This window comes from Vipera ursinii (assembly GCF_947247035.1).
Source record: "Vipera ursinii genome assembly, chromosome: 3".
NCBI lineage: Eukaryota > Metazoa > Chordata > Lepidosauria > Squamata > Viperidae > Vipera > Vipera ursinii.
In genome coordinates this window covers 74,326,904-74,534,360 of record NC_139516.1, presented here as the reverse complement: position 1 = coordinate 74,534,360, position 207,457 = coordinate 74,326,904, and the positions used below count along the sequence as shown (strand labels likewise).

The following is a 207,457-nucleotide window of genomic DNA, read 5'->3' as shown; positions in this document are numbered from 1 at the left end:
AAAATAATTAATTATAATAGCACTTTTTGCATAATTTTCCTTTGTAGAGTTTGTATTAATGTCAGATTGGTTTCCTTGAATTCACTTGGAAGCCTTTCTGAGTTCAGTAAGTTCTATTCAAATAAATATATATATATAGATTCAAGCTTTTGGCTCAGTAACTCAAACATCAATATGTAAAATGTGAATTTTTTAACAGCCATGACGTGAACTATAAGGATATATAAAGCTTGGAAGAAAGTATTTACTGCAGAATTATATGTACTTTTTAATATTTTTATTCCCTGTTCACGCAAGAAGATGAAAGTACAGTTATCCTCCATGCTATATCTGATGCATTTTGACACTGTGAAAAGTTAATGTTGGATTTTCTTTCTTATAGGCTGAAACTGTAACTCAGTCTTCTCCAACAGGATCTTTTCAGATGTGCTGGAATACAACTCAAAATATTTTGCTCAACAACTGCTCCCCTTCCCCCCAAAAAAATATTTAAGTAGTTATACAACACAATATTCAATTTTTCTATAAAGTTAAAATGCTATATAGTACACTTTCCATAAAACACTCAGAACAAAGAAGTACAGATGTTATATATGCATGTTATCGTCTCCTATCATGTTTTATATGATTTCCACTTTCCACTTGGAAAGAGAGATTGGAAAGTTAAACTCATTCTTCAGTTTAAACAAAAAAGCTTGTCTCTAAAACACTCTTAATACGAGTCTTGTGCAAAAATGGACCTTCTAAAATCCAAGTACACAACTACATATTTGTCAAAAATATGAAGTTCAACATCTGAAAATTTGAATTTTAAATATTTTATTCTCATTTTAACTGTCTAATATAATATTTATATAGAGATGTTAGGATTTTATGCCTTACATGTACACTTTCATGGCTCATTCTGTGAGGAAGATGGGCAGTTTCTAAATGTGATAAATAAAATATCAGAAGTGATTTCTTTCATGAATCTGGAGACTATTGGACAATTACCCAACTCAAGTCATTACTATGTATTCAAACGTGCCATACTATACCTGGAATCAAAAGCAGTTAAACACTATATTTATGGTTTCTTTATTACAAAGTGTATATCCTTGTGGTATTCTAATATAATTCACTATGCTATTTATCTTGCAGAGATAAATATTCATGAATAAATAAATATTCAAAAGGTTTTAGCATGCTTGCAGTTTGCCATCTGGTGATCACACCAACTTATTCTGCCCAAGTATTTTCTGCAATTCAAAGCATATTTAGTTAGGATGGGTATCTCTTAATTTAACTAAATTTATTTTATTTTTCAAGATTCCCTTCACTGTTATTACAAAAATAAACAAGAATTAAATCATATTTCAATGTTTGTATTAAATTAAACGCTACACCAAAAGAAGAGCCACAATAACATCTGTACAGGTAGTCCTCGACTTATTGACAAATTGAGCACAAAATTTCTGTTGTTAAGTGAGATATTTGTTAAACGAGTTTTGTCCCACTTTACGGCATTTCTTGCCGTAGTCGTTGTGAATCACTTAAGTTGTTAATAGCCCGGTTGTTAAGTGAATCTGGCTTTCCCACCGACTTGCTTCTCAGGTCACAAAAGGTGGATCACATGACCCCGGGACACAGCAATCGTCATAAATATGAACCTGTTGCCAAGCATCTGAAGTCTGATCACATGACCACGGGGATGCTGCAACGGTCGTTAACTGTGAAAAAAGGGGTCGTAAGTCACTTTAGTCAGCGGCGTTGTAACTTGGAACGGTCACTAAATGAACTGTTGTTAAGTCCAAGATTGGAGATCAGGGTTGCCCGATCTGAGGCCATCCAGGCCCATAATTCCCAGCCAGGCTAGAGAAGGGGCTTTTTTAAAAGCCCGCTGGCCCACAGCGGTATATAAATCTGAAAAGAAGGGGTGGGGGTGGGAATAACTTAGCGAGAATTCGCCGGCAGAAACCCGGACCTCGGGTTCTCCGCTCCCCGCCCGGGCAACGACCGGACCTGCAGCGCCCTCCAGGCCGCTCGGTTCTCGCGCGGCTCTTCTCCGAGGAGAGACTCGGAGCACGGCAACCGCGGTAGGGCAGACAGAGCGAGCCGTCCCTCCGCGGCTCCGCAAACCCCCGGCCTCCTCAGGGCGGCCTCGTCACCTTCCTTCAGTCAACCAGCAGGCGGAGCTGCAGGGAGCGCCCCCCCTCCCCCGCTTCCACGGGCTGCGCAGGGAATATGGGGGGGGAGGAAGCGGAAGAGGAGCTGCCGCCGCCGCCGCCGCCGCCGCCGCTGAGGGGAGCCCAGCGGGCGTTGTAGTTGGGGGCCAAAGGCTGACGCGTGGCGCGACGGCTGGCTCCGAGAAGCAAGAGAAAGAAAGGACCGCCTCGACACCGACAGGATCTGTTTTTGGTCTCACAGCAACCAGGTCAGCCCCCCCCCACCCCTCTCCTTAGGGGCCTCAGGGTTGAGGGGGCGAAAGGACCCGGATGGGGTTTCGTTGCAGGACGGGCGCAAGGGGAGGGGGGGGGCTGAAGAGCAGGCGGCGGCGGGAGGATTATAGTCCCATGCGATCTGCGCGTGCGGAGAAGGAAGGTGGGGGGAGGAGGAGGAGGGTGAAGCCGCGACTCGCGCGCCCTGTTCGAATCCGAGCGTCGAAAAGCAACGGGAGGAAAGAGGGGGGAGGGGGGGGCCGCCTGCGCGTGACGTCACGTCCCCCTCCCCTCGACCCGGACCGCACCTCCGCGCGCGGGCGAGCACGTACGGGGCGGTTGTATGTATGTATGTATGTATGTATGTATACAGTATCTGGGACTCACGGACACGTGCGCGCCGCCTCTGCCATGTTAGTGCTCGGGAGGAGACGCGGGCGGGTTGAGATGGGAGTTCTCGCGAGGTCGGCCCTCCTTCCCGTGGGAGCTTGACCAAGAGGCAGGATGGCGGCGCTGCGCTGGGCGTGATGGGTAATAATGGTAACGGGCAACCGGGACGCGAGGAGGGGAGGGAGGGAGGCTAGGGGCGGTGCGGCGTGCTTGTTACTTGAGTCTCAGCCTCTTCGTCTGTTCGACGCGCGTGGGGCGGGGCTGAAACACTGCGGGGAGTTTGACCTGGCAAGAGTTGGCGCGTCTTCCTTCGCTTCTCCCCTCCCCCAACCCCGCACGCCTTCCTCCGCTTGGAAAGCGCCCCGCCGCTTGGCGGCGCCTCGTCCCCACATGGTGCCGTTGCGCCCCCTGTCGGCCGTCTAGCCCAGGGGTAGGCAACCTCGGCTCTTTTATGACTCATGGACTTCAACTCCCAGAATTCCTGAGTCAGCTATAGCTGACTCAGGAATTCTGGGAGTTGAAGTCCATGAGTCATAAAAGAGCCGAGGTTGCCTACCCCTGGGCTAGCTGTTTGGCACCTGAGTTTCGCCCCTAATTTCGTACCTGAGGTCTTGAGCAGGTGATCAAAACTGGATGCAGTATGCTAGGTCTGGTCTTACCAAGGCTTTATAGAGTGTTATTAGTACCTCACATGATTTTTGTTGAATCCCTCTGTTAATGCAATTTAGGATTGCATTGGCTTTTTTTATGACTGCCGGCTGCACACTACTAAATCATATTTAATTGACTGTCTACTAAAACGTCAAGATCCCTCTCACAGTTACTGCTATTAAGCCAGGTTTCACCCAATCTATATGTGTACATTTGGTTTTTCTTGTCTAACTGTAAGACTTTATTTTTCTCTACATTGAATTTCATTTTGTTAGATAGGGTCCAGTGTTCAAGTCTATCAAGATCCATCTGGTTTTTGAGCCTATCATCTAGACCAGGGGTAGGCAACCTTGGCTCTTTTATGACTCGTGAACTTCAACTCCTGGCTGACTCAGGAATTCTGGGAGTTGAAGTCCATGAGTCATAAAAGAGCCGAGGTTGCCTACCCCTGGGCTAGCCGTTTGGCACCTGAGTTTCGCCCCTAATTTCGTACCTGAGGTCTTGAGCAACTGGTTAGTAACCACCGCTTGTGAAGCTGCTGTACCTTCAAAAGCTCTGCCCCCCCCCAAGGACGGGGGGATGCAAAATTGTCGGGACCATCGCTGCTCCTCTCGCTGCTCCTTTCTCAAGTGCCTGGGTCGCTATATGTAGTATCTCTGTAGTTGCTGCATTTGATTGATGGGATTCGGGAGGTGACCTCTGTATATAAGAAAGCACTAAAATAATTAATTCTGCCAGAGCCACGGCTTGCATGCAGTCCTAATGAGTTTCCTAGGCTACTTGCCAAGTATACCAAACCCTTGATTCTGGAATACTGGACCTTGCAGCAATCGTCCTTGCGTCGTGCTTTCTTTCTTTCTTTTTTTTTAAAGACGCCAAGCCTGCAGGGGTCTTCAAACTTGGCCCTTTTATGACTTGTGGACTTCAACTCCCAGAATTCCTCAGCCAGTGTGCCTGGCTGAGGAATTCTGGGAGTTGAAGTCCACAAGTCATAAAAGGGCCAAGTTTGAAGACCTCTGCGCCAAGGCAAGTATGTTAATAAAGTGCATCAATTTTACATATCAATATTGTCTGAAGGCATATTTTGTGCTGCTTGCTGCTAGTCTTGTGTGCAGGTGTCTTAATAGATTTTCTCATGTGGCGTAAACTATGCTTGTTTAGTAAGCTTTGGTTGACACTGCATCTAAACGAGGCAGGTTCTTGTGTCCAAATCACATATAACAAAACTACCTGGTAGAGAGACACCTATTTATATGAATTATGAATTAAGTTTCAAAGAGGTAGTTTTATTTGCATTTCCAAACCAAACGCTTTTTATTGTTCAGTTGGAACTTTTAGATTTTGTGAAGGGTTTTTGGTTGAAAGTAAAGATTGTTATTTTTTTAACTTGGTATTTATAGGTACATTTTTAAATATTTTGGTATTGGTTGTAAATATGTAAAGGGCACTAATGCTTTAATAGGCATCATGCAAAGTTACTGTGTGGTTGCAATTACAAATAGTTCCTTAGAAATTCCATGGAATTCAATAGGGAAAGTGAGATTAAGATGTAATATGGTAAGTATTTTCCTTCTGATCAAGTTGGATTCTTGGTGTCTTTGTGAAAATATCTATATTTTCTTGGTAACAGCCTCTTTTCTTGTTCTGCATTTCCATAGAAAAGATCCAGCCAAATGTTACCAATATATTCATGTACTGTAATAAAAGCTTCAAGATTCTTTTTTTTAAAAATCCACTTAATTATTGGATTGCCTGTTAAATTACTTCTCCTTTTACGCTAAGAACATATTTCCATTATGCAACTTGTATACAAAAATGTGGACTGATCTCTTTTATGAAGACTTTGTGTTATGCAGAAGTACTGCTGGAGAATTATTATTTTGTCCAGGCAGTTAGTTGTGTTTTATTATGTTGTTTTTTAATTTTCTTTCAATTATGTCTGATATTTTGTAAACCACTGGGAGTCCTTTTGGAATTGGGTGACCTTAACAAGCCAGATAAATGAATAAAATAAAATGTTACTCTGATAGCACAATTAATGCTTTGTCTTCAGTAGTTACATGCTGGTCCAACAAGTTCTAGAATTAGGCTGCTACTGTTCTCTCCCACCCTATAAATTGTACAGTATTTGTGTGTGTGTGTGTAGAAATACACACACACACACACACACACACTACATCCATACACAGACATACTGAAACTAAGTCACACTGAAATTAATGGAATTGATTTCCAAATAGGTATGCTCTTGAGTGGATTTAATCAATGATATACTTACCAGAGTCTTACTATTAACAGGAAAATCAATAGTATAATATATCAAATGTCACATGGAAACTTTGGTTATTCCCTTTAACTCTCTCTACTGATTGCAGTATGATAAGTGATGAATGCATGTGTGCCATTCATTTTATAAAATACCAACGCAAAATTTCCCTTCTCTTTAAATGTACATCAACAAAATGTCTTAGCTATACAACAGAACTAATAATGACCTGTAGAATGATTGTCACAAAGGATGTCATTATTTCCATTCCTTTTATATATACCAGTTATTTCTCTTCTTTTGGTTATCATCTGTTCTGTCTTCTCTCCCTCACTCTTCAAACTCTCAACTTTCTATCTCTGTCTTACAAGAAATGCCCAGCTGTAATAATAGTCTACCATTTCATCACGTATTTATAATGAAAGCTTACCTCTGCTATCCTTGTAGGATAAAAGATTTAAGAAAATGGACTGTTCCCCCATCACAAAATAAATACATTCTTTTTATATATCTTGTCTTGTCAAACAACCAGCTATCACAGTTTTATTTCCTGCCAGTTATTCATGTATTTAGCTGTTGCTTTTTTTAAAGCTTTCTTCCAGTTTTACATAACCATATTTCTACTGAGGAAAGCATCATATTACCATTAATAGCAGCTTCTTGTTTAGATTTCCTAATTTCCTTGTCTCCCTATTGAAACTTTTCCATTTTCATTTTTCCAAGTGATATTGGAAATAGCTGAAATGGTATTTAGCTGTTGTCCATTGTGGAATTGTAAAAATCACTTTTCATGTGAAAAAGTAGGAAAAATGATATTTTACCAGAGTAGGTTTTAGGATTGATTCATCCAATCTTGTGCTTTTTAAATCTCCTTTAAATTATGTGGGGTTTATTTTCCTTATTTCAGTGTCCTTTTCATTATCTTATCTTACCAGTTTGACTCTTTTCTTCCATTTATACTTAATGTGATTGCTTGACATCATCTGGAGAAATTTCTTTTAGTATTAAATGCAGTGCTTCTCCTTAAAGCAAGGAATCTTTTTTTTCCTCCTTCAAAGTCATATGCTCCTATTTTGTACTATTTTCTGTGTTCTCAATAACTATTGTAGTTGACTGTTCTTTTTTCCTGGAATTCCCCTTTCTTAACAGCAGTTATTTAGTTTTCTTCTGCTGTCTCACCTGAAGCTTTTATTACTGCTTCTATTTTCTGTTGTACAGAAAGTCCTTGACTTAAAACCATCCAGTTTTACAACTTTTTTTTGCTGTGGTAATTAAGCAAATAACCATAGTTGTTAAGTGAATCTGTGGTTGTTAAGTGAACCCATTATTCACTCCGGGACACTTTTACCAAAACCAGAAGTGAATGCTAGTTTTTGGCAAAAATGTCATAACCCATGATCATGCGACTACAGGACACTTGCAAATGGGCATAAATGTGTGCTGGTTGCAAAGTGCCCAAAATGTCCTGTGGCCCAGAAGGGCACTGCTGGGACTTTGGAACCCGATCTTAAGTACCTTTTTGAGGAGGAGGGGGGATTTCATCATAACTTTGAACAGTTGCCAAGCTTCCAGTCATAAGTCAAAGTCTACCTGTGTCTGCATGCTTTTTAGCAACCAAATCTATATGCATTTCTACTTCCCATTCCATATTTTTTATTCTGTTTTTTTCTTCTGTAGCCATTTGTTCTAAAATGTCTCAACCTTCTAGTTTCCTTTAGCCTGCTTTTTTCAACTTTGTTTCCCCTTATGCAACCAGTGCTTTCTGCCTTAGCTGCTTCTGTTGTCATTTGTTTTTCTACAGTTGTCATATGTCCAGAACATATTTTTCCATTCTTTGCAAACATCAGACACAATTGTTTTCCAAATCTATTCACTGTTGGCTTTATTTCCTGTTGTACAAAACTTGGGTATAAATATCCACAATGTATTTTAATGTAGTAAATTATACAACTTCAATACCATTATAGCTATTGGAATTATAGTGGATGTAGAAAGCTTATATGTTATATTGACAGTGGAATGCCTGGTAAACATAGTAAAATGCCAGGTTTTTGCGATGTAAAAAAATCAGACCAAGATTTCAGATTTTTTTTCACCTTTAATATAATATAATGTATAAGCTGTACTATTCAACCAAAAAACCCCAAATTGAATTTTTTTTGGGGGGGAAACTAACAATAAAACACTTAAAATAACATGGTTGCATAAAAATTCACACCCTTAAACTAATACTTTATTGAAACACCTTTTGATTTTATGGCAGCATTCAGTCTTTTGGGGTAGGAGCCTATCAACATGGCACATCTTGCTTTGATAATCTTTGCCCATTCTTCCTTGCAAAAGTTCTCCAAATCTGTCAGATAGCAAGTGCATCTCCTGTGCACAGCCCTCGAGGTCATCCCTCAGATTTTCAGCCTAGGCTATGGACTTTGGCTGGGCCATTCCAAAATTTTGATCTTCTGGTGAAGCCATTCTTTTCTTGATTTGGAAGTATGCTTTTGATCATTGTCATCTTGAAAGATGAAATTCCTCTTCCTTTTCAGCATTTTAGTAGAGGCCTGAAGGTTTTGTGCCAAAATTGATATTTGGAACTGTTCATAATTCTGTCTACCTTAACTAAAAGTCCTAGTTACAGTTGAAAAAAAGCAGCCCAAAAGCATATTGCTGTCACCACGATGTTTGACTGTGAGTGTGGTATACTTTTGGTGGTATACAGTGTTGTTTTTGTGCCAAACATACTGTTTGGAATTATGGCCAAAAATGAAAATACTGTTTCCCCGAAAATAAGATCTATCCTGAAAATGAGACCTAGCCTGATTTTTATGTGTGTGCCTAACATAAGCCTATCCCCAAAATAAACCCTAGTTAAGACCCCTGCCCACCCCATCCCACCCTCTGGTTGTATGAGGTGGGGCGAGGCACACATGTAAAAATCAAACTAGGGTGGGGAGGTGGAGCTGCCCCATGCGCCCCACACCTGCTTACCTTAGGACTGCTGCGGCCAGGCATCCCATGGCCCAGCATCTGTTGTGCTGCTGTCTGACTTCTTTTGTGGCCACTTGCAGCCGGACATTATGTGGCGCATTGCCACCACTCATCACAGGCCGCCTGATACATTGTGGTATGATGTATGTAAGTGGCGGCACCAGTGTGGTATGCAATGCAGCCTGTGAGCAGCAGCAGTGGCGCAACATGCCACATGGCGTCCAACCCCAAGCGGCCACAGAAGTAATCAACTAGTAGCGCGGCAGGTGTCAGGGCCTGCGATGCCTGGTTGCAGCGGTCCTAAGATAAGTGGGTAAGATCCCCCGAAAATAAGACCTGATGACTCTTTTGGAGGCAAAAAAAGGGTCATTTTCGGGAAAACACGGTATGGTCTAAAAATTCAATCTTGGTCTCATTAGACCAGACATGTCAAACACAAGGCCCGGGGGCCGGATGCGGCCCACGAAGTGGTTTCATGTGGCCCGCGAAGCCATCCTGGAAACAGTGAGGGAACGGCCCCCACTGCCTTGGCCCTGGCCCAGAGACCCTCCTCCTGCCAGAGACCCTCAGATCTGTCCCACTCCTGCCCAGGCCCCCATAGGCACCCTTGATGCGAACGATGTAGAGCTGGCCACGCCCACCCAGTAGGCCATACGCACTCTAGCCACACCCACCCAGTAGGCCACGCCTACCCTGGCCACACCCACCTAGCCCCCTGAGGGCAACCGCAATGCACCCCTGCATTAGACCATAACATACTTTTCCTCATGCTTTTGTCAGACTTGATAGTTTTTTGCAAAATGTAGCTAGGCTTGGATGTTTTTCTTTGTAAGAAAGGGCTTCCATCTTGTCACCCTACAAGTTATTGTCACATGTAAGTACACAGCCAGTACTTGCCAGAAATTCCTGCAGCTCCTTTAATGTGGCTGTAGGCCTCTTGGCAGCCTCTTGGACCAGACTTCTTGTTTCTTCATCAATTTGGGAGGGACATCCAGTTCTTGGTAATGTTACTGTTGTCTCATATTTTCTCCACTTGAAGAAGATAACTGTTTTCACTGTGTTCCATGGTGTATCCAATGCCTTTGGAATGTTTTTATACCCATCTCTGATGGATACCTTCCAACAGTGAGATCTCTTGGATGCTTTGTAAGCTGTTTGCAGACCATAACTTTTAATATAAGAGGCACCTGAGTAAAGGTAAAAAAAAGTCTACTAGAAGGGCTGAACAGAGTCACTTTTAACTGATGACAGGTGTGTACTGACAGCTGTTTTAACATCACTTTGAAAGTGGTTAATTCTGAACATTGCTACGTATAAAAGGATATGAACACTTATTCAGCCACATTATTCTAGTTTTTTATTATTTTTTTCTCCCTAAAATATTTTAGTTTGTTTTTCAATTTAATTGTTCAGCTTATATGTTACATTAAAAATGGGAAAAAATCTGGTGATTTATCTTAGTCCGATTTTTTTTGCATCTCAAAAACCTGGCATTTTAACAGAGGTATGTAGACTTTCTATGTTCACTACAGATGAAATCTTAGTAGTCCTCACTTGGGTTTCTAGAAAAAAACTAAGAAAAATCAATTTTAAGAATTAAGAATGGAAAATAATTGAAAATAAAATAATAAATAAATAGATCATAAGCAACAATATATACCAATATACTCTCAGCCTCTATTTAATGCAAATAGATCTTAAAGTTAGATCACACTTGCAAGGTCTACAGCACAAAATAATTAATTTATTGTTTATCCTAGTAATTTCTTTTAAATAACATTGTGATGATTGATCATGGATATAAGTAAGACCCTGCGTTCAAAGTTAACCAGAATAATTTTCCTTCTATTCACCTTATTTTTTTAATCTTGCAGTGAATTATAGCATAATATTGTATATATTGTGATAAAACAGTGGGCAAATGTGGTTGAGAAGTAACAATATAATAGATTTTTTTGAGGAAATAGTTATGGTAGGGATATCTAATTTCTTCATAGTTTATATCAGGTGTCAAACTTGTGACGTCACTCAACGTATCAGAGTTTTTTCCCCATTGCCGGCAATGGGGTGGGCACAGTTTTGTTGTGATGCATCCAGCCCGCGGGCTGGCAGTTGTGACACCCCTGGTTTATATATTCCTTCAAATGAGAAATAAACCAAATATTTATATCTTTTTATTACATTTGAATCCTTTTGCTAATAAAAGCCCTTTTTACATATGATCAGGATTAGATTCAGTTTAACGTATAAATACATACACAATATGTGTAAGACTAATATATCTATACAATGAATTTTGACAAATTATAACTTTTACATCTTAAAACCTTAATAAGAATGAAACAGAAGAAAGTAGTGCTTAATTTCATGTAAAGCTATTTTCAAAGTTGCGCATTCATTTTAAAATATTTATTTTATCAAATGATTTTAAATAATTCATTTTACATTAAAATTCAGTATAGTTTCAAGAGAATTAGCATGGTACATTTCTACTTGATCTGTGAATTTGTTGATCAGTTCCCTCAGTACTAAATAATCATCTGATTCTTCTTTAATCTTCTATATCTTTAGAAACCTAATCATTGACCACTCTTGTAATGGTAATGTCTCCTTCAAGTCAAGCTCAACTTTTGATTACAGGAATATACCCTTGTTGATTTTTTTATAACAATGCAAAACTGGTTTGGCATAATAGTGTTCTAGTATTTAACGTATGTATTTAATGCAACACAGAGAATCATAAAAGAGCTGTTAGGAAGCCTCAAGTTAGCTTGATTTCCCCTGTGCCAGCACTGAAGAGCTGAAAGTTAGCCTTTGTCAGTTTGAAAAGAAGTGAGGTCTATTCAGACACTGTGGCCAGACATTTCTTGAAGAATGTTATAGGAAATAGAGAAAACCCTTACCTCAGCGAAAGAAAGTAGCACTGACAGAAAACATGCCTTCAACCCCATTAAGGCAGAATACTTACTCCTAATATTAGTCTGTTTTGGACTAGGAAAAAAAAGAGGGGGGGACTCCTCACCCCACGTCTCAGGAAAAAGGGAAAAGTAGTTGGGTATTTAGGTAGTAAGAATATTAGCTAGTAAGGATCAACTTGATCCATTCTATATAAAATTGTCTAAAGCTCATCATCTCTACTATAGGTTATCCTCAATTTGGGACCTCAATTGAACCTTCAATTTCAATCATACAGTGGGTCATCATATGACCAGACTTGACCTTTTTTCTGTTAAGTGGTCTTCAAGCAAACAGCAGTGTTGTTAAGTGAATCCATTCTTTCCAACAAAAATAACAAAATCACAGTCATGAGGACCACGGCTGTAAATGCAGGCCAGTTGCCAGGCACCCAAAATGCAGTCACATGATTGCAGCAGTGTTTCGGATGTCAGAACTTCAAAACCAGGTCATAAACAGCTTTTGGATGGCCTGGTCATAACTGACAGGTTGTAAGAACTACTTGTAGTCTTGAAAAGCTGTAGGATTGAAAAGTATTTCTCCATTGCCTCCACTGTTTCTATTCACTATCCTTTTCTTGTACTTTTTTTTAGCATTTTAAGCTTCACAACCAAGTCTATGTTTATTTTTTTTAAAACAGATATGAGCTAATTTAAAGGACAATTATCTAAAAACAACATTAGTTACAGTACCTTGTACTGAATATTTAAAGATATGTTTTCCCTTCAGTTTAGTGTTTCTCTTATGGCTGCTATGGGATTATTTCAAGTGATGTACTGGCTAGGTTCATAAATTAAGTACAAGGCAATTGGTTGCTTTTTGGTATGATACAGTATGTCAGCATTCCCCAACCTTTATGGCTTGGCAGCCCAGCGGGGAAGGAGAGGAATCAGCCCATGCAAGTGGCGGGTTGGCTTGTGGCAATTCGAGTTAATAATAATAATTATTATTATTATCGCGGTCTAGTTCAATTGGGCCATGGCCTGGTAATGGGCTGCGGCCAAGTGGTTGGGAACCCCTGCAGTAGCTGACCCCAGCTCTATGATTTATAAAATGTTATTTATGGCTTTGTATATTTGTTCAAAGCAGCCACTTGTGGTTTAATTAAAAGATCATGTTTAGTAAACATGAGTTAATAGAATGTGTTATTACTCACCGAATTCTCCCTAAATTACATGCAGTATGAATTAATGTTTCAGTGAGTCTTAGTTAAAGAAAAGTTCTGTTTATAAATGTCGATGAAGATTTTCAGTCATCCAGGTAGAAATATCTAGAGGTTGAGTCACAGCAACTGGACTTATTTTTGTCATTTTGAAATTTTACTGTTTATAAACCTTGATCAATATGCAGTATATTGCAGGTCAGATGAGGGTACTGAGAATTTCAAATAGAGCTCTGCTTTATATGTGACAAAAATGAGAATGAGTATGTATTTTCAGTATACTCCAAAGATCGGAACAATCAGATTCTTTAGTCAGTAGAATTTTTAGCATATTAACTGTAATAGATAAGACTAAGTAATGTTAGGTTATTAAAAACTAATAATAAAAACTGTGCTAGAATACGTTCCAAAAATAAAGCTCCTACTAAGAACTGAACAATATATTTGACAAGTAGTATCAAAGGAATCATTACTGTTTTAGGGGGAAAAAGTAATCAGAAAATTAACCAGATAATAAATTAACATAAAGACATGCAGTGCCCAGTTTCCTTACCCAAAGTTGCTAATTAATTGAAACCAATCCTGGAGTTTCCCCCCCAAATATGACATCATTATATAGATACATGTGTTTTCAGACACACATACACACTAACCAGAGGTTATTACAAAGTAAAAACTCAAATTGAAGGATGTAAAGAAATTAGTCCATTTATACAATTAGTTGATGCCTTATCTTTATGTGTAACATGACTTTCACACATAAATCTTTTTTTATTCTTCTATAAGTAAAAAAACCAAAAAGGGATGAGGTAAAATTAAAGGGGTTGTATATTAAGAATGGCACAAGGAAAGAAGGAAAGTAATATAAAAGTCTTTATTGATTAGCCCTTGGGCCATATCAAAGTGCAAAGTTTCAGCAACAAATTGTTACTAAAATTTGATAAAGGCAATTTAAAATGGAATTTGATAAAATACAATTTAAAATGGAATTAGAATAAAATATGATTTAAAATGAAATAGTAATAAATTACAATCTAAAATGAAATTGTAATAATGCACAATAATTTAAGATATAGATAAAATATGATAACATTATATTTCGGAGTTGCCCTTGCAATCTACCCCAATCAGTCCCACATATGGAGATCTTAACCGGATCATTTTGTTTAAATACTGTGCTACGTTAAATGTTATTTTCAAGTTCTGACCGGACATAAGGTAAGTTATTTTGATATGGGGATCCCAATGGGTCCTTCGTTTGGTGTATAGACTAAGATACCTGTCTCTCACCCTCTTATACAGGCAACAGTCAAATAGGATGTGAGCTAGGTCTTCTACCTCTGCCGCTCCGCAAATGCAGACGCGTATTGTAGGGTATAGCATGAAATCTCCCATATCTGACCATTGTGTCAAGGTGTTCAAATCTCACTCGCGTAAATATCTCCCTAAGATGTTTTGGCAGTTGTAACTTCAAATAACTGTCTATTTGAAAAGTACGTTTGTATTTACTCAGCCATTTCAAGTTACCCACCTTACCAAGGAGAGCTATATCATTTTGTGCTTCTATATCCTTAATTTTTTGGGCAACTCTTTTTTTGGGTTGTTCTCCTGTTACGCAAGAGACAGGAAGTCCACAGCTTCTTACAAAATTTGTTAGTTTGGTGATCCAGGAGATTTGTGATTGTAGTTTTATTTGCTCTAGTAAACATAACTTGGGGAGTCTATCAGTCTCCATTTCATTAACTTTGCACTAGTAGTTATAAGCTCTAATTTTAGATAATTCCTGAATTGTATGAATTCCCAATTTAGCTCTAACTGCTGCAGTAGATGTTCTTAGATCTACACCCAAAATACATCTCAAATGCTGGGACTGTGTTTGTTCTAGGACTGTGGTTGAGTAAAAACCCAAAATTTCTGCTCCATACAAGAGCATTGTGGTAACAGCCTTATAAACCTTGATTAATGGGGCTAGGGACCCTGGGTAACTATGGTTCTTTATTTTGAGCAGTAAATTCAAATGGGCTTTTGCTCTAAATGTACTCCGTTGATGATGGCAGGCCCAAGATCCAGTCTTGGAAAAAGTTATGCCCAAATACACAAAGGTGTTAACCTGTTCAATTGGTTCACCATCTAATTGCCACTTATGTCTCTTCCAAACACCATTATTTTTGATTTAGATTTGCTAATGATTAGGGAGTTATCCTGGCAATAAGAGCTGAATATTCTTAATAGCCTACGTAATCCTACTTGTGAGTATGATAATAAAATCATATCAGCATAAAGCAAGCTGTTACAGTAAGTATTTAGGATCATTGGCATGTGTACCATGGTATCCTTCATTAACCCTGGCAAGTCATTGATGTGTAAATTAAATAATAATGGGGCCAGGATACACCCTTGCCTTATCCCTTTATTTGTGTGAATCCTGTTAGTCAGGGCCCCATTAACCCCATACCGCACCCTCAAACAGGTACTTGTGTAAAGGGCTTTAATCAAAGCCAGGAGTCTGGGTTCTATTTTAAGAGATGTCAATTTACTCCATAGTACATCTCTATTTACCATATCAAATGCTGCTGTAAGGTCTATAAAAGCAGCAAACAGGGGTCTCCTCTTATAGGCATATTTGGCAATTAGATGGTTCAAGACAAAGCAGTTATCAATAGTAGATCTGTTTTGTCTAAAACCTGCTTGTTCTTCTGTGAGGATGTTGTTTTCCTCTACCCAGATTTCAATTCTGTTCAAAAGGTACCTAGCATATATTTTTGCTACAATGTCAATCAGGCTGATGGGCTTGTAATTACTAGGATCCTTTTTATTCCCTTTTTTATATATGGGGAGAATTATTGCCATCTTCCACCCATCTGGTATATGGCAGGTGTTATTTATGTGTGTAAAAAGACCTGCTAATACAGGGCCCCACCAATTGGGAAATTTCTTAAATAATTCTGCTGGTAAAAAATCCTCACCTGGGGCTTTATTGCTCTTTAAGCTTTTAATGATGTACTGTATCTCCTTTTCTGAGACTGGTGGCCAAATGGGTGGGGAGTTCTAGGGATTACTAAGTCACTGTTTAAAAATAATTTTTTTACCGGTTCAGTGGGAGCAAACAAGCACTGATAATAATTCTCCCAGTCCTCAGCAGAGATTGGTATGTCAAGCGCAAATCTCCGTTCCTTCAGGATACCTGCTACAGAGTGCCAAAATAATACTGAGTTATGACTTCTGGCAGCCAACTCGAGTTCTGACCAGATTGAAATGGCAAAGCTTTTTTTCTTTAATGTTATAGATTTTTTAATATTCCCTTCTTGTGTGCAGCATCTTAGCTTGTATATGGGCAGTAGGATTCCTCTGGGCAAGCCTCATGGCTGCCTTCAATTTCTTTTTCAGTTGCTGGCAATCAGGATCAAACCAGCGAGGTCTACCTACTCAGGCTCTTTTTGTAGCAGGTTTAGCTGTTAGGTGTTTCTTCAGTATGTTACAAAGATTGGAGAATGCATTGAAGGCTGATATCCAGTCAGTACTAGATGACTGGATTGTTGTAGCCCACTTAATAGCATTCTCTGTTTTAAGGCATTCTAATATTGCCTTAGTATCAACTTTGGCCCAAATTAACCTTTTATTTTGGGTCACCTCTACCTTTTTGGTGAGCCATCTGTCAGCCATGTTATATGGTCTTAAATCTGAGCGGCCTCACAATGTCACACTTACAGGCTGATGGTTGCTATTGTTGCTAAGGTGTACTGTGACCTCCGAGAAGAGGTCAGCCTTATCTCTAGACACACAAAAGAGATCCAGTACACTACTTGAATTGGCTGAGTGGTATGTATAAGGGTATGTGTAATTCTTGTCCTTACCTCCCAAAATTTGGAGATTACCCTTAAAAATTAAGGAGACTAGGAGCAGGCCAGCGGCATTACTTTTACAGTCTCTCGAGAGCCACTGAGGATGGTTATCAAAGAACTCCCCTGGGATTCCTTTCTTCTGGGCAAGCTCATACAGAGAGGGACCCAGTCTAGTGTTCAGATCTCCTAATAATACCACTACGGACTGAGGGTACAGTATAGATATATCTTCTAGGATAACTTCCAAGTTCATCCAATATTTGGAATTATAGTGCTAGGATGTGCTTGGAGGAATATACACGTTTACCAAGATTAACTCAAACTGGTCATATTCAAATTTGACAGCTAGGAAGTACGGATACTTATCTTCGTAATATAATTTCTCTCCCTGCCATTGCAATTCTTGCTTTATAAGAATGCATAGCCCACCAGAGGGTCTCCCTTTGTTCTTTGTTTTTTGGGCTGGGCAGGCCCATCCCTGAAAGCCTGGCAGTTGTACTGGTTCATCCACTTCGGTTAGCCAGGTTTCTTGAAAGGCTATTATGTCAAATCTAGAGAGAAAGCTCATTAGTCCACTATCAACCACCCCTTTCCAGCCAGCTACATTCCAGGTCATCAACTGTATGGGGTTCTCAGAGGCAAGGTGGTCTGGCTTGGTTGATTGGCTAGATGGTAAAAATGCCAGATGTCAACTTGACATTTGAGCCGGGTCGATATCATCTGTGCTTCCCATATAAACACAGTTTTTGTGAGGTTCGATATTTCTCCTCGTGGGTTGCAGAACTTGTTGTTTCTCCTCTATATCTTGGTTGCCAGTGTGCCTCTGCTCTTGCTCCAAGAATGATTTTTTTTCCAGTGGGCAGGTACTCTGGCTTAAGTCTATAAATGTAAATTTATGTCCATTTTGGGAGGGACGTAGCTGAGGATTCATCTTGTGGAAAGATGTTGTGGGAACTTCTAAATCAAATGAGGATGGAAGCTGGATTATATCCTTAGTGTTTGTCAGTTTAGGAGGCTCTGTGTGATGAAGCCCTTTGTCTTTCAGTTGTTTCTCAGAGGCTGGGTCAGTCAGTGAAGTTTACCCAATTGTCAGCCTGTGTGACAGTACCTTTTTTACTGTTGAGGTAAAGGCAGATTGTTGATTAAATATATTGTCACAAGGATGCGTGATTAGTGGAGCCAAATTAAATAGAGGCTTTGCTGTAGATTGAGTTGTTGTCAGTGCCTCTTTTAGGTCATCCAATCTTTGAATGATGTTAACTTGCTCAGGTTCTGGCAATGCACTGAATAGGTCAATGAACATTTCTTCTGGCACATCCTCAGCAGTTCCTGCAGCTGTGGGTAACACAGTTTGTATATTGCTTCTTTGCCTTCTCAGGGTCAGTTCAGTTGCAGCAGCCTCAGGCTTAATAGTGTGAGGGCTGTTGCAGCCTGGATTTAAAGCAACAGTTCCCTCTTGGTGACGCTGTTTCAGGAGTGGGCACACTTTGTGTGAGCAAAAGACCCTTATTGGAAATATTGAAAAGGTGCTCAGAAAGGAGAGCATGGAGGGAATTGTGGGCTGCTTCAACGATAGGAGATTTCTCATACATTGCATTCTTGTTGGCAGCCACTCTGCATGTAGTAGATCTATCAAGTGAATTCACAGTGGAGCAGCTGGCTCACGGACAGCCTAATAGCTTCTCTATTACTCCAACGCCCTCTACAGTATTTACTCTCTTGTCATAAATTTGCAAAGTAACCTGGTTAGTTTGCAGACTGTAGTTATATTGGTCATCTCTTAGGCCTTTACCCGGTTGAGTGTTTTCTCTATGGGTGTTCAAATTTTTGGGAGGAAGACAAGGTCCTTCTCTAGTTTCATTTTCTGAATTAGCCATCCCATGTCTATCCATGGTTATCCTCCCAAGTCCTTCTACAGTATTTGGGTGGCTCCTAACAAACTTTGCGAAAGATTCTTTCAGGCAGTCGATGTTATTTATGACAATTGACAAAAGATCATATATTGAGTTTACAGTTTCAGCTGTAAGCAAACATTGTCTGGAGAGGAAGTCTGTCACATTTTCCCCCTTCAAATTTGTTACATCTCCCTCCTGTGCAAAGAAGGCTGCTGCTGGGCTCCAAGGATGGGAGCCATTCTCCGAGAGGAAGAAGGACAGCTCCACATGCTGTTCGCCTTCCAGTTCGGTTTGTAAGTCCCATTCCAATGACTCACATAAATTAAATTTATCTGATAAGGTGCCTGTGAATGAGTTACTTACTGGAACCAGACTGTCTGTTTGCAATTAAATCTTCCATTTTTCGGCTGCTTCAAAGGCTTGAATAAACTCTGCTGCAGAGTGCTGTCTCTTCCTTCTTTTCCCCATTCAGGTTTGTTAAAACAGGTTTAAAAATAAGTTTAAAACTAGGTTTAAAAAGGTTAAAATGGGTTAAAAACGGGTTTAAAAGATTTAAAAAGGTTAAAAAGGGGTAGGTTAAAAATACAATATTAAAAGAGGTTAAAAAATAAAAATAAAAATAAAGTAAAATAAAATAAAGCTTTTACTTTTGGAGGAGCTCTTTACAGCCTTTGCTGCCTGTCCACCATCTTGGCTCCTCTCCCCAAAGTAATATAAAAAATAATGTTTTGCTGGGTTCAGTGAGCATGACCCCATATTTATGTTTATTGTTATAAATTCCATTGTGTTACTTCTAAGTAAATTTTGTTAAGTCAGCTTGTTTAACAAATATGAAATCCTGCAATAATCAATTATGGGGCGGGAGTTGGATAACTTCCTATCTTTCTTATTATTCTTCTCTGTAAAGGTTGAGGGTCTGTAGTGTATAGAGAAGTCACTGCCATTGTTTCTTTCTCAGTGACAGTTTGGACCCTAAATATGTGGAGTCCAGGATACAGCCAAATTTCCATCTGTAAAATGTGCATATTTTAGTTATTAATTCATTTGGAAAAATTAATTTAAATATGGAGGAAGCAATGATGTCTAGCCTTTCAGTTCTCTTGGTTTACAATTTATACCAGACTATAAGGTGTACTATCTAGATTAAAGTGCCAACAAAAATATGCATCTCCAGTATACCTATCATTTAGTGACCAAACTCCTTTCCAATGATTTGGTTGTTAAGTGAAATGTTGGCTAAGTATTCACATGATCAAAAGAGACGCATTGAAGGTCACTGGTTGCTCCATGTCATTCAGATGAAGTTCTCTTGTACAGTGTCCCATCCCTGACCCCCCCCCCCTTTTTTTTGTCCCTTCACAGAGCAGAGAGATTTCTTAAACTACAGTATCTGTTCCTGGACTGCTTTTCTCCAGAATAATATTTCCTGAAAAAATGGTAACTGCAAGTTAAGATGTCCAGTCCTTAATTAGTTTATTAGAATTTTCTAGCCCTGCACTTCTTCCTGAATTAGTTTCACACAGAAAACGTTTGTTGTCAGGGACATGAAATTTGATCTTAAAACAATTTATTGTTGAATTTGTGAAGATTGCTAATAAAGATACCCATAAATCAGGGGTGTCAGACTCAATTTCATTGAGGGCCGCATCAGCTCTCAGGGGGCGGGTGGGTGTGGCCAAGGGGGGATGGGCTACTGGTTGGGCGTGGCTGGAGTGGGTGTAGACTACTGGTGGGCATGGCCAGCTCTACATTGTTTGCATCAAGGGTGCCTGTGGGGGCCTGAGCAGGAGTGGGACAGATCTGACGGTCTCTGGCAGAAGGGGATGAGACCATGGCAAGTTCAAAGACATGGTCCACTGAAGGAGCCTCACTGTTCCTCTCAGGCCATGCAGAGGGTGGGCTGGATGGTGGCACGGGCTGCCCGGAGCCCTGGACAGCAGAGGTGAAACGCCCAGCCCAGCCCTTGAGTACCCGCAGCACCAAGCCCAGCCCCACTTCCACACGGGGATGTCCAGCTGCACTTACCTTCTCCTCAAGGCTGCTGCTGCTGTGCTTGCTCTCCCTAGCCAGGTTGCTCATGATAGGTACGAGGGCAAAGTCAGAGGGAGGCCCATTCCCTCTCCATGGGAGAAGACTGGGCTTTGTATCCAAAGCTTCCTCAGCAATACGATGGGAGATCCTCAGGATAGGCCAGGAGGAGAGGGCAAGGGGATGGTGAAAGGGCAGCAGGGCAGGACTAAGGCAGGAGTTCCCTCAGACTCTCCTCTCCTTCCTTCCTTCCTTCGAACAGAGTGCTGAGAAAATTTTTGAGATGAGGGAGGGAGAAAAACAGGCAAGAAATGCAGCTGGGGAGGTGTCACCTTTCATGAGGAATGAAGAAATGCACCGTCGCCTGGAAATGGCCAGCACATGGCCCTCGCCTGCTTCACTTATCTGGCTTGGTGGGCTCTGGGGAAGGAAAGGCCATGAGCAGTGTGGCAGTCAATGTTACCTGCGCAATGCCACCCAACCTCCAGCAGACAGCAAGGCGCTCTCCTCAGTGCGTCAAGAGGCTGAGCCAGGCGGCACGAATCTGAAAAGCATGACGACGCCCAGCCCCCAGCCTGCCCGATTTCGGCAGGCAGCAAGGCGCTTTCCTCAGTGCACCAAGAGGCTGAGCCGGGCAGTGCAAATCCAAAAAGAAGCACGATGCTGCCCAGCCCCCAGCCTGGCTGGTTTTGGCAGGCAGCAAGGCACACTCTTCAGTGCACAAAGAGGCTGAACTGGGTGGTGCAAATCCAAAAAGAAGTGTAATGCCACCCAGCCCCCAGCCTGCCCAGTTTTGGCAGGCAGAGGGGTGCTCTCCTCAGTGTGCCAAGAGGCTGAGCTGGACAGTGCAAATCCAAAAAGAAGCATGACGCCGCCCAGCCTGCCGGTTTTAGCAGGCAGCAGGGCGCTTTCCTCACAGGGCCGAGAGGCTGAGCCGGGCGGTGCGAAGCTCGCCAGCTTTGCACCTTGCTGCTTGCTGAAACTGGGCAGGCTGGAGCTAGGCAGCATTGCACTTCTCATCAGATTCGCGCCACCCGGCTCAGGTCTTGGCACTGTGAGGAGAGTGCCCTGCTGCCTGCTGAAACCAGGCAGGCTGGGAGCTGGGCGGCATCACGCTTCTTTTTGGATTAGTGCCGCTCGGCTCAACCTCACGGTGCTGTCAAACAAGCACCCCGCTACCTGCCGAAACCGGGGAGGCTGGGGGCTGGGTGGTATCGCGCTTTTGGGATTCGTGCCATCTGGCTCAGCCTCTCATCACTGTGAAGAGAGCGCCCCGCTGTCTACCGAAACCTCTCCTCTGGAGCCCATCAAGCCAGATATGTGAGCCGGGTGAGTGCCATTTCCTGGGTGTGGGGGTGACGCGGCAGGGGCTGGCCCCTTGCTGTTTCCAGACGGCCTTGTGGAGCTAAGACTGAATGTGTTTCAGCATAGATGGCTACCACAAAATTGTACATTGGCTCCCGGCTGGCCTAGGACGGGGCCAAGGCAGCGGGGGCCGTTCCCTCACTGTTTCCAGGATGGCTTTGCGGGCCACATAAAATGACTTCTGTTTATTTAGGGCCTTGTGTTTGACATGTGTGCCCTAAATAAACAGCGCCTGTATAAGTACACACAGGCCCCATTTAGTGATGCCTCACTACAGAGACACTGTAATGGCCGCAACTAGCACCATTGTAATTTTGGTCACTGAATGGGTGGTTGCAAAGTGAGGACTACCTGTAATATTAATTGATCTGTATTAATTGATTTCTTCTACAAAAATGTGACCATGGTGTGAACATAGATACTTCTATTCCAATTGAGAGCCTTCTATGTAGTATTGACTACCGTATCCAACTTCCTAGCTATTTTGCTAGTTTTGATTTGGAATAAATGGGAGTTGTGGATATCTGGAGGATTGCGAATTGGCTCAGGCAGGGTGTTGAAATAATTCCCTTTCATTTTGGTGCAATGTAAATATTTGAAAGGATATGTTTTTTAAAATATATATATATGTTGCATGGATAATACATTCTTGGGAGAGAACAACGATCTGATATAAAAGCTTCCAAAGTATCAGTTGTGCACAATCCGCGTGACATTGAAAATTAAAATATCTTTGTCACAAGGATTTTGCAGAATAGTTACAGTGGTGGTATTGTTAGCAAGCCATGTAGAATACTTTTTTGTATAGAGCAATGGAATCAATGTTTTTTTGTGACAACTGTAATCAAAAATGCAATTATTGTAAAATTACTGAAATTTTCAAAGTAGAAAAATGTTACTATGCATTTTTAACATTTCCTAAACAATTGGCCTTTACTATTTGGGACTACGTAGAGCCTTTATTTAAAAAGGAGCATAATTCAACAGTTTTGGTCATTTAGCATGTACACAGTTCTGTAGTGCATTTTTTTACAGTACATTTCTGCTTTGGAACATATGGGAATTGGCAGTAAGTAAAGGTTAAATCTGTCATTCTATTTTATGTTCACATATTTCCAAGTATCTTAAGAAATTGGCATTTTCAGCTATGTGAACATGCTTAAAATGAAACATTTTCAAAGCTCATAAGCTGATACTGAAGAAAAATTATTATAAAATATGTTCTATAAATATTCAAAATTTGAGAACAAAGCCCCTTACTGACAGAAGGAAAAATATTACTGTATGAATTTTGTAGAATTAGTAGTTTAATATATTTGTATTAAATTCTCTTGAGGCTGTTTTTAAAGAGATGGTATAAACTTAAGAAAATAGTCAGAATTTAAGTTTAAGCAATACAGTTTCTTTAAGAAGTACTTGTGAGTTGACATACTATTTACTCACTTTTCTGTTGTCTTTTCTGTACAGTTTTGATATTAAAGGAAACAAAATGATCAGATAAAATGCATGGAATGCATCATGGACTTTAAGAGTGATGACTAATAAGATAGCGGAGCAGCATTGGAATTCCTCAGATTCAAGGAAAAGCATTCATATTCCATTCATTTTGCAATGGTAGGAGCCATTTAACATATTTGCACAAAATTATATTGGTTTTTGTATCATTCAGTGTCAAAAACTGTTATTCTAATGACTGTCTAAACATTACACTTTTCATCACAGAATAATATTAATGGTAACTTATTTTTGTGCATGTTTTGTTTATTTGATTCCTTTTATTCTTGATATTTTCTATGCCAGTCCACTCCAAATGGAATAGTATTGTACGTATCTTAAGGCTACCTACCTTAAAAAAAAAGGTAAAGGTTCCCCCGCACATGCGTGCTAGTCGTTTCCAACTCTAGGGGCCAGTGCTCATCTCCGTTTCAAAGCTGAAGAGCCAGCGCTTGTCCGAGGACGTCTCCGTGGTCATGTGGCCGGCATGACTAGACGCCAAAGGCGCACGGAACGCTGTAGTGGTCCCTATTTTTCTACTTGCATTTTTACGTGCTTTCGAACTGCTAGGTTGGCAGAAGCTGGGCCGAGTAACAGGCACTCACTCTGTTACGCGGCACTCAGGATTCGACCCGCCAAACTGCCGACCTTCTGATCGACAAGCTCAGCCGTCCTAACCCACTGAGCCACCGCATCCCTTACCTACCTTAAAGATATAGAAATATTTCTATCTAGTAGAGTTGCATGACCTTCTAGAGTCTGTGTTCTGTTACCATGCTGCTCCATACTGTGTTGCTCAGGATATTGTTTGATCTGATTCATCCCGAGAGCTTTATTGTTGCTACAGAGTTCCTTCTTCTCCTGTTAAAACACTTTATCACCTTCTATAACGTGCTTGTGTGTTCTATTCTTAAATTGTAAATGTAATTGGCAATGCTGCCAAATATTTTTTAAAAATCTGCTAGTTCAATGTAGACTTTCAGTAAAAATCTACATTTAAAGTATTTTCTGCATCCACCTCTCAGATAGTTAAGCAGTCCTTGTTCTAACTCCTCATAAATTGGAAACAATATGGTCCTGGGCATATTGAAGGAAGAATGAAACTATTCTCACTTGTTCAATTTTGACTTTCCCCTTGCCAGTCCTCCTGACAGTATTGACCCTGCTATTCTTCAAGATAAGAGTGTGATTCCTTAAGTTCAGCAAAATGCACAATCATCATCTTATGATGTACTCTTTTTTTTTGTCTCTGAATCCTAAAACTGAATCTGCTCTTCCTTGTTTTTTATTTCATAGCCTAATCTAGAAAAAAATAAGTTGTTTGGCCGGTTAGAGATCTCTGCTTCTCTTGGGTTGATTACATTTTGCTCTGACTTACTTTAATTTGCCTTGGGGTTCATTTGAATTTGGAATATAGTCTCACTAAATATCACACAGTATTTATCTTTAGTTCTATCCCAGAGAACATATGCAGTTAAGAATGGAATGCATGCCATAATTCTCCCATTTATTCAGAATGACATGTCTTCTTCATTAAAGGACTAAAATCTCTGTACAATCATTTATAACTCTGCTTGCCTTTGAATTGGCTAAATTGGATATACTTTTGTGATCTCTTTGCTCTTACTAATGTTGGAAGTACTGTAATTATATTGTGTTTTGTTATTTTAAGATACCATTTTTCAAAATTGTATTTCATACAAAAGTATTTTTTCCATGCCAGAAATAACTTGCACCATATTCAAGCCAATTCCAATATGCTTGTTTAGTGCATTACATATGAACTAATCTGAAAGCTACAGATTTTACATGTCACTTTACATTACATAAATAAAATAGTGTTAATTATTTTCTGCTAATTATTTGTTGAATCTGATCTGTTTAAAAAATCTGAGTAAAATTATTTAATAGAAATATAAATTCGTACCAATATTGCAATCTTAAACATTGTAATTTAAAAGACTATTATGTGGTTTTAAAGTGACTAAGCCACAGGTCGGCAACCCGCGGCTCCGGAGCCGCATGCGGCTCTTTGAGCCGTCTCCTGCGGCTCCCAGCCGCCCGGTGCACGTGCACCTCTTCGAACGGGCAGTGGTGCGCGCGCACCTCTCCAAATGGAGAGTGGCACCGCCCGTTCCGAGAGGTGCGCGCGCACCTTTCCGAAGGGCGGAGGTGCGCGCGCACCTCTCCAAGCCGCCGCCATCCCGTCCGGAGACCTGCCACGTTTGTCAAACATTGACGAACACGGCAGCTGTGCAAACGGGATGGCGGCGGTTTGGAGAGTGCATGCGCACCTCTCCCAAGCCGCCGCCGTCCGGAGACCTGCCGACGTTTGGGTAGGTGCGCGCGCACCTACGGTCGTTTGGAGAGATGCACGCGCACCTCTCGGAATGGGTAGCGGCGCTGCTTCTTGCGAAAGCTGCCGCAGCCCGTCTGCAAACCTGTCAAAAACGGCAGCTTTGCAGACGGGCCGTCGCCGTCGCGCAACCGGGAACCGGTTCCATCACACATTAAAAAAAAGGCAACCGCGCGCGTCCGCGCATGTGCAATAAAAACCCATTTTGCGCATGTGCAAAACATTTTTTGCGCATGCGTGTGCATGGACGCACGCACGCGGCTCCCACTTTTTTTATGTGTGATGGAACCGGTTCCCAGTGGCTCTTTTCCTTTTCGGGTTGCCGACCCCTGGACTAAGCTCTTCTTTGTAAATTTTACCTTGAAGCCTTAATATGACCATACAATATACAGCATGGGGTGACTGAAGAATATAAATACCAATTATATATTAACCATTGAAGGAAATAAACAGAGCATCCCTTGTCTTGAGAAAGTTTGCTATAGCAGGGACCCCAAACTTGTGGGCCATGACCCACTAGTGAGCTTGAGGGGATTGCTACTAGGCCATGGAAACAGCAGCACATGCATGAGCATCCTCACTTGCACGCTTGCCAGCTGCGTCCACGGAACCATCCCCTCTCCCACCCCCACCAGTCCACAAAGCCAGAAACATTTGGGGAACTCTGTGCTACAGGTTTCCATAGCTAGATTATTTATGCAGCTGGTAATACAGAATTGAAAGAAATGTATAACTCATGGCATAGATTTTGTTTCTTGTGTATTAGAGGACACTTGGCACATTTTACATCTTGACTTAATTTAATGAACACTTAAGATGTAGTGTTAAATTTACATTTTGTATAATTTCAGTACATGATAACTGAAAGTAGTTCAAACAGTCCCCTTTTCCTCATTTAATTATGTTGTTTTTGTTAACTTTTCTGAAATGTACTCTTCTTGCGTTGCACTAATTAGATTTGATACTTAGTATCGTACTTAATTGGCTAGTTCTATCTTACCAACATAACATTGCTGATACTATATTGTATCTTTCCTCCAGTGATCTTGATTGAATTTGTATTAGCAATAATAAAGTAGTTCTTTATTTCTTCAAATAAAAGTTCTTGAAATAGTTCTTGAAACCCAGTTTTTCAACAATTAATTCTGGCTTTAGTCCACTTTTGGGAGATAAAGAATCTGACCTATTCCCCCCTCCCCCCCATCCCCTAAGACACAGGTCTGCAACCTGCGGCTCCGGAGCAGCATGCGGCTCTTTCAGCCGTCTCCTGCGGCTCCCAGTCCTCTGCCATCTGCAGTCCCCCCCCCAAAAAAAAGTGGGACTAAAAAAGTTCAACCAATCAATTCAAATATGCAGGGTAAGTGCATATCTCGCCTTGGCTCCACTCTTCAGTCAAACCCTGTTCTGCGCATGCACGCGTGTATGCACATGCGCACACATTTTTTGCGGCTCCCAGTTTTTCCTTTTGTGAGGGAACCGGTTCCGAGTGGCTCTTTCACTGTTTCAGGTTGCTGACCCCTGCCCTAAGAGCTGGAGGACAGAGCTGAAAGTTGTCCTCAAAGCTTTGAACCATACAGGCAAGAAGCAGGATGAGCGCTTTCTGGAGAGACAGACCCTGATGGCTTAGGAGTGGTCCAAGTGGTCAGGGAACACCAAATAACAACATACCTCCAGCAACCAAAACTACCATCTCATCAGTTGGTACCACAAATAGCAATTTGATCCATTGAGTGAAATAATAGGTTCAGACATAGGGATGAAAACTTGCACGTGGGCAATTCAAGTATACTCAATAGCAGACCTGGACATTTTATGGCCTGCGGATCACATCTGGCCCACATGCAGTCCCAATCCAGCCAGTATTATATTAATGGGGGTCATGGTGGTGGGGTGGGGCAGCAGCACTGCAGCTGTGGTTTTGGGGACAGGACAGCAGCAGTGGAGGAGGGGCAGCATTGGCCCTCCACAATAGTCTCAGTTTTTCATCTGCCCCCCTGGGCAAATAATTGCCCACCCCTCCCCTATAGGATAATGTAGGGGAGAGAACTTTACAGCAGAGAATGCTCTTAAGACATCACAGGGAAACAGAGAAGGAAATAGCAGCTCCTCCATGAACAAGATAGAAATGTGTCTATTAAAATACCTATTAACTGAAAAATTGGGTAACAGAGCATAGCCTGATGTGCATACATAGAAAACTCCCTACCCCAGGATGTTAGGGAGTAGACTATGTTATTCTTGCTCCATCTCATTTTGAAATTACACCAGTAGTCAAGTTTCAACCTTGAGCCCCCCCCCCCCTCACACAATAGTGGAAAAGAAAACAAAGCCATAGGATGAAACCCCAAATTCCAGCCACAATAGAGCCTGTAAGCTCCTATAAGCATAAAAAAAGTTTCTGTATCTAGCTTTTTTAAAAAACGTGTGACCAAATGGACCTCTTTAAGCACCCCATTGGGCTCACTCAGGCTTGCCATCAGATACACTCCAGACAAACAAAAAACAGCAGCTGGAATGCTCAGAAATTAAGGAGGAAATCCAGGAATAACTGAACCAAGTACATTTGTTTCAGGCAACGATTACCTTAGTAAAAATTGAAAGAAACATTTCTCTCCCAAGCTTCTGATTTAAGGTTGCAATTTACAAAAGATAATTAAGCAAATCAAGGAGGAAAGGTTTGCTGGAGAGATTTTCTATTTCTCAAGGTATACAATTTTTTTCAAACATTGTAGGATAAGATCTTTATAACCAACACACATTAAGTAAATCAATCTGATGATTTTATCTGAAATGTTTTGCATACTTAATTATTCTCAGAGGAGGCGGTATTATTTTATCTTCATATAAGCTGCAGGGATCCTATCTTTTTCATACACTTAAGACTAAGGGGTAGCACACCTAGGTAAAGGCATCTGCCAAAAAATAGATGTTGGTAACTAATTATGAAATAGGTATATTAAAGCAGGCAGGGAGATAGGCCAAGGTATGTAAAACACAGAGGAAATTGTTGAGATGTTCCAATTTCTATCGTATGGAATCAGCACTGCCACTTTAGTTCCATACATATCCTTTAATTGCCTGGTTAAATTAAAAATAATTAAAGGCACTTTGGAACTCCAGAAGAGTCAAAATACAGTCCATAAAATCATGTCTAGGATGTATTTTTAAAGGTATTAAGGGTGATTGCACTTTGGGCATACTACTGTGTCTTAGTGATGTTAAACTTTCAAAATGCTCTTGAAAATGAAAATTCATTAATTTTTAAACATTTCTTGAACAGCAGTGTCAATAGAACAGAATGCACACTGTGCTTAAAAAAGCATCAGAATGTAGATATTATTGGCATATCCCAAGCTTTTCTGTTTGATTGATACTGAGATTATTTTGATAAATTATATTTAGTTTAGTTAGTTTTTTAGTTTTATTAAATTTTTATACCGCCCTTCTCCCGAGGGACTCAGGGCGGTGAACAGGGCATATGATAAAAATACAAAACTACAAAAGTTAAAATAGAATTAAATTAATGCCCAAGATAAAACTATAAAATATACAAATATTTATGGGAATTCCTTCTTTGTGCTGTTTCCATTATTTAAATAGTTATAGCTTAATAGGTTTTCCAAATCAAACAGGAACAAGTGCATGCTTGCTTGCATCATTATAATTTTAAAAAAATGGGGAAGGGAAAAAAGTGGGAAGCATAGTATTAAGCTGAAGAAACAGTTTAATAGCACAATTTTCTTATTTATCTTGCAATAACCTTGTAATTGCCTCTAAAATTGTGTGATTTTCCTTTTTATTTACATTCTGTTAACTTTTTTCTATAACATTTTTGAACAGTTATACAGTATAGTTTCAATATTCTACAGGAATATAGGTCTGTATAGTTCCAAAACTTTGTAGCAAATATTTATAACCGTTTAGGTTTTTTCCCCTCTGCAATCTGCATCCACTATTACAGTTCCCCTATTCTTCTTCTATATTAAAGGATAAGGTTAATTTAAAAGATATACATACAGATAACTCTGCAAAGGATTATCGTTACTTGTCTACTGTATATACATAGTCCTTGTTTAGTGTCTACAACTGGACCTGCAGCATTGCATTAAGTGAAACAATTGCTAAGTTAAACCACACCTGTGCCTTTGTTTTACAGAGCAGCTAAGGTCTTAAATGCAAGGAATGGTCACAAAATTATTTTTTATTACTACTATTACTACCACGACATTCATGTCAGGAGCACGAAAGCACTTCAAGGTTGAAAGGATTGAATGATGACATCACCATTGGGAGCTCCTTTCATGTCCTCATTAGGTTGCCCACCAAAGTGGTACCCATCTACTTGTAGTTGCCCACTTTTGAACTGCTGGGTCAGCAGGAGCTGGAGCATGTGACGGGAGCTCACCCCATCCCGTAGCAGCAACTGAGTTTCAAAAGCAAGCCGACCGATTGTCAGCCTATCATCCTAACCTTATGAGTCCTCACATTCCTTTTTATTACTGTCATAACTTCAAAAGGTAACTGTCTGAGGCAGTCACTAAACAAAGATTGCCTGTATTCATTCACAGAAATATCAGCTTTCTTAATGAATTTGAATTTTGCAAAAGTTAAAAAAAATATTTAAAAATGGTACTAAAAGGACAGCAAAATAATTTAGTTTCACTTGGAAAATAAAAAATTGGGGCATGAATATAGAATGCACTGATTCCCCTACTTAATACCTCATAGAAATTCAGGACTTTAATACCCTATCTAGCAGGGTCTGGCTTGGAAATCACTGAAAATTATCTTGAAAAACAGCTGTTTCTTGGCAGTGGTTTGCTTTAATAATTTAATAATGCTTAAACTGGGTCTTTCACTCTCTTGCTCTCCCCTCCCCCCTTGGGTTCTTCCTATTTCTACCTTGTTTCTCTTTTCTTATCTTCATCTGCTTTTGTTCCCCTTTCTTTTCCTTTCATAATGCTATTACTTCTCATCCTATCTCCATCCCATTTTATTTATATTTTTTAGGTTTTTTTAATTGTTTCTTGTAGAAGGCAGTATTGGAATGTATTTAAATATTTTTCTTGTCTGGACAAGTCCCTGCAGTTTTCTTGGCAAGGTTTGCCATTGGCCCTTTCCTAGGGCTGAGAGAAAGCGGCTGGCCCAAGGTCACCCAACTGGCTGTCTCTCTAAGGCAGGACTAGAACTCACTTTCCTCCTTTTCTCATCTTAATGCCTTAACCACTGCACCAAACTGGCTCTCATGTCTATATATGTGTGGTTAAATGTGTAAGAGAGAATGGCTGATAAATGCAGAAGGAAATCAGTTACTTTTATAAATGGGATAATGTTGTGGGCAGTTCATTAATAATTTGGGGGGGGGGGTTTCTGGGTTTTTGAGCTTGCTTCTCTTCCCATATACATTTTATTAATCAGTCTAGCTAACATCATCAGAGCATGGAGGAATAGAGCTTGTTGGCTGTTTATATGTGATAGACTCTCCTACCAACTTTGATTGCTTCTTCCTTGATTGGTCTTGTTTATCTGGTGCTGGTGCCTGCTTATCTAAATACTGATTGATAGGTACTTACTGTGGAAGATCTGTTTGCTTCTATCCTTGACCTTTGGTTGTTTTCTGTCTTAAATAGTTTGTGCTTGGAACTTTTCTCAATGTGTTTGTTGGTAGTTGAAGAACAAGACTACATATATTTAAGCTCTATAATTTTATAAAGCTGTAGCTTAGTTTCACAAAGAAGCTCCTATTTCTTTCACTGATTACCCGGGAGATTTCCTGCAGATACCGTAGAGATTCTATCCCTAGTTGTCTGGGGAACAACACTGGCTGCATAGAGCTGATGCTGCTATTAGGAACTAAAAACATTTGATGACTTTGCCTGCATCTTTTTATATTGCCTCTTCTTATGTAATGATAATTAAAAACTTGTTAACCGGACAACTGGTTTTGCGCAGCTAAATTAACTCATTAAGAAAATCACAATATTTGCATCAGAGACAAGTGGATGTATAGTCTCTCTCTCACACACACACCCACACACACACACACACACACACACACACACACACACACACACACAGGGAGAGGGAGAGAGAGAGATATTCCCCCACCCTCTCTCAGTTCACATTCATTATATATTATGGATATTATTTAATATTCATTAAACCTGAACATGATTAATTGATGTTAGAGCTTCAGCTAACACTTTTTTTCTTGGCTATCTTTTATTTAAAAAATCTTGGGATTCTTTTTTATCAACAGGAAATAGTACAAGCTTCGAAAAGTATTTCAAAAAGAGAATCGAAGCAGAGACAGCCACTGGTTCTGTTTTTAGAAGCTTTCGTATAATGTTAGAGGACCTGAGTACAATTCTTTAATAATGCTTTTATTATCAATCATTATCAACTGGGGAATATAGATTATTACCCAGTTTTGCTTGCAACTGGTATCTTATTCATATCTTGTTGTCACAAACTCTTTTGGTTTCTCTGTCTTTGCCCTTGAGAGGCACATAGTTCAAATACACAAATACAGTAAAATAGCATTTTATTTTGTAGCCAGTATGGCCAAAAGTGAAATGACTGATAAAGTATTGTTTACTTTAAAATGTAATATCATTTAAAAATATGCTTCTCTTAGAAATCAGAAATAAATAATTGTAAAATCAGATACCAAGTGGATTCAGAATTGATTAAACTTCTCCATTTATTCATCTGAGTCTCCCCATGCCTTCTCCTTATTACCTTTTTAAAAAGTTTTGTAACATATGTCCAATTTTTGTGGCAATTCTTTTGATATTTTAAAAATTGGCTTATGCTATCCTATGTAAATGGTACTCCATTTTACTAGAAAACAATGCAAAATGATATATGAAATCAGATTTTGGAGACATTACTGCTTATCGTAAATTACTGAATATCAGTAGTTTAAATAAATAAATTCAGTAATATATTTTATATCACTCTTGAATTTCTTGGAAGATTTTCATCAAAAATAAAAGACCATTTCAGTTTAGCAAATTTAGATTCTTCTGTGTGTATCTTTTTTAAAAGATGAAGAGAGGATCAAATAAATATAAAGTGAATCATTACAAGAGAGTATATTTTTGAATATGTATAAACTATCTAAGATCATAATATTTTGCAAATAATCTTAGGGGAAATGGTTGAATTCTGGTTTAGTAACTTTCAGGGAATGTTTTCTAAATATACAGGAGCCGTGGGATACCTATTCAGACAGCAAAATAAGTATTAAACAGAAGTATTCCTTGTATAAGACGTTTTATTGAGGTGGTAAATGAAGGAGCAGAACTGGAAAGTTAAGACACAGTATATTAAAAAAATCCATTGTTATATCCAGACTCCCCCAAAGAAGTCATATTTTGTAAAATAAAATACATTTCTTCCCTTCTTATAAAAGCATTTGCTTGGAATGGAATATTAAATGGGAAAGATTACTGCACTGAAGAATATTCATCTAACATAGCATTTCCCAAACCTGGGTAAAGTACCCAAAATTGGATAAAAGAGGTTTTTCTTTGAATAACAACATACAAACCCATTACCCAATCACAATAGTCATATTTAAATTGTCCTAAAGTATTTTACCTACACTGAATAAAGAGGACTTTCTGAAAAGTGATTTTGGGTAACGAAGGAAAAATTTTTGGGAAGCACTGATCCAGTGTTTGCTGCAAGTGCTGTGCTTAGCTGACATAATTGCACATGCTTAGTGATTTTATTGACTATTCGGATTTCACAGTTTAAGTATGCTTCATTACTTATTTGATAGATAGTTCAGTAGTTTGTTCATGAAAAAAAATATATTGTGGTTGCTAAGAGTTTGGCACTGACTTGGTGGCACAAAATAATACAAAAAATCAATAGTTTGTAAGAGAACTTTAGTCATTTCCAATTCTGTCCAGTAATAAGGTGGCAGTCTCAAACATGTTGTGCCAGAAAACCTTTTCAAATTTTTACATTCTGGCTTAGCTTTTGGGGTAGCAGCTTTATAATCGTTGTTGCCATCACTTACCTTCTAAGGAACATCTCACTTGGTGTGCTCTCCGCAGCTCTAGTATTTGAGAGAAATGGAGCTCTGATACCATGGTCCTTTTTGGCACTTAATAGATAAAAGATATAAAATAGTATCAGCAGTCCTTCCTTTCCTCCTTTTGAGAGATAAACACATCTCATAGAAGATAAACAAAATTAAACTTTATTTAAAAGAAAGAGAAAACATTCTAATGCATGAGCTTTTAAATGGATATGTTAAAATAATATTAAGGGGAAATATCGTTTAGCTATCCAATTTTAAATGTAGGAAAAGATTCCAGAGTTATGAAGATGGAAAAGAATATAATATCTAATGCTTTGCCCCCCATAAACCACAAGATGGTGCTGGCACAATACTAGCAAGGCAGGATTTAGATTCCCAAATGATATTTGTGTTATTAAAAACACACACCCTGTAACTGCAGTGTAAGGCATTTTATGCAGTCCAGACTTGATTTAGTAATTAAAGCTACAAGTTGAATGCCAAACTTTCATAAATTTATAAAGTGACAATATTAACTGACATCCACAATGCACAACAATTTTAACATGTTTTTTTTATCTAACTCTTCAGAGGTTGTGGAATCCAGTTCTCTTTCTGCTTCAGTTGCAATCTGGAAATTCTGTTCTTCCAGAAAATTAATTGAAGGCTTGAGAATGTTGATAGCTCTCTTGCTTTCCCATCCCTTTTTGCTACTTTTCTTTCAAGAGGTTTTCTCTGCAATCTCCCCTAAAAGAAAGCAAAGCTTCTTCCTATCAAGGATAAGACTGATTGGGGAATTTGATGTAGTGTGCGACACAGATCATGTCACATACATAATTCATTCAAACTCATGTGCTAGTTGATTCTCATTTAAGTTGGTTGGCTGTGAAAATTGCATTTCATAACAGAACCCAAAGTCTTTAGTTAACATTTTGAGCTTATTTGGTTATTTAGATATTTCCTCCTCTCATACAAAATACCAGAGCCTGCTTTCAAAAATGTTCTTGTTGAACTGATCTCTCTCAAAAGAATCAGTTAAAACAAAATTGTGTTCCTTTTATCTGCAAAGAATTTAATTAAATTTAATTCCTTTTCATTGACTTTTTTGCTATTGTTTTTCTTTGTCTCTGGGAGACAAGTATATTCAAATTTCACATCTTGTTAAATGCTGCAAGTATTGACCCCATTACAGAAATATTATGCATTTTAACTTTCCACTAGCCTGTCTTTTCAATTAAAAAGTGGAAAACAATTTTAAATATGCTTTTTAAAAAACTCTCTGACTGCTTTCCCAGTTCCAGCTTTATTTGTGCCTGATCAGCAAAACCCCACAAATTTAGTTTCCAGTAAGTATAATACATATCTTCTATTTTAGTTCCAAAGTACTTAAAATTCTTACTGGTGAATTGATAATAATCTGATCCATTATTCAGTGTGTTTATACTAGTTTCATCTTACAGCTTGTGAAAGAAAACTTTGTACTGCAATATTTGTTAATTAAAATCATAGTACCAGTGATAATTTCTTTTAGTTTTGTTTTTAAATCATATTTCTCTTCAAGATCTGTGTTTTTCATAAATATTTTCAAGTAGTCTTTTGTTTATTAGAAAGAATAGTACTGACAACAGTATAACTGCAAACAAAAAATACAAATACAATTATGGACTAACATGTAATCTGTATAAATAACCTTTGGTCAATATAAAATTTGACTAGACAAATCAACGCCAGATTAATATGAAGTCTTTCACCTTCTCTTTTTCAGAATAAGATTAATTAAAATGTTGATGGTTATCATTGTTATATTTCAGCAGTGCACTGCTGAAAATTAGATGAGGATTTATCCTTTCATTTTAGTCTATCAGACCTTTAGGTTTTCTAAATTTTAATGTTTTAAAATTTATAAGTTATTGCTATCATTGCTTGATAGGACATTGTGCCATTTCTTAAATGCAATTGTACTGAATTATTCATTGATAGCAGAATTTTTTATGTTATTATTTCAGAACTACTTTATAGAAATCATGACTTATTATGAAACCTATTGCCAGAGTTACTTCTGCAGCTAATCTGTTATGTATAAATATGAGCGCTAATATTGAATTTTTTAGTACTGTAAAATTATATATGATTTGTCATGTTATCAGAATAAGGAAACTACTATGCTAGATAGAAGTGCAGTTATACAGTTACTATATAATTTCTATAATGCTTTTCTCATTGTTTTGTTCACTTTTCTTTGAAGGTTTTCGAATGAGTGGATCATGAGGAACATACTTTAGGGACTTGCCATAGTATGGCTGCTTCTCGATCTACTCGTGTTACAAGATCAACAGTGGGGTTAAATGGTTTGGATGAAAACTTTTGTGGCCGAACATTAAGAAACCGTAGCATAGCTCATCCAGAGGAGGTTCCTTCTCTTCCACAAGTAAGATCAAGATCACCAAAGAAGAAATCAGAATCTCTGCAGACTCAGAAGGGAAATAGCAATGGGAAAGCTAATGATGTCAAGCAGCACAGTTCTAAAGAATCATGGGTAAGCCCTAGAAAGAGAGGCCTCTCAACTTCAGAAAAGGATAATGTTGAGAAACAAATTGTGGAAAATTGTGAGAAGAAACAAGTGGAACCTCTTTCACCAGTTTTAAAGAGAATTAAGCGTTGCTTACGCTCAGAGACCCAACATAGTTCAGAAGAAGTGGTACCTTCTAAAACAGGGAAAGATCGGTTGGAACATAAAAATTCAGTATCAGACAATGTCACGGTCAATCCAGGGCCTAAACGAGCTTGCCGATGTCTTATATTGGACAATAATGATAAAAGGGAGGTTAAAAAGGTAACTGTTTGTGCAGAAAAATTAAATCATTCTTCAGTAACCGAAGAACTCATAAGTTGTCAATCTGTCAATGGGGTTAATGGGAATGGTTCAAGTGCTACTAAGTGTGGTGACTGTCAATTGGATGGACCCACTGCACAGAACAGTGCTGATTCCTGTTCATCTGAGGAAAAAAGTATAGCAAAAAATGGAAATACATCATCATTTTTTCATAGCAGAAATACGGAGGAAAGTTTTATAGACCACAGTGTGCCTTGCACAAATTCACAAGAACAGTTAACCTGTGAGGACCATAAACAAGTAAAGAACTGTTTGTCTGAGGAAACTGTTAACCAGACACATGAGTCTGGTACGGGTAAGGGATCCTTTTATGAAACCCAGTCATCTTTGTTAAGGGATTCTGAGGAGGAAGTAGATGTGGTGGGTTATACCACTGCCACAAAAGAGCAGTCTGAAAGCACCAACAGCAATCTGGACAGTCACGATAGTACAACTGCTTCAGGTGAACCTGAACCACCAGTTTTGGACTGTGTTTCAGCTCCAATTTCATCAACATCAGAATCTCAAGAACATAGGTACACCTTGAGAACATCACCATGGAGGGCAGGCTCAGCAAAAACTAGCCCTATTAAACATAACTCTCCATGTAAAGAGAATGGACAGCTTGAGGAGAACAATCATAATGTCCCTGAAAAGAATGTAGAATCAAGTGTTACTAATATCAATGGATCTGGTGCAAACGCAGAAATTTCTCCAAGTGAAAGGGAAAGTTACTGTGATTCCAGAGAACACCCAGAGGAAGGACTAAGTAAATCAACTTCAGACAATAGACTTGTTACTCCATCCCTTCCATCTGCCAAAGAAAGTGCCAGCCTTCATTCTGTAGAAGAAGAGGAGGAAGAACCTGACGTGTATTACTTTGAATCAGATCATGTGGCATTGAAACACAACAAAGAGTATGTGTAAATATGGTAACCATGGATTCTGCTTTTTTGTTTGTTAATCAGATTTCTAGTTTTCAAGTTTTTATATTTACCCTAGAACTAATTTGAAAAACTGCTTGCTTTATTAGGCATTTAAATTTTTATCTAGTGGAAAAGTAACAGTTTTTAATCTCCTATCATTGCAGTTAAGGAGCCTTATGTGAATCCGTTTTAATATAAATGTAGGGGGGAATTCTTTTTAAAGGGCGCTTTCACGTTTGGAGATTTATTTAATCACATTTTAGTGATTTTTTTCATTTAATATAGAAACTTTAAAAAAGCATCTATTACACATTTATTTGAATAATAAAATCAATTTGTGAATTAGGAGTGATGTAGATCAGCTATACAAATATGATATTTGTCATTATGATAGGTGCAGATTGGAAAACATTACTTATTAAATTGACCTCATTCTCGCTCCAGTTTTGTTATTTGTTGTGCACAGGCCGGAGTTCAGTACTGGAGATACAGATATATGAAGTTGGTCTAGAAGGAAAATTCTTCTTCCTTAATCAGTTAGAATCTCTAAAAGGTATTGAAGTGACAGGAGTTCACCCGTTTCTACTTCCTGATTCTTTTATTGAAAGAACAAATAAGTAACTTCCATGTTCCCCTTGATGTTAGTATAAAAAGTGGATGTGGTTATTACCTCTCACACTTTCATCTTTGGGACTACTTTGTATGTTAGGAAAGGCAAAATGATTTTTAGAATTTCTGACAGTGCCAGTTTAATTCAGCAGTTTTACATGCATAATCCAAGACCATATTTATCTAGCAAGAAACAAGTTTATATTGAATTCTGTAATTCAGATATGTTTAAACTTATAATTATCCTTATATATGTTGTCACTGCTATTTAGCAGCCTACAAGATTTTAAATAGATAAGGCAACAGTTTTCACTGAGAAATCCACTCACCAGATTGAGTGATTGATTTTAAAAGCAAAAACTCATTTTGATACTTTAAATTGAAGCAAACATCCTAAAAAGTCATTCTATCAAATCACTTTTTTGCCTTTCAGGATGTAAATTACTTCATGCATTTGTTTGCATTGTCTTGGCTTTATAAAGGAAAGATGCAGATTGTTTTTACATTTAGAACAATATCATTTAGGGAAATCTTTCAGTATTATTTAAAAAACGTGTGTTTTTTTATAAAATATATGTTTTTATATTGCATATTGATTTTATCTTTTAAAATCTGAAACATTTCTAACTTGTGATTGTAACCTAACATACTCTAGATTTTTTAAAATTTATGGTGGTTTGAATTTCAAGTTTAAGTTATGTTAAATCAAGTTTAAGTTAAGATTAATTTAACCACTTGATGAAAACCATATACTACTTCTATTTCAGAGCGAAAAAATTTTTTTGTATCAGCACTATTTTAATAGATAATGTTGAATTGCATGCATGACTCTTTTCTAAAAAAGAAACTCACAGTTTAGACAAGCAGTTTCATTTGGTGCTTGCTGAACCGGCAACTATAGTTGAAGATTGGTTTCAAATTTCAACCATTTGAAAAGTTTTCTTGGACTTGAATAGATTGATTATTATATTATTTGAATATATTTTCAGCATACTTGAAAGCAGATGAGTGTTTATTGTTCATAGGTACAAGAATATCACAGCTGTGGCTGATTTGCAGAAAACTGTTAAATGCTTAAGAAGAAAAAAAATAGTTGTTTCAATGACCAAATCAACAAACCATCTAATTTCTGATCCTTGAGAAGAACATAGATGAAAAATTGTATGAAAACTGCAATTATTGGTAAATGTCAACAACATTGATTTGATATTACATTTTCCTTTTAGGATAATTTCAAATATGCAATTTCTTTTTCTTCCGCGCCCTACCTCATTTCCCTGGTAACTCTTCTCAGGAATTACTTCTGTAGGCCAGGAATCAAGTTAAATTTCATGAAATAATTAAATTATTTCATTAAAATTAGGTGCCTGAACACACTACATACAGCTTAATTGCTATGAGGAATTGTACCCTGTTACTTTTTTCCCACTTTTTGCAGATAAGTCTCAATTCCTTTTCCAATATTTTATTTACACCATATTAATTTTATATCACATTTCTAAGTTTGAATTAGTCTGTTTGAGGTAAAATATTAGTGTGAAAATCAGCACAGCTGCACAATGCATTGTTTTCTTTCTTAAACGATAATTTAGGGAAGAGGAAGATAAAAAAAAACACCTGGGAATCGAGGTTATAGAATCAAGGACATTATCATTCTGTTTACTTGATCATGATTAAGTGCATTTATTTAGAATTTTAGCTTATCATGCCCAAGCAAGTTAGAATCATAAATCAGTTTTTGCTTTGAAGTTTTGAATAAAACAGAAGCCTGTGTTTATGTATAACGCAAAACAAACTATAAACATAGCCATCTGAGTTTGATTAGTTGCTTAGCCTGGCAGGTAGAGAGGAGTGAGGATGATCAAATAGTGTACACAGGAGACTTGCTTCTTCCTGATAAGCCATGATTCTGAACAAATATGAGCAATACATGTGCACCTTATAGTTCTATTTTTTTATCTCTATATAACCTTTACTTTTAGCCACTTGGGTTAGGTTTTGCTGCAGGTTGGATTTTAGCAAATTTTACCTGGCTTTTTAAAATTTATCAGATAAACCCAATGACTATATGTTCATAATATGCGATTTCACAACAGAATATGCAAGAATAATTCTCCGGGAAATTAAATACTGATATTTTCGTTAGGAAATGCAATGTATCTTGCCTATAATTTAGGCAGTTTGACACTGCAGGTAATTCTTGGCTTATGAGCAGTCATTTAAGACAAGTCAAAGTTACGATGGATTTCCTGAGAACTACTTATGACCAGGTTTTGAAGTTTTGACTGCCGCCCTCACCACCTGCAGCGACATGATTGTATTTTGGCTGTTTAACAACTGGCCCATATTTATGGCTGTTTGCAGTCTCCTGCAGTCACGTGACCATGGTTTTTCTTAATATTATCTTTTTATTGTAAGCCACTCAGAGTTGCTTCAGCAGTGAGATGGGCAGCATATAAAATAAATAAATTTACAAACTAGTTTGCATTTTTTGAGAGCTGAATGTAATGAAATTTCACTTTAATGTATGCTTATTAGTGTACATTTAAAGTGACAATAAATTTTCTATTCTATTCTATTTCTGATTTCTGACAAAAATGCCCATTGGCTAAATTTGCTTAACAGTTGTGGTGTTTGCTTAGCAACCACAGTGTTTATTTCATGACCACAACAAAAAGTTGTAAGATCAAGCATGAACTAGTGGCGACCTGATTAGTGACCAGCACGACTTAACAGTTATCATTCTGGACTTTGTTATAGTCATAAACCAAGAACTGCCTATACATGCTATGTAAACAACTGTTGCATAAGGATCCACCCTATTTATAGCAACAGTTTGCAGTTCTTTTTAATAAAAGTATTGTGAAAAAATATCCACTTGGACAGATGAAGATCAACTGGTGCCCTGCAGTTTCTTTGGATTCCAATATTTATAAACTGAAACTAATAAAGGAGTATGAATGATATTGTAGATGAAAACTTAGCATATGACTTCTGTCTTTACTCTGGAGAATGGCAGTGTGTAGCAATATTGGGATTAATCTCTCGCCTCAGTCTTTGGGGATGATGAGAGGTCAACAATACTTGAGGTAGCACAGTTTGCCCACACTTTCTTTAGAATTTCCAGAAAGGTGAGTTTGATTGTTTGTTTTTTACATCTTTTAAATTATAATTCAGCATTAGAATAAACCCATACATTTGGTCACATTTTATATTCCGTTTTGAATCATAACATGTTTCCTGGTTTCTAGGGAATTTTGTCTGAGAAAAATAGCTAGAAAAAGCCACCATTTGTTATTTAAATAAGAAAAGGTTCACTATAGATCTGATCTTAAGATTTCAAAGTAATATTATGAAGAAATACAAATGTGCTTCTTTCTGGTTTACTATTAGCATTTTTTTCAGGATTTCTATTTTGTTATGATAGGCAGAAAATTAAAATAATAGAGAACATACTTGGAAGAGAAATCTGATAACAAACATTGGTGCATCAGCAGCCTGGCACATTCTTCGAATATTTACATAAGGGAGTCAGAGTGTCAGTTAATTGAGAAAAGAACTTTATCTGGGAAAATAAAATATAAACCCATTCAATACTGCTCTTAGTGTATGTACCTCCGGGTTTTTGTAAAATTTTGTATATAATTTATAGTGTAGCTTCATTGTATTTTTTTTATATTTCTGTTACATCTGAATTGCAGAATTTTGTTCCATATCACAGAAGAAAAATATATGATTAAATGTAATGCCTGAAGCTTACATATAATATAGTTGCACAGCAACTATTATAAAAGCTTCTTACTCTTTAGGATTCTGAGCAATCCTGAAAAAAAAAGATTTGGCTTTCTGCAAGCAGTTTGAAAACCTGTACAACAGGCTTTTTAAACAAACAGAAGGCTCATGTGGGATCAGAAGCACTTTTTAAAAATCATTTTCGCAATGCGTGCTCCACTTTATATTTTATATTTATTTTTAATTGGATTGCTTCTCTAGGGTACTTATATTTTTAAATGAAGTGTTTATTTTTTGGTTTTTAAGTTGTAGCATAAAGGTTGATAATGTCATTGTGCAATATGCAATGCAATATGTAAAATCTTTAATTAGTTGCATGAAAAAGTTTATTCTGTAAATATTTCATTGAATTCCTAACTGAATGGAAGTTGGCACAACCTTTATTCTTTTCTGTCGAACATAAGTTGAGCATGACATCTTTCTGTAAATTTGACTATGCATGTACTATTTATGTCAAATTTATAGATGTTAAGGAAGCAGTGAATAAAAGTGGTGTAGAAGATTGGATGTTCTTTCAGTTGATTCATTGCTCTTTTTTAATTGTGAAGTTCTTAGTAAAGCCCCAAAGGATGACTGATTCATTAGCCTTCAATTAGCTTACTGAAGACAGTTCCATAGCTGAGAAAATATTCTGATTTTACAACTTGTCAGATAGTTTTGTCTTCTTGCAACAATAATGAACCTCTTTCTGCTTCAGTAACTGTCAAGCTTTGAAAATGAAGATACTCTTACAAATCAGAAAAAGACTATTTAAGAAATCCAATCTTAAACCCAGCAGTTCCAACTGCAAAAGCATTGCTGAGAAACAGAAGTTATTTGGAATTGCTGAGGCAAGATCTGAGTGACAAAAAAACTCTGCTAGAACCATCCCCAAAGTGAGCAGATTTGCAAAACACTTCATTGCAGATCTTTCAAAAAGTTGTTTGTTATGTCAATATTATATGTAATTTACAGATTGAGATGCAGTTGTTTTGACAGTTCAGAGTGCAAAAGTAATGATTGGATATTGTTATCTAAGTTCTTTTCCAATGTCAGAACAGGTAGGGTAAAGACAAATCCAAATGGTGTCAGGAAGTGGATTATAATTTGTTTGTTTGTAACATTTATTGGCCACCCATTTTAACTTAAGGTAACTGGGCAGCATGCGAAGTATAACTATTTAAAAAAAAGAATTCCAAAAGAAATTGAGCATAATGCTTTTTGGTAGTTTGTCATTGAACAGCAAGTAGTTATTGTTAAGGTTATGTGATAAACTGATATCTGTCTTTGAAGATACTTGTGTTAATGCATAATTTATATTGTATATCCTATTTGATAGCTTTAGTTTTAGTAATATGAAATGTTTATTTTAAGCTCAACAATACTTTCTTTTCTGATCGGTTAGACATACTCTGTTTCATTAATTTCTGAGTATAATTCATTATCTCAGAAAGACTGTTTACTTTGATAATGTTTAGGTTCATCTCTGTACCAGTAAATCCGATGAAGAATGAAAATTTTATGCAAAAATTTTAAAATATAATATTCTGCTAATAGCAGCATTGAAACTTTTACGTGATAAAGAATCTTTCTTCATCATAAGGCACTTTCTCTATTTTACCACAAAAGCCCTATAGTTTATTATCAATTCAAAATTGTACCTATTTTGTACTTGGGTTTTGTCTGGTAATATAACTCACTCTTGTGATTTGCTTTGAGAATATTATCCAGTCGTATCCAACTCAAGGGGGTGGTGCTCATCACGGTTTCTTAGTCGAGGGAGCCAACATTGTCCAAAGAGACTTCTTCCATGGTCACGTGGCCAGCATGACTGTACATCAAGCGTGCATATTTTCAATTGCAGTGAGAAAATACTGCCATGAAATTCAGTTAAGCATGTCAGTCAACAAAACCAAGATGTTCATTACTTCAGGTTGTACTAATAAATTTTATGTTGTACGTGATGGGCAAGAATATGATTTGATGCTTAAATTGTACTCATATTGCTGATACAGTCACTGATTCTAAATATTTCAAATCTAGATAGTATCTGGTTCTTCATTATACAAGTGCAGGCTGCTCTACTCCTAAATAACTAAAAAAAATCGTAGTATATCCATTTATAAGTAAAGTAGCCTATGTTTATTTGTGGCAATGTGTACAATAGTGTCATGAGACCTAAATAGTAGTTTTACATGACAGTTTACATGTATTTCCAGTTTTTCTTTTTTTTAGGACAGTACTTGTACGTATGTGTGAAAGCTGAGAGGGATATAAGCCTGAAGGTTGAAAACATTCACTGTAATGTTGATTTTTATATAGAATTGTAACAAATATTTATTAAATATAAGAAAAGCCCTAAAATAACTTTGTTGCCATCCAGAAACAAATCGTTTGATTGTGGAACTTGAAATATATTTATTAATATATTATGTAACTGGAAGTTGATCTAAAATTACTGTGTGGTCCCTGGTGGTCTTTGAGCTTGGTTGTTCTCTTACAAATGTTTCATTACCTAATTAGATAACATCAGTGCCAGAAGGGAATGGGGTTTGTAAATGTCTACAAGAGAGTAACTGAGCTCAGAGATCACCAAGGGCATCAAAGTTCAGCCCCGAACTATAAATACTCTCTTCTATTGGTAAAATTACTTCCTTTGACAGAACATTAGAATGTTGTCTGCAGTACTTATTTCAGTACTCTCTAGAATTAAATCTTTGACTGACTTGATCCAATTATAGGTTTTCATATTAATTTATAGAGATGTTTTTCTAAGTATGCACTTACAGAATTCTGTCTTCAAGGAAGCTTGCCTCAGTTCAGTTGCCATCTTTTAGGAAATAGCGATATATTGAAATAGCATATTCAGTTTCAAAACCATAAGCAATTTGTTTCTTTGTTATTGAGGGTTTGTATTTTGGCTTTGTTTTTAATTACAGAGCAATATTTTACACATTCAAAATTTGGGTTAAAAAGTTTTCATTCTTCACACACCTCTAGGCAAATTTATCTAGCTTCCTGGATATTTAAAATAATATGGACATTGGAGTGTAATGTAGTTTAATATTCCTCCTCCAACTTGGTCCTCTCTACTTGTTTATGAATTTAATGTTCACCCTGGTGTGTGTGTGTGTGTGTGTGTGTGTGTGTGTGTGTGTGTGTATTTCGTGCTTGAAGCATTTTTAGAAGGCATGGAATGAAGTTAAGAATCTTAAGCAATATTTATAAAAACACTGGTTGCACTTTTCTGTTACATAGATATTGATTCAGGATATTGGAGTCGTTTGGTGGCGGCTGATTTTTTTATGGTACAGTAGGTAGCTGGACACTTAAAATGAAGTTCCAAAAACGGTTATCGTTCCGTGCAGCATCTAGGGGTGTTTTTTTTTGTATCTGCAACATTTGTTTTATTGTTGATTTTCAAAAATGTTGCTTGTACTGCTGTTGTTGAATATTAAAAGAATTTCTGACTTTTTTAAAAAAAAGACTTGTAATATTCATGGTTCTGTCAATTTTTTTGTTGAGTCTTTCAGATAAATGTGCTGGATGCTAAGGTTTTGTTTTTGCTTTCCTTTCTACTTCCACTTTGGTTTGCTTGCGCACAGAAGTCTATAGTGAGCTGTTTCCCTTTATCTCTGTAGTTATCAGAGACTGTTACAAACGATTGCAGTACTCGAGGCTCAGCGAACTCAAGCAGTCCAAGATCTTGAGAGTTTAGGCAGACACGAGAGAGAAGCACTGAAAGATCCCATTGGATTTGTGGAAAGTCTCCAGAAGAAGGTATAGCAATGGGAATCTTCTCATAAGCGATGTTTGATAACTGATACTTCATCTCCTGCAGTCAGTGAGAGTAAATAGTAATAATAGGAAAGTAGGTGACCTCTGCAGAGTCTATCGTTCTAAAATCATTTCTTCAAAGCTGTGTTTATTTATAATTGAATTAGTTGTTTGTTTATGAAATCGGATGAATAAAGGTGGCACCAATTCCTTTCTCCCTTCAGCATGTCTTTGCACCAATTCTCTTGCTTCATTATTACATCACTGGGAAATAGCAGCTAAATATGCCATTTGGTAATTTTATCTTCAGATTATTGATTTTGTGGAATGTACTTTATTATTAAAGAACAATAATAAAATGATTGTGCTTAATGTGGTTTGAACACTGTTCAGCTTTAGGGGGTTTTTTGTTTCTATTTTTTAGTCACTTTGTAGCCTCTCTTAGGATATAATTGTTCAGAAACTTAAGTGAACAAATAATTTAATGGTAAAAAGATAACAAATGGTGATGAAATTTTAAACATCTGTCTGTAACAATTTTAAATACGATCTGTTAATGAGCCATCATTTTCTGCTTCTTCTGTATTTTATATATCATGTGTTTATTACTCTTGGAAGAATTCCTTAAATGTGCGGCAGTACAGAGCTTGAGATCTTGCCTTAACATTGCTCCAAATATGTGAAATTTTGTATCATACTACTTGATGTTTTTCCTGTGTAAAATTTTCACCTTTTTTTCCTGTCAGGTTGATGTAGGGCTTCCATTTCCACAAAGAGTTGTCAAGTTGCCAGAGGTATCCTGGGACCAATACACCACAAGCCTTGGGAATTTTGAAAGAGAATTCAAAAACCGAAAGCGTAACAGTAGAAGAGCCAAGCTTATTTTTGATAAAGGTGAGTATAAAATCATCACACTTTACAGGAAAAAAATCAAATGCACTGTAATAATTTTTTTTTTTTTTTTATAGGTTTACCTACAAGACCAAAAAGCCCTTTGGATCCCAGAAAGGATGGAGAGGCTACTTCATACTCTGTTTTGCCTTTTAGTGATTGTCCAGAAGCTTCAACAAACAACCGTCCACAAGTAAATATGAACAAAACTAAAGTAATGCCTATATTTTCCAAAGCAGCTCTTTGAAAAATGAGATAATTTATTTGGAAGAGTGGTAGTCTTTGCCTTTTGATCACATTGTTCTTAAACTTCTTATAAAGGAAGGTTACAATGCCTTATTATTCATTTGTCAAAACCACAGTATCCACTTCCCACTAGGTCAGTAGGTGATGGCTAGGTCAATATATGCTTTTATCTCTGCATGGTCCTTAGCTTTGCTAGGAGTGAATTAACTGTTTGCAGCTCGGCTGTTCTTCCTTTTTTGGTCAATAAATGAAAGGTAAGGAATGCAATTTTCTAGCAGTTTACATTCCCTGCTCAACAGTACAAACCAGAAAGTATTTTCCTTCAGAATCTGCTGTTTTGATTGCAGTATCAGACAGGCTAGAAAAGCCCAAATCTAGTCACCTTTTTTGGTCGTTGCTTAGCTATAAAGGTCATGGGGTAACTTGACTCTGTAGTAGTGAATGAGGACTAAAGGCTTTTAAAATCTCTCCATATCAGAAACGGAGGTGAAAAGGGGGTTTTAGGTGGAAAAAACAGCTGGTGGTTGGCTGTTACAAGTTGGTTATGATTAGTAATAGTTGATGAAGAGCAAAGTGTTGCTAGTTCAGCTTCAGTGGAAAAAATGGGTTTTAAACCAGAGGTTCCTGTTGAGAGAATGAGGTGTAAAAGAATAGTAATTACGTGAAGTGATTATTTTTGATTATGCATTTTCAGATTTTTCTCTCTTAAGATCATATACGGGTTTATGAATATTGATCACTCTGTTCAAGAGCTATGCATCATCCATTTGTTTTGCCAACATAATGAGAAGAGGGAATAATTACTAAAGGAAATAATAAAAAGTGGAGGGTTTCGGTCGATATTAGGACAAGGATGAGCATCTGTATCAACTTTATGACCTGTGGACTTCATGCTGGCTCAGGAATTCTGAGAGTTGAAATCCATAGGTGTTAAAGTTTCCATAATTGCCCATCTCTGTATTAAGAAGAATAAACCCAAAGCACATTAAAGCTGGGGGAGGTGGTACCAAAGAAGAAAGTGCAAGTGTGGTGTAAGCATTCTCTGAATATTTTGTTTGCTCCTTGAGCTGAAGAAGGGGCTACGGATGCCAAGAGGAAAGGGCAGAGTTGAAGAGACAGAATTCCATTCTATTTTAGGTTCAGTTATCAAACCTGATAAATAGAAAATATGAATATCAGATATAATTAAAAATCAAGTCCTAGGACGGCATTAACATTTTGTAGTTGCTATCAATAGAATGTTTAATTTTGATATACTGTGGTGCGATAGGTGATTATTTTGGTAACCGTATGACAACTCTTTATTTGATTGAAATTCATTTATGCACATTATCTAAATTCCTATTTTGTTATATACTGTATTTAAGCAGATGATAAGGGGGCGACTTTGTGATCAGACCAAACCTGAAACTTTTAATCAGCTGTGGACAGTAGAAGAACAGGTAATGCAATAACTGAAATTTTAAAGTGAGATTATCCTATAATATTTTATCTTGTTTTTCTGTTCTTTCTCTATTCCTCTTTCCTCTGCACAGCTTCCAATAAAGATGACTAGAGATTTTTTTTTCTGTGTGTGAAAATCAAATTGTATTGACAACTTTCATTGTTCATCATTTCAGAAAAAACTTGAACAATTACTTTTGAAGTATCCTCCAGAGGAAATAGAATCTCGGCGATGGCAAAAAATTGCAGATGAGTTGGGTAATAGAACTGCAAAGCAGGTAATGAGCTGCATTGCTGTTAATTTTTAGACACTAATAAATAGTTTCTTTTATATGGTAAAACAGGTTTTTTAAAAAAGAAAACAATTGTGTTTGTTCTAAGCAAATACAACTCAAATACAATAGATGGCTTTCCACTGATGCCGTTCCACTCATTCCAGCCCCAAAGCCTGAGATAAAAGTCAAGTTTTTGCTGCCTTTCTGAAGGCCAACAAGATTGGGGTCAGCCATATGTCAGGTGTGGAGGTAGAGATCATCCTACAGGGCAGACGCCAAAATGCGAAAGACATGCCTCCTGAGCCCCATCAAATGGCATTGTTTTAAGGAAGTGTGCCTGCCTGTTAGAATCTGTGGGACAGGCAGATATCATTGGGTAGAGGCAATTCTGCAAATAACAGGTGACATGGAGGGCTTTATAGGTGGCATCCAGCACCTTGAACACCTAAAAGCTTAAAGGAAGCCAATTTTCCTTGCTATGTAATGATGTTACATGGGCACCTTCCCATAACTACCTGGGGCGCTGCATTTTTGCCCATTTGTTGCTTCCAGATGGCTTTCACGGACAACCCCTTGTATAGCATATGTAATAGTCTAGAATGTGATGAGGGCAAAGTGACAGCAAGCAGGCCTACAAGACAAATTTGTGCAAAGATCTTTCTGCCACAGCTGCCACCTGCTCTTCAAGCAGGAACTAGGAATCCAGGAGGACCCTTAACTTGTGCATTAACTCAGCGCAGGGGAGTTCAACCTTATTTAGAAGCAAAGATAGAAAGTTTCCCATTCTGGGATCCAGCGGACCCAAAATGCAAAACCACTCAGTTTGGCAGGGTTGAGTCGGTCTGTTTCCATCCTGATCTCCACAACCTCCAAACACTGGAACGGAACCTCGACCACCTCAGTTGATTGGCTGAAGGACAGAGATGTTTGGTCCCATGCTGACAAATGACGGTTCCTACCAGGCAGAACTGGAAGTCTGAAAATTCAGGAAACTTAATGGAGTTGGTTTTGATGAGAGATTTGAAGATGAGAGTGGAGAGTCCTTATGAGTGGAGAAGAGTACATTGCCCATGTCTTTTCATTGTATAGAAAATAGCTTGGTAGCAGGAGGAGTCATTCGTATTTATTTTTCTTAAGTATTAGCGTACATAATTAGTGTTCAAGAATTCTATATTTATATATTTTCTAATAGATTTTTTCCCCTGTCTTTAGGTTGCCAGCAGAGTGCAGAAGTATTTCATAAAGCTGACTAAAGCTGGTATTCCAGTTCCAGGCAGAACACCAAACTTGTATTTATATTCTAAAAAGGTAAATCACAAGAGTTTGAATTAATTTCTGAGATTTGCTGTCCTTCAGTCCATAATAAGGGCCATTGTTCATGGCGAGTGATGGCGAGCAAAAAAATATTATTTTTAGTGACAGTTAATGTGATAACTGGGTTTCCAAAGAAAAATTAAAATTTGGGCCCCAAATCATTAAGCAGTGCTCTAAATCTGAGTTGAAGCAGATTCTTAAATTGGGTCCAACTGGATATGAATAGAAGTTTGTGAAATCAAAAGACCCCAGTCTCTGTGCAGAAAATTTTACTTTAGGTAGAATTGATGTCATCATTTAATATGGCGTGGTTAAGAACTGAACTCTGATCTTCTTACACGTGAATAAAGATTGTTGAATGTGAACACTGGTGCAAAACTACCCTTTACCTTAATTTAGTGATGTGCTCTGTATTCACATTCTTTTGCCAATCATAATTTCAGATCTTTTCTATCATTGCCCTTTCCGTCATTTAGATTCCAGACTTCTTATATGACAGTCAAATTCTCTTGTACTACAGTTAGCATTTTTTTAAAAAAAATGAATAGATCATGGGTACAGAACCTGCTTTTTTTCAATTGTGGCCTTTCATAATTACACATGTGGGTACTTCAACCTGCTTGGTCAGAAATTTCTACAACTAAACATTTTTTCGCAAGAACCTTATTTCATCCCTGTATATTGAGAGAACTCCCATCCAGTTTACTTTTTATTAATCATTTTATTCCACTGTCTTAGCCTCCTTCCCAGAAATATTTCCTGATATGAGAACCTGTTGTGATTTTAATTTCTCTTGTACTGCAGCTTGTGTGTTTGTGTGTTGGGGGGATTGTTTCATTTTGCATCCTTCTTGACCATTGCATGGCACTGAAGAGAGCACTTTAACAATAACAGCAATCTGCCATCTGATGATTCTTTCTGTGCCTAATACTTTTTGTATGAAAGCCACCTTGCCAACTGGTTTCCTTCCATTTCTAGGCTTTTAATAAACAGGCCATGAGAAATTGATAATCCTGCCTTCAGAATTCAACTTTTTTTTTGAAAAAATTTTTTATTAGTTTTTATACAGTTAAAAAGGGGGGGTAAGGGGATGGGATTTGGGATAGGGTACAGGAGAGGTTGGGGGTGAGGGTTGGGGTTTCCCCCAATAACATTCAATATTTGGCAAATAGCATATTGTCTGGGTAAATATATGTAAATAAAAGTAATAAAGCTAATAATTAGTAACAATGATAGGTATAGTAGATTATCATAAACAATAGTTTTCAATGTATGGTATTTTTCTTACTCAAATAAATTCAAACTTGCATATCACATTCCTTTCTCTCTAACTCGCTTATCTATACATTGATAGAATTTATTCCAAGTTCTACAGTAAACTGAACATTCTTTCTTCTTACTCTCTAAAGTTAATCTATCCATTTCTGCACAATCCAATATTTTTTTGATTAATACTTCTTCAGTCGGTAACTTTTCATTTTTCCAATATTGGGCAAACATAATTCTCACTGCTGTCAATACATGTAACATTAAGTATCCACTCTCCTTGTCATAGTTGGGGCCTATCATTCCTAATAGAAACAATTCTGGTTTAAATTCTATTTGTTTTTTAATCATCTTCTCCAACCATAAATGTATCTTAAGCCAACTTTTGATTTCCATGGAGTGCCACAGGCAATATTGTGGCATGAGCAATTCTGACCTTTGTAGGAATAGACATTGAGTATCTTTTCCAAGGCCTTTCTATTTCTTTTACCAAGTGCTGGTTTGCAGCCTATTTCTTGATTACTTGTCCTTTTACTGTTAATGGTTGATGCTAAAAGGCAGAAGCTATCTGCCACTTTTATATCTTCATTTTCAGTTCTAAGGCTGATTGGTCTCCCTGTTGTCATTAATTGGGACTGAAATTAAAAGCAAAATCTTTTTTTTCCCACTTAACTTTTTTGCTTTGATTACTTTGGGGTGATGTCATCAGCATGACACAGGTTATTGATGATTCTTCTTCCGATTTTATAGTCATCTTGACCCTCTAATTCAGCTTCCCTCTATCTTTCTATTTATATACACGTCTATATATACATACACACACAAGCACAAACACAGAGCATATAGGTCAGATAAATAAGGAGAGAATAAACAGACTTGTCTCACTCCTTTGCATACCTGAAGCCATGTTTCACCATGTTCTGTCCATACTGTGGCTTCTTGACCTTTCTATAAGTTGCTCACAAGGACAGTGGGATGTTCTAGAATTCCCATTTTTCTAAGCACATTCACTGCTTGACATGATTGACACAATCAACTTTTGGGGGGCTTTATCAATTGTACATTGTGAATCAACAATAATGTTTCAGGTTTGTTGGCCTTTTCTAAAGCTAGCTTGAACATTTAGCTTCTCTTTCTTGGTATAGAAATTTAATCTGTATTATGCTATCCTATCATTTTGCTAGCATGTGAATTTTGTCAGAAAGCAGACCATGCACAGAATACTTAGGGCTTACATCTATTGTGTAAAACTATACACAACTGAAACACTCCTGTTTTGCCTTTAACTAGGTAAAATGATCAGAGCAACAATTTTTGAACCAAGGTACCTCAATTGTGTTAACTTACAGAGTGAGTCCAAAATCCAGGACCCATGACTCCTGTGGAATTGAAATTGGCAAATTTCAATGTTATAAAACATTTTATGACATGATATAAAAGTCATAAAATATTTCGCATGGTAAACTCCTGATGCTTGATTGGGTTATACACTTTCAACATTATCTCCTTTCAAGGCAGGTACATCTCTGAATAACTGCCTGAATTTTTGAGAAATTGTTAGCGCGTTAGAAGTTCTGCCAGTGTTGAAGGCAATATGGAATCTGGCATGGAAATATTTATGAAATAATGCCTAGTACCTGGTAATGATGAAGTTATTTTATGCATTAGTGAAATTAAATCAATGTCTGTTTCTTTAAAATTTAAAGCACAAAATGTTTCTGTAGAGTTAACAATTTAATGTGGCAAAATGTCACTATGAAAGCTGGCTGGCGAAAATGTACAAATTACACTTTGGGAACAACTGACACTAAATATACTGTTTTGGAAAAATGACTACCGTATTTTTCGGACCATAAGACGCACCTGTCCATAAGACGCACCCAGTTTCTAGAGCAGGCAAACAAGAAAAAAAAATCTAAAACAAATAGTAAAAGGTAAAGGTTCCCCCGCATGTGCGTGCTAGTCCGACTAAATAGTACCGGTATACTAAAACAGGGCTTTTCAACCTTTTCATCCATTGTACCACTTTTAGGACAAGGCAATGTCCGAGTACCACCAGTCGCCCAGTAAGGTGTCAAAAACTTGACCCCCCACCAAAAAAGGAAAAAAAATGATAAAGTACAGGTAGTCCTTGACTTACAATGATTCACTTAGTGACTGTTCAAAGTTACAACGGCACTGAAAAAAGTGACTTATGACCATTTTTCACACTTATGACTTGCAGCATCCCCAGGGTCATGTGATTTACATTCGGATGCTTGGCAATCGATTCATATTTATGATGGTCACATTGTTCCAGGGTCATGTGATCGCCTTTTGCAACCTTCTGAGAAGCAAAGTTAGTGGGGAAACCAGATTCACTTAACAATCATGTTACTAATTTAATTTCTCTCTCTCCTTCCCTTTCTCTCCCTCTCTCCCCCTCCCTCTTTCTTTCTTTCTCCTCTCTCTCCGTTTCTCTCCATCTCCCTCTTTCTCTCCCTATTTTTCTCTTTCCCTTTATCTCTCCCTTTCTCTCTCTCCCTCTATTTCCCTCCCTTCCTTTCTCCTTCTCTCTCTCTCCCTCTTTCTCTCCCTCTCTATTTTTCTCTTTCCCTCTATTTCTCCCTTTCTCTCCCTCTATTTCCCTCCCTTTTTCTTTCTCCTTCTCTTTCTCTCCCTCTATTTCTGTCCCTTTCTTTCTCCTCTCTCCCTCTTTCTCTCCCTCCCTATTTCTTTCTCCTCTCTTTCTCCCTCTTTCTCTTTCTCTCTCTCCCTCCCTCTCCCATTGTCCCTTCCTTCCTTCCTTCCTTCCTTCCTTCCTTCCTTCCTTCCTTCCTTCCTTCCTTCCTTCCTTCCCTCCCTCTTTGTCCTTCCCTCTCTGCATTAGAGCAGTACCCGCGGAGGCAGCCCTGCAGCCCGGCTTTCTCTTGCAGAAAGCAAGCTGAAACGGAGCAAGGGAGATTGCAGGAGCGCGAGATCGGCGTTTCTCAGCACGTGCCGATTTGTGCTCCTGGCAATCTCCCTTGCTTTCTACTTGCGGAGGTTGGGGCTGGCCATACGGATCACCTTCGGACCATAAGACGCACCCTCGTTTCCCCCCCCCTTTTGGGGGGGAAAAGTGCGTCTTATGGTCTGAAAAATATGGTAATTGAACGATTTATTTTCCAAAATATTTGTGATTAGCTGAGAATAATGTTGTAACAATTAAATAGGTATTAAAGATATTGTTAAAAGCTTTTTATGCAGCCCACATTTTTTCTCATTTTTTAAAAATGGTATTTCTTCACTTCTGCTTAAAAAGTCATATCTAAATGTTTTAAATAATCATCAGTTATTGCATATAGCATTTTTGTTTAGCTAAGAGGTTTGAGCACACCTGCAGCAACTAATTTTAAAAGGTACCAGGTGAAACTGATTGTTCAAAACCAGTTCAGTCTGGTTTCAGATCTGGTTTTTGAATGAAACGGTCTTGAAGCTGTCTATAAATTATTTTTGTCAGGAACTAAGCATAAGGTCTTGTTCCTTTTAGTTATGCTTGTCACCTTTCTATATTATTAATTATGAATTTCTTTTAAGGTGCTTGCTTAGGTGGGGATATTTTTAGTCGCACTAAAAGTAATGTTGTGAGACTTATACTCAGTCCCTTTATCTTTGTGCTATACCAGTTTTGATTTGGCCTCTAATGCTTTTCAATATTTATATGAAATTACTGGGAGACATTATGCAAGACTGGGGAATGTGTGTGTAATAATAACAGTGTGCTAATAATCCTATCTACATTTCCTTTCCATCATATTGTGGAGTCTCTGGCAAGTTGTGAATTAGTGTTTGGGGTCAGAAATAATTTGAACCATTGTATGATTTCTATGAGAAAGAACGGTAGTGTAATCTCTAATCCTCTTAAACTGTCATTTACATAGTTTTCCAGTATTTGTGTACTTATGGATGTTTGTGAACTGATTAAAGGGAAGTGGTTGGTTGGTTGAATAAGTATTTTTTCTTCCTACCATCCGGGAAAGGTAAGAACCTACATTTTCCCTCAGTTCTTTGCCTTTGCACAGGGAGGGTTTGCTGCTCTAGCTCCTTTGAATTTTTGCTCCATTTTCTTTTTACATCGCTCCCTTTCTTTCTAATGGTTTGTTTGTTTTGCTTTAGTTTCCTCAACAATTGTTCCTGTGACAGGGAAGAGGGATAATATTCTTCTTTTGTAGACATGTCATCTCTGCTATCTTGCTCTGCACATGGCTTCCAATGGTGAAACAAGTAAAACAGAATAAAATCTCAGATATCCATACAATGAATAATAACAAAAAGATAAACTGTCCTAGTTGCCACAGAGACCGTTGTGAATAACCATTGTGGCAAGTTTTATGTTGGCACAGATCAGGCAGTCGCTTTTCATCCACCTTCATGCAGATATGACAGAAGCAGTAGTTGCTTTTTCCTCCCTGCATTAAGATGTTTCCAACTGCTGCAAAGCCTCATACGTTATTCAGAACTTGGATAGCTAAAGATATCTTCTGCGGCCGCTCGCGGCAGGGGGCCACGTGACGCATCAGACCGGTGCTGCTGCTCATGGCAGGACACCGCATGGTGCATCGCGCTGGTGCTGCCACGTGTGCACGCCATACTGAAATAGCAGGTTTTTAGCCAGAAATGATTTTAGAGCTGAGAAATACACATTCTTGTTAGTAGGTGTTGTGAAATGTATAGTCTGCCCCCCCCCCCACTTTCTGAAAATGAGAGGGGTGGGAAAATTGTACTAAGAGGCTTGAACAATAGATGTAAGCCCTGAGCATTTTGTGCATAACCCACTTTATTATTATTTATCAATTCGGTTTATATATCGCCCTACTCCCAAAGGACTCAGGGCGGTTTACAAGGCAAAATTTAAAAACAATACAATATAAAATTAAAATAAAATTAAATCACCCAAACATATATAGAGATTATGAAAGATGAAGGTAAAATAAATGTCTATAAAGCTCATGAAAGTTTTGGGGTTTTTTATTAAAAGGAATCAGCATGGATATTCTAATGGAATAGGTACAGCTCTTTTAAATAAGTTGTTTCATGAGGTATGTAACTCAGTGTCCTATCTAAGCCATTACACATTAAAATTCCCCTTACTAGAAGTCATATAGTTTTCCATCCATTTGTCAGGTCTTCATATGGGACTTCTCAGAAATACTTAATTAGTGCTGTTTCACTGGTTTTCCTTCATTTCATATGTCAGTTTTAAAATTGGTCACACCTCTTCCTAAAGTAAAAATTGGACATTTAATATGAAGGTTCTTTTTGCCCAATAGAGATAATAAAGCCACACATTAATTAACCCATTTTGGCACATGTCATCCAGTGTAAGATCTTATTCTGCCTTCCTACTTGATGGTCATATGTTAATTGTATTGGGAGAAGATTCTGTCTTATATTTTCATGCTGTATAATACTAATTCAAGTTGCATCATATCTTAATCTTGAGCAAAGGATGATGCACTGAGAAGAGTTAAACATGAGGCTTAACTGTGAAAACCTGGGTTTGATTATCTCTGCCTGTGTTTGGCAGGAGGGAAGAACCAATGATTAGAAATCTCCATCATGCCAAAAGAGATTCCTTGTGGCAATTAAGTATTGAAACACATTGTTGCAGAATATGTAGGTTTTTTGCTTTGTGAAGAACTCACTCTAATATGTGAAACTTTCTTTCTGAAGTATAAAAAGTATATAAAGCCACCTTTACACATATACTTATTTTTTATTACAGTCCTCTAGTAGACGGCAACATCCTTTGAATAAACATCTCTTCAAGCCTTCAACTTTCATGACATCCCATGAACCTCCTGTGTTTATGGATGAAGATGACGATAGATCCTGTTTTCACAGTCACATAGCCAATGCAGCAGAAGAAGAAACATCAGTAGGTTTTGCATTTAAACTGATTTTTTAAAAATGTTATGTAAGAAAGCTCTATAAATTAATATAAATAACCCACAAATAGCTGTATATGTAAAAGGTCAATGCACCTATGTCTGTTTAGTGCAGGGATAGGCAACCTTGGCTTTTTTACAACTCGTGGACCAACTCCCAGAATTCCTGAGTTAGCATGGCTGGTTCAGGAATTCTGGGTATTGAAGTCCACTAGTCATAAAAGAGTCAAGTTGCCTACCCCGGGTTTAGTGCAATGGAAACCCAAGTGTTTTCGATTTGAAGGAAAGAAAATTAAAACAGTGTAGGTGGACCTCAATTTACAACCATTCATTTAGTGACTATTCAAAGTTACAAGAGGATTGAAAAAAATGAGTTATGACCATTTTTCATATCTATAACCATTGTAACATTGCCTTGGTCATGTGATCAAAATTCAGACACTTGGCAACTGACTTATGACCGTTTCAGTGTCCCGGGGCCATGTGATCATCTTGTGCAGACTTCTGACAAGCAAAGTTAATGGGGGAAGCAGATTCACTTAACATGTTACTAACTTAACTGCAACAATTCACTTAACAACTGGGGCAAGAAAGGTCGTAAAATGAGGCAAAAATCACTTAACAAATGTCTTGCTTAGCAACATAAATTTGGGACTCAACTGTGGTTGTACGTTGAGGACTATCTGTATTCCCTTTTCAAATTAGTAGAGCAGGGCTTTTCAACCAGTGGTATGGGTACCACCTGTGGTACATTGGCACCTGGCAGGTGGTACGCCACCATCCTAGAAAAGTGGTAGTGGGGAGGGGAATGAGCTGAACCAGTGGCAAGCCTGAGCGAGAGATGGCTGGAGCTGCAGGGCTGTCAGGGCTCAGTGGAAGCGCCAGGATCAGCGTCAGGCTCCAGCTGGAGCTTGGCGCTGATCCCGGTGCTTCTGCTGAGCCCAGAATAAGCGTCGATCAGCTGGAATGTTGCAAGCATCCCCAGGGTCTTGTGATTTACATTTAGATGCTTGGCAACTGATTCATATTTATGATGGCCACAGTTTCCCAGGGTCATGTGAAGTGACCAAAACCTGCTGCAACCACCAAGCAGAGGGGGACAAATAAAAACCAAACACCCACCCCCCACCCCGGTTCCAATCGTCAACAAAAATGCTCACAACAATGAAAACCTCAGACAGAAGGAAAAGTGCCGCCAGGCGGGCAGGCAGGTGTCTTGCTCGGCTGTGGCTTGGGGGGCACTTTTTTCAGTGCCATTGTAACTTCAGACAATCACTAAGCAAACTCTTGTAAGTCAAGGACTACCTGTACTTCATCACTTTTTTCCTTTTTTTGGGGGGGGGTCATCAAGTTTTTGACACCTTGCTAGGTAACTGGTGGTACTCAGAAGTTGCCATATCCTAAAAGTGGTACAATGGATGAAAAGATTGAAAAGCCCTGTAGTAAACAGACTGATTTATACATTTTACTAGGCCAAACCTGATCAGGGAAGGGCCATGCCTGTCTCTTCTAATTTGTCTACATATAATGCACAGTCTTTTGTAAGATCTGTGCACACACATACATGCCTAGGCCCTTCTGCCATTACAGGAAAGCATAAGACAACTCCTGGTTTTATTTTTTTACGGAAAAAATTCATGAGACAAATCACTTTAGAAGTTAGGGTTTTTTTTCCATTTTACAAAGTCTGGGCATTTTGTTCTTCCACTATTAAATCTCCTGTTTCGTTGTTCTGGTTTATAAGGAAACAATACAGTGGCAAAAATTAAAGCTGCGTTAAAATTTCTCATACTAGAAGTTGTACTTCAGTAGTATTCTGAATTCTGAGTCAATTTAATCCCGAACTATTTGGCACTGTGGTACTAAACAAAAAAGACCAAATTAAAGTTTTTGGAATTATTAGGGCAATTATAAACTATCTTGAGCCATTTTCCAATATACCAGCCATGAGCAGTCACATCATAGAATGCCATTTATTCTGGAGTCTTGTTTAGGAAGCGTGGTTTCTTTTACCTTAATCTTTCTTTCTGTAACTTTAAAAGTTGCAATTTTCTTTTTCTCTGAAATAGGATGAAGAAAGTATCCCTATAGCATATCGTGAATTACCAGAATATAAAGAACTGCTGAAATTTAAAAAGCTGAGGAAGCAGAAAGTGCAGCAAATGCATGCAGAAAGTGGCTTTGTTCAGCACATTGGCTTTAAGGTGGGTAAAAATGCCAAAGGCCTCATATTTCCTCAGTTATCTAAGTGGTGGTTTCCTTGGAAAGTAAGATCCTAATCTGGGTTCAGCATTAAGTTTTCTAACCAATGTAAGTAAAACTTCAAAGAGTTAGACTATTACGATTACCCTGATCTAATGGTATATCTGAGGTCTCTAAATGTAATACACCAAACTTTACACGTACACAATTATTGATTATGTTATATAATCAAACTATATATTCAAACCTCAACTGTTTGGGAATAAACCTTACTAAAATCGCTAGGGATTCTGAACAGATTACTGATAAAATCGTTCTTATGAAATTATTGCCTTGAATGTTTACAAGTTATTTTAATGTATTAATAGTACATCATAAGCAGTATGCAGAGAAGTCTTCCTTTTACAATTTCTGGAAAGCGATCTTATACCTAAGCATTACAGCTTGGAAATTAGTAGTATGCTTTTTTGTTTTTAAACTAGGTAATTTGTTTTGTATACCTCCCCAATCCAATAGGTTCTGATTTATTAGGCAAAAAATGCTCATCATTCCTGGCTCATGTTGGCTAATTGAATTTCTTAAATATCCCATGAAGTTTTTTGTCTTCAATAATAATGTAGATATCTGAAAATCAGAGAAAAGAGTTTGCTGTTTGCTTACATCACATTGATAACCAAATTTGGATCTAAAATCACTCGTCCTTCTCAGTGAACCTTAAATTAAAAGATAGTGGAAATATTTTATTTTTTTCTCCCTTAGTCATTAAGTGAATTTAATACAGGAGGAATGGGAGAGATGAAAGCAAATTTGTAGCACAGTGGAGTAAAATATAGGAATTTGCAGGAGAATGAAAAGAGGAGCACTTTAGTTGGAGGAGGCAGAACAATAATGTATGAGAAAACAATTAGAAAAGTTGAGAAGAGGCAAAATAAAGAAACTGCTTGAAAACTAAGTTTAAAATACTGACATATGGGCTTGTAGATTGCTGCTTTGTCATAATGTTGAGAAGGGGGGACCTTAAAAGAAAAATAATTTTATTTTGCAGTAATGTTAGCTATGCAGTAAAACTATTAAATCTGGCAAGCTGTTTATTTTTGGAGGGAAATCCTGAGATCACTTTGCTAAATATCTTTTCAGTGTGATAACTGTGGAACTGATCCAATTCAAGGCATTCGGTGGCACTGCCAAGACTGCCCTCCAGAACTGTCTTTGGATTTTTGTGATTCTTGTTCTGACTGGTAAGCAGCATGCTCTGAAGACCAGCATTGACAATCTGTTTCTGTCATATTGTATCTTGGGAGAGGAATAAAACCAAGCTGAATGCCATAGAAAGGGATACTTAAAAATGTGTGGGCTAAACAGGAAAAGGTAGAGCCAAGAATGTATGGATGCTGAATGAATTTGGATTAAATACAGAATGTACAAAAGAAACATTTTGAAGTGTTTGGTAGTAAGAGACCGAATGTGAACTGACTTGCAAAACAGACACACAAAAGAAAAGTCAATGAGCTGAGAGGAAGGAAATGACTAAGACAGATGTGGTTAGATGAAGTTGATGAGGTCTTCAAATAAAGAGATGAGAAATTTAAAGAAAAGGTGCTGTACGAAGCAAGTGCGCAGACATGGAAAAATGAAGGAGGGTTAGCAAGTGTAGGAAAGTATGGAAAAGTATAATTCATAATATTGCCGATAACTACAGTCTTTTTCTTATCCCATGTCTTAATTTCTTAATGTCTTTGGCTCGCTGCTTCTTTCTTTCTTTTTTACAGTAAGCATATTATTTTTCTAAAAGTGATTAGCTCCATGGGTAGGCATTCATGTTGAAAAATGTACCTTCCTGATATATGCCATTCATTCCGATAGGAGTTTAAATATACCCAGTTTAAATATATCCAGTAGATGATGAGCAGTGCCATACTTCGCAAATAATGGTTTTTCTTTTTCTTTCAGTCTACACGAAACTGATATTCACAAGGAAAATCACCGATTGGAGCCCATTTACAGAGCAGAAATGTTCTTAGATAGAGACTACTGCATGTCCCAAGGCCCCAGCTATAATTATCTTGACCCCAACTACTTTCCTGCCAATAGATGACAAGGAAAGCAGATGTGCAACCTGAAACATACGTGTCACTTCTGAAAACCCAACAGCGGCACAGTCATTGATTCTGTGCCCACTATGGAAAGGCATGCACTTTCCCAGGAATGTCATCCACTGCATGAGAGCTTCCCAGGTGCCCTTCTCAAAATACAGCTCTCTGACCCGTCTTGTTACTAGATCACTAAACAGAGGTTGAACATTCCTAGCGTGCAGTTGGCTTTACCGGGCAGGTTTTCTTCACTCCATTAGTCTTTTTTTTTTTTTAAAGCAAAAACAAACACCAAGAGATGAGTTACAAAAGTGTGGCCAGAAAAGAAAGCACACATTAAGCGTAGTCAATTCCAGAGGCTGAAAGAACTTGGCTTTTATTCGATGAACAGGTGATGGAATACTTTACATTGCAACAGTTTAGTAGTTTGCAGTTTTGTTGTGGAAAATAGTCTCCAGCACAGAAAACTGGCTTCTTTCAGCAAAGTTTTAGCCTGTGGCAGTGTTTGCTTCTAGGACGTACTCATAAAACAATCACTGTCCCAGGGTTGGTCCTGATAGGCCTTGGAGCTGCTTAATTACGTAGATGTTTCTTTTACCTCCTTTTTTTCCTTTTTACCACAAACTTTATTTACCGAGAGTGAAGCACTACAGGAGGCAACTGTGGCACTGCTTCCTTAACCAGCTCATGGTGTGTGAATATAATAAAATTGTCATGCAGATATATTTTTAAATGTAATGTTATATAAAATGACCATGTGTTGTGTACAAAACTATGGTGAGAAGTGCCAGTGGTTAGTAACTCTGTAAAGTTTCTAAATCCCCACCATTAACTCTTATGGAATACACAGCCTTCTGCCTCTGTATTTAGAGTTGCTAATGCAACTCATCAAAGAAAACTGCCTAATATAAATCATATATGGTAATAATTTTCCTCTTTTGTAGTATGCACAAGGTCCATGAAAGATTGTATTTTTATTACTATTTAAACAAGGTGATTAAATTTAGCCTGAACAGTGAGCAAGACTTCACATGCATTCTTTTATACTGCTCGATTTTGTTGTGCATCATTTAAAACATTTTGTATGTTTCTTCTTATCTGTGTATACAGTCTGTTCTTAAATAATGTTCAGTTGTCAGGAGAACTGTGAGAAATAAACTATGTGGCTACCGTCTGTTTATATATACTATAGAATGGTTACTGTGACTTTTTTTTCTGAAGAGGGTGGATTTTTGAACCAACCCTTCGATCTGAGAATATCAATTAGGCTGTAGAGAGAAGGGGTGCCTCACCTTTATCTTTTGTTTTGCTGTTTTATGCCACCTCTTCCAGGATAATGCTCCAGCACCCTGATTTGAACACATCCACTAAATTCTGTACACAACCTTATCTATGCTTTAACTCGCAGATGCCCCACTTGTGTGGGAGCAGATTTGCACAGCCAAAGGAATGCTCTTTTCAAAGCTCTTTCCATTGTTGAAACAAACGGGGGAATCAGTTACGTGGAAGAAGATCTCAAGCCCATAAGACTTCTGTGTAACCTGTTTTAAGACACTGATTCTTATTTCCTTGTATTTGTTCTACATATCCATCCCTTCTCTATTCTCTTTATGAAGTAAAGAAGGCATTTTGGTACGCTTTATTAGCTGGAGAATAGCAATGTCTGAAAAAAGCTTTGTAGCATTTACTATATATTTTTAGTTAATATATCATTTCAACATGTGTAAGTTGTGATCTGGAAATGCGACTTTACAGTATTCGATTTCCACTTGCTTAAACAAAAAACTTGAATTTTGGAGGTGATTTCGTATATGTGTTTTAAATTAAACTACAGCAGTAACTAACAAGGAGTTGGCTAGCTCGTTTAATAACAGCATTAATTTCAGTTTAATTTCAGTGTTAATTTTCACACTTTGTTTAGGTGTACTCACTTTCTGTTAGAGGAGTTGAAGCATTTTTAATAGATGATGCAGTATCATTTCTAAATGACATCGTCTGTAAGCATATCTCATTCTTGAGAAATTTAATAAATCAGAATATATAATATAAAACAATACACCTGATGTATTTCACTTTTCTCATCTATGGTAGCAAAACTGTAATACTTTGGGAAACAAGTATCTAATGGAAATATAATTATATTTTACATTATCAGATGTATGTTCTCTGCACCCAGATGCTACTTTCTGATACAGTATTAGGTTTGCTAACATATTCCAGATTTGTCATATGGGCATGTTCTAAGTACTCTTTCTGTATATCCTTTGGATAGAAAGTGATCATAGTGGATTTAGGTTTTTCTATAAACAAACCTCTAGAGATGTGAAAAATGTTCCAAACTTACAACTTTCCAACGTGGAAAGCATTCCATTTTAGAAAATAATCCACTTTCCACAAAACGAGCCTTTCTAACCTCTATATTGCTGTCTTTCCCTGAAATAGGATATTTGGGGACATAAAATTTTAGTTTCAGAGTGTTTTGCACATCTTAAGCAAACACTGATTCCAGTGTTAGCCATAATTCCGAGAAGATTTGTGTGGCAGGCCAATAGCAATAGCACTTACTTCTATACCGCTTCACAGCCCTCTCTAAGCGGTTTGCAGAGTGAGCACATGGCCCCCAACAATCCGGGTCCTCATTTTATCAACCTTGGAAGGATGAAAGGCTGAATCAACCTTGAGCCGGTGAGACTCGAACTGCTGGCAGCCGGCAGTCAACAGAAGTAGCCTGCAATACTGCATCCTAACCACTGCCATGAGTAAGGAAAATTATCTTGTTCTATAATTATCTCATCCCTCCATTCTCGTTTGTTCAAAACTTGTCTTCCTACCCAAATAATGGCCCCACAGATCTCCTAAGTTCATATTGGGAAAAGCAAATGGTTTGCAATAGTGGCAATGGATGGATAGTTGTCTCTAAAATTTGCATTGATAAAAGCTGTTTTTCAAAACAGGCTTCTGACTTCATTGCTTCTCAGAAGTGAGAAAGTATGTATGTAACACGTTTTCAGCAATTGTACCCCACCCTCCTTATGTTACGTCTATGACCATAATAAAGATTGATTTGGTTTGGTTTCAGCAAAGATTCAAATGCCCTTTGAATTTAAAATTTTGTTGTTTCCCGTTGCTTTTTTTTTAGCTTAATTTTCATAGATTTTCAGTTCTTGCTCAAAGTGCAAAGCAGATTTTTACATATGGTTCTTGCCAAACAGTTCAAATTTGTAGTTTTGTTAGGGTCATTTTTTGAGATTGCTTTCAAATGATGTCTTTAAATACAACTGTCTTGTTTTGAAAGTTGTACAACACCTGTTTCTTAGTCGAAGAGTCCCATCTAAAAGAGCTGAAACAAATGCTCATAACTACACAACTATAAAAATTTTCAAAATTCAAAACTACCCAATTAAGTGAAAATGTTTTTCTGTGGCTTTGGATTGGATACCTATTTGTTTTGCAGAAGTTTTAAATATGAAAAGTAAAATTTATTATCCTTAACATTTGTCCATACATTTTACTTTTATTACTTTTTCATACAAGAGTAGTAGGTTGAAAAATACAAATTTTGCTCAATTGCTTGTTGATAATGCAACTGTTGATAGAATCTAGCATGCAAGAAGGGAGAGTGGATAGCCAAAGGCAGTTTCTCATATAGACGATAAGATTTTCTTGTCTGTTGAACAGTTCAAAAAACCTCTGTTTCAGTCATCAAGTGTGTGCGTGCGTGTGCGCATGTGGAAAGCGTGTGGTAATCTGAACTTAATACTGCTCATTTACGTTTTCAATTCCCCATGTTAAATGCTGAGCAATAAATTAAAGGACATAAAACTGACAATTGGCTATATGTAGCTGTCACACATACAGCAATCAGTATATAGAGACAATTATTGCCTGTAGTCCTTTTAAATGTGTTAATTTTTTATATTACAACACTGCCATTATTAGCTCCTAAGTCTTTACCCATCTTAAGCACATCAGCAATATTTGTAACTTTTTTTCTTTTCTGCATACATTATCCCTCTGTCAGCATTGTAAATCAAACAATTTTCAAGCCATAACTACATAGGATACTTGTATGGATGGTCTTATCAATACAACATCTGGTCCTGCAATCAGTTAAATTATTTCACATTTGGTTCATGCATTGCATATCGTGCTTTTTTGTGTGTGAGTCTCTCCCAATTCCATTATTTGGTGTGTAAATGACTGCAAACGTAATTGCAGACATGTTCGCTTTGTAAAAGAAAATGACAGAAAACAGACTGTTCAAGCACTACAAAAAAGAGCAAGCTTAAATAGCCTCAAAAATTGATTTGCGTTCAGCAGCAAATTCACTGTTACATCACTCCTACAGACGGAATACTCTCTTGACTGTATAGTATGTCTTGCAGTACTGAAATGAAGAAGGTGTGTTCTATAAAACTCAGCTGCTGTTTATCATGCTGGCTTTTTTAAAACCTATGAACTGCAAACTATCAGGCCATATATAGTACACATATTACTGTACCATTTAAGTTACAAAGATTTTTACAATGTTTACAACATGCATTAATCTTTCAAGGCAGCAGCTATTACTTTGAACAGCATTTGTAAAGGACACTGTATGCATGTGTGTGTTCCAGCACTGCCATTACATTAAGTACTGAAAATGGTGCTATTCCTTCTTCAGAAAAGTATTGACTGAAGTGCATATCTCAAGAAAAACTTCCTCTGGTGTTCCTTCTGCATTTACCTGTGTAAAAGAAAAAGAGAAACATTTGGAGAAGTTAATTTCTCCTTTAAGATTCATCTCACATAGTAAAGGACAACAGCAGCCTTGCATAATTACACGCCTCCCAAACTCCCAGACTCAATAACCACTGTAGCCAATGCTGAAGAATGCTGAAAAAAGAATAGCATTCTTGAAGAAACAATATGCAATACTCAAAACCAAAAACAAAAGGATTTTTTAAAAGATCTCATTATGGGGTCCTTGATGTTCTCTGAGCTTGGTGGTTTTCTTGCAGAAGTTTTATTACCAAACTAGGTAACACTAGTACACTGATGATGTTATCTAGCTTGGTAATGAGATGTCTGCAAGAGAGCCTACAAGCTTAGAGAGCAGCAAGGACCCTGATAGAGTTTCAGATACTCTTATCATATCCCATTATGCCTAAGTAAATTCAGCCATTAATTTGAATGTTGGATGGAAAAGAAGTGGAAAACCCGGAAGAGAAGTTAGAAGGCCTTGCCTGAAAACAGTGCTGACTGCTGCTCATATCTAGGAAAGCATGCCCGTTGAATATTTTGTCAGGTTGCATCTCTGTCACCGAGGAAATTAAAACTGACAGACATCACTAATAGAACAAGCAACAGGCACCAGCCAAGCCTGTATAATACTATTACAGTAAAATATCTAAAGAGAAAGTGGCTTAAGATCGGTTTGTTGTTGAAGGCCGCATATTCTGCCAACCTGCTAATTATTGGGATGTACAAAATATTTAACATATGCTATAAGCTGGAGTTTGTGAACAAACCTTTGCAAGCAACCAGAAAATTGAAGTGAACTCTTCTTAATAGCATCTAGGGCAGTAAAAATCTGTTGCAAAATGTCCACAGGTATGCTGTATCAGCCAGAACCCCACTTCCTGTGACATCACTAGGAGTGGACTTCCTTTATTTCTCCTTGTGCAACCTCTTGACACCACAGAATTTCTGTTTCGTGACCCAGAAGTCCTGCCTATGAGAAGATCTGACCCTTGAGCTGAAACAGGTTGAGAACCTTACTGTTCTATGGCATAGTTCAGGGGTAGGCAACCTCGGCTCTTTTATGACTCGTGGACTTCAATTCCCAGAATTCCTGAGCCAGCTATGCTGGCTCAGGAATTCTGGAAGTTGAAGTCCACGAGTCATAAAAGAGCCAAGGTTGCCGACCCCTGGCATAGTTTATACAGGTGAAACTCGAAAAATTAGAATATCGTGCAAAAGTTCATTTATTTCAGTAACACAACTTAAAAGGGGAAACTAATATATGAAATAGACTCATTACATGCAAAGCAAGATAGTTCAAGCTGTGATTTGTCATAACTGATGATTATGGTGTACAGCTCATGAAAACCCCAAATCCACAATCTCAGAAAATTAGAATATTACATGCAATCAATAAAACAAGGAGTGTACATAGAACAGTGTCGGACCTCTGAAAAGTATAAGCATGCATATGTACTCAGTACTTGGTTTGGGCCCCTTTTGCAGCAATTACTGCCTCAATGCGGCCGTGGCATGGAAGCTATCAGCCTGTGGCACTGCTGAGGTGTTATGGAAGACCAGGATGCTTCAATAGCAGCCTTCAGCTCTTCTGCATTGTTCGGTCTCATGTCTCTCATCTTTCTCTTGGCAATGCCCCATAGATTCTCTATGGGGTTCAGGTCAGGCGAGTTTGCTGGCCAATCAAGCACAGTAATCCCACGGTCACTGAACCAGGTTTTGGTGCTTTTGGCAGTGTGGGCAGGTGCCAAGTCATGCTGGAAAATGAAGTCAGCATCCCCATAAAGCTCATCTGCGGAAGTGTTCCAAAATCTCCTGGTAGACGGCTGCGTTGACCCTGGACTTAATGAAGCACAGTGGACCAACACCAGCAGATGACATGGCTCCCCAAATCAACACAGACTGGAAACTTCACACTGGATTTCAAGCATCTTGCAGTGTGTGCCTCCATTCTTCCTCCAGACTCTGGGTCCTTGGTTTCCAAATGAGATGCAAAAGTTGCTCTCATCAGAAAAGAGGACTTTGGACCACTGAGCAACAGACCAGGTCTGTTTTTCTTTAGCCCAGGTAAGACGCTTCTGATGTTTTTGTTGTTCAGGAGCGGCTTGACAAGAGGAATACGACATTTAAAGCCCATGTCCAGGATCCGTCTCTGTGTGGTGGTTCTTGATGCACTGACTCCAGCCTCAGTCCACTCTTTGTGAAAGTCCCCAACACTTTTGAATGGCCTTTTCCTGACAATCCTCTCCAGGCTGCGGTCATCCCTGCTGCTTGTGCACCTTTTTCTTCCACACTTTTCCCTTCCACATAGCTTTCTATTAATGTGCTTTGATACAGCACTTTGGGAACATCCAACTTCTTTTGCAATTACCTTTTGAGGCTTTCCCTCCTTATGGAGGGTGTGAATGATGGTTTTCTGCACAACTGTCAGGTCAGCAGTCTTCCCCATGATTGTGATTCCTACTGAACCAGACTGAGAGACCATTTAAAGGCTCAGGAACCCTTTGCAGGTGTTATGGCTTAATTAGCTGATTAGAGTGGGACACTTTGAGCCTAGAATATTGCACCTTTTCACAATATTCTAATTTACTGAGATTGTGGATTTGGGGTTTTCATGAGCTGTACGCCATAATCATCACAATTATGACAAATCACGGCTTGAACTATCTTGCTTTGCATGTAATGAGTCTATCTCATATATTAGTTTCCCCTTTTAAGTTGCATTACTGAAATAAATGAACTTTTGCACAATATTCTAATTTTTCGAGTTTCACCTATAAGCTCCTGCAGTGGCTACAATCCTGAACTGAGATGATCACTCCATTTCTTTCCCAGTACGTATTTTCCTTCTTAGATTTTAATTTGCTTTGGAAAAAAAGAACAGTTCTTCACCTAAACATCCAAAGTGAAAAACATACTGGGGAGTGTGAATCTTAAATAATCAGTTCTCAAGTGTTTTGGCAGCCGACGTTTCTATGTTTCATGCTGAGCATTTTCAAGTGAGAAACACTAAATATTAATATGGAGATAATATCTGAAGACATTCTGACTTTCCTATTCTATATGAAAGAACTGAGTACACAAATATATTTCAGTAATAGCAAAAAAGAAAAAGGTAATAGAGGCAATTTTATTTCTCTTTTTTTGCTATTTATAATAATAGAATTGCCTAATATAACCTAAATAATAGCCGGCAACAGTATAGTAAGAAGCTGTTTTCCAAATCATCTATTAAATATCTTCCAAAATTGGTGTGAGTGTGAGAAAATTTGCATACTTAACTACCTTAATTAAGGAAATGATTACAACTAAGAGTTTTAAACATTACCTACATAGAAGAGGAAAATAAAGGGAGAATGAATTGCCAAATTATTTGTAATCTAAAATAAATGCAAAATAAATTTCACTCAGAACAATAGATAGCATGTGCTATGTTATACAGAAACGTATTTAAAACCCAAAGGGTGGACTTATTCTAGATTATATCACACCTTCATAATGAAAATAATGAGTGTTAAAATCACAATTAAGTTTTCTCAATTTCAGTGTATTTAAATTTAGTGAAATGCCAAATCATCTGCCATTTCTCAAGTTTTGACAGCATATATGAGTCAGGCCGATCCAGAAGAACACTCTCTTTTCATGTTGCAACATTCTTGTTTTTTCTATCCTCCCTTATTGGTTGTAACTATTAATTCCAGGGAAGTGATGACAAAGGAACCTGACATGTCAAAAAGATCCAGAAGTCTTGCTTGAAATTAAACTAGCCACTCTGGACAACCAGTAGAGCCCCACTGCCATGCATTTAGGTGAACTACTTACTTGAAGTTAACTGACCATTCTCAGATTCATGATCAAGACAAAATCCTAGAGAGGCTCCCCAGAGACCAGACCTGATTTCTGCCTCTGTGGCTTTTTCAGCTTTTAACTTCCCACATATATTTTGGGGGAAGACAGTTGAAATGCAGGCACCTGGGGGCAGATACAAATCCTATTTCTCCATGATGACATCAACTCCAAGACAGGAAAGCAGAGAGGAATCTACAAGCTCTCTGCTCTTTTATGATGTTCAAGGAATAAAAATATGGACACTGGCCAACTAACTAGTCATCCCAAAACATGACCTGCCAACATATAAAGATGAAAAAAATGACTAAAGAAAAGGATCTTAGTCAGAAGACATAGTTTATCTGACGAATGAAAACAAATATATGTGACCCAGGATAATGTTGCATGATCCAGTTTGGGTCACTCACCAGGACCAGAAGTTTAGTCTTCCAAGGTTTTGGACTCACGCTGGAGCCCGTCCTCAGGAAACTTCTCTCTACTAAAGTAGTTTATCTGTGACATGCTTTTTCGTTAAAGAGTTTTTCCCCCTCCTGTTTCTGGCCACTTTATGATCAGACAGAATATAATTCAGTTTAATGTTTAGTCTTTTCTGGATTTTCCCTTACTTTATAAAGGCGTAGGCTAACATGCATCTTGCAACTCAAAAAAAAAGGTATCTTCCTTCTCAGTAGCAGAAATTGAGTGAGAGGAATTGCTACATCAGAACATTTATGACACAAGCGAATTATCTCCTCAAAACATTGCCACATAAACAGAAGACAGATGAAGTAGAAAGTCAAGGCAATCTACCTTAAAGAGTGGAATTCTGTTTTCATAATATGCAATTAGTGTCTCAGCTGTTTTATAGTAAGCATCAATGCATTTCATGATGGCTTCAACATTATCCTCAAGGCACTGACTTTTTTGCAGAAGATGACTACTCATGGTCTTAGAAGAACAGTCCATGCAGAGTACCAGAGAGGGCTCACCAATCTGAAGAAATGGAGAAAAAAAATGTCATCAGTTTTTCCAGGTTTTTTTTAAAAGGTGTTCCCTTTTGATTAAATTAGTTCAGCATAAATTTCTTCCTTTGTAGGAATAAGAACAGAAAACGATAACCAAATACAAGGGTTTGTACACAAGATTTAGACAGAATTATTGCCTGTGCCTTTATCTACAAGTTTGGGGTTTTTTTAGGGACCAAGAAAGCGTTATGTTCCAGGATGGTTTGTGCATGGCTGGATGAGCCCTAAAGTCATTGCTTCCAACCTCATTTTGGTTTCAGAATAACCTTATGTTGCAGGATAAGCTGAGAGATGACGATGATGATGATATAGCTTAACAGTCCTGCATTTATTTTATTAAACGATATTTATATGCATCTCTTGGGTCATATAAGAAAAATTATTTACACAGATAGAAGGGAGGGATACAAAGAAAAGTTTTTTTGAAGAAGTAGAACTAATCCCAGTCATTCAGTTTAATTCTAGCCTTGTGAAGCTCAAAGGAAGCTTCTCCTCTTTGTGTAACTTTGTGCAAGTTATATAAGTAAAAGTTTCTATACATATGATTGTATGTCTGAAACCCTTTGGGGCTTTTATGCCTTTTTTTCCTTTTTCACAAAGTTTTGTTTCTGTGTGTCACCCCAAAAGTCAGGTTGGAAATGTTAAATCTCTTTTAAAAGTGACATGAAGCTCACATTTTTATAGGTTTGCTATGCCTCCAAGAATATTTCATGTACACAAAATAATAACTGAGAAAATCATTTTAAGTGCTGCAGGTAAGGCTGGTTCTGGTCGCTACTGAACATGTGAATCATGACACAAGATAAAGAAATACTTTCATGATGAGATTATAAACTTTCTTTGAAAAACTCTTCAAACAAGACTGTATTTTTCCTTGAGTTAGTTTGATTTTTTGAAAAAACTCTCTCTGGATTTTGTCTCTATATGGAAGAAGACACTCCCTTTGCTTAAGAGATGTTGTCATGAGCAAATACCTTTATTAAATAAAGGACATATAAAACTTTTTTTAGTATCATTAGGTTAAACATATATCTCCTCAAATCTATCTAATTACCTATCCAAACCAAAAAAAGGTGGGCGGTGGAGAAAGAAAGATAAATACTACAAGGTGATACTGGAGAGGAGAACTTACTGCTTTTCATACACAACACAAGGCGGCACCACTATACCAAAAATTAAAACTACATATTCGATCTTAGTGAGGAAATTCTTTAAATGAAACACACGGATCTATTTTTGTGCTCCATAACTGAAAAAAGCAACTAAATATTTGCAGCATCATAAATAAGTTATAACACAGTGTCTGGGCTTAGAGAACAAATCATTGTTTCACAATCTAAAATAACAGTATAAAACTGATGATGCTAGGAAGCCGTACAGTGTTGGAAATCTCTAAAGCAGTTCGATTTTTCTGGTGGAATTCTTGCATCACAATAAAGGACATTGGGACGCTTTTATTTTTTCTACATCTTCAAGCAGTTTTTAGGATTGCGCATTGTCCTTGTCTTTTTTCTTTCCATTTCCTCTTCTCTCAGTTAATTGGTGGTAGTGACAGGGGCAGAGAAATTTACATTGCGTTAAGAGTACCAGTTTGGCTGACAATTTTAGGAAGGCAGGAGAAGTTAGACCCAGAATTACTTTGGGGAGGCAACTGTTCTATGTGACCTTTAATCATTCTCTTGTATTTCATAAATTGCAAATTAAATTTATGAAATACAAGAGTAGGATTTTATGTTGAAGATACATTTTAGACCCAGTCACTTGCCATAGAATGGAGTTGCCAGATTATCCCTAAATTATTCATTCTTTTCAGACTGCTCCTAAAATGCATCTTGGGCTAATAAAGATGACCATCTCCATCTATTTGCAGAATGGTTGTACATGAATTAAAATTCAATTTTTGTGTACCTGGGAACTCAGGATCTCTAAGGTAATTAGGACTTTCACTGAGTGAAAATGTCTCTGTGAATGAGTGGAAATGGCAACTACTAGGTAGAAGAATGAAATAATGGTGAGTAGCGCAATTGTTCAAATGTCTCTAGAGGACAGAATAGGAAATCATCCATGAGTATTCTGAAGAGCCTATAAAATAGTGGTCTCCAGTGGGTTTGTATGCCAAGAGCTAAGGAAGATGGTATCTTTGCTCTCATTTTGATGTTCTATGAAATGGTATCCTCATAACTAGAGACAATCTCAGTAGAAACAAATCCAGGCAATTATTATTCAGCCTGAGAAAGAATGAAGGAGGACCTAAGGTAATCTTCCATTTCTTAAGGCTTTTCTCTCTACAGGGGAAAAAGAACCATCCAGACCAGCTGCTGGAATCAACATACTGTATGTGGGGATTTTAAAAATAAATCTTTGAACGCCATTTTTTAAGTTGAACCTAACGTCCAGTTTGACTGATCCAGACGGCAAAATCATTTGAGACCATCTGTCCAATTTGATTGTATTCACTTGAGATTGCACATCAGAGTTTACATGCACAGCAAGTCTATTTATATTTAGTAACAAATAAATATGAAGCTTAATCCCAAGAGACATTTTGAAAGTTAAGCCTCTGTCATGGCAATAAAATTATACAAGGAAGTATAGTAGGCAAAGATAATATAAAAACATATTAGAAATTGTCTAAATTACACATCCACTTATAGTTAAATGTTTTCCATAAGAGGAAATTAAATAGGCTCTTTTTTAAAGGCTCAAAGTGATTTTCTAGTTATAATCTATTATTTAAATTTGTAGCTTATACTATATCTGAACTTCAGTACAGTGTGATATAAATTATAGTAATGTAGATTTGCTGAATGGTAAATATAGTAATGTAGGTTTGCTGAATGGTCTTTATTTGTAATCTGTGGTACTCTAAATATGATTTATTTTTGATCCAACATTTTCTACAAACTCAGCCAACTGTGGCTTAAATAAATCAGGGGTTGGTAGGATATATATATCTCCCCTTTAGCAAACATCATATTTAAAGAAATGAAAGACAATTAAGTCCAAGGCAAATGTGCTGCTAATCAGTAGGAAATTAGGGTTTAGGATTAGGGTTCAGTCTGTCCTCTATGGAACTGCACTTCCTTTAAAGGGCAAGTCCACAGAATGGAACTCCTCCTTGACCATTAGCTGCTTCTGGATTCAGTTGATAACCCTGACAAGAAATGTGTTTTGCAAAACTATGTCTAGGGTGTCATCTGTGACCATTTCTGAAGTCATCAGATATGACAAGGGTTACACATCCCTTGATTACATCCTGACTACTATGATGCACTTCCTATAGGTCTATCCATGAAGAGTGATTGGAGGCCTTGATTAGGGCAAAGTGCTGCAGCTAGGCTGCTAATAAAGTAAAGCAGGGGTCTTCAAACTTGGCCCTTTTATGACTTGTGGACTTCAACTCCCAGAATTTCTCAACTAGCGTGCATGGCTGAGGAATTCTGGGAGTTGAAGTCCACAAGTCATAAAAGGGCTAAGTTTGAAGACCCCTGAAGTAAAGGGATTGTGTGAGTACTGATAATTTATGCTGGTTACTTACTGCTCAATTTAAAGTATTGATATTACCATTTAAAACCTTAAATGGCTCAAGATTAGAAGGACTACCTCTTCCACTATGAACCACTTGTTACAATCACTAGAAGAGACCTGACATTGATTCCCTAGATCAGGCATGTCAAACCACGTGCTGGATGCATCATACTGAAACTGCGCCCACCCCATTGCCAGCAATGGGGAAAAAGTCACGATATGTCATGCGACATCACGTGATGATGTCACGAGTTTGACTTGCCTGCCCTAGATACATAAGGGAAGACCCTAACCCTAACTCTATGATGTTTCTGAGCCACTGAAAGTTGTGCTCAGAAGTCACATTTGGCTCACATCCTTCTGCTTTCAGGAAATGGGAGAAAACCTTCCTTTCCATCCAGGCCATTTCAGTTGCAAATATTTCACAGTGACTTTAGTTCTTATTATGATTACAATGTTTGTTTGTTCGACTTAGATCCCACTGTTCAACTTAGTTGTTTTTGGTGTCCTGCGGGGATAATATAAGCTGAAATGGTGATGCTGTTTCAACCTATTAATTGGTCTCATGCTATCATTTATTCAGAAGGAATTAGAAATATGTTCTCTATTCCATCTTGCTAGCAATTATCGCTCCAGAGCATCTCATACACCCTTTTGCAGGGAAGAATAATATGCCAATATTTTAATAAGCAATCTGAAAGTGCAGTTAGTGAAAGTGTGTGTGATTTAGAGATGTCATTTTCACCCAGTAGTATTAGCACTTCTGATGTTTCTAAGACAACAGATAATGTGTGGAAATTATGTTGCATTTTAAAATTGTTTCTGCGTTAGGGTATTCTTCAAGTGATCCTTTGTATAGTTCGAGTGCACATCACCTTTGCACATATTGTATCAAAAAGTAGAAATGCAGCAAATGCAGTTTTTTTTTAAGTCCTGCAAGTTGACAACAACGTTAAGTAATATTTGTTTATTATGAAGTTCATGGAAAAAGTCAGCCTTTCAAAAGACAACAGCGGACAGAAGCAAATAGGATTAGAACAGGAACATGTCTTATAATTAGTGAGACTATCCGTCTGATTCAGTCTTGTCGACATTACTCAGGAACAGATGCAAGATTTCAAACAAACATTTTTTTTAGGGTTCCCTGGAGAAGGAAAGAACATTTTACATTAAAGCAACTGCTCAGCTCTTCCTTTTGCATGATGGGATTGCTCACCTCATTCTCAAACTGTTCTCCTTGTTGAATATCTTGGGGATAGCCATCAATCAAGAATCCCTTCGAGTTTTCCATATTGGCAAGTATAGCTTCTTTTAGGAGCTCTGTGACAATATCCTTAATTGAAGAATGCAAAGTAGTTTGGTTTAACATCTGGTCTGAAAGCTCAAGTGCCTTAAAATGAGACATAGCCACAATAACCTAATATGTTCATATTCCAAGTAGATTGTGCATTCATGTGCATGCACTATTTTACCAAATTTACCAACTGAAGGCACTCCAAAATTCCTATCATTACTGATTCTTAACCTGGACATTTTACAAGTAGGAAAATGCTACAAAATAAAAAAAGGCAGTGCTCCCTTGAGAGCTAATTATTTTAAGTACTGGAGCACATTATGAAGCATGTGTCTTGCAAATATAATCAATTGAAGGAACCTTTAAAAACGTCTCAATGAGAGCAGTGAAGATGCCTATGTAAGGCTTCACCTACTTATCTTGCTTTTCTTTAAAATACAACAGGTAGCTTTGAGTTAATACATATTGTACTTCAAGCAAATTTCTGGAGGAAGAACCTTATCTAGTTTTTATATTATCCATTCAAGCTTCTTCCTTCTCTCCTCCCACACACCCACCCCCCTTGAAGAGATTACATTAATTTTGGAATCACATCTTACCCCTGATATAAATTCACCACTGTTGGTTATATCTCTGATGGTCTTACTCCTTCCAGATACTGCCTCATTTTGGATCAGATCTTCTACTGACAGATGCATGAATCCATATGTTTGTGCTAATTTCCTACACTGGGTTCCTTTGCCAGAGCCTGGGCCACCTTTATAAGTAAATATAAATTCTCAAATTAGAGAGAGAATAACTGACTCATTGTAGACAAAAATGATCATAGGAGTATACCAATTAAACAGTAAAACATCACAGAATCATATCAATTAAATGGTGGTAGGAGTAGATAATAAAGGCCTCTTCTGGATTCAGCAGCGCAGAATCCATAATGAAGTCTCTTTCATTCTTAAACTATTATTATACCTGTTATATCTTCGGTTCTTTAGGCATTAAGCGAGACGACATGTTGAAACAGAAAACAAGTTTATTAACTCAGAACAGAACAGAAGCAAGCTAAAAGCTGCTGCGCAGCTATTTATACGGTTGGCCTCTAGGCAGCAGCCAATTGGTTTAAAGTAACAGTTTCCCACCCCAAACCTAATTATCAGCCTGGAGACAGTAAGTCTGGCTCAGCAACAGCAACGTTACAAACACAGAAAGTAGGTCAAACATTAACCAAGTGATCAGACATTAAGCAAGTGATTTAAAGCAATTGTGGCCAATACATCACACCCCTTCCCCCTAGATAGCACAAACTCTTAATTGTTTGACATAATCTTACAGATATTTAGGTGGCCTTCTTGACCATTCAGAAGGTCTAAGGGTTACCGGGGTCTCCCGGTCTACCTGCTTGCCTGCCAGACTAGGAAGACCAGGACTCTGAGGTTCAGTGGAGTCGGGTTGACTCGAGTCCCTTTTGCTGGCCAGTCCCGGTCAGCCCAAACCAAAGTCCAATCGTGCAGCAAAATCTGCAGGGCTCTCTCTCAGCGCTGTTTGCCTGTCCAGTTCATTGGATGCAGTCTGTGCGTCTGGGGAAGACTCTTCTACGGCCATTCCCCCATCACCATGAGTTCTTTCAGAGCATGCAAACTGCTCTGTTGGAGCACTGTTATGCAGGGCCTGTGTTTGGCCCTCTTGGGAGTCCTGAGCCAGCGACTGATCTGCTAGCCGCTGACGCAGCTGATCAATGTGGTGGCAAATGACTTGCCCATCTTCCAGAACCACCTCATAGGAGAGTGGTCCTGACACCTTAACAACCTTTGCTACCATCCACAACACCCCTTGCCCGTAATTCCAGGTCCAAACCCGGTCACCCACTTGTAAGCTTCTTGGTGTCTTTGGCTGTGAAGTGTCTGAGGCGACTCTGCAGCCTGTCCAGTTTGGTGATCAAGCGCCTGCCCCAACGAAGATCGGCTGGGCTCTTGCCTGTGGCGGTGCAGGATGTTGTGTGCTGGCAGAGTAGAAAATCGGCCAGTATGTGGTGCCAATCCCCTGTGACAATTCGTTTCAGGGATTCCTTGGTTGTGCGGACCATGTGTTCCGCTAGGGAGCCGACGTGGCGTGCCTTATGAGATTTGCCCTGAGGAAGGCCTAGAATTCTGAAGTGGTGAACTGAGCCCCACTGTCGGAGACTAAGATTCTGGAAGCCCATGTGTTGCAAATATTCTGCGCAGCACCTGGATGGTCCTAGCAGTAGTCATATTGGAAATTGGTACAACTTCTAACCATTTAGAGTGGCTGTCGACTATTAAAAACAGCTGTCCCTGAAAGGGCCCGGCAAAGTCGATGTGGATTCTTGACCAAAGTATGCGAGTTTCTTCCCATCGGTGAACAGGGGCCTGCGGCATCTCCGCTCTAGATTATTGACATGTGAATCAGCCTGTAACTGTAGGCTGAAAGGAATATAGACCACCTCAGCATTCGAGGAGACAGAATCTGAGGTGTCTGCCTGTTCATAATGAACAACCCTAGAAGTGGCTTGTGGTCCATAAAGACTGTGAAATGGTGACCATACAAATACTCATGGAACTTTTTAACCCCGGCCACAATGGCCAAAGCCTCCTTGTCAATCTGTGCGTAATTGTGCTCTGCAGAAGACAGGGTCCTCGAATAATAAGCAATGGGAGACTGTTTCCCATCAGCCAACAAATGGCTCAACACAGCCCCAACCCCATATGGGGATGCATCACACGCGATGCAGACTGGCAGCTTTTCGTTAAAATTAGTGTGCACCAAGTTCGAGGACAGCAGTGATCTGACTGCCTGGAAACTACTTTCGTGGACATTGGTCCACTTCCACTGAGCCTTTTTGTCTAAGAGCCAGTGTAGCAGGTCTGCCATTGCGGCCTTATGTGGGAGGAATGCATGGTAAAAATTAAGAAGGCCTAGAAGGCTTGAAGTTTTTTTTTAAATCCCATTTATATCCCGCCCTTCTCTGAAGACTCAGGGCGGCTTACAATCTAAGCACAAATCAATGTGCTTAGCAAGTTCGCCTTTGGACCTAGGGCTTGGGGCCTGCTGAATTGCTTTCAGCTTTGAATCCGCTGGATGAATGCCGTCGGCATCGATGTGGAATCCAAGGAACTCAGTTGACTGTACCCCAATCTTGCACTTTTCTTTCTTTAATTTAAGTCCTGCTGTTCAGAACCGCTGAAGGATGGCTCTAAGCTGTTCAGCCAGAACTTCTGTGGATTCCCCAGCAATGAGTATATCATCAAAGTAGGGGGAGACCCCCGGAATGCCCTTGAGCATGCGCTCCATTACTCCCTGGAAAATCCCTGGGGCTACACTCACCCCAAACTGTAGGCGCTTGACCTTGAAGGCCCCCCAATGGGTGACAATGGTTTGGGCAGCTGCCATGGCCTCGTCCACTGGCAGCTGTTGATAGGCCTGCACCAATTCTAATTTAGTGAATACGCGGCCTCTTTGCAATGACACCAAAATATGGCTGACAACTGGCACTGGGTACGTATGCTGTTAAAATGCCGTTAATGGTGCACTTATAGTCAGCACATATGTGTACTTCTCTGTTGGCCTTAAGTGGCGTTACGATGGGGGACTCCCACACCCCACTGTCTACGGGCTGCAATACCCCCTGACTGACCAGCTTGGACAGCTCTGCATCGATTTTGGGCTTTAAGGCAAAAGGCATTCAACGGGGTTTGACCCGGATTGGCTTTACCAGGGGATCAAGCTTGAAAGCTATCAGAGGACCCTTGTACTCTCCTAAGCTTGGATTGAAAATATCTGCGAACTCTTGGCAGACTGAAGACAAGTCTGCCGCCTATGTCCGGTGAATGCCGGTTATTTGGATGCCCAATGCATCAAACCAATCGAGCCCTATGAGGCTCGTGCGTTGGCCTTCCACTACAACATCAAGCAGGCCTGTATACCCCTTGAAATTCACCAGCACTGTGGCTTCGCCTTTGACTGCCACTCAGGAGTTTTGGAAGTCTGTGAGTAGGATGTTAGATCGCCTAAGTTTGACCCATCTGTTGCTGCTATTGCATATGTGCCGGAAGGTTCCTATGGAGATGATGGACATGGCTCAGCCTGTGTCCAGTTCCATTTTGCATGGAACTCCCTGAAGCTTGACTTGAAGTCAAAGCTTCTGCTTAAGGGGACGGTGGGCACCAGTGCGGAACATGCTCCTTCGGCTGGAGAACCCTACTCGGTGTTGCCGTGGGGCCCCAGTACCTCTCCTGAATGAGTCTTCCTGCTGACAGTCCCTCTGGCGACCTCGGCAGATGGCAGTGATGTGGCCTGGTTTGCCATACGCCCAGCACATTGCTGTTCAGAATCGGCATACCACACGTTGATGGCGGCCTCTGCACCTAAGGAATGGAACTGCCTTGTCAGCTGGCCTCGGTCCCTTCTCCTGGTGCCTCTATAGCTTGTCGACTTCGTAGTATGAGTCGGTGTCTTCCATCCGCTTGGCATCCTCGTGGTGGACGGCTTCGGTGCTTGGTGCACTTTTGGAGGGCCGCAGCACTTTAAAGGCCCCTCCAGCAGCTTTTTCCACCATGACCTCCTTCAAGGCCTCCTGTAGCGAGAGAGTCTCCTTAGTGAAAAGTTTTTGTTGAAGCTCTCAATTCCTGAGTCCACAGACTAAGCAGTCTCTTAGTCTCTCCTCCAAATCGGTGAAATTGCAGAGTCGGGACTCTTGACAAAGAGCAGCGATGAATTCTGCAGCCGACTCACTGGACTGTTGCTCCTGCTGCTCAAAAGCATGCCTCCACGCTATAACTGATGATTTTGACTCAAAATGGTCTTGGAGCTTTTTCTTCAAGTCCGCATAAGTGACAAACTCTAGCGGCACTGGGGCAACCAAGTTCTCAGCAATATCGAATGTGGGTGGGCCACACATGCAGAGGAGTGTCGCAGCCTTCAGCCTGTCTTCACCGACCTGATTTGTGCGGAGGTAGTTTTCTACGCGGGAAATGGAGGACGCCCATCTCTCTGGGTGTGTCACGTCGAATTCTTCGAGCTTTCCTACTTTCGCCATGGTGAGTTGCTTGCGTTGCTTGTTTCTCACGTTGCCCTGTGCTGCTGGTTTCTGCGTAGGCCCTAGGATGGGTCCTTAGGGCAAGGTGGTCTACAGCATGGTTTTCTGGCAGACCGAGGGGGGGAACGTGGTCCCTGCCAGGCTCTGTGCTGGCCTCACCCCCTAATGACTTCAGACTCTTATGATGAAGCAGCACATCCCACCTTCGTCGCCAGTGTTATATCTCCGGTTCTTTAGGCATTAAGCAAGACAATGTGTTGAAACAGCAAACAAGTTTATTAACTCAGAACAGAACAGAAGCAAGCTAATAGCTGCTGTGTAGCTATTTATACGGTTGGCCTCTAGGCGGCGACCAATAGGTTTTCCCCCCGCTTCAAACCTAATTATCAGCCTGGAGACAGCAAGTCTGGCTCAGTAACAACAACCGTTACAAACACAGAAAAGTAGGTCAAACATTAGGCAAGTGATCAGACATGAAGCAAGTGATTTAAAGCAATTGTGGCCAATACATTACAATACCAATGTTTTTTCACATGCAACTACCCAGTCCTTGACTAAAATAGGCAGCCATGAAAATTGAACTGATAGATAGATAGATAGATAGATAGATAGATAGATAGATAGATAGATAGATAGATAGATAGACAGACAGATAGACAGACACATTTATAATGTGGTTAAGCACAACCTGGCAAAGGACGCCACTGCAATTGTGTCAGAAATGAGAGGGCTTTGATAGGTCTGATCTTATATTTTGTCAAATGATCATAATCAAAGATAGTAGATTATTCTGAAAACTGATCAAGTGGGATTGTGAATCTGGTACTTCCAATTGCTGCAGCACTAGCTGAGGTAAAAGGTCATGCAGGTCATTTCAGATTATGCAGATATGTTCTAAAATGGAAATATTGCCCAGCTATTCATATCTGAAGAGAAGTAAGGGTGCTCATTAAAATTAGTTTCAAAACAAACCACAATGATTTATCAACTACCTATGTCATCAAAAGACAGGAGAGGAAAGAAAATGACCAATTTCCTATAAGAAAATTATTCTTCCAACTTAATCCAACCTTAACTGAAAGTGAAGATAGAAAACAAAATTTACAAATGGTTTTTACAATATATATTGCATAAGGCGATCACATGAGCCCAGGACACTGCAGCCATCAGGCATCCGAATTTTGTCCATGGGGATGCTACAATAGTCATAAGTGTGAAAAACAGGCATAAGTCACTTTTTACAATGCTGTTGTAATTTTGATCTGACACTAAATCAGAGTTCCCCAACCTTTTCTGGCCCAGTGTGGGGGGGAAGGTGGAAAGAGGGGATGATTTTGTGGCAGGGACAGGCGCATGTGAGAATGGGGCCATGAGTGCCCGCAACAAAGCCTGCACGAGTGGGGTCATGAGCACCCACAACAAGGTTCGTGGGAGTGGGGCAGTGTGCACAAGCCGGGCTGTGTGCATGCACCGACCGGCACTCAAGCGGCCCAGTGGCAATTAGGCCACAGCCCCGGTAGTGGGCCGCAGTCCATAGGTTGGGAACCCCAGCACTAAATGAATGGTTGTAAGTGGAGATTACTCATCTTTATTTATCCATCCAGCCACTTATTTTTAAACCACCCAACAGCCATAAATTTATTTTTAAACACCCAACTCTGTGTGATTTTCAAGAGACCACACCTAAGGTATGACTATAATAAAGGAGGGACCGTGTTAAAGCTGAGGTTGACAGCTGGAGAGCTGACAGCCTGGGTTTGAAACCCGAGCTCCATACAAAGGGGTGAGCTCCCGTTACTTGCTCCAGGTCCTGCCCACCTAGCAGTTTGAAGCCATGCAAATGCAAGTAGATTAATAGGTACCACTTCAATGAAAAAGTAACAGAGTTCCATGTGCCTTTGCCATACAGCCATGCTGGGCACATAACCATGGAAATTGTCTTTGGACAAAACTGGCTCCCTTGGCCAAGAAACGGAAATGAGCACCGTGCCCTGGAGCTGGACACGACTGACAGGGAAACCTTTACTTTTTTGCACCTAAAGTGATACCATTCAAAAACATTATAGCATGAAAATAACAAGCTAAAGAATGTTTCATCTACCACATGAATTCAGACTGGGAATCGAATCATTGGTTAAATACCTGAGCGGAAAGATTTGTCTCCAAATTCTTTTGGGGAAGATATAAGCAGTGGTGATACAGGGATTCTATCAAACCATTTTCAATTTATAAGTAATATATATTTTAGGATACACTTGGACAAAGGCTTTCTGAGGGTTGTTTTTTTTCCCATAGCTTCTCAGCCCACTGGAAATAAGTAGGATTTTTCTTTAATAAAGGGGGAATCTGCAGCTATGAATTATTTACACAACAGTTGCTGGAAGCCTTAACAGTCTGAGGACCAACTCTAAGAGAGGCAGTGCAACAAAAACAAGAAGAATCCTGAATTACTTTCACCAAACCTTTGAAATTTAAATTTTACTCACTAAATTAAATATTGTAATGTCTGAAATTTAAGCCTACCAACCACTTTTAGGGAAATTATTAAGTAGTCATTAACAACAACTGAAAACTATTTGGAATTTGCCCGATATTCAAAGAGAAAATGCAAATTTGTAACATTTAAGTGTATTCTAAGCAGTATTGTACAGCCTGAATGTCCAACCTGTGACCCACAGCGCGCATGCAGCCCTGGGCAGCTACTGTAGTAATGCGGCACCATAAGACCATAAACTTTTAACATTATTATGTGATATATATACTGTAAATTAACTATATTATATATTTTATACACGGCTCAAGACAATTCCTCTCCACTCAATGCAGTCCAGGCAAGCCAAAAGGTTGGATACCCATGTGATACAAAGAATTAAACTGGACATTTTCTCCGAGGAAAAAAAAATTAAACAGAAAAAAAGTATAGGGAATTATTGAGAAGTGCTAAGAGAAATACAAAGGTGTAGTAGAGCAGGGTTTTCCAACCTTAGCAAGTTTAAGATGAACAGATTTCGATTTCCAGAACTTCCTTTCTGGCTGGGGAATTAAGGGAGCTGAAGTCCACACATTTTAGCGTCCAAGGTTGGGAAACTCTGGTGCAAAGCAAGTGTTGACAACCAATAAGTTAAGGCACTCCCTAAGTAGCTACAAGCTCCCCAAATTACAATAAGGTTTTTTTTTAAAAAAAAAGTTTGCCAAATTTTAAGGAGTTTTACTCAATCGCTCACTGGTAGGTATGTGTGCAATCTTCACGAGAACTCAAGAGTGGATTGTTTACCTCCTTTTGAATTCAATTTATCTCCTAGGTTCCTAAGGAAGCAATTAACTCAGTCTGTTGCTTATGATCCTTCTGTGAACTGGCAAAGTGGCTGTTTTCTTAACTGATAACAGCAATATGTCCAGGTGATTAGAAAGTGAATCTCTTGTTCTAAACTTATTAGTACAAATGAGTTCCTCCTTCCATATGCCAAGTTTTTCCTATTAATTAGTTTAGAGTTCTTTCAGGTCAAAAACACTATAGGAATAAAGTTTGATTATTTTTTACTGTGTAAATCTCCTTTCAAAAGACAAATCAGCAGGCAAAGATGCCATTATTAATGATCCCTGTAATATTCCAGAAAATTGGGAAATTAAACAATAAAACCTGAAAATTTCTAATTAAATGTTTTACTGAAATCCGTCAGGTCCAGTTCCAAATACACATGCTGAAGATCAGAGAACACGTAAGCAGAAAATGGCTTGTAACTGGATATCTTTTAAAAAAACTTGAATTCTATATTATTATTACTGTTTGTTGCACGGTCAGCCACGTGATTAGACTGGATTTGGCTTTTGGGGGGAGGGGGATAGGCAGATGTTGTTCTTTGATGTGGCAGAATCTGGGGGAGTGGAGTTAAAAGAGGGATCAGCCTAGAATCTCCACATAGCCACAAGGAAGCAAAATCCAACCCCTCTTGAATTCTGTTGACCCTTCTCTAACTCCTAGCAAGGGCAGTTAGTTGAGAATACTCCTGTGCATAGGTATGAGAAGCAATCAGTTAGTTTAATTTAACAGTCATATGTGGATCTGATCTTTCACAACTGACAATTACAAAACTATGTCTTAACAACTACCACATTGATACCATTAAAAATAGCCTTCTTATAGCAAGTTTACACATTATGTATCACTTGCAAATAAGAGACAATTTCTCTACTATTGAATGTTTCTGACAGATCTCGATTATGTCGCATGTATCCAGGCAAGTGGGAAATTCCATCAACAGTTTGGAAAATTCATACTGGCATATATACAAAGACATCATTTTTGTAGATATATGAAATACAAACCACCATTTTCAAAAGGCTGTGGTGAAACTACTTGGCCTTGTATGAGATCCACAAGGATATGTGTTTCCTATAAAAATCATGGTTAGTTGATGCCTTGCTGGCTTTCGGTCAGACCCCCAAAATCGAGAAAGACACGGAGAGTTACTTCTGAGAAGTTTCCTTTATTGTTCCGCACCTATAGATAAGAAATCTTGCCAAACTAAAGCAACTACAGGTAATCCTTGACTTACAACAATTTATTTAGTGCCTGTTTAAACTTGCAATGGCATTGAAAAAAGTGACCTATGAACATTTTTCACACTTACGACCCACTGCAGCATCCCCATGGTCATGTGATCAAAATTCAGCCACTTGGCAACTGATTCATATTTATGACAGTTGCAGTGTCCTGGGGTCATGTGATCACCTTTTACGGCCTTCTGACAAAGAAAGTCAACGAGGAAGCCAGATTCACTTTACAACCGTGTTACTAAACATCTGCAGAGATTCAATTAACAACTGTGGCAAGAAAGTTTGTAAAATGGAGCAAAATTCATTTAACAACTGTCTGCCTTAGCAACAGAAATTTTGGGCTGAATTATGGTCGTAAGTCGGGGACCGCCTGCATTTGCATCATTAAAGATATATACTTTGAAAAATGCTAGCAAAGGGTGATCTTAACTCTCTTCCAACCAAATTATATAAGCTTTCCTGTCTCTTGGTCCTGTTGTGATTCAGGGTCAGCCTGTGGGTTCGGCAGTTGGGTCGGACGGCGACTCAGAGGAGGAGGGGGGTGTTGAAGATCTTGCTGATGATAGCCCTCAGGCAGGCCCCTCCCACTTGGTCACCATGGAGACCCAGCTGTGTGAGCCTGACAGTGTGGATGAAGATGACCCACAGCTGGCCCTGTTCAAGGACGCCCGACGCAGGAGGCAGTCAAGTAGGAGCAAGCAGAGGAAGGCTGTGGGGCTTCTCGGAAGGAGGCAAAGAGAGGCCACGCCCTGAACTCTTTATAAAGGGAATGTTTGGGGAGGGATGGTTTGCTGAAAGCAACCGCTCCGATAGTGTTTCAAAGCTCCTGTATCTTGGTATGTGTTTTGTTTGTTTTTGTAATAAATTTGGCAGACGTATTCCAGCCTCTTGCCATTTATAAAGGGGTTGCCTTTTCTGCAAGGCCGGTAGCAGGCTGGTACAGAACAGGTCCTCTGAAATATAGCCCCTGGGAATACACCTACAGTCTACCCACATTTTCACCAGCTAGCAAGACAGCTTTTGCGAGGGGAATTACCCTGGATGCTGGATGCAAGCAGGTATTTTTCCAGACCAAAGAAGACATTGTTAAGATAATCCACTTGATTTCGGACAGGCACTCCTCATGAATAAGCAGGGAAAACTACTGTTTTTACAGTCAGTTAATGTCCCAGCTTCTGCCAACCTAGCAATTTGAAAGCACGTAAAAATGCAAGTAGAAAAATAGGGACCACTACAGTGGGACGGTAACAGCGTTCCGTGCACCTTTGGTGTCTAGTCATGCCAGCCACATGACCACGGAGACATCCTCTGACAAGCGCTGGCTCTTCGGCTTTGAAACGGAGATGAGCACCGGCCCCTAGAGTCGGAAACGACTAGCACACATGTGCGGGGGAACTTTACCTTTACCTTTTTAATGACCAAAGTGGCTGACCTTGGGATTACATCAAACTCATATTCAACCAGGGTTAAAAGAAAAATATTGTATTTACAGTAGTTACTCTTAGCAGACTTTGGCTGACAGATTGATTGATGTAACATTTGGACCTTGTTTTACTTATCTAAGAGATGAATATTGGGGAGAAGAGAGATTATGATTTATTTAGAGGCAGCAATAACCTATTAAAATTATTTTACCTTTGGGGATGAAGGGAGAAGGTATTTTTTTTCCCTTCTCCCCTTTTTTTTCTATTTTACCCCGATTCTTTCTATAAATGTTATTTGTAGCTTTTGTTGTTTTCATTTACTTTTATTCTCTTCATTTATAATGCTTAATAAAGTTATTTGAAGGGGAAAAAAACCAGGGTGTGTGTTGCTGTTGTCAATCTGATCTTGAATTTGGACTCTTTCAGCTCTTGAGAAACTAACTTGTTTGCACTTAACCTGTAACAGTCAAATCAAATCGAATTTTTATTATTATAGAAAGAATAAAATGCAAGTGCTGTTTAAAAACAGTAACAGCAAAACAGTAAAGCTTCTTTGTTGTTGTTAGTTGCGAAGTCGTGTCCGACCCATCGTGACCCATTCTACCAATTCCTAAAACCTAGACAATAAATATTTTTCTTTCAAATGAGCTGAAAAGAAATCTATTGCTTGGGCCTGAAGAGCTATATTCTTGATGTTGATATTTTTTCCTAAACAGTAAGGAAAGTTCAGTTTAGATGTGTATCCCATCCAGGTTCTTGACAGAATAGTTAACAATAAATTAAAACTTACATTCTATTTTTTTTTTGAAAAACAAAAAAATAAATTTCTTCTCTCTCCTGTACAAGCAGGCAGCGATTGTTACATCAATATAATTTTATAGTAGATCACATAGTACTGTTTGCATAGATTCCGGCTTTGGTTGCTCCTTAGGTACACTTGGATGATGGCCTTTGTAGTGTACTCATCTTTGTTGCCTAACCCTCTCTTGTGTTCATTCTTTGGGAACTTCAATTGGGACTTGAACTGGCTTTGATTTAGTGTGAATTATTTTTCTGTATCTCTGAGTGTGAAGAAACCCTTTCAGATTAAGAAGATCTTCTGTAATGCTACTACTATATGCTTTTTCAGGCTATTACCCTGAATAAGAGGAATTGCAATCAGATGAAAAAGTGGATGTGGATTCAGAATTCCATATATTTGCTCACTTAAAAATAGACCGGATAGGAAAGATGAACAGTGTACACGTTCTTCCTTCTGCCATTCTAGTCATTCTTTATCACCCTTACAGAAACTGCTTTTTTTCTAACTGGGGAATAAAGGCAAATTCAGAGACTATATCCCAATGCTTTTTTTTTTAAAACCCTAGTCATCTTTCAAAACATATGCATGCAATCAATAAAGCAAATATAAAGACATGGGAGATATCTCTGTGGTGGAAATAGGAACAGCTTTCACATAACCCCGTTAACTAAATAAAGTTCTATTTATTCACCATCCACCTGCCCTTTTCATATTAGTAAGAAGAAGAAGATCCCAGTAAAGAGAAAAATGTCCCCAGTGTACAGCAGTCAAGACTGTATGGTTTAAAAAAAACCATCACGTTGTGCTGTAGCTACAATCAATGCTTTTTATACATACTAGCTATCTGTGCAAAAAAACAACAACAATCCAGTTTCCTATTCTCATTTGACATTGATTAACTCTCCATCCTCCATTCCTCGAATTTAAGACTGAGCATAAACATCTTCAGGTTAGATTTATGCAGCTAAAAAAGAAAAGTATTAACAAATCCTATGCTATACATTTTTGTAATCCAGATAATTACATTTACAGAGACAAAATTTTGTTTTTACATTTGTTTAGAAAGTATGATGGGGAAATTTATGCTAAAAAAAATAAATACGATAGTGTCTAAAATTCCTGACACTCAAATTCACTGAAGAGGAATGATGGAATTAATTACAGAAATTGATTTTCACTTTGTACACTCATCTGGCATTTTCCTTTGGGAGTGTGACTTTATTTCTATTACAATCATTTCGTTTAGGCATCAGGAAAAAGCAACAATCTTTTTCTATTTGGGGCATTGCCTTTTTAACACACAGGTATAAATCAGAGAAAGAAGGAGCATTAGGTATGTTTTCCACCTTAAGTTATTTATTAAAAAAAAACAATAAAGGAGGGATATAAATAAAATATAAAAAAATAAACTACATTGATGGAGCTCTGGATATCCATGTTTTCCACTGTGCTAAGTATTGTGAGCTTGGTCATTTATAAACTTCTTTTTAAAGCAGAGCTGTTGCCTCTGAGTCATTTATTGACTGCTTCAGCTCCTGATCTTTAAGAGGTTTAAAAGCAGCAGGAGAAAAAAAGCGAACATATTCTGAACAGGCTTGGGCAAAGCAGCCTGTTCTTTCAAATGAAGAACCAATCTTAACAGACAAGCCACTTTGGGTTTTATAACAAAGACCTTTCCAAACACTTTGCTGGTTGTTGTTTTTTTTTTATTCCCATTTATATCCCGCCCTTCTCTGAAGACTCAGGGTGGCTTACAATCTAAGAAGCACAAATCAATGTGCTTAGCAATAGCCTTCATTCTATGTATATGCCTGCTTATTAGGGCTTTCGCACGCCACGCCCCCCCAGCCCAGCGACATTTTTACAAAGTCAGCTTGCAAAGCATCATGGACGCTTCTCTGAACTAATCTGGGGGGGAAATTCCTTTGCATTCGGTAGAATTGATTAATTTCTCTGGAGAATTATAAAATCATAATGCCGCATGCACAGCTGCATACCTAAGGGGCAGAGCTTATGTCATTTTTATTAAAAACTCCAGCCCTGTGGATGTCTCTGATGCCACTTATTTAAGAAGTTAACTTATTTAACTTAATACAACATGCCTATCAAAGGAATGATTTTTATTTTCAGGATTGTGCAGAAATCTGAAAACACCTGGGCTACTTTAGTTAACAGAAGATGAGGTCTGTTCCATGTCCACTCTGAAGAACGCACAGCCCCTATTCTCTGTTCGATTCCAGCAATTATTTTAGCAAAACATAACATGTATCCATCAAGGGATCTGGCTGAAGGAACAAATTGGATTGGGAAGAAATTCAGCCTATTGGCCAAAACATACTGGCTTTCTGTACAAAAAAATAATAATCTCAGATTCCTATTATCATTTGACATTAATTATCTCTCCATCTGCCAGTCCTTGAATTTAAGACTAAATGGGCATAAACACTTTCAGGGGAGATTTATGCAGCTGAAAAGCTAGTTGTTGTTTTTTTTAAAAACCCAACTGTCTCTAATTCAGCCTGGATCCAATGATGCCACAACCATTGCTTTGTTTACTGTGGCTCCTCACTTGTTTCTTTGTCATTAATCCCACCCTTTAGTGATATTAGTGAAATAAATCAGATAAATCAGTGTTTCTCCACTGCTGAATTTGGGCAACTCCAAGAACAACATCGAAGCATGTTGGGGGGGGGGTCTGCACGTAGGCTGACCACTTTTGTTTTAAGCAGCTGAAGAAGAACACCTTCAGGACCACCTTTTTGTGTTCCTTTTTGCATCTTCAATTATCAGACAGCTGCCAGCAGTAGCTGAAGAGTGGAGGGAAATATTCTGTGCCATACAAAAGAGAGGGGAAACATATCCAAGTACAGGCTGGTCTATCTGTGGTATATGGACAGAATCAGAGATTCCCTTGCTTACAGAAAATCAGCAAAATTATCAGAGGGTTTGTTCCATTGTGGATCAGCAACAGTATTTTGGGCATGTCCTTCTATAGCAGGGATCTCCAAACGTGGCCTCTTTAAGACTTATGGACTTCAACTCCCAGAGTTCCTCAGCCGTTATGGCTGGCTGAAGATTTCTGGGAATTGAAGTCCACAAGTCTTAAAGCGGCCAAGTTTGAAGACCCCTGTTCTATAGACTCTTTTCCTTGCCTGGGCAGGTCATGCAGCAAAGGTATGTTAAGGGCCCCATCTCCAAAAAAAAAGTTGCTTCTAGTGAGATCCAGGTGGTGGCGCATCTATTCTGCTGTGGACCCTGCCATCTGGAACATTATCCTTCCAGAAGGCCATCTCACCAGCTTTCAGGATCCTGAGGGCAACCTGAAAAGGGGGGATATATGAGATTAAAGAGAAGTTTGTTCTCCTTCTTCCTTGGGGTTTATCTGTTTATTCCTTTTTGATGGTTTTTAGATTGCTATGGAGTTTTGAAGTGTTGTTGTGTTGTATGCCCCTCAGCCACATGTTTGTGAGATGGGTAGCTACGTAAATATGCTAGTGTTATGTTATGTGTGTTATGTATGTATGTGTGTGCTTTCTTTTGAAATCAGGCAACAGAATTTCATTTTTAATGTGGGGTCACAGCATGCTCACAGTAAAAAATGACAATAAAGGTTATTTTATCTATCTTGCCTCACCTTATCTTATATTAATTAATTAATTAATTAATTAAAAGGCCCATTGTCATGTGTTAAAAGAATTATGAATGAAATTGTTATTTTCTGAAGAGTAATACAGGTGGTCCGCATTTGACACTGGCCATTGGGACTGGCAACTCTTTTGCTAAGTGTTGCAGTCATAAAGCGCAACATCAAGTGACTATGCTGACGGGAGTTGCGGAAGTTCCAGTTGCCTTCTTAGGTGAATCCCACTCAGTCGCAGGTCCCACAGCCACATGGTTTGCCTGCCTTATGGAATCTTCTCCCAACAACAATGCGGTTAGCTATATCTCTTTCAATATTCTGCAAGACCTGGCTTTGCCATCAGGCCTGGGAATCTGAGGGGACTGGGGAGATTCCCTTACTGTGATTAACAGCATCCTCTCCTGTTCATGTGTTTTTTTATAGTTTCCATAGATTTTAATGATCAATTTTCATATACTATTGGTTTTCTTTTTAATTAACTGTTGTACCCAGAGCCATGCTTTTGTGAGATGGGCAGCTGTATGATTGATAGGGATAGATAGATAGATAGATAGATAGATAGATAGATAGATAGATAGACAGACAGACAGATAGACAGATTAGATTGAGATTGGTTTTTGACCTCCTGCTGGCTTCCCCAATGACTTTGTTGGAAACCAGCAATGAAGGTCACAAATGGCAATCATGTAACCATGTGATGCTGCAACCATCATAATTGCAAGCTGGGAGCCAAGCGCCTGAATCATGATGTCATTCCAGCACCACTGTGATGGCCACAACTCAGAGGATCAGTTCCCTCATTCAGGGTTAGCCTAACTTCAGACAATCACTGAATGAGTGTTGCTGAATGAGAACCATCTGTGTATTCTTCAAAATATTGAGAATTTGAACCTTGAACATTGGTTTCCAATGAAATAATTTATTTTGTTCCAGTCAATGAAAAACCATTTTTGGCAGATGTTAATTAACTCTTCTATTGCAGGCATTGTTTTTTTTAAAAAAATGTTGCATATTCTCCTTTTTGTTATGTGCCTGATTGCCATAGCAACTTCTGCACATTTTTAGGAGTTTGATGAATTCTAGAATTGCAAAACACTTAATTAGCTCCAAAACATGATTAACAACTGGGAAGGATTTAGGATTGATGCTAGTGGAATGCGTTTTCACATATTCCTATCACTTCAGATTGAGAATGAAGCTTCTCAGGGTTTACCTGGTTACATATTGTAGGTCTATTCTCCTTCTGTAGCCAAGAAATTAAAAGACGCTTACTCCTTGGGAGGAAAGCCATGGCAAATCTAGACAGCACACTAAAAAGCAGAGACATCACCCTGCCAACAAAAGTGCGTATAGTCAAGGCTATGGTCTTCCCAGTTGCAATGTATGGCAGTGAAAGTTGGACCATAAGAAAGGCTGAGCGCCAAAGAATTGAGGCCTTTGAACTATGGTGCTGGAGAAGACTCCTGCGAGTCCCTTGGACTGCAAGGCGATCAAACCGGTCAGTCCTAGAGGAGATCAATCCCGACTGCTCTTTAGAAGGCCAGATCCTGAAGCTAAAACTCAAATACTTTGGCCACCTAATGAGAAGGAAGGACTCACTGGAGAAGAGCCTAATGCTGGGAAAGATCGAGGGCAATAGAAGAAGGGGACGACAGAGAATGAGGTGGCTGGATGGAGTCACTGAAGCAGTAGGTGTGAGCTTAAATGGACTCCAGAAGATGGTACAGGACAGGAAGGCCTGGAGGAATGTTGTCCATAGGGTCGCGATGGGTCGGACACGACTTCGCAGCTAACAACAACAACATTCTCCTTCTCCCTAAGAGAATTATTTGTGTTACTGAAGACTTCCAGAATCTATCCATGTGTGACTAAATCGCCAGAGAATACAAAGTTATAATGTTCTTATATATGTTTCCAGATGATAAACAGTGGAAAAGAGTCCTACATTCTTAACTGTCAAGGAGCTCTTGCTTTCTTGGGACCTGGTTCAAATGTGTAGTGAAGCTACAATGCCAACTGATACTCACAATGTCTTTCCCCCCCGAGTAATAATATAAAAATATGGTTCTTTCATTTTGCCCCACTCTTTTATGATTCACAAACAATCCCAACTGCACTATTTGTGTAATAATCTAGGACTAGGTAACATAATGTAGAAAGAAAAAGAGCACTTTCTGCTCAAATACTGACATAAATATATGTTTATAGAAGTACCTCTAGGCCAATATGGTACATTATGGCCCAAAATCTTCAGTGAAGAGGCTTTAATCCTGAGGTGTAATGATTTAGATTGGTAATAATAATACACGTACATACTCATCCACAAACATATATTTATGTCAGTATTTTTTTAACTCTCCAGTCTAGGAATGAGACAGAATGACTGGCACAAAGTCACCCAGGTAGTTTCTATTTGAAAGGGAGGACTCAAAATGATTGCCCTCTTCTAGTCCAGCACCGTGCTGCTTGTCATGTATATGTCTTGGGTAGGAAAAAACTACTCTAAACATCTACTAATTTGGAAATTAAATACCTCTATTAGTAATTATAAAATTTCTTCTTTACAGTGTTCCATATTTTTTCTGATAAATTTCCTGACACTTTTTTTAATCAACTAACTATATGATCATGAGTATCTCTGTGATGTTTTACTCTCAGTGGTGCTGATCCTGACGAATCTAAAAAAGACAGCGTATTTAGGCAGATTTATGCAGTTCATTGGTACTTGTCAAAAGATTTATTGTATGTATAAAACAAGTATGTCTGGTCATGTCTTTTGTTACTCACCAAGTACAAAAATTATGTTTGATTTCTTCAGGTCTTCTGTAAAACCTAAATTAAAATGAAAATAGTTTTAAACAATAGTAGTAAGCAAAACATATATAATTTTGTAAAATCTTTCACATTGGTTCTCAACCAATGGTCCACGGACTCCTGGGGGAACCTCGATTTCAGCAAAGGGGGGTCTGTGAAGGCTTAAAGAAATATTATAATTTAAACCTTGAGTTATGTCTTGGTGGTCCATGGCCATGGTCCATGGTATTTAAAGGGGTCCGTGGTGAAGAAAAGATTGAGAACCACTGATCTATCATATTAAACTTGCAATACAATCCTGTGTGTGTGTACGAGGAAAAAATACTGAAATTTGTGTTCACTGAAATTTGTGGAGTATTTGGTACTCTCTGAGCTTGGTTGTTTTCTTACAGATATTTCATTACCCAACTAAGTAACATAATCGGTATAAATGTGTGGTTCACTCCCTGTCTATACAGTAGCTTGCCCTGCCAGTTTTGGTGGGAATGTGAGTTTGTTCTTGGGAGTTCCTTGTTTAAGACATTGTTTTCTGCTTAACTGTTTGCTTCTTACACAGCTCCTCTTGTTGGGTTGGGTTGTTACTTTGATAATGGAGCACTTGGTTAATGTGGGTTGTTTTTCAAAAGACTTGTGTTTCTAATTTGCCTCTGAATAAGAACATTATTCAGAACAGTACAAATCACTGCAGCAACCCAGAACACAAGAAAAAGGAAACAAGTTGCCTATACAAGTTGCCTATACAAGTTGCCAACGAAATGGATATCCATGCAACTTTATGAAAAAGTTGCCTGACTACTCAATCCATTATAGCACAATCAAAACAAGCTATGAAAAGTTAACACAATCATTTATTAAAAATATCTCAGAAACAACCAATAGACTATTACAACCATACAACATCATCATTGCAAACAAACCAATGAAAATCCTCCACCCAATCTTAACCAAAAGACTCAGTAGCCTTGGAAGAAAAAACAGGAGTCATCTAAAACATACAGTGTTGTCTGCAACAACCACTATGTAGGACAAATGGGTAGAAGACTAGTACAGCATACCTGTGAACCCCAACTAGCAATCAGAAGACATGATTTATCTCCTTGATCTCAAAGAAACATGACTAAACTCCTTGAATTAAATGCATAGACGCACTCAACCACAGTTTCAATGGGAAGAATCAACAATCAAGTAGAAAACAATACCTTAATCAAGGAACTACCCACCAAAACTGTCAAGGCAAGTTACTGTACATAAACAGGGAGCAAACTCCATAGTTACTCACACTGAGGATGTTACTTAGTTGGGCAATGAAACATCTACAGATAAACAAACAAGCTCAGAGAGCACTAATGACTCCATAGTTCAACCATGAGCTACATATATTCTTTTCTATAGGAATCACTGAAATTTACTCTCAAATACAGATTGCAGTCTATTTTTTTCTTAAAATATGTTTATATTTTCAAACAGATCACTCTTACCTTAGAACAGCAACTTATAAGCAATCTAATTGCTCACTGCTATTTCAGCTCCTTATAGCCATGGTTCAAAATATTTAATGCAAGTTACATGGAAGAATATTTTATGGTACCCTTGTTAAGAATTTCATTTAATTTTGTCAAAGTTATGTATGCCATTTTCTTCTGTAAGCTTCAACTTCAGCCTGACATCTTTTCCATCACTCCATACTTGTAACCTGAACACCAAACAATTACAGTGATTTCTTGAACAGTATCTCATTTCTTGCTCAAGAACAACTAGAGTTAATTGCTGCTTAGTTGGGAGTGTGTCTTACTGAATGAAAGCCTACAGATGATGAGGGACTTACAATATTATCATTGTTCAGCACTATGAATGTTGCTTCATTCGTAAAAATCTGAAGAACAATCTGTCAGTCATCATTCAATACATTTTTGAATATTTCATTATCTGAAGTACTGAGTTTTGAACCTCTTGAATGTGGCTATTTTGAACTTTGTAAGCACTGGATTAATAAAAGGCCATTATTATACTTCCATTCCAGTACTAAAGGATAACAGCTGCTCTATGACCACTTTATTCCATATAATATGAACAATCCTAGGACATCTGCAAGGATACCCATTGGTATATCCAACTTCTTTGGACAGTGGAGTATTGCAGATCTGATCAAAAATTGCAATGTAGACCACCCTGAATCTCCAAATGAAAAAAATCCAATGTTCAGCCACTCTATGAAAACAGCCCCCCAAATTAATTTTATTATTATTATTATTATTATTATTATTATTATTATTATTATTATTATTATTATTATTATTATTATTATTATTATTATTATTATTATCATACAGGATTGCCAAAACTGAAACATTTTGATTTCTGAATATGACAGCATTCCAGTTCTGATGATGTTCGGGATCCTTTGTTAAACATTCTGAATTTCTCATGACACCATGAGGAGCGTTTCAATGGATTTCTGTATTATAATTACAATGTGAAAACCTAATACTGCTACACAGGCCAGTGCATATATTTATCCTACAAATTTCTTGTGAGACTAGCAAACTTGATTGACACCTTAGAAACACGGTTACATCTCTGTTCAAGAAGTTAGCAGTTACTCTTACAAATAAAATCGTTGGAGAAGATGATATATACTTCATTTCTGTGGGCACATTGGTACTCATGGGATCCTAACCTCAGATGCATGCAGTTTCACATATATCAGGGCTGTGAACACTTGAAACTAATTCACATGAGTACTGCTCTTTGATATTAATTAAGACAAGCCATTTTTTTCCGTTGTCTTTCAGAGTAGCATTATAAACTAAATCCTTAAAACGACAGCATCTTTTTTTCAGGCTCAAGCTAAAGTCTGAAAAAGGATGTTGTTGCTTTAACGAGCAGCCAGGAGGGAATTTGCTAGTGCAAACATGCTTTAAAAATAAAGCATGCATGGCCCCAACACATAAATTAAGAGGATTCAGTTATTATATATTACAATAACTTATACTAAAATGATAAAAACTCACCTGCACTTTCAGGCCTGCAAACACATGACTGTTCATATGCCTGTTACATTAGAAATTGATATGGAAAAAATAGCTTTATTATTAATCAATTTAATAATATGAAAACAGATTTGTCCCTAATTCTAACTCCATAGGACTGCTCATAAGGATAGGGGGTTTTTTTTTGGTTTCCTTCATCAACCACATTAGTGCACCTTATCATTAAATTAATCTGGGTCATATTTATACTTTTAGTACTGAGTATACAGTATGTTTCACGTTAGAAATTTCAACACTCCTTTTTAAATGCACCTGACTTATGCTGAGGACCCAGTATATACAATGTTAAGGTTTTCAGATAGAGGAAATGCTATTTTCTAGGTCAGTCAGGATATGAGGAACAATAAAGCACTCACTGTATCAGACAGCTGTGGAATTTTCTGAATTGGTATTGACTTACATAAACATGAGCAGTTAAGAGAACTGAAAATCATGGACTGATTTCAGCTCTAGACTTAAGGAACTGAGAACTACAGTTAGTCTAGACTTTCTCTTCTTGACAATTTACAATTTACTAAAAACAATTTAGTAAAAAAACAACAGTTTTCAGAAGTAGAGAAGAAAAATTACGTTGGAAATTTCTGGAGTACATCAAAATATGCAATCTATAAAAGTTAAGGCATCCTTTCAGATACATGACGATAAGAAGCTACTATCGATAAACCCAGCATGAAAACATGATGCCAAAGCAGATAAAACCAGCACGTTAATTTTTACAGAGTTTCTTAGTTCAAGCAAAACAATGTTCGTGTTTAATTCTCAGTTTTAGAATTTATTTAGAAACAATGATTTTTTTAAAAAAAGGAGTCCTACCTTAAAAATAATTGTAAAAAAACAATTATCCAATGGCACCACGTAATAAATTATTTTAGGAATTATGGAAGTGAAACCCATCAATTTCTTAATGTGAGAGAGTTTTTTTGCTGAAGACATTCATCCACATTTCATTTTAAGCACACCATTCTCTTGAAAGACAAATGTTTTTAACTACATTAAGCATAAGAGAAGGAGGCAAAAGCCCAAGCAGTAATGCTAGGGGCTTACAGAATGCTGATTTACTCTTGTAGTTGCATTTGGGATGGAATGTTGTAAGGGAAGGCACCTCTAACTGGACCAGTGAACATATACATTACTGGACCACATAAGACCCCAGACTTAACAACTTGTTGACATGAAAGATAACTCTGCACCCCAATTGGTTCTGCAGTCAAAAACTGGACCACTTTAGCAACTATAATCTCCATGTATGACCATGATAATATGAAGAAACACTTTCTGAGCAATATACAGAATTGGAAGGGACCTTGGAGGTCTTCTTGTCCAACTCTCTGCCCAAGCAGGAGACCCTATACCATTCTGGCTGTCCAATCTCTTCTTAAAAACCTCCAGTGATGGAGCAACCAAAGCTTCTGAAGACAAGCCATTCCACTGATTGTTTTCACCATCTGGAAATTTCTTCTTAGTTCTAGGTTGGACCTCTCTTTGATAAGTTTCCATTCATTACTTCTTGTCTTGCCCTCAATTGCTTTGGAGAATAAACTATCCCCCTCTTCTCTGTATCGGAAGACTGCTATTATATCACCCTGGTCCTTCTCCTTGTTAGACTAGACACATCCAGTTCCTGCAACTGTTCTTCATATGTTTACCCTCCAGACCCTTAATCATCTTTGTCATTCTTCTCTGCACTCTTTCTAGACTCATCTCAACATCATTTCTGTATCATGGTGACCAGAACCGGATGCAGTATTCCAAATGCAGCCTCACCAAGGCAGAATAAAATAGATACTAACACTTCATGTGATCTTGATGCTATCCCTCTATTGATGTAGACCAGGACTGCATTGGACTTTTTGGCATCTGAATCACACTGCAGGCTCATACTTAAGTGACGGTCCCTTAGGAGTCCTAGATCGCTCTTACAATTACTGCTGCTGAGCCAGGTATCACCTATTCCCATGGTGGCGAACCTATGGCACGGGTGCCACAGGTGGCATGCCGAGCCCTCTTTGTGGGCACGCACTCTGTCGCCCCAGTCCTAGCCCTTCAGCTGGCCTTTATAAAACCTTTTCGCTTTAGGTCTCCACCACCGTGTACAAAAAAAAAGAGGTTCAATCAATCAGTCAATTTCAACTTCTTGCGGGAAGAGGCGGAGCCAGCTGTCAAACTGAATGGCTGTGTTGAGACGCCACTCTGAATGAGCATGCCACAGCCTTTTCTCTGTTCCCGGTGGGTTTTTTAAAAGCCCCAGATCTCTCGGAGGGAGATCAGAAGCGGAGGCACCAAGCTGAGTGGTTCAGGACAGCGGTCCGAGTTGCAGAAAGCAGGAAAGCCTAGGAGAGATCCGGGTGAAGGAGACGGCCCATTATGGCGGTCATGAAGAAATTACAGCTGTCAGAAATAGCGTTAAGTTAGCAGGATAGTGATTCAACTAACCTGGCAGAGGAAACACTCAGCGAACTCTTTTCCAGATTGCGAAATCTTTCCAGAGAATTTCAAAGAAGAGAAGAAAAGAGGAGAAGCCCCAGAGCGAAAGGGGAAATCACCTCCCCTGTCAGATAGTGGCGAAAAAGAGACGGGGGGGGGGGGGGAAGAGATATGACCTTAAAGCAACAGACTCACAGGGTGTAAGGACTGGTGACCAAGGGTGGTTTCTTTTTCTGGCTCTTGCAGTAAAGCCAAGAAGAAGTTTAACAAAAAACAAAATAAACTTGAAGAGTGACAGTGCGGACTGAGCTGAGAGAGCGGACATCTTGAATAAGAACTAACGACCAATTAGCATTAAATGAGGGAAGAGTGATGCTCATAACTTAAGAAGTGAACTATTTCTTTCAAAAAGTTTCTAAAACAAAAGGAATAAATGGTAATTGTTTTGACAGTTTAGACCAATAAGAATTAACTGAATATAACCTATTGTATGATTGAGTTGGAGGAACAAAAAGTTGAATGCTTAAGGAGGGTGAGAAAATTTGTCTCCTTGTTGAATATAATAATATTTATAACTGAATTGACTATAAAACCTGGTTTTTATTGTTAAAGAACTGAATATTGGTTACAATATTGAGGTAATTTAATAGTTATATTATTGTTACATGTTTCTATATAGAAAAATTATGACTGTATGGAATATAAACACTTGAAATTAATTAATATTGATTACTGTGTTTTAGAAGTGTTAGCGTAATAGGTGTAATAGGTTTCATATTGTGTTAGCAACAAATATAGTATTGTTAAGATATAAGGCACTAATGATTATAACCTTGGAAGTTGAATAAATTCTCCAGGTGTGGTGGAGGGAAAGACAAAGATCGTGTATAAGTGGGAGGGTTGGTTGACGTCATTTAGAAAGATGACAAGCATCCCAAATCTCACAAGAGTTGGGACTGGAAGAAGGCAGATGACCCAAGTCTCATCGGCGGAATTAAGCCCAGCAGGGCAAAGATCCATAGAAGAGATGATGCCACGGGAGAGAGCAGGCTCACTTAAAGATCTAAAGCAATGCTACAATCCATGCAAGAGGTTACTGAGAAATCATGAGGACTTAAAAAAATAAATAGGTGAAATAAGGAATGATACTGGAGAAATTAAAGAGAAGATGGGAGCAATAGATGGAAAATTTGAATGTTTCCAACAGCAAATATTGAAAAATGAACAGAAATTATTAGAAATGGAGGACAGAATGAATAGGGAGGAAAGAAGAGTAGATGAAATGAATGAAAAACTCTTGCAAGCAAATAAAGAGTTAGAAAAAACCATCATACTGCTTGAAACTGAAAAAGCAGACCATTATCTATGTTTCCAAAACATGAAAGAAGAGAAGGGCAAGGACCTCCCAGAAATGATGATGGACTTGCTAGCAAGGGCCCTAGGGACAGGGAAAGAAGAGATGGCAAATGAGATTGATGATATATAGAATCCACACAAATTACGTGAGAAGAAATAACTTACCCAAGGAGGTATATATCAGATTTGTGAAGAAGTCAATTAGGGATGAGATTTTGCACAGAACAAGGGACGACCCAATAGAATACAGAGGTAAACAACTCACTGTCCTCAAACAAGTCCCTAGGAGGGTAAGAGACCTGAGAAGACCTTACCAACATATTACATCAAAATTAATAAGACAAAATATTAATTTTAGGTGGCTGATGCCAGAAGGGATTTTGGTGACCTGGCAAGAAAAAAGATATAGGTTAGATTCAATTGATAAAGCAGAAGAGTTTTTCCAGCAGCATCTAGGCAATGAAGATGAACTAGAAGAGAGTTAAGAGAAGAGAACAATACAGAGAGATATAATAGAAAGACACAGGAATCACAAGGCAAAGAACAGGAAACGGAGAGAAGAGAAAAAATGAGAATGAACTATGACAATGATGATGAGAGTAGACACAAAGAACTCAAGGAAGATAGACCGACAAGGGCAACAAGATCAAAACAGAGGCAGTAATGTAGAAATATTAACAGTATTATCATTAAATGTCAATGGAATAAATTCCCCAGCTAAGAGAAATATAATTTTGAATAAGCTCAGTATGAAAAACTTAGATATAACAATTCTACAAGAAACACATATAAAGACTCAAGATCAGGATTTATTAAACTACCCTAAGTTAGGAATCAAATTTGTATCGCTTTCACAGCAGAAGAAAGGAGGAATTGTGATATATGTTAAAGAAGGAATCCTAGCAAGACAAATCTATCAAGATGAGGAAGGTAGAATACTGATTATTGAAATTTCCCTGAATAAAAAAAGGTCACCCTGGTAGGAATTTATGCCCCCAATGAAAAACAAAGACAATTTTATAAGAAACTGCATAAGGTTATTGCTGATGTGGAATATGAGAAAATTTGTATAATTAGTGATTTTAATGCAATTATAGACAGAGAATTAGATTATGAGGAAGTAAGGAAACAAACCAGGAGAATATTACCCGGTACTTTTTTTAAAATGGTGGAAGACTTAAATATTCAAGATAGTTGGAGGGAGAAAAATTTGAATGAAAAGCAATTTACATACTATTCAGGGCGGCATCAATTGTGATCCAGAATTGATATGGTCTGGACAACAAAAGAATTAAATTCAGATATTGATGACATAGTAATAGACATTAATACTTGGGCAGACCATAATCCTATTGTAATTAAATGGAAAGAACAGAAGACAACAACAAGGGGATGGACTCTAAAAAAGGCAATCCTAAATCAAACAGAATTTAAGCATAAGATGGAGGAACAAATGCGGACATTCTTCCAGATAAATAAGAAAGAGGAGACTAGCACTCAAAATTTATGGGATACGGCCAAGGCAGTTATGAGAGGAACTGCAATTTCATACATGGCCAATGAATCTAAAAAGAAAAGGCAATATCGAAAAAGTTTAGAGGGAGAACACAAAAAGATGGAGGAACAAATGCGGACATTCTTCCAGATAAATAAGAAAGAGGAGACTAGCACTCAAAATTTATGGGATATGGCCAAGGCAGTTATGAGAGAAACTGCAATTGCATACACGGCCAATGAATATAAAAAGAAAAGGCAATATCGAAAAAGTTTAGAGGAAGAACACAAAAAATTAGAATTAGAACTACTAAAAAACCCACAATGTAGAAATCTAAAACAACAGCTAGATTTAAATAAGCATAAATTGAATATTATAGAAAAGGGGGAAATGGCACAAAAAATAAAAAGCATTAGACAAAATTTTTTTGAACAGGCAAATAAACCCGGGAGATGGCTGGCCTATAGATTGAAAAAACAAAAAGATAATAGATGGATTAGTAAATTACGTAATCAAGAAGGGGAGATAGTATATCAAAATGAAGGGAAAAAATGGGTGACGTATTAATTCTATAAAAATCTTTATAAAGAGGATAAAATGATCACTGAGGAAAGAATATCACAATATCTTATGAAAGCAGACTTACCAAAGTTTCCAGAAGAATTTCAAAATATATTAAATAAAGATATAACAGTCCAGGAAATTATGGAAGCCATTAAAAAACAAAAAAGTAATAAAACATCTGACCCTGATGGATTATCATCCGAAATATATAAAAATCTCCAAGAACTTTTGGTCCCAACCCTATTGGATTTATTTAATGAGGTACTAAACACAGCAAAAACTCCAAACTCATGGAAAGAAGCAATCATCTCACTAATACCTAAAGAAAACTCTGATTTGACCTGCATTAAAAACTATAGGCCCATTTCTTTACTGAACACGGATTACAAGATTTTCACGACTATAATGGCAGAAAGATTAAAAAAATATTTAGCTGAATTTATTCATACTGACCAAAACGGCTTCTTGCCTAAAAGACAAATTAGACATAATGTCAGGATCATACTAGACATCTTAGAATATTATGAATTACACAGCAAAAAACAAGTAGCATTAATTTTTGTTGATGCTCAGAAAGCGTTTGATAATGTCAAATGGAATTTTATGTTGACTCAACTCAAACAGATGGAATTTTGGGGGAAATTTATAAATAAGTTTAAAGCAATACATTCCAAACAAGAAGCAAAAGTAATCATAAACAGAGAATTAACAAATAGCATTCAAATACAAAAAGGTACGATACAAGGCTGTCCACTATCTCCTTTATTATTCATTTTTTCTTTAGAAGCACTCAGAAGAATAATCCAAAAAGACAAGCTGATTAAAGGATTAGAAATCAGAAAAGAGACACTTAAATTACAGGCTTATGCAGACAATTTAGTTTTTATTCTGGAAGACCCCTTAGAATCTGGAACAAGATTATTACAGTTGCTGGAAAATTATGGAGATGTTGTGGGATTGAAGATCAATAAAGAAAAAACTAAAATGTTAGTTAAAAATACGTCCAATTTACAAGTAACTGAGCTAGTAGAAAGAATTAATATCCAGACATCCAAAAGAGTAAGGTACTTGGGGATCCAACTGTCGGCAAGATGTACTACACTGAAAAGAGAAAATTATGACAAGTTAATGGACCAAATTACAGCAGACCTAGACAGATGGAAAAACTTGCAGCTCTCCTTTATGGGGAGAATAGTGACAATTAAGATGAATATACTTCCCAAATTATTCTTTTTATTCCAATGTGTACCAATTAAATTAGGTAAGGATTTTTTTGAAAATTTAAACAGAATTACATCCAAATTTATCTGGCAAGGTAGAAAACCAAGAATCAAATTAAAATTATTACAGGATGCAAAGGAAAGAGGAGGGCTCAGCCTCCCCAATTGGGAAAAATATCAAGCAGCAATAGCGGTATGGATAAAGGATTGGATACACTTAAGGAACAGAAGACTACTACCATTAGAAGGTCATGACATGCAAATTGGGTGGCATGCTATAATGTGGGACAGAAAATATAAGGCTCATCAGTACTTCCAGAATCATCATATTAGACGGGCACTATTAGGCATGTGGATAAAAATTTAAAAAAATAATTATATAGAAATCCCCAATTGGCTATCCATATTAGAGATTTTCATGCACCCCAAATTCATAAATTTAGGAAGTATAATTACATATAAAGATCTCTTAGACGAAAATGGAGACCTGAAAACAAGAAAAAGACTATTAGAAGATGGTATAGAGTTGGAATGATGGGCATACTTACAAATACAGTCACGATACAGAAAAGACAAAAAAGAACCAGGGATAAAATTAGAGCATACACAATTAGATAAAATTCTTCTAGGAACAGAAGACCGAATGATAAAAAAGATATATCAATATCTATTAGAACAGGATTTGTTAGAAGAACAGGTAAAAGAAACAATGTTAATCTGGAGTAAAAATTTTGGTTACAGTATTGACCTAGATAATTGGCAATCACTATGGGATAGAAATAGGAGGGTAACGCTAGCCACCTCCTATAAAGAGAATCTGTACAAGATGTTTTATAGATGGCACCTTCCCCCTACAAGGTTAGCAAAAATAGACAAAAAAATCTCACCGACATGCTGGAAATGCAGAAGGCTTCCAGGGACTTACTATCATATGTAGTGGGAATGTTCAAAAGCACAAAATTTTTGGCAGTGGATAAAAAATTGGTTGGAAGAAATATTACTACAAAAAATGATTTAAAACCAGAAACCTTCTTATTAGGGATTATTAATGACAAACTCAGCAAAGCATCTTTCTACTTATTAGTGCATATTTTAACTGCAGCAAGATTAGCATATGCCCAAAAATGGAAAAGAAAGGAAAACCCACTGAAGAAGAAATAATAGATAAAATTTTATCCTGCGCCGAAATGGACAGGTTAACCCCAGAGATTAAAAATAAAACTGAATCAGAGTATTATGAAATTTGGCAAAATTTGTACGATTGGTTAGAGATAAAGAGGATCGCTGAGATGACTATTGTTTGATTAGTTGATAATGTAAGGATTTCTTATTAGCATCTATATCAGGACACAACTGAAAGATATGTAAATATAATGCCGACGACTGAAAGACAGTTTACTAAAAAATTTACAGATGTTATATGTACAGTTTGTTATACTTTGTCCTGTCATGGAATTATTTTAAGTTTTTGTTATTTCTTTCTGTAATATAAGGTAATACTAATAGTAGTGTTATATATAGCCAGGGAAGTTGAATCATGTCCACTTTTGTTTTTAAATGTACATTTAATAAAATTTTCCAACAAAAAATCAACTTTTTGTGGAGAAAAAAACATTCTCGCAAAGTTGGAATTGATTGATTGAACTTTTTAGTCCCAACCAGTCTGCTGTTACCACTGCAGCCACGCCCACCCAAAGGGCCACACCCACCCAAAGGACCACGCCCACCCAGCACCCGATGATACATAAGTGGGTTTTGGGTTGCAGTTTGGGCACTCGGTCTCTAAAAGGTTTGCCATCACTGACCTATTCTATACCTGTGCATTTGATTTTTCTTGCCTAAGTGTAAAACCTTACTTTTCTCACCACAGAATTGCTTTCTCTGAAATGTATGTTCTCTTCTCTTTAACTCTACTTCCACCCATGGTGTTCTGTACCAGCCTGCTACCGGCCCTGCAGAAAAGGCAGGGACAACCCCTTTTACAAGAAGGCAAGAGGCTGGAATTACGCCTGACAAATTTATTGCTACAAAAACAAATAGAACAAGACACAAACCAAGAAACAGGAGCTTTTCAAGCGGTTGCCTTCAGCAAACCAGCCCTCCCACGCATTCCCCCTTAAATACAGTTCAGGGCGTGGCTTCTCTCTGCCTCCTTCCGAGGAGACCCATTGCCTTCCTCTGTTTATTCCTGATTGACTGCCTCCTGCGTCGGGCGTCCTTGAACAGGGCCAGCTGTGGGTCATCTTCATCCACGCTGTCAGGCTCACACAGCTGGGTCTGCGTCGTGACCAGATGAGAGGGGCCTGGCTGAGGACTCTCATCAAGCTCTTCAACACCCCCCTCCTCCTCCTCTGAGTCATCCGACCCAACTGCCGAACCCACAGGCTGACCCTGAATCACAACACATGGTTCTCCCTTCACTTGCTATCTTCCCTTCCATTAGTGTGCACTTGCGCGCTAAAACAGAATAAAAGATTGATAGATTTTAACCACTTCTAAATCCACACTCTTCTGATTCCTTGCTTCTTGCAATTGTTTTCTTCCCTGTTACAGAAAAACTACTAAACAATACTATCATGTATCTCAGAGGCACATACACATCAGAAACCCGATAATCACTTTTCCTCTTTTCTTCTTTAAGTTGCCATCATGTGACTTCTTTCTGAGTGTTTGCCACTTTATCTACTACTTGCTCATTTTTCTGGCTTGCCAGTATAACCTTGGGTAACAAGGCTAAACAGATACATAACCTTTAAAGAGTAAATAAAAATCCAAGTTTAACTGTCATTAATATCTGGGATTTTAGAAGTCATACAGACCAGCAATCCCCAATCTTTGAGGCTTGGAGGCCTGGCTGGGGAGGGAGAGGGGAACCGCCACTCGCACGAGTCAAGCTGCGTGCACGTGCACACGCACCGGCCCACTGCTCATGCAGCCCAGTTGTGAATAGGTCATGACCCAGTAGTAGGCTGTGGCCCAGAGGCTGGGGATGCCTGATATAGACAAGCACCTGCCACATAACATCCCAGGTTTAAGATCTGTTAATATGAAAGACAAAAAAAATCTGGATATTGGAAGTTGCAGTACCTGAAGACAGCAGAATAGAAGAGAAAGAACTGGAGAAAATAACAAAATACAAAGATTTGCAGAGAGACATAGAACACATGAGGCAAAAGAAAGGAAAGATAGAGGCTTTGAAGTCAAAGAATTACACAATTTGACATCCGTGTCAAATGATTAGTGAATGCCTTTTTCAAACTATTTAGATAATTTTGACTATCTGAAAATGATAATGTCTTCTCTTGCCACATGATTGTCTACTTTATCTTTTAAAGTGGAGTCATCTGGGAGGGGTGGACAGATTGATATAGCAAAAGAATAAAATGAGCCACCCACATAACTTGCTAATCTTTTCCTATTGTCTGCTATCCCTTCTGTGCTCTTCACGTTATTCTTATCTACAACTGTTTGGGGTTTTTTTTAATTTAATTTTTCAATATGGTTGGTTTCTACTCAGGACCTAACGTGATAGATCATACAAAAGATCAGCTTTAGCACAGCAACCTTGTCACAGTAATTATTCAGAGGTCAAATCTGCAGCAAAATGGTTTTCTTTGTGACTTTTCTATCATTTTTGCAATAACAGGAATGTTACGAAGAGGTTCACGCCATGACATTATCACTGCCAGAGTAGAAAATAACATATGAACTGTGTCAGAGGGTCAACTGCTAGAACCAGGCTATTCAATTCACCTTCCTCCAACTCTTGGCTAGGTGCCATCGTCTCCACCCATGAAAACGGTGTTGGGTTTTGTCACAGTTGCAGCTTCCGTTTTGTTTCTCTTCCTTGTCTGGGTTAAGATAAAAAATAGCATTGGCAACATGGCCAAGAAAAGGACAATACGCAACTGTGCTGACCTCAATCTGAAGATGAAGCTTGTAGGCTTCTGTTTTGTGCTCAGGTTACAACAGCTAGGTTCAGTGTGGTGGGATTCAACCAGTTCGTACCAGTTTGGCAGAACCAGTAGCTAATTTTTTGTTGCCCAGGCCCAGAATGGACTTCCGGAAGCGGCATCCACACAGAGAACTGGTTGTTCACATATTTGAACCCCACCTCTGGCTATGCTACCTTTTCTCCACACCATCTATATTGCTTGGATGGGAGACATCTGGCTTTGGCTTTAGGAACTAACGGGCCCCAAGCCAAAATATGAATTTAAAACCAAGAAGAGATTTCTAAAAGAAAAGGTGGCACACGCTTAGGTTTGTTCTCCGTTTCCTTGTTACAATAATTTCTCTACTACCAAGAAATTTCCGTCGCGGGTTGAAGACCCATTTATTTGAACTAGCGGCTCTGGCCTGATGGGGGTACATGGGTTTTTTATAGGCTTGTTTTATTATTCTTGTTTTAACTTGGGCATTGATTTAATTGTCTTTTAATTTTTGTATTGTCATTTATATTTATGCCCTGTGAACCGCCCTGAGTCCCTTTGGGAGAAGGGCGGTATAGAAATCTCAATAAATTAAATTAAAATTAAATTAAATTAAAAAAGTAACACGATGGTGAGAGCCAGGAAAAATAAAAAAAGAAATGTGGGATGATGCTGAAGAGTTTTTCTGACCCTTCAAATCTTCCACTAGGACAGGGGTCGGCAACCTCGGCTCTTTTATGACTCGTGGACTTCAACTCCCAGGATTCCTGAGCCAGCTATGCTGGCTCAGGAATTCTGGGAGTTGAAGTCCACGAGTCATAAAAGAGCCGAGGTTGCCGACCCCTGCACTAGGATCTACATAAAAGATTATATGGGGGGGGGGGAAGGAAGGTGTGTGGTGATAAAGGAAGATTCCACCACTATCTAAGTATAGTTAGTCCTCAATTTACAACTCAGTTAGCTATTTCCGCAGCTAAGCAAGACAGCTGCTAAGTGAGTTTTGCCCCTCTTTATAACCTTTCTTGCCACAGTTGTTAGTAACATGGGTTGTTAAGTGAATCTGGCTTCCCCACTGACTTTGTTTGTCAGAAAGTTTAAAAAGGTGATCACATGACCTCAGGACACTGCAACCATCATAAATATAGGCCAGCTGCCACATTTTGATCACGTTGCCACGAGGATGCTGCAACAGTCATAATTGTGAAAAACGGTCATAGGCCACTTTTTTCAGTTCCATTGTAACTCTGAATGGTCACTAAATGAATGGTTGTAATTTGAGGATTACCTGCATCACGAACATGGATTTTTCTCCATCAACTCCAACCTGTCCTCCCTAACTATTTACCACTTATTTTAATAGCATTTCTTCAATGATTATCGTTTTTCTTTGCGATGCATTTAATGTGCTACTTATGAAAACATATATTTTTGTCTCTGCGCAAACACTTTTGCCCATCCTTGGTGGATTATTCTTGATTTGGCACCAATTTGGCACATTAGCATTCCTGATTGACAGCCAAGCTGGTTTTTTTGCAGCTCTGTTCTCAAGCAGCAAATTTTTCATTTTCTCATTTGAACTATATCAACTTCACAGAAGCAGCAGATGGGGTGTTGGAAACCTGAATTTGGTTGTTTATGGGTTGTTGGTTTTTAGTTTTGGTTCTGCAAATTATCGCCTGTTTAACATTACTGGGTGAATAGAAATCTCCAGGACTTAACTGGACTGTCAACCCTAGGGTGGTAATTTACGAAGGTGAACACAGCAACAAACTGTTTTCAGCATCGGTAACAAATTGTTTCCATTGTTTTGTTCCATTAACTTTCCCACTGGTCGGTTCAAATGAGAATCGTCTTATCTTTACCAGTGTCATGCAGTTGATGGCTTTGAGTGTAGCACTAATATTTTATTTGGGAGAAGGTGGCAAACCACTGAATTATGTGATCTTGCCTAGCATCAAAACATCAACACATTATTCACTAATGACCTCTTGGACCTAGACAGATAGATTTGGTAAGTGATAACATCTCTATATAAATAGAGCACCAAATGCCTCTACAAAAGATGCATCTATCATTGTTTTCTCATTACAAATGAGAAATATCTTAATCCAAATGATAATTATTTACTACTGAAGACTCCAATGGGAAATATCAGTAGACTCTACAAAAAAAAACACAAATACCAATTCTAATTCCCAAAATAGTATTTTAAATAATATTAAAACCAGCATTTTCCCCTAAGCAAGGATTCTTTGCAACTAACACTATTTAAAAAAAACAACAAAAAAAATCTCTTAAATACACCAGTTCCCATGGTAACTTAAGATGAACAGATTGTTCCTGGATGAAAAAAAAATCTGTTAAACGTCTTTTAATATTCTAAGACAAGGAGTATTTTGCAAATTCTTATGGCATATTTTTTTATCTAGACTGTCATAAGTAAATGTCCCAATATCTGCTTTGAATCTGAAAGGGTTATCTGTTCAGCAATATTTACATAGTAAAAAAATTAAATACTTCAGTTTTGAAATCTAGAGATCTTTCTCTACATGACTAGTTCATGTCAACTCCTAGGAGTTAGGAGTTCACATGCCTATAACTATTAAAATTACAACCGCAAAACTGAGCACTTAATAGCAAGGGCATCTCTGATGAGAGGTGTCAAAAAGTCTAGAGGATGGCCACAACTACATGATTGAAGCCCTACCCCTTTCTATGCATGTCACACATGCAACACATATACAAAGTGGTAGGGATGGTTATAGTCATCAGCTTGGCTTTTCTGAAAACTCTTACCTTCATCCATGGGTGCTAACTAACAACATAACTTCTATGGAATAGCTACCAACCAAAAGCCAATGCAGTGATTTGTTGCATGTTGTGATGAGCTAAACATATATAAGAAAAATTAGGAAAGAGCTCCAATAACTAAGAAAGAACAATATTCTAAGAACACGCAACATGCATTTTAATCCATACCTAAAATCTCTGTTTTCTTTCTTTGCTTTGGGGCTCCTGTGTTTCCAAGTTCTGAAAACAATATTTTTAAATACCATGCATCCATCTGAAACATTTTACTGCTGGCTGACTAATTTCAGATGATTGTTCACGTGTGTATGTATTTTAAAACTTTCTAATAACGTCTCATTGTCAAAGGAATCCCCAGGCTTTTTTAAAAAAAATTTATTATATTTTTCTGTAACAAAATGATACAGATTACAAAGTAAAATATATTTTTCATGAGGTAATAACAACAATTCACTACAGTAATTTGATGCCCTTTATATCCTTAATTAACCCATAATCTTCAAAGTGATAAGTTCAAACATTTAGCTGTATATTAAAAAAAATCACATCCTTAAATTATAATGATCCTTATAATGTCATATTAATCAGCGTGTGCAGGTTTTTGTAAGGCAATAAAACCCAGAATCTTAGCTTTGATATAGCAAGAGAAATGTTCTTTGCTGCATTTCTCAGTCATCTTATTTTTGGTAAAATTTTGGTACTGATAGAATCATGATTATATCATGGTATGGATATAATGGATAGGCTTTACATTTCTATCCAAATATTGCTTTTCATACTTCATGATGGAACACACAATGCACTAATTGCTCCTTTGAGTATTTATTTCTAAGGAGAAATAGGTTTTAGCCAACATTATACATCTTCTGGCAAACATTGTAAAAGTCTTTGTGCGAGTGCATCATTTCCTTGGTTTTCACAATTTCATTTATTTACTGATTCTTCTCTACTAACCTATGACTCATTGTAATAATTCAACACTTTTAATTTCTGTTAGAACAAATGATAATTCTTGAATGGAAGAAATGAGTCTCACATCAACACTTAAGAAAGAAATGTTCTATTCCATGCCTTCCCAATCTGGTTCATTCCAGATGACTTGATAATGATGCTCCTTATGATGGCCATCCTTATTGGGAGAAGATGTAGGTTGTAGTCCCATAGATCTAGCAAGCACCAGATTGACGGAATATAATTTTATTCCTTCACAGATTTCAACTATTAACTACCAGGAGTTTACATGGATTAGTCATGTAGAGAATTCTGACATGACTAAATCTACTTGAATCATATTTTTAGTGCTAATTAACAGAATATCAGAATAACATAGTTGGAAGGGACCTTGGTGATCTTCTAGTCCAATCTCCTGCTCAAGCAGGAGACCTTATGCCATTTCAGACAAGTGGTTGTCCAGTCTCTCCTTAAAAACCTCCAGTGATGGAGCACCCATATTCATGCATACACTGTATTCCGTTCCCATGAACATTCTTTTACATTTATGAAGGTGGTTCTTAATCTGCAAATGCACAATAGCCTAATTATTAATGTAAATCTACTTGATCAGATTTTGATGAGAATGCTGATGATTGAGGCAAGGTTGAGGAACAGCTAGTTTAAAGATTGTCCCAGAATAAGCACCTCAAAGAGACTATCTTAATACCCTAATTGACTCAATATAACTGAGGTTGCAAATTTTCCAAGAATCTGCATTCACCATAAACTAGGCATAAATTTCCTTATTTAAATTCATGTTGTTCTTAGTGCCTTAGGCCTGCACACACTTACATGGGCATATAGGCTCTGAAATATATTGGCAAATAAACAGTATTTCCGCATCTTATGTTTTACTAATTGTAAACCAGGGATAGGGAACTAGATACCCTCCAGATGTTTTAGACTTCAATTTCTGTCAGCCCCAGGAGGGAGAGGAGAAAAGTGACAGTTACAGTCCAAAACATCTGGAAGTTGTCATTCAAGAAACAAGCACTTGTGATTGCAATCCACTGAACACAAACATATGCAGTAATATCTAAAGCTCCTTTTAAAATGGTAAATACTGTGATAGCATTTAAGGGCAGCTGCAATGGGAGAACCAGTGGGAAAAAGCTTTGGTTGCCCATTTCTTATTTTGTCCAGAAGCTATTTCTTTTCCATGTAAATTAATACTGTGTAACACAGGGATACCCAACCCCTGGGCCGTGGCCTGTTCAGAACTGGGCCATGGAAGCAGCAATCAAGTGTGCATGTGCGTGCAGTTCCACTTGTGCAGGATGCATGCCTGCCATTCACGCTAATGGAGCTGTGCACGCATGCTCACCTGCCACTCGTGTGGAACATACTTTCTCCCCCCACCCCCACTGGTCCGCAGAGCCGGACAGGTTGGAGACCACTGGTGTAACAGATAGTTTGGAACTATGTAATATAGTCTCAAACAGAATTACACAACAACAACAAAAATAAGATCCATTTCCTAAGTATCATGATTAGATTTTATTCATTCATTCAATTTATATCCTGCCTTTCATTCAGGAACCCAAAATGTGGTTATTGTGTTGCCACCTCTTATTATTTAATAACAACTATCTGTGAAGTAGATTGTGCTGAGAGAGAGTGGCTGGCCCCAAATCATACTCTAAAAAGTCCATTTCTCATTTCTGTCTTAAAACATATTTCAAGCACAATGGATATTCAATTGGTTTTTTAAAAAGCAAAATGCAACAACCTGTTATCTTCTGGGTGTTAACAGAAACTGAATTGTTCTATGACATCTGTTGTTCTGAGAATATTTTCAGCACAGGTGGCCTCCCATGTGTTAGCTCTTTTTTTTTTACTCAACCCCCCCCCCCCGCATATAAAGGTGTGGAATCCAGAAAGATTTATAATGATTATAAAGGTGTAGGCTCCAGAAAGATTTATAATGAGTAACCTAGAAAAAGTCATTCAATTATAATGCAAAATATGACTTTGGGCCCCTTATCACTTGAGTTGTTCAGTTTGTACTGAACAATAAATAAAAATTCATTGATTTTGGTTTAGCCTGATCCATAAACACATATTTTGTGACGGGTAAAGTATGTTTTATGGCTATCATGTGTAATTCTAGACAACCATCTAGCCATAATTAACCAAATCACATATAAATCCATCCATTGCCTTTCAGCTTACCATGTGATGCATTATTACAATAGAATAGAATTCTTTATTGGCCAAGTGTGATTGGACACAAAGAATTTGATATTATAACAATACATAGAACTATTAATGCTTAAAATTAAACAGTTAAATATTTTCTTACTTGATAGCATTCCTAGGGCAAAATCAATGTTATGAAAGTAGAAGCAGCACATATAACAGATCTTTCTTTGCCTTGTTCTAGATCCTCTTAAAATTCCAAATTTTACAGAGATAGGGTGCAACATTCCTACTCCTATTTATTTAGTAGTACAAAATAGTCCCACATCAGATTTAAGAAAATATTAAAATTTATCTCTAGGGGAGCAAACCAAAGTCATCTCCACAAAAGCAGGACGATCACAGCAGAGACTGAAGAACTGGTAAGTAGATCAATTTTTTGCAATTTACCCAGTATAAAGGATAGATCATCATCCACATATGCTTATTACTTGCAAGGAGGCTGAAGAATGGCAATCTTCCATGGGTTTGAGCGCTGGTAGAGACTTGCAATCTTGCTCACAACCATGGCAGAGCACTTTAAAGGACACTAAGTTCGCAAGTCTCATTTTCTAATCACTTTCAAAAATTGCAAGTTAAACATCTTAAAACTATTAAGAGATGTTTGGAATGTCAAGTTTAAAAAAATCGCTGGGTGAGTTTAACTTCAAATTTGAGAAAACAGAAAAAATGATTACAAGCTTAAGAACTCGGAGGGGGATCTCGGAGTCCTAGTGGACAATCACTTAAATATGAGCCAGCAGTGTGCTGCAGCTGCCAAAAAAGCCAACACAGTGCTAGGCTGCATTAACAGAGGAATAGAATCAAAATCACGTGAAGTACTAATACCACTTTACAATGCCCTGGTAAGGCCACACCTGGAATACTGCATCCAGTTTTGGTCACCATGATGTAAAAAAGATGTCGAGACTCTAGAAAGAGTGCAGAGAAGAGCAACAATGATGATTAGAGGGCTGGAGGCTAAAACATATGAAGAACAGTTGCTGGAATTGGGTATGTGTAGTTTAATGAAGAGAAGGGTGAGGGGTGACATGATAGCAGTGTTCCAATATCTCAGGGGCTGCCACAAAGAAGAGGGAGCCAAGCTATTCTCCAAAGCACCTGAAAGCAGGACAAGAAGCAATGGATGGAAACTAGTCAAGGAGAGAAGCAACCTAGAACTAAGGAGAAACTTCCTGACAGTTAGAACAACCTGCCTCCAGAAGTGGTGAATGCTCCAACACTGGAAGTTTTTAAGAAGAGACTGGACAGCCATTTGTCTGAAATGGTATAGGGTTTCCTGCCTTAGCAGGGGGTTGGACTAGATGACCTCCAATGTCCCTTCCAACTTCTTCTTCTTCTTCTTCTTCTTCTTCTTCTTCTTCTTCTTCTTCTTCTTCTTCTTCTTCTTCTTCTTCTTCTTCTTCTTATTGTTATTATTATTATTATTATTATTATTATTATTATTATTATTATTATTATTATTATTATTATTATTATTATCTTAAATAATTGGAAATAAACAGCAAAAAGCTACATAAGATTTTGATCCAAGAAATTTATAAACAATTTAAGGATCTAGTTAAATTTGAAATATTGTTTTTACGTTTACGTTTTATTTAATTTATATACCGCCCTTCTCCCTGGGGACTCAGGGCGGTTCACAGGGCATATAAATAAAAATACAGTACTATACAAAAGTTAAAACAAAGATTAAATCAGTGCCCAATTAAAAAAAACAATAATGCAATCTAAAATGACAATTTAAAACCCAGCTCCCCCATCAAGCCAGACCGGCCAATTCAAACAAATGGGTCTTCAGGCCACGACGGAAAGTTCGGAGGTCCGATGCCATCCGGAGCTCCACCGGCAGTTGGTTCCACAAAGCCGGGGCACCCACAGAGAAGGCTCTCCCCCTGGGGGCCTCCAGTCGGCATTCCCTGACCGGAGGCACCCTGAGGAGGCCCTCTCTGTGGGAACGCACAGGGCGGAGGGGAGTTGAAGCCGGCAGCAGGTGGTCCCCGAGGTAACCCGGACCCATGCCATGTAGGGACTTAAAGATCATAACCAAGACCTTGAACCTCACCCGGAAGACAACTGGTAACCAATGCAGCTCGCAGAGCAAAGGTGTAACATGGGAGTACCGGGAAACTCCCAAGACAACTCTCGCGGCCGCATTCTGTACCAGTTGGAGCCTCCGAGTGGTCTTCAAGGGAAGCCCCATGTAGAGAGCATTACAGTAGTCAAGGCGAGAGGTCACGAGCGCATGAGTGAACCGTGCACAGGGCATCCCGGTCCAGATAGGGCCGCAACTGGCGCACCAGGCGAACCTGGGCAAAAGCCCCCCTAGTCACGGCCACTACATGATCTTCTAGGGTAAGCCGTGAATCTAGGAGGACTCCCAAGTTGCGAGCCCTATCCACGGGGGGTAAGAGCTCACCCCCCATAGAAAGAGATGGAACATTTTGAATGTCCCGGGATGCCGGAATGCACAGCCACTCAGTCTTGTCAGGGTTGAGCTGAAGTCTGTTCCTCCCCATCCAGACCCGAACCGCCTCCAGGCAACGGGACATCACAGCGAGGGCATCACTGGGGTGGTTTGGGGTCGAAAAGAAAAGTTGGGTATCATCGGCATATTGATGATACCCAACTCCAAAACCACGAATGATCTCACCCAGCGGTTTCATGTAGATGTTGAACAGGAGAGGCGAGAGAACCGACCCCTGAGGAACTCCACAAACGAGAGACCTAGGGGCCGATCTCTGCCCCCCTGCCAACACCGACTGCGAACGTCCCAGGAGATAGGAGGAGAACCACCGAAGAACTGTGCCTCCCACTCCCAATCCCCTGAGACGCCACAGCAAGATACCATGGTCGATGGTATCGAAAGCCGCCGAGAGGTCTAATAGGACTAGGACAGAGGAATATCCCCTGTCCCGAGCCCTCCAGAGATCATTCACCAGAGCGACCAATGCCGTCTCCGTGCTGTACCCGGGCCTGAAACCCGATTGGTAGGGGTCCAGATAATCCGCTTCATCCAGGACCAGAGGGAGCTGATGCGCCACCACACTCTCAACAACCTTCGCAAGAAAGCGAAGGTTGGAGACTGGACGAAAGTTGTTCAATACAGCTGGGTCCAAGGCAGGCTTCTTGAGGAGAGGTCTCACCACCGCCTCCTTCAAGACGGTGGGGAAATAACCCTCACTCAAAGAAGCAGATATAACCGCCTGGAGCCAGCCTCGTGTCCTCTCCCTAGCTGCATAAACCAGCCAGGAAGGGCACGGATCCAACAAACATGTGGAGGAGCTCAGCCTCCCCATAATCCTGTCCACTTCATCAGGGGTCACAGAATCAAACTCTTCCCAGATAACATTGACAAGACCGCCCGTGTCCTGATCGCCTGACTCTGCCCAGCTGGAGTCCAAACCGGTCCGAATCCGAGCGATTTTATCCGACAGATGTTGACTAAATTCCTCGGCACGACCCTGCAAGGGATCCTCCCTCACCTCCTGATTAAGATTAAATTAAATTAAATAAAATGTAAACGTAAACGTTTTTTACTATAAAATCTATGAATTAACTATAAAAAATAGCTTCTCATGGTATCTTGGTTCATAATAGAGATGAGTGCCTTTATGACTTGAGAAACTTTAGAGAGGCCTAGCCATTCTAAGTAGGAGGAAAAAAGTCAGCTTTTGGTGTCCATTGATTGGGACTCGCAAGATGGCACAGAACATCATAACACTGGGAAATTTGAAGGAGATTTTTGAAGAATTAAGTCAGAAAATAGAAGCTTCAACAGCAGTGTAAGTTTAAACATACACTTCTATGGATAGATTATATCCAAAAGATGTCAGTGAGGGAACGACATGTGGAGCATTGTGTCTGAAAAGACAGAGAAAGTACTGAAAGTAGAACTACAAATGAGAGGCAGATAAAAATTACTTGGAAAAGAATGCTTTACTGGATCTACAAAAGAAAATGGCTGAAGTTTTTAAAAAAATAAAGGAGAAATGATGAGATAAAGTAGAATTGAAGAGAAATCAAGATAACGATATTTGAATGAATTAAAGATAAAGATTGTTAGAAATAAAAGTAAGGAATATAAAGTTGGTTTATTTATGTCTTATTAAAATAAGGCATTTATTCTAAAGGTCTGGCAGTCCTTTACAGATCTTTTGCTAACAGCAGCATTAAAAAGAAATTGCTTATAGGTAAGGAATGGGATTTGGGATGAAGAGATAAATGTTTGTGACCTTATACGAGAGAAAGGATAATTAAAATTGTCCACAGTATCTAATTAAGGTTGGAAATAACTTCTTTATATATTTCTTTTCTTTTTTTATACTACATTTTTCTTTATTTTTCTTTTTTTCTAGCACTTTTTATTCTTTCTTACTATTGTTTTTTAAGTTTAGTTTGTATTAGTTTTTACTTCAGTAATAAAAATCCTTCATAAAAATTATAGACTTAAAATAACAGAAAATATTAAAAAAAACAGTCTTTGCCTCATGCCAACTAAGTAGTAAGGTAGGCACAAATAGAACCTACTTCAAGATGGCATTACATATACCAGGCAAGCCTACCAATAAGTTCTTCTTTATTTATTTCACTGAACTGTGTTTATCTCCCCATAGTAACATTACCTGGAACTTCTGCTTTCCTGCACAGCTTTTAATCTTTCTTTTGAAATCAGAGAAAACTAGAAAGATTGTATAGTGGGAAGTATATGATTACAGGCAATAATCCTGTTGAGGAGATTCACGGAGTCCCATCTTGCTCCTAATTATAAATTAATGGATTGCATCGCTAAATAATATAAAAGTGATTGACCAATAACTTTGCAACGTAAAGATATGTAGCACATAAAAGTCTGGTACATCAACCAACACGGGTTTATCTTACCGTCCACATATAAGCCTCTGGGGAAAAAATTACTTTGTGGTTCTCATTCTTCAGGAGTGCACTTCCAAGAGATATACATTCTTAAATCAGTTTTAATCTGGACAATTTATGAGGGGCCTCAAGATATGATAAGTGGTCAGCAACCAAAATTAATGGTCTACACTCGAAGTTAAGAACCACTTCTTAAATATTACTGTGCATGCTTAACATATGGCTACTTCCAGCATCAGAGGACTGTCAAAGAGTTCTGCAAAATATTTGCCAGCTGTCAACTCCTTAGTTCCACACGGTTGCCTGGAAACTAACCCTCTTGGCTACATCTTTCTGACAGGAACTTTATTTCCTTCCAGATATACATGACATGCTGATATCTAGATACACATCTTTTCTTTGTTTGATATTCTCAGCAGAGAAATGCTTGGGCCAATTTACAGTTTGAAGATTGCATGGGTAATAAAAACATTAGCCAGTGAAAGCACAAAAGTTCTGCCACTGTCCCATATTTTCAGATATCAAAGGCATATTTTTAGGATGATTTTTTTTGGCCCTGAAAAAGCTTTTTATTTCTCTTTTGGCTTAACTGAACTGTGAAGAGGTCAATGCAAGATTGGCTTCAACACACATAGACTGTTGTGTTAGAATTTACAATGGCTATTTCTATTTCATTATTTTCCAATTTCATAGTATTGTGCTTTCAATCAAACAGCATATAAACCTTTTTCTGGTTCAAAGACACACACATACGAATAGCAAAAGCATCTGACTGCAGGTCCCAAATTGTTCTCTAAATCTATGAATTTCTGAGCAACTTTGGTGGGTTTCCAAATGAATCTACTTAGAAAATTATAACTGGCAATCCTACCCTCTAAAACCTATGTTAAAGATGTTTTTAATATCTTAATTAAAGATATTTTAGTATCTTTTAATAGCTCAGGAGGATTTTCAACCAACACAACATACATGCACACTTTAAACTCAAGAACACACTAAGGCAAAAGCTTGTCCACCCCAAGGATAAAACACACAGACACAAACTAAGCAATGTGCTCTATGCAGTACAATGCAGTGAGACATGTGGAGATCTGTACGTTGAGGGCAAAAAACAACCACTTCATAAACGCATGACATAACTCAGGAGAACAAACCCACCAGGACAAGATTCGGCAGTCCATCTGCATTTAAAAGACAAAGGCCACTCTTTTGAAGACAGCAAAGTCCACATTTTGTACACAGAGGACCATTGGTTTGAAAGAGGGGTCAAAGAGGCCATCTATGTCAAGAGAGGGGAAGGGATACAACATCATCTATCTCCAGTCTACAAGATGATCCTTTCAGCAGTTCCAAGAAAGCCCCACACCCATTTGCACTACTCAGATGACCCTGAAGACACAGATAAACCTCCAAGTGGCCTCAACGACTCTCTAAAAGAATGCAAATGACCATCTGTCTGCAAAGAATATAAATCCTTCCCTTCCCCACCATCCAGTCAGAGCTGAAGAAGCTTCTTGGATGAGAAGCAAAACGTCTTCAAAGAAAAACAAGAAAATCCAGTCAGAGATCCCATTCTTTTCCACTTTATAAGTTGCAGCTGTGTGAAAAGATGACAGTGCAATGTAACTGGCTGCGTATTTTCTGGTTCATTTAGTGCAGTAACTGATTTGTATCTGATAAAATGGATCAAAACCAGTGGTGGGATTCGGCCAGTTCGCACCAGTTCAGCAGAACCGGTAGCTAATTTTTTGTTGCCCAGGCCCAGAATGGACTTCTGGAAGCAGCATCCACAGAGAGAATCGGTTGTGACAGCAATATAATATAACTATTTTTCTCCTATAAAGGATCAATTGGTAAGCTCTCTCTCATGATGTCCTTCTCAAAATGTGAAATTTAAGCTCATAAGAAGAGAGAATACTATTATAAAGTCTTTGCTGGATGAAGAGAGATTTGTCTCTTTTTAAAAAAAAATCCAAAATCAAATAATTTCTGTAATATCTACAGGCTATTTATGACAAAATAACCATCCCTATCCTGAAGCTATGCAAGAACTCAGCTAGGATGAAAAAGGAAATATTCGTAACCCTGTTTTTTTATGATGAAAATAAACTCTTCCTCTTGAAGATTTCTTTTAATCTAAATCCATACTTTTATCTCCGGAATGGAGGACAAATTGACAAAGAAGACAGATTTAGTTAGATTATCAGAAAAGAAGTTTAAAATTTCAGAATCCTGCATTCTCACTTAAGCCATCGACTGCTCAGCTCCTGTGCAGCCATTTGTAAAATAAACACCTGGTTAAAGCTCAATGCAGGATAATTTATAATTTTGAGCTGCATCCTAAGGCAGACTATTATAATAACTTGCTTTTATTTTAAAGCTGCTTTAACAGATCACAAAATGTATGCTTTGGATGGGGGAGATTACATTCTTTCAGGGAAAGTTAATCTTCACTATGTCTAAATTGCATTGCCAAGGGGTAATAGTATATATTTGCAGTGAAATTCTTTCATGTAAGCGAAAAGGAATACAGGGTGTTTGGGTTTTGGTTTTTGTTTTTTGTAATACAGCAAGTTTGCAGTCCTTGGTTCTAAAAAGGGTCACTTTTACTTACAGTATATTATGATGCAACTGCATACAGTTAACCTAAAACACATTAAAAAGAAAGCAATATGCATCCTGGGTCCTTCCGGATATTTCACATGCCCTGAATTCCTTAAAATTGGCAACTCTTTTTCAGCTGAGGGCTGCATTCCCTAAGGGTTAAACAACTGAAGGAAGCAAGGTAAATGGAGTGGCACAAGTGAGTAAGTGAAGCCAGAACAAAAATAGGATAAAAGCTCCATTCTTTTTCTGCCTCTGCTTATATAATCTTAGACCTCTTCCAATTGTGAAGCTGCAAGAAATGACCGTTCCTATCAAAGGACCATACTTATCTAACACGACAGAGGTTGTTGAACTAGGCTGCTCACCCCAATTATTGGACAGTAAGGCTGAAACATACCCCCATTTCAAGAGATGTACCCCAAATTTATTTACGGTTTTGCCACTGATATACAGGTAATCCTCAACTTACCCCAAATATATGTCCCTAAGTCAGAAATTTGTTAAGTGAGTCTAACCCCATTTTACGACTTATCTTGCCACAGTTGCTAAGTGAATCACTACCATTGTTAAATTAGTAACACCGGCTTCCCCATTGGCTTTGCTGGTCAGAAGGTCACAAAAGGTGACCACATGACCCCAGGACCCTGCAGCTGTCATAAGGATGAACCAGTTTACTTATTTTATTTATTAATTGAATTTAAATACCGCCCTATTCCCGAAGGACTCAAGTGTCAAGTGTCCGATTGTAAATCATGTGATGTTGGGGATGCCGCAGTGGTCATAAGTGTGAAAAATGGTCATAAGTCAGTGCTGTTTTTCAGTGCTGTTGCAACTTTGAACAGTCACTAAATGAACTGCTGTAAGTCAAGGACTACCAGTACATTTCCTAAATGAAGGGAACGTCCAACATACGTAACCAAAAGCCAATAGGTCAAATGATGACAAGGCTAGGTTCCAATATGACAACAAAAATTATGTCCTACTAATCTAGCTCTTTATTTAATGAAGCTAGGGCAGTGTTTCCCAACCTTGAGAAATTAAAGATATGTGGACTTCGACTGCCAGAAATTGAATTCTGGGAGTTGAAGTCCATATATCTTAAATTTCCCAAGATTGGGAAACACTGAGCTGGGGCACAGTTATCATAACCTTACATTCTCATTCTCTTATTAGCGCAATGTTTGGAAACAAAATTATAGTCTAAGCTTTAGTTGCATGTTTCAGCTTGACATAAACTCTTCTTTGTCCCTTGAATAAGTGTCAACGCTGCTAACATCGGATGTTTTTGCACTGACAACAGATGGAAATGTAGCCATTTTTTCCCTTTCGCTTTTAGAGTTAGGTGATGCTGGGAGTGGGGGGGGATGTGAATGAGAGTCCAGCTAGACATAACAACACTAAAACTTAACGTGAGAATCAAGGCTATTGAACTCAGAGCTGATAAAAGAATTGGTGGACTGGAGAGCTGGAGAGGAAGCTCAAGCTTCAAGCTAATTGGGGGATGTGATTTATGACTGTTACTTGGAGGAGGGAATTGTGCTTTGATACTATGTGCCCAGGGGAGGGGAATTCAGTTTTTGGCTTCGATTATGCAAGTGCCGATATAATCCTATTCAAATAAAAGATCCTTTAAGGTAAACAATGCCTCGAAGTTCTTTTGAAGAGTTTCATCTGTCGGAACCATGACAATAAGCTTCCACTGCTTTCAGCATATTATCTTTCTTCCCAAGATTTAATTTCATCTTTCTGCTTACTGATTAATACTTTGGAGAGTCATGGTTACTCTTCAGCTTTTTTGCTATATTCAGCTAGAATCGTCTGATATTTTCAACATCACTGAAGGAAGTTTTAGAGAGAAATCTGTGAGGTCCTTGGTGCTCTCTGAGCTTAGTGGTTTTCTTGCAGACGTTTCATTACCCAAAATCATCAGTGCCAGGAAGGGGGTGGGACTTGCTCTTATTTTTATATAGTAGTGAGAAATCTACAGTGTGCAGTGTGTTCCGTGTTTCCTTTCACGCTAAATAAAAAAAAAATTACAGGGTTTTGCATTCATTCAAAGCCCGTTTGACAAAGATGAGAATGGAACAAAAATATATGTGGGTTCACTTGGTGAAATAAGATTCATTTCAGACTATCTTCCTAGCTGTCCTTTCAGATTGCCTCCTAGCAATGTGTTTCATCTTCAAAAGACTAAGTGAGAATAGACCCGGTTTGTATTTGGATGGGAAGTCACCTTCAAGTCTTAATGAGACCACATGCAAGGATTTACTGGTTATTTTTTTTTGTCTGCCTACATGTGAACTTTTATTTTGAAAATTGACAATCACATAAACATTGACAGGGTTTTCTTCTTCTTCTTCCGGGTACTGAAATATGTATGAATTTCTTTCTAGAATGTACAGAAGCCTGCAACAGAAAAGAGCATAAAAAATACAAAAAGAAAGTACTGAAAAGCATAAGACATGCTCAGAATAAGAAAAGAGATGGGATAACAAGACGGATTTTAAAATATGAGAGAAGTCCTTTGAAGACACATTTGTTATATCCAATTTCAGAGAAGCTGTCTTATTATGGCATTCAGAAAGGAACAGAAACTCTCATAATAAACTCTACCCCTGCTTATCGGTTCCCTTGCTTATGCAGTGACCAAGGCATTTATAAATGCAAATAAAAGGATTTTTTTTTCACCATTACCTGATCTTCAAAGTTAAATTCATGATCAGGAATCTCTCCTGGGTCCACAACAAGACTAAGGTCAACTTCACATGGACCTAAAAATAAGAAAGGGAATTCTCAAATAAAACAAGCAGGTTTCATTATGATACAATCTCATAATTAATGAGGAAGGTCTAAATGGATATTTTTACTCTCAAACAAGAGAAGACTCCATTTTAAAGTAAGCAATGGGCTTGTTTTGATTCCTAACAGCAATTTCCTAACATAAGGATGTAATCTGTTACTAAAACCTAAAATAAAAACAACTAAAAATAATTCTCACTGAACCCATAGAATTAGCTCCGAATAAAGATGTACATTATTCAAAATGTAGCTGTATAGAGAATGTGCTAAAGCTGAGAAAGACGAAGGGAAAGAGAAGGGAATGAGAGAGATGAATTCAGTTAAGTGGCAATGAGTACACAACTGGAAGTCTTGAAGGACCAAATAAGGAACAGATCACGATGAAGAAAGCGCATGTATGTGGTTGCTAAGAGTTAATACTGACTTGATGGCACATAATCCCTCCATCAAACACAATCAGAATTGTGCTCTTAATACCGCAATATTACACATACTTATACTAAGTAAATCTCACTGAGTAAAATGGGACCACCTTTTTTATATCAATTTTCCCTTGTGGTGTAAAAAACAAAATCCAAGGAATGCAAAAAACCCCAAAACACCTCACTAATATGATTTTGGCAGAATCAAAACAACTACGACTCTACCTTTGTTAAAAAGAGAGAACTCATTTTTCAGGTCCTACTTTTGACTCAGATTTTTTGGTTTTTTTGTTTGTTAAATGTATATGCCTCCCATCTCACCATCAAGTGACTTTGGGTCACTACTGCCACAATCTGGACATCTCAAAAAGCTGGCCATTTAATTTTCTATAAAAATTAAAATAAATGGGCCCTTCTGAAGTCATCTCAGGCTTCATCTCAGGCTGTTTTCCAATCCCTGAAGATTGATCTCCAAAATGTTCCTGTCAAAAAAAAGTCTAGAAAACACAGTAGTGGAGCACTTTGTTGTTTTAGCCTTGCCAATGACCTCAGTAGGGTACTGATTGTGTTGCTTAAGACACAAAGTTCTCTCTAAGAATTTTACTCCACAGAAATAGTCTGTACCAGCCAATGCATTCATAAAGACTAAGGGAAGAAATCTCAGCCATTTTCAATGGTGAGCATTGCTTTCCAGGTTGGGGATCTTTCTCAGACTGGTTACTTTCCTTTCAAGCAGCTGAAATTTATTGAAATTTTTAGTTCCTTAAAAAAAAGAGCAGGCATGGAAACAGACCACTTGAAAAAGAATCCCTAAGGTTACGGTGAATCATTCGAATCACTTATTTCCTTCCTGCTGCTTTCATCCTTCTGTTGTTCTCCTGTTTGAGAAACCGTCACCAGCAGTGAGCTTCTCCTAGCCTACTGCTATGTGTCATTCTTGTGGTTGCAGCATGCTTGGAGTTGGTTCCCTATGCTGCATAATGTTTGCAATCCAAGAATACGCCAATATAAATAGATATTTGTTTCAGAATTTCTGCATGAAAAAAAGGACTCCTTGAGACCACGTGAGAGAAAGAGGTAGAGCTTCCATTCACCCTTTCTTGATCAAAAGTTGATAACTTGTGGAGCATCCAGTCTATTAACTGGAGTTTCCATATCTCTGTCATTAAGGTTGCTGTTTGAAGTTCCAGTTCTTTTAATGGCAGTACAAAACTTTGTTGAGAATAAGGCCTACACTTATGTACTTTCTCAAGTTAATATCATTCCCATGTTTAAGACTTCCTCAGCCTTTAACTGGTGGCAGAAGCTTCATATTCATAGCTTTGCAGACTGCTGTTCTTTATGAATTTAGTCCAGGGAACCTCAATGGAACATCTGGGAAGCAATGTGTCCACAGGTATCTCTCTTACTAAATGTCAGGTCCCCTGTTCAATTCTTTTCCTTATTTTTAAAAATAAAATAGAGTTTCTGGCTGGGAAAAATCTCATAAATTTTCTTCTGATAATGTGGTGAATATGACTAAATGTAATCCTACAGCAGCCACCTTCTAGAAATTAAGAGCTGATCAGTGTCAGTTGTGTGCCCATGTAAAAGTCAAAAGCTTCTTGTGTGTAAAGTCCCACCAGATTTACAGGGGTAAGAAAAACTCTACATGACAGCCAAACCTTATACACCACTTTATAATTAATCTTGCTGTATCTGGCCCTTGCTGCAAAACTTGTTCAGAAATATCAGCTCTTGCTTGACCCAAAAAATAAACTAATTAAATATGGCTACCAATAGGAATTATTTTCTTTGAATTTGATTATGGCAAAGATGAGTGATTAGTGAAGATAGACTAGTAAGAATGGTGCACTGAACTGATGGGATGTTATATCTTTGAATTGGATGTGGCAGTTTTACTGGGTCATGTGCTATTTTATTTGCTTTACCACCTAGAATCTAATATGTGACAGAGGTTTATAAATAAGTAAATGAATAGAATAGAATAGAATAGAATAGAATAGAATAGAATAGAATAGAATAGAATAGAATAGAATAGAATAGAATAGAAGCTGGAAGGGACCTTGGAGGTCTTCTAGTCCAGCCCCCTGCTCAAGCAGGAGAACCTATACCATTTCAGACAAGTGACTATCTAGTCTCTTCTTAAAAACCTCGAGTGATGGAGCACCCATCATGAATGATGACTACGTTTTTGTTTACTGGGTATACTATCTTAAATTAAAAATTGACAGACTCCAACCTGAGTGGATCAAAATACAAAGATATACACTGGCTTAAAAGGATTGGGGCTACTTAATTTAGTCTAATTTTCCAAATGAGTAGAGATGACAGCACAACCAATGATTGCCAATGTAATGATTGAGTATGTATGAACTGGTTAGTGAGATATCACAAATCAGAGTAGAGAAACCTCATGTTTCACATAGTATTGAATTGTCCTTTTACAGAAATCTTCTGCCCTTAAACACATGTTTTAAGGTAACTTGGATTCTAATAATTCAACCCAACTCTCTTGCCTTCATTCTTCCAACATATATCAGTTCCTATAACATGTTATATTGCATTAGACAACTGCAATAGAAAGACAATACCCAGGTATTAAAGATATTATTTTTCTTAGTGACTGTCTTCGGAATATTAGAGGTCCAATAGTACCCATCAACTTCAAGCAGTGTCCATTTGAAGCTCTGTTTCCAAAATGATGGCTAAGATTCTCGCTGGTGGATTGTCTGGCTGATAATGCCATTGCTACCATTTCTGTTTCTATTTCTCTTTAAAGACAGTGATGAAAATGGGAAGCATTGTTGAGCGGAGATTTCACAGACTTGCGACATCACGTGATGTCGCACAATGTATCGGAGCTTTTTCGCCATTGTGGGCAATGGGATGGGTGTGGCTTCCCAATGACGTGTCCGGCCCATAGGCCGGCAGTTTGACACCCCTGCTAGATGTTCCTCCTGCCACCACAATGGCAATGCTTCTATGAATGACAGGATCAACAAGTTCTGAATTTCTAATATTTTTATTTCTAAATCTTTTTCCTGTCCAGCAATATTCTCTTGGTAATGTCCTGTTGTTTTTGCTATACTTGCTAAAGGTTTTTGCTACTATAAAATTAAAAGCAGACTAGAGGTTTGTGAAAGTTGGTGTACTTTGGTTCTGTTGATAATATTTAAAGAAAGGTTTCAATTATCCCTTATTTGTCATTGTGAAGTATTCTCTGAGAAAAGGCTGTTTCTTCATATATCATTTTATGATCTGATAAGACACACAGAAACAGTTTGAAAAGTTTTGTGTTATTTATAAGCACAGCATGCTGAGAAGAGCAATTTAAAGGGAGAGCAAATAATTTCTTTTCAAGTAAACAATTGGTTAAGGACAGGCTTGAATATTGGTTTTGCTTTCCCTTATTTCTACAGTAAAAAAAAAATGCCTCAACTCCCTGAAATACAGAATTTGAAGGCAAGTCGCTGCTCTTAGCAACAGGTAGGTAGCAACCATGCATATAAATATATTGCTGTCCACAAAGGCTGAAAATTGCCTCTCTTTTTGCTTCATTTTTAAACCATTAAAATGGACGAAAGACGTACAACTACAGACCTGTGTATGAATATTATATTTGTCTGAGAATAGGAGTTGGGATCCGATTGAAAAGGCTAGAAAAAACCTCGATCGTCACTCTTTAGCTGATCATTGAGAATGTTTAGTTAAAATAACGACATTCTTTCAACTCCTGGACATTTGCATGAATTTTGGAGATTTTTGCAGATGGAGTTGCGAAAGCACAATAGAGGATGGGATTGTACAAGGGCAATTCGGAAATAAACCTCCGTTTGGTTATCAATGACGGACACCTGCAGACACACAACTTTTATTATACACATTAGACAACTACCACATTACATTACTTTTTGACATAGACACCATTCAAATTGAGGCACTTGTCATAATGTCTTACAAGGGGGGTTGTGGTGTTGGTCACGATAATGCTTGTCAGCACACCGCTAGACGCACCCAAGAACTTTTGAAGCAGTTCCATTGGGATGTTTTTGATCACACACACACACACACACACACACACGTACGTAGCCCAGATTTGGTGCCGAGCGACTACTACTAAGGAATGTCAAACCTTATAAGACATTATGACAAGTGCCTCAATTTGAATGGCGATTATGTCGAAAAGTAATGTAATGTTGTAGTTTTCTAATGTGTATAACAAGACACTCTGTGTCTGCGAGTGTCTGTCATTGATAACCAAACGGAGATTTATTTCCGAATTGCCCTCACAATTTATGCATGCAATATCTGCTTCTATAATATCTCATGTGCGTTTTTTTCATACGTGTGTAATTATTTTGGGGTTTTTTGGGCAACACCCTCTTTTTCACAAATGTAATGATGTCACTTAATGTATCCAGAAAAGGGTCCCGTGTTCTAGAATAGGAACAGAGGACACTGCCTTTATACTGAAGCAGATCCTTGTCCATCTAACTCAATGCACTGAATAACATCAGCTCAGTTTGAGGTGCTCCTGGCTATATGAAAAGGTTAAGGACTATTTCTTTCATAGACAAAGCAGCAGCTCTTAATGAACAACAGCTTCTCCTTTCACCTTGGGAATCCTGGTGTGTATTCTGCAGAAAAATAGCCATGGCGTCTGGGTGCGATGCCTTTTGCAATGGAAATGGGAAGAAATGGACTTACTTGGCCTTTTTAGTACAACGTTTGCATGAATTTACTTTTTACTGCACCATTATGTGCTTGTTCCAGCATCTTTCACTACTGGTTGCACATGTGATCCAAGAATTCCAAAATGGGCTCCTTCTCCTCCCCAAAAGCAATCTTCAGAAAAGGTCAGAGGACTAAGGCGTGATGGGGAGGGCAAGGGTGTGAGACGCAGCTTGGGGGGAAGCAGAGCAAAAGGTAGGGGAAGCCCTGTGAGACTCAGAGCAGGCTACATGTAAGCTCTACTTAATCATCCATGCAGTCACTTAACAATCACAATGGGGAGAGCAGGGATTGTGGTTGTTAAGCAAGGGGATCACATGGGCGCCTCACTTAATGACTGCCATGATTTACAACCGTAATTCTGGACTCAGTTGCGATCATAATTCAGAGACTACCTATATCAGAGCCATAGCGATGCAGAAGTTAGAATGCAGTATTGGAGGCTAATTCTGCCGACTGTCAGCAGTTCAATTCTAAACTGCTCAAGGTTGACTTAGCCTTCCATCCTTCCAAGGTCAGTAAAATGTGGACCCGGATTGTTGGGGGCAATATGCTGTAAACCGCTTAGAGAGGGCTGTAAAGCACTATGAAGCAGTATATAACTCTAAGTGCTATTGCTATAAGAAAAAAACAAATATCTAGAGGAAGAGCACTATTTCTAGTAATTATAATAATTGATTAGCCTGGGCAAGTCAATCAAGAGAGACAGGTCTAATTTTGAAAAAGTAATATACCGTGCATGTCTCTTCTTTTTCAGGGGATAAATGTGGGATCTAAACGTTTGAAACACAAGGGAATTTCTGTAGCTCCAAAGTACTAACTGCTATCAATCAGGGAGCTGGATGAAGAAAAACTAATCAATGTATAATGCAGATTAGAGAAAGGTATTCTTGGGCAGCCAAAAGGAGATTCAAGAAATGCTTAACCACAATTAATATTATTATCAAAGACAGGATAATAAGCTAAATAATTTACTTTTTCCAGGAAGCTGGAATGAAATGGAAACTTGCAAAACAAGACCATTTAATTTTGCTTTCAATTTAGCCCTAGCCTCTGATCTCTAGGAAACACAAAGTAAAACCTCAATTTAAGGAAAGAATGTTTGCTATTCCTGAATGACAGCCAAATCACAAATTATTTGCAAATCATTTGCAGTTATTTAATTTGTGCAATGTCTTAATTACAAAAATGATGCAAATTACATCATTTGCAGCAAATTGAGATTGCATAATTAATAGTACCTTCATGCAAATGACTTAATCGAATAAGAATGGCTTCATTTATGTAATGACATCACAAATGGGAAATAAAGCAAGCACGAGAATTGCTTAATGGTGGCATGCGTTCGATTATTCATTTAAACACTGGAAACCTTTCCAATTTTTTAATAAATATCAGCACTACATTTAAATAAATGCAAACAAAGATCCAATCAGGACTGGTGATGTTGCTGAACTGCTTATAATCTTGCAAAACGTATTCTGATATTTCCAACCATGATGATTTGGCATGTACTTCGACTAACTACTTATAATCCTTGTAAATAAGAATAATGTATCTTCTTTTTTTTTTAAAAAAGTCTTGAATTAGAGACTTTTTAGAGACTTGAATATTTCAGGTTCCTGTGATTGCTCATTTCTTTTGTTTTGGGATAGACATCTGGCTGCCCAAGCGTAGGTATACTTAAATTCTGAATTTCTCTACTTTTTTTTTTGACAGCAAGAGCAATCACTTCCCGTTAGCAAAGACTTTTTAAAAGGCCTTTCTTCTTCAGTTTGTCAGTCATCACTACAACTGCTCATTCATTGGCTAAAAACATTGAAAAGCAGGAATAAAATGGAACAAAACATTCTTGCAAAATGAGCAGACTGACAAAATGATTATATACTTTGCTTGATAGGGACTCATGTTGTGCTTTTGTTTTTTTAAATGAACACTGATAATTGGGCAAGTGTGGCATTTCAGGGAGCATATGTCACTTCTCTCCCTTGGAGACAACATTGATGGTCCTCCTCTCGCAGCCTGTTGTAGATGCAAAGGGTTGGAGGGACCCTCAAAAGATAATTATGGAATAACTCTGGGCTGACAGGATTCCAAACTTACGCAGAAGCAAAAGACCTTGGCCTCTGCATCTTTTCAAATACTGTAGACGTTAAATGTTACTCACACTAACATACCAATACATTGCTTATTTATTGATTTGGTTTAGATTTTTAGGCTATCTTTCTATTCAGAAAGAAAATGCGAGGAGCTATATACCATAAAATAATGCCAGCACAGAATAGAACATTTAAAAAGGTAACAATCAGAAATTTTGTTTAAATCCAAGTAAGCATTTCTCTGAAGTTATTTATTTATGTTCAGGCAGTCGTATTAAATGTGATGAAAATGTATACCACATTCTACACATTAAATTTTGTTACTCAAAAGAGAGAAAATAAGTTTGAAGGAACACCCCATGATGAGAGAACACGGGTTACCTGCCCATCCTCATATCCAACAGAAGTAATTCTCACTACCACCACCACTCTGTTGCTTATAGAACAGATGTGTGATGATCACTGATACATGGAACTATTGAGTAATACTATTGTATAACATAGCTTAGGACCAAGTTATTTGAACGTTGGTCTTTTCCTAGTTACATCTATCAGACCCACCAGAGCAAGGAGGCAAGGTATGTTACAAGTCTCCTCTTTTAAGAAGGTCCATTGAGTGGGACCAAGAAAAAGGGTCTTCTTCTCCATGATGGCTCCCCGTCAAACATCAGCTCCATGAAGATAAGATTGGCTCCCATTTTGATACTCTTTCAAAAGGCCCTGAAGATATAGCTTTGCCAACAAGCCCAGCAAACCCCATGGTGATACTGAGTCCATCAAGTGGTTTGTTTGATTGATGTCACCAGGGGTATGTGGGTTTATTGGATTTTGTATTGGGGGTCTATTTCTATAAGCTGGCTGGAATCACCATGGGTGACTTGGGTAGTCATATAAATTTTCTTAATAAATAAATAAATAATTTTATTACACATTATGATCACCACAGACATCATAAAATGTACTCTTTATATAGTTTATTAACTCTCACTTAAAAATTTTAAATCATATGTGAAATATCATATATAAATGTTCTGTACATGAAATTAGTACAAAACAACACATGCGGAATTACTCCAAGCATGTATTACTGATCGTCCTTGTTTAGCAACCACAACTGGGATTGACAACTCGGTGATTAAGCAAAGTGGTTGCTTATGATTCTTACTTCAGCTTTCCTTTGTTGATAGATCTGCAAAAGTTGTAAATGCAAGGGTTGATTGTAAAGTTACTTTTCCATCAACATCATAACTGTGAACAGTTGATAGACAAGGCAGTCATTAAACAAGCACTACATGTATTTCACTATCCTATTTAGGATTTAATACTCACTTGGCCCTGGTTCTTGAGTGGGAAACAGCTTATTGTCAACAGCCAGGCTTATGTTCCGAAAGACCTCTTCCTCATCTTTGTCAGCATCCAACTAAGAACAAAAAAGAAGACAATCAGACACCTGGAAGAAGACAAAGTAGCAAAACAAGCCCAATGGATGGAGCCAGGGGTCCTCATCTTATGTTGTAGAATGTTAGTGCCGCTAAGAATGCCCAGACAATTTGGGATTGCAATGGGTTATAGAATGCTGTTGTTAAAAATATCTGATATGGGAACAATTGTATCTGAAAAGCAAATATATTGATAATATTCATAAGGGGTACAGCATTTCAGAATGTAAGGGTCAAAGTGCTTCAGAGTGCTAGAATAAGACATATACAGCTAGTCCTTGACTTACAAGAGTTCATTTAGTGACTATTCAAGGATCTGAAAAAAAGTGAGTCATGACCACTGTTCACACTTATGACTAGTGCAGCATCCCCATGCTCATGTGATTTACATTAGGATGCTTGACAACTGGTTCATATTTATGATGGTTGCAGTATCCTGGGGTCATGTGATCACCTTGTGTGACCTTCGGACAAGCAAAGTCAATGAGAAAGCCATATACACTTAACAACAGTGTTACTCATTTAACAACTACAGTGATTCACTTAACAGATGTGGCAGGAAAAGTCCTAAAATGGGGCAAAGCAAATTTCTCACTTAGCAATATAAATTTTAGGCTCAATTGTGGTCATAATTCAAGAACTACTTGTAGTTCCCACCTGTAATTCCTTAAATAAGGAAGTATTGGAGACAGAAAAGAGGAGGAGGATATTAAAAAGTCCTGGGAGCCAGTGACAACATTTTATCATCTAAAAACCTGGTGCCTTTTGCACAAGCTCTGTTGTTAATCGTGATGATGATGATGATGATGATGATGATTATTATTATTATTATTTTATTTGTATACCGCCCTTCTCCCGAAGGACTCAGGGTGGTGAACAGGGCAAACATATAAAAATACAGGAATCCAAACATTAAAAGAGATTAAACAAGTGCCCAGAGATTAAGAACAATGAATTAAAATACATTAAAACAATATTAAAATCTAAACCCATCACCCATCAGGCCAGGCCGGCTTGTTCGAACAAGTAGGTCTTATAGAAATGTTCTTTCTGTGTAAGATCTAGTTATTTTATATCAATTGAAGCACTGAAGAGAGAAAACAAGTATTGTAAAATGCTCTTAACTGCAAATAGGCCTAGTCTTGTTTAACAAACACAACAATGCTTTGATTTTTACTTTCTTCCTATCACATTTTATATGAATACACAGTAATTGCACAGGTTGCTTATCTGCTTTCGTTCTTTGGTAAGACTCAATAAAACCATCTATCAGCTGAAATTAACCGTTTGTGAGAAAACAACAGCAAGAACCAACAGTTTAGAGACTCTCAATACCAATTTGAGACTAGTTCCACCAATGCAGATGAAGAGATTATTGGTCAGCAGCGAGGACCCTAATAGAACAACAAAATTCCTATTCTAAATACCCACATTAAAAGCCAACATGTCCTGCCCCTCAGGACTGAAAAATAAGAATAGAATGATAGATGAAGTCTTGGACAAACTCTACCACACAGAAATGGCCCAAAGTGTTTTGTTTTCCTCCCCGCAATGTCATATCAGCACCTTGGCTTACTAGGGGGCTGAGAGAAATGAACAGCACAGGGAGAGGCCTAGGCCAAAAGTGGTAGAATTTTCAGGAAGAATTAGAACAGAGTCCATCCTTGAAACCATATTCTGTGGCAGTAGATACAACAGAGATGGTTTCTTTCCCCAGCAATGCTTTTTTTTTGTACTGTGTTGCATCTCCTTCAACAGGAAGTTCAGTTGGAACAGTTCAGCTGGAGGCTCACATTGCTCTTTGCAAAGTTGATCAGATTCACCTGAAGACAGACTTTATTTCAAGCAGGGGGTGGCATCAAACAGGGATAAACTACTTGTCCTGTTAGTGTGGATGTTATTCACTTTCTAATCTCAAGGATGTGGAGAGAGTAACTGGTGAGATCATGGCCACCAGCAGTTTTTGCCTGACTGTTTAAATTGGCCAAGCTGACTGGCTCTGTGTTTAAGGAAGATGAGGCTTCCTTGAGCAGGGGAGGAAGGAGATCTTCATTGACCCAGAAGATTTCCAGGATTGTACACCAGTTTCAAGTATTTCATTCTAAGCTATATTGATCAGGGAACTGGTAGCTCTTAGGTTCCAACTACACTTGGATTAAACTGATTATTTAGATCAATTTCAACCAAGTTTTCATCAAGAATATGATACAGAAACCTCACTCTGTGGGTGACCTGCATTAGAAAGTAAATAGGGATGCAACTGTTTGGTCCTCCTCTTAGCAGCTTCTGGTATCATTAATTATGATGTTTGATGACGGTGGGTCTTTTGAGGCTTTGGTCCTTTGCATAAGGTGTGCCCAGAGAGTGATGGATGTAGGTTATGGCTTACCTGTGGATTACCTGAAACCCTTCCTGAGCCAATCATCCTAGGTGAAGTTTACCCATGATTTAGTTACAGCTTGATTTGACTATTGCTATGACTCTTTCAAAGGCTATGAAAACTGTCTCAAAAGTGTATGCCATGCAAAATGCAGCAGCCATGTGGCGAGATGTCTCCACTGCCAAAGGTAGGCAGGAGAAAGCATTATTTTATTAGAAAGTAGTCTTTTATTATGCAATGCTCGCTTCAGGATGGTATTCTTGATTATGTACTCTCAGTATTCAGGAGAATAGCAAAGCCATATACATATCTTTTGCCAAGTTTTTATTGACCTTAATCATGATTTTAATTTTAATTGCATCAACTTCAAAAGTCACGTTTTATATTTTGTATTGTTTAAATTCACACTGAGTGCCCAAAGAGTGCTTAAATAACCAAAATAATAGGCATTCACATTTATTTACTAAATAAGCAAATAAGCCAAAGAACCAGTAGAGGTTCACGTATTTCTGGGAATAAAATGGCTCTTCGAGCTCTCGGGCCCAGACTGAGGAGGAATTTTTAATTTGGGGTTCTTTTTTAACTGACTACAGGGTTAATTTAATTTTTTTAATTTGGTTCTTAATTTTTGTATTTTGGATTTTTAATTCCCTGTAAACCGCCCTGAGTCCTCAGGGAATAGGGCGGTATATAAATATAATTAAATAAAATAAAATAAATTAAATAAAATGTATGCCGAAAGCTATAAAACTTGGAAACAAAATGAACCCAGTAGAAGAAAAACTGTATTTCACAGTGGCATGCATGTTCGTAGCTCCTATAATTAAAGTCTGTGAAATATTATAAAAATCCGTCCTTTCAAAGATGACATTTTAATGAACTGAAAAATTCTTTTGAAAATTGTAGATTAGATCTGATTCAGAGCGATAAGACATCTGCCTCTTTGCTTTTATCATTCCTTCATTAGCCTTCTTAGCTGAAGCCATAATCACATCTCATGTCAAAAGTTCTGTACATTAATTAGGCAATACATATTTTCTGGAGTTTTAATAAACTGAGACACATCACATCAGATTATAAAATTACCTATACATTCTTGGTTCAAATCAGTAGGTTAAGAGTCAGTACAGCATACTGAGTTTATGAAAAGATTGCAGAGTTTTTCTCCCTTTTGAGACAGTTTTAACTGACAATTACATGTGGATTTTCAGGACAACATTTTTCAAAGGTGATGGAGTGGTTCAGAGTCACTCATCTAGCTTTATGGCTAAGGCAGGCTAGTGGTGGCTAATTGGTGCCTTTAGCCACTATTCCAAACTGGTGCTCACAGATGACACTACATATAAAATGTAGTCATGTTCTGATATAGAGAAAGAACATCTGCTTTTTTTTTTACAAAAAGTACACTTGTTGATGCAAAAATAGAAATACTTCTGTTTACAGCACTCAAACATATTCATTGCTCGCTACTTACCTACTCATCGTAATGATCACATATTCTCATTCTGGGTACATATCTAGCCAAATAAAAGGCTCTATAAAAATAATTCTCTATCAACTAGGCAGGTAAAATTTGAAGCTAGCATGCTGAGAGAGATGTGATACTTGTATTTTAAAACAGGAAAGAGACTCAGGAAAAAAACATAGCAGTTGCTAAAATGAATATCTCAGTTTACTGAAAAATATTCCTTTAATATCAATGAATGTATTGCCAACGACTTATATTTACCCGACTGTAAACAAATGGGTATGTTATAAAAAAAACTGAATACTAAATGTTTTGGGACAATGTTGAAAAGGAGTGTAAAATACACTTTATTTTTACACTTTTCACATTTAGATTTTAATGACAACAGCAAGTACATAAATCTGAGTCTATTTTACTGTCAAGCAAGTAAGATGTAGGCACACTGCAATGAATAAACCTCAAATGGATACATTCAATGTTTTCCCCACTAATATCATTTTATAAAATGTTTTATAGTTCAAAGATAATTAGAGTAAGAAAGATCTGATTATATATGCCAACAGGATATTATATCTGGATACAAATACAGACTAAAAAGAAAACAACTGCTTAATCAAGGAAGAAATCCATCATGGCTATGCATAAGATAAAGACAGCACTAATATATAAATATTTAGAAGTAAATTGTACTGAATATGGGATTTTGGTTTTAGGGAAGTATAAGTCAGCAGAAATCTGGTCTGGGCCAGTATAGGAAGTCAGGAACTGGCCAATGCTGCTTCAGCTGATTATACCTATTAATATTCATTAAAACAATGAAAAATTGTTGCACTGTTCTTTTTCAAACTAGCTGCTGAATAAGCCTATTTATACCTACATACATACACACACGCACACATCTTTAAAAAAAGACCTTTCTGAGAAAAAATTGCTGTGTTTAATTGGAAGTTTATTCACTACAACTTTAAAATGTGACTAATGAGAAGGTTTGCGTTATGAAGAGGGGATGACTAATTAGGAGGATGTACAAATTGGGGAAAAAGCTTATGATTGCATTTTAATTGCTTTTTAATGTAATTTCAGTTCTGCTGAATTCCTCTGAATTATTCTGTGCACATGCACACACACACATCTAACAAATCCTAGCTTCAAAGTAGCTTTTTTTTTACAAAAAGATATATGCCTGGTGTACATCCTGTTTCCATTACTGTTTATCATTTAATACAGAAATTGCTCTGTCTCTTAACAAGGAACCATAGTAGAATTAACAGGCATATATCTGAAATTTTGGACAGGAATATCTATAGTTAGTCCATGACTTACAACCACAACTGAGTCCAAAATTTACGTTGCTAAGCGAAACATTTGTTAAGTAAATTTTGCCCCATTTTACAACCTTTCTTGCCAGTTAATCACTGTAAGTGTGATTATTAAGTGAATCACTACAACTGTTACGTTACTAACATGGTTGTTAAGTGAATTTGGCTTCCCCATTGATTTTGCTTGCAAGAAGGACACAAAAGATGTTCACATGACCCTGGGACACTACAACCGTCATAAATAGGAGTCAGTTGCCAAGCGTCTGAATTTTGATCATGTGTCCGTGGGGATGTTGCAATAGTTGTAAATGTGAAAAATGGTCAAGTCACTTTTTTCAGTGCCGTTGTAACTTACAATAGTCACTAAATGAACTGTTAAGTCAAGGACTACCTGTACTGTTAAGATTATTAGCCCACCTGATATGTGACACTATCACTAATTACCTTGTACCATCAGCTCCATTTTGTTGCAGACTTGCAACAGCACCAGTAGCCACAGGCAGTTCCTCCCCACCCACTGCTGTTATTCAGTGTTGTATCTGCTCCATTCCAATTTTTTACTCTGCTCCTACATGGGTAGCTTTGATTTATTTTTTTCGGCCAACAAACCTCTCTTATTCCTTCTACTCCTTTCTGCCCTTTACCTTAAACTCCACACATCTTAACTCATCTGCTTAAATTCATTTACCGGTATGTTTTTCATTGCCCTAGTGATGCTCTTAGCCAGGTTACTATAATAGGAAGGGGGGGGGGGGAAATGGAGCTGAAGGTGATGAATAATGGAATCAGCAAAAGCTCCTTTAAGCTCTATTTAGAAATATGCCAATTGGTTTGGTTCTGACTGTAATTTAATTAGTTTTATATGTTATTATTTTAACCTAATTTTACTTTTTACTCTGCATGAGATAATTTCTTCCATTTTAAAATCCAACTGCTAATTTCCCTGACTAATTAGCATTTGGTATTCCCTCACATCAAAAATAATTTAAACCCCTTTGTGCTTTATGTTATTATATCAATGAAACTTATATTTTAAAGATAATTCCTGGATAAATTAACCACTTGTAAATGTTTAAATATTCCTTAATGCATATGACTCACGAAGTCATTCTGAATTCAAGTCATATTCCTCAGAATTTTTTTTAAATAAATATTGCCTCAGGGCAGTCTATCTCCATACAAAAATATTCCTCTGCCAACAGAATTTGTTCATTTAAGCATGTTAATGCAATCTTCTGATATGAACTTACTTGTGGAAAACGTGTATATGTTAAATTATGACAGCAAAATCTAATAAGTTCTTTTACCTAAGTTACTAAATGTTACTACAATATTTTAAAGTCAAGCTCTGCTATAATACATTTTTAAATCTTGCAGGTTAACCGATGTCAGAATTAAATAACCATTATTCCTTGTTCATTTTCATATCCTGAAACATATCAGATGTAATTTATTTACTTCAATCTTCATTTTATGTTTCCTGGATCATTCATTTGATTTAAACTGTTTTTCACACTGCCTTTTTGCCTCAGAAATACAATAAAATTAATGGACATTTTAAAGTTAATGGAGTCTGAAAATTGGATTAGAAGTTAACTTGTTTTTGTATTTAGCCAGCTTATTTCTTTTTTCTTTAATGCAGACAGTTGAGCCTCAAGAGACCTTATCTTGTCTAAGACTGCACTATGTGGTTGGCCTTGCTTCTATTCTCTGTTTTAAAAGAAAAAGGGTTTGATAGATTCACTCCAAGCAAAATGTTTAAATATCTGGACCTCCAATTCTCAAAAGGCCTAAAACTGCAACATAATACAACCCTGCTATTTCTAAAAAGGGCTTCTGCCAGATTTCTCCTGGGATTCCCAGTACCGCACTTTTTCTGAATTCTAAAGTTTCTAAGGATGGCTATTTTCCCAGGTAAAAATTACACCCAGAGAAGTAGTTATGCTGCCAAATGACCTAGAAACTGGATGGAGGAAAAACCAATAGGTTTTTTTAAATAAATGGTTCCACTCTCCTTCCCTTTTATACTTCTAGAACAGAGGTCTCCAACCTTTCTGGGCTTGCAGCCCTGAGGGAAAGAGAGCAGCTTCAAAATTGGTGCTCACACACACACTGGTGCAGCACTAACAGCCCCATTCAAGCATGCAGCATGCACTGGTGCTGTGCACATGTGGGAACGGCTGCACATTCCCCCCGCGGCGGCTAGCAGCCCCATTCACGTGTGCGCAAACGGGCCGTGCAAACCACCCGGCACTAGCAGCCACGGACACCCGCTCCACGCTAGAGTCCCTGTTCGCACCCACATGCATGTGCAAATGGGGCAATGGGTGCTAGTGCAAGTGGGGGGAATGCGCGCCCACATGTGCGGGCACCAACCAGCCATTTCCATAGGTTGGGGACCTCTGTTCTAGAATATAAACTCAACACTGGCATACCCAAAAAAAAAAGAATATAATTAACAAAAACAATAAAGTACAGGTATTCCTCGACTTACAATCATGATTGGGACTAGAATTTCTGTTGTAAGTCAGTGCAGTTATAACGCAAATCATGACCAGACCTGATTTTATGACCAATTTTACAGGGTCATAAAATGAGAGCATGTGAATCATATAATCATGAAAGTGAATCATGCAGTGGTTAAGGAAGTCTGGCTTCCCCAATTGATTTTGCTTGTTGGAAGCCAGCTGAGAAAGGTGGAAATCATGATCTCCTGACCACAAGATGCTGGCAGCCATCATAAATGTGAGTTGATTAACAAGTGACCGAATTGCAATCACACAATCATGGAGGTGGTGCGAAGATGTTATTACCTAACCATCATTAAGTAAATGGTTGTAAGTTCAGGAATACCTGTAAAGATTTGAAGGAATAGTCTAAGTGCAACCAATTAAATATAGCCATGATCCACATTCCAGAGTTAGCACTCAATAATTTGTAAATAGTCTGAGCAAGCAAAAGAACAATTTGAATACATGGTAATCCTTACTTAAGGATGGCAATTTGGACCAGCAACTCAATACTAAGAGGTGCCGTCATATAGCATGATGTCACAATGAGTTACAATGACAGTTCTGGCATCTCTGGTGCGCCAGTTGCGACCCTATCTGGACCGAGATGCCCTACACACAGTCACTCATGCGCTCGTGACCTCCCGCTTAGACTACTGCAACGCTCTCTACATGGGGCTGCCCTTGAGGACCACTCGGAGGCTTCAGCTGGTGCAAAATGCAGCCGCGCGAGTTGTGATAGGGGTTTCCTGTTACTCCCATGTAACACCTCTGCTCCGCGAGCTGCATTGGCTTCCAGTTGCCCTCCGGGTGAGATTCAAGGTGCTGGTGATGACCTATAAAGCCCTAAATGGCTTGGGTCCGGGATATTTGAGGGAACACCTGCTGCCGACATCAAGCTCCCTTCGTCCTGTGCGCTCCCACAGGGAGGGCCTTCTCAGGGTGCCGCCGGTCAAAGAATGCCGGCGGATGACACCCAGGGGGGGCCTTCTCTGTGGGGGCGCCTGCCCTTTGGAACCAGCTGCCCGTGGAGCTTAGGACTGCCCCCGACCTTCGAACATTTCGCCGAGACCTGAAGACCTGGCTCTTCGAGCTTTCCGGCCCAGGCTGAGTTTTAATTGGGGGTTTTAACTGGGGTTTTATATTTTTTCAGGGACTTAGTTTAATCTTTTTAAATTGCTCTTAATTTTTGTATTGATGTTTTATATACCCTGTAAACCGCCCTGAGTCCTTCGGGAAAGGGCGGTATATAAATTCAATAAAATTCAAATTCAAAAATCTCAGTTGCTGTTGTTAAGCATGGGGAAAATGGCATTCAAATGAAGGGAGCATTTCTTGTTTAATGACCACAGGTGCAGTTTCAAGGTCTTATGGTCATGTGTTTGCCATTTGCGACCTCCTGCCGCCTTCCCCATGCTGGCAATGAAGGTCACAAATGGCAATCACACAACCACCTAGAATACTGTGGCCTCGTAATTGCAAGCTAGATGCAAAATGCCTGAATCACAAACATATGACTATGAGGACCCCTTTGATGGCCATAACTATGAGGACTGGTCATAAGTCCCACTCATTCAGTGCAACTTTGAATAGCTGCTGAACAAGTGGTCATTAAATAAGAAATGCTCCCTTCATTTGACTACCCAAATATTTCCTGCTTTACTGGTTCTGGCTCTCCCAAGGCTTTTCAAGTGCAATCACCACAAAATACAGTACATTTTATCCACCCTTCCTTTTTTGCAGACTTCCAACCAAGACCCAGGAAGAAGACTGGATGCTTTATTACTTTGTCTACCAATTCTTATGCAACTCACTGGAGACAGTTCACCCCATGTATATTCTGTTGGGAACCACGGTTAACCATATGGTTAACCACTCCAATTTACAAGTCTCCACTTTGATGTTGCCAGCAGAGTAGTCAAAATTAAGAGCTCCCTTAATCTACCACAAAGCCAAAATTGCCCAAAAAAAAATTGTGTCAAATTTAAGTACATTTCTGATCTTAAGACATTACCTCAAGGACAAAGCTTTACTCCAAACATTTTGTTACAACCTTAACCCTTAAGGTAATAGAACTGACAAAAGGAGGGTTTATTCAATCCTTGTGATCCTTGCTATTTCACTTACAAATGTCCCTTAGCTATTTATATTCCACAACCCTGCTGCTTTCAAACCTGTGTTGGGAGGACAGTGAAACACAAAGGGAAAGGTAAAAGCAGAGGAAAATCAGCAGTCTTGCTTTTTAATGTAGTTCGTTCCAGAGCTTAAGCTACAAAGCAAAATCGTACATTCAGAATTCTTCAATTCTTAATCCAAACTAACAATATTTTTCATTCTTATCTACCAAGTTCATAATCATTGTTCCTTTTTAAGCAATACATAATAAACGGTATTTGCCAAATTCACAAAAGGCACTATCAAAACCAAAGGTATGCCCTCAGAACTCCCACCAATTTAAACACATTCAGACGTATTTTCATTAAAATCTATGTGACTGCCAAATAAGGACTACCTATATTATAATAGGATTGGAATGGGTAAATGTGGAAGGATATATTTGTTCAGATAACATATACCTAAATCAGGGGTGTCAAACTCAATTTCATTGAGGGCCGCATCAGCATTGCGTTTGCCCTCAGGGGGCCGGGTGGGTATGGCCAGGGTGGGCGTGGCCTACTGGCTGGGCGTAGCTAGAGTGCGTATGGCCTACTGGGTGGGCGTGGCCAGCTCTACATCGTTCGCATCAAGGGTGCCTATGGGGGCCGGGGCAGGAGTGGGACAGATCTGAGGGTCTCTGGCAGAAGGAGGGTCTCTGGGCCAGGGCCAAGGCAGTGGGGGCCGTTCCCTCACTGTTTCCAGGATGGCTTCGCGGGCCACATGAAACCACTTCACGGGCCAGATCCGGCCCCCGGGCCTTGTGTTTGACATGTCTGACCTAAATCAATATGGCTTGGAAAATTTAAACTAGCTTTGTAAGTCTCTCAGAGTCGCTTGGTGGAGAGATAAGTGGCATATATATTTAATTAAGAAATAAATTATAAGTTGAGTCCGAAAATGGACCAGCAGTCAGTCAGCACACTGGGGTAGGCCAGACTAGAAAACTAAAGTTATGAATGCTAATATTACTTTTATTATAAAATTACCCTCACAAAACTTTGCATGTCTGAATTTAACTTCAAGAGAACTCGGGAAGGTCAAGCCTGAGACACTTTCTCAAATTACATCTCTCCTTCAGATTCATTTTTTCTTTTTTCTTTTTTCTTTTCTTTTTTTGCTTGACTGTTGGTCTTGGTTGCAGCTCTTCCTGCTGTTCCTCAAGATTACTCTTATTGCTCATCACACAGCCAGTGCAGATGGGGAAATGTTAGCATACTGTGAGAGTATCAACCAGTCCCCATTAATAATCTAGCTTTATACTTTGATCTAATTGAAGTTCCTGGAATTTTACAAAGAACATGTTGCAATTAAATATTTAAGCGGGAGATTATCAGAAAATGAACACCTGTTACAGAAGTACCTCTGAATAGCACCATAATTGGTTACATCAAATTAAGCAGATAAAAGATTTGTTGGCTATCGGGGAGAGCATCTATTGTATTTTTAATGATCATAAGGCACCCTCAGCATAGTCAGACTTTAGTGGAAATACATCCTTTTGCAAAAGTGAATGCCACTCAGTCAGAATCGTCTGTAAACAGTATCTCTTATTTTCATTGAGCATCAGTTATTTTGACTGGTATCCATTTCCTTGTCTAACCTCTGTTTCGGAATGTCTGTCAATCCTTCAAAGGCAGACCGGGCCAGAAAACCCAAATCATGAAAACTAATACTAATTTAATTGTAAAGTAACAGTAAGAAAATGTTGTAAGTTTGAAAGTGGTTCCACTTTTTACATTACAAAAACTAGGAAGGGTCAAATTATGAGATGTTTTTTTCAAATTACATTTGGGATTTAGACCGACATCTAGGCTTGGCTCTTCCTCCTGTCTCAAAAGATTATTCATTCCTAACAACTCATTCCAATTTCAAATATATTAGATGAAAAGTAGACTGCATGTTAGTCATGGACTAATAAGTTAAACAATTTATCTCATAAAGCAGGGGTGTCAAACTGCCGGCCCCAGGCCAGATGCGTCATGGCAAAACCGTGCCCACCCCATTACTGGCAATGGAAAAAAAGTCGCGATACATTGCGACACGTCATGTGACGTTGCGAGTTTGACACCCCTGTCATAAAGGAACCAAGCCAATTTCAAAGCCATGTCTAGTTAGAAGTTGACCCCAAAATTGCCTGGTGTTGATCAGTGAAGAAGCCAGACACACAAATAATGCTAAATCATAATATGGCCTGGAGCAAGCTTAGTAAATTATAAAAATGGGAGCATGGTAAATTTTAAAACTTGGTTTATGGTATAGTGTGAATCCATCTAACTCTGGTTTATTCAATGAATCAGTTACACAAGCCATAATTTATTATAATATCTAATCCCAGTCAACCAGCTTCTCAGTGCAAATCTCAATGTCACACTGCATACTAGTTGTTAATATGCATTCTTTCTAATTCTCATCTAGAAATCTCTCCTTACTCCTCCTCTCTTAATTCTACTTCTAACCCTCTTTTAAGGTTGTATTTAAAAAATACTGTTCAGTCAGTGAATCTCTATTAACTACTCTTTTGAACCCCTGGCCCAAGAGCTGACCTGTTCAGGCTTCCGGTTTGTCACGCAGCTGCTGTGGACAGCTGGGAGACTTGCTCTCCCTCCCCCGTCCAGTTTCACATTGCTGGGGGGCCGTGAAAGGGGCCAAAAGTCACTCCAAAGAGGCGACCAGCGAGGAGGGGCGCTCGCTGGATCGCGGGAGAGCCGCAACTCTCCCGTTAGACCTGGTGATCCCTCCAAACCGGCAGACGAAAGGACCAGCCATTATGGCTCGTTCTTACGCTGTGAACAGCCAAAGTCACATTTTCCACCAGGCAACTCTTAAAACAGCACGGAAGAGACTGGGTGAGATCTACCTCTTTTACACCCTAATTACTTTCTGTACCTCCTTAAGCTGCTAAGCATTTTCCCCCCTGCAGTGAGGGAAGGGGGACTTTTTCCCTCCCTCCAGAAAGAGTGGCGACTAAATACCCAGGGGCATTTACGTTGAAAAAGTAACTGAATCCCAATTGGAACTTTATTTCTCAAAGCATGTGGATTCAAAGATTTTTTTTATTTCCTATTTTTCATTGTCTACTTCTGTTGGAAATCTGGATTCTTTCTTATATAAAAAAAGAAAAACTGAAAAAATTAAGACAACTTTGGGACTCAAAGGGAAACTTTAAAAGGGGCCTGGCTGACTGCCCAGGGAAATAGATAAGATACATAACCTTGAGAACTTTGAAACAATAGCTGTGAAAGGCTTTGTGTTCCCTACCTAGAAAAAATATATATCTCTCTTTTGGATTTTCTAAGTGTAAAGCGTTTAGCTTAAAATATGGAAGAAGACCAGGAACAAAATTTATTTATAGATGAAGATCAAGAAACTCTTGCTATGTTGAAAACACTAATCCAAATTCTTACCACAACCAATGAAATACTAAGAGGCTATGGGAAGGAACAAGAAGACAGCCCAGATATGAAAGCCCAAACTTTGACCACAACTAAAGAATCATCTATACAAAATACAATAGAAAAAATGAAACATTCAAGTACAATGACAGAAAAATCTACTATTAAACAAATATTGATATTTGAAAATCTAGAAAAGACATTGACAACTTGGAAAAAGGAAAAGGTTTCTTATACAACTCAGAAGGAACCAGAGGATCTAGAAAAAGAACAGTTGGATGAGAAGATAAACAATTCAGAACAACTACGTCGATATGGAAGAACAAAGAGACAACCCACTAGACCTACAAGTCCTCTCAAAAAAATGGCGATCGGATGATTTTGCCAATATCAATTAATATACATGATATTACAAGGAGATTGGTTCGATGACCCAAAAACACGGACATGGAAGATGATTTGGCAAAGGAAAAAAGCCAGAATAAGACTCAAGAAGAATAGAGTTTCAACCATCTTTTTGAAATCTGAAACAGAATGTACTTAAATAGATAAGATATGTATGTTGAACACAAGACATTGTTATGAACTGAGATAAACAAAAAAAATTGGTAATTAAAATTTAACACTATAAATATTAATAGCTAACTTGAATATTGATTTGTGTATAAAGGTCATGTAAAGGTGAATAATGTAGACAAGCTAAAAACCTATTGTTGAAAGTAATAAATAGGTCTATATGGAATAAAAAATGAAAATTATCAGTTTAAGCAAGAGATAGCAGATACAAAGAGGAAGAGAGGAAGTATTAAATATTGAAATAAACAGAAATTTTGATTACTACTTAAAAAAACAACTGAAAATTAGCAAAAAGAAAGGATATCATATTGTATCCTTGTTGACATAGAGGATGAGAAGTTAAGTAAAAGGGATGTGTATTTTGAATATTAAATTTTGTGAGGAATGGTGATGAACTGGGAGTATACTAAAAATCTTGGGAATGATAAATATCAAACGTTAAATCCAAATGTTAGTGGAAATTAAAATTGAAAAATCTATTAGGTCATTGACTGTCTAAAAGATTGTATGTTAAAACAATTAGAGTATGTGTAAACTAAAAACTTGGATCACAACAAACTGTGGCAAGTCCTTAAAGAAATGGGTGTACCAGACCATCTTATTTGTCTCTTGAGAAACCTATATGCGGGCCAAGAAGCAACAGTGAGAACTGGACACAGAACCACTGATTGGTTCAAAATTGGAAAAGGAGTCCGGCAAGGCTGTATACTGTCGCCCTACCTATTTAACTTATATGCAGAGCACATCATGAGAAAGGCAGGGCTAGATGAATCAAAAGTTGGAATTAAGATTGCTGGGAGAAATATCAACAACCTAAGATATGCAGATGATACCATTCTAATGGCAGAAAGTGAAGAAGAACTAAAGAGCCTCTTGTTGCGGGTGAAGGAGAGTGCAAAAGTTGGGTTGAAACTTAACATTAAGAAAACCAAGATCATGGCATCCGGCCCTCTCAATTCCTGGCAAATAGATGGGGAAGAAATGGAGGTAGTGACAGATTTTATTTTCCTGGGTTCCAAGATCACTGCAGATGGGTACTGTAGCCAAGAAATTAAAAGACGCTTGCTCCTGGGGAGGAAAGACATGGCAAATCTAGACAGCACACTAAAAAGCAGACATCACCCTGCCTACAAAAATGCATATAGTCAAGGCTATGGTCTTCCCAGTTGCAATGTATGGCTGTGAAAGTTGGACCATAAGAAAGGCTGAGCGCCAAAGAATTGAGGCCTTTGAACTATGGTGCTGGAGAAGACTCCTGCAAGTCCCTTGGACTGCAAGGTGATCAAACCGATCAGTCCTAGAGGAGATCAACCCTGACTGCTTTTTAGAAGGCCAGATCCTGAAGTTGAAACTCAAATACTTTGGCCACCTAATGAAGGAAGGACTCACTGGAGAAGAGCCTAATGCTGGGAAAGATTGAGGGCAAGAGAAGAAGGGGACGACAGAGAATGAGGTGGCTGGATGGAGTCACTGAAGCAGTAGGCGTGAGCTTAAATGGACTCCCAAAGATGGTAGAGGACAGGAAGGCCTGGAGGAACGTTGTCCATGGGGTCGCGATGGGTCGGACTCAAATTTTCAGCTAACAACAACAAAAACTATGGATATATGGGCGGAGCCAACTGTCAGAGCGGGCGGCTGTGTGAACGGAGCTCTCTCCTCGCACAACCTCTCACCCAGTGTTCGCGGGGGCTTTTCGGAGCTTCAGGAGGTCCTGTAGGGACATCCGAAGTTGCAGGCAGCCCGGAGAACCTTCATGAGCGGCAGTTCGTGTTGAAGATCCGGAGAAAGTCTGATGCGAGCGAACCGGGGAGAAGGAGGCCAGTAATGGCCGACATGAAGATCTGACAGAGGGACGGAGCTAGCACGTAAGCAGCGGGACAACGGTAGAGCGGAGCTGACGGAGAGTGTATCCGAATATTAAATAGGAAGCGCTTGTGAAAGAGGTACTGGTTCGAAGTGGGAGCCTCACGGAGAGGGAATAAGCGGCGATAGAAGTCTTGAGGGAGGCGTTTGGCAAAAACAGCAAGGGAAAGAAAGCCGAAGACTATATGACTGTATTCTAGCTGGAGAAAAGCTACAACAAGTCAAAGTCTGAGCTTTGGAGCCTTAGAGACTGAACTCTGGATTGTCGGGCGTGGAAAGCGATCAGCTTGGTCTAGTCTGGTCTATCCTGGTAAATTTTGAATTTGTGAACTTTTGAAACTTTTGAAATTCTACTCTACTTGTCACGGGCGGCCATTTGATATAGCAATTTAGTAACTGGAGGTTTGTTTAGTGGGACACCTACTGGTCTTTGACAGCAGAGGAAGACGGAAAAGGTGCCAATTTCTGCGCCGGAAACGGGGGGGGGGGGAAAAAGAAGAAGAACGTGACTTTGATTATATTCATACTATAGAATTTTATTATATAAATTGCTTAGTTGGTAATAAGTATCTGGTGGTAACTGTTTTATATATCTTTTGTCATAGAGTTAAAAGGTTTATATAAGACTCAGGGTATTATACATTGATAAAACGCTGTTAAAATTGGGGAAACATGACAAGTATCTCGGGAGCAACTAAGCCTAGCGCTGGCAAAAAGGCAGCAGCACAGGGACAGGGGATGTCCTCAAGTCCCTCCAATCAGAAATCTATAGAGGATATGCTGCAAAGGGAAAGATCTAACTCGAATTCCTTTAAAGATTTACATGCCCTTTTGCAAAACCTACACGAGGCAATGGCCAAAAACCACGAGGAGATGAAGAGAGAAATAGGCCAAATAAGAAACGACACTGGTGAATTAAAGGGGAAAATCCAAGCGATAGATGATAAATTTGAAGGGATTCAACAGCAATTAGTCAAAAATGAACAAAGACTTCAAGATATGGAAGCTAGAATGGAAAAAGAGGAAAAGAGAGTAGATGATTTAAATGAAACACTCCTTCAGGCTAATAAGGAATTAGAAACAACAGTCATTTTTCTGGAAGCAGAAAAGGCTGCTCATTATCTACGCTTCCAGAACGTTCAAGAAAAAAGAGGGGAAGATCTGTTGGTCATGATGGCAGAACTGATGGCAAAGGCACTCGGTGTAGGGAAGGAGGAAATGCTGGCGGAAATTGATGAAACATACAGGGTCCAAACTAATTATGCGAGAAGGCACAACCTCCCAAAAGAAGTACATGTAAGGTTAGTTAAAAAATCAATTCGGGATGAGCTTCTGCATAGATCTAGAGAGGAACCATTAGAATTTCGGGGCCAACCAATCACCATCCTTAAACAGATACCTAAAAGGATGAGGGATCTGAGACGCGGCTATCAATTCTTAACATCCAAACTAATAAGAGAAAATGTAAACTTTAGATGGCTAACTCCAGAGGGTATTCTTGTTACGTGGCAGGATAGAAGGCATAGACTGGACACGATAGAGAAGGCAGAAGATTTTTACAAACGCCACTTCCATAGCCAAGAGGAAGTAGATTTAGAAGACCAAGATGGAAGGGAGGTAAGAGAAAGAGATACAATACGTGTGGCAATGGATGGGAAGATCTTAGCTACAGAGGATAGAAGGAACAAATCCGGTGAGTTAACAGAGAAACATGGAACTAGAGACAAGGAAGAGAGAGAGCCCCGAATCACGAGATCCACAAAAACCAGAAATAAGTAAGATGAAGGGAGGTGAGTGTAGTATTATGTCTGTGAATATTAATGGATTGAATTCGCCAGTGAAAAGGCGGAAATTTTTTAATAGGCTTATTCACCAACAATTGGATATCGTGGCAATACAAGAAGTCCATATAAAGGAACAACAAAAATATTTGTTAGTACAACCAAGAATAGGGAACCTATTCGTTTCCTTAGACCGACACAAGAAAAAGAGAGGAGTGGCACTATATGTAAACCCAAAATTGACTGCAAAACTAATTTATAACGATAAAGAGGGTAGAATACTGATAGTCGAGGTTATAATAAATCACAGGAAGGTCATGATGGTAGAGATATATGCCCCAAACCATAACCAAGAACAATTTTTCAAAACACTTCACAATAAGATATGTAGCATTGATTATGAGGAGATTTGTTTAATAGGAGATTTTAATGCTATCCTAGATATAAATTTGGATTATATGGGAAAGACGCTTAGGAAAAAGAAGAGAAGAACTCTACCGAGATCTTTTCTTAACTTGGCTGAGGAACTAAATATCCAAGATGTCTGGAGGGAAAGAAATCGTAAGGCTAGACAATATACATATTACTCCAACCGACATAACTCATGGTCTAGAATAGACATGGTGTGGATGACGAAAGAAATTAGTTCAGAAATAGATGAGGTACATATAGCGACAGGTACTTGGGCAGATCACAATCCTATTAAACTTATCTGGAAAGGTTCCAAAAAAATATCCAGATGGACGCTTCAAAGAGCAATTTTAAAAGAAGACGAATTCAAATCTAAGATGGAGAGAGAACTAAGTTTTTTCTTTAAGGAAAATAAAGCTATAGACACCTCAGTACAAAACAATTGGGATACAGCTAAGGCTGTGATGAGAGGGGTAGCGAGGGCATATATGGTATATAAAAATAAGGGGAAAAGACAACAACGGGAAAGATTAGAAGAGGAATATAAGAGCTTAGAAGTTACACTCCAACAAGATCCACAAAAAGAGAATATCAAGCAATCTATGGATCTGATTAAACACAAACTTAACATTCTAGACAAAGAGAAATTGGCACAACAATTGAGAAACACGAAACAAAATTTTTTTGAAAATGCAAATAAACCGGGCCGGTGGCTCGCATACAAATTGGGAAAACAAAAGGGGAAAAACTGGATTCACGAACTACGAGATGAGGAAGGGAGAATATTCCACCAGGAGGAAAAAAAAAAAATTATAGCCCAGGAATTTTATGAACGTTTATATAAAGAAGATAGCCAGGCAAGTGTGGAGAAAATGGAGGAATATTTTCAAAGAGCCAAACTACCTAAGGTCACAGAAGATACCAGAAATATGTTAAACGAGGAAATTCGACTATCTGAGGTGATAAAAGCTATTAATGCACAAAAGAATAATAAAGCATCGGGACCCGACGGTCTTCCATCAGAGATTTATAAAGAATTACAAAATATCCTAGCTCAACCCCTAGTGGAGGTATTTAACGCAGTATTAGAAGGCGCAAGGACGCCTAAATCTTGGCTAGAGGCAAACATAACCCTTATTCCGAAAGATAACACAGACCATACATTAATCCAAAATTACAGACCCATATCACTTCTTAACTCGGACTACAAGATATTTACATCAATTATAGCGGAACGATTGAAACGATTTCTGAATGATTTCATACACGCAGATCAAAATGGTTTTCTCGCTAAGAGACACACTAAGCACAACATTAGAATAATATTAGATACATTGGAGTACTATGAATTACATAGCGAACAACAGATGGCATTACTTTTCTTAGACGCCCAAAAGGCATTTGACAATGTTAAATGGTCTTTTTTGTGCCAACAGCTTAGCTTTATGAATATGGGTGAAAAATTTATAAATATAATTAGGGCAATTTATGACAATCAGGAAGCAAAAATAATTATTAATGGGGAAGCATCTAGCAAGTTTCAAATTCAAAAGGGAACACGGCAAGGCTGCCCCTTATCACCGTTGCTGTTTATATTGACTCTTGAAGTATTAACGAGAACTATAAGAAACGACCCAAAGATAAAAGGATTAACCATTAAAAAGGAAACCTTTAAATTGCAAGCTTTCGCGGACGATCTAGTTTTTATTATGGAGGATCCATGTCAGACGGGACCAAAGCTTTTGGAAGAATTATCTAAATATGGTGAGGTTGCCGGACTGCGAATAAATAGAAATAAGACCAAGATGATTGTTAAAAATATGACCAATAAACAAAAAGGTAATCTGGCCGAAATCACGGATATAGAAATAGTCAAGAAAATAAAATATTTAGGGATTAACATTACGGCTAGATGCACTTCACTCAAAAAGGATAATTATGATAGTGTAGTGAATCAAATAAAAGGTGACCTGGAAAGATGGGGAAACCTAAAACTCTCATTATTGGGAAGAATCGCTGTCATTAAGATGAATATTTTGCCTAAAATCCTGTTTCTGTTTCAGAATATCCCAATTCAACTCGACTCTAAATTTTTTCGAAATTTGGATAAATTATCACTAAATTTTATTTGGCAGGGGAAAAAACCAAGAATTAAATTGAAATATTTACAAGACACGAAGGAAAATGGGGGTTTTGGATTGCCAGACTGGGAATTATATTACCACGCCGCGGCCCTGAGCTGGATTAGAGAATGGGTAATCTTGAGAAATAGAAGACTATTAACTTTAGAGGGTCACGATTTGCAATATGGCTGGCATGCTTTCCTATGGACGGAGAAACAAGGTCTTTTCTCGCATTTTCAAAGACACTGGATCAGGCAAGCGCTACTCAATACTTGGAAAAAAATTAGATCTCACAATTACACCAAAATACCGGTCTGGCTATCCACCCTTGAAGCGATAGTTTACCCAAATCTGTTTGATTTGGGTAACATAATCTCATACAAGGATATTCTGAATGAGGAGGGGGAATTGAAACTTAGGAATGAACTAGAATTACAAGGTATAAAACTCGATTGGTGGGCCTACTTACAAATCCAATCGAGATTTAGGAAGGATAAAAATGAATGGGGGATATATACCTCTGAAACAGCATTGGACAAAATATTATTGGGACCGGACTCTAAACAAATAAGGAATTTTTATAAATTACTTTTGGGATATAAGCTGTTTGAAGAGCAAGTGAAAGACCCCATGTTGATCTGGGCTAACAATTTAGGACATAACATCGACCTAGATACTTGGCAAACAATTTGGGATAGGAATAAAAGGATAACACTGGCCTCATCGTATAAAGAAAATTTATTTAAAATGTTTTACCGATGGCATCTTCCCCCAGCCCGCTTAGCAAAAATGTACACAACAGTATCTCCCAAATGTTGGAAGTGTTCTGAAGAGATAGGCACATACTTCCACACGTGGTGGTCTTGCAGTAAAACACAAAAATTTTGGAGAATGATTTGGATTTGGCTGAAAGAAATATTGAAACAAGATCTGGAGTTTAGTCCAGAACTTTTCTTGTTGGGAATCACGAAAGAGAAATATCCTAAAGATGTGCTATACTTAACGATCCATATTATCACAGCAGCTAGAATATCATTTGCGCAAAAATGGAAAAAGAATGAGATCCCAGGACAAAAAGAGGTTATTAGGAAAATTTGGGATTGCGCTGAAATGGACAGATTAACTTTGGAATTAAAGAATAAAGATCAATCAGACTATTATAGAATTTGGAACAAATTGTATCTTTGGATGGATAAAAAGAAAGGTCTCTATTAGGTTTTACAGACTAGCTCACTGTTTTAAATATTGTGGTATTTCACCGATTTGTAATCTAAGTGTATTTAAGTGTATTTTTGATGTATATATATACATGTATATATATATATATTTAAACATTGTAGACAAAAAGGTTTGTCAGCTCGCTGGTACTGTGTCCAATGTTTTTAAATAATAAATTTAATAAAAAAAAAAAAAAAAACTATGGATATATGTAAGAAAGTTACTTTCTATGTGATTGATAGGATAAAACTTGTCTTTAAATCTACAAATAGACAGTATATATGAAGGGAAAAAGAGAGGAAATGTTTAGGGTAGAGCAATTTGAAATCTGTACTAATGATATCTGTATGTAATTGAATTACTACTACTCAGCCACCACGTTGCTTTTCAAATATGTGAATGTAATATTAGAAAATCAATAAAATTTGTTAAATAAATAAATAAATAAATAAATAAATAAATGAATGAATGAATGAATGAATGAATGAATGAATAAATAAATAAATAAATAAATAAATAAATAAATAAATAATACTGTTCAGTCAGTGAATCTCTATGAACTACTCTTTTGAACCCCTGGCTCAAGAGCTGACCCTGTTAACTAACCTATAGCAGCTTTTAAGTCTTTGGTCCATGATCATTTTCTTCAGATATAATCCAAACAAGAATAGCTTTTTTAAAAGAGACCAGTATCACTTCTTTTCTTAAAGAAAAAAATTAAAACCATGATGTAAACCTCATGAGTGGGGAAAAAAGTGTGGGAAGGCTGCAGATCTCCACGTAGTTGTTAAGTATCAAAGGCAGGAGCAGTGTGATTGGATTAAGTCACTACATTCTTAGAATTGTTTTGTGGAGGTGGAAGACTGCATACATTTCCAGCAGTTTGACAGCAGTATAATGTGGCTCTTAATCAAAGTTTAGAAATCAAAGGCAATGCAGATCTGTATTTCTCATTTGAACAAGGGAGGAAAGGAGACTTGGGAATTCATTTATAAAATGGTCACAGATTACATTTTTCTACTGCATTTCTTTGTTGCATGCAGACTTGTGTACTGAACATAAAAACAGCATATTTAATGGTGCAGTGGTAAATTTTGAAATGAAGAAGCACTTGATCCACACATCCCATGACATTATATAAATCATCAAACACAGAAACAAAATGTATGATGGCCTGAACATTTTTGTTTGGGATTTTTTTCAAATAAAGGTAAAGGTAAAGGTTCCCCCGCACATGCGTGCTAGTCGTTTCCGACTCTAGGGGGCGGTGCTCATCTCCGTTTCCAAGCCGAAGAGCCAGCGCTTGTCCGAGGACGTCTCCGTGGTCATGTGGCCGGCATGACTAGATGCCAAAGGCACACGGAATGCTGTTACCTTCCCACCGTAGTGGTCCCTATTTTTCTAATTGCATTTTTACGTGCTTTCGAACTGCTAGGTTGGCAGAAGCTGGGACAAGTAACAGGCGCTCACTCTGCTACGCGGCACTCGGGATTCGACCCGTCAAACTGCCGACCTTCCGATCGACAAGTTCAGCGTCCTAACCCACTGAGCCACCGCGTCCCTTCTTTTTTTTTTTCAAATAGCTAAGTCTAAATTTCTAAACTAATAATTGCATTAACCTCATTTGTGTTAATCCTTTTGTCAACACTACAATGAGCATGGCTGCAGCCATTTTTTCTTCTCATTCTTGTTTTTTGAGAAACTTTCAAGCCTCAGAGTTCTGTTTTATTCATCTCTGTCTGTCGGAACAATGATATCTTTCTTTTCTTAATATTGAATTTGGTTCATTTGTTTTTAGTTGCCAAGACTTATTTTATTCCCTTAGACTGTTCTTATGTAGAGAATCTTATCTCTACTTGACAAATAAGCCTTATCTTTAGGAAAGAAGACAGATCAATTTACTGTTTCATGCTTCCTTTTTTGACTCTAGAATTCTAATGAATTAGAATTATATTGATTCAAATAATAGAGAAAAGTAGAATTTACTTTGCAGGGGAGATGGTTCCTTATAGATTGCATCAATAAAACTCTGCCCAACTGTGTTTGGAAAAAACATTAAATGAGGTGTTCTTGGTTGTTTTCTTGCAGATATTTCATTACCCAAGCTAGGTAGCGTGTTTCCCCGAAAATAAGACTGGCTTTTTTTTTTTGCCTCCAAGAGGCACCAGATCTTATTTTCGGGGGTCTCTTTTATACTCACCTCCGGCACCGACAGCCCCACCCAGCTGATCCACTTCTTCTGATTGAAGGAGCAGCTTTATTCGGCAACAGCATTTTGGCTTGCATTTTGCAGTCAGGCCTTTCCAGAAGGCCACTGCAGCTGAGTACCGAGCTATAGGTTCAATCCATAGCTCGGTTTTCAGCTGCATAGGTCTTGCAGAACCGAGCTATGGATTGGCATTCCGGAAAGGCCTGTGACTGAGAAATGCAGGCCTGACTGCAGAAGATGCCGTAAAAGAAGTAGGCTGGCAAGGAGAGGCCTGGCTACAAGGTAAATGGGTGCGGGGCATGTGGGGCAGCTCCACCTCCCCAGCTTGATTTTTAGGTATGTGCCTCGCCCCAAAACTAGGACTTATTTTTGGGATAGGACTTATATTTGGCCCATCCCCAAAATTCAAGCTAGGGCTTATTTTCAGGGTAGGCCTTATTTTTGGGGAAACACGGTAACATCATCGCAGTACTGATGTTGTTACCTACCTTGGAAGCATCTGCAAGAAAATAACCAAATAACCAAGCCCAGTGAGCACCAAGGAGTCTTCATTTCAACCCTGAGCTACAAATATTCTCCTCTACCAAAGCATATTAAAGCTGATGAATTTTTAATCAGAATTTATGATACAGCTACAGATTTCAGACACAAGCATCCTATTTACATTCCTCAGAATACTGATTAATTTCCTCCTTCAACAAACTTTATGGTGTTTAAAAAAATCCACAATCCACAAATGGACAACCAAATGCCAGAAATGCTAAATGCTGAAATCACTGGAATTTCAAAGTTATTGGAGAGGTAATTCAAGAAATAAAAGGCAGGAGCAGAAAAACTCAAAATCTGGTTCAGTTTTGTGGCTATAATTTTAATATTATGGCATCATATTGATTTTTCTTCTGGTTTATCCAAATCGGCAACTCTAAATCCAAGGAAGATATCATGGTTAAAAAACAATACAGATAAATTCCAATGTCATGCCATGGCATAAACAAATCCTAATATTATTTAATATGCTGGGTGAATCTAGACCAGACACGTCAAACTTGCGACGTCACGTGATGTCGCATGATGTATCGAAGCTTTTTCACCATTGCTGGCAATAGGGTGTTCACGGTTTCTTCATGATGCACCCAGCCCACAGGCCAGCAGTTTGACACTCCTTGATCTAGACTTTCACTCAAAATTGAAAGTATCAACTTATTTTATTAATATGCTGCAAATATCATGATTTCCCCCTGGTATTCTGAAAACATAAGACACATAATTGAAGGATGCTGAAACCCTGAAGAGGATTCAATAACAAACTAGAAAAACAAAACAGATAAACATTTTTTTTCTAATATGCAGGAAATAAATCCATAATCAAACTTATAGGAAAATAACAAATACATGATCACTGGAGCAACGCTTTGCTGAAGAGGTGAACAAGCATGTTAAAAGAATGAAAACATTTACACAAAATGTCTGATGACTAACTACATCAGGACATAAAATTTACTCAAAGACTCAATGTTCACTGCGGCTTCTTTCTCTTACTCATTGAACATGCCTGTCAGTTAGAAGATAACAACACTAAACAAGCATTCAGCTGACAGCAAGCATGAAATTATAATGGTCTGTTAAATATTAGAAAAATTATTTCCCATTATCCCAATCAGATCTGCTATCATCCTACCATGTAGAAATTCAGACCCGCTTATTTGCATCGATAGTTTCATTGAAGATCTATTTGGTGATCTCATCACTTGACAACCTATAATTCATGTGCAAAGGCAGAGCCACAACCACAACCATGAGGCAAAGCAACTGCAGTTAGGGAACCTGTTGCAACTATCTTGGTGAATGAATGTGTAATGACTGTCCAAGCAACATTAAGTATAAGCAGGGCTTTTTTTCTCATAGAACGCTCAGAACGGCATTCTGGCACCTTTTTTTGCAAAAAAAGAAGCTCCTTATTGGCTTTAGGAGTAGGCAGTCTTGGCTCTTTTTTATGACTCGTGGACTTCAACTCCCAGAAATCTTGAGCCAGCCAAGCTGAGGGGAAAGAGAGAGGTTTCCAAGCTGAGCCATGCTGGCTCAGGAATTCTGGGAGTTGAAGTCCTTGAGTCATAAAAGAGCCAAGGTTGCCTACCCTGCACTAGAGGACATTAAAATTATTTACAAGGTTACTTCTTTAGGAACTAAACTTTTAGAATCTAAAACAGCTAATTCAAAAAAGCTAACAGGAAAGAACCTAACATTTTTCATCTGCTTCTGTCTTTTGGAAGGTAAAATTAGATAACAAAATAATCTATTTCCTATGTTAACATCTCTGCAATGAAATCAATAAAGGTAACAGGAAAGAAATGAGAAACATTTTTCTCAATGTAATATGTCTAATTTAGCTGATGCTAGAAAAATAGTATCTTTTGTACACTCTTTTGAATCTATAACCATCTATTAAAACTAAACCACTTTAAATTAAACAATTCTTAAGAATGAAATATTCTTAATTTGGACTTTACGTTTACTGTTTGGACTGTTGTGTGTTTTGAAAAATAGATTATTTAGAATCTAGTTATGTTGCACTACAGTCTTTAAATAATTAACCTAGTATATACATAACAATATATGATGTTTTCCATGGTGAGCTTAACATCAATAACAACATTTATTAAAAAGGCTAAAATAATTTCTGGTGCTATTATCTGTACATTAAAATTTTGTTTAGTCACAATCTTTCACTTTTCACATTCTGGACAAGCAGTGGTCATGTATCCTAGCAAAAGATGTTACATATGTGCATAAGTGTAGTCAGTAGCATATGCCTTTTTAAAAATATCAAACAAGGAAAGAAACAAAAATAAGTCCAAAATATCTGTATTACATCCAGAAATGCCAACTTTGCAACCAATATTTCTTATCTATAACTATGGCACCCTAAGGATACCTGCATACATGCAAATGCTTCTGTGAGATCAGTAATGCAGCAGGGATTGCTTTTTCCTTCCAGTAACAGATTGCTGAGAAATACCAAACATGGCCTTGAGAATTCTAATGTTTGTTACAATTTTTTCTGGATGTGGTTGGAAAGAGGCTGTTTGGCGCCGGAGACCACTGCCACGAGGAACACAGCTCTGGGTCGAGGTTCGGAGCAGCTCCAGGTGGGGGCTCAGCACGGGCCACAGCGTGGCGGCTGTGGGGAGGGGAATCCCCGCAGCATGTGGCTCTGAGCTGCAGGGGCGGGGGTGCAAAGGACGGGCAGCGACGCTGTATCAAGACACCAGCATCGCTCCCACTGACAGCACCTCTGAGTTCCGGCACCTTTTTTTTTTTAGAAAAAAAGTATAAGATAAACAGAATCCCCAAATCATACTGCCACAATAGCTTTACTGAAACTACAACTGGCCAATTTTGCTAATTTCATAAGAATATTAAGATCCTCTTGTTATCTCACGTTGTGCTTTCATGCTACTGACCTTGGTTGCACTGTGGGTGATGCCTGGGTTCTTATCTGATTCTTAATCAGATAAGAACCCAGTTGGGATGGATGTCTATGCAGATTCTCAATCATCCAGTTCATAGTTGTCCCAAAGGGGCTTTTCAAAAGGCAGCTGGACTTTCTTTGCTTCCCCCCCCCTTTGAAAACGTTTCACTTCTCATCCAAGAAGTGAAGAAGTTTCCTTGATGAGAAGTGAAACATTTTCAAGGGAAAAAAAGCAAAGAAAGTCCAGTTGCCTTTTGAAAAGCACTTTTGGGACATCTGGGTGGATGGTTTCATAAGAATGACATTAGTTTATACCCCATGTTCTAAATAATTTACTGAGACATGATGCTATGTTTTGACAACATTTGACTTGCAGGGCCACACACATTCCTTGTAGTTGAAGTCGCCAAATTTGTTGGTCTCTTCAAAAAAGCTGATATTGGTACATTAAAGAGGGCTCAAGAGAAGTCTCTGCAATAACTAGGCAATTCCAAAATATGAGATTGTTAGAAGGCTACGTAATGTTATTCAATCTACAAGACCCAAAGTTTAAATTTAGAGTGTTGGCAATTCACTGTCTACAAAACTCATTCATTTGTTCATACAGTATGATAACAATACAATGGTGCCTTGGTACTCCTTTGAAACTCATCAAATTTGGTAATCAACACATTTTGATGCGAAAATTTTGTCCCAATGTACATTGTTTGTTTGGTACTCAACACACAAGCTAGAACTTGTTGGTCTTGGTTTCCTTGTGACTCACATGATGCCTTATGGGAAAAAATGGTTTGGTACTTTTCGTTTTTGGTACTCATAGCGTCTCCTAGAACCAATTAACAGTGAATACCAAATACCACTGTAGCTCGGATGAAAGGCATATGATAGCAATGAAAGATGATAAGCGCCAGGCCCTGGATCTCAAGAATTCAATTAATTTTGAATAAATTAATTCCAGCAAAAGTGAAATCAGAGTAAGAGCCTGATTCCATACAAAAGTTGCACAGAAGACCTGTCCCAACATAATTTGACAGCAGCAGGTTTTTTCCCTTTGAGCAGAAGCCTGATTTTAAAAGCATTCCTTCTCTGTATTGTCAGCACAGCCTATAATACCTTCAATATTACTCTATTATACAATATTACTCTATTCCAGTGATGGCGAACCTTTTAGAGACCAAGTGCCCAAACTGCAACCCAAAACCCACTTAAGTATCATTGGGTGCCAGGTGGGCATGGCCCTTTGGGTGGGCGTGGCCCACTGGATGGGCGTGGCCCACTGGATGGGCGTGGCTGCAGTGGTAACGGCAGACTGGGTGGGACTAAAAAGTTCAATCAATCAATTCCAACTTTGCGAGATCTTTTTTTTTCCGTGAGTCGAAATTGATTGATTGATTGACCCTTTTTTTTCTTGCACACGGCAGAAGAGGCCTAAAGCAAAAAGGTTTTATAAAACCCAGCTGAAGGCCTTGGACTGGGGTGACAGTGCGCGTGCCCTCACAGAGGGCTCTGCGTGCTACCTTTGGCACCCATGCCATAGGTTCGCCACCTATTCAATATATTTCACTGTGTTATTTTTTCAGGTGATAGTTTATCCCTCCAGCAACTTTTCAGGACTGGGATTTGCAGACCAGAGCTGTAGATATATATTCTTTGTACATACATCAGACATGATAGTGAGATTGGTGTATAAATTACATAAATAAAATAATAACTCCCAAAATATAAAGCTAGACCTTGGTTGGAGATTATAGAACAATGCCAATAGGACAAAAATTGTACATTAGTAGGCATGGACTATCTAGAGCATTTTATTATAATATGCTTATTTATTCATCAACCCAAGAAAGACTTTTTTTCTTCGCTAGGGAAAGAATCCTTTACTGATAAACTACATAGTGCATAAATTGGGCCTTCCTAATTAGGAGTCAGAAACATCAGCAAGAAACCTGTATGTGCTTGTGTTCATACCAAAGCACATTTTACATTTAGTATTGATTTACTGCAGTTTTATTTGCTACAACCAATTGCTAGAAAAGTACAGTTTAGTAGGTAATATATTTTATACCAATTACAAGACTGAATGCAATTGCTATCCTTTAAATTTTAGACATCTCACTGTGCATGAAATCATTATCACTACCAAAGGTACAGAGACGGCATATTAACAACATGTACAGGAAATTAAAACAGTCTGATAAGCTGACAGTCCTCCCAAACCAATCCAATGAGGCAGAGAGCAACTTAGAATAAGGAACGAGGTGAAATACATCTACATATTTCTGCATATAATACCATCTATTTAGCATACAGGTGGTCCTGAACCTATGACCACAACTGAGCCCAGAATTATAAGTCATGGTGGTTGTAAAGTGAGGAACACATGATTGTCTTGCTTAATGACCACAATTCGTGCTCTCCCAGTTGCAGTCATTATGTGACCAATGGGTTGTTAGGTAGAGCCTCAGGGGATGGTGGGGGGGCCCTGGGAGGCCTGGTGTAGGTTCAGGTCCACACTGCAACATCTCTCCAACTCATACATAACCTGTGCCATGCCTCAGGGTCTCCCACACCTCCTGAGGCACCCTGTGCTCCACTTCCCACTCCCTGGGTCCCACAACCTTGGACTTTCTCCCTATTCCATCATGGGTCACTTCACTCACCATTTCCACAGATCACTTTTAGGAATGAAAATCACTGATCCGTCACATGCCCTTCCTATATAGTGGACATGTGGTGGTGTCCCCGAAATGGATGTCATTGTGCGAGCAGCCACAATTGCTATATGAGAATTGTGGCAAGTCCCAAAATGGTGCCCACCTCTGGGACGGCACCACACAACCACTGTATAGGAAGGCCATTTGGCAGATCAGACAATTGTTCTTCCCAAAGGCTGAAAAGTTAAATGAAGCAAGACGTCACACACACACACACACACACACACACACACACACACACAGAGAGAGAGAGAGAGAGAGAGAGAGAGAGAGAGAGAGAGAGAAGGCCTAAGTGTGTGGGACCCAATTAAGTGGGAAGCAGGCCCAAGGCCTGTGGGGACCCCAGTGGGTAGAAGGTAGGATCAAGGAAGCCAATGAGGCAGCAGGATGGGTGGGAAAATAGGCAGGTCCCTACAATTGGTCATAAGGACAAGTGGATTGCCAGGCTCCTGAATTTTGTTCACATGACTGCAAGGCTGCCACAATAGCCCTAACTTCAGAAGTAGGTCATAAGTCCCTTTGTTTAGTGCTGCTGTAATTTCAAATGGTCAATGAATGAATAGTCGTAAGCCAAGGACTACCTGTATCTCGTAGCACATGGCAGCTATCGTATCAAGACTCATCTGAAATTATTTACAGATCTACAGCTCCTTCAAACGGAGCTTAACTCCTAGCCATATGAGTATATCCAAGTAATTTATAGCAACACTGTGAAAGTGATTTGCCATTTCCTTCTCCTGGTTTTTTTTGTTTACAACCTTACTTAACTTTTTCATATTCATCAAGGTAGACCAGGTGAAGACATACACCTTGCCCTAGATGTGTTTCCAAAATGTGAAAACACCAAACACGACTCCCTCAGTACAATATGCAGCCATTAGGCTAATAAATAATAACCTAGCCAACAAAATATTTATTTAACCATACAAATATTGTCAATTTGCTATGCTAAATATTTGCATTCCAGGAGAGAAAAATATAAAGAGGGGGAGAAACAGAGGGGAGAAACAGAAACCAATCTAGGGGAGACCTGCCCTGAATAACTTAAATTTTGAATTCAAGAAATGCTTAATTTTTTTAAAAAACTTTTAAAACAATAGGATAACTCCAAAAACAAACAAAATACAAGTTGTCATCCAGTTTAATAATCATGATTAACAAATCAAAGAAAAATAGAAGCAATCACATGTGCAAGATTTAAAAATGAGATTCTGAATAAAATATGAAAATGTTGCCTCACCTGAATAAGTCTAACAGCTCAGAAACAAAAGAGCAACTTTGAATAAATTCTCTGCATTGTTTTTCAAGAATTTATATTTAAATGAAACACTATAATAACAAGCAAAGAAATTCATTTTCATTTTCCTGAAAAAAACTTCATTGATTAAACAAACATTGGTGAAAGTCTTTTAAATGTTCGAAATATTTTGCCATCCCTCCAGAGTTCTGCAAACAAAATGACAAAACTTTCTATTGACCAAGTGATAATAAATAAACCTCAGAAATTAGCTTTTCTTCCTGTATAGAGCTTTACAGATGTCATAGTAACAGGAGCCATTCATTTTCCATTCAACTTGATTATCAGGCTTATGATTGACTGCTATTCCTGGGTGGAATTCAAATAATTTATTTTAAGAATGATTATGAGCACAACTAGAAAGTTACCATTTTTGAAATCTTGACAGGGGCTTATTTCCTCATTTAGCTAAAATTCAGATTTTCTCCATCATTAAACACTACAGGACATTAGGGTTGGAAGTGTAAATTTGATCTCTATTCATGTGAAAATTTGACCTTAGGTAACCATAATTTGAAAATTGCTGGTAAATCCTGTTTGGGGAGCACTCAAGCAGAATTTTTTTTTTATTTATTTTAATTCCATTTATATCCCGCCCTTCTCCGAAGACTCAGGGCGGCTTACAAGCTTAGCAGTAGCCTTCATTCTATGTATATGCCTGCTTGTTAGGGCTTTCACACACACCCCAAGCGGCATTATTACAAAGTCAACTTATTGCCCCCAACAATCTGGGTCAATTCTAGGTCAGCTTATTTAAAATATTATGTCATAAAGATCAAAATATTCTAAGGCAGGGGTCCCTAACCCCCGCTCCGTGGACCAGTAATGGGCCGTGGCATGCCAGCAACTGGTCCATACAAACAAGCAAAGCTCCATTCGTGGGATGCAGGCAGCACACAAAATCATGCAGTCTCCGGTCCACAGAACCGGTCCCTGGTGCCCAAAAGATTGGGGACCTCTGTTCTAAGGAAAATTGATTAGGTTTAAGCTTGGATTGTTTAAAACTATCCAATTAAAGTATATTTTGGTCTTAAGAGCTTAGAACACCATACTAGCATCTGTGGCAACCATTCAAAGAATATCATGGGAAACATTTTAGAAAAGTGTGCATCCACAGATTATTTTCATATAAAGTTTACCAGTATAGTTAAGATAGAAACTGGTGACAACTATAGAACAAACAACTGGAATAGCCTATTTTAATAAATCAATGTTCTTGTGTTTTAAAGAAAGTTTAATACAAATCTGATTATCGTTAGAGAAAACAAATTCAATAAAATATTCTTTTTTATGTTTGTTGCACTCCACGGTAGATGTTCGAGAATTCAATTTCTTAAAGCCAGAAATATTGGAGGAGACTGTCAGATATGATTGGATTTGTTCTATAGTTATTCTGCTTTGGTTTATTGCTCACATCATAATTCTTCTCATTATTATTTGAGGAAGAGAAATATATGCTTAGATTTTAAAACAATGTTGAGTTATAGACTGAAAGCTTGAAATCTACTGATCTATGAACAACTTTGCATCTATTGGGAATGGAGTGTCATTAAAAATTGTTTTGCTTTATTTGAAAGATACAGTTACTCCAGATTTAAAATCTTGAATTGAATATATGTGTTTGCAATCTAATTTTGAATGGGTTCTTTACTGACGTAATGGAGGGCCTGGCTTAAATGGTTCTGTGTAGTTGGCTTTAATTTGTTTAAGACTCAAATCCTTGGTGGAGCAGTGGGCTAATGCCTCCTTAAGTAACACCAGCTGCCTGCAATTATTGCAGGTTCGCATCCCACCAGGCTCAAGGTTGACTCAGCCTTCCATCCTTCCGAGGTAGGTAAAATGAGGACCCAGATTGTTGGGGGCAATAAGCTGACTTTGTAATAATGCTGCTTGGGGGGGGGGGCGAAAGCCCTAATAAGCAGGCATATACATAGAATGAAGGCTATTGCTAAGCACATTGATTTGTGCTTAGATTGTAAGCCGCCCTGAGTCTTCGGAGAAGGGCAGGATATAAATGGGATTAAACTTAAAAAAAATTACTTCTTTTGTTTTTTCTTCTTCCTCTTTATTTTCTGTTTCTTGCAAGTCTATAGCATAACTAAAGAAGTCAAATGATAACAGTCCCACCCCTGTTGCTTCTATCCTACAATTCTCTCCTGGCTCTATAGTACAGATCCAGATTTGCTATTAAATGATTAATTTTACTTTCAAAAAACTAGTTAAAACTATTAAAAAGAGTTAAAGATGAAGCTGAATAGACATGTTCAACATATAAATGTATTAATAATAAACTTCACTAGCAGCGTTGAAATCAAATCTTTTTCTGAATAAAGGAGGGCACTTTTCAGCCCCACAAAAAATATAAGAATGTCCACTGAGGGAAAAAGGCTGGCAATCCTTCATTTCTTTATTTATACAAAGACTGAACAAATGTTTGGAAGTCTCAACACATTTCCCAAGGAATCCATTTTTATGGCTGGAAGCAACAATAAAGCTTTTACAAGCTGAGACTGAGGAATCACAGAACAGTCATCCGGCAAACCCTGGAGGCCAAAGAAACCTGAATACCAATTTATCATGGCAGAGTTAAACTCACCAGTTCTAGGACAAGGTCTGAGGTCACAAGCAATCAGATTGGGGCGATCAGAAAACATTTTGTTGAAATTAAGACACAAGTAAAAAAAAAGGAACCACAGTTGTTAGCAATACTGAAAAGCTATATGTGGATATATTTAAGTCCCTTGAGAACCATAAGTCAAATCTGGCAGCAGATGGGCAATGGCAACCCTATCTGCATCTTGCTTCTTTCATCTGTATTTGTCAACATTCTCTAGTATAAAAAGTAAAGGTTCCCCCGCACATGCATGCTAGTCGTTTCCAACTCTAGGGGCCGGTGCTCATCTCCGTTTCAAAGCCGAAGAGCCAGCGTTTGTCTGAGGACATCTCCGTGGTCATGTGGCTGGCATGACTAGATGCCAAAGGCACACGGAACGCTGTTACCTTCCCACTGTAGTGGTCCCTATTTTTCTACTTGCATTTTTACGTGCTTTCAAACTGTTAGGTTGGCAGAAGCTGGGATGAGTTAACAGGCGCTCACTCTGCTACGTGGCACTCGGGATTCGACCCGCCAAACTGCCGACCTTCTGATCGACAAGCTCAGCGTCTTAACCCACTGAGCCACCGCTCAGTATAGGGATGAGCAATTAGGGCAACTTTATGACCCGTGGACTTCAAATTCCTGAGCCAGCAAGAATTTTGGGAGCTGCAGTCCACAGGTCATAAAGTTGCCATAGTTGACCACCCCTGCTCTAGGGCTTAGTAGAAGAGACAGTTATCATTACCCACTATGTTCCTTTCAGGCATTTTGCTTGGTTTTGACATGTCCCTATCTAGCCATTAAGAATCTTCCAGTTTCTTCTGGTCTTGATTCCACAGCAATTCCAGTTGCACCTTATCATAGAATATCAACTATAAGAGGTAGAAATGCTTGTGACATCATTTATCCCAACCCATGTTCAATTTGGAATCCACTACTACAGCATCTACAACAGATAGCCATTCACCTTCTGCTCAAATCCTCTCAGAGAAAGAGCCTGCACCCTCTCCCAAAGACAATCTGTTTCACTGTTGAACAGCTCTTTGGATTTTTCCTCCGACGTGTGATCAAAATCTACTCTCTTGTAATTTAAACCCATTGCTTCTTGTCTTGTCTTCTGGAAGAGCTTCAACCTATCTTTTACCTGACAGCAACCGTGTCTTACCACAGCATGCTCATCACCATTTTCTCATAAACTACTCTTCAGTAAACCTGAAACAGGCACAAGGACTACCAGGAGCATGTTAAAGGAGAAACCCTTGAGAAGCATTCTTGGATATTTGTGTCCAGTTATACATCCATTTAATTATTATGCCACGCTTTGCTAATCAGAATGTCATGGGCCATTTTATCAAATGTTTTGGTAAAATTAGGATATATTAATTACATCTAAAAGATTCCCACAATCTACTGAAAAAAGTATTCAGTTAAAAATAAGATTAATTAGTATGAGAAAGCCTATGCTAATTCCTGATAATTACTACATTAGTTTCAAGAGCTTCAGATCAATCTCTTTATGATCTGGTAAGAATCTTCCCAAACGTAAGGACTTATTAGTCTTCCAAAACACATTTTCTTTTTCAGACGTTAAAGTGATTTAATGTCTAGTCCTTTGTTCTCTATGATGCAATTAATTTAGACTGGAGATTTCTTCAAAGCGAAAGCTTGTTCCATAATATATTTCAGTTAATTCTTCATTATGCCTTGGATTCTTACACTGAATTGGGTTTGGAATTGATAGTCTAAGTAATCCCCTTCAATTTTATCATCCTTAAATTTAAAAACACAGAAAGGCTGGGGAAATAGCTGAATATAATGTTATTCTAAATTCTTATTTGAATTAAGAAAGGGAAACAAAATGCTATAATAATATCAACTGTTTCTGTACTCATTTTAGAAGGCATAGCCTCATAAAAATCTAACACTATGGAACTTAAAGTAGTTATATCAGGATTAACCAAATGATATGCAGCATTCTGGGGGGGAATGATGGAAAGTCTAAAAAACAGGCAAATCAAAAACATTTTTTTGCAACGTGAACCAGTGATATACCTTTCCCTTTCCTCTGCAGGAACAAAATGGGACAGATGGAAATGTTATTTATTTATTTTATTTGCCGCCCATCTCAAGGTGGCTCTGGGCAGAAATGCTGTCTTTAGATGATTTTTTCCTTCTACGAAAGGCACTTCTGAAAGTTTTTTTTAACAGCATTGTTGCTGAAAGTCTTTCCACTGTTTTCTGAATTTCCACTGCATTTAATAATGGTCTATTTGTAAAGAACATTTTAGGCGGTAGATCTTGTCCCTTTTTTACACATCTGTTTTCTGACACATAACTAGGCACTATATTTCATTTATTTCTTTATTTCTTTATATATATATGTGTGTGTGTGTGTGTGTGTGTGTGTGTGTGTGTGTGTGTGTTTGATGCACCCGGTCGGCTCAAATATGGGAAGAAGAAATCTTTTTGCCTGTATCAGCCCCAATCTAGAGCTATCCCCAGGCAGCAGTCGCTACTGCGACAGTCATTTTTTATGTTAAATTTGAATTGCCAACAAAGAGTTAAACGGAGACTGGTATAGCTATTTTGAGCTATTTAACTCTCATCAGCCAGCCACACCCTTCTGAGATTTGAACCTGGGCTGCTTGCGTTAGGCAGCTGTGTTGACCTCTAGGCCACAGGCTCTTTCTCACTTTGTCAGCTGTGTCAGGGAGGGAAGAGACCAGGGGAGGAGATATGTCGTAAGTGTTTTTTCGATGCACCCACACACATATTACATTCCCAACCAATATGACCGGTTGTTAAGAGATACTGAGAAGAGGTAATTTGGAAATAACCTGAGGACCCCATCCACGCTAGATGAATTTCTCCCTAGGCCCAACTGTAATTATCAAAGAAAAATAAGAGGTTTGTTGTTAACTAATGGAACTGTCTAAGCAATGCAAAATTGGGATATAACTTGAAATCAGAACCAACATCGTTTTCCTCCCCCTTTTCACAGAGCTGAAAAAATCTTTCTGCAGACTCCTACAGATATTCCAGCCTTTTGACAGATCTCTTTCTGGCCAAAAGATCATTGTTTGCTGCTTTCAGCCTGTCCTCCTATAATATTTCACTGAGTTGCTTCCTTTGCACGTCTGGTTTCTTTTATAAAGAAGCATTGATTTGAAAGAGCTACAGAAATCATCTTATAACAATCGTTTCTTTTAACAGACAGATTCAACATTATGATTTATTTCCAGTTCTACATTTAAGGATGTATTTATTGTTTACAATAATATATCATTTCAATGCTTCATCTTGTGGTATAGCAGACTTGCTGACTGTTTGCTTTTGAATTCTGGGCAGTATTATAACTGCAATATAAAAGTTCTGCAATGCCAAGCAGAATCTGAAAATAAGCTGTACTACACATTTAACATACAGGAAGTTTTTATTTATTTTAGAGACCACATTTGGGACCAGTAAATCAGTCACAAATTGAAACAATTGCTAATTGAAACTACGACTGTGCTTCTGATTTTACTTTGGCTTTCCCCTTGTTTTACAGATCTCTGGAGGTCACAAATGTGAAGACTGACCATATATGAAAATATTTTTTTTCACTGCTTCCTGAAGTTGTCTGAGGACCACCTGTGATTTATTATTATCAGAATGGCTGTATTTATTCCAAATTAGTGTCCAGCTCAAAATATTCTATACAGCTCAGTGTTTCTCAGCTTGCAGCAGCTTTAAAATGTGTGGGTCTCAGCTGCCAGAATTCTCCAGCAAGCATGAATGAAGTCCACATATCTCAAAGCTGCTGAGGTTGAGAAATACTCAGGTAGCTTATAGCATCCCTAAATTTGGCCATAATTTTTCTTCTGCTGATCCCAAGCACAAAAATGGATTGACACAGACCATTTCCATTTGAAACTATTTTGGATATAAAGCACCTCTCTTTCACCAAGTGACTTACCCGATTCTCTGATAGGAACTTTTATGGGTGTTGTAAGATAACAAATTATTTCTTCTCTAACAGAAAGGGCTTTGATCAAAAAGGCAATAGCTATATAAATTATACATCCAAGTGAGCATGAAACAGCCACTGAGGCCTCTCAGTCTTAAGTGTGACTGCAGGAGTCCTCAATCAAACATGAATAAAACGGTTAATGATTTAAATAGCTATTCTCAAAAGCATGAGCGGTCAGATGATCATTGCCTGAATTTTGCTAGCTGAAATTAATTTATCACGCGTATAGATTTAAAAACTTACAGTCACAATCAGATCCTTTTCCTGGAAATATTTGACCAGCGGAACAGCATTCTGCTTGAAATTAGTGAGGCGTCTCTGTGTAGCTTTCAGATTATCGTCTGGCCTCCCCTGCTGTTCAGCACGTTTCATTAGGCGTTCTTGTAGCCGTTGATTTGAGCAGGACAAGAACACAACCAAATCTGGGGTACAGATCTGCAAAGAAAATCATCCAAATGATGAAAAGATCAACACAGAGAAATGTATTCAGGTTACTGTCAATTATCCACCTGTCAACCACTGTCACTTGGTTGAGTTGAGCAGCTATAGAAATTGAATGAATGGATGGATGGATGGATGAATGTTGCTGTAAACCACCAACTTTTGCCATTTTTCAAGAGCTTTAGCAATCACTGAACCCTTGCATATTTTTGTTTGAAGGGAAATATGATCTCCATTAGCATCCCAAGGGAAGTTCTTTCCTTCTGGAATTTGAATTACACTGAGTCTGTGTAGACTACACTTTAGATATGTATGGAGATTCTCAGTCATCCAGGTCACAGTTGTCTCAAAGATGCTTTTTCATGAGGCAACTGGACTTTCTTGTTTTTCTTTGAAGATGTTTCGCTTCTCATCCAAGAAGCTTCTTCAACTCTGACTAGATGGTGAGGAGTAGAAGGATTTATATTGCTTGTAGACAGCTAGTCATTTGCATTCTTTTAGAGAGTCACAACATTCCAAAGGGTGTTCATCCCAAATTGCATAGCTAAATGTCTCGGAGATTCTCAGTCATCCAAGTATGGTTGTCCCAAAGGTGCTTTTTTTTGGAGGCAACAGGACTTTCTTGTTTTTCTCTGATGGCCCCAAATGGCCCTATCGACTCTCTAACGTCTTCAAATAAAAACAAGAAAGTCCAGTTACCTCATGAAAAAGCATCTTTGGGACAACTACACTGTAGACTTCACTGTATCCAACACTGTGTAGACTAAGAAGAAAGAAGATTCTCTTTTTTCCCTTCTTGCACCTCAATGCCCAACATGATGAGAAAGACCAATTTGTCACTCCTTTTTTTTTGTCTGAAAGATACGTAATCCCAGCTGGTAAGGAAGTTGCAGGAAATGATAGCAGCTGGCAACTAAAAGTGCATGTATGGGCATGGTATGAAAACTCTAGAAGAAGAAAAGATAGTGCCACCCCACATGATTTTAGCACACCCATTCCTGCTGTTCAGGTCAAAGGCACCTTTCACAAACCATACTGTGCATGTTCTCGGTAATAAGGGCTCTTTATAATAACACAGCAGAAATAAATAATACTAATTGAACCTTGAGCGTCTTTTACCAAAGCGATTGCTGGGTTCAAATCTTAATGCTGATATTTATGTTTCCCTACGCATGATGGGGATAATTATGTTCTTTGAAAATAATTGAACGGAATGAAACTGCTGCAAATAATTGGCCTGATGATTAGAGTCCATATGAAATAACAGGATAACCTAAGCAGCCATACAATTAAAAGATACTGAGGGAATTTATTTTAAGTTGTTTACCGGGGAAGACAAATATTTAGGACAGTTTGTCATTTCCTAAGGAGTGTACTGTCAATGCCATTTCCATTTGGAAAGGAAATGTTTAAAACTGGGGTCGTTTGTCTATTAAATCTTGGCAAAATTAGCTAATGTTATAAAAAAGAATGCATTCAGAAATGATGTGTGTAATTATCTAAAAAGAACATTGTACCCCATGTACATTTTCTTCTTATTCAACCTATCCTGCTGTCTGCAGCTTATATATCACATTCCTACCATAAATCTTGGAAGTTTAGTAAATATATTTTTAAATATGCAGCTAATTAACTAAGTTGTACTATTACAATCATTATGTAAGCAAATATGACATCATCTCTTCACAGTAGTGCTTGCACACTTGGGTAGGATCTGCAAGTTTATCAAAATGAAAAAAATATTAAAAAATAGGATTTTTGATAGCGATAGAAACCCTCAAAATTGGAAATGCTTGAAGCCCATAAAGGCTGAGTGATTTTAGGAAGAAAATAAAATGGGTGAAAGAGAATAATGAAGATATATAAATTAACTGAATGAATATTAAAATACTAAACAAGAGCTTTAGGCTGTGAAATACTATGTTGTAAGGCCAACTAGCATGTATTATTAATATTAATATTTCCTTATCAATTAGGAAACTGGTTCTATGCTGACATACAACATCTTGGGATAGCATCCCCCTTCCAAAAACATTAATTATAGGAGGTATAAAATAACATCTGGAATAACAGGAAAAGTTGGTCCTGTGGTAAAAAATCAAGCAGAGATAAACTACTAACAGCACTGCCAACAAATGTCAATATTTGTAGCAAATACTTTCTTCTAATAACCTAAAACATAAATGTATTCATGGCCATCACAAGGAAGTATTGCAGGCCCAATTAGCAAAAGAAAGCTCAGGACCATACTGGTTGGAAAATGCAGAAGAGGCCTTCATCCTGCCAGTGGGTAGACAATGGCTAGAATAATGATTCATTTACAGCGAAGTACCTCATAAAAGAAGCACGTAACAATTTCAAATTTAGCATATACACTAAACACAAAACAGAAGCTAAAAAGTAACTCAAATATTGCAAAGCAAATTTTTGTCTTTAATAGATTTATAGAACATGTACAAAAAAAAAAATCCTATACCCCATCTCCCTCTTGGGAGAAAGGTTCCCCAAAAGTGTCTTTGAAGTTTCCCTCAACTGAAGGACAGTTGAGGAATTAATTATTAAGTTTCATTATAAAAGAGAGAAAAGTTCAAAGACAAAAAAGAAAAAGTGTTGATTTCCAACTGTTTTCAGTGCTGTAAAATATAAAAGAAATATAACCTCAAACTTTTGCTTTACATGAACTTCTTAAAGCAGTTTTTATGAAAAATCCAAGTTGTTCAAAAGACGATTCTTGGAGAAAGTGAAGAAGGAAGAATCAGAGGATTTATTTTTGTGTAAGAGAAGCATAGGGGTGAAAACAGAGGCTAAGTTGAAACAAGGAACAAAGAAAAATAAAGATGAAGGCCGCAGACATAATGTGATATGAACTTCCCTCATAACTGTTACACAACTATTCTTAGACTGCTGGCTCAGCCTCTATTACCTTTTAATCTGAAACAATCAAAACCCTCTCCATCTTCTAATTCTTGGAAAAGGAAATAAAATGTGCCTACTTGAGATGTATATCAGTAATTATGTAATTTGTTATGTAATTTGTTATAGTGCATCCCTCCTTCTCATTATAATAGAGATAAAGATGGATGACTAGGTTACAGTGAAAAGAGGAAAACATTTGGACTTAATGAATCTGTCCACAGTATATATAAAGCTGAAATATGATTCCTGCTAGAATTACAGACAAATCCAAAAGCAATGTACAGAGGCCAAGAATATGCATAAATACCTCAGAAAATGTGTGATATCTGGTTTACATATCTTGCTAAACCCTATACAAAGAAATGATTTTACAAGTTGTTTTGATACATTAATCCAGGTAGGGTATTTATTAGATATAAAATGAGCCTTATGTTTCATTTCCTTCCCACAATATAACTGCAGTGATCATATTTTCTTGGAAAAAATAAAGGACAAACTTGAAAAAGGGGCATCTTTGAAAGAGGTTCATAAGGATAAAAAATTATTTTTATAACGCAAGAAAACCTTTAGAAAAAAAATCTTAAAAATATCTAAAATCAAGTAGTATATGTAAATTTATTTTAAAAAGAAAATTCAAATGTCATATTTTTCACAATTACGGTAAATGTTTCAATTTGCATGGTAAAAGTTAAATGAGCAAAATAAAGGACAGAAGTGAGATTCTGAAAAATAAATAAATCTAAGGGACAGCTTTCTAAAATAAAGGACATCAAGTTTTCTAATTATAATAGAACATTTTTGTAATTTCTTAAATCAATTTCTCATTACATGAAGACCAGAAATTGTACTTTTAAATCAGAGGAGGTAAGAGACCAAGTTATCACATTCTGGTTTATGAAGAGAAATGGAACTACAGGTTCCCACTGTGTGATCAGTTATAGGAAACTATAATTATTAAACTACAATGAAATATTGAACTGTAAAATAAAGTTATCATAAAAATGTTACAATAGGCAAATGTTTCCTCTTCAGTGTGGCAAGGACCAAGGACCAAATGTGTTCGATAACTTTATCATGCAAATGTCACATCTTACATATTTTAGTCAGATGTTGGGAAACAAGTATGTAATGGTGGCATTTCTATGCTGATGTGTCATTGGATGTCGTGCCAGGTTGCTGTCGATACCACTGTCTTCAGGCGGTTAAATTATTATCTTATTAGTACAGAAAAGCTTGCACATAACACATATGGGACAAAATGAATAGTACAACCCTTAGTAATCTTTGCAGTCCTATCAGCTCAAGGCCCTTATATGGAACAATATAAAAATAAACTTAGGCTCCCTTGAATTGAACTCAACTCCTAATAACTTTATGGACACTTCCATGCAGGTTTTCAAATAACAACATGGAAGTAGTAAAATGCTTGAAAATTAAAACTAGGAATGATGAAGAAATTTAGCCTAACTTAGCATCAACTCCTACTTCTTTTTTACCACTCCTCCAATGATTAGTGAAAACAGAGGTCCAATATATCAGTAACTGCATGCCAAGTCTTCTGTTTTTGACGAACAAGCTGAATGTGTGCTCTGAGAGAAACAAATATTCAGAAAATCAGTCTTTAAGTGTCCAATCTATAATTTCCAATGTGTCACAATATCAGGTTGCTTTTCAAGGTACCAAGCATTATTAATGGAAAATCTGTTTGAGAAGAAAGTGGGGATAATTAAATTGTAGGCAAGCTCCCTAAATCTATATTTAAAGACGTTAACAAGAGTAAATATTCATGCATACACTTCTACTTTTTATTCTTGCTTTCTAACTACAGTATATTACCTGACAACTTAGAGAAACAGTTGGCAGATAGAAAAAAAAGCAGACATAATCATAATAATGTATTATGCTGTCATAATGCATACATTCAGTTGTTCTTGCTGTTGTTCAATGTAACTACAGATATCTTTAGTAATTTTATTCCTTTTGCTAATAAAATCATTATGAAGAGCTGCAAAATGCATGTGTGACAATCCTAAACATGTAAAAAAAAACCTCAGATAGCATTATCATCACCAGATGCCTTTTGAATTATCAAAAAAGCCCCTGGAAAGGAAAAATATATTTGATAGGACAAATTCTGCTGCTGCTTGACAGGATCTTATTTTTCACAGGATGAAAAATGTCCTAGCATGCACTACAAAACCAGTTACATAGATTTTGGACTCCACAACTGCAAACGTCCTAGGAGAAATTCTGCTGCTGCTTGACAGGATCTTATTTTTCACAGGATGAAAAATGTCCTAGCATGCACTACAAAACCAGTTACATAGATTTTGGATTCCACAACTGCAAACGTCCATGATATTTTGCTGAATGTTTAAACAGGGGTCTTGTCTAAAATACTTCTTTAAAAAATGTACAATGTGTTCACTTGCTCCCAATGGCTCTTCCAACTGAACAAAAAAACCCTGATCCTTCAGCAGATTTAGTAAGTGTTCCTTTTATAGGTACCTATTTTTAAAAATTAAAAGCTGATATTGCCATTATCAGATGGGACCATCACATTTCCATAACAACAAAAAACACTCAAGACAAAACTTTGTTTTCACATGCTGTCCTATAGGTATTGCCTCAGTTAACAATTCTTCCTTCAGCAATGTAAATCCTTTAAGATCCTATTACGAGCTGGCTATTATGAGAAAAAGAACACAAATCAAGTCACATCTGAAAATCCATTAGTTCTAGCATTTTGTGCTTCTCTTATACAGTATTCCTCACGTGCTTGAGTTATTGTCTGGTTTCTGAAGGAGGTAGCTTAAGTACATTGAGCACAAATTAATATTTACTACATGACAGGATTTTTTTTTAAAAAAACAAACCACTTAGCATCTTGTTTTTAAGCAAGTTTCTTATGCTCGAAGTTATCTATCTATCTATCTATCTATCTATCTATCTATCTATCTATCTATCTTTCTATCTATCATTTATTTCCCTTTATTTATTTATTTTATTTTATTTTATTTCTCTTTTGAGCCAATCTGGATTCTGAGTGATTGCCTGGATAATTTTCCCTGCAGTATTGTTGGCAACATTTTCAGAAAACGTTTGCCAAAGGCAAGACTAGAACATAAAGCAGGGGCCTTTAACATCTACCTTAAATCAGCTCTTTAGCACTTTCTTTAGGAAGCTCAAAGTATAAAGAGTTAAATCACTTCAATAAGCAACTGAAACTATACAGCTTTCTAAGCTTTGCAATATTATATACAGTGGCTAAATTAGTACATAATTAAACTGTAGCTTGGTGTTTTGAAGCTGTACTTCTGTGTCCTTATTTTCCTCCAACAGTTTAATTTCCACTGTTTACTAATACAACTTAGCATGAGATTTGAACCAGGATAAAGCATGCTTAATCTTAGTGTGGTTTATCAAAATAAGACTTTCAAACTATGATTTATGAGACTGCATTATTTAGTAAACTAGTTAATATAAGCCACAATTAAGAGTGCAGATATTACCATAATCTGAGATTAATCAAAAATAAGTGGAAGCTTATAAATTCCTTACAGATCCTCTAGGAAATGAAAAATGGTTGGCAAATCCAAAACTGATATAGTTAATGATCATAACTCAGCATTAAACTATTAGCAGTAAAAATTGTGCAGGATTTTGACAGTTAAAATATTACTATAATTAATTACTTCTAGAACTGACATTTCACACTCCTACTAGTTGCCAAGTTGGATAAGAAACTATAGGCATAGTTCCATTGCCTTTAGGACGTTCCTACTCAGAAATGACAAATTAAAATAATATTGGTTATACTCATCTGCAAAGGTAATATGAATTCAACCTAAAATAAGTACTGTGGGATTCACATTTTATGTATAGTTCACCTGATTTATCATTTGATTCTGCACTTAAAAACTGGGAACTGAACAGACAGCTGTTCCCTAGCTATACTAATGCCAATTTTCATCATGATGACTCCAATGCAATGCACACACAAGTAGAGAGGTAGAGTTTGTATCACAGTATCTTAACACACGTCTTCTCTTGCTTGCCTTTCTCCAATGATAAGCTGAATTTGTGAACCTGTTACACTGAAAGTACTGCTGGAGATGAAATCAAAGTTCTCAGTCATTTCTGCATGCAAGCCAACTGCAATGCAGGCATCAAGTGATCACATCATACTATAAATCAACCCAGTCACTGAATAACCAGTGATCTCTTTCATGCTGGGTATTCTGACAAAGATGGGCCATCAAGTCTTCCCAATTCAATGTGATCACATCATACTATAAATCAACCCAGTCACTGAATGACCAGTGATCTCTTTCATGCTGGGTATTCTGACAAAGATGGGCCATCAAGTCTTCCCAATTCAATGTGATCACATCATACTATAAATCAACCCAGTCACTGAATGACCAGTGATCTCTTTCATGCTGGGTATTCTGACAAAGATGGGCCATCAAGTCTTCCCAATTCAATAATATTAGCAACAAGAAACAAAAAGTTGCACCTTCAACCTCTCAATAAAGGTGAACGGAGAAATGTTATTGCAAGAAGTCCATGGACTCGGATTCAAGTAGATTCAGAGTAAATATACCAAGACTTACTTTGTTCACTTGAATAAGTTTAAATAAAACTAAGTCACCAATTCATGTGTCCAGAGATGTGAAATTATTTATAGATAATTTAAACCAGTATGTTTCTCTTCAAAGACCTGAAGATTGCAGTCTTGCTCTGGCTAGTGCAGGGGTAGATAGCCTTGGCTCTTTTATGGCTGGCTCAGGAATTCTGGGAGTTGAAGTCCACAAGTCATAAAAGAACCAAGGCTGCCTATCCCTGGGCTAGTGATTTTGTCCATATTTTGTTACACTGTACATTATAGGAGGTGTTGACTAGAAAACTTGATTTACCTTGCCAAAAAGGGTCTCGACTCTTAGAGCAATATAATTGCCATAGATATCTGCAAATAAATCCCGATTAATTATGATAAACAAACTCATTAGCCTAGTTTACAAAAGATGAAAATTGCCCTGGAATGAAAATGATACTCAAAAATTAAAGAATATATGAAAATTGTTCAGACATTTTCTATCTGAAGGAGAGTATTAAACACACTAGTCTTGCAGATGTTTCATGGTCCTTCAGCCTGAATTACAAGTTAATATAAAGCTAGACCTCTCTGTCAGCATTTATGTGCCTAGAATGTAAAGAGCTTAGAATGTTAAGTGTCTGGAATGTAAACAGCTTTCAAATATTTGTCAATGCTCTGAAGCTGTGATGTGGAAAAAAAGGTGTTTCTTTATCTAAAAGCTTTCTTTGAAACAATTCTGGGTTTTTTTCAGAAGTCCTCATCAGAACTTTCTCAAGGATAGATTTAATTAATCATCTGGCTAAGGTAGATGTTACAATAGCAATATGGAACCCAGTAATCTCTCATTTTATTCAAGAAGCTGCTTTACTGAGCATGGTGTTGTTATGGTAGACCAACATTCTAAGAGGTCATCACTATATACATCAAATCATCCTAAAACTAAATCTAGCAGAAAGACCAAAGATGTACTTGCAAATTCAGCAAAACAGCCAAGAAACCAAAGTAGACAACTTTCCAAATGTGCTCATTTTAGGCCAATATCATTGATTGGAAGAGATCAAGTATAAGATCTTATTGGATGAAGATGTTGCAGATTTCACAACAATGTAATACAATCAGAATACAGAACTGGAAGAGACCAAAGAGGTCTTCTAGTCCAACCTCCTGCCCAAGCAGGAGATCTATACCATTCCAAACAAATGGCTGTCCAATTTCTTCTTAAAAACCACCAGTGATGGAGCATTCACAACTTCTAAAAGCAAGCTGTTCCACTGTTTAATTGTTCTCACTACCAGGAAATTTCTCCTTAGCTTTATATTGGATCTCTCCTTGATAAATTCCCATCAATTTCTTGTCCTGTCCTCACGTGCTTTGGAGAATAGGTTATCCCCTTCTTCTCTGTGACATCTCCCTAAATTTTGAACACTGCTATCATGTCACCCCTAGTTCTTCTCTTTGTTACTGTGTATTAAACATACCTAGTTCCTGCAACTGGTCATCATATGTCTTAGCTTCCAGCACCCCAATAATTTTTGTTGCTTTTCTCTATATCTTTTCTAGAGTCTCAAAATCTTTTTTGTATCGCAGTGGCCAAAATTGGATGCAATTATTATAAGCTTGGGCTACAATAGGAATTTGGAACCCCAGAGGAGAGGGCTATAGAAAGAATAGTGCAGCTAAGCACTATTTGCCATCCTGTCCTGTGACTTCCTAGAGTCTAGGAAGGAGGACCTAGACAGACAGCTCTAGCTCAAGGTGATAAGCTTGGTCTGAAAAAACAGGAAATAGAAGATTAAAGTTTTCACACCGAAAAAGTTTCTACCATATGGGGAAAAGGAAAAGGAAATGAGCTGAACTGGTGGCAGAAAAACTGGACTGAGAGTTTTAAAAGAAAATAGTCCAGAGTTAACTTGTGGTAAGGTAGATGGCCAATAAATGTTATGAATGAATGAATGAATGAATGAATGAATGAATGAATGAATGAAGACTAGCAAGAGATCTCAGTCAGAACAGCCAGAGGACAGCCATCTGTCTGAAATGGTATAGAGTTTCCTGCCTGAGCAGGGGGTTGGACTAGATGACCTCGAAGGTCCCTTCCAACTTTACTATTATGATTATGATTAGGTCAAGAATGCAAATGAGTGATCTCATATCACCTGTCATTTTGTCCAATTTGCTATAAATCCCACGTAAAAAGATCCTTTTTTTTGTCCATTCCAATGACTGAATTGTAAAAACATCAAAAATAGTTTTGCTAACCAATTCTGCATGGAGAAAAAGATGCCAAAGTAATAAGATGTCCACCATAGCTGAAATGGATTCTAATCTATGCTTCATTGAACTTGGAATTATTTTTTCCAATACCATTACTGCTCTACATAACTTCTGGGCTTATTCACTGAATTCAGCCCTTGAGAAGCTCAGAGCTATTTAATAGGCAAGAAAGGAGCTCTGGAACTGTCCCAACATGTCCATATTCCAAAGTTGACCCTGCTTACATAGAACCATCAACCACTCAACTTCTGGAGTGTCAGGTTTAGTTCTATTTCTGTAATAGTAAAAACTCATTAATGGATCACTTGGAAAGAAGGGAGTTTTGTTAAAGCTAAATGTCTGCTAAACCTCAAAATAGATAATTGACATATTTACTTCATTAGCATAATGACATGACTGATGTTTTTCTATTATTTGCACCATTTCATGTAATTGACTGAACGAACTTTAAGTAACATTTGCATGCATTTATATCATGCAAATTATGTAACTGTGTGCAAATAATGTAAAAATGTCAATACATCATTACACAAATCCAGCAAATGTATGGACAAACTTCAGAAACAATGGAACTTTCCATCATTCGGGTGTAGGGGGAGTCCAAATACAAATTTGATCCGTTGCAGTTGAAGGTCTGTTAGAGGAAGGCTTCACGCAGGGACATTATCTAAAAGATTGGTTGCTGCTTGTGCAATGATTTTTTCTAAGTTACAATTTAATTAATCTGTATTATTTTTACCCCCAGAGGAATGGAGGAAGTGAATAATTATACACACCGGTGAATACTAGAAAAAATATTAAGATTTTATGAGCTAAATCCTTGGTAAAAGACAGGGACCGAGACAAACTTGACTGTTTGAGAATTCATTGCTTTGAAACGCTGAAGGCTGACATGCCCATATTTATTTATTTATTTATTTATTTATTTATTTATTTATTTGGTATGGCTATGTTGATCTCTGATGCCAATGCAATTATCTTGTTATTTTTATATAACACATTGAGGGGAAAAAAGAGGAAGGACTTCATGATTTGCTCATGATGTAAAAAAGAGCCAATCTAGATAATTAGTGCAAATTATCTGCATCTAGCAGATGAAATCACTTACCGGTAATCACTTACCTAGAAGAAAGACTCGATGAATAAGGAACTTACTTCTCTATAAACCTGCTTAGGCTACAAAGATCCTCTTCCTTCACTGCACTTCCTTGAACAATTAATTTGAATTGAGGAAAGCAATCACAGTTCTTACCAAAAGGCTGATAAATAGTATGGAAGATCACCCACAGTTCTGCAAGAATGGCCTCTGAATAATTTCTGTTTCAATTGTCCTACCTTGATCATCTAAGGAAGGATCCTGTACCATCTGTGCATTCTAGTCTAAGAATTTGAAACTGTTCTCAGATATTTATTGATGAAATGGAAGACCTCCATCCCATAGTCGGAGGCCTGACAAGATATGTGATTCTGAAATCATCAATCATCTTAATGGGGAAAGAAGAATTCATAACCTAAAGTCATTCATCTTTTATCTTCAAGGTTAGAATGTTGTCCTTTTTTAAAAAAAAATTATGAATAAAAATTATGGGTGTGCTTCAGATGCCAATGTCTATGTGGTAGGAACTACAGATTTTTTACGAAAATTGCGAAAGGTTTAATAATGGAAAAAAATGTGCAGAGAAGAGAGCAAAGATGGGAGGAGAAAAAAGTGGAAAACTATCCCTTTAAAGGGATTTTGTTTAAGGAGCTATTCCAAGTATACAGATGGGAAATGGTTACCGTATATACTTGAGTATAAGCCGACTCGAGTATAAGCCGAGACCCCAAATTTCACCCCAAAAAACTGGAAAAAGTTGTTGACTCGAGTATAAGCCGATCCGCCGTTCTGCAAGCCTCTGCCGCCAGCAGAGGCTCGATCCGCCATTTTGCAAGCCTGAATACACAGTCGCCGGGTCTCCGTTCCTCTGTGCCCTGCCTGCCTGCTTCTTTCCACAGCGGAAAGAAGCAGGCAGGCAGGGGGCGGAGGAACGGAGACCCGGCGACGTTTGGGGAGGTTTGGGCGCCTCTCCAAATATCCCCAAACGTCGCCGGGTCTCCGTTCCTCTGTGCCCTGCCTGCCTGCTTCTTTCCACAGCGGAAAGAAGCAGGCAGGCAGGAGGCGGAGGAACGGAGACCCGGCGACGTTTGGGGAGGTTTGGGCGCCTCTCCAAATATCCCCAAACGTCGCCGGGTCTCCGTTCCTCTGTGCCCTGCCTGCCTGCTTCTTTCCACAGCGGAAAGAAGCAGGCAGGCAGGGGGCGGAGGAACGGAGACCCGGCGACGTTTGGGGAGGTTTGGGCGCCTCTCCAAATATCCCCAAATGTCGCCGGGTCTCCGTTCCTCTGTGCCCTGCCTGCCTGCTTCTTTCCACAGCGGAAAGAAGCAGGCAGGCAGGGGGCGGAGGAACGGAGACCCGGCGACGTTTGGGGAGGTTTGGGCGCCTCTCCAAATATCCCCAAACGTCGCCGGGTCTCCGTTCCTCTGTGCCCTGCCTGCCTGCTTCTTTCCACAGCGGAAAGAAGCAGGCAGGCAGGGGGCGGAGGAACGGAGACCCGGCGACGTTTGGGGAGGTTTGGGCGCCTCTCCAAATATCCCCAAACGTCGCCGGGTCTCCGTTCCTCTGTGCCCTGCCTGCCTGCTTCTTTCCACAGCGGAAAGAAGCAGGCAGGCAGGGGGTGGAGGAACGGAGACCCGGCGACGTTTGGGGAGGTTTGGGCGCCTCTCCAAATATCCCCAAACGTCGCCGGGTCTCCGTTCCTCTGCGCCCTGCCTGCCTGCTTCTTTCCGCTGTGGAAAGAAGCAGGCAGGCAGGGCGCAGAGGAACGGAGACCCGGCTTCGTTTGGGGAGGTTTGGGGAGGTGCGCGCGCACCTCCCCAAACCTCCCCAAACTTTGGCAGGTCTCCGGACGGCGGTGGCTTGGGAGAGGTGAGCGCGATCCCGGAAGCTCCAAAGCCTCGGCCGCGCACAAGTCCTTGGTAAGTTTTTTTGTTGACTGGAGTATAAGCCGAAGTGGAATTTTTCAGCCCAAAAAGTGGGCTGAAAAATTCGGCTTATACTCAAGTATATACGGTAATTTATGGCATTCTTCCAAACAAAGTAAGGTTTGTTCCCACGCTGGGGATGGAGACAAATGCATTTGCCTTCAAGCAGAAGATGCAATGGTCAGTCCTCATCCTGATAAGGGAAGGTTATACAAATAGCCAATTACATTGGTGAAGAGATCAGCCACATGTTACTATTCTCTGTAAGGCAGCTAGGAAAAAATAAGGCAGACTCCAACCTAGTGTACCGTAAGAATATATTGATTTTTAGATGGGGAATAGTTCAGTTGCCTGAATCTTTGTGCCCTTATCTTTTTCTTCCCAATAAATTTTACTGAAGAGACTGTTTGAGAATCATGCCTGGAAAATAATTAGCTCTGGTTGAGGCAGATGCAGGAGAATCCAACAGCGAAGGAGTTTGGAAGCTCAAGGGGACCTGGTATTTGATGAAATGCATGCATGCTTGAAAAGGCCCATGCGAAAAAGAATATAAAGCTCTGAAGGAGCAGCCTACTATGAGACATTATCCATGGAGCTGGCCTTTGCCTAATTTAGTCTCACTGTACTTTGCAAGGTCTGATTAGAAGGGGAAATAAATTCCAAACAGATGAATGGCACAGTATGATTTAACTTGAAATAAATTATAATGAAACTCTCATCTTGTAAAATAGCTAAAAGGAAAAGGAAGGTTGGCTTCTAGACAGACACTAAATAAATAGTGGCCTGATTCACACAGATATTGAGGCTATAAACTAGGAGCAAGCAATGTATAACCACAGGCGAGAATTTGAATCTTTCAAATCCTTAGAACTGCCTCATCAAATTTCACTAACAGGATGGTTTTAAGAAGCAACACCACTATTTTCAACCGTTTTGAAAACCAAAGTAACATCTAAATTGTAGTATAAACCCATAATTTAACATGGGAGAGAGGGAGGGATAATATTCCTGCCCACCTCTGCCATAAACCATTACTCACAAAGCATTATAGCTAGCTGTTTTTACATTCCACCAAGTTTAAACCAAAGAAACCAAATGTATGATTAGTAGGATGTAAAACCCTTTTATATCCTTAAATGTTCATAAGAAACCATTTAATATACAAGCCAATTTTGCTACCCAAGCATCTTGCAATCATTCGCAATGTAAATAACTGTCATGAATTAAGGTCATATGTTGAAGGATCTTAATTTCATGTGGCAGAAAATGAACCACTGTAGGTTTTTTTTAATTATAGTGTCTCAGAATCTGGTTTTTGTGCTACATTTTTATTGTACTTAAAAAAGAACCGTAATAAAATAAACTATGATTTCTTTTATTAAAAAAAGATATTAACTAATGTGCCTATTTTAAAAGGTAAAGGTTTCCCCTGACCAGTTGTACCAGACTCTAGGTGGTCTTGCTCATCTCCATTTCCTAGCCGAGGGAGTAAGACACTTCCGTGGTCATGTGGCCAGCATGACTATATGCCAAGACACACCGATTGCTGTTAACTTCCCACCTAAGTGGTATCTATTAATCTACTTGCATTTGCATGCTTTCTAACTACTAGGTGGGCAGGAACTGGGGCGAGAGCAGCTCACCCCGTCACGGGTACTTGGGTCTCAAACTGCTAACCACCTGGTCAATAAGCCCAGCGTCTTAACCACTAGGCCACCATGTCCCCTCTAGGCCACTGCATCCCCTCTAGGGGGTCACCCAAATGCGCATATTACCAAAGGCAGATTCAAACTTGCATTCTGAATTAGCAGCTTGCAATAACCTCCAGGCTGTGGTTTCTTGTGAAAATGACGTGCTGCTGAAACTGTGCTCTAATGAGAACTGAAAATGTGCAATTAAAGAATAACCTTTTCTTGATGCTTTTCCAATTATTGATGTATGAAAAATATGTTTTGTTAACTTGGATATCTTCTTTCTCTTTGGAACAATTTAATTACACAGCCAAGATTGCTGCCATTATTAGCTGCTTTCTGGGCTGCTTCTTGAATCATGGAATCAGATTTCCCAAATGTGTGTCAACAAAATGTTCTCTTATCAGCCTATAATTAGGTGTTTATAAATAACCTGGGTCAATGAAGGAGAATATTTGTAGCTCAGGGCTGAAATGTGGGGTCCTTGTTGCTCTCTGAGCTTGTTTGTTTTCTTGCAGATGTTTCATTACCCTAACTAGGTAACATCATCACTGCCAGTATGGGAATGTTGTTTGCTGTCAGTTTATATTATGGTGTCTTGCCTGTCTGGGTGGGTGGAGGCGGTCTTAGGGATTCTTTGGTTGGGCTGTTAACTAATGGCTCTTTGGCAGTTTCTTGATTGGGGTATTGCTTACTTGATTGTTGGCCTGAAGTTGGAGTTAATCTAACCTGGGTCAATGCTCATTAATTTGAAAGAGGAAACTACTCCAAAACATACCGTAGCATCTGGATACTGCACATAACATAATGAAGCAATTACACCAGTTTGTCATCAGCAAAGTCAGGTTAAAGGTTTTGCTTCCAATACACAGAATGTGAATCAACTGATAGATTGCCATATCTTCATGATTACCATAGACTTTCTTAGGTATTTATGTAGAACAGGGGTGTCAAACTGTCGGCCCACAGGCCGGTTTCATCATGCAGAGGCTGCGCCCACCCCAGCTCTGGCAATGCAAAAAAAGTCGCGATACGTCGCAACACGTCACGTGACATGGCGAGTTTGGCACCCATGGTGTAGATGATAAAATGTGGTTTATGATGTCACAGTGCAAATGCTGTGATTTACACACCTGAGCCTAACATTGGCTTAGAGGTTGCCAATCATGGCATGGGCCATGAAATCACGATGCAAATGCCACAATTTATTTTAGCACTGTGTGTATTAGCAGATATGTCTGGTGGTGTAGTGGTGAAGTGCAGTATTGCAGGCAATGACGGGCAATAAAAACTGTTTTATTTAACAACAAAAACCGTGGCCCCAAATGTGGTTGTAAGCTGAGGACTACCAAGTTTCATCATTTGATTCCTTGTAGCTTATTTCTTTGTAGCAGTGCCTGCATGCTCTCAGTCCTCAACTTCTTCAGGCATTTTTTTATTATATTATCACAAAGGAAGACAACTTCCCACCTACCCCGAAAAACAGAACATGAATACAAAACAGAAATCCATTGCAATACATTGGCATTTGCCCACCTTATCAATGAGGAGTTGCTGACTCCAGCAGAAACCAGCCCGCCAAATCCCTCAGCTAGAAATGTGAGTTGGTGAATTAACTGAAGTAATAATCACTAAAGTGAACATGCTTGTAAAATAAACTGCACCGATAAAATTCATTTATCAGCCATTTATCCACAGCACTGTTCCTTTTTCACATGCCCGTGAACCTCCTTGCCACTTTTCTACTTTAATCTTCCATCAGAAATAGCAAAATGCAAGGCATTGCAACAGGGAAAAGAATATTTTTATGGGGGGGGGGAGATTAGGATCGTAGGAACGGAACACCTGCCTTGAGAAAAAAGAGATGAAAAAAAATGTCACCATTGCTTTTGTCATTCCAAACCCAATTTTGTTTCCTTTCCAATGTCTCTTCTCTTTAAATAGGCCCTACAACAATTCTGCAATTTTTTTAAACATGATTATGGGATGGGGTGGGGAGAATAATCTCTTTGTTTAAGTAAATATATTATATTTCTTAAACACTATCTTATGAACCCTACCTCCCTATGTGAATACTGGATGAATTACTTTACTTGGATTGGCTTTCCTGCTTTTGTTCATATTCCTTTTTTAAAAAAAGGGATTTTTATTAAATTTCAGAAAACAAAAAAGGCAAGATACAAAATATCGTAACAAATATGAAAAGGTGGGGGTGAGGAACAGTAGGGAAATTTTTTAAAGTGACATTAAAAATCAAACATCAAAAAGGTCATTAAAGAAAGTTTACCTCCAACCATATTGAATATGAATAGTTATATAATAAAATATGCTCTTGTTTTAGTGCTATTCCTATTTTTCTATTGTTTTACTACTTGAGATGCAAATTTGCAAAACAGCACAGAAATACATTAAATACATTTATTCCATTATGAAAAACAGTATATAGTCTAAATAACTGCAGCCAAAAGAATAAACAGCTTACTTGGTCCTCAAAGGAAAGAGCTTGGGCAACGTCTCGTGGAAATCCATCAATAATGATACCTTCCTCATCAGGAATTTGCATTAATCTTTGCTTTATCTCAGTAATTGTGGTTTCCTTGAACAGGTAAACACAAAAAGATATAAAGATGTAGATATATATTTCTGTTTCAAGAGTACATTCTCAAACGTTGCTGAGGGGAAAAAACACATACACATATGATTGTGAAGGCTTGTTGTCGTTTTTTACCTGTGGGGCTAATTCCCCAGTTGTAATTATCTTAGCAATCAGACTCCACTTTCGATTGCTGCTTGTGCTATGGATCTTCTTCCTTAACAATTCACCCACCGAGATATACTCAAATCCATAGCGTTCTGCTATTTTTAAGCTCTGGGTTCCTTTACCACTGCCAGGTCCACCTATAAGGAAAAACAAAGGGTTTACTAGGTTTTCTCAGATTCATTGCCTGACTGTCCTCCTCATACCATCCTAGATGAGCCTCAAAGTCAAGCTTATTGCAATCTTTCAATCGTTAAATAACTTGAGTTAGAATCTCCGACAGTCTTTCCCAAACCAAGTGCCTTCAATATACACTAGAAGTCAACACAACAGAGCTGACTGGGAAAAAATAACAGCTTCACATATCATTGAATGTATAAAGTAAGTTTATCAGCTTTTGTGAAGGTATACAGAAGCAGTTCATTAGTCTATCAACTACTATGATACCTCTTCATTGTAAACATCACAGAGCAGAAATGAGGCCGCTGTTAAACTCTAGCTCCTCAGTTCTCTATTGATCTAACCACCGGCAGCTATCAGTGGCATAATGCCCCTAACAATAAGGAACATTAGTGTGGCGTTGCGTAAATGGATACAACAACAATGCGATCCATCTGCTTGGAGTTCTTGCTGAATTTCTATGGAGAATCTCAGTCATCCAGGACACAGTTATCCCAAAGATGGTTTTTTACGAGACAACTGGACATTCTTGTTTTTCTTTGAAGACATTTCGCTTCTAATCCAAGAAGCTTCTTCAGCTCAGGTATTATAAGCCTCCAGGAGACCTCAATGACTCTCTAAAAGAATGCAAATGACCAGCTGTCTGCAAGGAGTATAAATCCTTCCATTTCCCACCATCCAGTCAGAGCTGAAGAAGCATCTTGGATGAGAAGCGAAACGTCTTCAAAGAAAAACAAGAAAGTCCAGTTGTCTCGTGAAAAAAAATCTTTGGGGTTCTTGCAGAATTGTAACTCCCAGCCATCACAACCCTCATCTCATCATTTTGATGAAATTGTCCATTTCCCACTGCCTATGTTTGCTCAGGATGATGGTGCTAGGGACACTGACAGAAGTTTATTCAGCTGGCAGAGCAGAATCAGGAGCATGATTCCTCCAAACCAATATATACTACACACACAAAAGAAATATGTGTGTGTGTGTGTGTATATGTATATGTATGTATATGTATATGTGTATGTGTGTATACACCTCCAGGTGAAGTTTATTGTACATTTAAGCAGCACGTTGGAGTCTTCTGCAACAAAAACTCTGACATTCATTGACCCAGCAGCTACATTGTTAAAAGCCACTGCCAATCTAAGAAAAATATTAATGTTTTTTTGTGGTCAGCCTCATTTTTTTGCTTTCCTACCTATGACTAGGATGATTTTGGGTCGAGGCCTGGTCGGATCAAACACATCATATTCCTCAATAAGTTCAGCTGTTTCTGAGAGATCCGTGTCACTCTCGATGGAGAATTGGTGAATTGGAGGAAGTCGATCATACCTCCGGTAAGGAAAGTTGGGGTTATCAGGCATCACTGTAAAATACGAAATGGTAATGTCAGAAATGAGAATCCATTTGAGGGTGGTATAAGAGATTATGCTAGAAACCAGGAGACCTAAGCTCTAGGCCTGCCTTAGGCATGAAGCCAGATGGGTAACTTTGGGCCAGTCAATTTTAGGAAGAAGACAATGGCAAACCACTTCTGAAATCTCGCCAAGCAAATAGAATGGACTTTGCCTCGCTGTTGACAGGAATCAAGACTGACTCAAGAGCATAAAAAGCAAAAACAAAACAAAACATCAGAAACATGTATTTTTGTGCCCACCAGTAATGAATAGCAGAAATATTTGATGTTTTATAACATGCATAACTGTACTGAGATCCTGTTTAAGCAATCTCTTTACAAATCCTTTAATACACTCAACAAATCTATTCAAGAAAAACATTTATACCCTCAAGTCAAGTTAGACTCTCAACAATTATGTAGGTACTTCTATGTAGTTTTCTTGTAAACCATGCAGAGGTTAAAAGCATTTTTCAAAAAATCACTGTTGATGACACTAGTACCTAATTTAATGTCACAGAGAGTGGTTCACCCAAATTAAGCTAAATTGTGGGGTTTAGAATGAGATTTAGTATGTTATACAGCTGGCTGGCTAGAAACTCCTGGGAATTGAAATCCACAAGTTTTAAATGAGCCAAAGCTGGACACCCCCGGGTTTAGTATATTGTAGAAATCTGTGCAGCTGTGTTAATGCAATAAACTCTATTTAAATAAGTCATAAATAAGTTATGGGCTTGCATGTTGAGCAAATACAGCCAACAAAACGTTCTATAACATTCGTGTAATGAAAAAAACAGGCTGCCTCTTTAAGAATAGCTCATACTCTACAGTGTTTATTCACAGAACTAGTTCCAATCAATGATAGCCAGCAGAAGATCAAACATCAGACTGCTGTGCTGTACTCTGATTAATACCAGATACTCTAAAACATACTTCAATAAGATGTCCCCAGCAAGCTTTAATCATGATTCAGCTAGATATAACGTCCTCTCCTGAAGAAGATTGGAGAGGACAGCTATTTCATTCTTATGAGGTCACAGGAAATTGGCATGTGACAAGTATCAAAGAGTTCCTTTCAAGAAAGGTTTCATCTGCTGCTCCATCTTCAGATTCAGGTTCAGTTTTCTGACTTTTTTCCCACTCCATAAACTCCCTAGTAATCTGACAGAGATGATCTTGATGTGAGTTTTGGACTAAGAAAAGAGGACCCTCAGCTAGAGGATCACTTGTCCCTAACAACTGGAGAATCCTATCATGAAGGGATTACTTCAGACAAGTCAAACTGGGACTGTTGGGACTGTTTTGCCCTGGCCGGCAATGGGGTGGGCGTGGCTTCCGGATGACGCATCTGGCCCGTGGGCCCTGGATTACTTGCAAAGGGAGATTTCCTCATTGGAAGGTATGTTTTATAAATTGTCTGTTATGTGATTAGAGCATCATAGGGTTCAATGTGTTTCAGATAAACATCTAAGTCAGGGGTCAGCAACCTTAAATACTCTCTGTCTCTCTCTCTCACACACACACACACACAGAAAGAGAGAGAAAGAGAGAGAGAAAGAGACAGAGAGAGAGAGAGAAGAGAAGAGAAGAGAAGAGAAGAGAAGAGAAGAGAAGCGCAAGTGCCTCTCTCTGTCTCTGTCTCTCTCTCTCTGCAAACTGGGAGCCGCAGGAGAAGGCTGAAAGAGCCGCATGCGGCTCCAGGAGCCGCAGATTGCCGACCCGTGGTCTAAGTGAATGGTTTCTTGTATATTCCTGGTTCACAAATAGATGACCCAGGATGATTTCCATGCTATGTTAAGACAGCAATTTGGTTTCCTTTACTTAGAAAGATGACCTCTAAAATTTTAACTATATAGTTTAGAACATATGTCCATGTTTAGATAAATCTTGTCATTTAGCCATTTGCCTGAAGGAAACACAAAAAATGTTTCTAATAATCTGTTGTTTAGAGTTTTGAATGACTTGCAGTGCTTTCACATCGATAGGTAGAGATGAAAGTCCATACCAACCGATAAACGTCTTTGCAAGTTCAATTTTAATTTGATTTTAGTGCATCTTTTTAGAGTCATTGTTAAAATATTACATGGTTCATTTAATCTAATTATTGACTATAATTCCTACAAAACCTGAAAAATAGCTTAATTGCTTTTTAAAAAATACTTGACAGGTACATTCATAAAAATTTTAAAAAAAATTCTCACAATACATTAAGCTACGAACATGTTTTGGGCATGGTTTTAAACCCTGGCCAATCTAGAGATTGTTTTCTAGGTGAATTAACTAATCAATATTAATTGTATCCTTAGCATGATTACATTGGCATTTCTTCTCTGCATGCAAGTTTTGCATTTTTGATTGGCTGAAATATATTCTTTAAAATGCTATTGTGGCAAAGTTAGAAATCAATATGGCATTATGCTATTATTCAATTGCTGATGTTCAATATGTAAGATTACAAAACTATTTAAACATTAAAAAAGAATAAAATATATTTATTTTCATCATAAATACAATCAAAGAAAAGGAAATGATATTAATCACTATCCCAATGTCTGAGGCCACTTCAAAATAAAAATTAACAGTAAATATTCTTGGATAGAGAGGAATATCATAGTTTTGTAGCCAAAGTATAACCAAACAGGAGTCTCACATGTTTTCCAGAGAATAGCATTCCGTGCAGAGGGCTGTTCATTTAGCAAACACTTGAAATTACAATGGCACTGAAAAAAGTAACAACCAGTTCTCACACTTACAACCATTGCAGCTTCTCCTGAGTCACATGATCAAAATTCAGACTCTTGGCAACCAGCGTGAATTTATGATGGTCATATTGTCTTGCAGTGAAGTGATCAACATTTGCAACCTTCCCAGCTGGCTTCCGACAAGCAGAGTCAATGGGGGAGGTTGGGTTTGCTTAATGAACATGCGATTCACTTAACAACCACAGTAATTTGCTTAACTCTGGCAAAAAGGTTGTAAAATGGAGCACGAGTCACTCAACCACCTCTGCTTAGCGATGGAAATTCTGACCCCAATTTTGGTCATTAGTCAAGGACCACCTGAAAAGCAAATGCTATTGCGGTTCCTTTCCCTTCCCCAAACACCATGTAATCATTTATCAGGTCTATCTGTCTCCTTACCACAAGCTGAAATGTAAAATTTAGAATTATCTTACCGTTCCTGAAAAATGCTCTTCTTGACTGGTTGCCGTTAAGTGGAGGCAGTGACCTTTTATCTGGACTGACAAAAGTGTCCCATTTGACTTTTTCTGCTCCCCCCAGCTCCTTTACTCTTTGTAAGCAGCTTTCCAAATACTCCACGGGATCATCGGGTTTGCAACACATTAATCCATTCAGCAAACTCTGGAACATAAGAGAATGACCGACCAAGGCAATTCAATGAAGTCAAAAATAAATTTATAGTCAAAGGCCAAAGAATTAGCAGCAAAAAGCTAGAATTTTTCTACATCTCTGGGGTGTCGTTTAATGGCATCAGTATTTTGTAGGTTAAACAGGTAGCCCTATTTATAGACTAAAATTATAAAATTCCTGTCTTTTTCATACCTAAACATGTGCCATTATGGCATTTCTTTTTGAAGTAAGCAATATTATGCAAACCACAGAGAGGAAGCAAAAAAAAAGGTCTTGAGACCAGAAAGGAAAGGAAATTAGCTAAATCTAATTTACTCCAACTCTATTTACAATATCTCTCCATATTTTCGCATTCTCAGGAGCTTTCTTGCTACCGTGCCACTCATGTCCCACTTCGTACATTACTTTCATTTTTACTCTTCTTTCCAATTTTGCATTATGCTGCTGACTAAGAGACATGATAAATACAAGCTTTAAAATTAAAGTGTGGTTTATTAAACCTATAAATTCTTACTCATAAATATAATAGTCTGTGCCTGTAATATATAGTCTGTGCCTGTTTTCATAATAATGTAAAATCATCCACTTTTCTATAAAATAGCTAACTGTCTCATACTATGGAAGATGCACTTAAAGGAGGGGGAATCAATATTTCCATTTCAACAACTTGTGAACTGACATATAAAGAAGCTAAAACAGATACATCTCTCCCCTTTCAATTTAATTGCATGTCCTTCTATTTTCAAAGCAAGTCCGTGAGAGTGGTTTTAATTCCACACTGCATATACATTATACAGTAAGTAGCCTACATCTCAAGATTCATATGCTACATATTGTAAATTGCATTGCCAAATTCCCTAATGGGAAAATGGTGTGTAGACTTTGGGAAATAGTTAAAAGTGAATATAGTTGCTATTTTTGGTGATAAATGTTAGCCTTACCAAACATACCTTCCAAGTTCTATCTTGTTCTAGAATATATTTTAGGTCAGGGTAAGAAAATCAGATACTGTACTCTCCAAATCAGGGGTGTCAAACTGCCGGCCTCCAGGCCGGATGCCTCACGTGGAAGCCGCGCCCACCCCATTGCCGGCAATGGCAAAACTGTCCTGATACGTTACACAATGTCACATGATGTCGCGAGTTTGACATGTTTGCTCCAAATGGTTTACTTTCCAGTTATCACCAGCAGTGATGCTGGTTGCAGTAGAACTGATGGCTTGATTCCAGAGGATTTTTAAATAAATAATATCACTGAACAGGTTTTTACATATGAGTTTCTTAACCTCTCTTAAGTCAGATGAAGGAGGGGGTCCCAAATCCCCGGTCTACAGACCAGTAGCAGACCACGTCCCGTTGGAAACTGGGCCGCGCAAGTGGCAGGGCAAGAACATGAAGCTACATTTGCACACATGAAACTATCCCCTCTCACCACCATCACAGCCCACCACCGCTGCTGCTGGTTCACAGAGCCAAAAAGGTTGGGGATCACTGAGATAAAAGTACAGATAGTCCTCGTTTAGCAGTTACAACCCTGATGAAAAACTTTGCAACCAATCCTCGCAGTTACAACCTTTGCAGATCTATAAAGTGAAGGAAAGTAAAATAAAATCACAAGCACAGTCGCAGTTATACTTAGCTACCACTTCACTTAACAACCAAGCTGCTGGTCCCAATTGTGGCCAGTAAATAAGGACTAGCTCTACTCTGTAGATAACACTATCAGACTGAAGCATTTGGATACAACACCAGCAGGAAATCCCAAACTGTAATCTATAGAATAGATTAACTGAATTGATTGATTGAAAAACATCCAAGTATGTATTCTTTCCATACTGCTGTCAAGAAAACAACATGGACCTCAGGAAGTGAATCCTATTTAAGCAATATTTTATTTATATGGAAGAAAGCCAGTGATAATTGTTTCCAATCACCAAGGATTGGAATGTAGCCCTACTTTCATTATAAATACATATGCTTAGAATTTCCACCCCAAGAATATATAAAAGAATTATGTTTGAAGAATCATTGTGTTGAAAATGACAATTGGGACAATTTTATTAGCAGCTGTTTGATATAGCCAAAGGAGCTTGTAATGTAACACAGCATTGCATGGTCCAGAATTAATTTGCTTTCAGACATTCTACTTTTTATATTCGGATACGAATCCTAAAAGTTTAAAATGCTGTATTTCGATAATATGGCAACATTTGTAAAACAGCTACTATACATAACTGCTATTTCACTCTTGAGGCTGCAACAGTTTGCCTCTAACACAGCTATAAAAAAAAATTGGAAGCACGTGGATCACATATTCTCACAGCACTCTTCAGAAATGTTTAAAATAGCCTTTTAATTTTAAAGTTTGCAATTTTTTTCAAAATTATACCAAGAACAACACTGCTACATCACTGCTGCATGAATTAATTACTGCATGTCCTACTGATGATCTATAACAGTGGTGGCGAACCTATGGCACAGGTGCCAGAGGCGGCACTCAGAGCCCTCTCTGTGAGCACCCGCACCATGCCCCAGAGGTGGCAACTGTCCCTCTTCAACCACCCGCCTGCTAAGTTGCCGAGGTCCCATGTGGCTGGATGCATCCCAGCACAGCTGGTTTCCCTCCCCCGCAACCCATCCTTCCTGGCCTTGCATGCTCTCCTTTTCCCAGGCACGACCCACTGCATCGCCTCCACAGCTGTTGGCCGACCATCCAGCTCAGAGAAGGCTTCTTTGAACTGCTGGCGACGGGCTGCAGAGCCCTAGAGTGTGCCGGTCAAGGGGCTGGCAGACTTTGGCTACTGACGGACACCGTTGACCCCCATGAGCTCGCTGGCTTCTGGGTGCAAGGGCCAATGGTGTCAGGCAGCAGCCGCCCCAGCCCTTGCCTTGCCCCATGGCAATGGCACCCCTGCCCTGCCTCACCTCACCCTGCAGGACAAGCTTCCTGCCTACCACCCCACCTGCCAGAGACCCCCTGGATCTTCTCCATCCCTGCCCACCCCTCCCCATGAGCAACATTCAAGTGACCACGCCCACCTTCACCACACCCACCCAATCTGCCATGAGCACCACAGCCATGCCCACCCAGTAGGCTATGCCCACCTGGCACCCAGCGATAAATAAGTGGGTTTTGGGTTGCAGTTTGGGCACTCGGTCTCTAAAAGGTTCGCCATCACTGATCTATAATAGTGGTTATGACTTGGGAAGAGACAGATTGGATCTCTGCCATAAGCATTTTTTTTCCTCTTCTATGCCTAGAGAAGACAGGGAACTTTAATTCAGGAATGCATAAAGCTCTGACAGATTGAAGATCATCCAGAATGATCTTCAGCCTTTTTCCTCTGTCTCAGCCTTTTTCCTCTATCTCAACCAGGTTTTGAAGTCTTTTTAATCCATTCATTTGAATGGGAATTTATTTATGTATTTATCAAATTTACATAACCACCCATTTTGCATTTGAGGCATTTCAGATGCCCCATAGACACCAAATAGAAGATGTTCACCTACCCAGATCACCAGTAAACTTAGGACAAACGTGAAAGGAAGTCCACACAACAATTACACAACTGTGCAGGAAAAAACTGCCACCTGCCTATTCCCTGCCACTATCTTTGTGCACAACCTGCTTTTAATTCATTTGTAAACAATGTTAGCAATGAGAAAAGAACCTTAATGTATCCCATTGCTGTTCTACTCCTAGTAGACTTCCCAAAGTCAAAATGTCTTGTTTGAGAGGTTGCCACAAAGACCAGAGGATCAACTTATTTTCCAAAACACCAGAGGGCAGGACAAGAAACAATGAATGGAAACTAATCAAGGAGAGAAGCAACCTGGAATTAAGGAGAAACTTCCTAATAGTGAGGGCAATTAATCAGAAGTTGTGGTTGCTTCATCAGTGGAGGTTTTTAAGAAGAGTCTGAACAGTCACTTGTCTGAAATGGTATAGAGCAGTGGTGGCGAACCTATGGCACGCGTGCCAATGGCGGCACTCAGAGCCCTCTCTGTTGGCACGTGCGCCACTCCCGGCAGCAGCAGGTTCATCAGGCCGCCACCACCACCCAGAGCAGGAGCCCCGCCCAGCACAAAGGAGGCAAAGTGGCTGACTAGCAAGCTCGAGTAGAGGTGGTAGAGCAGAGGTCACCAACCATTGTCGATTGGTGGACTGGAAGAAAAGGGATGGGGAAGCATTTTTCATGCCTGCGTGCATGGGGCCACGAGCATGCACGCGCTGCAAATAGGGCGGGGCTAGTACCTGCATGATACTCACTAGCCCTGCCCCGTTCTTGCGTGGTGCAGTGCCTCGTATCAGCGCCTTGCAGCACGGTGGCCCATTTTTGCGCCTTTGATTTTTTGCGTGCCAGAGGCGGCGCTGAGAGGCACCTCCCTGCCCACCAAGGGCATCATAATGCTGATGCACCCTGGCACTTTGCAATAAATAAGTGGGTTTTGGGTTGCAGTTTGGGCACTAAGCACATTGGTTTGTGCTTAAATTGTAAGCCGCCCTGAGTCTTTGGAGAAGGGCGGGATATAAATGGGATTAAAATTAAAAATTAAAAATTAAAACTCAAGTCTCTAAAAGGTTCGCCATCACTGGTATAGGGGCTCCTGCTAGATGCCGGGGGTTGGACTAGAAGACCTCCAAGGACACTTCCAGCTCTATTCTGATGGATTGATTGATTAACATCTAAGTGGTATCACAGGATTATCTTAATCTCAGGTAAATTTAAATCTCTAAAATAAAAAACCTATTTATCATTTTATTTATTATTTATTTATTTATTAAACTTATATACCACCCTTCTCCCGTAGGACTCAGGGCGGTTCACAAGGTTTTTTAAAAAAACAATACCACAATTACAAAAATTAAAAACAATTAAAATGATTACATTAACCTTGAATATATAAAAATCCCAATTAGAATCCAATTAAAACCCCAATTAATACTCTCAGTCCAGGCCAGAAAGCTCAAAGAGCCAGGTCTTCAGGTCCCGGCGGAATGAGCGAAGGTCAGGGGCAGTCCTAAGCTCTACAGGCAGCTGGTTCCAAAGGGCCAGCGCACCCACAGAGAACGCCCTCCACCTGGGTATTGTCCGCTGGCAATCTTTTACCAGCGGTACCCTGAGAAGACCCTCCCTGTGGGAGCGCACAGGACAAAGGGAGCTTGATGCCGGCAGCAGGTGCTCCCTCAGATATCCTGGACCCAAGCCATTTAGGGCTTTATAGGTCATCACCAGCACCTTGAATTTTGACCTTCACCTGTATTTTTTTCTTCTTGTTTTCATTTTTCTGTCACCTGTTCTGGAAACCTAATTTTTCTCTTAATGTTATTCCCATTTCTCTGGACCTGAATTTATTTTCAGATGGAACTTTATCTTCTTATAATAGTCAAATGTAAGCTGTCATACCTTTGTAGTCATATCTAAAATGGAATTTCCTTGCCCTTTGAATCTTCTAAAACCATAGCAAATTACCAATCAAAACCTACATAGTAATGTCTATCTAGAGAGCCTGACAAGTCTCAATAAGTCTTTATATGTGAGGATTTTGCAGTATGTTTACCAGTTACGTAACAGTCTTCCTAAACTATGTCTTCCTAAACTATGAAATGAAATGGTTTTATTGCTCTTAAGAGATACCTTCTGATAATCTGATCTCTGATACAGTGGCAAACAGGGGGGAAAAACTAAATATAGCAATTATAAACAAGTCCCCCAATTCCATTAAGCAGTGGGTGTGTTGTAAAGAACAGAGACCCAGAGGACTGAAAAATCAAAACATATTCATATGCATATCCCAAGCAAAATTCTCTGCTGAAATAAAGCCTGTCAAATTATTATGTCAGGACTCTATGACAATTCTAATAACTATTCGAAGCAACCTCCCGCATGTTCTTAGTTGCACTGCAGATACCAACATCTTTGAAATCCTTGTTTTTATTTGTTGGGGAAAGTGATTCAGCAAAAACCTACTGAAACTCTCAGGTGTTGGGCTAGAGATTGTTGTTGTTATTATTATTATTATTATTATTATTATTATTATTATTATTATTATTATTATTATTCAATAATTCAGTAATAATAATTCAACTGTGGGAAAACCCAGTGGAACATAATAAAACTGCCTCCTGGATCAAAGATATCCAAAAACAAGCAACACAAAACAAAATGGAGAATATTGTAATAACCACCGATATGGTTGCAAAACAAGTAAAGAAGGTCAAGAACTGGAATGCACCTGGCCTGGATGAGCTGCATGGATACTGGTTGAAACACTTCACTAGCCTCCATCACCGCATGGCCACTCAGTTTGATGAAATGCTTCAAAATGCCACAAGTGAAGAATGGTTAACAGCTGGTCGAACATACTTGATAATGAAAGACCCTGAAAAGAGCACAGAACCAAGCAACTACCGCCCAATTACTTGTCTTCCAACAACGTTCAAACTTTTTACAAGAATACTGGCAAGTTCAGTATTCAAATCATCTGATGGAAAACAATTTGTATCTGGCAGAACAAAAAGGAAATTATAAAAAATCAAGAGGAACAAAAGATCAGCTGCTCATTGACAAAATGGTACTTAAAAATGCAAAATGACGAAAAACAAATTTAAATATGGATTGATTACAAGAAAGCATTTGACTCATTACCCCACAGTTGGATTAATGCGTGTTTGAAAAACTTTGGAATCAGCAAAAACCTCTGTACATTTTTGAAAGCAAATATGCAAAAATGGAAAACAGTTCTAACAGCAAATGGGGAGAACATTGGTGAAATCAACATCAGATGAGGAATCTTCCAAGAGGACTCACTTTCACCACTACTGTTCAACATCGCATTAATTCCATTGACAATAATATTATGAAACACAAAACTGGGATATCACATCTCAAGCCAGCATGGCAAGATAAACCATCTACTATACATGGATGACTTAAAACTGTATGCGAAAAGCCACACTGAACTTGAATCAATACTCAACACAGTTCAACTTTTTAGCAGCAACATCAGAATGGACTTTGGACTTGGAAAATGTGCTATATTATCCATGCAGCAAGGAAAAATGGGAAAAATAGAAGGAATAGAACTGGGAAATGGAAGTATTATGAAAGCACTAGCAAAGGATGACGGTTACAAATACCTAGGCATATTGGAAGCAGATAACATCTTGAATGGAAAAGTCAAAGAGTCAACTCAAAAGGAATACATCAGGAGAGTCCACAAAATACTAAAATCAAAGCTGAATGCTGGAAATATAATTAAAGCCATTAATACATGGGCAGTCCCAGTGATATGCTACCCAGCTGGAATTATCAACTGGACTTTGGCTGAATTGGAACACCTAGACCGGAAAACGCGTAAACTTTTGAATATGCACCACATTCTACATCCACGAAGTGACATCGACAGGTTGTACCTGCCAAGAAAAATAGGGGGCAGAGGGCTACTGCAAATCCACCAAACCGTAGAAGAAGAAAAACAAAGTTTGAAAGACTATGTAAATCAAAGAACAGAAAAATTGCTGCAGGCTGTGAAAACAGAGAGCATTATAAAAATAACAGAAACAAAAGCAGAATATAAGGAAAAACGGCTGGATGAAAGATTAAATAGATGGAAAACCAAAGTTTTGCATGGACAGCATTTGAAAAATATTGAAGGAAAATGTGATAACAACTTGACACAGGCATGGCTTAAGATGGGAACCATCAAGAAAGAAATGGAAGGCTTAATACTGGCTGCTCAAGAACAAGCACTACAAACTAATGCCATGAAAGCAAAGATACAAAAATCTACTGACAATCCAAATTGCCGACTTTGCAATGATAAAGTTGAAACTGTTTCACATTTAATATGTGAGTGCAGCAAAATCGCACAAACTGATTACAAAGCTAGACATGACTTAGTTGCTAAACTAATCCATTGGGCATTGTGTAAAAAATATGACTTGCCTATGTCTGAAAAGTCGTGGGACCATAGGGTGGAAAAAGTTGTCGAGAATGAGAGGGTGAAGATCTTGTGGGACTTTCGAATACTGACAGATCGCCATTTGGAACACAACACGCCAGATATCGCAGTCAGAGAGAACCGAAGTGTACAGTTGATTGATATCACTGTATCAGGAGATGCCAGAGTCGAAGAAAAAGAACTGGGAAAAATTACAAAATACCGCAACCTGGCCATCGAAACTGCGCAATTATGGATGAAATGTGTAACAGTGATATTCATTGTCATTGGGGCACTGGGAACTATGTCCAAAAACTTTGCAACATATATCAAGAAAGTGCAGTTTTCTGCAATAACTCCAGCAAAGTTACAAAAAACTGAGCTACTCGGAACATCTTACATTTTAAGGAGGTACCTGGTTGATAACTAGGATGTTGGCAGCAACCCTTGTAAGCCGCCCTGAGTCTTCGGAGAAGGGCGGGATATAAATGGAATTAAAATAAAAATAAAAAATAAACCCGTGTCAACCATCAGCACCAGTCAATTTGAATGTTCAATTGACTGAGGTTCATGTTATAACAATAATAATAGTAACAATAACAAAACAACAACAACAACAACAACAACAACAACAATAATAATAATAATAATAATAATAATAATAATAATAATAACAACAAAAGTTGGAATGGACCCTGGAGGTCATCTAGTCCAACCCCCTGCTCAGGCAGGAAACCCTATACCATTTCAGACAAATAGCTGTCCAGTCTCTTCTTAAAAACTTCCAGTGTTGTAGAATTCCCAGCTTCTGGAGGGGGTTTGTTCCACTGATTAATTGTTCTAACTGTCAGAAACTTTCTTCTTAATTAGTTCCAATCAAGCCTGCCAGTTTGTCCATGTGGATGATGCACTACAGAATATCTACAAAGCAACAGTTTGGAAGCTTTCTTAGAGGTTTGAAAAAAGTCTTGAAAATGTCCAGTGAAACAACAGAGAGGCAGGTAAGAATTGTGCTGAGCAACATCATGCACAATTGTACATAACAATAACATATAGTTTCTTGGCCCTTGCACGGTCAAGTCAGATGTGTCAATATATAAAAGATTCTTCATTTGTAAAAATGAATAAATGAAGCAAAATTCACTTTTTAAATGGAAACAGAAATTATCCTTCCCACAGAAGATTTAAATCAGTTTATTCCTCTACTGCATGGTTGTCCAACCTTTTAACTTGCCTGGGCTGCACTGAGTGAAGAGGAATTTGTTGTGGGCCATATATAAATATACAATATGGTTAATATATATAAATATTATTTTTTATTATCGTGGGGACACATTTCTAGCTGTTCAGAGCTGAATGCAGCCATGGGCTGCGGGTTGGACATACCTGGTCTACATGTATTTCCCTCATTAAACACTCCAGAATTATTACCCAACTTCTTCACAGTTGTACCTCTAGAATGGGAATAAGGGGATAATAGGGTTTAGAAAATGTGATTAACAAGATTGGAAAGTCTTCTGAATACCAAATAGGCTACATAACGACATATAAGATAACAAGTTTGAAATGGTTGATAATGGTTGAAATTAAAGATGTTATTTTTTATCCCTCCTGAGATCCATGTGGTTCCCATACTGATGGCATTTTGGATGGCCTTGAAGATCTAATAGTCCTCCGAAGCCTTGGGGTAATGAAGTTGTTTCTTGGGTATGGTTGTTTTATATCTGTTTTTGCACTGAGTGGCCAGATATTCCATCTTCTCTATTTTGTATTTTGTTTTTGTCTTGGTTTGCTAAATTATAAACCATCTAGAGATAACATCTAAATCAAGTAAAATAAATAAATAAATATTTATAAATAAATATTTGCACATATAAGTTACACTCCCTCAGAAAAAGTGTTTGGGCCTCTAGGAAGGCAGTTAAAAAGAAGCTTTTTGATCCTATCTGAAAATATTAGGGTGCTTTTAAAATTTTGTGTGATAATTCTGTGGATCTTAATTATGTGTATCATTTTGTTTATTCCATATTTTTCAAATTGTATGTTGTAAACTAACTTTTCTGTCCATTGGACGGAGTGTGGAGTATTAATGAATGAATTAACAAATAATATTATTTAGCTGGGAATATGTTCTAATCAATCCAAGTAGACTTACTTTAAATATATTTTGTCCTTCGTAAATGTGTATTATATATATATATATATATATATATATATATATAATACACATTTACGAAGGACAAAATATATTTAAAGTAAGCAAAATGAAAAACCAATGAGTAGACTGGGTCTTCATATTTCCTCTCCAGAAAAGGAGTGCACTCAAGATCACTCACTCAGGTGTTCCATATAGTTGCTTCTTGCAGAGGAAACTGCAGAATAGTAGTCTCCAATGGATTTAGAGGTCTAGGACACCAGATAATAACTATCTGGCTTATCCCATGGTTGGCATCTTTAAAAACATTGAATTCGCATAATTCCTTTTTAAATCACTTTCAGAAATTGTTTAACTGCTTTTTAAGCTATTAGAAACCTTTGCATTGCCAAGTCTGAAAAATTGGGTGACTTTCCTTTCATCCTTAAGTGAAAAAAAGTTTAAATACAAGTTTAAGGATCTTTTTAAAAATTCTGGAATAAAAAACAAGAGGTTAATTACACTTTTGATTTTAGAAAGTCCAGGTAAATTTGAAATAAGATTCTGGAATTATAAGAATCCTTCCTGTGGTAAAATACAATTCCTTTGATTTTTTTTGTAAAAAAAACATGATAGGATAAGACTTTAAAGGTTAAATTCTTGAGGGAAGCACAAGGAATGATTACAATTAAAGGAAAAGAACTAAGTGTTCTTAGGATTGATTGATTTAGGAATACAAAATGGGGCAAAATGTTTTAACATTCAACCTACCGAAGAGTATTATTGAACAATGGACTCAGAAATCAATTTTAAGAAGGGGTCAGCCTGCGTAGATAGACTGCATTTATAAGTAAGAGGAACAAAATACTAAAGGTGGGATAAAAATGAATAAATAAACTTTACCAGACAAGACTGAAAGTGGATTTTAAAATGGCAAGCTACAAGAGTAATATGGAAAAAGATGCTACACTGCACATACAAAATAAACCAACTGATGGCTTAATAGTTAAAAGGGATATGCAAATAAACCAAGACAGGACTCTGAATAATCTTACTGGATTTATAAAAGCAGAAGAAATAAGCTTTTAGGCCACTATTTGAAAGGATCAAATATCAGGATAGTTACATGTAAAAGGAAAGAATATAAAGTTGGTTTTGCTGATCAGGATTGAAATGACTAGATTTTAAAGTATTTATTTATAAATAAGACATGCAATATGAGAAGAAGACATCTTGTGTTGCATTTTAAGATGATGGTTACTAACACTGTTTATACCTGTGATAAAAGAGAAAGATATTTCATTATATGTTGCTTTTATTTTTCTTTAATGTTATTTTTCTCTCTTTTCTATTTCCCTTTTCTTCTCTGCACATTCTATTTTTTTCTTTTCATTTTTTAGTTTGCATTAAGTTTGGATCACTAGAAATGTTTAATAACATTACTATTTGAAAAAGAACTCGGGGAATCTAGTCTAGAATTTGCTGTTTATGGTCTGATGATGAAATAATACAAATCGAATGATTTGAGATGCCCTATTTAAAGTTAGCCATACTATTTAGTAAAACATGAATTTATTTTTCTTCTGAGAACACTCATTTAGAATAAAAATCTTAAAAGTCTCCCATATTGTCACATGACATATAAAATCTTTAGCATTTTTATTGCTAAAAACAAACAGTGATCGTGGAAATAATCTTTCGGAAGCATTTTTTACGTTCAGCTAATCGTGTTTCGGACAAAATCTTTGGGATCACATAATACTGCACTGTAAAAGGAAACGATGCATAGAGGACAGCTGTGACCAGAAGTCATGTTCCTATGAAGTCACAAGGGATGCCACCTGAATGAAATGCCACCTGGTATGAATGAAATAGCCCATGGAAGCATCTCAGGCTTCTTTCCTTTTGCTCATGGGTGCCAAATGGGCAAAGTTTTCCAACCCGATTAATCCCAAAATATGAAGGAAAAATGGCACCGCTCTGCCTGCTAATTAGCAATTCTACACACATTTCTAGATTACAAGGTTAGGGGGAAAAAAACGCTAGAAACAAAAGTCAGTGGTGAAGCCAAGGCAACCAGAAGTAAGGTTGATGCTTCACAGAAGGCCAGCACAGTTAAGTGAGAAGGGCCAGAAAGGAAAAAAAAATGGGCTGTTGAGAAGATTTTTTTTTATTTTATTTTTTAATTTATTTTTATTACATTTATATCCCGCCCTTCTCCAAAGACTCAGGGCGGCTTACAAGCTTAGCAGTAGCCTTCATTCTATGTATATGCCTGCTTGTTAGGGCTTTCACACACACCCCAAGCGGCATTATTACAAAGTCAGCTTATTGCCCCCAACAATCTGGGTCCTCAGCAACCATCTGGAAGTCAAAGACATCTACTGAGGCCCCTCAAGACCTTGGCACACATGTTCCAGCTGTTCCAAGCCTCTTCTCAGTCCCTCCTCAGAATCTGCCAGCTCTAAATCCTTTAGGGGCAAAAAAGCCCTAATAACCTCTTATTTCAGATCATCTGCCTTCAGCTCGGAGAGTCCGCAGCAGCGGGTTAAAGGACGCCTGAAACTCTGCACGGAAAAAGCCGGTCACCTCCTCTTCAACCGACTCACTTCCACCGCCTGAGCAACCGCCACTTCTTCCCTGCAATCCTATCTTCTCTTCCCCCCCCCCCTTTCCTCCCGTCTCGCCGGCTTTCCCTTCTTCTCCGTCTTTGACATCCCTGGATTCCTGCAACCTTTTCCCCCTCAGGTGCCCTGGGATTTCTGCAACCTCTTCTTTTCCTCCGCATCCCTGACTTTGAGGAAACTTGCTCCATTCGCCGGCAAAGCGGACGGGCAACCGTCACCTGCGGCCGTTTACCTCGAAAAGCTGCGGGATCTCCCTCCTGGTCAGATAGTCCTTGGCGTCGCAGCCGCTCATGCCGCCTGGCGGAGAAAGGGCGATGGCGCGCGATTGGGGGCTAGTGCTGTGGGCTGGGCGCTTTTTTTTAGCCCGGCTTTCTCGGCTCTGGTCCTTCTTTTCTTCGCCCCGCCGCTCTGGTCCTCGTCCTTGCAAACTCTTCGCTCCTGGCAAGGCAAGGCAAGGCGATCGGAGAGAGAAGCGGCAACAACGGCAGCGCCACCGCTTCCTCGCCCGAGCTGCCTTTACCCGCCCAGCCCAACCCGCGCGCCGCCAGTCAAGCTGGGGCTGCTGGGGGTGGAAGTGGGTGGCTGCTGGAAAGGCGCCGGGGAGGGAGGAGACTGGCTCCAAATCGCACGATCGCGCTTTTCTGTACACGCACGCAGGCAAGCACAGACACACACACACACACACACACACACACACACACACACACACACACACACACACAGATCCACACACGCACGCCTGACGGGCAGAGCTGGCACGTGGCGCTCCTTAGAAAGAAAAGACAGCAATCGAGGGGGAGCCGGTGACCCGAGTCTTTCCACGGGGTGTGCCCTTAGAGCAGGGGTGTCAAACTCAATTTCATTGAGGGCCGCATCAGCATTGCGGTTGCCCTCAGAGGGCTGGGTGGGTGTGGCCAGGGTGGGTGTGGCCTACTGGGTGGGCGTGGCTAGAGTAGTATGGCTTACTGGGTGGGTGTGGCCAGCTCTACATTGTTCACATCAAGGGCGCCTGTGGGGGCCTGGGCAGGAGTGGGACAGATCTGAGGGTCTCTGGCAGAAGGAGGGTCTCTGGGTCAGGGCCAAGGCAGTGGGGGCTGTTCCCTCACTGTTTTCAGGATGGCTTCGCGGGTCACATGAAACAACTTCACGGGCCGTATCCGGCCCCCGGGCCTTGTGTTTGACATGTCTGCCTTAGAGCGTGGATGGGATCTCGTACCCAAAAGCCTTTCCCGAGGCAGTTTCTTTACTCGTTTCCCCCCCACACACACACACACCACGATCGCCGGCCCTTTACAAAGTTTACGCAGCGGGAAGCGAAGATTCTGCAACCTCACGCCCAGCCTCTACGCCCGCGGCTGATTTCAGCCTCTTCCCTCGCACAGAATACAGTAACGCGGGGTGCGAGGACATCTGGTTTGAAGGCAAGGGTGGGGAGAAGATTCCTGAAACGGCGTTCCTGCATTTGG

General features: G+C 38.4%; 2 protein-coding genes and 1 long non-coding RNA gene across 6 annotated transcripts; 1 reads left to right on the top strand and 2 right to left on the bottom strand.

Moving 5' to 3' along the window:
* Nucleotides 1–265: 265 nt before the first annotated feature.
* Nucleotides 266–2,869, bottom strand: LOC310638373. Its single transcript, XR_014492096.1, has 2 exons — nt 2,805–2,869; nt 266–1,709 (listed from the first exon to the last, which is right to left on the bottom strand). It is a non-coding gene; the product is annotated as an uncharacterized lncRNA (long non-coding RNA).
* On the top strand, nt 2,256–62,612 carry ZZZ3 (zinc finger ZZ-type containing 3). Of its 4 annotated transcripts, none has more exons than XM_083359394.1 (14): nt 2,256–2,413; nt 19,926–20,000; nt 23,424–23,570; nt 36,087–37,630; nt 45,661–45,799; nt 46,543–46,690; nt 46,765–46,880; nt 48,301–48,375; nt 48,553–48,654; nt 49,864–49,959; nt 56,978–57,130; nt 59,210–59,344; nt 60,480–60,580; nt 61,293–62,612. In XM_083359394.1, exons 4-14 carry the CDS (start codon nt 36,138–36,140, stop codon nt 61,435–61,437), a joined length of 2,703 nt encoding a protein of 900 aa, XP_083215520.1. In that variant the 5' UTR covers nt 2,256–2,413; nt 19,926–20,000; nt 23,424–23,570; nt 36,087–36,137; the 3' UTR covers nt 61,438–62,612. The 4 variants fall into 4 exon arrangements, with proteins under 4 accessions (XP_083215520.1, XP_083215521.1, XP_083215518.1 ...); XM_083359393.1 differs by lacking the exon at nt 2,256–2,413 and adding an exon at nt 18,837–18,856; XM_083359395.1 differs by lacking the exon at nt 19,926–20,000 and having other exon boundaries at nt 2,330–2,413; nt 48,304–48,375.
* Nucleotides 62,613–66,080: 3,468 nt separating this feature from the next.
* Nucleotides 66,081–206,283, bottom strand: AK5 (adenylate kinase 5; the record flags this gene model as incomplete). The annotated part of the gene is given in 16 exon segments (XM_083359919.1): nt 66,081–66,158; nt 70,811–70,993; nt 75,770–75,886; nt 76,447–76,604; nt 94,108–94,152; nt 97,146–97,185; nt 121,665–121,667; nt 121,670–121,696; nt 124,352–124,428; nt 133,041–133,131; nt 170,889–171,080; nt 188,071–188,184; nt 188,317–188,486; nt 189,719–189,886; nt 193,092–193,278; nt 206,224–206,283. Coding segments are annotated over 16 exon segments (1,710 nt in total).
* Nucleotides 206,284–207,457: the final 1,174 nt, after the last annotated feature.

Bases quoted from the DNA above. Each gene is read 5' to 3' on its own strand.
- ZZZ3 (XM_083359394.1), top strand. From the start codon at position 36,138: ATGGCTGCTTCTCGATCTACTCGTGTTACAAGATCAACAGTGGGGTTA. The intron at 37,631-45,660 runs GTATGTGTAAAT...TTATCTCTGTAG, and splicing joins GCATTGAAACACAACAAAGA to TTATCAGAGACTGTTACAAA. The intron at 60,581-61,292 runs GTAAGCAGCATG...TTTTTCTTTCAG, and splicing joins TGTGATTCTTGTTCTGACTG to TCTACACGAAACTGATATTC.